We start from the raw sequence: 265447 nt of genomic DNA, 5'->3' as shown, positions 1-265447 counted from the left end.
GTCGGTGGCAAACAAGCATACGGCCCGCCTGATGGTAAGCAGTCACCGTAGCCTATGGACCGCCTGCAAGACCAGAGGTGTTCCATGCGCGTTGCCGACCTTAATTTAATGAAAGTTAACGACCCAGGTACAAATATATCATGGTTTTCTCATTTGAATTCAAGTACTAAAAAAATGTATCTCGCCTTAGGTTTTGGATTCTCTTAACCGTCCGATGTCTACAGGAAAAACATGAACAAGTTAATACAATAAAATGTGTAGGGCCTATTTCGACACCTAAACCTATGCTTATTGTGGCAAGTGAGAATGTTACTATTATCCGTTTTGTACATGTAAGTTATTAGCCATATTTTTTCCACAACTCATTTTTAGGGTTCCGTACCCAAAGGGTAAAAACGGGACGCTATTACTAAGACTCCGCTGTCCGTCTGTCCGTCTGTCTGTCTGTCTGTCTGTCACCAGGCTGTATCTCATGAACCGTGATAGCTAGACAGTTGAAATTTTCACAGATGATGTATTTCTGTTGCCGCTATAACAACAAATACTAAAAAGTACGGAACCCTCGGTGCGCGAGTCCGACTCCCACTTTTTTTTTATACCACGTCGGTGGCAATCAAGCATACGGCCCGCCTGATGGTAAGCAGTTACCGTAGCCTATGGACGCCTGCAACACTGGAGATATTACACGCGCGTTGCCGACCCTAACACTCCTCTCCCTCGTTGAGCTCTGGCAATCTTACTTACCGGCAGTAACACAACACTATGAGTAGGGTCTAGTGTTATTTGGCTGCGGTTTTCTGTAAGGTGGAGGTACTTCCCCAGTTGGGCTCTGCTCTAGATCTGGAATGACATCCGCTGTCCTGTGCCCTACCACACAAAGCGAGATGTCATTCACAGTGCCCATACCTCTCTTTTGGACGTAGTTTAAGGACATATCCGGGTCCGGACGCAGTTTAAGGACATACCCGGGTCCAACTTGGCAGGTTTTTTGTTTTAACTGATCACTTTTCCCCCTTAGGTCTCTGAATTGTCCTGGCTGGCGCAGCGCGCCGCGCCGCCTCCAGCGCAAGGCCGCACTGGCAGGGTCGCCATGTGATGTTGGGCGTTAAGGACAGTCAGTAAGTACGCCTTTAATCTGGATAATATACATATAAATAGGGCTAAGCTAGAAGCGTGTGTGTGGCGTTACACACATACTATTGACCACTACCTATATAAATTCGTTCATTCGTAATACTGATCGAATCAGAAACACGGAACTACGCTCCAGAACTAGAGTTGCAGATGTAGGCGTCAAGACCGCTAAGCTTAAGTGGGACTGGGCGGGACATGTCTGTCGCATGCACCCGGAAAGGTGGGCCAAAATGGTTTTTTTTTTTTTTTTTTTTATGAAATAGGAGGCAACCGAGCAGACGGATCACCTGATGGAAAGCGATTACCGCCGCCCATGGACACCCGCAACACCAGAGGGGTTGTAAGTGCGTTGCCGGCCTTTAAGATGGGAATACGCTCTTTTCTTGAAGGTTTGAAGGTCATATCGGTCCGGAAATACCGCAGGCGACAGTTCATTCCACAGTTTAGCTGTGCGAGGCAGGAAGTTTCTAGAGAAACGCACAGTTGAGGACTGCCAACCATCTAAGGTTACTGAGTGGGACCCACGGAGCACCATAGACGGTGCAGGCCGGGGCCTGAAGGCAGACCAAAAAGGAGATGGCGGGACGACTTGGACGCATTCTACCCCAAATGGTGGGAAAATGGCGATGACAGGGTCGAGTGGAGAAAACGAGGGGAGGCCTTTGCCCAGCAGTGGGACACCAAAGTAGGCTAATATAAAAAAAAAATACTTTTGACCACTGTGAGATTGCTACTATACTCTGATTTGTAATTAAATTCCAAATAACTAACCTCACTCAGATCCTTTTTCTTTCGTAATAATGGAAAATACGTAAAGAAGTAAACTCAAATTTCCCTTTTAAAATTTTAAAATAAACATAGAGTAACTTATACTAGAGCGGTACTGTCATAGTAAATTTTCTAACCACAGTAAATTCACTGCCATCTGTCGACACACTTTAAAACTAAAGAAGAAGATATGGATAAATGATTTTTTTTATTTGCATTAATTATTTTTATGATTTTGACCTATGTTCTTTCACTGATATTCGTTAAAATTGTTAAATAAAAAACGAAACCGTCAACGCCATCTATACGACAGTAGGCCAAAGCTAGTAGCGCCCATTGAACGAGAATCAAATTTTCTTGATTTTCGATGCACGTTTTTTCCTTAGACTGTATCCATCTATTACGGAGTTATATCTATCTTTGACATAGATACCTTCGTTTCGTTAGGTCAATATACAGAAAACATAGAAATAAATATAGATGTATCCTTTTAGCTTTGTTTAGTTTCTTAAAACATACGGAAAAGAGAAAAAGTGAGTTTAGATTATTGGCATTTAATTATAAATCAGAGTTTACAGTATTATGAATGGACGTCTATAGTGGTCTATAGCATTATTAGCGGACTCCTATAGAACAGAATAGAATAGAATGAGATTTTATTCGTAATCACAAACAAACAAGACATTACATAATACAAAAGAAAACATAAAATAAGATTAAAGTGCCACGAAATGGCCTCATCTCAGCATGTGGTGACTTCCAGCGCTGATCTTCCGATGAGACCATCAGGTGAGAAGAATCACGGAAGGTAACAGACAAGAAGAAAAGATACATAAAATAACATACAATTAACAAATAGTTAAATACAACAAGCAAGAAGATACAACATAACGCTTAAATTAAAAATTACTACTGTAGTATGAGTCCTCTAATAATACTGTTTATAACTGTAGAAGTCTTAACAATACTATTTCATCATCATCATCATCATGTCAGCCGATAGACGTCCACTGCTGGACATAGGCCTCCCCCAAGTAACTTGGGGGGGATTGCCGTAGTCGCCACGCTTGGCAGGCGGGTTGGCGACCGCAGTTTGATAGAGGTAGTTCTCGGAGGACGCTGCTGCCCATTCACCGGATTTTCCTTAAGTCGCCTCTTACGACACCCACGGAAAGAAAGTATTATTCCCACAATACTATTTACCACAACAGAAGTCCGATTATAATACTATTGACCGCTGTAGAAGTTAATAATACTCCTGACCACTTACTATTCATCTTCCTCGCGTTGTCCCGGCATTGTGCCACGGCTCATTGGAGCCTGGGGTCTGCTTGGCATCAATCCCAAGAATTGGCGTAGCCACTAGTTTTTACGAAAGCGACTGCCATCTGACCTTCCAACCCAGAGGGGAAACGGCCTTGTTGGGATAAGTCCGGCTTCCTCACGATGTTTTCCTTCACCGAAAAACGATTGGTAAATATCAAAGTACGAGCCGGGGTTTGAACCCGCGGCCTCCGGATTGCAAGTCGCACGCTCTTACCGCTAGGCCACTAGCGCTCTCACACATTGAGTATTATCAAAGATATATATAACTCCGTAATAGATGGATACAGTCTAAGGAAAAAACGTGCCTCGAAAATCAAGAAAATTTGATTCTCGTTCAGAGGGCGCTACTAGCTTTGGCCTACTGTCGTATAGACGGCGATAACGGTTTCGTTTGTTATTTAACAATTTTAACGCATATCAGTGAAAGAACATGGGTCAAAATCATAAAAATAATTAAATGCAAATAAAAAAAATCATTTATCCATATTTAAATACATTTTATCGTATTTTTATAAATATTTATTTTTAGTTTTAAAGTGTGTCGACAGATGGCAGTGAATTTACTGGGGTTACAAAATTTACTATGACAGTACCGCTCTAGTATAAGTTACTCTATGGTATTATAGAAGTCTATTAATAATACTATTAACCATTATAATACTAGCGACACTACAGGCAGTACACAGGATGCCGTTAGGGATATTAACGTGCTTAATGTATTAACGATATCAGGAGTTATATAGAGTTGATTATACCGCATTTTGTTTAAAATAAACTTAACAGGGAGTTTCGGGACCTGCAATACAACCACATCTCAAAATTTATGATTTTTGAGATTAGAGATATTTGTGCCCATGATGTGGCCGTATCGCAGGCACTGAATCATCTCATTTGATATTTACCTGTCGCTTTTCTTCAAAAACCTTTAAAAAATGGGTACTCATAGACATATGGGGCATTTTCTATGAAAAGGGACCTTATTGTCGATGGCGCTTACGCCGCACAGTATAATGGCGTTAGCGCCATCGACAATAAGGTCCCTTTTTATAGAAAATACCACATATATATTACTTCGTAAAGACCGGCCTTACGAGCACTATGAACATGAAGTTAAGTTTTTACCAAAGTAAACCCCGGATTCCTAGTAACCCCATTCCATACAAACGTCCTGAGGCGCGCAAATGTCGGAGGCATTGAGGTGTATCTGATGAGGCGGCAGCTGCGGTGGTGTGGGCACGTGTCTCGGATGTCAGAAGACAGAGTGGCGAAGCGCATATTCTTTTCAGAACTCCAGAATGGTAAGCGTAAAAGTGGTGGCCAGCACTTGCGATACAAGGATGTTCTGAAAAGACATATGAAGAGATGCAAACTACAACCCTCGGTCTGGGAGCGGAAGGCAGCGCAGCGGCCCGAGTGGCGGCGCCTCATTCACGATCGAGTCACTGATTTCGAGACTGAACGCTGCAGTGAGCTCGACAGGAAACGAGATGAGCTTAAGGCTCGGCCGCCAACCTCGATTTGCTACAACTATGTAGGTAGTGCGCTGACGTGCCCAAAATGTGCTCGAGTATTTAGCAAGAAGATAGGGTACATGAGCCACCTAAGGGCGCACCAGAGAGCGGATCAGCTACACGCTAATAACGCGAATTAAAAATTGCCTACTCCAGAGCACACAGTCGCTGTGGCCGAAATCGGTCAAGAGAGCATCATCAACCCCATTCCACGGTACTGAAAATCGTATTTATCGTTAATTTAGTGAAACGCGGCGGGGGGTTCACCTGCTCCGTATTGATATGACATTAATAAGTTAAACAAAATGTTTTTATACAACAGTGCTCTTAATTAGGCTTATCAGCGATCATTTAACAACTTTTCGATATTTGTGCGATTAAAATTTGTAGTATTGTGTATCATTATCATTATCAAACGCCTTATATGTTTAACGATTGGCAACTTAACAAAGTTACGGTGCAAACTTTAATCTGTATAATAATTCAGTATTCAAGTAGTTTATTTGCTTTCATCAGTGTTGCCAACTTGGCATAATTGGTGCCAGATATGGCATAATTTCACACTCTCTGGCATCGAAAATTTCCATTTAGCATCTGGCATCTTTTTTAGCATAATTTAGTGAAGTGATTATGTCCCTAGGCCAAGTTTGAAACCTACTTGGCAATGATATACAATCCATGGCACAACCGTCAAAGGAAATTTTATACATACGAGGAATTATAATAAGCCGTAACAGACTACCGCACCGCACCGCGACCTTTTTTTCATACGCGTTACCAATTAAATTGTCAATCAGATTGTGCGAAAAATTGTCTCGTCAACACCCACTAATCTTTTTGTGTTATCTATGGTATAGTCAATGTCAATGTCATGTCATATGTCATAATGGCCGGTTTTTTGTTACCTATAATATTTTAGCATCTTTTTTTAGCACATTTCAAAATTATTTAGCATATTTCTGGCATAATTTAGACATGTCTGGCATTGGCTGCAACACTGGCTTTCAAGTTGTTGTACATAGGTTCTTATAAGATAAAAGTATCAAACATGAGCCCCGTTAGGGCATGGCAATTCTTAAAAGTAACTTAAGCTAACTTAAACTAATGTTTTTTTTTTTTTACACAAGGTAACAACTGTAACTAACTTATTAAACAAGAAATTACATTTTATAGTTGGCCGTTTAAATATTCATTTACAGAATAGTAGGTTTTTGTTACAAGCAAGTATTTTTGGGGTTCCGTACCTCAAAAGGAAAAAACCGGCCAAGTGCGAGTCGGACTCGCGCACCGAGGGTTCCGTACTTTTTAGTATTTGTTGTTATAGGTAGCGGCAACAGAAATACATCATCTGGGAAAATTTCAACTGTCTACTATCACGGTTCATGAGATACAGCCTGGTGACAGACAGACAGACGGACAGACGGACAGCGGAGTCTTAGTAATAGGGTCCCGTTTTTACCCTTTGGGTACGGAACCCTAAAAAACTAAACCCTTATAGGATCACTCGTGCGTCCGTCCGTCTGTCATAGCCTATTTTCTCCGAAACTACTGGACCAATTAAGTTGAAATTTGGTACACATATGCAAATTTGTGACCCAAAGACGGACATGTAACGTAAACAAATGAATTTTAAACATGGTTGGCCACTTTTGGGGGGTAAATGAGAAAATGGGCGCTAAAATACCACAAATAAAAAAATAGTTTTTAAACTATATCGTGTTACCAAATGAAAGAGCTCGTTGTGAGAGTCTCAAATATATATATTTTTTTAATAAATAGTTTAGAAGTTATTTAAGAAACTAGGCAAAAAAATACCCCCCCCCCCCCCCCCTCCTCGCTTTATCTCGGAAACTACTGGGTCTAAATTTATGAAAAAAATACACAAAATAGTTCTTTACCTATGACGACAAAAAACCTATTAGAAATGTGCATGTGCAGTCAAGCGTGAGTCGGAATTAATTACTTAATTTGTTCCGACCCCTATGGGTTTTAAAAGATATTTCACTCATGTTTCACATTTTAAAAAATGTTAAAAATTGTGCAATGTACGAAACCCTTGGAACGCGAGTCTGACTCGCACTTGGCCGATTTTTTAAGGCTTGCATCCATATATTGCTCTGACGAGAAAGAACCAACTTCACAAAACACTTTCAAATGCCATTATTTTAAAATATTTATCAGTACGGTTTTTACTCACTATTATTTTTAGTCGCTTTTTGGCGACATGTTTCGGATTCTTTGGGAATCCATCCTCAGGCACGAGTGTCCGCGGCGGTTGTTCGTAGTGCACGACGAACAACCGCCGCGGACACTCGTGCCTGAGGATGGATTCCCAAAGAATCCGAAACATGTCGCCAAAAAGCGACTAAAAATAATAGTGAGTAAAAACCGTACTGATAAATATTTTGAAATATGTCTCACGATAGTTTAAGTGCCATTATTTTATTTTACCTACTTATTGTTCAGTGCACAAACGTATAAAAACTAAATAAAATAAATAGTAGGTATAATCAAAGATAGATATAACTCCGTAATAGATAGATACAGTCTATGGAAAAAACGTGCCTCGAAAATCAAGAAAATTTGATTCTCGTTGAGAGGGCGCTACTAGTTTTAGCCTACAGTCGTATAGATGGCGTTGACGGTTTCGTTTGTTATTTAACAATTTTAACGCATATCAGTGAAAGAACATGGGTCAAAATCATAAAAATAATTAATGCAAATAAAAAAAATCATTTATCCATATTTAAATACATTTTATCGTATTTTTATAAATCTTCATTTTTAGTTTTAAAGTGTGTCGACAGATGGCAGTGAATTTACTGGGGTTACAAAATTTACTATGACAGTAACGCTCTAGTATAAGTTACTCTATGGTATAATAATATAATAAAAAAATCAATTTCCATAAGACTTCTTTTACTTTCGTGCTGTTTGATTTTGTAAAAGGAGTATCTGTCCGCCGGACGATATCGGCCTGTCAGTTGTTCGGAACTGTAAATTTTTTGTTCTAACTGACAGGCCGATATCATCCGGCGGACTGATAGTCGGTGGTCCCCTTTAGATAATCCCTTTCCATTTTCGAAAATCTTTTAAAATCTCATTACCTATATCTGCCTTAACTTGCCTTTATCTATGATTGTATAAATAATACATACAGTATTTATGTATATTATGTGTCTGTACCATAGAGTAACTTATACTAGAGCGGTACTGTCATAGTAAATTTTGTAACCACTGTAAAGTCACTGCCATCTATCGACACACTTTAAAACTAAGAATGAAGATTTATAAAAATACGATAAAATGTATTTAAATATGGATAAATGATTTTTTTTATTTGCATAAATTATTTTTATGATTTTGACCCATGTTCTTTCACTGATATGCGTTAAAATTGTTAAATAACAAACGAAACCGTCAACGCCATCTATACGACAGTAGGCCAAAGCTAGTAGCGCCCTCTGAACGAGAATCAAATTTTCTCGATTTTCGAGGCACGTTTTTTCTTTACACTGTATCCATCTATTACGGAGTTATATCTATCTTTGGTCTGTATTTATTATATGTATGTATAATAAGTATAACTATAATTGTATGCGTCGTCAGTTTGTTTAATTATATGTATATCGGCACCCAAAGGTTCGATGAGATCCTTCTTAGCGATAAGACCTCCTGTTGTTATCTGGTTTTTAACTATATTTCATTTTCTGTCTTTTTAACTGTATGGTGCAGTTGGTGCACAATAATAGTACATTACGATACAAGTGCGAAAAATAGTAAATTCGTAACGAGTAGCGATAAATTAAAACGACCAAAGGGAGTGTTTTAAATCGACCCGAGTTGCGAATTACCTATTCGCACATGTGTCGTATGTTTTACAGTATATATGGCCCTTTAAATGTTCGACATAGTGACGTAATATGCTAATTATCGTACTAGTGCGGTAAAGTAGCACCGTATGTATTGTAAACAATATTTGGAGGTACAAGTGCCACCACATGATGACGTCACACACGTGTCCGTGGGCTTACGCCGCCGAATGACGCGCGGCGACGGATTTAAAATAATTAGATTGGGACATACGGACGGAGAGGATGACGAGCTGGGAGCCGAGCCAAGGTGAAAATGACAAATAGTGTCGACCGAAACATGTTTTTTTTGCCGAAACCGAAACCGAAGAATCACGTTTGTTGTATGGGAGCCCCATTTAAATATTTATATTATTCTGTTTTTAGTATTTGTTGTTATAGCGGCAACAGAAATACATCATCTGTGTAAATTTCAACTGTCTAGCTATCACGGTTCATGAGATACAGCCTGGTGACAGACAGACATACGGACAGACGGACGGACAGACGGACGGACAGACGGACAGCGGAGTCTTAGTAATAGGGTCCCGTTTTTACCCTTTGGGTACGGAACCCTAAAAAACCAGCCAAGTGCGAGTCGGACTCGCGCACCGAGGGTTCCGCACTTTTTAGTATTTGTTGTTATAGCGGCAACAGAAATACATCATCTGTGAAAATTTCAACTGTCTAGCTATGACGGTTCATGAGATACAGCCTGGTGACAGACAGACAGACTGACAGACGGACGGACAGACGGACGGACAGACGGACGGACAGACGGACAGCGGAGTCTTAGTAATAGGGTCCCGTTTTTACCCTTTGGGTACGAAACCCTAAAAAACCAGCCAAGTGCGAGTCGGACTCGCGCACCGAGGGTTCCGCACTTTTTAGTATTTGTTGTTATAGCGGCAACAGAAATACATCATCTGTGTAAATTTCAACTGTCTAGCTATCACGGTTCATGAGATACAGCCTGGTGACAGACAGACGGACAGACGGACATCGGAGTCTTAGTAATAGGGTCCCGTTTTTACCCTTTGGGTACCGGAACCTTAAAAATGGCCGAATTTCCAGCCCGTGTGTACGATTCATCCAGAAATACGCTACCTTTCGTCTCATTATCCCTACAATTATACATTTGCTGATTGACAGTGCTACTGCATCCTTCGGCGCTACAACATAAGGTCTATAATCGCGTGGCCGACTATAAATAAACTTCAAAGAGATAGGTTTATATTGTAGAGCGGAGGCGAGGCGAGCTTTTGAGGCAACCACCCGACATAGTATAAGTAAAACAAAGTCGCTTTCCGCTGTCTGTTCGTCTGTCCCTATGTATGTTTAAAACTTTAAAACTACGCAACGGCTTTTGAGGCGGTTTTTTAGGGTTCAGTACCTCAAAAGGAAAAAACGGAACCCTTATAGGATCACTCGTGCGTCTGTCTGTCTGTCTGTCCGTCTGTCCATAGAGTAACTTATACTAGAGCGGTCCTGTCATAGTAAATTTTGTAACCCCAGTAAATTCACTGCCATCTGTCGACACACTTTAAAACTAAAATTGAAGATTTGTAAAAATACGATAAAATGTATTTAAATATAGATAAATGTTTTTTTTTATTTGCATTAATTATTTTGATGATTTTGACCCATGCTTTTTCACTGATATGCGTTAAAATTGTTAAATAACAAACGAAACCGTCAACGCCATCTATACGACTGTAGGCCAAAACTAGTAGCGCCCTCTGAACGAGAATCAAATTTTCTTGATTTTCGAGGCACGTTTTTTCCTTAGACTGTATCCATCTATTACGGAGTTATATCTATCTTTGGTCTGTCACAGCCTATTTTCTCCGAAACTACTGGACCAATTAAGTTGAAATTTGGTACACATATGTAAGTTTGTGACCCAAAGATGAATATGTAACGCAAACAAATTAATTTTAAACACGGGGGCCACTTTTGGGGGGTAAATGAGAAAATTTAAAAATAAAGTTTGTCAAACTATATCATGTTACATATCAATAGAAAGAGCTCATTGTGAGAATCTCAAATTTTTTTTTTTATAATTTTAAGATAAACAATTTAGAAGTTATTCAAGAAAACAGGCCAAAAATGACCATCCCCCTTTATCTCCGAAACTACTAGGTCAAAATTTTTGAAAAAAATACACAAAATAGATCTCTACCTATAGATCACCGGAAAACCTATTAGAAATGTGCAGTCAAGCGTGAGTCGGACTTAATTACTTAGTTTTTGATCCGACCCCTACTGGTTGTTTTAAAGACATTTCACATAAAAAACACATTGTTAAAATTGTGTAATGTACGGAACCCTTGGAACGCGAGTCAGACTCGCACTTGGCCGGTTTTTTAATAGATTCAAGAGGAAGGTTTATATGTATAATTTGTAAAGGTTTTGGGTAAATTAGTTGTACTCGTGGCAAGCCGGGGCGGGTCGCTAGTGAGAACTAAAGGGGCCCACTGACTATTCCGCCGGATGATATCGGCCTGTCAGTTAGAACAAAAATTAGACAGTTCCGAACAACTGACAGGCCGATGTCATCCGGCGGACTGATACTAAGTGGGCCCCTTAACGGAAAGTTGTAGTTTTTATATTGACTTATGACACGTTTTAATGAAGGGAAAATGCCGTGAAAAAATTCCTGTGAAAACTAGATTATATTTACAAAGGCTTACTACAACCAAAACCTTAAAAAATTTAAGTGTACTTGATAGAAAAAATCACGAAAACACGTCTATTTTTCATTTATTTTCTGTTGTTTTTCGTCTAATTGTTACCCTGCTATGGTATAGTCTGAATCTTCTCAAACGATTTTTACGTCTAAGACGGTAATCCGTTAAACAAAAGCCATTGTTTCTTTTGTGCGAGCGGTCGGCCATTGTGTGCCATTGTCAAACACAATGGCACGCGCCGTGGCACGCGCTCAGAGACAGCAGTTTTTTTTATACCACGTCGGTGGCAATCAAGCATACGGCCCGCCTGATGGTAAGCAGTTACCGTAGCCTATGGACGCCTGCAACACCGGAGATATTACACGCGCGTTGCCGACCCTAACACTCCTCTCCCTCGTTGAGCTCTGGCAACCTTACTCACCGGCAGAAACACAACACTATGAGTAGGGTCTAGTGTTATTTGGCTGCGGTTTTCTGTAAGGTGGAGGTACTTCCCCAGTTGGGCTCTGCTCTAGATCTGGAATGACATCCGCTGTCCTGTGCCCTACCACACAAAGCGAGATGTCATTCACAGTGCCCATATCTCTCTTTTGGACGTAGTTTAAGGACATATCCGGGTCCGGACGCAGTTTAAGGACATACCCGGGTCCAGATCTATAGAGGAGAAAGAGAAGAGTAGGGTCTATTGTTTAACACAGTAGGGTCTTAGACGTAAAAATCGTTTGAGAAGATTTATACTATACAGCAGTGTAAATTGAATAAGTGAAATAGCTATTTGATATGGCCATGACATGACTGGCAAATTTTTCTCTTGATTTTCGAGGCACGTTTTTTCCTTAGACTGTATCCATCTATTACGGAGTTATATCTATCTTTGACGCAGACGAAGTCGCGGGCAAAAGCTAGTAAACTATCTTTATCTTCGGATTCCTCCCTACCATTCTGTATAGGTCTACTCTTACTGGCCGTCGCAGTGAGCGTTCACAACAACACCATGTATAATATTTCGTCAGCTACGCACCATATTGAATTACATCTATAATTCTGTTACATAATGACGTCTGTTGCAGACGATCATTAAATTTAATGATGGATTAATTGTTGCAAGGCAAAATGACAGGCCATTGGTACGTGCACTGAAATCAAACCGATATTAGATATTTCATCATCATCATTCGCTTGCCCTTGTCCCATTCACTTGGGGTCGGCGCAGCATGTCTTTATCTTCCATACATCTCTGTCACCCGTCATCTCATCATTCACTTGCGTTAGTTTCATATCATCTTTCACACAGTCCATCCACCTTTTCCTCGGTTTTCCTCTCCTCGTACTTCCCTCCACATTCATTCTTAATACCTTTCTCGTCACATGACTTTCATCCCTCCGCATCACATGCCCGTACCATGCTAGGCGATTTGCCCTTACTTTTTCTGTTATGGGTGCAACTTTCAGGCTTCCTCTTATATACTCATTCCTTATCCTATCCATTCTCGTCACGCCACACATCCACCTTAACATTCTCATCTCCGCTACATGCAATCTCTTTTCATCCGTCACCTTTAGGGCCCAACACTCTGATCCATACATGACGACAGGTCTTATGATCGTTTTATAAATTTTACCCTTCAACCGAAGGGGCATACGGGCGTCACAAATGGTTCCCGTAACCTGTCGCCATTTCATCCATCCTGTGCTAATCCGGTTTTTCACGTCACGGTTAGATATTAGATATTTATTGGAATCATATCAGTTACTGATTTAAACTAACACACTACACCTTAGTCAAAATATGTGGCTTATCCTGTTTTCGTCATTTTTTCGGTTCCGTACCTTAAAAGGAAAAAAAACCGAACCCTTGTAGGATCACTTTGTTGTCCGTCCGTCCGTCTGTCTGTCAATACTCTTTCGGCGCGATTCGAGAAACGATTTAGAGATTCACTATATGAAATAGCAAAGAGGATATAATATTATAGAGCGGTACTGTCATAGTAAATTTTGTAACCACAGTAAATTCACTGCCACCTATCGACATACTTTAAAACTAAAAATGAAGATTTATAAAAATACGATATACTGTATTCAAATATGGATATATGATTTTTTTATTTGCATTAATTATTTTTATATGATTTTGACCCATGTTCTTTCACTGATATGCGTTAAAATTGTAAATAACAAACGAAACCGTCAACGCCCTCTATACGAGAGTAGGCCAAAACTAGTGGCGCCATCTGATCGAGAATCAAATTTTCGTGATTTTCGAGGCACGTTTTCTCCTTAGACTGTAACCATCTATTACGGAGTTATATCTATCTTTGGCTGGAAGAGATCCCTCTAGGGGGATAAGTTCGCCTTTGTACACATTTACTTTATTCTCTCTGTGTTATGTACTTGTTTTGTGCAATAAAGTGTTTACTACTACAACTATAGTATAGTATAAATCTTCTCAAATGATTTTTACGTCTAAGTTGTGCGAGCGGTAGGCCATTGTGTGCCATTGTCTCTGAGCGCGTGCCACGCGTGCTATTGTGTCTAGCAATGACACACAATGGCCGACCACTCGCATAAAAGAAGCAATGGCTTTTAACAAATTAGGGTCTTAAGGGGCCCACTGGGTGATATCGGCCTGTTAGTTAGAACTTTGACAGTCCGAACAACTGACAGGCGGATATCGTCCGGCGGACTGATAGTCAGTGGGGCCCTTTAGACGTAATAATCATTTGAGAATCATCAGATACATAGTGGGTTTCAGTTGGGACAAAGCGTAAGCGCTTCGAACACAAACGTAAACATATTGGCAACTTTGTATAGCTTACAATATTATGTATTCCTCCCCCCCCCCCCTCCCTAGGCCCTTAGCCCGAGCTCCCGGTCCATCCTGTTATTTTATCTTCCGCATACATTTATTCGTCTTCGGTGCCAGAGAGAGCAACCGCTTCAAAAGGGAATAATCGCAGTATTTAAACTACTACTATTTTAAACCGGGTCACTCACGTATATTAAGTCGAATAGCTCGACATGTTTCGGTCCAATTTACGAGGACCGTCTTCACGGAGCACGACACGTCTTCACTGGTCGAGGGCGCCGTGTACTGCGGGCCAAAGCGACTCATATTATTGCGGGGAAGCCACTCCTTCTTCTTCTTCCTCAGGCCTTATCCCATTTTTATTTGGGGTCGACTCTCCTAATCAATTTTCTCCAGTTGTATCTGTTCCGGGTCGTCGTTGGGTCTATATTCTTATTCTCTAGGTCTTTCTTAACTACGGACATCCATGTAAGTCGGGGTCGTCCACTCTTTCTCGGCTTTTCCACACACTCTAGCACCTTCCTAGTCATGTGGTCCTCCGGCCTTCTCATGACATGACCATACCATCGGAGTCGTGTTTCCGTTAGCTTGTCCTGTATGGGTCTTATTTTGAACGAGCCTCTGATGTAACGGTTTGGCACTTTGTCCACAGAATAACTAATAGTACTACCGTACAGAAAATTCACTCCTTCACAAAAGCCAGATTTAGGTATAAAATTATACCTACACTCGCCGCCTGCAAGCAAAATTGAAACTAATAACCGCGCACGAACCGTGAATCTTCTTTGCGCGCCGCAGTTTTATGACCGAGCTGCGAGTGTCGGCATGGGGTTGTCACTTGACAAGTTTTTGTACCTATACCTACTGATTTATTATTTTTAAGATAAATATGTAGGAATTACAAACGTTGATTCTGTAAACATAAATTTTTTAGCCGGAGATAGTATGTCTGATTCTCACGGAAGTAGGTATGCCACAGAAGTACTTATTCCTTTGAAAATATGTCGGTCAATATAGTCCGGAATTTAAAAAAAAAAATGTTTTTTCTGCTTCCTTGATCTTCCGTTTATTCAGACATCCGTAAACAGAACATTATCTTTTATACAGATTAGATCACGATTTAGGTTTCGAAGCCATTGCGTATTTTCAATTTTGCGCGAGCGCCACGTGACACGACTATCGTGCGAGCCGAGCGGCAGCCCACTGCCATATACCTGCCCGGGCGGTGCGCCGGCCAAATATACCTAAACTACGCAGTGACACCTTTGTCCATGAGTGTCACTCCAGCAGACCTTTGGCCAAGCCACTCCTGCCTCTATAATTTTTTCAATATAGGTACTTCGTTTTTTTTATTAGAAAAAGGGTAAACATTCTTGACATGTTTTTTTTTATTGAAAAACGCTTTTATAAAAATACTAGAAAAACGATTACATCTATAAAACCAAATGAATGTAAATATTTATACACGCTATACGATTGCTACATACTTATATTACTTACTTGCTTTTGCCCGCGACTTCGTCTGCGTGGACTTAGTAACCCCAGCTAGAGTAAGAATAGCGCCTGGAGAAAATCTTATAGCAATTATTCAATTTGAGCATATTATGCACACAAATTAGCAGACACTTCATTAATTATCTCAATTCCACCCCGCTTTTTACATTCTTAAGAGATTATTTTCGGGATAAAAACTATCCTATGTCCTTCTCAGGGACTCAACCTATCTCTATGCCAAATTTTATCTAAATCGATTCAGCGGTTTAAGCGTGAAGAGGGAACACACAGACAGACAGACAGACTTCCGCATTTATAATATAGTATGGATATGGATTTACTGTCTTATTTTTCAAAAGTGTTTTTCAATGAAAAGACATGTCAAGATTGTTTTCCTTTTTTCTAATTAACAAAAACGATGCACAGTTAAAGTGGCAATCGAAGAGGGAAATGTAAAAAAGTTGCAGGTTAGTTTTCTAGTAGAAGCTTTTCTAGTTTTAGGACTAAAATTAGTTTACATTTTATAAAAAAAAAAAGATAATAAAAATTTCTATGTAACCAAGCCTTTAACCAGTCAGTAGCTAACCATAATAACTTCTTACCAATCACCTTAGTTAAATGGTATTCCTATAAACCTAATATTAACTTCTAACCTTACAGCAGGAGCATACTACAGGGCTTAAAAAATATCTTTATTTCGGAACGTTCAAAATTCCATACAATATTGTTAGTACCATCGTTATAGCTATGTTAAATCATACACCTTTTTTCAAGCAGTAGAAGGTTAGAACTTGAAACGAGCCTATACGATACCGGCAATTTAATGTATTAATGTATGATGTTTACAGGAAAGTCGCATAGTAACCTTAACTCATACTAAAAATGATCTATGACCCATTAACGTTTTTTAAAACGCCGCGTTTTTCCACACTTTCCAGTCCAACCCGTTTATCTCTCAACCCGTATGTGTACAGAATAATATATTGTATCAAACAGGATTGCAGCAAAAAGCGACCATCTCATATAAGGGCGTGCTCGTTTTTGCTCAGGTACCATTACCACGTCATGAAATTAATATCAATTGCGGGCTCGCCATGTACGGGCCAGAAAAACGCATGTGTCATCTGGTATGCATGGGCTGCGCATTTCTGGCGGTTTCTAATTAATTCCGTTTTTATGTCATACTTATTGTATTAGTATATGTACCTACATACATTATTATGTATGTACAGTCGCCATCAGATATATCGGAGCGCCCGAGGTGCTCAAAATGTCTGAACACGCACTCTAACGCCTTGACAATAGAGGCGTGTTCAGATATTTGTGAGCACCTCGGGCGCTCCGATATATCTGATGGCGACTGTACACGCATTGAACTGTAGAAATATTAATATTAATAATAGTAACCCATAAAATTTCAAAAACATTTGTAGGTATAGAAACTAAATGGGTAAATCCATCTGGACTGGTATTTAAATCCCAGGACCTCCTGGGATCACTATACCGACTAGACTAGGATCAAAGATAGATATAACTCCGTAATAGATAGATACAGTCTAAGGAAAAAACGTGCCTCGAAAATCAAGAAAATTTGATTCTCGTTTAGAGGGCGCTACTAGCTTTGGCCTACTGTCGTATAGATGGCGTTGACGGTTTCGTTTGTTATTTATAATTTTAACGCATATCAGTGAAAGAACATGGGTCAAAATCATATAAAAATAATTAATGCAAGTAAAAAAATCATTTATCCATATTTAAATACATTTTAACGTATTTTTATAAATCTTCATTTTTAGTTTTAAAGTGTGTCGACAGATGGCAGTGAATTTACTGGGGTTACAAAATTTACTATGACAGTACCGCTCTAGTATCAGTTACTCTATGCTGGTATTTAAATCCCTCCTGGGGTCACTATACCGACTAGACTAGGACCATTGGCCTGACACTCTTTGATAGAGAAAGATAGTCTTATTGCGATTTCTATAAGAGGAAAGAGAAAATAGTGCCATGCTTTGTCCTCATCACCGACCGGGTGGCATCATAGGTAAGCGAAGGCGAAATACCGAAATTTATAAGTGAAAGAGAAAAAATCCTATGCTGCCCAAATTTTATATGAATATTTTTTCTCTTACCCCAGGTCGCTCGGTGGCGCGTCTATAACTACTTTATACTATGTCTATGACTAGAATCAATAGGAGGCCGTCAAAACTAAATTAACAAATCATGCTTACATGATGAGGCCGGTAGCTTTGCATAAAGGTTAAAACTAATCCTTAATTTAGTCCTCTCTGTCAGTAAAAACAAAGATAGATATAACTCCGTAATAGATGGATAAAGTCTAAGGAATAAACGTGCCTCGAAAATCACGAAAATTTGATTTTCGATCAGATGGCGCCAATAGCTTTGGCCTACTCTCGTATAGAGGGCGTTGACGGTTTCGTTTGTTATTTATAATTTTAACGCATATCAGTGAAAGAACATGGGTCAAAATCATATAAAAATAATTAATGCAAATAAAAAAATCATTTATCCATATTTAAATACATTTTAACGTATTTTTATAAATCTTCATTTTTAGTTTTAAAGTATGTCGATAGATGGCAGTGAAACAAAATTGACTATGACAGTACCGCTCTATCTTATTATATCCTCTTTGGTAAAAAATAACATGTATCCACCCTCCGGTCAGATTACAAAGGGCGGTGGATCAAAGGACTCGGGTTCGAATCGCGACGAGGCACATTTGGTGTCCTATTTTGGTAAAAGGGTGGTTCTATAATAATGATACACTATCTATTAATAATTTCAAGGGCTTTTGGTAGTTAGAAACTCGACATCCCGATTTAGGGCTGGGTTTTGATTTTACTAATTGACTCCGTGTTTGTGCCATTTTTTATCGATTTTTATCTGTTAGAATTTGATATAAAATTTGGTGGATAAGGAGTTCATAAAGACGAAGTTGCAAGTCTTCTTCTTCTTCTTCGTCGTTCCCTCATGACTGAGTATCGTGACCAAGAACTATATCCCTCCATTTAACGCGATCTGCTGCCTGGAACTCTGCATGGAACCACATGCTTGTCTAATGGAATCCGACCATCTTGCCGGGGCTCTTCCTCTAGCGCGCTTGCCTTCAACTTGCCCCAGTATGATGTCACGTTCGAGGCTGTGGTGCGGCGATCGCATTATGTGCCCAAAGAATCTGAGAGCCCTCTCCTGGCAGATTGTTGAGAGTCGTTTGGTGATTTTTAGTTCTCTCGGAATGGTTATGAACAACCATTGTATTTTACAAAGATGTTAAAAGTCTAATTAAGTACAAAAATGGACCCTACTAGGGTGTAGCAGTTTACATTATAATTATTCTTACCCAGTAGGTAGTGGTGAATAATTGAATATTGGCTTATAACTACAAAAGGCTTATATTGACCGGGATATAGACCGTGATTACCTTTTGTATTATTTGTGAGCTCCCGATATTTCGACGCAGTTACATGCATCATGTTCACGGGTGACTGAAGATAGCGGGTGGGTGTCAAAGTTGTGTAGACAGCGCTCTGTCTACCCTCATTCTTGCGCGTCGGCTGCGTTCACTTTCAACGTTACCAACGGTCGCATTCACACTTGTTGGTCCGGTCGCGTTCACAATCGTTGGTCTGTCCAAACACACTACACTCACGGTGTCACTACGCGTGTTTGATTCGGATATCACTGGTTTTTTACACAAACAAATCACAGGATTCCACACATTTGACAGTTTAAACCCATCTTCACGATTGAAATTTTTGTATTTGTGTATTTCAACGGCTTCTCTTACCAATCTTGGTATATAGTGGCGTTCTGTCGAAATGACCTTGGGACTATGCAACTCGATCCAGTGATTTGTACCCGACTCAAGGAGCAATAGCTGACTTGCGAACGTCATTGTTCTTGACCGCAGCAATGTGTTCTTTAATTCTGCAGGCAATAGTGCGTTTGGTCTGCCCAAGTGTGAATGCGACCGTTGGTAACGTTGAAAGTGAACGCAGCCGACGCGCAAGAATGAGGGTAGACAGAGCGCTGTCTACACAACTTTGACACCCACCCGCTATCTTCAGTCACCCGTGAACACGATGCATGTAACTGCGTCGAAATATCGGGAGCTCACAAATAATACAAAAGGTAATCACGGTCTATATCCTGGTCAATATGAGTCTAGTGAAACTAACCGTGAATCATTCAAAACTCTAACTACAAAAGGAATACAATCTTAACATTTTTCATTATTATATAAGTATAATATTGCACTGATCACTTATATATACACAATCGAGGCTAAGGTTGGTCTTGGAAGTAATCCTGCAAGGAATATGGACATAACTGTAATAAGTAGGCCTTTAGTTTTTTTTACAAAAGTTGTGTGTTTTTTTTTTCGTTTGAAATATGTTGAGGAATTTGAATAGTATTTGATAAAATAATTATAACCCAGACATTTATTTATATTTTATTTATTTTTATTTTATTCATTTTAGGGATAACAAACAACTATTTATACAATATAATGTTACATTTAGTAGTACCAAAGATAGATATAACTCCGTAATAGATGGATACAGTCTAAGGAAAAAACGTGCCTCGAAAATCAAGAAAATTTGATTCTCGTTCAGAGGGCACTACTAGCTTTGGCTTACTGTCGTATAGATGGCGTTGACGGTTCCGTTTGTTATTTAACAATTTTAACGCATATCAGTGAAAGAACATGGGCCAAAATCATAAAAATAATTAATGCAAATAAAAAAAATCATTTATCCATATTTAAATACATTTTATCGTAGTTTTATAAATCTTCATTTTTAGTTTTAAAGTGTGTCGACAGATGGCAGTGAATTTACTGGGGTTACAAAATTTACTATGACAGTACCGCTCTAGTATAAGTTACTCTATGATAGTACAGTTAAAATTGACATATGCATAGCCAACGACATTATCCACAAATTAAAATATTACTTCTGATAAAAACCTCGGACAATAACAAACTTTACAGCCCTCCGCTAAAAAACGTAAAAACACATCAATTTACCACACTTACCAATTATCCCGAGTTAGCACCACGCGGGTAACAGACAATTTATAGAACAGAAAACTCTTTGTGCAGCGCAGGCGCAGGTGCGTAATACACTTATTTACCTACTGTTGAAAAGGGTCATTCCAGAAAAAAGTCGGGCACGAGACGCTATTTTTTTTTTTTTTTTTTTTTTACCACGTCGGTGGCAATCAAGCATACGGCCCGCCTGATGGTAAGCAGTTACCGTAGCCTATGAACGCCTGCAACACCGGAGATATTACACGCGCGTTGCCGACCCTTTAAAAACCTGTACACTCCTTTTTTGAAGAACCCCATACTGTAGCCCCTCGGGAAAACCTCGGCAGGGAGCTCATTCCACAGCCGAAGCGTCCGCGGGAGGAAATTCCTCTTAAACCGCACAGTACGCGACCATTTAGGTGCTAGGGTGTGAGGATGAACGCTATTTTTAACACTTCCGATAAAGGCTAAGAAACCGATATTTAGTATTGATAACATTTACATGTCTAGTCACTTTTTTCGAAAAATGAGATTTTCATCTCAAAATGTAGAGCTCCTAATGAACTATTAGTTATATCTATTGCTACCACTGTATAATATATGTAACACAACTTTTTTTTTAGTTAAAAAAAGACCAGCCCGCGCAGCATGGTTTCCCCTATCACTAAGTCTGTCACTTTCGCACTCACATACTTGTTAGAACGTGACAGGCATGGTGATAAGCGTACCGTGCTAAGACTTCTGGTCACGGTATTACCATACATTTTGACATGGTTCCAAATTTTAAAACCGCGATTACTCAAAATGTTACTAAAGTGACTAGACATGTTCTGACTTCTTTCCGTGTATCCTTCATTTATGTCAAAAACCGGTCAAGTGCGAGTCGGACTCGCGCACCGAGGGTTCCGTACTTTTTAGTATTTGTTGTTATAGCGGCAACAGAAATACATCATCTGTGAAAATTTCAACTGTCTAGCTATCACGGCTGATGAGATACAGCCTGGTGACAGACGGACAGACGGACAGCGGAGTCTTAGTAATAGGGTCCCGTTTTTACCTTTTGGGTACGGAAGCCTAAAAACTAGTTTTTAGTAGATACTGAGGGGCTACCCGAGTTTTCATCGATTTTTGACAATTGGAATAGTATCCCCTACTTTTGCACTACCTACAGATTATGGATGGTATAGAAAGGATCGCAATCTCTTATGGCAGAATTGTTGTAAAAGTGACCGCGTTAAGCTTTAAATAATAGTTCCTAATCTCTCCGGTGGCGCTAGTTAGACTCTGGGACATGAATATAACATGAACCATATAAGGCAACAAATAACCCGACCAAATTACGTAGGTTGTTTTTGGTAGTATTTCGGTGTATGGTGGCGCCGCCTAATTACTGTTTTTTGATGGACACTTTTCATACATAGAGATTTGGCTCCTTTATACAGTCTCCATGCTACAGATATTAATATTCTATAAAACAAACGGATATCAGTTCTTCAATATTTTTATCACCATTTTTGTCTACCAGATTTTGAAGGTGATGAATACTTATTTAAACGATTTTTTTAAACGTCTAAAAAACGCTTTTTTCGTATCTCGATTGCTGTGAAAGATCTTACATATACGAAATCTAAATATTTGGGTTCGTCTTTGACGTCTCTAAAAATTTGTCTAAGGTTTTAATTTTAAACTAATTAACACAAAAGTTATGACCAGAAAACCAGTTTTTTGGCCTAAAATTGTTTAACTTTGATGCCGAAAACAATGAACTTTGAAGTAAATATGGGATAATATATTGCTTAAAGCCATTGCTGTTAATATGCTACTAGCTTTTGACCGGTAGAGTAAGTATAGCGCCTGGATAATGTGTAATAGCAATAATTCAATTTGAGCATAAGCTTAATTAAGGCCGTTCCATCGGTTTGCCGCTGTCTTTGTCACATTTCGCAAGAAAGAACGGGAAAGAACATACGCGCCAAGTGTCAATTTTGATCGAATTTTGTCGGTTTTTATTTATTTTAAAAACGTTACCTTACAATATCGAAATTCTAAAGCTATGAAATTACTATTTACGTTAAGATTGTTTTTTCTTCTTTTTTTGTTTATAGTATCACATAATAAATAACCGAGTAAAGTAGGATTAAAAGTCCGAGTTAGAGGTTACTTTGGGAATTAATTGTATCGAGCGAAGTGTCATAATTCGTATATCGGAAGCTATGTTGTTAAAGATAATATAGTCAAGAACTACATATATTTTTCCCACGTCTACGAATATCAACGCCTCTTAGAAAAACATGATCATATAAGGAGATTTTTCGCCTTCTGGCTCAGGAAGCCGCCTTAACAGGCAATTCATTAACTCTCTCAATTCCACCCCCTTTTCACTCTATTAAGGGATGATTTCCTACATAAAACTATCCTATGTCCTTCCCCGTGACTCAAACTCTCTGTCAAATTCTGTTCAGGGGCTTAAGCGTGAAGAGGTAACAGACAGACAGACAGACACACTTTCGCATTTAAAATATTACTAGCTTTTGCCCGCGACTTCGTCTGCGTGGAGTTAGTAATTTGAGTAGCTTAATTATTTTTCACCTCAGCAGCTCGAACAAGCCTACTTTCGTACACAATGTAACAACACACACAATGTAGCTTTTTAATTTAGTGAAGGCCATGAACTTCATACTACGGTACGGTACGGTACGGTACGGTCTCGTATCGTATCTTATCGTATCGTATCGTATCGTATCGTATCTTATCGTATCGTACATATTATAATACTTTTTTTTTCTGTTTATTCTGTGTAATCTGAAATACATTTTAACCTTTAATATGTTCTCACTACTGAGGTGAAAAATTATGTGTGCAACACGAGAGCAAAGTTATTTTACATCTCGTGTTTTTGAGTCCCTCGCTACGCTCAAGATTCTACCTTAGAATCTTTCGCTTTCTCGGGACTCGAAATAAACACTCGCAAGAAAAACCAACTTTCCTCTCTTGTCGCACAAATAACTATTTTATCCAATCAGCTTTTTATCGATTTCCCACACAAACTTCCACCCCCCTTTTCACCCCCTTAAAGGATGAAACTACCCTATGTCTTTCCCCGGGACTCAAACTATCTTGGTTCTAAATCGGTTCATCGGTTTAAGTGTGTAGAGGTAACAGACAGACAGGCACACTTTCGCATCTATAATAATAGTAATGGATATACCTATAGTATGGATTTACGTGAATGAACAATGTAAACGGAATGCAAAAAAAGGAACCTTCATTCCAATTAAGTAGAAAATAGGAACCTCTTTCTTGATGAATAATATCGTAACATAATCTGAATTCCATCTGAATTTTTTTATTTTATTTTTTTATTATATGGCCCACTGTATATTTAATAAATCAACAATCAACAATTATACCTCCTAACAGTTGCATTTACAAAATTATATATCACTGTGGCTTTAGCTGAGGCAAAGATAGATATAACTCCGTAATAGATGGATACAGTCTAAAGAAAAAACGTGCCACGAAAATCAAGAATATTTGGTTCTCGTTCAGAGGGCGCTACTAGCTTTGGCCTACTGTCGTATAGATGGCGTTGACGGTTTCGTTTGTTATTTAACAAATTTAACGCATATCAGTGAAAGAACATGGGTCAAAATCATAAAAATAATTAATGCAATTAAAAAAAAAACACTTATCCATAGTTAAATACATTTTATCGTATTTTTATAAATCTTCATTTTTAGTTTTAAAGTGTGTCGACAGATGGCAGTGAATTTACTGGGGTTACAAAATTTACTATGACGGTACCGCTCTGGTATAAGTTACTCTATGGCTGAGGTGTGGATTTTAGACAAGTGGATTTAGCTATGTCGGTATATTTTCTCACAAAACAAAGGAATGATTTGCAAAATCGCACATGGTATATAATACGTGTCGTTAGAATTTAAACCGTAATGTAAAAGAACACGGTTGATTTTCGTTGTCTAAGGTTGAACAAAAGGTGCTGCGAATTTAAGATGGGGCCTAAAATAACAGTCGCTTTGGAAGTCAAAGGCGGCTCTTGAGAGCGGAGTCGTGCGCGACCGCAACGTTCTTGGTGGGTTCTTTCTGTAGTTTCTGTACGCGTGGCTCCAAAACTTTATTGGAGTTTTAATTAAGGCGGTTCCCTGAGCCAGAAGGCGAAAAATCTCCTTATATGATCATGTTTTTCTAAGAGGCGTTGATATTCGTAGACGTGGAAACAATATATGTAGTTCTTGTCTATATTATTTTTAATATCATAGCTTCCGATACACGAATAATGACACTTCGCTCGATACAATTAATTTCCAAAGTAACCTCTTACTCGGACTTTTAACCCAACTTTACTCGGTTATTTATTATGTGATAATATAAACAAAAAAAGAAGAAAAAAACAATCTTAACTTAAATAGTAATTTTATAGCTTCGAATTTCGATATTGTAAGGTTTTTAAAATAAATAAAAATTGACAAAATTCGATCAAAATGGACACTTGGCGCGCATGCTCTTTCCCGTTCTTTCTTGCGAAATGTGACAGAGACAGCGGCAAACCGATGGAACGGCCTTAATACGTTACCTTAGGTATTAACAAGTCATAGTGGGCCGAATTTAATTTTGTAGTTTTTTTTGTATGAATTCAATCAAATGTGGTTTATATATATTATTATACACAGTGTAGTTTTACTGTATGCCCTACAAAACCTTCATCTATACCAAAGACAATATTTTTTCTTTTTTTTTTCTTTTTTTTTAAATAAGGGTACTTATTGTCGGTTGTCAATAAGGCGCTATTTCCATATAGCTTCAAGTCGAAATCAACCTTATCGACAAGCGACAATGTGGTACCTTTTGGTTGAAAACGTGACATATAACTCCGTAAGTAAAGTGTTTTATATAAATATTGTATATAAAGATACTGATTTTGATACTGGTTTATTCCGCCGATAATGAGAAGCTTTACAAACCAAATTTTATCAAATTAGCTCCATGCATGAATTTATTTTTATTTTTGGATTCATAATTTATATCGTTGGAACACCAAAAGTGATAAAAATACTTTTGTAAACCTTAACATTATTTTATTAAAAAATATTTAAAATGTTGAAAATTTTTGAGCGGTTGAAACGCTCATAATTTTTGGCGCGAATTCGACAGAGCGTGATGACGTCACACGTTGGGCGGCCCAACTGACGTTTGCTACTAATGACACTAATCTGTCGAACGCGTGACGTCACGTGGCGTTTCGAGCGTTTCACTCACTAGCTTTTCGCGGGCAAATTTTTGTACTTTTTATTTATAATTTTAAGTAATTAAATGGTAATTTAAAAACGGAAATGCATTTGTAACATGATATAACGGTAACAAACATCCGAATAAAACATTTTTCGTTCAAATATAAACTTCATGCATGAGGCTAATTCAAATAGAAAACCAAATAAAAGTAGGCCCTAACTGTAATGACAGCGGTACCCTAAAAAACCGGCCAAGTGCGAGTCGGACTCGCGCACTAAGGGTTCCGTACCATTACGCAAATAACGGCATAATAATCACGTTTGTTGTATGGGATTGTATGGGTGAAAATTTCAACTGTCTAGCTATCACGGTTTATGAGATACAGCCTGGTGACAGACGGACAGCGGAGTCTCAGTAATAGGGTTTACCCTTTGGGTACGGAACCCTAAAAAAGGTCCAATCTCAATAGACCAATAAACTTGAAGCCCGACTTCTCGGAACGATTCTCACGGCCTTTCATTTCGATAGACTCAAATCTAACATATAAAATAAAAACATATTAACTACATATAAAACTCTTGGGCGGGTACGACATTTTCAAACTAACACTAAATTTATGACATCGCAGAAGCGTAATGTAATAAAAGAGTTTGTGGAACAGTTACATAATACGTTTTTGTTACGCCCTTGGGTTGTAAATGCTTGATTGTAGGTTAGCATTGTAAAATCATATAATATGTTTTACAATGGCTTAAAGTATTTTTTTAATTCGGTTCGAAATTGTTTTACAATTGTGTTAGGTGTGATTAATTTATACAGAGATAGATATAACTCCGTAATAGATGGATACAGTCTAAGGAAAAAACGTGCCTCGAAAATCAAGAAAATTTGATTCTCGTTCAGAGGGCGCTACTAACTTTGGCTTACTGTCGTATAGATGGCGTTGACGGTTCCGTTTGTTATTTAACAATTTTAACGCATATCAGTGAAAGAACATGGGTCAAAATCATAAAATTTATTAATGCAAATAAAAAAAATCATTTATCCATATTTAAATACATTTTATCGTATTTTTATAAATATTTATTTTTAGTTTTAAAGTGTGTCGACAGATGGCAGTGAATTTACTGGGGTTACAAAATTTACTATGACAGTACCGCTCTACACGCATTTTTGAGTTTTTATATCTTTTCCGAGCAAAGCTCGGTCTCCCAGATATTATGCTTGGAATGGATAATGATCATTGCTATAAACTACCCTATGGCCTACCCCGAGTCTCAAACTGTCTCTATGCCAAATTTTATTGCGGTTTAAGCGTGAAAAGGTAACAGACAGACATACATACAGATATCATTACGTCCACCCGAGTTATGTTAACGTTTTACAACTGAGCGTTTTTTTTACTCAAACCATCTCATGAGAAGCTGGGGTCTTATCTCCACATCAAGACAGATCATGACATGGCTATTACCTGTGTCGGTTTTATGAGTAAAGTCGAATCGGCCCCCAGTACGATACTACACGTAAGACGTACCGAAGTATTGTTTTTTTTTATGAAATAGGAGGCAAACGAGCAGACGGATCACCTGATGGTAAGCGATTACCACCGCCCATGGACACCCGCAACACCAGAGGGGTTGTAAGTGCGTTGCCGGCCTTTAAGATGTGAATACGCTCTTTTCTTGAAGGTTTTATTAGTTTTATTACTTATGTAAACGGAATCGTTGAAATTGGACGTTCCTTTTACTGCGCAACGTCACGGCGACCCTTTTTGAACTGATTTTATTACGTTGCGGTAAGTACAGATAGCAAAAGTATATAGTGCGACATAAAATAGGAGAAAATTAATGAGGGCGCCACTTCCTACGTAACTGTGTATGGAAAGTAAAATGCTTTTAAACATGGCAACAATAGGAGGTATTACTGCAATGTTCTGTCACCAGAGTGCAGCGCTAGCCCGTTTAGTGCAATATTATTATTAATTCTGACATTATCAAATTTTCTTGATCTCCGAGGCAGGTTTTCTTCCTTAGACTTTATCAAAAAAACGTGCCTGTAATCAAGAACGGACTTATAAAGGTATTTAATCAATAAAGCCGCTAAACCGGGCCAGGCCCGGGCCGAGGCGTCCGACATGTCATTTTCTATGACGGCTGATCGGTGATCAAATGGTGCTTTCCATAGAGAAGCGTCGGAAGCTCCGGCCCGGCCCCGGTCCGGTCTAGCGTGCGTCCTTAAGTCTCTATGATAAATAATAGGTATATTAAATTTGGAGACGTATAAGGTCCCCAATGTCAGAGAAAATACTAATACTAATAAGATCTAGAGGTGTAAACGTTCTCCAAGCATCAAAATGAAATTTATATGAAATAGTGTTTCGCGTAAGATCTATTGACAAATAACGAGTACACAGATTTTTGCAAATCAAACATAAAAAACCGGCCAAGTGCGAGTCGGATTTCCTACGTTCCATACCATTACGGAAGAAAACAGCAAAAAAATCAAGTTTGTTGTATGGGAGCCTCATTTAAAAATTTATATTATTCTGTTTTTAGTATTTTTTGTCATAGCGGCATCAGAAATACATCATCTGTGAAAATTTCAACTGTCTAGCTGTCACGGTTCATGAGATACAGCCTGGTGACAGACAGACAGACGGACATACGGGCAGACGGACGGACAGACGGACAGCGGAGTCTTAGTAATAGGGTCCCGTTTTTACCCTTTGTGTACGGAACCCTAAAAAACTAAAATAAAACTTTTTTTTCTGTACCTGCCAACCCTACCGTTCTAAATTTTATGAGAACCCTAAATAACCGGCCCTAGGTTTTAGATCAGCGTCCTAGGACCGCGACGTAATTTATCCTATAATTTATGTCCGCAATTCACTTTATTCTCTGATTGGCCTGTAAAAGACCCGGTTCTTTATAAAGGACACCTGTACTATATAGAGGACAAAATTGACAGGCAATTTTCCGTTCACGAAAGTTAAACCCGCACCCTCGTGTTCTACCTCTCTTTATTAGGGTTCCGTACCCAGGGTAAAAACGGCACCCTATTGCTAAGACTCCGCTGTCCGTCTGTCTGCCTGTCACCAGGCTGTCTCATGAACCGTGATAGCTAGACAGTTGAAATTTCCACAGATGACGTATTTCTGTTGCCGCTATAACAACAAACCCTTGGTGCGCGAGTCCGACTCGCACTTGGCCGGTTTTATATTTATCAACTGCATAAATAACCATTTATGCACAATTCAAAAATAAAAATTCACTGTCTATGTTACGAATCTTTAGGGTAGAGGTAAAGCAATAAATGTGGTATTTTCTATAAAAAGGGACCTTATTGTCGATGTCGCTTACGCTTACGCCATTAATAACGATGCTCCGATATAAATACAATGCCGCGCGACGCTGTGCGGCGTAAGCGCCATCGACAATAAGGTCCCTGTTTCACAGAAAATGCCCCAACTATGTCTTATTGCTGGACAGGAATAGATACGTAAACATTATATTTCTATAAAAATTGTAACTAAATATTAAATGTATTAAATCACATTTAAAATCGGGTCTGTCGCGAATTTATTTCGTTACCTTTATTTATCTCTGTTTTGACATTTTGCTGGGACGTCAGTTAGCCGCGACCACGACCAGTGAAACCTGCCGGGCTAGCACATGATTGGCGCGAGAGTATCTCGCCGCGACATAGACTACCCGTCCCCCTTTCATTCATACAGTTAGTAAAAGACGGGTAGTCTATCTCGCGGCGAGATACTGTCGCGCCAATCATGTGCTCGGCCTACTGTGTCGAAACGTCGGTAAATAAAGGTAACAAAATAAATTCGCAATAGACCCGATTGTAAATGTGATTTAATATGTGGTATTTTCTATAAAAAGGGACCTTATTGTCGATGGCGCTTACGCCATTATAAACGATGCTCCGATATAAATACAATGCCGAGCGACGCTGTGTGGCGTAAGCGCCATCGACAATAAGGTCCCATTTTATAGAAAATACAACATATAGTTGTATACTGCTGTAATATAAGCTTATTGTAGTGTTTTTTTTCTGCGGCAATAAATGACTTTTTTTTGTCTTACTAATATATTTTCAAATTATCCTTAGAGATGTATAGGGTCTCCAATAAACTACAGTGGTACCTCGTTAACTCAAACCTCGATAAGACGAAATCCTTCCCTTCCCTTAACATCCTGAAACCTCCGTAACCCGAAATTCACCAATGATTCCCTTCACGGCTATCCAGTACAAATTTTACCCTTATAACTCGAAAACTGGAATTTGACCTCTATAACTTGAAATAATACACGTGTTCTTTTGTCACCTTTATATCTCAGAATTATTAACAACAAATCTCTGTAACTCGAAAATAATAAAAACGTACTTAAAATGTATGTATTAATTATAGTTAACGCTATCTCTACTGAGCTCGTTCACTTCCCTGTACTAACAATGGCATTCTGTTAAACAAAAGCCATTATTTCTTTTGTGTGAGCGCGTGGCCTTTGTGCCTGAGCGCGTGGCCATTGTGTGTGACCCTCAGGCACAAAAAGGCCACGCGCTCACACAAAAGAAATAATGGCTTTTGTTTAACAGATTGCCATTGTTAGTATAGGTAAGTGAACGAGCTCAGTAGAGATAGCGTTAACTATACCTCTCTAATACGAATTTTTCATTCATTTTACCTCTTTAAATCGAAACCTCTGACGAATAAAAACCTATAAGAACCTATATTATATTTAAAGCTCGCGTTTTATACACATATTCACTCACATTTATAGACGGGTCTATCTCCTCGAAGGTTAGCTGGAAGAGATCCCTTATAGGGATAAGTTCGTCTTTGTACTTCCATTACTGTAATTTATTTTTGTAAACCTGTGTTGTGTACAATAAAGTGATTACTACTCCTACTACTACTACTCCTATAAAAACCTCTCTCCCTCTACAATATATCTAAATCTCGTCAACACGAACTTTTGGCGTTTCCCTTCAGATTCGTGCTATCGAGGTTTTACTGTATTATCAAAGTATCCTTAGAGATGTATAGAGTCTCCACTTGAGACTATACATCTCCAGGACTCTCCAGGACTTGAACTATGATGTACGAAGGGCGCGAATGTGACGCCAGCGTGTGATGTGACGTCACTCGGCTAAACACACTGGATCCAAGATCCAATAGTTATGCAAATGCGCGTGCGCATAATGAAACCGGCCGTTAGTCAGCCCGCGCCGTAACTCACAAGCTAAGAGAAATTGGACTGGGGACAGGGGTGGCGTAGAGACAAGCAAATTCATATAAATCAAAATCAGGTAAATATAAAAAGTTTGGTTTAACGATTTTTTATTTTTATTATTTACTTTTTTTTAATCCATATCCCTACTTAATATTATAAATGTGAAAGTCTGTCTGTCTGTCTGTCTTTCTGTCTGTCTGTCTGTGTGTTCCCTCTTCACGCTTAAACCGCTGAATCGATTTAGATGAAATTTGGCATAGAGATAGGTTGAGTCCCTGAGAGGGACATAGGATAGTTTTTATTCCGAAAATCATCCCTTAAGAAAGTAAAAAGCGGGGTGGAATTTAGATAATTAATGAAGTGTCTGCTAATTTGTGTGCATAATATGCTCAAATTGAATAATTGCTATAAGACTTTCTCCAGGCGCTATTCTTACTCTAGCTGGGGTTACTAAGTCCACGCAGACGAAGTCGCGGGCAAAAGCTAGTAGCCTATATTGTGTCCCACTGGTGGGCAAAGGTCTCCCCTGTCTTCCGCCATTCGTCACGGCTTTGTGCATGCTCCCTCCAGTCGCGACAAAAAGAGGCCAGGTCGTCTCACGATCTCCTTTTTGGCCTGCCTCTGCCTCGGGTGATCTGTGGTGCCCATTCGGTCGCTATTTTGGCCCATCTGTCCGTGTGCATCCTACAGATGTCCCCCCCAAACCCACTTGAGCTTGGCGGCCTTCACACCCACATCCGCGATACCAGTTTTGGAGCGCAGCTCTGTGTTCTTTATCCAATCGGTTCACGGACTCCCAGTATGCTACACTCCATTTACTTAATGAGCAAATATCGTATGTTTAAATCAGTGATATATACACACACACAACATTACAACGCATATTTAACATTACATTAAATAATATTAGCCACGAAATGGTACCTCAGCATGGTGTTAGCCTGGATTATCGCGGGTATAGCCCCGATTTTCGAAGTAAACGGTAATAATTGCTTCATCAGATATCTGCAGAAAATATCTGGACATCGGCGATCGCGCTCGGGTTTGTGACTTTGTGCCGCCATTTTGAAAATCTGCAAAATGTTCTAATTAGCGACACAGTGGATACAACACAGCAGTGTTGTATATTTTGTGTATTTTACCGCTGTTTGCATACAATGTCGTGTTAATGATAGGTATTATATCTCTATGTTTGTAAGTATCTATCAATATTAAGAGGGCCCGGCCCTCTGTCGCTGCAGCATTTTCCATTCCAGCCTATTCTGGGCTTTCTTTTCCACCTCCTGGTATGAATGGCTACAGCACCATTCTTCTATCCGTGTCATGTATGATATTCTAGGTCTCCCTCTTTCTCTTCCTTTCTCAATTCTACCCTCCAGTATAATTTTGTTTAGCCCTTCGTGTCGGAGTACCTATGTGACCTATACATTAAGCTCTACGTTTTTCAATGGCGTGCATTATTTGTCTTTTCTCTTTTGCCTTCTCTAGAACTTCATGGTTGGTGCGCTTTTTTGTCCAGCTGATTTTGAGCATCCTACGCCAACACCACATTTCGAATGCTTCCAGACGACGGCGGTCAGTAAGTATCAGGTATGACATTCAAAAGAGCGTCTCCACTCATCCCGCTGTGAGCTAATCTCACACCTCCGCCGAACACAAAATTAATAACATGTTGATTTTTAATTTTTGTTCTTCATACACTTATTATTATTTAAACTGCCCGGGCGTTATTTATTACTATTTATATAACATATGTTGATCATTTTTCAATGTTTCCAAGCAATTAACACTTCATTTCTGTGTTAAATGCTGTTTTGTTTGTGGACGATAAATTGTTTCCCGCGAATCTGGTTAGGAGTTACGGCTGGATTTGATATTTGTCTTGCAGGCGTTTGTCAGTTTTGCATTGAGCGGTGCCGCGGGGGGCATTCGTTAATTTCAAGTTTGGATGTCAGATGTGCCTTGAAATAATGGAAAGTTTGAACACATATTAAATCACATACACCACCACCACCACCAGTGACACCACCAGCGACCACGACCAGTGATACGTGTGTCGTAACGTCGGTAAATAAAGGTAACAAAATAAATTCGCGATAGACCCGATTGTAAATGTGATTTAATAGGTTAGTAAATATATTTTTACCTTTTTTATTGTGGGACGTACATTATTACAATCTATAAATTGTAAATACAGATATCAATCACAGTGAAAAAATCAACGATGATCAACTCTGGTCAAAGTGGGACTCGAACCCACATCCTTAGATTGCCGGTCCATTATCAAAAACCTTAAATCTTAAAAAACCGGACAAGTGCGAGTCGGACTTGCCCACTGAGGGTTCCGTACTTTTTAGTATTTGTTGTAGCGGCAACAGAAATACATCATCTGTGAAAATTTCAACTGTCTAGCTATCACGGTTTATGAGATACATCCTGGTGACAGACAGACGGACAGACGGAGTCTTAAGTAATAGGGTCCCGTTTTTACCCTTTGGGTACGGAACCCTAAAAAATGCCGATGTCGCTATTAACGTTGTTCACAGTTGCAATGACAAAATTCGCGTTGATTGGCAGATGGTCAGCTGGCGGAATTGGTAACGCATTGGACCGACAATCCAAGGACGTGGGTTCGAGTCCCACGTTGACCAGAGTTGATTGATCATCGTTGATTTTTTCATTGTGATTGACATCTGTATTTACAATTTATGGAAAGTTAGTATTTTAAACCTTCCTTCTTCATGTCAATTCTCGTCATACAATAAGCAAACCCAAAATATCCAGTGATTGAACGTATAGTGTAGAAAATGGGGCATTTTCTATGAAAAGGGACCTTATTGTTGATGGCGCTTACGCCGCACAGCGTCGCGCGGTATTGTATTTATAGCGGAGCATCGTTTTATAGAAAATACCACAAATAGTCAATTTTGGATTGGGTGAAGATTTGACAACATAAAAAAAAATGCTACTCTATATTCTATTCCAATTGAAAATGATTTTAATTTCATCGAGCTTAATAAGTCTTAAAGGTAGGACCGACAGACAGACGGCGGAGTCTTAATAATAGGGTCCCGGTTTTACCCCTTGAGTACGGAACCCTAAAAATTAACTGTCATAGGAACCGTCATTCGACAATTAGTAGAATCCCAAAGCGGACTTGCCTTTAGGGTACGTACCTAAATACTTATGCCCCAAAATCCGTCATAGATTGACAGTGCCCGGTCTTTGTGCCCCTGGGTGAGTGGATATTTCGAGTTGATAAATCTGAGCCATTTATTCCGGCTTTACCCTCGGGCGTAATGTATAGTCAGCATACAACGGACTTAGGTTATGACTGTTGTCATACCGTTTAACCGAGGCGGTTGGGAAGAAGCTGTTATGGTCAGCAACGTGGGCAGCTACTGACTGGATGTTTGAAGCTGATCATATTATAACATATAAACTACAACATATTACTAAACCTATGAAAAATGGTAAAGTATGGAAATAAAAACCTTGGGACACTATTTTCCTCCTATTAGACTTGAAAGGTTTGCTGATTTTATTATTATTATTTGTCTGTCTTTCCATATCTCGGGACCATGGGGTCCCGGACTTTTGGGCGTTCGTGGGGCCGAAGCCAACAGCGCAGAGGCCCTTTAAGACAATTTAATCTAAAAGCAAGGGATACACGTGGCGGATATCATCCCCGAAAGCACAATGTGATACATCCGGAGATGGTCCCCGCCAGGTTGGTCCCAGCTAAATAGCTGCTCGCTCTTAACTATATTATTATATAGGCGAGCAGCTATTTAGCTGATGAGACTATGTCACACAGTGTCCAGTGTAATATGTGGTATTTTCTATAAAAAGGGACCTTATTGTCGATGGCGCTGACGCCATTATAAACGATGCTTCGATATAAATACAATGCCGCGCGACGCTGTGCGGCGTAAGCGCCATCGACAATAAGGTCCCTTTTCATAGAAAATGCCCCATATAATATAGTTCGCGGTTGAGTAGATATAACATAAAAATTACCAAATTTGAAAAAAGTGTGACCCAAATATATGTTAGGTAGTTACTGAACCTACAATCAAAGCGAGTGATCCTATTATTTTTTTCGTAATTTTTTTGCAAAACTGACGAGTTCACGCCAGCTTTTAAACCTTTTTTCCTCGGGTTAGTTCACATGAAAACCCGAACCTTAGGTTTTATGGCCCCACAATTATATGGTCCCTCAAAAGCGTTTATTGGCAGTGGCCGAGATAGGAGTTTGTTAGGTAGGTATGCTATAAATGTTGATTGTTTACTTTGATTGCTGCGAGAAGCGAGAATTAAAAAATAAAATGGAGATTGAAGGCGGGAATTGGGATTGTTCTTGAGTGTTCCGTATAAATGATTATTATTTGTATCTCGTATAAACTCACGGGTATATACATCCCGGTCATTTGATAGGCGTGCGTGGGGATACAGATCCAACACGTAGAGGCCCTTTGGAGAAGTTTGCTGTTATGTAATACACCTGCTAGAACCCATTCACGGGTACAAATAGATACCCGTAAATCGGTTCCAACAGGCGTAGGGGCTATTATAAACACAGTGGAAAAGAGTGCCGGTTATGGTGTTGAAGTTTGGCTGGTCAAAAGATTGGGCTATTGCTGAGAGGTCCGGACACCTGCCATAACAATGTCTGTACACGTTATCGAGGCAGGCGGTGACTCTTATATTATTATTATTATTATCTTATTTTATTTCTTTACACAAATTACGGTAGATATATTATAATGAAATGTTTTAATAGATATTAGATAGTAAGTTAAACATTGTTGTTGTGCCCTAACAGGGTGTCATGAATTTACTAACTTTATTTGTAACACCCTATTTTATGTATCATGACTGTGCAATAAATGAAATATAAAATAAAGCCGATTTTTTCTTCTTTCTGTGTGTGTGTTACCTCTTCACGCTTAAACCGCTGAAGCGATTTAAGTAGTTGAAATTTGGGATAGAGATTAAGTCTCGGGGAAGGACATAGGACAGTTTTTATGTCTGAAATCATCCCAAAAGAGAATAAATAGGGGGGTTGAAACTAAGAGATTGAATGAATCGCCTGATAATTGATGTCTAGCAATTAAGCTTATGCTCATATTGAATGATTGCTACTACATTTTATCCAGGCGCTAAACTTACAGCTGCTGTTACTGATTCCACGCAGACGAAGTCGCGGGCAAAAGCTTGACTGTGAACAAATTACCAGCGGAACCCTAAACACTATCATAACGTTAAATGTAAATAGCCGGGCCCTTAACATGTGTAAAATTCGGTTTTGTTTGTTGTTTACGAGCTCAGATTGAGACGAAGAATGTCAGGTTGATAACGGCCCGTATATCAAGTTACTTACATCCATGATGTCAAGGGGCTATGGCTCTACCGTTCAAAGAGGGTAAACTAGATAAATCTAAATCAAACATCATTTGTGACGTTCACAAACTTCTTCTCGTGTCGATGGTTTCAGACTTTCAGACTGTGCTGCCAAAAGGTAGCGACATTTATCGTCCTGTCCGTGGCATCACGGAGATCCTGTGCTCAGACATGCGGGCACGCTGGGCAAGATAGCATGTGTTTCATTGATTGGGGATTGGGTAGTCGTCCTACATGGACATTGGGCGTCTGAGCCGCTTAGAGCGCCCCACTTCAGCATTCTTGCCGCGACAGCAGATTGACGACCTCTTGCGGACCGCTCAGTACCTTTTTTAAGCAACTTACTCATAAGGGCCCTCCACACTCATGCGCGAATCACGGCGCGAAGCCGCGAACGTAAGTGTGGCGTCGATTTCGCAGATTGTTCACGCCTTCGCGCCTAGTTCCCCGTTTTTTGTCGGTTTTTTAGCCCGCGTCAAAGGAGGCGCGAAGCGCGAACTGGCAAGACTCCACATTACATACTATTTTGACTCATATGTGGCAAGATAAATAATAATGATATAATATAAAGCGGCTATTACAACAAAACAAAATGGAAAAATAGCTAAATCACGTATGATGCCATAGATAACTAACAGTTAAGCTCGATCAGCTGATGCTTTTCCGCCATCTTGGCGAGAACCAAACTGCGAAATTGCCGTGAAGTTTGCGAGTGTGGAGTCATACGCCAACGTCGCGACATGTTCTCTCCGCGAAGTCGCGCCGCGATTCACGCTCATAGTCTGGAGGGGCCTTTACAATGACGCATGCCGCGTGTACAGACGTGCCGTTCACACATAGAAACGCAAGTGATTCCGCCCTGTGGTCATACTGAGTACCTTTTAGTATTAGATCAAGCGCGAAATCGCGAATATTTTTACAAGCTTTTATTTAATTTCACTTTGCGAACTCGGATGAATTGAGAAGTTGAGTGACAATGCAATATATAATCAATATACCATCGAGCTGATCTAATGAGACAGGAGGTGGCCATAGGAACTCTGTGATAAAACAACTCAACCTTGTTTGGAGTGGTTAGAATTCTCTCGAAAAGTATTATATTTTGATTAAGTTTTGTAAAATAACCATCTGCCTCGTGTATGGAACGGGTGCATGATGATATGATGAAACAATCAGAGTTTACAGCGAGTCGTCTCGTAAATCATGGCGTTATGTCTTACGGGATCGCTGCGAGATGGCCGGCTGTTACACCGGTTTAAAAGTAAGGCATTTATTCGAATCACAAAACAATACGAACGACCTTCCTTCCGACCTGCATTTATAGCTTTCAAGCTATAAATGCAGTACCGGAGACAACCCACAGCCGTGTGATGTGGCGCAAAAACACTAGGAGGGCTGACCCCAAGTAAAATGGGATAAAAAGCCAGGACCAAGAAGATGAATCACAAAACATATACGAACATATATAGGCAAGAAAAGCAGAGAAATAAAACATTATCTTATCTTATCTTATAGTTTCGGGGGCCCTTACGGATACACTTCGACCCATAAGGATCTTTTGTGCAGTTACCCCCTAGGAAAGATCCGTCCGCTACTCAAGAGCTTTCCCCACCATCTCCATATGCCGAATGATGGACCTTATGGGTAGCTTTTTGAATTCCTTTGGTACCAGGTAGCCTGTTCCAAAGTCCTTCATTCTTTGTCTGGCGAGGGCGTGACATTCACACATAAGGTGTTCTATTGTCTCTTCCTCTTCGCCACACATATAACATTAAGTGCGCATCACGAAATGGACCCAACTCAGCATAAAGAGAACTACATAGTATAAATTCTACTACTATTATTAATTCTGCTGCCCTAGCAATATGGGAACTATGAAACAGCGGCGCGCGGCATTGTATTTATATCGGAGCATCGTTAATAATGGCGTAAGCCCCATCGATAATAAGGTCCCTTTTTATAGAAAATACCACATATATACATTTTGACCACTTATTTATACCCTGGAAGAGATAATTTTTTGATATTGTATTTAGTATTACCAATGAGGATTACTATCATTATTCTCTAACATTTTATCTCACTGTATTTGACTTTAAATTTTTTTATTTCCTATGATTTGTTTAATTGTTTTTATTTTTTAATTATTTTACTGAATTATTATTTTTTACAATTTGACATTGTTAAATATCATGTTATTCCCAATAAGAAAAAAATTAATCTAATCTAATCTAAAACAAAGTCGCTTTCCGCTGTCAGTCCGTCTGTCCATAAGTATGCTTAGATCTTTAAAACTACGCAACGGATTTTGATGCGGTTTTTTTAATAGATAGAGTGATTCAAGAGGAAGGTTTATAAATATGTATAATTTGTAAAGGTTTTGTGTAAATTATTTGAACTACCCGTGCGAAGCCGAGGCGGGTCGCCAGTATGAAATATACCTACGCCAACGAGTGACATAAATATTAAATAAAACAGTTGTCAGCAGTTAAGGACATTGAGTAACAATCACTAATCTGAACGGGAACTTTCTAAGTGGAAACTTGCATGAGAATTTTCTCTTTTTTTTTCAAACAACTTAAACAGCATAACAGTGAAAATACCAAACCACTGCTAACTTACACGGAAAATTAAAAGAATAAAACCGGCCAAGTGTGAGTCGGACTCGTGCACGAAGGGTTCCGTACCATTACGGAAAAAAACAGCAAAAAATCACGTTTGTTGTATCACATTTAAATATTTATATTATTCTGTTTTTAGTATTTGTTGTTATAGCGGCAACAGAAATACATCATCTGTGAAAATTTCAACTGTCTAGCTATCACGGTTCATGAGATACAGCCTGGTGACAGACAGACAGACAGACGGACGGACAGACGGACAGCGGAGTCTACCCTAAAAACGGACTAATGTAAAAGCGGGCGGAGCGGCGGAAAGCGCCGTAATTTTAAAACGTAATAAATATAAGAGCATCGGTAGAGTACCATTTTGTTCCATTTGGAGCTGAAACTCTAGGATCCATGGGGTCCTAGCGCGCACAAGCTATTTGTAGAAATCTCGAAGCGTCTGGTTGACGTAACTGGCGACCGAAGAGCTGGCGGCTTCCTCGCACAGCGGGGAAATGCCGCCAGCATCCTTGGTACAATGCATCCAGGGCCTATATTAGATTTAACCTAGTTATTAATTTCGTTTACGTAGTACCACTGTATATATCTTGTACTATGTCAATAAATAGATGTTTAAAGAAAAAAGAAAACAATAAACAATCTATCACAAATGAAACATTTAAAATTTTGAGAATGTTCTTTTAGTTGTGCAATTTGCACAATGCTGTCTTCAATAGTAAGTAAAATTCGCGTACGGTGTGACTGGCACCAACGCTAATATCGTTAACTACACACCGTCTGCCCACATTCCTAATTCCATCCGCAGTAAACCTAACTGGCGGCTCCGAGCAAATAACACAGGCCCGAGAGCCTCATATTCCATATTGTTTTCAATTACTTTTTAATCGTGTTTGCGTTGCGCTTAAAAAATGGTTGCAGTCAACGTGTTGAACTATTGGTAAGAATAAAATTGATGTATAACGGATAGCTTTAATGTTTAAGAAATTTCAAGATTCTGTCCAATCTATAAATTGTATATACAGATGTCAATCACAATGAAAAAATCAACGATGATCAACTCTGGTCAACGTGGGACTCGAACCCACATCCTTAGCGCGCAATTGGTAACGCATTGGACCGGCAATCCAAGGATGTGGGTTCGAGTCCCACGTTGACCAGAGTTGATCATCGTTGATTTTTTCATTGTGATTGACATCCGTATATACAATTTATAGATTGTAATAATGTACGTCCCACAATAAAAAAGGAAAAATATATTAACATTTATTCTGTCCAATGTTCTGAAAGGAGACTTTTTTCTGGTTGCGGTGGTCTATGTAATAATTGTGCCATTTTCAACCAAAAGGGTACTTATTGTCGCTTGTCAGTAAGGCGCTATTTCCATGTAGCTTCAATTAGAAATCAACTTTATCGACAAGCGACAATGTGGTACCTTTTGGTTGAAAACGTCACAATTATTGATGCATGACACTGACAATTTCCTCTACATTTCTGTCCGTCCGTCCGGCCGCCCGTCTGCCACCAACTTACCAGGCTGTATCTCATGAATCATGAAAGCTAGACAGTTGAAATTTTCACAGATGATATATTTCTGTTGCCGCTGATAACAACAAATACTAAAAACAGGATAAAATAAATATTTAAGTCGCTTTTAACAAAAGTGATTTTTTTGTCGTTTTTTACGTAATGGTACGGAATCCTTCGTGCGCGAGTCCGACTCGCACTTGGCCGGTTTTATTTTACTATGGTATCTGAAGCTACATAAATTAATTACAGATAGATATACTTTATCCTATTGTGAGTACAAAGTTTCAGAGCAATCTAGATAGTCGTTTGAAAATTAAAGCGTTACTACGTGGTTACTACGTTAGTATGGATCCCAGGTAGCAAAATGACGTCAAATGACGTCAGCGACGTCATAATGACGTAATAATGCCGTCATTATGACGTCGCTGACGTCATTTTACGTCATTTTGCTACCTGGGGAGAACCGAGCTCGCCGATATTGCTACAAGCATATTTCACATTTCTATAGACAAATACTGCCTAAGAAAAAGAAAAATACACTAACAACAGTAACAACCTAACAACTCACTCGTAATTGCAGTTAATTTCTGTAGACATTTATTGACCAGTACCAAGATTTAAATTAGATAAGAGAATTGAGAATTGCGAGTAGTGTAAGACTTGAAAAAATCGTAAAATCTCGCAGATGTTTAGCGCTTTTATAAAATACGAGCGGGATGTGAAGGAATTATCTTCTTTTCATAGTTTATTTCGTAAGTCGCCATCAGATATATCGGAGCAGCCGAGGTGTTCACAATATCTGAACACGCCTTTATTGTCAGGGCGTTAGTGCGTGTTCAGATATTGTGAACACCTCGGCTGCTCCGATATATCTGATGGCGACTGTAAAGTGGGCGTCCGCGTTCCATACAAACGAAGTCTTCAATACTCTTAATTCTCCTCTCTGGATATTAACGTTATTGAAAACAATTTGACAAAATTGGATTTACATCAACCACATATAGCTATGGCACTTCGCTTGTTTTTTAGGGTTCCGTACCCAAAGGGTAAAAACGGGACCCTATTACTAACTCCGCTGTCCGTCTGTCCGACTGTCTGTCACCAGGCTGTATCTCATGAACGTGATAGCTAGACAGTTGAAATTTTCACAGATGATGTTTTTCCGTTGCCGCTATAACAACAAATACTAAAAAGTACGGAACCCTCGGTGCGCGAGTCCGACTCGCACTTGGCCGGTTTATTTATTTATTTATTCATTCTTATAAGTTAGGAACATTTAACATTTATTTGTTTTGAATATGTTTTTCGAGGGAAGCTTTATAATTAATAATTGAAAAATCTAAAAAGTCAAACGAAGGGACAGTTGCCATTAATATACATCAAATTATGTTTATTTATTTTATTTTTATTTTTCAAATACCACGTCGGTGGCAAACAAGCATACGGCCCGCCTGATGGTAAGCAGTAAAATAAACTTAAAACTCCTCCTTTCAGGCATTCTTGGCTCCGTTCGGCTCAGCATTGCTACGAGCAATCATTAGGGTTGGTACAACTAGACGTGTACGACCACAGATAAGATAATGACCAATTTTGACAAACCTAAATAGCCGATACTACGATTCCTTAAATAAACTTCGGTTTTGTAAGAAGTTTCTTTTCTGTACGCTAGTACTATTTTATTCTGTGGTTTCGTTAGGGCAGATAGTTCTACTAATCCTTATTTGCAATGCAATATTGATAACAGGGTTTGGTCATGAGAGTGCACCGTGCACATGGTCTGAACACTGCACACTCTGCACTCGGTGCAAGGTGAAATGTGGAAAAACTGGCACACTCACGCAACATATGCCACAGCGAATATACCGTAGGCAGTGCGATGACTGCGTAAAAACGCTTGTTATATTCCTTTTCAGGGTTCCGTACCCAAAGGGTAAAAACGGGACCCTATTACTAAGACTCCGCTGTCCGTCTGTATGTCCGTCTGTCTGTCATCAGGCTGTATCTTATGAACCGTGATAGCTAGACAATTGAAAATTTTACAGATGATGTATTTCTGTTGCCGCTGTAACAACAAATACTAAAAAGTACGGAAGCCTCGGTGGGCGAGTCTGACGCACTTGGCCGGTTAATTAAAAGATTAACGCTAATAAATAGCCCGAAAAAATGTATATAAGTATGAGTACATGAAAAAAAAGACGGTTTTTTTTTATCATAATTTGGTGTTTATTACTTTTATTAATCTTAGTATTAATCTTATATTTTTAAAATTGTATCACTAAGCACATAATATGTGCATATGAAAGGTAGTAAAGTTACCTACAATACCTACTATGCTCTGTATGTAAATAATAATGAGTTATTCACGTTTTTAATTTAGTGGTTTTTGACAATAAAGTACCTATATAAAGGACGTACATTTCGTTATTATTATGAATGGACTATGGCCACTTGTTCCTGGTCTTTCGGAGTAAATCGGTTTCTTTATTAATTGAAAACCCATTTGGAATTTACGAGTAACGTTACTACTTCAGGTAAATAAATTATTTATTCATTCAATCTTAAAAAGTTAGTATAACGACTCCATTAACACAGGGCGGACACGCTTTACATCAAAAATCACTTGCGTTTCTATGTGTGAACGGCACGTCTGTACACGCGGCATGCGTCATTGTGTGAGTAAGTTGCTTAAAAACAGTACTGAGCGGCCGGCAAACGGCCGTCAATCTCCTGTCGCGGGGCGAGGTAATTCAAATCGGGGCGGGGCAGTGCGTGGCCGTTCTGTATAATAATATTGATAATACTATTACTTATTCTGTGCCATTACCCTCTGTGTTCAATTGTGACGTTTTCAATCAAAATGTACCACTATGTCGCTTGTTGATAAGGTTGATAATTGAAGCTATATGGAAATAGCGCTTTACTGACAAGCGACAATAAGTACCCTATTGGTTGAAAATGGCACAATTTGCCACCGCTACGGACGCTAGTCATTACACTGCACCAGCTTTCACCGCGCCCGTCTGTTTTTATCCCGAACCCGGTTAAAAAGTCGGATTTCACAAAATTAACGAACGTTGACGAATGGTGTTCGCAACAGGAGAACGGCCCCTTGTCCCAACAAAAACGCCGTATGTCCAACCCAACGTCCTTCGTAAAGGACATTTTGGATTGACAAAAGGCGCACGGTCGGTACGTTTGAGATCCGGAATTCCTGGCGATTTTTATGCTTACTAAGTTTCAAGTGCGCTTAAAAGTCATAGTTTTTTACTTTTTATACGTAGTTTAGGTTAGTTTTTATGGAGAGTGACGGAGTAAAATAGCGTTTTGTTATTCTAAACTGAGCCATTATAGGGAAAATTGTGAACTGCATTTTTTAATTTACTAAATTTTATGTTATTTCGATACGGAATGGAATCACAAGTATTCAGGCATTTCAGTTGTATTATGAAAAATTGTACCTTTGTGTATTTATTCATACCAAAGAAAATATATAGGATAGAGGGGTACTGTCATAGTAAATTTACTGCCATCTATCGACACAAGATTAAAACTCTAAATAAAAATATCAAAAGTTGTATTGTTGTATTTTACATGTTAAAATTGTTAAATAACAAACGAAACCGTTAACGCCATCTAGCCGAGAATAGGCCAAAGGTTGGTATTGTTGGTACCGCCGTCTGTGCGAGAATCTGGGGGCACGGTAGTGCCCCCGCCAAGTCGAGCAAAAGAAAGAGGTACGACCGTACCATCCTTTTCTCGAAGCCATTCAGGCCATTTTTCAACGTTCTGTAATTTTGTGATAGCTAAAGCTAGAACCCTGAATTTTCAGTGACGTATAGAGCATAACATGATTTAGATATATTCTCAATAACATGTAATTTAAACATGTAGGTAGTTTAAGAATTATTGCATGTGATAGTTCCTTAGTTTTGTCACTGACACACTCACTCACGATCATCATAATTCTAAGGTACTTCTAGCAGACCCACAAGCTCCAAATTTTAATAGTAATTAGTTTTTAGCGTATTAAGCCAATAAAAGCGATTTCCAAGTCATTATAAGTATTAAAAAATAAAGGTATCTAATATTGTTACGGTTTTAACACCCCCTGACACTGACTAAAAAAACCGACTTGGTTTCACATTACATTTCAAAACTTTTTTGTAGTTGAAGAACTGGGTTGCGAGACTTGCATTTTTTTACATGTAATGTTTTTAATGGGTTCAAATTTTCTCGATTTCCGATCATACATCTCGCCAAAAAGGACAAAATGGCGGATCAATAATTGTCCTTTTTATTGTGATAACGTTTAACATTTAATTTGATTAAAACATAAAAAAGTGTGATGAAAAACAGCTCGGTTCTCCATACAAACGTAAATTTCTCCACTCCATAAAAAAAAAATTTGAAACTTTGTACTTACAATAGGATAAGGTATATCTAAATCTGAAATTAGTTTATGAAGCTTCAGATACCATAGTAAAAAATACAGCGAATTTAAGGTTTTCATACAAACTTGTTTTTGCTCTATTTCGTTTGTTTTATATACTAGAGCTATATAAACGAATTACAGACCTAGATATACCTCATATCACTGTATGTGCAAAGTTACATTACAATCCAACACGTAGTTTTAAAATGAGAACGAAACTCCGTTTGTATGGGAAGGTGAAATGCGGCCGAGCTTGCCGGGGACTCCATATTTTCTTTAAGGGGCCCACTGACTATCAGTCCGCCGGACGATATAGGCCTGTCAGTTAGAACAAAAATTTGACAGTTCCGAACAACTGACAGGCCGATATCGTCCGGCGGACTGATAGTCAGTGGGCCCCTTTACTTTCAGTACCATTTCGTACCTTGGCGCAGTGACAATTAATATGAAAGTCGCTAGAGACGTCACTATTGTCACTGTGACAAGGTACAAAATGGTACTGGTAAATTCCTTGACCATACTATCTGCAATGTCATAATCAAAACAAATGTATACTTAACCACAACACTCATCGACAACAAGACCAAAAAACGCTGTCAACCCCGCGAACCATCATTCATAGTTCACATAAAAAAAGGAAAAAAAAAGATATTACGACAAGGATGTAAGTTTTTGTCCGCGCAGCGACGGCGCCATCTCGCGTTACAAAGGGCCCGAGGGCTAGAATGGGCGTTTTTTACTCGAGTGATGTATCACGCGGTTCCGTACTGGATTTGTCCTTTACGAAGGACATTGGGCATTACATTTTAATATTAAGTACAAAAACGGGACCCTATTACTAAGACTCCACTGTCCGTCTGTCTGTCACCAGACTGTATGTCATGAACCGTGATCGCTAGACAGTTGAAATTTTCACAGATGATGTATTTCTGTTGCCGCTATAACAACAAATAATAAAAACAGAATAAAATAAATATTTAAGTGGGACTCCCATACAACAAACGTGATTCTTTGCTGTTTTTTGCGTAATACCCAGGTAGCAAAGTGACGTCAGTGACGTCATAATGACATATAAATGCTGTTAGGGAGTACGAAACCCTTCGTGCGCGAGTCCAACTCGCACTTGGCCGGTTTTTAAAGGACGGAAACGGTGCCATACTTATTAGTTTTATTACAATAACTAACGGTACAAAAATACCTTTTCATATATTACTGCTAACTTTAAACTTAATAAATTTTAAACCGAACTAACTAGGTAAAAAATCTAAATCTGCATAAAACCAAATATGACCCACAACTTCCCTTTGCCATTCATCAACAAAAAAAACACCTAATGAATTGCGACCAAATCAACCCAGAACGTAGTTCAAATCTACATGTGACTCTTACTTCATACGAAATATGGTACAATTTTAAATGAGTTTTAGTTTTTGACATGTATTTTTATGTTGGTAAACGTAGAGGCTAAATCTTCGGTTACCGTTTAGGTTACTAATGTTCTTTTTTTTAGCGTGTATGATCATAAATTATGACGTATGACACCCTCACGATTGTGGAGTGTGATAGTGTTGGTTACTAATGGTTCCAGAAGGGAGATGGGTTCGAGTTGTACTATTATGGTAACACACTTTGAACAGACTTGAAACAGGAGTAACATCTTTTTCACCTCAGCAGCTCGAACAAGCCTACTTTAGTCACTCCCTGGAGTGAGGAAAGTGCGACTTTCCTCACTCCAGGGAGTGAAGAAGGTGCGACTTTCCTCACTCCAGGGAGTGAAACAAAGTAGCTTTTTAATTTAGTGAAGGCCATGAACTGCCACTTCATACTTTTTTTTGTGTTTTTGTATTCTCTGTAATTCGAAATACATTTTAAGTATTTTAACCTTTAATAATATTATGTTCTCACTACTGAGGTGAAAAATTATGTGTGCAACAAGAGAGCAAAGTTTTACATCTCGTGTTTTTGAAAATAAACACTCGCAAGAAAAACCAACTTTCCTCTCTTGTTGCACAAATAACTATTTCAGCACACCGGCTGGTAAAGGCTCTCTTAACTGATCAAAAACTGATAAGAAAGTTGCATTTTATTCACATGTGAGGCAAAGTAATCGAATGGCAAATTTTGAGTTGTTTTCTTATGTTTGCTGGTAGAATCGATTTGCTTTGATTTTGTTTGATATTTTACAGTTAGTATTCTCCTTGTGTTGGTGTGGTGAAACTCGGTGGCAAAATTCGTTTAACCCTGGTGCCTTGATACCCGCGCAATTTTGGAATTTTTCGCTTGCTCAGGTATCAATAATAACACGAGAGGCTAAAAAACAACTTTGCCTCCTTGCAAAACAATAGTTATTTACGATACAAGTGCGGAAAGTTGGAAATTCGCAACGAAGAGTGATAAATTAAAACGACCGAAGGGAATGTTTTAAATCTACACGAGTTGTGGATTACCTATTCGCACGGGTATCGTACGTTTTACCTATACAGTAAATACATTATGGCCCTTTAATTTTTTGACATACTAGGCACGGAATGTGTTATTTAGTTAAGTAATTTTATCAAATTAAGTTATTTTGTACAAATGGACTCGCCGGAAGGTCAGTGCTGACACTTTGGTCGGCATTATGCTGAGGCGAGCCCATTTCGTGGTAAACACTGCTAATATGGGGCATTTTCTATGAAAAGGGACCTTATTGTCGATGGCGCTTACGCCGCACAGCGTCGCTCGGCATTGTACTTACATCGGAGCATCGTTTATAATGGCGTAAGCGCCATCGACAATAAGGTCCCTTTTGAATTAATTTTTAACAAGCAGAAACGTCTGCGATCGATGCTATTAAGCTTAGAATAAATTTAAAAGTGGAAAAATTACTGCCTTGGGTGAGACTTGAACTCACGGCCTCTGGATAGATACTCCAGCGCTCTGCCAACTGAGCCACCAAGACCTCATCCATAGTCAGCAAAATCTTCCCAAGGCAGTAATGTTTCCACTTTTAAATTTATTCTAAGGTCCCCTTTTTTATATAAAATACCACATATGTTTTTTAATTTTCCTTGTAATGCTACTAACGTAAGTATATCACAAAATAAATGATTTATGATTTTACTTGTGCGGGAAATTAATTAATATTTAATTAATATAAAGAAAGCATTTACATTGTTTTATAAAAATAAATAATATATGTGTTAACAGGTGAAAACAATAACGCCGCTATACTTACTCAAACTCGTATCTGCAACACTCATTATGACAAAAACACCCGTATTCCGAATGAAAGAAAAGCGACATTTCCATCAAATGATTGTTGCAGATATGAGGTTGAGTAAGTATAGCGACGCCCAGGTAGCATTTACATGTCATTATGACGTCCTTTACTTCATAATGACGTCATAAAGGCCTCATTATGACGTCGCTGACGTCACTTTGCTACCTGGGCGATAAGGTGTCTCACCTGTTGTGGTAAAAAGGTAATTTATTGAACCTCTCCGCGGGGTTCCACTAAACGCCCTTATTCAACGTTACTTATTGATCATATTTATTGATTATGGTTAACATTTATTACATTAACACAAGCAGTGAATCATCACTCAACTCATTTTACTGACGAGTCGGATCAGTGACTTTTTATGAAACGTAAAATGTATTTTTCCCCTCACTAGCTCGGAAAGTTCTTTCATCCTTCATAACAAGCGGGGAAAACGCGTTTTATCCACTAGTGGGGAAAGTAATTTGACCTTGGATGGAGCGTGTTTAAGTAGCTTGACAGATAACAAAACCTAAAACGCTCATGATAATGGTTCGTTCGATATTAATTATCATTAAATAAATGGTTTGAGAATCTAATAAAAAATACCAAATTTAGCTTTATTTAATGATTTTAAGTCATATACCTTAAAATTCCATAAGAAACGTTTGTTTTTTTATAATGATGTTAAATATAATTCTGAACGCACAAGTTGAGTCGATGCAATTTCAAAACGCATCGTTGACATTTCATACGTCAGAAATGTCAACATTGTCAACAAATTTTTTACTTAAAAACTTTTCTCACCGACTCGCGTAAAAATACACAACTTCCAGAGTTTTCTGTTATAATATCGTAAAAAAAATGAGTGATTCCAGTGATGAAGATGATCTAACGCCTGTGGATATTGCACTTTCCTCGCTATAGTGAGGTGAAAAGTTTTGTGTTACACACGGGTGCAAATGTATTTTACTTCTCGTGTGTTGAAACACTCGCGGGTAAAATACAACTTTGCACCCTTGTATAACAAATAACTATTACAGTACATATGGTGCTACTTTTCTGCACTAGTGCGTAAATTAGCACATTTCGTAACTATGTCAAAAATTTAAACTGCCATATGTACTGTAAAACGTTGTACGATACACGTGCGAATAGGTAATTCGCAACTCGTGTCGATTTAAAACACTCCCTTCGGTCGTGTTTTAATTTATCGCCACTCGTTTCGAATTTCCTCTTTTACGCACTTGTATCGTAAATAACTATTACAATGCATGTGCTCGAAAAGTGCGTTTCCTACGGAGCCATATCATGCGGAAAGTACTACTTTTCTGCACTAGTGCTTTTTGTTTACAATTTTTTTTTACAGTACATATGGTGCTACTTTCTCGCACTAGTGCGGAAAAGAGCACTTTTCGTGCATATGTCGAAAGTTTAAAGGGCCATATGTACTGTAAAACGCTGTACGATACACGTGCGAATAGGTAATTCGCAACTCGTGTCGATTTAAAACACTCCTTTTAATAACTAAACTTATTCGCCATGATATGTTTTTTTATTTACTCGCACAATGCATAGTAAAACATTGTATGATACACGTGCGTAAAGATGATTTCCGCACTTGTTGCATAAATAGCTATTTTAATACAGTTGCTCAAAAAGTGCTACTTTACGTAACTGTTTAGCGTGCGGAAAGTTGGTATTCGCGAACTAGTGCTTTTTACTTTTCCAATTTTTTAAAATTTATTTATTTATTGGTTAAAAAAATTACACAGCATTACAGTAGGTACTAATGCACTGCGAAATTTAGGACAAAAAGTAATACATACAAACAATACAGTATACAATCTGGGACTAGGTATGACAATTTTTTTTTTTTTAATTTACACAAATTTAAAGAAACGAGGTATATACACAAAATAAAACAATATACAAAGAAATATTAATAACTAACTGAGGACGGACGGTCATCCATTGCCTCACAAAGGTTTTATACTTGTTCCAAATCATTTAATTCGATCGGCGTTCGTCGATGTAGGTACGATTGTCATTTTGTCTAAGCCCCCCTGGTATGCAGGTGTACTTACGCTACAGTTGTCAATGAAGTCCCATTCTTACATCAACCCTCTAAAAGTCCAAATGATCCAATGATTACACCACACCTGAGTCCTGTCAATCGAGCCGATGCGATGTAATGGCGACATATGCCGCGCGTTTGAAGGGTTGAAAAAATATACTTGTTAATTGTTTGTATTCGTAACCCCTCGTTCGCCGGACAGGTTTGACAGGTCAATAGGTCTGTTTCAGGGTTCTGTAGCCAAATGGCAGTTTTATAAAATTTTGACATGTCCATTTCTTTGTCTGTCGTTGGCTTATTTATTTAATCTTTATTGCACAAAAGAAAAACACCTTACAGTACAAAAGGCGGACTTAATGCCATAAGGCATTCTCTACCAGTTAACCTTAAGGCTAAGCAGAGATATTGTGGGCGGTGCAACAAATACAACAGCAAAACCAATAAAATAAAAATTACATATAATCACATATATACAAATATAATATACATATATACTATATATAATGTATATAAATAACGACGAGACTCATTATGAAGCTAATACACTAAGAAACTTTCATTCCGCTAGCAAAGAAAGAACGTAAGTATTTTTTGAAAGCGAACTTATCTAATCGAATTTAAACTGTTGTGAGACATACTAACATTAAAACATTTGATGGTTTAGACTCACTTGTTTTAGTCACTCGCGCGACATGTTTCGGAGAGCCTAGGTCTAGCACCTTTCTCAAGCACTAATAGTGCGAGCAGCGTTCACGACGACCGTGTATTGCGTACTGAATACACGGTCTGAATACACGTCCGCAATACACGTGCTTGAGAAAGGAGACCTAGGCTCTCCGAAACATGTCGCGCGAGTGACTAAAACAAGTGAGTCTAAACCGTAAAATGATTTAACGAACTTATCTAGGTTTTTTTTTCTTCGTGTTAGGGACTGGGGTCCTTTGTTTGACATAATTATTGAAAGTCATAATGATTGTCATATTATCATAGTCATAATTCTGAAACCGTTAACTTTTCAGGGTTTTCCTCGGGTTATCCTATAGATAGGTTAGCTTAGGTTTGTTTTAAGGCAATCCTGAAAAATTACGCGTTTCTGAGAAAAACCAATGACTAACTAATGTGGACAAACAATACATTACGACTTAAAACTATATGGGAAACAATAGAGACACGTTAGGGGCTCCAAAGATAGATATAACTCCGTAATAGATGGATACAGTCTAAGGAAAAAACGTGCCTCGAAAATCTCGAAAATTTGATTCTCGATCAGATGGCGCCACTAGTTTTGGCCTACACTCGTATAGAGGGCGTTGACTGTTTCGTTTGTTATTTATAATTTTAACGCATACCAGTGAAAGAACATGGGTCAAAATCATATAAAAATAATTAATGCAAATAAAAAAAATCATTTATCTATATTTAAATACATTCTATCGTATTTTTATAAATCTGCATTTTTAGTTTTAAAGTGTGTCGACAGATGGCAGTGAATTTACTGGGGTTACAAAATTTACTATGACAGTACCGCTCTAGTATAAGTTACTCTATGGGGGCTATATAAGGCTCCAAAGCCTACACCACACCACAGGGCGGACACGCTATACATCAAAAATCACTTGCGTCTCTATGTGTGAACGGCACGTCTGTACACGCGTCATGCGTCATAGTGGGAGTAAGTTGCTTGAAAATATTACTGAGCGGCCGGCAAACGGCCGTCAATCTGCTGTCGCGGGTCGAGGTAATTCGAGTCGGGGCGGGGCGGTGCGTTGCCGTTCTGTATAATAATACTATTTACATATTCTGTGGTATCACTGCGACCATCCCTGATCTATTGTGATCGCAACCTTTTTTTTTTTTTTTTTTTTACCCAGGGGGAATCCGTAATGGATCCCACCGGCCCGGGAGAAGCCTAAGGTGGGTATGTCCGACTCCCACGGACTAAACCCCCTGGGGTGTTCCGCCGCGCGCTTTGTGGGCGGGGTTTCGGGAACGTGACTTTAGGCCTCCGATACCCCGCCGGCGTTGCCCTCGCGGGCTCGTCTTTTGGGACTGCTCCAGCAGCCTACTCCGCTGAAGGCGCCTCGGAACACTTGAGGGCCTTCCAGCTCAGAACCTCTTCAGGCGAGTGATGGAACTCCCGGCCCATCACCCGCAGGTCCCCGTTAAGGCGGCATCATTCGGGCTGCGTAGGTTGTGATCGCAACCTACTACAACTCTCGATCCAAACCTGCAACTTCAAACATCTGCGGGATCTTGTTAAGTTTAGATTACACTGCGATAAATTTCTTGCGGTTCCAGTCTAATTTCTTGCGGTTACAGTTTAATTTCTTGCGGTTCCAGTCTTACAAGTGCGTGCGCTTATGAAACATGTGATTTGCATGTATATCGAGTACTTCTTGAGACCTTTCTAATGAGCCTAAACTTGATGTGTTTGTGTTTTTCCATCGAGGAGTTCCTTTGGCTATGTACCGGCTGCATCATCAGAACACCTCCATGTTAGCATATTACTGCATTGTCACCGGAATTACGATAGTACTTCAAATTTCAACTGAATCAGATACCGGGAAGTGGTACCCGGGTATGTCCATAAACTACGTCCTGACCCGGGTATGTCCTTAAACTATGTCCAAAAGAGAGGTATGGGCACTGCGAATGACATCTCGCTTTGTGTGGTAGGGCACAGGACAGCGGATGTCATTCCAGATCTAGAGCAGAGCCCAACTGGGGAACTCCACCTTACAGAAAACCGCAGCCAAATAACACTAGACTAGTGTTGTGTTCCTGCCGGTGAGTAAGGTTGCCAGAGCTCAACGAGGGAGGGGAGTGTTAGGGTCGGCAACGCGCATGTCGTAACTCCTCTGGAGTTGCAGGCGTACATAGGCTACGGAGACTGATTAACATCAGGCGGCTCGTATGCTTGTTTGCCACCGACGTAGTATAAAAAAAAGTGGTTCAAATTTTAGGTTCAAGATTTGAAGCACTATATGAAAAATGAAAAAATGAAAATGAAAAATATATTTATTTTGCACACAAAGATGGGAATTTGCAGATGGAGTATACATGAGGTCCAGGTTGCGCGCATACAGCGGTACATATATAACAGTATGAACAGGGGTCCCCAAACTAGGCATAGCCTGTATCTTGGGCGACCAGTTAGTGAATTAAAAACTAGATTGAAAAAAAAAAGAAAGTATGTCTAAAGATGAAGATAGGTGCTAATGCTAATAACCTTAGCTACTAGGGATTTACGTTGGTCAGTCTGTCAGTCAAGTCTCTTACGGCTAAGTGTCTATACCTATAGGTATATATACAATTATACATACAAAGGTATACGCAGTGAAGCTAAATAAAAGTGTGCAATAAAAACAAATATAACGCTTCCAGCTTGCTATGTCCGTGCGCATGATTCAGCAATAGCGATGATTCAATCATCACCATCCACAATACGGGACAGGTGATGTCTCACTGACAGTTCTAGTCAGTTAAGAAATGACTTATGTCTACACCTTTTTATTATTGAGCTGTGAAACTGGAGATCATTTCTATCCTAGTTCAAAAAGAAAAAATAAGCGGTTTTGACTTATTTACAGTTTTAGTGGTGGTAATTACAATAACTGTTCAAGATTTTAGGTTCCCGTCATAATGTCTCGCATTTAATCGATTTGCAAGAACGAACTGATCCCGTTTCTCTAATTATTGCCGAAAATTATTTTGCCGAATATCTCGTCAAAAGGTCTCTACGTGTTGGCTTCGGCTCCGCCTCCCAAAGGTCCTGAACACCATAGTTCCGTGATGGGGAAGACAGTATACACTGATAATGACAAGTTTAAACTAGTTCTGTTGTCTGTGTATGACAGGGTCCTGACCGAGTTTTTAGTCATCTTTTTTCTGCCCTATTTTACACACAAAATTTCTATTCGCTCTATATTCTTTTCATTACAACTTCCAGCTAAAAAAACTAGTACCAGACATATAGGGTTAACTCTCATTATTTGGTGACACGCCTAATTCGGTGATACAAGTTTTGAAGCATGACTCCCAGGAAAGCTAGTGAATTAGGGCCTTTTAAATGGGACACAGCAAAGTCGCCGAAGCCGTGAAGCCGTGAGGTCCCATTTAAAAGGCACTAATTCACTAGCTTTCCTGGGTGTCATGCTTCAAAACTTGTATCACCGAATTAGGCGTATCACCAAATAATGCGAGTGTACCGTACATATATATATTTAGGCTTTACGGTGGCGGATTCGTTTAACTAAGTGAAGGCCGTTCCATCGGTTTGCCGCTGTCACTGTCACATTTCGCAAGAAAGAACGGGAAAGATCATGCGCGCCAAGTGTCCATTTTGATCGAATTTTGACGATTTTTATTTATTTTAAAAACGTTATCTTACAATATCGAAATTCGAAAGCTATCAAATTACTATTTAAGTTAAGATTGTTTTTTCTTCTTTTTTGTTTATAGTATCACATAATAAATAACCGAGTAAAGTTTGATTAGAAGTCCGAGTTAGAGGTTACTTTGGGAATTAATAATGTATCAGAAGCTATGTCATTAAAGATAATATAGTCAAGAACTACATATATCTTTTGCACGTCTACGAACATCAACGCGTCTTAGAAAAATATGATCATATAAGGACATTTTTCGCGTTCTGGCTCAGGGAACCGCCTAAAGACGTAAACATTAAATAAACAGACAGAGTTACTATCGAATTTATAATATAGTAATAAATTCAGCATGTCATTTCCACTGCGCGTATATCCGCGGGCTGTCAGTCTGATAAATGATTCGGCGGCTACTTACGCCGCGTCTTCATTTGTGTTATTCAATCGCGCACATCTCAAACGTTAGACTGTGGCCAAGCGACGGGTTGTTGCGTTTCATGCCTTTCTTAGGAGGCAAACGGGCACACGAATCCGTACCGTTGCCCGTGCTCATGGACACCCGCAATAGCTAGCCATACACGCACGGATTTGTCCGTCGGATCTGCCTGAAAGATGTGTCTGGCAGACACATCCGTCAATGTGTGGCGAGAAATAGACACAGATTTGTCCGCCGGATGCCCGTCCGCTGCCCATCTGTGTCTATTTCTCGCCACACATTGAGGATGTGTCCGTCAGACACATCTTTCAGGCAGATCCGACGGGCAAATCCGTGCGTGTCTGGCTAGCTATTACCAGAAGGGTTATAAACAGAGACCGGAATTTTCGCGGCAAAACAAAATACTGTCGCAATCTTGCTAGAGTTAGAAACATTTTTTTATCGATATCAATAGTTGTGTAATAGAAAAAACCGGCTAAGTGCGAGTCGGACTCGCGCACTGAGGGTTCCGTACTTTTTAAATGTGAAAATTTCAGCTGTCTAGCTATCACGGTTCATGAGATACAGCCTGATGACAGACGGACAGACGGACAGTGGAGACTTAGTAATAGGGTCCCGTTTTTACCCTTTGGGTACGGAACCCTAAAAAAGACGGTCGACCAAATAAAAAAATATTAAACAGAAAATTGTGAGGTTTGTATAGAATTATATACAAACAGATACAATTAGTATACATAAATGGCTTAATAGTGATAAACGAAACTGTTGTCTCCCAGAGAAGTTTGAGAAATTAATAATAATGATTATCTACTCGTATCACTGTGACAAACCAAATATAATGTCATGTGCTGCTAAGCTGTATACACTGTGTACATACGTAGATTTCGAAGAAGAAAATGCATCTGTTTCTATATAATTTTATAAAAACTTAATTCGATAAAAAATGTTTCTTACTCTAGCAATATTGCGACAGTCTTGCCGCGAAAATTCCGAACTCTGGTTATAAGTGAGTTTCCGGCCTATGAGATAGGGGTAATACGCTTTTTTCTTGAAGTCTAAGATTTTGATAATCGGGAAATACCTCTGCAACAGTTTATTACACAGTTTAGCTGTGTGAGGCAGGAAGTTTCTGGACATACTCACAGTTTAGAACTGCAAAGTTGCAAACCATCAAAGTGGTGAAGATGGAAATGATGAAAAAGAGCGATGGTGGAAAGAAGCGGCAGGGATTAATTTCGAACAATTCCTCGGAGAATGTCCTTTTATATACGATAGGAAATGCACAGCCAAGCCACATCTCTATGAGGTGTCAAGAAATCAAGCCGATATTTAATGCCCAGTGCAAAATACACATGATCGCACTTTCCTGTGAATCTAATTATTTGATATTAATCGATATTAATAATCGCATATCGGCGAAGGAAGACATTATTAGGGAAACTGGACAAGTCACAATTAGGTGTAGTTATCACTGTGCCAATTCTACACAAGATCAGTGGCGAAAATATCTTCGCAACTGAAGGCCGTTCCATCGGTTTGCCGCTGTCTCTGTCACATTTCGCAAGAAAGAACGGGAAAGATCATGCGCGCCAAGTGACAATTTTGATCGAATTTTGTCGATTTTTGTTTATTTTAAAAACGTTACCTTACAATATCGAAATTCGAAAGCTATGAAATTACTATTTAAGTTAAGATTGTTTTTTCTTCTTTTTTTGTTTATAGTATCACATAATAAATAACCGAGTAAAGTTTGATTAGAAGTCGGAGTTAGAGGTTACTTTGGGAATTAATTGTATCGAGCGAAGTGTCATAATTCGTGTATCGGAAGCTATGTTGTTAAAGATAATATAGTCAAGAACGACATATATTTTTGCCACGTCTACGAATATCAACGCCTCTTAAAAAACATGATCATATAAGGAGATTTCTCGCCTTCTAGCTCAGGGAACCGCCAGAAATGAAAAACAGAATGCGTGGACTATTAGAACTTCTTAAATATAAGAAGGAAACATTTAAACTTTTAACAGAACGCTTTCCGCCTTAAACCGTTCCACACGAAACCTCAAAAGAAATCTATCTTAATACCTGACAATAAGCAATCACCGACCTCACTGTAATACTAGTAGTCCCCCAACTTGCAACAACCTTACAATCTGTTGTACCTGTACCAACTCACAAAAACACTCGCAGTGGCTCCACTGTCTATGTGAACCGTCGAAATTTCTATGGAAAAAATTTAGTTCCGATATTATACGTCAGTGAGCTTAAATTGGTAGCAATAATTGTTTAAAATCCGAATAGAAATTTAAAAGTTACCTTGCAGACCTCGTATCTAAATATATAGTCGTGATATTTTGAGTTTTATTCACCAGCACTAGAGTTCACTTCTAATAGCGATTTCATCGATATGTAGCGTTATTGAATTACATTTGAGTGATATAGAGTTGAGAATGTAACTGCGAGAACCTCGTATTTCAGCCTCTATAAAATTAGAACATTGAGCTTCATTGCTTAATATAAAAGTCCAGTTTTGAATAAATGACATGGTTATGATACGTTATGACTGAAGTTCTTTGGTGAATAAAAGTTTGAAGCTTAAGAATCTCGTATCTCATCGTACAAACCTGAGAATTAAACTTATTGTTAATGAAGTTAAAGTTTAATTTGGTCTGTATGGCGTTGATAAAGTTGTAGTTATAATGTTAGGTCACAGTGAGTTGCAAGCAGCCGCACGTCAGTGATGTACGGATTAATTTCTTTATATTTCGGGCCGTATCATTTGATTTGGTATTGTTTTTTTTGTGATCATCCGTCTTGTTATCAATATGGCGTTTCGTGGAATTTAAGCATATTAGTCCGGTTCAAATAGTTACTAAGCTTTGCGTGGGACCTTTTAGCTTAGTATTATTTTTTATTAATGTTTCTCCTGAAATAAACTGTTTCCCGGAAAAAAAAATGAAGATTCCTTATCACTACTTTGGATTCCATTTCTAACATTTAACAATCAAACAAGTACATAAGATAAGAACGTCCGAAATTAAAGGATATCTACAGCAATATTCCTAGATTTACAACAAGCCTTTGACAAAATCTAGCACGAATTGTTGACGAGGTATAAAATCAAAATGAATTTGATTTTACACAGTCAAAACACTCAAAATAACTAAAAGAACGTGTCTTCCTTGTAAAAAATGGGAAACATCCGTCTCATCCGTGCCTTATCAAAGCTGGAGTAGCGCAAGGAACAGTCTTAGGACCAATTCTTTAAGCGTTGCCAAAGATAGATATAACTCCGTAATAGATAGATACAGTCTAAGGAAAAAACGTGCCTTGAAAATCAAGAAAATTTGATTCTCGTTCAGAGGGCGCTACTAGTTTTGGCCTACAGTCGTATAGATGGCGTTGACGGTTTCGTTTGTTATTTAACAATTTTAACGCATATCAGTGAAAGAACATGGGTCAAAATCATAAAAATAATTAATGCAAATAAAAAAAAATCATTTATCTATATTTAAATACATTCTATCGTATTTTTATAAATCTTCATTTTTAGTTTTAAAGTGTGTCGACAGATGGCAGTGAATTTACTGGGGTTACAAAATTTACTATGACAGTACCGCTCTAGTATAAGTTACTCTATGGCGTTGCACAGAGCTGATGTACAAAGATTTAAATTTCGGACCCATTTTGTACCTTGTCACAGTGACAATAGTAAGAGGTCGCTACCGACTTTCATATTGATTGTCGCTGATATACGTATATTTTTTGTCACTTTGACCTAATTGACTTATAGTTAAAACAATTGATATATCGTGACAGTATCGCGTGTGGGTCATGTATAATGAACATAATTTTTGGCACATAATCACGTCAAAATTGGTGCTTGTCCGGACTCGAACCGGCTACCGGGAATTTAATAATGTCGCGGTTTCTCGAACGGGTTACAAAAAATACCTAGATCCTTAAAATAATTTGACATTAAACGACCATCGAACCTTCAAGAAAAGAGCGTATTCCCATCTTAAAGGTCGGCAACGCACTTGCAACCCCACTGGTGTTCAGGGTGTCCATAGACGTCGGTAGTTGTTTACCATCAGGGGTTTTATCTGTTCGTTTGTCTCCTTTAAAAAAAGAATACTGTTAGCTTAGGGCCTTAGGGTCACATAAACTTAAACTACAAGAAAGAGCATTTATTATAAAACAGTTCGCGGTTACCAAATCCATATTTCCATATCAATCCATACTAATATTATAAATGCTAAAGTGTGTGTCTGTCTGTCTGTCTGTTACCTCTTCACGCTTAAACGGCAGAACGGATTTAGTTTAAATTTGGCATAGAGACAGTTTAAGTCCCGAGGAAGGACATAGGATTTTTTTTATGTCGGAAGTCATCCCTAAAGAGGGTGAAAAGGGGGGTGGAAATGAGAGAATTAATGAATTGCCTGTTAATTGGTGTTAGCAATTAAGCATATTATGCTCAAAATTATTGGCATTAGGTCTTTATCCATATACTTACTCTAACTGCTGGAACTAATTCCACGCAGACGAAGTCGCGAGCAAAAGCTAGTTTATCCATATTTTAATATTATAAATGCGAAAGTGTGTCTGTCTGTCTGTCTGTTACCTCTTCACGCTTAAATCGCTGAACCGATTTAGTTTAGGTATAGATATACTTTCAATCCCGGGGAAGGACATAGGGTAGTTTTTATCCCAGAAGTCATCCTTTAAGGCAGGGGTCGGCAACCTTTTAGCAGCCAAGGGCCACATAGCAGTTAACGAAATTGACGCGGGCCGCACTTTGCTAATATCTATGACTTTATCAGGTATTGTCGTTTGTCAAAATTACATACAAAATAGCCAGGGAGGCTCGCGGGCCGCAAGTGAGAGGTTCGCGGGCCACATGCGGCCCGCGGGCCGCCTGTTGCCGACCCCTGCTTTAAGGTGAAAAGGGGGGGTAAAATTTTATATGAGAAATCGATAAAAAGCAGATTGGATAAAAATCAAGCTATCCCAAATTACTAATTCCCCGCAGACGAAATCGCTGGCAACAGCTAATATATTATCATACTCATACCCATGCTCATACTCATTTAATCATAATATTCTTAAAATATTACATAATAATAGGATAGAGCGGTACTGTCGTAGTAAATTTTGTAACTACAGTAAATTCACTGCCATCTATCGATACACTTTAAAACTTGAAAGATTTATAAAAATACGATAAAATGTATTTAAATATGGATAAATCTTCCTCGCGTTGTCCCGGCATTTTGCGACGGCTCATGGGAGCCTGGGGTCCGCTTGGCAACTAATCCCAAGAATTGGCGTAGGCACTAGTTTTTACGAAAGCGACTGCCATCTGACCTTCCAACCCAGAGGGGAAACTAGGCCTTCTTGGGATTAGTCCGGTTTCCTCACGATGTTTTCCTTCACCGAAAAGCGACTGGTAAATATCAAATGATATTTCGTACATAAGTTCCGAAAAACTTATTGGTACGAGCCAGGGTTTGAACCTGCGACCTTCGGATTGCAAGTCGCACGCTCTTACCGCTAGGCCACCAGCGCAGTCTAGGCCACCAGCGCAGTTAAATATGGATAAATGATTTTTTTATTTGCATTAATTATTTTTATATGATTTTGACCCATGTTCTTTCACTGATATGCGTTAAAATTGTTAAATAACAAACGAAACCGTCAACGCCCTCTATACGAGAGTAGGCCAAAGGTAGCGGCGCCATCTGATCGAGAATCAAATTTTCGTGATTTTCTCGGCATATTTCTTCCTTAGACGTATCCATCTATTACGGAGTTATATCTTTGATATTATATATCTGTTCTGTTGGCAACTGTACATGTCAAATCAGAATCTATGTCAATCACGCTGAACTGACAAAGGCCTACCGTTCGAGAAATAACTGCAGGCCCCTAAATAATTTAATGTGGACGTTTTGTTTCACGTCTTCCGTCCGTCAACGACTCATGCACCACCGGGGGGCTATTCTCGCATCTAGCTTCGGACAAATTATTATTATTATTATTATTTTTACTAGCCCATTATGGTGTCCCACTGCTGGGCAAAGGCCTCCCCTTGTCTTCCACGACTCCCGATATAGCGCCTCCTCCGGCCAGTTGTTGAGAAAGGTGTCTAGGTCGTCCCGCCATCTCCGTCTGGGCCTGCCGGGTCCGCGCCCCTCTTCTGGCATCCATTTGGTGGCAATTATACAATTTAAAATTCAAATAATGTAGTCACATAATTTAATTCCGTAGCATTATGTACGTTTTCAGTAACAATCAATATGAAAGTCAAAACTTTCGTGAGACACAGACATATTAAACATATTAATAACGGGTCACTCACGTATTTTAAGTCGAAAAACGCTCGACATGTATCACTCCGTACCGAAGAGCGACACACCTCAAACATGTCGAGCGTTTTTCGACTTAAAATACGTGAGTGACCCGTTATTATAATATGTTTAATATAATATGAAAGTCCTTAAATTATAAACAAATCTGTTTTTAAAATCATCCTTTTTTTCACCCCTAAATCCGGGTCCACTATAAATTTCCACCCCATTTTTTACACCCTTAAGGGATTTCGGGGATAAAAATTAATCTATATCCGTCCCCACAGCTCAAATTGTCCTCATACCAAGTTTCATCTAAATCGGTTCAGCGGTTATTGGTTCCCTTATACAAATTTCCACCCCCTTTTCACCCCCTTGAGGGGTAAGTTCTGGAATAAAAAGTATCCTACGTCCTTCCCCGGGACTCAAACTATCTCTATGCCAAATTTCAACTAAATCGGTTCAGCGGTTTAATCGTGAAGAGGTAACACACAGACAGACAGACAGACTCACGTTTATAATATTTGTATGGATATAAAACTTTAGCAAAAAATTTCAGTTAGGTACATTATGGTACATATATTGCTCAATGCTGAGTATTAACATCCTTTTATTCTTAAGGAAATTTGTTTGAGCCACATCCGCAATACATTGTGAAACATATTTAAAGTAATTGATAACGCGAGGGTTATTGCAATGAGGACTACCGTTTTTGTGCTCACCAGTTGGCGCCACTGTAAATGTAGGATCAGAAAAATAGATCTCAAAATTCTTCTATGCTTATTTTTATAATATCAATACGTTCTAAATGTGCCATTTTTTCAACCTGTTTAATTTTGCATATATTTTAGTTAACACTTTTTTTAAACCTAACATTTATTGAGCTATATGTATTGTTTACCATGATTAATCAAAGATCGACAAAGATTTACCACAATAAGGAGTAAAAATTCCCGATAAAAAAACTTGAAACCCCAAAAGCTTCTATGTATTTGACATTTTGAGAGACCTCCATCTACACTAGCGCCCCTAGCGGCGAAATAAAACGTGGTAGCCCTCATTCATTAGCGGCATGTCAAAATTTGCGGAAATACAACTAATAAACATATTAATAGTAAATAAGGACAAATGTAAATTGATTTATATTCATTTATAATTGTTGACGGTTTCAATAGTTTTCCTCCTGTGTCTAGTAAACCACAAGATCAAAATGTTTGTTTGTAATTCCTAAATACATAAATCGCAATAAGGATTAATAAAGTGAGTTTTATATGTGGTATTTTCTCTAAAAAGGGACCTTAATGTCGATGACGCTTACGCCATTATAAACGATGCTCCGATATAAATACAATACCGCGCGACGCTGTGCGGCGTAAGCGCCATCGACAATAAGGTCCCTTTTCATAGAAAATTCCCCACATTTACCTATCTAAAGAGTGTAATAAGTTATTAATAACGTTATGTGCATACGTGGAGAATTAACAAGTACAACTTCCACCCCCCTTTTCACCCCCTTGACGGATGATTTCAGAGATAAAAACTATCCACACACTGATTTAAACTTTCACGATTTTTACTCATTATTATTTACAACGACGGGACTTAATCGCGTAAAATCGCGTGAGTCTTTTCCGAGACCACGGGGACAACGCCGTCCTCGAAACGTCGGAGGTAAATTTAAAACTTATTTTACGCGATTAAGTCCCGTCGTTGTAAATAATAAAAACTATCCTATTTCCTTTTCCGAGCCTCAAAACTATTTGGTACCAAATATTGTGTAAATCGGTCTCAATATACACATAAGATAGGCACAAAAACCACCTTACTTTGATAAAAACTTATAACGTTCGATATTTAGCCTAACAGCTGTATATTATAAAATACTCGTCGATATCTCTCACGTAATACCCGCCTTAACGCAGAAATGCCGCGTCACTTCGCAGCCTACAATCATGGCTCCCAATTCCTCACTAATTCCACCACAAAAACCAACGAATAATATAATTATGTGTTTTCTTTCAGTGTGAAATCACTAGTTCAATAGGACTTCTGGCGGTTCGAAAATCAAACGTCATTGTATTAAAAAATGTTTTTATGTTTGAGGTTTTGTAACGAAATTCAGTAGACGCGCTCTGCATTCACAGAACAGAAAGTTTAATCGGAGTATGTCACATTCTTAGGTCACTTTCGAAGGTCACGTTCTAAGGACGTTACTTTCTAATTACGTCACATTCTTAGTACGTCACTGAGAACGCCGCTTTCTGAGGACGTCACTTTCTGAATACGTCAGTTTTTTAGCATAGTAATACTTTAGCGTATACCTGCGTGAATTGAACAATGGATACCAGAAATCATAATAGCTGTACTGCATTCGGCCGCTGCAGGTTCTTTAGTGGCCATTGATGGGTAATACTAATCTATAGACTATAACCATAACCATAACCATAAAAGCGGATCCATTGTTCAAGCAGATACACGCTTAAATCTTACTATTTTTTTATACCACGTCGGTGGCAATCAAGCATACGGCCCGCCTGATGGTAAGCAGTTACCGTAGCCTATGGACGCCTGCAACACCAGATATTACACGCGTTACTATGCTAAAAAACTGACGTATTCAGAAAGTGACGTCCTCAGAAAGCGGCGTTCTCAGTGACGTACTAAGAATTGACGAATTCAGAAAGTGACAAACTCAGAATGTGAATTACTCAGAAAATGACGTCCTCAGAACATGACCTAACTCGAAAGTGACCTCCTAATAATATGATTTTTACAAGTCAAAACCCTATGTTACATTGAAAATTATTTCCATACTGTATTTTTAGGTAATTATGGCATATTAAATATATTATATTAAATACATGTTTCGCTAATTAAAAAGATACCTACATAAAATACCAAACATCAAAGAATAAGCACACGAAAACCTCCCTAAATACCAAACATACGTCGCAAGCCACAATAATTCAAAAAAGTCCTATAACCAGTACACTCTCTGTACAAATACGTCTTTTTTAAAGTTGATCTCCAAATCCCCCGCGCGGACGAAGCTTATGCGAGTCAAGCGTCACTCGAGGCTGGGTTACCCGGCCACCTGATACAAAATGACCAAATAATTGATACGCCGGGGTGCGATATGTTTTTTAGGGGAGCTTAGCAGATTTTCTCGATTTTGGGGTTGGAAGCTAAGCGCTTCTGGGACTTATATACCAGAAAGTTCCTCGCATTTCTTGCAATCTTTGCCTATACGTTTCGCCTCAGGTTTGTCACTCGTTTAGCACCACACAGGGGACACGTGCAGGGTTGTGGTAGGTAAATCCTGCGGACGCGAGTAACTTTCGTCCCCCGTGCACATTCGTACTAAAGTTCCTCGGTGAAAAGCAGACTTTGCAAAGCAGTTTGAAATGAAATTATTATAGGTATTTGTCTGCGGTTTTCTGTATTCATTCATTCATTCACCCTCCCACCGCAAAAATAAATACGCACAATTTCAATTCCCACATCGATAATACTTTTTTTTTTTTGTTTCCTAGCGTGTAAGTAAATTTGAAATTAGAATTTGTTTTGACATTTTTATGCGCATGTTTTTATAAGTATTAATGTTGAGGTTAGTTTTAATTAGTTTCCATGTTCCTACTCATATCTGTACTCCTAGCATGTAAGTGAATTGGTTTTAAACTGTAAACTTACATTGTTTCCAATAAATAATAAAATACATCCTTCACGATATACCTAATAAACTTATCTACATTGATCTCACATCTCTCCCATAGCAACGCCCTGGGGTGAGGGTTGAGTCAGCTCCAAAACGGCTTATGTAACCCGCAATATGGGTGTATAAACTTCGTGTTTTAGGTGGGTTGCCATGTTACCATATGGCGACGATTTTACGCTAACAAATTTAGTAAATCAAGTGCGTAATAGAGGGTTCTGATAATGTCACATATGCTGTACTGAGGGTTGCGGTGGTGCTGGTCATTTTCATTGATATCAAGATTCTTATCAAACGCCGTACATTATTGAAAATCGGGGTTGGCAAAAATATGCACAAATTCGCCATTAGCATTCGCCTACATAAAAAAAATAAAACAGAAATATGACAAATTAGCTTCGACATAGGTAGCATAGGTTTGCCGCGGCACTATGCTGAGTGGGGATCCTTTTTGGCGTCAAAATGTTTTTTTGTCTGCATGCTTTTCTTTTTTATGTACTATGTTGGGGCGTCAAATAAATGTATTTTCTTTCTTTCTTTCTTTCAATAAATCGAAATTCCACTATAAATTTAATATTCATATTAATGGGCGTTTTGAACATGATAAGATTTCGAATAAGTTTAAATATAATTTTCGTAATAAAAAATTAATACGGCGAAGTCAGATAGGTTATTTGAGAATTTCATTTTTAGGGTTCCGTACCCAAAGGGTAAAAACGGGACCCTATTACTAAGACTCCGCTGTCCGTCTGTCCGTCTGTCTGTCTGTCTGTCTGTCTGTCTGTCACCGGGCTGTATCTCATGAACCGTGATACATCAGCCAGACAGCTAGACAGTTTTCACAGATGATGTATTACTGTTGCCGCTATAACAACAAATGCTAAAAAGTACGGAACCCTCGGTGCGCGAGTCCGACTCGCACTTGGCCGGTTTTTTATACAATATACTATTTTTACGCAGCTCTTTTTATTGTGAATTCAACGGATATCCTATATCTTGGTAAAATTATTATTTTAATATTTTATTTGGGCGAAGTTGGACACCAACTAAGGGGTTCTTAGGGGGGGGGGCTTAGGGTTGGAGTTTAGTATGCAGTCGATGTCGCTGGTTAGTCGCGTTCGCGCGATTCGCGCACGAGTGTGGAGGGGCCTTAAGATAAGATAAAAAATATCGTTTATTTCAGGCTTTTACCTTTAAATACATCGAAACAAACACATAGTAGGTTTTATACAATACATTATTAAAAGCAAATATAAATTCCATAAAAATTACATAGATTATCTACAAGTATTTACCCTCCCTCCGGTCGAAATACTGAATCAAACAATCCCATTAAGTTAACTCAAATCAACAATAAAATGATAACATTACCTGAAGCCCGCCGCAGCGTGACTCTTACCTAACTAACCGAGACAGTGAGCAAACTGACTACTTTACGGCCGGCTGTCGTAAATGAGACTATTCCTTAACGAGACAGTAGGTAATGTCAACGAAAAGTTGTAATAATTGAGCCCACACACGATACGGCCCAACTTGAGTCCGCGAAAGTCGGGCGCTCGGACGTCATATCCACTCGGTCCGTTTGAAAAGTTGCAGATTTAGAAAAAAGTATGTGTCGTTTTCTAGTAACAGGTACCACATTGACGGTTGCCATAAGGTCCTTATGGTAAGCGACAATGTGGTACCTTCGGATTGAAAACGACACATATGATATTGATTTATGGCATTGACGACCGGTCTAGCCTAGTGGGTGGGTAGTGACCTAGCCCATTTTTAACGTCATTTAAATTTGGAATTTGATTAATTAAAATAAAATCGAAATTCCTTCAACTCGAAAATGACGTATGCCACTTGAAAGGCTAGTGACCCTGCCTGTGAAGCCGATGGTCCTGGGTCCGAATCTCGGTAAGGGCATTTATTATGATGAACACAAATATTTGTTTCTCAGTCATGGGTGTTTTCTATGTATAAGTATGTATTTATCTATATAAGTATGTATATCGTCGCCTACCCATAGTACAAGCTTTGCTTAGTTTGGGGATAGGTTCATCTGTGTATTATGTCCTCTGATATTTATTTATTATTTATTATTATTTATATATTGACTTTCACGATTTCTACTCATTATTATTCACAACGATGGGACTTAACCTCCGACGTAAGTTTAAGTTTTATTTTTATTTAGACTTATTGTAATTTTAAGTTGTTTTTATTTATTGTTTTTTTTGGCTTATATATTAATTATGAAATAAATACAAAAAAATACAAATAGTTTATTATCATAAAAGTTGTTTACATGTGTATCGATATATCCGTCAGACTCCAAACTAGGCTGAGCCTGTATCTTGGAAGTCTGCGAGAGCGATTGACAATTATGTCCACCTTATTATACATATCTTAATACTAAAAGTAATTACTACAATACAAGCTAAAGAATACAGAAACTAAACTAAAAGATCTAAACATGATATTCAAGTTTGGGTGTGAGCGTGTGTTTGTGTGGGTGGCGGTGAGTGTGCCAAAAAGGAGTGTGTGTGTGTGTGTGTTTATAACAAGTTTAAAAGTTAATTTTTCGCGATTAAGTCCCGTCGTTGTGAATAATATTAAATAATTGACTGATGGCGTTAATTCATAAACGCGTTACTGGCCAGAATTCTTCATTTTTAGTTTTAAGGTGTGTCGATAGATGGCAGTGAATTTACTGTGGTTACAAAATCTACTATGACAGTACCGCTCTATCTTATTATATCCTCTTTGCTAATATGAACCGTTTGTCTCTGTCATTTTGACTTATGTATTTGTAAGAAAAGGATAAAACATAATTGCAGGCCAGTAAAGTTTCATGAAAGGCGGTTTATAGTTACTTTGTTACTCAAGGATATGAGGATATAATAAGATAGAGCGGTACTGTCATAGTAAATTTTGTAACCACTGTAAATTCACTGCCATCTATCGACATACTTTAAAACTAAAAATGAAGATTTATAAAAATACGTTAAAATGTATTTAAATATGGATAAGTAATTTTATTATTTGCTTTAATTATTTTTATATGATTTTGACCCATGTTCTTTCACTGGTATGCGTTAAAATTATAAATAACAAACGAAACAGTCAACACCCTCTATACGAGAGTAGGCCAAAACTAGTGGCGCCATCTGATTGAGAATCAAATTTTCATGATTTTCGAGGCACGTTTTTTCCTTAGACTGTATCCATCTATTACGGAGTTATATCTATCTTTGCTCAAGGATATAGTCTAAAAGTTAGACAAAACTCAGTTTTTCTGTCTTTGAACGCGCTTTTTTTTCAAGTCCTTTTTTAGGCACTCAAAAAGGCTTAAACCATATATATGTATAATAAAGAGTCTAACGTTCAATTTAAAAATACCTACTTTCTCTGTAAAAAATAATAGTGTTTAGTATAAAAATAAAATTGTGGCTATTGAAATATATTTTATATCTAAACCTTGCATAGTGTTTTTTAGATTTTATAAAATTAAGTATCGGCTTGATTGAATAAATAGTAGGTCCATACTTAAGTCTTTACGTTATATCAACAATAGTTATTGCGTATTGGCTACAAAAAAAGATTTTTTACCTATTGTGGTACATACTTAATTCCATAATAACTTCAAATATCTAAAACACTCATAATTATTACACCTTTGCAACTCTCCGACCTCCCTCAAAGCTTGACGCAACAATTTTTATATTATTTTGACACGCGCATTAATTTAATAAGCAAAAACCATGTATCCGATACAATCAGCTAGGGTTGTACCCACTGAACGGAACAATTGCCTCCTGATGACTTCATTAGGCGAGGTGACACCCCTATGACATATCATCTCTAATACCACTAACATTTGCCAACGCCTCACCTTTATATCATCACACTAAGGTTCACTTTAGATTAACCATCGTCAATACGTCTTTGTAGCTCTTTATGTGTAACCATGGTAACATTTGCGAACGCGTCTTCCGTATTCCATTGGCGTAAGGTTTATAATCGAGTTTTAATTGGTAAAAGGGTGTTGTAAAATTGTGGTTTTTATGGTTGGCAATTTGCGCTACGTATTTGTAAAATCAACAGAGCAGAGAGCGGATATGAGGAAGTGATTACGAGTACCTACAGTATGTGTAGTGTGATAACCCATTAGGAGTCATCAGGTTAACTAGACGCCTCCATACAATTGATAGTTACGCTCGAATTTTAAAACTACATTCAGAAATAAAATATGTGACGTTTTCAAGCAAAAGGTACCACATTGTCGCTTACCATAATTGTTTGTAGGTATCTTTATACGAAAAACCTGTAAGATCGTTCTTATGCTAAGCGACAATGTGGTACCTTTTGCTTGAAACATATTATGAATAGTAGTTACAGAACCTCTATTCGCTCTATTTTCTTTGTGTAACAATGTTTAGGAACGAAATCCACTACCAGATATATACTTATATATATGTAACGTAATAATATTACTTTCTCAATCAAAAGGTACCACATTGTCGCTTGCCATAAGGATGCTCTGACAGGTTATTTGTATAAAGATACAAGCAAATTTGGTTTTTATTAAGCGACAAAGTGGTAACTTTTGATTGAGAACGCCACATATGTCCATGCCAATTTACATGTAATTTAAGCTTGTTGTTTTAAAATGGGGCATTTTCTATGAAAAGGACCTTATTGTCGATGGCGCTTACGCCGCGAGGCGTCGCGCGGCATTGTATTTATATCGGAGCATCGTTTATAATGGCGTAAGCGCCATCGACAATAAGGTCCCTTTTTATAGAAAATACCACAAATGAGAGCGTAACCTCGATTGTATGAAAGCGGCTTTTGGCGGCGGGTTCGTGTTATCACAACCTTTTTAGGGTTCCGTACCCAAAGGGTATAAACGGGACCCTATTGCTAAGACTCCGCTGTCCGTCTGTCTGTCACTAGGCTGTATCTCATGATCCGTGATAGCTAGACAGTTGAAATTTTCACAAATGATGTATCTCTGTTGCCGCTACAACAAATACTAAAAAGTACGGAACCCTCGGTGCGCGAGTCCGACTCGCACTTGGCTTAACGTGCCCATTAGAGAATCAACATGTCATCGGATAACATCATTAAAACAATAAAAATTGACGTTTTCAACTAAAAGGTACCACATTGTCGCTTGTCGATAAGGTTGATTTCTAATTGAAGCTATATGGAAATAGCGCCTTACTGACAAGCGACAATAAGTACCCTTTTGGTTGAGAATGGCACAAATGAAGTTGTCCAAAGTGAACGAGCAACACTTGATTGCCGATAATGATGAGGGGGGGCCGGAGACAGGGCCCCTCTGCCAATTACTGGGCACTTCACTGACGGTTCGAGGATTTCGATTTTTTGGATTTAATTTTTGAGGGGGATTGAAAATTTGTATAAAAAACCGGCCAAGTGCGAGTCGGACTCGCGTTCGAAGGGTTTCGTACATGACATAATTTAAACAATGTATTTTTTATGTGAAACGTGAATGAAATGTCTTTAAAAAACCCGTAGGAGCCGGATCAAAAAATAAGTAATTAAATCCGACTCACGCTTGACTGCACATTTCTAATAGGTTTTCCTGTAATCTATAGGTAAAGATCTTTTTTGTGTAATTTTTTTCAAAATTTTAGACCCAGTAGTTTTGGAGATAAAGGGGGGGGAATGGTCATTTTTTGCCTATTTTCTTGAATAACTTCTAAACTGTTTATCATAAAATTATAATAAATATATATTTGAGATTCTCACAATGAGCTCTTCCATTTGATATGTAACATTTTGAAAAACTTTATTTTTTAATTTTCTCATTTACCCCTCAAAAGTGGCCCCCGTGTTTAAAATTCATTTGTTTACGTTACATGTCCGTCTTTGGGTCACAAACTTACATATGTATACCAAATTTCAACTTAATAGGTCCAGTAGTTTCGGAGCAAATAGGCTGTGACGGACGGACAGACAGACAGACAGACAGACGCACGAGTGATCCTATAAGGGTTCCGTTTTTTCCTTTTGAGGTACGGAACCCTAAAAACATAAGGTTTGCAATAGGGATGATGGCATGTGTTCAAACTGATAAGCTAACCGTTTTCTACTACTGTTTTCACGTTGTTATAGATAATTTATTTTGCTATCGGCATGGTATTGGTGCGGATTCCTTAATTCGACGTCTCTTTTTTAGGGTTCCGTACCCAAAGGGTAAAAACGGGAGCCTATTACTAAGACTCCGCTGTCCGTCTGTCACCAGGCTGTATCTCATGAACCGTGATAGCTAGACATATGGATGGTATAGAAAGGATGCCAATCTCTTATGGCAGAATTGTTGCAAAAGTGACCGCTTACAGCTTTAAATAATAGTTCCTAATCTCTCCGGTGGCGCTAGTTAGGCTCTGGGACATGAGTATAACATGAACCAACAAATAACCCGACCAAATCACGTAGGTTGTTTTTGGTAGTATTACTAGTATTTTGGTGTATGGTGGCGCCGCCTAATTACTGTTTTTTGATGGACACTTTTCATACATAGAGATTTGGCTCCTTTATATAGTCTCCATGGCTAGACAGTTGAAATTTTCACAGATGATGTATTTCTGTTGCCGTTAACAACAAATACTAAAAAGTACTGAACCCTCGGTGCGCGAGTCCGACTCGCACTTGGCCGGGTTTTTTTACACGCGGTGAAATATGCGGCGTCGATTTTGACTTCCTTTGTGTGACTCTGTGTGACTTTGTGTGACTTTGTGTGACGTACCTAAAACGTACGTACTTATAAATTTCGGTATTTCGCCATCGCCTCCTATGATGCCACACGGTCGGTGATAAGGACAAAGCATGGCACTATTTTCTCTTTCCTCTTATAGGAATCGCAATAAGACTATCTTTCTCTATCAAAGAGTGTCAGGCCCTTGATCTTAGCATAGAGTAACTTATACCAGAGCGGTACTGTCATAGTAAATTTTGTAACCACAGTAAATTCACTGCCATCTGTCGACACACTTTAAAACTAAAAATGAAGATTTATAAAAATACGATAAAATGTATTTAAATATGGATAAATGATTTTTTTTATTTGCATTAATTATTTTTATGATTTTGACCCATGTTCTTTCACTGATATGCGTTAAAATTGTTAAATAACAAACGAAACCGTCAACGCCATCTATACGACAGTTGGCCAAAGCTAGTAGCGCCCTCTGAACGAGAATCAAATTTTCTTGATTTTCGAGGCACGTTTTTTCCTTAGACTGTATCTATCTATTACGGAGTTATATCTATCTTTGATCCTAGTCTAGTCGGTATAGTGATCCCAGGAGGTCCTGGGATTTAAATACCAGTCCAGATGGATTTACCCATTTAGTTTCTATACCTACAAATGTTTTTGAAATTTTATGGGTAATATACCATTATTAATATTACTATTTCTACAGTTCAAGGCGTGTACAGTCGCCATCAGATATATCGGAGCGCCCGATCTCTCTTTCAAAAAGTGTCAGGCCCTTGCTGACAGGTAACTATGGAACTTTACACTAAGCATGGCTTGACATGCTTTCGGGCAGTTTTGTTTAGGTACTTACGAGTAAGTCCATAGCGATAATTGGTACACAGCTACACAATAGCTAATCTGAAAAATCTGTTGAACATTTGAAAGCAAACACACTTGACTCGTACAATGACGGGCCTTTCTGTCATATTTCACCGTCAAAGGGTGCGTAAGTCAATAAGAGCTCAAGGCACGGGCGGAAGCGGTTTCATAAGTGGTTACCGACGGACCTGCCGATGGTCTTGGGTTTAAATCCTTAGTAAGGGCAAAGATAGATATAACTCCGTAATAGATGGATACAGTCTAAGGAAAAAACGTGCCTCGAAAATCAAGAAAAATTGATTCTCGTTCAGAGGGCGCTACTAGTTTTGGCCTACAGTCGTATAGATGGCGTTGACGGTTTCGTTTGTTATTTAACAATTTTAACGCATATCAGTGAAAGAGCATGGGTCAAAATCATCAAAATAATTAATGCAAATAAAAAAAATCATTTATCTATATTTAAATACATTTTATCGTATTTTTACAAATCTTCAATTTTAGTTTTAAAGTGTGTCAACAGATGGCAGTAAATTTACTGGGGTTACAAAATTTACTATGACAGTACCGCTCTAGTATAAGTTACTCTATGGTAAGGGCAATTGTGACATTTTCAACCAAAAGGTACCACATTGTCGCTTGTCAATAAGGTTGATTTCAAATTGAAGCTGTATGGAAATAGCGCCTTATTGTCAACCGACAATAAGTACCCTTTTGATTGAAAATGGCACATTTATTTGTGTAAGCCTAAGCACAGATTTGTTCTTGAGTCATGGGTATTTTGTAATATATTTAAGTATTTATTAATAAAAGATATACTAGTATGTAGATACGATAAAAGTTTTTTATTGCACATAGAAAAAGAAAAGTTACACAGAGATAACAGGTAGGTATAAATAGTAATGCGCATATCAGTGCGTGTACAGAAATTGCAGGTCCCCGCACTAGGCCAGGCCTGTTAAATAAAAATACAAAATTAAAAAAAAACTGTCAACCGGGTAAATTTCATGCTAAAAGGAGGGGTTGCGTCAGGAGTAGGGGAGGGGACGCTAGTGTGCGTAAAGCACCATACCCAAAGGTTGCGTACTTGCATACTACGTTCATTTAATGCTGGCTATAATTTGTTATTCTTCCCTATGGGGAAGAAGTAGTAGAACATAACTTCACCGATGTCCATTATGTCATGTTATTCCTATACAGTGGCGTAACTGGGGGGGGGGGGGGGGGGGCAGAGGGGGCAAGTGCCCCGGGCGCCATCCAAGGGGGGGAGCGCCAAAATGGGCAAAAGGCAGCAGCAGGGAAACTTTTGTCAGTCGTCAGGAGGCGCAAATTTGGTGACTGCCCCGGGCGCCATATCCTCTAGCTACGCCCCTGTTCCTATAAAGAGATTCCATCAATCCATCATCAAGTCAGAATCCCATCTCCAGGATGGGAGATGGGATTCTGACTTGATGACAATGGGACCATCATGGGACCAACTAAATACCTAAATAAGAATAGCTCGATATATATCAAGCCAAAAATCGCTCTTAACTCGCTGTTAATCGCTTTTAACTTATACCAAACTCCTTTGCAAATACCAGATACTGTTTAGAAAAAAAGTAAACATTCAGCAAAAGCAAGGGTGCTCAGCAAATATTATAATTGTTACCAATTATACGCCACTGGTGCCGTATTGTCGACTCCTGATTTTATAGGCGTATAATTTTTATTTGTAATGTTTAGTGAAATGTTGCCGACCCCCGCGTTGCGATTCGCGCCGGTCGTCAACAGTTGGTCGTAAATATTAGTGATGAGTTTATTATCATGTGTTTGTTCATGATTTCATAGCAATTTGGAATTATGATACGCACCAACTGTTTGTGTCAAACCGAGTGACAGGATTACTGGTAAAAAAAATGTTATGTACTCGTAATTTAACTTACGCCGCTATATTTACTCAACCTCGTATCTGCAACACTGATTTGATGACAAAAACACCCGTATTCCGAATGAAAGAAAAGCGACATTTCCATCAAATTATTGTTGGAGATATGAGGTTGAGTAAGTATAGCGACGATTACAAAGTTTATAAACCAAGGTTCAAATCCGGCTAAAACCTTTAAGTAAACTAACTTGGAAACTACATATTTGACATTTACAAGATGCGCTTGTGAAGGATGACATCGTAAAAAATAGAAATGTGAGTACGAAAATTGCCAAATCACCAAATCTTTTTTTTTTATACGTGTGTATGTGTAATGTATTGCTATTTTTCTCATCTACATATCAATTCCATCTCATTCAAGTGGTACTTTTTACTTATTGTGCCCTGTATAGGGGTAAATTGAAAAGTACAAATCTTTCAATGCCGAGTTTGCTCAGTCGGACACCAGAATTATATTTTTCGCTGCCAAGTTTGGCTCAGTCGGACACCAGAATGATATTTTTCGCTGCCGAGTTTGCTCAGTGGGACACCATAAGATATTTTTGCTGCCGAGTTTGCTCAGTCGGACACCAGAATGATATTTTTCGCTGCCGAGTTTGCTCAGTCGGACACCAGATGATATTTTCCGCTGCCGAGTTGGTGCCGAGTTTGCTCAGTGGGACACCATATGATGTTTTTCGCTGCCGAGTTTGCTCAGTCGGACACCAGAATTATATTTTTCGCTGCCAAGTTTGGCTCAGTCGGACACCAGAATGATATTTTTCGCTGCCGAGTTTGCTCAGTGGGACACCATAAGATATTTTTGCTGCCGAGTTTGCTCAGTCGGACACCAGAATGATATTTTTCGCTGCCGAGTTTGCTCAGTCGGACACCAGATGATATTTTCCGCTGCCGAGTTGGTGCCGAGTTTGCTCAGTGGGACACCATATGATGTTTTTCGCTGCCGAATTTGCTCAGTGGGACACCATATGATGTTTTTCGCTGCCGAGTTTGCTCAGTCGGACACCAGAATGATATTTTTGCTGCCGAGTTTGCTCAGTCGGACACCAGAATGATATTTTTCGCTGCCGAGTTTGCTCAGTCGGACACCAGAATGAAATTTTTGGCTGTCGAGTTTGCTCAGTCGGACACCAGAATGATATTATATTTCGCTGCCGAGTTGGTGCCGAGTTTGCTCAGGGGGACACCAGATGACATTTGGACGATAGTTGAGGTTGAGTAGATAATTGACGTAACTCCGGAATTTGTACTTGTCTGTCAAAAATAAGTCATTTAAGTAATAGGTAAATGACTAAATGACAAATTTTGGAGGATGCACTGAAAGAAATGTGTGCATAACAGTAAATAAAATTTGATACTACTTAATATTGTCTTCGGTTACCGCGATAGTGACCGGGTGACCCGTTGACCACGAACGCTGTAAAGGGTTCGAAACGTCGGGATGTATTATAAATTCAATATACGCGATATAATCCGTTTTCATAGTTTTATTTCTTGATACTACTTACATAAATAAAAAATGGGACGCGAAATATTGATATCTTAGGTACCTGTTACAGAATGTGTTGTAGGAATTTATTAATTTTATTACTAACTTTAGTAACTTTATAGAATTACTCAATGAGTTCGGCTAATTATTTTTTCAGTATCCTTTTCGCTAAAGTACGTCTAAACACACACATAAGCTTAACATAACATAAGCATAAGCTTGACATAAGCTTGTTTCAAAAATTTTAATAACAAAACTTCCGTGAGACACAGACATAACGGGTCACTCACTCATTTTCACGTCTCGTTTTGTCACGTGAGTGACCCGATATTAATTTATTTAATTTGTTTCAAAAATGTTGTCCTTTTTTTGTATTTTTTTAACCAGTGAAGTGAATCGAACATAACGGCCTATCCGCTATCGCTATCGGTCGTGTGAACGGCCAGACTGTCATCATCACTTATATTCGGCGGCAAAAAAGGGTTGCCCGATGGCCCGCGCGATAGCCGCGACAAAATGTCGGTTAGTATTGAAAAAACTAAAGGTGTCACCGTGCGCGGCCACGCGGCGAGCGGGAGGCTTCACGCGCTGGCATTGCTTATACGTGTAGCCTGTGTGAGGTATACGCAGAGAACGTTGAACACTATAAGGCCTACTGTCCACGACGCGTAGCTGCATAGACGCTGCATGAATACGCAGTGCAGCTGCCATGCAGCCCGGCGTACAGACGTTGTCCACGAAGCGTAGCGTAAGCGTATCGTAGCCTACATTTCCTTTCATTCGTGAGAATGTCGTCCAACGATGAAGACGTTATTTACAAAAACTCAACGTGCTCCTTGCGATGTAGCCCGGCGTATGACATGCAGTACGCCCAGCGGCGTGAAGCTTGCATGCAGCGTCGCTGACGCGACGTTGCCGCTCCGTCGACAGAGTTGTGCGGTTTTGTATGTAGGCTGCAAGCAAGCGTACAGCAAGCGTACAATGACGAGTACGCGTCTATGCAGCTACGCTTCCGTGGACAGTAGGCCTAAGAGTTCAATATAATAATGGGTTCAGGATGTTAATGGGGCTGCCGCGACACTGCAATGTGTCAGGTATGTGCAGAAACGCGTACAGATGGGTTTCACCGTAAGCGAGTCGCACCCCTGGCGCAGCGTGTTCGTGGCAGTACCAATGGCATCCTGACCGTAGTGAGCAATAGGCTAGACTGTCCTTTTCAGAAGCACTGGATGGAGCTTCATGTTAGAGCGCCTATCCAGTCTAGAATGTAAGTTTGTTGTGTAACTTTATTAATTTTTTGTAATTGTTTTGTTTTGTGTCCTATGTAATAACTAACCATAATTTTAATACCTATGTTACATGTAAATATTAATTGTACCTATACTAAGACACTATGGAACACGGTCTGCAATAAATATTTCAATTTCAATTTCAATTGCGCTTAGGCTAAGGCGACAACCATAGGTGGACACAAAAGGTCCAATCGCTGTATCTCGCTTCAACCTATGGTTCTCGCCTTAGCCTAAGCTAGTCGCGCAATGTCGTGGCCGGCGCGTAAGAGCCATCCCACACTAGCGTCTCCGCTCCGTTAGTCTCTATGGCCTCTATGGCTGCTGCTCGACGCAACGTTGACGCAACTGCGCAGCGCCGCCATTTTCTATAGCGCTGATAGGGTTGCCTACTAAGTCAAATCAGTTTCTTTTATTATTTGTTTATGCTACTATGGAATTTATATAAACCACTAGCATGTGACGTCACAATCAAATTACGCACTCTTTATAGTTTTATACGGGTTTTAAAATAGAAATTCGGCAGTCAAATACCCTATTAGACGCCGACGCTCAAAAAACGCTAGTCTGGGGTGGCTCTAAGATGAGATAACGGTATACTTTTGACTCATAGTCTGATACGGTACTTTTGATACTGACTGTACCATTTTTAGGGTTCCGTACCCGAAGGGTAAAAACGGGACCCTATTACTAAGACTCCGCTGTCCGTCTGTCTGTCACCAGGCTGTATCTCATGAACCGTGATAGCTAGACAGTTGAAATTTTCACAGATGTATTTCTGTTGACGGCGTTGCCGCTATAACAACAAATACTAAAAACAGAATAAAATATATATTGAAGTGGGGCTCCCATACAACAAACGTGATTTTTTCTGCCGCTTTTTGCGTAATACGGAACCTTCGTGCGCGAGTCTGACTCGCACTTGGCCGGTTTTTTATAACTAACGGAGCTCATAACTTTTACATCTACAATAATATCTTCTCATAGTTCCCGCTTGTCTTATGGCTCCACTTATCAAAACGGAAAAACCAAAAAAGTACAATAATGTACCCTATCCCTACGACATAGAGGTTAGATCTGTCGGCGACTGTCAATCATAGACTACCGTCAGTAGAGGCCGTATGTTATATAAACTCAAGTGACGTAAGAGAAACATTATTTATTCTCTTGTGTAAGACAAAAACCGTCCAAGTGCGAGTCGGACTCATTACGCAAAAACGGCAAAAAAATCACGTCTGTTGTATGGGAGCCCCCCTAAAATATTTATTTTATTCTGTTTTTAGTATTTGTTGTTATAGCGGCAACAGAAATACATCATCTGTGAAAATTTTAACTGTATAGCTATAACGGTTCATGAGATACAGCCTGGTGACAGACGGACAGACAGCGAAGTCTAAGTAATAGGGTCCCGTTTTTACCCTTTGGGTACGGAACCCTAAAAACTACCACACATTATATATAGGCTCCCTTATAAAGCCTGACCAGGAATATATGATGACGCGCCATTTTGCGGAATTTCCTTAGAACTAATTTTTTCATACTATACTTACTTAACTGTCACCCTATACATGAAAATAACAGCGCCCTCTTGACAATGATCATATATTCCTGGTCAGGCTTTACTTTTGAATTAGTAAATACTCTAAGAGAATAGAAAATTATCTGCTGTTTCGCTCTAGCATAGAGCTGGTAGACAACGAATATTGATATTTCCATGGCATTGCCTGCGCGCCTTCAGGTAGGGTGTAGGTTAAACTCGCACTATTTGGTGACACGCCTAATTCGGTGATACAAGTTTTGAAGCATGACACCGAGGAAAGCTATTGAATTGGGCCTTTTAAATGGGCCTCACGGCAAGGCCGCCGAAGCCGTGAAGCCGTGAGGTCCCAAGGCCCTAATTCACTTTCCTGGTGTCATGCTTCAAAACTTGTATCACCGAATTAGGCGTGTCACCAAATAATACGAGTTTACCCTATAATATGCGTCATCTCGGTCTGTTTAAGTTTACACAGGCTTCATGTTACGTCCTATCATAGAGTAACTTATACTAGAGCGGTACTGTCATAGTAAATTTTGTAACCACAGTAAATTCACTGCCATCTGTCGACACACTTTAAAACTAAAAATGAGGATTTATAAAAATACGATAAAATGTATTTAAATATGGATAAATGTTTTTTTTATTTGCATTAATTATTTTTATGATTTTTACCCATATTCTTTCACTGATATGCGTTAAAATTGTTAAATAACAAACGAAACCGTCAACGCCATCTATACGACAGTAGGCCAAAACTAGTAGCGCCCTCTGAACGAGAATCAAATTTTCTTGATTTTTGAGGCACGTTTTTTCCTTAGACTGTATCCATCTATTACGGAGTTATATCTATCTTTGGTCCTATGTAACTTTACTTTTGAGTGGCATTAACGTGTGACACTTCATTCGGTTCTTGTTTGTCTGATTTAATTTCTTGTCTTATAATTACTTATATAACAATTCAAGTCTTGGAGACTCTTTACACCTCTAAGGATAATTTGATGATCGTTTTTTTAATATATATATTTTATCTCTGACACCTAGAGACTTTTACATCTCTAAACAATTTTAGTAATTGTCTGTTGTTTGTATATTTTTTATTAGTTTTCTTTTTTTTGTGTAATTCGACATTTAGACTGGATACATCTCTAACAAAGTATCTAATATTTTATTGATTCCATATTTGTAATTGTTTTTTGTAAATGTTGGTTTTGTATTGCTTGTAAAAATTGACATGTAAAAGTGCCCCTGTGGCCTATTTGCTGAATAAATGTTTGATGTTTGATCTAGTGGGGGTGATCGTTGTAGTCAATAGACAGGCCGAGTTGATGCATAGTGACCGAATTTGATGTATGACGCGGAGTCCGATATCGGGCGTCCGATTAAAAATCCTCGTACCTTCGTCCACGACAGCTAGAGGTGTGAGGGTTAGACTGGTTTCTATTCATAATTGATAAGTCAATGTTTGGATTTATCCGATTTGGGTTTTAAGACATTATATGTGACGTTTTCAACCAAAAGGTACCACATTGTCGCTTGTTGATAAGGTTGATTTCTAATTGAAGCTATATGGAAATAGCGCCTTACTGACAAGCGACAATAAGTACCCTTTTGGTTGAAAATGGCAAATATACATCACTCGAATAAGATATTGACGTTTCAAGTAAAAGGTACCACATTGTCGCTTACCGTAAGAACGAAATTTGCTTGTATCTTTATACGAATAACCTGTCAGAGCGTCATTATGATAAGCGACAAAGTGGTACCTTTTGCTCGAAAACGACACATATATGTATCTAATGATAATTGATAACAAAGAACCGGCCAAGTTACAAGTTAGGCTGTTACTGAACCGGTGAGCTCAATCTTAGACCCTGTCTTCACTTTCCATCAGGTGTGACTAGGGCCGCCGATCAGTTTATAATAAAATAAAATAAAAAATAAAAAAGTGCGAGTCGGACTTCCGTATCATTACAAAAAAAAAGCGACAAAAAATTACGCCCCATTTAAATATTTATTTTAATCTGTTTTTAGTATTTGTTGTTATAGCGGCAACAGAAATACATCATCTGTGAAAATTTCAACTGTCTAGCTATCACGGTTCATGAGATACAGCCTGGTGACAGACAGCGGAGTCTTAGTAATAAGGTCCCATTTTTAGCCTTTGAGTACGGAACCCTAAAAAGCTCCCATGATATTTAAATATATATCAAAAAATATTAATTATAACGGGTCATTCAAGTAAACATTTTTTTTAGTTACAAAAATGTTTCTAAAACACTGATTTAAACATTCACGATTTTTACTTATTATTATTCACAACGACGGGACTTATTTTACACGATTAAGTCCCGTCGTTGTGAATAATAATAAAAACGTTTCTAATATGTTTCTAATTTGACGACCGGTCTGGCCTAGCGGGTAGTGACCCTGCCTGTGAAGCCGATGGTCCTGGGTTCGAATCCCGGTAAGGGCATTTATTTGTGTGATGAGCACAGATATTTATTCCTGAGTCATGGGTGTTTTCTTTATGTATTTAAGTATTTTATATTATATATATCATTGTCAGAGTACCCATAACACAAGCCTCCTTGGGCTTACCGTGGGACTTAGTCAATCTGTGTAAGAATGCCCTATAATATTTATTATTTATTTATAATATGTATGTGTAGATTGGTATTTATTATTTGACTGTTTTACCCGACCATTTTTAGGGTTCCGTACCCAAAAGGTAAAACCGGGACCCTATTACTAAAACTCCGCTGTCCTTCTGTCCGTCTGCCGTCTGTCCGTCACCAGGCTGTATCTCATGAACCGTGATAGCTAGGCAATTGAAATTTTCACAGACGATGTATTTCTGTTGCCGCTATAACAACAAATACTAAAAAGTACGGAACCCTCGGTGCGCGAGTCCGACTCGCACTCGGCGCCGTCTGTCCGTCACCAGGCTGTATCTCATGAACCGTGATAGCTAGGCAGTTGAAATTTTCACAGACGATGTATTTCTGTTGCCGCTATAACAACAAATACTAAAAAGTACGGAACCCTCGGTGCGCGAGTCCGACTCGCACTCGGCGCCGTCTGTCCGTCACCAGGCTGTATCTCATGAACCGTGATAGCTAGGCAGTTGAAATTTTCACAGACGATGTATTTCTGTTGCCGCTATAACAACAAATACTAAAAAGTACGGAACCCTCGGTGCGCGAGTCCGACTCGCACTCGGCCGGTATTTTTTCTCTCCAGGACGGAATCAAATTACAGAAAGATTTTTTAGCGAAACACACGAGAGGTTTATCATGTTTTAAGCCCTTTATCTTTGACAGAGAGGGCCTCAAAGCCCTCCACAAATGAATGCGTAACGTAATTAAATCCGTTTTGTGCGACCTCCGCACGCGGCGCGCACGCGCCCTCGTCATTAGAGCTGCGTGTACGCACGCGCGCGCGCGGCGGGTCACCCGATAGGGACTCTAATGATGCTTAGGAAAAAATCGGATAAATTACGAATATAGAATAAAAAACATGCATTTTTTATATAAGCATCATGGGCACCTTCGCACGGGAACGGCAGAGAGCAGCGGTCTTCCTAGAGTACCTAGGTCCTAGTCTTGCCATATAGTAACACAAATCATAAAGTATAATTTTAAAGTTATTAATAGGAACTAAAAAAAGCCTATTGATTAAATTTACTTGTTGTATCAGTCCGCCAGACGATATAGGCCTGTCAGTTAGTACAAAATTTTGATAGTTTCGCACAACTGACAGGCGGATATCGTCCGGCGGACTAATAGTCAGTGGGCCCCTTTATACATGAGCAAGCGAACAGGGTCTAATTTACACACCATTTTCTGTGGAAAAATGACATTCTTATTCTGAAATAAAATGTTGAGGTGACCAATATCTTTACGATATTCATTGCATTCCTTATCCGCGTACCTACAGATTTAGGGAGCGGCTTTTCGACATAAAAGTACCTAGGGACTTATTTTCTATTAGTTCATGTTTTCCTGAAAACTCCCTTGTACTCGTACGATTTTATTACATTTAATTAAAATCTCGTCAGTCGCACGACACGACAGTCCACTCGATCTCTTCAAAACATCATTGACATCGGACTCAATAAAAAAAACTTCGCTTCCGATTCCTAAACAATGGACTCCGGCCTATTTGCACGGCACTTACCAAGCGCACACGGGCCGCGTGCTCATTAACAACCGTGCACGGCACGTGCCACGCGCGTGCCAACTTCTATTGAAAAAAATCTGTATCAAAATGACACAACCCTAGAGTTAGCGTCGTTCAGAAATGAAACCTAAAACGTTTAGTTTTAGGTAGAGATTTGAGTAAGGAATTTTTCGAAGTTAGGGTTGTCAAAAATGTTAGGTTATTTGTTTTTATTATAATTTAACATGTTTATTTGAGATGTAATAGTGGTATTAGTGACGCGTTTAACGCTTCGTTTGATTTGAGGAGCGATTGATTCCGGAAAATTGCGAATTTCGCCTAATGACCCTTTTAATGGTAGTTTTCTCACGAAATGTGTGCTTTGATAGCTTTTTTTTATTGTAATGAGGAATCAATCGTCCCTCAAACAATGTTATTCCATCGCTACCTCATTACGCAAAATGAAATGAAATGAAATGAATGAAATGAATATTCTTCATGTCCATATACAATAACAAATTTATTTACATACAAGATATATACAGTGGTACTACGTAAATGAAATTAATAACTAGCTTAAATCTAAAATAGGCCCTTGAGGCATTGTACCAAGGATGCTGGCGGCATTTCCCCGCTGTATCGCAATGCTGATACGTTGTGCGAGAAAGCCGCCAGCTCTTCGGTCACCAGTTACGTCAACCAGACGCTTCGCGATTTCTGCAAACAACAATTAAATACAATTAAATTACATGTAAAATTAATATTAAATTATATAATAAATTTAATTTGTTAGTAGCAGTATTAAGCCTTACAACTAAGGTTAGTATATATATACACAGCATTCTATTTTTTTTTTACATACAGTAAATTGGCATGTCAGCACATGTATCATATGGCAATGGTTCATGTACTGACAGTCAAACCTTGACGCAAATGCCCTCAGGACGCTTCGTGTGTAAGGATAAAAAACCTAGGCTTTTTGTAATGATTTTCTATTTGCAATGGTACAAATGTAGGATTTTACTCAACTTTCTTCATGATTCTTGTCTCACGAACCCTCCACTAAAAAGTTGCTCTCATACAATGGAAGTTGCGCTTTCATTTAGCTACGCTAGCTAGAACCGCTAAGGTCCATCATCCGGCATATGGAGATGGTGGGGAAAGCTCTTGAGTAGCGGACGGATTTTTCCTAGGGGGTAACTGCACAAAAGATCCCTATGGGTCGAAGTGTATCCGAAAGGGGCCTCCGAAATTATAAGATAAGATACGCTTTCATTTCAAAACGAGCTGAAATATGAACTTGAAATGAATATTGACTAATATCTGACGTTTTCAACCAAAAGGTACCACATTGTCGCTTGTTGATAAGGTTGATTTCTAATTGAAGCTATATGGAAATAGCGGCCTACTGACATGCGACAATAAGTACCCTTTTGGTTGAAAACGGCACATATATGTATTAAATTATGTATGGTATTAATTTTGTTGCTAAAAATTGTGATACAAATAAAATAGAGCGGGTAGAAGTTTTACATACATAACTTCTACGTGAAATTAATTTCGTGACATTAGTTTTACCAACAGTTTCACGTGTAATTTAATATTTTCTTGTTGCATGCACTAATAATTAGGTGAAAGCAAATTAATTTCGTGCCCTTTGCGATTTTTTGGTGAAAGTATTGTCATGCAACTTATTTCATAGTGTAAATGCGACGTGAAAAACTTTTTTCGTTCTGGTTTAAACTGCCATCAGTCGGTAACGACTATAATCAGTTTTGCTGTACGAGTATGTATTAGATATAATTTTTGGGTTTTGGTGACCATCGTCCCACTTAACAACCGCTTTCATTTTGCACGAAGTGCTTCCTTTTGAGTCTTTGTACTGTTTCAGACGTGAAACGCGCAGGCACATTAGTTTTATGTGCCTGCGCTGTGCGGACGTGTAGCTTCGTTGCTTATGGGGCCGTGGTCACTGCGATACTGTGAATTTCACACACTAATTGCTTCACTAAATTGCTTTCGCATATATCGAAACTTTCGTGAAACTGATTTAAACATGCATGACACTAATTCCGCAATGTAAATCCCGCTTTACGATAGGGAATATTACGCGAAACTCTGCGCAGGGGGCGCCACTACCACAATTTGAGGGTCTATCGCAAAACAAGAAAAGAGGCAGCGATTCGGATTCGCGTTTCCCGGTAGATTCTCTGTAAACAAACCGCCTTGGTGCATCAACTTCATATTTTATTATCTGAAAACTTGTCCAAAAACTGTTAAAGGTACAGTATGTATAAGTTACTCTATGGTTTACTAAACGAGCTAGTGCTCCACTCTGGTGGAAAAACATTGCAGTAATGCCCCCTATTTGGTGGTTATTTTGGCCCACAGGCATACGGCAGACGTGTTCGAATGCCATTTGAGCTTTAGCAGCGGTCTCAGCCACAGAATAAGTAATAGTATTATCATACAGAACGGCCACGCACCGCCCCGCCCCGACTCGAATTGCCTCGCCCCGCGACAGCAGATTGACGGCCGTTTGCCGGCCGCTCAGTACTATTTTTAAGCAACTTACACTATGACGCATGCCGCGTGTACAGACGTGCCGTTCACACATAGAAACGCAAGTGATTTTTGCTGTATAGCGTGTCCGCCCTGTGTCTCAGCCACGTCATTTAGGTATATACGAGGTTTGGAGCGCAGTGAAGAGTAGTAGACTCATATTGGTGCTCAGTGGACCTTTATATTAGAAACAAGCCACCTGCGATCTAATTTATAGTGCGTCCTCTCGAGCGTTCCATCCAAACGGGATTACTCTAAATCGGGGGTTAATTTGGAATAAATTCGCAGGTGGATGGGATTAGCGAGTTCGTGTATAAAGGGTAGCTGTAGGTGAGACCGAGGTGAGTTGTGACTCAATTAACTAATAACGAGCTCGCAATAGCGCGCGTTTATTATTTCAAGTAACTATTAGCTACATAACAAACGCGCACTGTTGCGAGCTCGCTAACAGGCCCCAATTTCACCACGGTGACAGGTGCGACAATTGTAAAACATCAATGTTGCTGACGTCACAGGCATCCATGGGCTACGGTTACCGCTTACCATCGGGCGGGCTGTATTCCTGTTTGCCACCATCATTGTAATATTTAAAAAAACTTTATTATATCGGCATAAAACAGGTACGTTTATGACGATGATGATGACAATTGTCACAAGATTTATAAGAATTTTCGGTAATTCTTGACAGGAAATAAGTTTTGTGTCGGAATTTTGCGACAATTGTCGTGTTTATTGTGACAATTGTCATTGGCATCGCACTTATTTAGTGGCGATATAATGGAGTTTTTTTATTATTAAAATGTTGGTGGCCAACAAGCACACAGCCCGTTCGATGGTAAGCGGTTACCGTAGCCTATGGAGGCATGTGACGTCAGTAATAGTGATTTCGACAATTGTCGCACCTGTCACCGTGGTGAAATTGGGGCCAGGTCGTTTTGGACGCAAATGACGGATATATCGGCACCGCAGGTCCAACGCCAAAGACGGATTAAGCGGTCACAGACAGAGCAACATAGACCTACGTGCATGTGCATAATATCAATTTTCGTTTTGACACTTCGGTGACGTAGCGTCCGAGTGACAGCTTTTGTGTTTGACACGGAGTTTCCAAAAAATACACACGCTCTGTTTACATTAGTGCGCAACCGTAGTATAGTACCTCTAGTAGTTTGTATCATGTCACTACCTGTGAGTTCCTATAATTGGCTTTCTGTATCAACCATAATTTTTATGTTAATGTCACAGCTGTTGGATCTCAAAAAAAACAAAAAAAAAAACAAAAAAAAAAAAAAACATTAACGGGTCTAACGCGATTAAATTTAATTATTTTACCTTGTTTCCGACGTTTTAGCTAGGTTGCACTAGCTGTGGTCACGGAAGACTGACGTCCCAGCAAAATGTCGATTGAGATATTGGTAAACAACACTAAACTACTAGTTTTAAAGTGTTACTTTGTGTGTCAAAATCTCTGCAAACTTTTCTTGGTCTAACTCTAGAATGGTTTGTCGGTAAAAAGTTTCTCAATCGACCCTTGAATATTGTACGTATCACGTATCAGATGTTTTCGTTCCTATTTCTACAGAAAACATTTAGTGGATGTATTGAGTTCCCTATTGTGTACAATATAACCGAAATTTTAAGGTACCTATGTCCTACAAAATCTTCCACTGAATTCCGAAATGGAAGATTCTTAACCGAAAAGAAAATTAGATAATTTTGTTCCTAATTGGGATTTCGTATTTATTCCGCCCTGGTGCTTTTCCAAATAATCAAATTTTATCAAAACCTTAGCTTATTTTGCTGTTTCACTCACGTAACTCAAACCAAAGATAGATATAACTCCGTAACAGATGGATACAGTCTAAGGAAAACACGTGCCTCGAAAATTACGAAAATTTTATTCTCGATCAGATGGCGTCACTAGCTTTTGCCTACTCTCGTATGGGGCGTTGACGGTTTCGTTTGTTATTTATAATTTTAACGCATACCAGTGAAAGAACATGGGCCAAAATCATATAAAAATAATTAATACAAATAAAAAAATCATTTACCCATATTTAGATACATTTTAACGTATTTTTATAAATCTTCGTTTTTAGTTTTAAAGTATGTCGATAGATGGCAGTGAATTTACAGTGGTTACAAAATTTACTATGACAGTACCGCTCTATCTTATTAGTTATTATATCCTCTTTGCTTAAACGTTACGCGTGAATTAGCTAAGATGTCTCACGATAGTTTAACTTTAAATTCGTTTATCAAAACCTGACGAAAAAAAGGTACCAGGTGTATCGAATGTGCTAGTTTTAAGCTAATAGTAAAAAATAGAGCAAAATTATTCCTTTCCCTCTCACAGTCAAAGGTCACACGAAAATAATACAGAACACAAACCGCATAATTTTTCCCAGCCCCTTTACGCACCCACGACGCACAACAAAGGGATTTTTTTAATAATACCATACAAAACTTTCACTTATTGTTTTCAACATTGCACGGGGCTTTTCGTGTATTTCGACCTAACAAAGCCGCTTGGAGGACCATAGGGGATCGCCACGTGGCGAGTACGTACTAAAACCAACCTTATCTTCACTTACATATTGTCAGTACATAGTATTAAAAGCGAGTCGGCCTCGCCCACCGAGGGTTCCGTACTTTTTAGTATTTGTTTATGGATGGTATAGAAAGGATGCCTATCTCTTATGGCAGAATTGTTGCAAAAGTGACCGCTTTCAGCTTTAAATAATAGTTCCTAATCTCTCCGGTGGCGCTAGTTAGGCTCTGGGACATGAGTATAACATGAACCATATAAGGCAACAAATAACCCGACCAAATTACGTAGGTTGTTTTTGGTAGTATTTCGGTGTATGGTGGCGCCGCCTAATTACTGTTTTTTGATGGACACTTTTTATAGAGATTTGGCTCCTTTATACATATAGTCTCCATGTATTTGTTGTTATAGCGGCAACAGATATACATAATCTGTGAAAATTTCAACTGTCTAGCTATCACGGTTGATGAGATACAGCCTGGTGACAAACAGACAGACGGACAGCGGAGTCCTAGTAATAGGGTCCCGTTTTTACCCTTTGGGTCCGGAACCCTAACAAAGTCCGGATGCTGTCTGGATGGATGTCTGTCCGTATGTATGCTTAGATCTTTAAAACTACGCAACGGATTTTGATGCGGTCTTTTTTAATAGATAGAGTGATTCCAGAGCACAGAATAACTAATAGTACTACCGTACAGAAAATTCACTCCTTCACCAAAGTCTGATTTAGGTATAAAATTATACCTATACTCGCCGCCTGCAAGCAAAATTGAATCTTATAACCGCGCACGAACCGTGAATCTTCTTTGCGCGCCGCAGTTTTATGACCTAGCTGCGAGTGTTGGCACGGGGTTGTCACTTGACAAGTTTTTGTACCTATAACCTAATGATTTATTATTTTTAAGATAAATGTAGGAATTACAAAAGTTGATTCTGTAAACATAAATTTTTTAGCCGGAGATAGTATGTCTGATTCTCACGGAAGTAGGTATGCCACAGAAGTACTTATTCCTTTGAAAATATGTCGGTCAATATAGTCCGGAATTTGAATTTTTTTTTTATTTCTGCTTCCTTGTTCTTCCGTTTATTTAGACATCCGTAAACAGAACAATATCTACAGATTTAGGTTTCCAAGGCATTATGTGTTTTCAATTTTGCGCGAGTCGAGCGGCAGCCCGTTGCCATACGCCTGCCCGGGAGGCGCGCCGGCCAAATGTACCTAAACTGCGAAGTGACACCCCCCTGTCCAGAGGAAGGTTTATATGTATAATACATAGTATTGGACTCGTGTGAAGCCGTCGTTATGTATAAAACAAAATCCCCCGCCGCTTCTGTATGTTCTAGAATCTACTAGATGGATTTTCATGTGATTTTCACCTATCCAATAGTGATTCGTGAGGAAGGTTTAGGTGTTTTTTTTATGAAATAGGAGGCAAACGAGCAGACGGATCACCTGATGGTAAGCGATTACCGCCGCCCATGGACACCCGCAACACCAGAGGGGTTGTAAGTGCGTTGCCGGCCTTTAAGATGGGAGTACGCTCATTTCTTGAAGGTTTGAAGGTCATATCGGTCCGGAATATACATTGTTAAGGTTTTGTGCGAAGCCGTCCGGGTTGCTAGTTATTCAAATAAGATTGAATTTTCATTGCCGATATACCACCACGCTTGACTCAACTTTTGAATTTATCGTTGTTCGAATGTGAACCTTAATGTAACGGATTAAAGTTGACTTAGTATTGTGCGGTCGAATATTAGGGTTGCCGCTGATATTTTTGTTGTTATTATTAGTTATATAATTACGATATCGGTGGTAAATCGAAATTCTTTTGTTTGTTGTATTTTTTAAGGGTCCCCGGCAAGTTCCGCTCTCATTTTAAAACAACTATATAGATTTCTCTGAAACTTTGTACTTACAATAGGATAAGGTATATCTATGTCTGTAATTAATTTATGTAGCTTCAGATACCATACAAAAATAGTTTTTGTTATATTTCGTTTGTTTTATAAACTGGAGCTATATAAACTAATTACAGACATAGATATACCTTATCCTATTGTAAGTACAACGTTTCAGAGAAATCTAGCTAGTTCTAAAATGAGAGCGGTCTCCTCATGTCATTGTATGTGCAAAGTTTCATTACAATCCAACACGTAGTTTTAAAATGAGAGCGGAACTACGTTTGTATAGGAAGATGCAATTCGGCCAAGGAGACTTCACTGCCAGCGACCCTCTATACTAGTTTCTTGCGTATTTCGCTACAAAGCGGATAAAGGCAGTGATTGCGTAAAATATTAGTAGGTATCTAGTTCAAAAAAAAAAGTTTGTATGGTAGACAAACCCAAACAAACCTTCCATTCATACATGACATACAACTAAAACAGCTTAAATCCAAATACCGCTCAAAATACGACCTTAACGCTTAGAAATAAAATTCACATTAAAAACACACGAAAGTACCGATAAAAAACCGATGTCACTACAACCCGCAAATTTATTTAACACTTAGTCTTACAAAAGTGAACCTTATTCCAATGTAATAAAGGTAAAATGGCGGCACAGTTAAGTTGGTGTTGGCGATTATAGCGCGATCAATTATATTTGATCCGTTGACTACACCTGACACAAGAGATCAGTGTCGGCACCAAATATTTTGATGCTGATTTTATCGATGGATTTAAAGTTGAGGATAGTTCGATAGGTTCTTTATAAGCTTTTTAGCTTTTTTATAATGTACGGGAGAATGCCCTTTACGACTTATAGGTACACTCGACTTTTGATTTTTTTCTATTTATACTCAGAATTAAAAAAAAAATTGTCCCGAAAATTCCATCTTTTTTACTACAATACAAACCATCTTTTTACTACAAAAAGAAACCATCTTTTTACTACAAAACAATTGGAGCAAATACAAGTTTTACGTACAAAACTTCTCCTAGCTCTGTTTCCTTTGTATAATTTTTTTCGCAACGAAAATTAGTACAAGTATACATATAAATAGTGTCAAAGTGGTGTAGACCGCGCTCGGTCCCAGGTAGCAGTGACGTCAGCGACGTCACAATGACGTCATTTATACGTCATAATGACGTAACGGACGTCATAATGACGTATAAATGCTACCTGGGGTCTACCCTCATTCTTGCGCTAGCTACAAACACAAAAGGTAATCACGGTCTATATCCCGGTCAATATACCTATAAGTCTAGTGATATTTGACCACTGTTACCTGCTATCGTCCAGTGTCAACGTTGACCTCAAGGAATGACAGCCGATGCTGAATGAATCTTTTTTTGTCGGCCATAAGATATAGATAACCGGGTCAACCGGCGCCGAAAAGCTGATCGATCAGAAAGATGCTCATTTCCGATAGAGATGAAGTCGTTTAGGTTTTTTTGAGGAAATAGTTTTAGCAAAAACACGGGCTTGTGTCCCGTTGTCGATCGTTATCGCCGCGGTTTGCTCGCCAAGTCGCCACGGATCTAGAAGTTTCCGAAGTTGTCAATTTATTATGTCAACGTGAGGAAGACCGCCATTTAAATTTTAATTGCTGGGAAGAGCGTCATAGTGCAAGAACTGACAGTTTATTTTATACAGTGTGGAATGAATGAATGGGCCAGGGAAAGTACCTCAAAACCTTAAGTTAGCTGATTTAGCTTAAAGGAACATTATTTTATCTTTGAAAATAAACAAAACTGCATTCAAATATTTTTCAATAGATCGATTTTTCTCCCCCTAAAACCCCCTTAAAGCAAATTTCATCGAAGTCTTTAGAGCCTTTTCCGAGTTCCCCTAAATATATAAATACATATACCTACATATATACAAGAATTGCAAATTTAAACGTATTAAAGGCAATATTAGATATATTTTAACTGCCTGTCAAATCAATATTGATGAATATTTATATACATTAAAAGTATGTAGTACTTTTTGAAAAAAATAGGTACCACAAGAATCTTTTTGAATGGAATCTTCTTTAACTTTTCTTGTAAGTTTCCAGAAACTTACGAGTATATTCCTGCTTTTCTGAAAAGCTTTTGGCTCGAACACAAAACTGTGTTAACGTCTTTCCTGTAAACAACGAGACCTACCCAAAAGTTGAGCTATAAAATTTAATTTTCTTATTAAACCCTTATCCACGTGAAAAGGTGCTCATTTTGTTTGTATAAGTATGATAAAATCATTACCTACATGTCCATAAGCTGGTAACTATGCCTATAGGAAATACATACATACATGTGGCATTTTATATGAAAAGCGACCTTACTTTCGATGGCGCTTACGCCGCACAGCGTCGCGCGGCATTGTATTTATATCGGAGCATCGTTTATAATGGCGTAAGCGCCATCGACAATAAAGTCCCTTTTTATAGGAAATACGACACATACATACATACAAAACTGTACAGTTCTGACGCGAGAGAACTGTAGGCTAGGTACTCGTGGTAAGGGATTCTCGTCGCTCGCTTGGTCGCAGTAAATGAAGCGTTTCGTCTTAATGTGCGGGGCGTCACATTTGGTGACTGAAGATGTGTCTTTGTGCATCGGCGAGAGATTTAAATCTGGTTAAATTTAAAACCGGCCAAGTACGAGTCAGACTCGCGCACGAAGGGTTCCGTACCATTACGGAAAAAAACAGCAAAAATATCACGTTTGTTGTATGGGAGCCCGATTTAAATATTAATTTTATTCTGTTTTTAGTATTTGTTGTTATAGCGGCAACAGAAATATATCATCTGTGAAAATTTCAGCTGTCTAGCTATCACGGTTCATGAGATACAGCCTGGTGACAGACGGACAGACAGACAGCGGAGTCATAGTAATAGGGTCCCGTTTTACCCTTTGGGTACGGAACTCTAAAAACTATTATTTTACCTAAAATTAGATACCTATGCAAAATTTGTGTATTTGGGGTTTGTTCCTTATGCATTTGTGTGTGTGCACCATAATTATTTCATTGACACTTCCCGTCTCCCGTACACGATTAAGTCATAGACTCGAACCCACCACGGTTCACTGGCTAACCACCCACCGCACCACAAAAACATTCCTTCCTCACCCTATATCTGCATAAAACACATTCTTACCAGAAAAGACAAAATACACGTACTATGCCAGAAAGTTGTTACTTTCTGGTCTTGGCCGGCAAGCTAGTTTTTGTGGCGCGTTCCGCCCCATTTACACGCGGAAGTGGGGGGCGCGACCTATTCCTGGCCTACTTATTTTTTGTCGCGAGTTTTATCGAGCCTGAGGTTAGGGAGCTTAGGGATCGGATATATCGGACTGGTAGAAGTGATCAAAAATATCTAAACAAGCATTTCAAGGTTTTGATAATAGACCCTTCGTCCAGATATTTGTGACGCTTTCAACTAAAAGGTACCACATTGTCGGTTGTCGATAAGGTTGATTTCAAATTAAATCTTTATGGAAATAGCACCTTATTGACAAGCGAGAATAAGTACCTTTTTGGTTGAGAATGGCACAATTGTGAACATCTATCTTATCTTGGTCGTTCCGGTGAGTCTGGACTAGCGAGACCTACTCGAATAGTGTTTAAAGATTTAATTTTAATTTTCTTTTATTCATTAGGGGATTAAGCGCCACTTGCACCATCCCACTAACCCGGGGTTAAGCGGTTAAACCGTTAAAACGTGTCAAATTGTACTGGTAACCATGGTACCTCCAGGCAATGAGGATATAATAAGATAGAGCGGTACTGTCATGGTAGGTTTTGTAACCACTGTAAATTCACTGCCATCTATCGACACACTTTACAACTAAAAATGAAGATTTATAAAAATACGATAAAATGTATTTAAATATGGATAAATGTTTTTATTTTTATTTGCATTAATTATTTTTATGATTTTTACCCATGTTCTTTCACTGATATGCGTTAAAATTGTTAAATAACAAACGAAACCGTCAACGCCATCGATACGACAGTAGGCCAAAGCTAGTAGCACCCTCTGATCGAGAATCAAATTTTCTTGACTTTCGAGGCACGTTTTTTCCTTAGACTGTATCCATCTATTAAGGAGTTATATCTATCTTTGCTCCAGGTTTAACCGGTTAAGCCCGAGTTAGTGGAATGGTGCAAGCGGGCCTAATCACCAAAAACCGGCCAAGTGCGAGTCGGACTCGCGCACGAAGGATTCCGTACCATTACGCCAAAAAACGGGGAAAAAACCATGTTTGTTGTATGGGAGCCCCACTTAAATATTTATTTTATTCTGTTTTTAGTATTTATTGTTATAGCGGCAACAGAAATATATCCTCTGTGAAAATTTCGGTTCATGAGATACAGCCTGGTGACAGACGGACAGACAGACAGCGGAGTCTTAGTATTAGGGTCCCATTCTTACCCTTTGGGTACGGAACCCTAAAAAATGGTACCCATGTTTGATTTGAGGTTGAAATTGGACAAAAAAATATATTTTTATTTAAGGATTTAAGCTATCGTTTCTGGATTGCAAGATGCAAGATATATTTATCCCGGTTCTGAGGTTCATGTTTTTACAAATAACTTACAGTTCAGCGACCGCTCGAAATTCGAAATACGAATGTCACCAATTATGGGCTGTGTAACGGGCAATCTCTCCTATACTCCTTACTTCACTTGCTCACGCGCACACATTCGACAATACACCTTACTTCAATGTGTTACGGTTGGATTTCAAATGTGTGGGATTCGAAATTCGAAATTCAGTTGGAGAAAAACAGTCGCAGCTCGATTCCGAGAATCAACGTTTATATCAAAACAAAAGACAAAAGCCGACCCGTTACTTGTGCTGTCTCTTTCTAACCGGTTTAAGACGTGTATGGGCGTCTCGCTCGCTCTTCAATGGACTACCGGATTGGTAGGTTTTTGTCTGTCAGCGAATTTCGAAGTCGATTCGATAATAATTAGGTATATATAAATATGTATATGATATGTGTTGTATATTGGGTCCGTGATACACTTGGATTCATATGTATACATATATATAATATACATGTATAACGTACTATAAGTTATACTAGTAGAATATTAGGTATAGATAGATATACATATAGATAAAATCTTTATTCAAATACAAGGCCACAACTTACACGCTTTGTGACACAAACAATACCTAACAAGACAAAAAGAAGATTATTAAGGATAGTGGATGGCTTCGTTATATAATAGGTTTACACAATTGTATAAGGTGCTAACAAATATTAACCATACATATGTGATATTTTCTATAAATAGGGACCTTATTGTCGATGGCGCTTACGCCATTATAAACGATGCTCCGATATAAATACAATGCCGCGCGACGCTGTGCGGCGTAAACGCCATCGACAATAAGGTCCCTTTTTATAGAAATTATCACAATTTTCATCATGATTAGAACAGATTTTACGTCGGACGTACCGTTTTTGATCTATAAGCAAAAAACTGGAAAAGAGCCAAAATGTATGCACACCTGGGATGGAGCAAACTCGGATGTCACGCAGTTAGGAGTAAATGAAGGTATTAAAACGATTTCCAGCTTGCTTCCTTGGGAATTAATTTTTCGATAAAAATCTAATTTGGTTGGCCTATTACCTAATATTTACCTTACCTTTAAGTCTAAGGAGAGACTTCGCCTCCTTGTGCGTGTTCTACGCGCTTGTACAATGGGCTGTGCTCTGAAGAATTGTTTGATATGATGCCAACGGCCGCTTTCTATCACCGCACCGCTCGCCATCGGCAGGGTGTTCATCCTCACACCCTAGCACCTAAATGGTCGCGTACTGTGCCGTTTAAGAGGAATTTCCTCCCGCGTACGCTTCGGCTGTGGAACGAGCTCCCTGCCGAGGTTTTCCCGAGGGGCTACAGTATGGGGTTCTTCAAAAGTGTACATGTTTTTAAAGGGTCGGCAACGCGCGTGTAATATCTCTGGTGTTGCAGGCGTCCATAGGCTACGGTAACTGCTTACCATCAGGCGGGCCGTATGCTTGATTGCCACCGACGTGGTATAAAAAAATATTAGCATTAAAAAACAAATACTAACATCAGCACCCCAACTGTATAAATAACTATGTAACACTTAATTTTATAACCAAACAACCCCTATTTGTACTTCAGATTGACTCTATAAGCCGAGCCCTTATGATTTATTCCACCCTTCGCTGAATAAGGGCGTAAGTACACGGGACTGGCACTTACGTCGTTCCTTTTGTCCTTTACGACAAAAAGGTTTGTTTGCACGAATAAAGTAGCTTTGTTTGTTGATACTTACTGCTGATTATCGGATGTTTTGCAGTGCTTCCAAACTCGATAAAGTCTGAAAGAACGTGCTTCGTAATGTAACAGCCAAATTTAACGCATAATGTCATGGGGCCGTATAGTGACATCTAGGTATGTACCTCAGCTCAAGAGGAAGGTAAAATTATTTCTATGATGTTAAATCTCTTCCATAATACTTATATAATGACTCTTGGTTATTACTTTATCTTTGACGACCGGTCTGGCCTAGTGGGTAGTGACCCTGCCTGTGAAGCCGATGATCCTGGGTTCGAATCCCGGTAAGGGCATTTATTTGTGTGATGAGCACAGATCCTGAGTCATGGGTGTTTTCTATGTATTTATTTATTATATATATCGTTGTCTGAGTACCCATAACACAAGCCTCCTTGGGCTTACCGTGGGACTTAGTCAATATGTGTAAGAATGTCCTATATTATTAATATTTATTTATCTATGCTACTTAGTAAACAAATATTTCACCCAAAAAGTCACCGTCACATAGGCAGCGCCCAAATACCCCAAAGAGACCAGTAGCAAAACTCCAAAATAACGATCTGTCAGCGCGACGCGGCCCGCGGCCTCCGACTTATGTTATATTAATTAGAACAATAAATTACATAGCAGGCACCGCATCCACTGACTACACTTCAACCTTATTGTAAAAGCAATAAGGTCTAAGTGGTGAGTTGGGTGCCGCTGTGACTCCGCTGGGTGGTCCGAGGATTTTTTCCGAAATACCGAACGTTATCAGTTCTCGGAACGCGATTCCGTACGAGATTTGGCGCGATTGCCGCCATTTTGGAAAATCTTTTTTTTCCTAAACTTCAAAAATGGAATACCTAAATACTAACAGCGACATTTAGCTGACCAGCGGTGTACATTAGGGGAGTCGCTATATTGTATCGCTGGTTAAATCGTACCATATCGTAACGTCCTAATTTATTTACACGTTATTCTCTCTGTGGTCTCTCCCTCATGACTGAGGATCAGTGGATGTGGATGCTCTACACCTGGTTCTTGTGATCTGCCTTTTTTAATGATAAATAGGCAGGCGTTTGACCACGATCCCACCTGATGGTAAGTGATGATGCGGTCTACGGTGGAGCACGCTTACCTATGAGATACCTATTAACTCTTGCCTTGAAGAGCCGCCGATTGTACTCATGCGGAAACAGACTCGGGCAGGGCGTTCCACTCATTGGCAGTTCGCATAAGAAATGTGGAAGCAAAACGCTTCGTGCGTATTTTAGAAGTTCATAAAGCGATGCCGGAGTGCCGTTTGTCTTCGGTGCCTGTCCATCGCGTCTCTGACCGAGCAAAAGCTGGTTGTGGGGGCCCTTTTACTTGATCGCTCCATCTTGTTGGAGACCGTCCTAGGCCTCGTTTGCTTCCGTGTTTCCAACAATGATCAGCTTTTCAAGGCTTTCTTCTCCCCTCCTCATTATGTGGCTTAGATGACAAATTTTCATTAATGGTACTAATCGATCAGGTGTGTTTTTGAGATCAAATGTCTATACGGGACCATGAGCAATACAAAAGTCAGAAATGATAGTCAAAGTCCGACAGTCGTACATCACTCGCGAACCGCTCCTAACAAAACAATAAGAGAACGTGACGTTAAGGTCGCTGAGAGCCCATCTTGAACTTGAAGTATGGACAAAACAAGAAAATTGCGTTTTTGTCGGTGAACTATTGCGTTTATGTATACAGTTGCTATACAATCTTTTTTTGGATAAAACATAAGGAATCGAATGGTACCCTTACTTTTTGCCTTTTTGGAAGTTTAAAAAAAACTTAAATTTTTGAAACTTAATAGGTCCTGTATTTTTGTATTATTTTAATATCCAGATTTTTGTGATAAATTGCTCATTTATTTTACTAGATTTTGTTACAAAATTTTACATGTGTCATCATCCCTATATGCGCTGCTGGCAGACTGAGGCGAGTTTGGACACGAAGCTGGACACGTGATTCAGACCACGAATTAATAAACTAGTCCTACTCCGTGATTCAGACTAATCCAAAATGAGTATTGATTTCATAGGTACTTAATTACGTATTGAACTTCTGGACCATATTAGTTATAGTAGGTCTACACCAGTACCAGTGTAGTAGGTAGACCAGTGTCTACAGTTGGGTGCGGTGGTTTTACTTAGTTTATATTTATTTGGTTCGCAGGTTGCATTCCCACGTATATTTTATTATGGACAAACAATACATTTATTATGTACCGCTAACCGTACGCAGTGTACAGATACCATCAAAAGTATCTGATGAAACAACGCGCCAAAAGAATCTGACACTTCAATACCTACTATTCCAAATTGTGATATAATAATATACTCGTAATTGTCATAATTTAGTTTTCAGTCAGATGCATCTCATGCATCTGAAACAGTGTAATTAGGACATAGGGACATATCTCGTTCTGTTAAGCTATTAGGGAATTAAGATACTTTTGACACATATGTAAATTGGCTTTATGAATAAATGAGTATGTGTATAAGTATGAGTATCACTTTAGACAAAGATAGATATAACTCCGTAATAGATGGATACAGTCTAAGGAAAAAACGTGCCTCGAAAATCAAGAAAATTTGATTCTCGTTCAGAGGGCACTACTAGCTTTGGCTTACTGTCGTGTAGATGGCGTTGACGGTTCCGTTTGTTATTTAACAATTTTAACGCATATCAGTGAAAGAACATGGGTCAAAATCATAAAAATAATTAATGCAAATAAAAAAAAATCTTTTATCCATATAAAATAAAAAATACATTTTATCGTATTTTTATAAATCTTCATTTTTAGTTTTAAAGTGTGTCGACAGATGGCAGTGAATTTACTGTGGTTACAAAATTTACTATGACAGTACCGCTCTAATATAAGTTACTCTATGCTTTAGATGATGTCTATAAAACAAAACCTTATACCAAAATAATAAATGCCATATTGTAATTGGAATATTTTTATTAACAGACGTTATATTTTTTACAGTGAATAAATTACTGCTCTTGAAAATGTATAGGAAATTTAATGTCGTTAATTTATTAGATGATTGAAAAATTTGGTTTACTCTGTTCTAGAAGCAAAATCCATGTCACATTGGAAAATTTGTTAAATCTTGTACTTAGTTCTAAAATACAATGAAATACAGTTCCCAATGTAACATAATGTAATATGCATTTTAAATTAAAAAGACGTACGCAATAGCTATGGATATGAGTATGACTGACAAATTTTCTGCTTTTTATTACACATCAATAGTATATATGACCAAATTCTGATTAAAAGCCAAGGCTAGCACACCGTCTGTGTGTGCGTAGACGTGCAAAAAATGCTGGCACGTTCAAGCGGTGTGCTGTCTCTCATATGGATCTGTATATTACAACGCGCACGCACACGCGGCAAACGCATCCGGTGTGCACAGGCCTTTAATATCCCAGAGTTTTCAAAATCTAAAAAATAACGGTCACTTAAATTTCCTTTATCTCTTACCGGGTTGTGTTGTGTGTGATGCCGATACTTATTTCACTAATCGATTACTGATTATTTCGAGTCCTACTATAAATATCGTTGCATATTATTAAATACACGGCTCATGTATAATGGCGTAAGGGACAAGTTTCATTATAAGAACAAAAAAGTGGTCTTCAATGCTTGAAGTTGTCCTTTACGCCATTCTAGATAAGCTCGTCGTAATGTAGACTAATTTTAAAACTATACAAAAAAGGAACTAATATCGTGTAGGTACACGCCGGTCATACTTGGCTTAACCTATCCTACAAGAAGATCCATCGAATGAGACATTTCCTGAATATCAGATGTTGCGGATTCTAGCACTGATCTAATGCTTACACAAATTATAGCCGACTACCTCGTACATGCCTGCTTAGACATTAAAAATGGGGACCTAGTCAAGATAAAAACCATACGGCAAACGCCAAATGAATAGAAAACATGAACGGGATGACACGAAAGTCACGTATATTTCGTTTGGCGTTTTCTATCAACAAGTGACATAATAGCTAAGCCCCCTGACCCGTCAAAAGTCAACACACAACCTAGCTACTTACAACAAAACCAATATTTGTGATATTTTCTATAAAAAGGGACATTATTCTCGATGGCTCTTACGCCATTATTAACGATGCTCCGATATAAATACAATGCCGCGCGACGCTGTGCGGCGTAAGCGCCATCGACAATAAGGTCCCTTTTGATAAAAAATGCCCCATTTATGACCTTTCACTTATGCAAGACGGGGTAGCGACGCTATACAAATTATTTTTACGCTATGGAAATTCACATTTATCTACCGCTTAGCCTATCTTACGTTAAGTAATTAATTTTCAATGAATAAATAGTATATATTAATAAAAAATCATTTCGTTCAGTTCACTGAAAAGGTTATTTAAAGTATAATACGTTGTTTCTAATATCGCTTCGTACCGATCATTTTGGACTCAAATTGACTAATACTAGAAACATGCAACTTAATTTCTTATTAAACAACTACTAGTCATTTTTGAAACATATTATAAGTTACTTTGTGTAGGGTTATAAATAATTAAAGTCCAAAATTCACCGAGCATCCGTCTAGTAATTAGACTTTAGTAGACATTTGATTCAATTTGAATAAAAACGACCCCATAAACGCATTTCGGATACAATACAACTGTGTACTTCAACAACAAAACTTCCGAGAGACACAGACATATTAAATATATTAATAACGGGTCACTCACGTGTTTTAAGTCGAAAACGCTCGACATGTTTCACTCCGTACCGAGGAGCATCATCAGGAGCTTGCGTCGACGGTGACGGACCGGCGCAGACTGACACATGTCGAGCGTTTTCGACTTAAAACACGTGAGTGACCCGTTATTAATATATTTAATGTGTACTAGATGTTATTTAAAGCTTCTAATTTCGATTTCGTGCGCCAATTCATTCATTCAGGTAGCTATCAAATTTTCTTACAGAAAGTAAGACACAAAGTAAGATAAGTAAACAGATACTTGTCTTTACAATAAACAGATTCATTTGTGGTATTGTCTATAAAAAGGGACCTTATTGTCGATGGCGCTTACGCCATTATTAACGATGCTCCGATATAAATACAATGCCGCGCGACGCTGTGCGGCGTAAGCGCCATCGACAATAAGGTCCATTTTTATAGAAAATGCCCCATTTATAGACAGCTTTTATGTTAACTGACCTGATGTGGACGGATATCAAAATGTTCCGAGACTCATCGATCAAACATTACGTTCACGTCCTACAACACATCGACACGATATACATCTAAGTTATATATGTACTTACGCCTTTATTTATATTTTAACTTTCCAAGCCTCAATTAGTTAATTTATGATTTATCCGTCTCTTACATATAAATAAGTCAAAATGACAAACGATTTAGCTCATTGAGGCTTGTGGCGCGTTTATAAATAATATTTGATTTGTTGATTTGTACAATGTGGCCTTTAATTTTGATCACTATTGGCTTGTATTAGCTAATAGGACATGACATAAGATTATTGTGTATTGTCAGCATTAAAATTAAACAATACTTATATGGATGTTTTAAACCTTAACATTTTTAGAAAACAAATTAGCCTATTTAAAATTGTATGTATTTTACATTATCAGTACTTGACAATCTTGACATTGTGACATCTTAACCTAAACATGATGAAAATTCAATGTTACTTACGTCATGTTGTTCTGTTTAAATCTAACATTTTACAACCATTTGAGATTCGTACCAACGTCTACTGAAAGTACTGCGCCAAAATACAAAATAACAATAAAGAAAAACAAAATACAAAATAACAATAAAGAAAGTCCAACAAAAGTTTTCGGAGTAAGCCAGACATCATTATTGTCATGATAAGTAAATGGAAATAAAACAAATAAATAAATAGGCTACAAATGGAATCAGAATAATATTTGAAGTAGCCAAAAGGCGTAAGGCATTTGCGAATTATTAACGATGATTGTGCATTATTCAGCTGATAATCTCATAAAAGTCTTAGCACCTTAGGAAGATCTGTATTATATTTTAATGGAAACCGTTATTGAATTTTCACAACATATATTGTTTTTATCAGTTGCGTTGTATAAAAAAAGTACTTCACTACTACGTGTATTAAAAAAGTACTGACATAGTGCAGCAAAGGACATGTAAATAAGTAACTTTGAAGAAAACATAAGACAATGAATAACAAAATTTAATAATAATATTCCTATAATGTTATATGTAGTTCCCTGGTGCTTAAGACAATTGACAAACTAGAGCTTTTTAGGATCAGTATTGGATTCTCTCCCAAGAATTATTTAATAAATCATAATACTGTAATATTTCATTATGATCGACAAATACGATAATATATAAAAGGATCGTAAATAAATAAAATAATAAATTTCATACTACATATGACTTTTTGCCTAGATGACTACAGATGGGCATGGGACGGGTGGGATGCGTAATTAAATCAAAAATGTCCTTTACGTCAATTTAGTTTTTATAGTTTTATGAGTAAGTGCCATGTTTTCTTCGCCAAACTTTTGTTGTAAGTACACTCGAGTCGCTTAACTTCAAACTCGGCCAACTCGGGTAAATCCATAAATGTGACGTTTTCAACCAAAAGGTACCACATTGTCGCTTGTCGATAAGGTTGATTTGTAATTGAAGCTATATGGAAATAGCGCCTTACTGACAAGCGACAATAAGTACCCTTTTGGTTGAAAATGGCACAAATATGTCAGATTATGCGATTTTGTATTAAGAAAAGGTAATAGGATAGATATTTGCTGAGGGTCGAATGGATTTACCCGAGTTTGAAGTTAAGGTACCTTAACAATGCAAATAAAAGACAGATTTGTGGTATTTTCTATAAAAAGGGACCTTATTGTTGATGGCGGTTACGCCATTATTAACGATGCTCCGATATAAATACAATGCCGCGCGACGCTGTGCGGCGTAAGCGCCATCGACAATAAGGTCCCTTGTCATAGAAAATGACCCATTTAACTTGATAGAGTTTGAAAAAACTTGATAATTGCTAATGCGTTCTCGTAAGTTCCTTGGTCACTCACAGACAGTGTCTCACATTCACTAGTGCGCTCACAAAGCGCAAAACTGTGGCTATGGACAATCCATAGAGTTTGGGCTGGGGGGGCCGCCCATGACGCTGTAGGGGGGGCTGTGGGGCGGCAGGGACTGGATGGAGCCCATGGGCCCGTGGTACATGTCCATCTCGAGCGAGGCGTCGGGCGAGCACTTGTCGGCCATCTTGCTCTCCTGCTTGGTGACCATCCGCCGCCATTTCGCCCGCGCGTTTTGGAACCAGACCTGGGGACAAAAACGTCTTGAGTCGTGTGTACAGCCTTATAAGGGAACTCGCTTGGCAGTAGTCGCTTTCGTTTTATGAATGCCTGGTTCGCGAAGCGCCGAATAAATTAATATCGCTTTATCAGATGTGCGGTGCTTATAAAATAATTATACATTAGGAATGATAAAAACTATATGTAGCGAGGCCTTATACGCTAAAGGGTTGTAAAGAAATAAAACTAACGTTGTATTATCATTTATATTTATTGCGTTGTATCATATATATATGCATTGTACATGAGTAGATTACAAATTCCTGCACTAAATGTGGTATTTTTTTATAAAAAGGGACCTTATTGTCGATGGCGTTGACGCCATTATAAACGATGCTCCGATATAAATACAATGCCGCGCGACGCTGCGCGGCGAAAGCGCCATCGACAATAAGGTCCCTTTTCATAGAAAATGCCCCAAATAGTAAAAGGGTAAACAACTTCTTTTTTGTTTTTGTTCTGTCCCATGATCCCATCATCCAGGCGACAACATAGCTAGTTAGAAGAAATATTAGAGCACTTGGTTATTTTAAAAACCATAAAATCAGTATTTGAGCGATCCAGGCGAACGTTTCCATAGCATGACGAGAAAAAGTCTATTCATCCGAATACTCAATTCCTTTTACAGCAACTATCATGTGACAAGGACAAAATAATAAAACACAATCAATACTCTCATGCTGTCCCTGTCACACGATGTTATGTAACATTATATAACAGCACCATAAAAAATCTGTTTTCTGATACACTCCGTTTTGAACCCCCGATGCAAAAAGAGCGGTGTTATATGTTTGACGTCAATGTCTGTCTGTCTGTGGCATCGTAGCTCTCAAACGTATGAACCAATTTCGATGTGGTTTTGTTTTACGTAAAAGTGAGTTTCCTTGAGGTTGTTCTTAGCTATGTTTGATAGAAATCGATCCAGCAGTTTGAAGAGTATAAGCTTTCGTTATTTTTTTAATCTAATAGTTATTTAATCTACTTACCTACTTACCAAGTTCCAGACGGATAAACAGACGAACGTGTGCCGACTACGGAAACATACAGATCCAAAAAGTGGGAACGATATTTAAAAATAAAACAAAACGGCCAAGTGCGAGTCGGACTCGCGTCCCAAGGGTTCCGTACATTACCCAATTTAAACAATGTATTTTTTATGTGAAATATCAAAATATCAAAATCATTTGAGATTCTCACAATGAGCTCTTTCATTTGATATGTAACGCGATATAGTTTGACACACTTTATTTTTTAATTTTCTCATTTACCCCCCAAAAGTGGCCCCCGTGTTTAAAATTAATATGTTTACGTTACATGTTCATCTTTGGGTCACAAACTTACATATGTGTACCAAATTTCAACTTAATTGGTCCAGTAGTTTCGGAGAAAATAGGCTGTGACAGACGAACAGACAGACAGACAGACAGACGCACGAGTGATCCTATAAGGGTTCCGTTTTTTCCTTTTGAGGTACGGAACCCTTAAAACTTTAGGAATAAATCTAGAAATCGCTCTTATAATTTCTCGACGCAGTGTATTTTTTAACGTACTTACAGATTATTTACGATCGAAAATTACATGAAAATTGCATGCGTTTTATTACTTTCTGTGTGGCTAAAAAATAAGTGCATTCCCGTTGCCAGGTAGGTTTTGGGATTATACTGAGCAACATTTACTATGGGACCAACCATGAAATCGAGAAAAAAATTACCCTCCCATAGAAAATGGACCAGCCAATGTATGAAACAGCCAAATTCTTTTTCGCGATTTCGTGGTTGGTCCCATAGTAAAAGTTGCTCAGTATAATCCCAGAACCTCCCTGGCAACGGGAATGCACTTATTTGTGATATTTTCTATAAAAAGGGACCTTATTGTCGATGGCGCTTACGCCATTATTAACGATGCTCCGATATAAATACAATGACGCGCGACGCTGTGCGGCGTAAGCGCCATCGACAATAAGGTCCCTTTTCATAGAAAATATCCCATTTTTTTGCCACCGTGTATACAAAAAATACATTTTTCTGTTAGCCCTCTCTTAATTCGAATTATAATTTGGCGTCATAATCGTAACTCGTAACAGAATTGCCAGTTAATTTTCGCCGCGATGGAAGCCTCTAGAGCGATTTTACATTGCCCGATCCGATATCGGATAAAAATATAATGTTAAGTATTTGTTTTTTTCTTCATTAATTTACCTAATCACTAAAAAATCTGCATGGAAAATAAAATGTTCACCTAAAAAAGGCGGAATTCATGCCATCCGACACAATAGGGAATATTACGCGAAACTCTGCAGGGGGCGCCACTACCACAATCTGAGGGTCTATCCCAAAACAAGAAAATCGAAATTTCGTTATATCTAACATCTCTGTTATTCTTGCATATTCAAGAGATAAAGAGGCAGATAGCGAAATTTCGGATTCGCGTTTCCCGGTAGGTTCTCTGCAAACAAACCGCCTTGATGCATTAATGTTATATTTTATTATCTGAAAACTTGTCAAAAAACCGGCCAAGTGCGAGTCGGACTCGCGCACGAAGGGTTCCCTACCATTACGGAAAAAAACAGCAAAAAAAATCACGTTTGTTGTATGGGAGCCCCATTTAAATATTTATATTTTTCTGTTTTTAGTATTTGTTGTTATAGCGGCAACAGAAATACATCATCTGTGAAAATTTCAACTGCCTAGCTATTACGGTTCATGAGATACAGCCTGGTGACAGACGGACAGACAGACGGACAGCGGAGTCTTAGTAATAGGGTCCCGTTTTTACCCTTTGGGTACGGAACCCTAAAAACGGTTAAAGGCACAGTTACTTTATGGTTTACTAAACGGGCTACTGCTGCACTGGTGGCAGAACATTGCAGTAATATCCCCTATTACATGACATGTCGGGGTCGTCAGCTGTCAAACCGATAACTTTTGCCTGTGTGCGTATATCCATAATGTTTGCTAGTGTGCGTGACCGCTAAAGCAGGGCCGGCGCCCTAGTACACCCCGCATTGTGGATGTCGGAGACGGATCGGAACGATATCGGATCAGACGATGTGAATACGCTCTTAAGGAGTCCACTGACTATCAGTCCGCCGGACGATATCAACCTGTCAGTTAGAACAAAAATTTGACAGTTCCGAACAACTGACAGGCTGATATCGTACGGTGGACTGATAGTCAGTGGGCCCCTTTAACCGGACTATCATCTCGTCCCAATTAGAGACGCGTGCGCAACGCAATCGGAGCGGCATTTAAAATACAGCTCGCGTATTAAACATGTTAACTTAGACGTAATTATCTTAATTTGTAATTAATACCTCATTTGAATTTATAAGGAGCTTGTTCGCTTTTTAATTTGCTCGGAGAATTTCCTTGGTTTCGGTTCTGCATTCCGTGCACGCTTACTGACAGACATAATTGCGTTGATACACATTACGGTTCTTAAACATTAGTTAGGTATAGACAAAAAATGCAAACTTGATGAAACAGATTTAAGCTGTCCTTTTTTTAACGGAGGTCAGATAGTGGTTTTGGCTGAATACCGAATACCGAATATTCGGCCCCTGTCTAGGCCGAAGCGCCGAATATTCACCGACCGAATATACGTCATAACATTTACACATTTTGAGTCACATTTATTATGAAAACTGTTCGCAAACAAAGCACGTTTGCTAAGATTGATTTCACAAAACGCAGTTTCTTAAAATGATCAACAATACGCCCCAGTAAAAAAATATCAGCGTATTATTGCGACATTCTGTATTCTGTGCTCTGCAAAAATTCATCGTCGATATTTAATTCGTCCTGAATACAAAAACCATTTGTGGTATTGTCTATAAAAAGGAACCTTATTGTCGATGGCGCTTACGCCATTATTAACGATGCTCCGATATAAATACAATGCCGCGCGACGCTGTGCGGCGCAAGCGTCATCGACAATAAGGTCCTTTTTTATAGAAAATGCCCCATTTGAATTTCTAAACCCACATAGTATCCTTCGCGAAATCAAAACAAACCGCGCTCTGTGGACTAAAAAAAACAAAAAAAAATAAAAAAGCGTAGTCTATTCTCCTGTCACAGTTTCAATAATAGGGTCCCGGAGCGCGGATTTTAAACTTTTAAACATTTAAACGTAGAACGCGTTCTCACGGCAGCGGACCAATCAGGGCGCGGGACGCGCCGCTGGCCCCGCCCACGCGGTATGGCGGCCGCCAAAACCGAGATAACATTTTGAAGTTTTGATCTATGGCACTGGCGATTTGTACATGTGTCTATTGTGTCTTAATTCAACACTAGATATAAATGACGACAGCTGTTGTCAGTTTCAATTGATAATAGGAAATGGTATTACAACTTGAAAATCATGTTACCTATCTGTTTACAACGGGGCAAAGTAGTTGTTTTAACCCTCGTGCTAATATTGATATCCGAGTAAGCGAGATTCCAAAATTGGGACTTTCTCCTTCAAATACTAATGAAATGAAAAGTAGAATTTTATCTACAAGAATGCAAATTTTGAGTTGGTTTCTCATTTTGACTTGTAAAATAGAATTTACTTCTAAATGATGATTTTCAATTGTAAAATCTACTTAATAGCGTTCAATGAGGGCGTTTAATTTCGCCGCTAGGGGCGCTAGTGTCTTTCAAAATGTTTGAAATTGTCAAATGCATAGAAGTTTTTTTATCGGGAATTTTCACTCCTTATTCATAATTGTGGTAAATCTTTGTCCATCTTTGATTAATTTTGGTAAACAATTGATACTTATAGCTCAATAAATATTAGTAGTTTAATAAAAGTGCCAACTAAAATATATGCAAAATTAAACAGGTTGAAAAAATCATTTAGACGTTAAAATACCTTTCTGTTATTGATTTGATAGAGATCTGTTTTTCTGGACCTATATCTACAGTGGCGCCAACTGGTGAGCACAAAAACGGGCGCCCTCATTGGATCTAGATTTTTAACGTTTTACAGTTACTATTTTCTATTTTCCCCGCGTTAGTGGGCAGGTAGGTAGTGGAAAAAATTGTGCTTCACCCGGAAGCAAAGTTTCCCCTCCCCCCTCATGCCTTGAAACCCTCGGACCCTCAAGATTGGAATCCTTCGCCTGCTCAGTTATCAATATTATTAGCACGAGACGTTAAACTTTGCCCCCTTGTCCAATTAATAATCACCGCAGAAGGAACAAACATACAAGCCTATTCACTAATATAGTAAAACTGCACCAAAGATAGATATAACTCCGTAATAGATGGATACAGTCTAAGGAAAAAACGTGCCTCGAAAATTTTATTCTCGATCAGAGGGCGCCACTAGTTTTGGCCTACACTCGTATAGAGGGCGTCGACGGTTTCGTTTGTTATTTATAATTTTAACGCATATCAGTGAAAGAACATGGGTCAAAATCATATAAAAATAATTAATGCAAATAAAAAAATCATTTATCCATATTTAAATACATTTTAACGTATTATTATAAATCTTCATTTTTAGTTTTAAAGTATGTCGATAGATGGCAGTGAATTTACAGTGGTTACAAAATTTACTATGACAGTACCGCTCTATCTTATTATATCCTCCTTAACTGCACTAAAGATCGTGTGTTTAATCTATAGTCGTCCAAACGAGACACCCCATTAGTCCCGGCGGCGCGACAAATGACGACTTAAAATAGATCCTATGACTCATATGTTACGAATCAATTTCGTTTGACGGCACCGTCCTAGGGATGGGAATTTGGCCGAAATGAAATTTCGGTTTTTAAATTTTATTGCGCGGGAAACCCTTTCTTACTTTGTGAGACGTGTTTGAAACTAAGGAAATTGTGAAAATACACCCCGGGACACTATGAGATCATATGGGGCATTTTCTATGAAAAGGGACCTTATTGTCGTTGGCGCTTATGCCGCACGTTTATGCAGTTACATATAAAACAAGATTCTTTCAGTTTACGAAGACACATTCTAACCAGCGGTTCATTTTCTATGGTGTGCCTGCGACTTATATATTGGTAAGAAAGGGATAAAACATAATTTAACTAAATCAGGCCCGTAAAGTTTTATGAATAAGGGGGCACGTAATTAACACGAAAAACATGTTAACGTTCGTGTGTAACCAAAACCGAAGCGACCCCTAGTGTAAATTTCATTCGTTATGTCTATTTTTGTATGGGATTTTGAACAGCGCGCCAAGCGGGAAGTTATGGAAACTCAAAATCCCATACAAAATGACACTTAACGCAAATGCGTATGTCACGTTACGCTATCGAATGAAATTTTTACTAAGTAGTAGTACTGATACCTAATCCAGAACCAGCAGCGGTATCATGGTCGCATTTTAATCACCTGTCATGCCATGTGTCACTTTCGCACTTACATATTTGTTAGAGCGTGACAGGCATGGTGACAAATACAAATACAAATAATTTATTGAAAAAAGTATTGTACAGAGGTTCATCTTAAAGACTAAGAGTTGTTAGTAGAGAAAATTTAAGTGGGTTACAAATGCCTGAAGTGGGTTACAAGAGCGCAAGGATAAGGAGCCGACCATCTTTATCATTTGTGACCAGTATAGGTACATACTGGTTTTTAGCAATGGGTGTGTAACGACCGACCCGTCAAAAAAAAAGGGCCCGTCTGAAAAAGCGCTGGGTATATATCCACATATATCTGGCAAAAGCTGAGACTGGTACCCATTGCCTATACTTACCACAAACAGACTTAGATCTAGTTTACTGTTCAATTTTCTTTTTTTTTCTGTGCATGTGCTCTATAATATTTCTGTGAAATTTAAGTGTATTGTGTTTTTTGTTTTGTCTCTTGTGCAATGTTTTTTTCTGGTATTGGCAATAAAACTTTTTTTTTATCTTAGCCCTACAGGTATCGCTGGTGCGACATGGTGGAGGCGGATCTGCGAGAAAAGTGGCGCCATGTCTCATTTTGGATCACTGAGCCCACGGAGTAGGATGGAGATGGCAAGTGGGCGTTCCCGTCTATCCGACAGTTAGTAGCGACCGACTCACTTTATGCACAGACTATGCTCAGTTGTTGTGTAAACTTCATGCTCGAATGACATTCACGTCGTACGTACGCTCGTCTAACAAAAATTGATAATTAAATTTAAAATGCCGTATTGTGCAGTATTAAGCTGCAGAAATCACAGCGGTTTAAAAAATCTTTCACGTGGAGGTATTTCCTATCATCGGTGGTTATTTATTTAAATATAATCCGATAAATACGAAAAATCTGTTTATTCTGCATTATTTACGAATGTTCGTTAAGTAAATCTATATTTTATCAGTTAGAACTTAGAGTTCACAATCCTTTGTCACTATTCTTTACGTTTATCTGGAATATTCGCTATCCTAAATGTCAAATAACTTCGCTACTCAGATGCTGCGCAATGTCGATATTTATATCGATAAAGTTAAAGTTACGATATTTCAAGTTTGATGTTTGGTTCGGTAATAAATTATTATTTTAGACACGTTTCTAATTATTATTTGGGATAATCAATGTCTTAGTAAATATGGCAGCTCTGGTCATCAAGCACTAAGTTAAGTCGGGGTCATTTCATGGCAACCTTTCAAACCTTCGTATTCCTTTACATACGTTTTTGTTTTTTACACCCATCATATTTTCATCGTTAATATAATTAGACTAGGTACTTAATGCACTTATGCGTACAATGCATGCAATGTGCCATGAATAAACGTTTTATATTTTCTATTTCTTTATTATCAATTATTGTAGGTTACCACAAGATGCCGATATTAAAAATAAATGGATCAATGCTACTCGGCAAGAAAATTAGTTTCCGCAAAAATATAGCACCGTTTGCTAGGAGCATTTCTTAGAGAAAGATTTCTGGGGATGAACTTGCCATACATCTCATCTAGCGTCCACACGCCTAAAACTTAGTTACTAATTTAGTAATTATTAGTGACATTCGGGCTCACTAAATTAATAAAAAGTGTTCCGTACCACGCAAACTAGCGTCAAATATTGGAATTTTGCCGCCCCCCTTCCTGATTTGATAGGTCACAATCTTACAATCAAATCAAGTGGGATCGATGAGCCAGTTTCATGTATGCTTTCACACCATACAATTAATTTGACAATTTAATCAGGTTGTCCCGTCTAGATTGGCCTTAAATGCTGCTACAAGTAAATATATTGTTAAAGACGAATACTTACCTAAGTAAGTAATTACAGATTTGTGATTACAAAATAACAGCAATACCGACCAGCAATATAGACCTTTAAAGAACTATGATTTTATCTGTTTGACTTTAAGATATATTAAATGTTCACATTAACAACCTAGTTGGTCAATTAATAAGAAACAAATTTCTAGTTAGACATTTGTTGTACTGTACTACATATTATTTTTCATACAATCACGATTATCACTACCTATATTATAATCATAAATAAAGTTTCATCTAAATGTGTTAAAACATACGGTAATGAAATATCAATACCTAACTGAACACACAAATATCGATAAAACACTCCGATTACACTGTCCCCTCCCTATATCGTCGAATGGAAAGAAGTTCCAACGGTTAGCTACTCGCAGGCGTGTAGAGATCTCGAAAACACCAGTGTAACGTGACCGTGAGATCCGTAACAAACCATGCGTAATTAGACCTTACTTATACTGGTTTTTTAGCCCTTTTCTCGTCTGTAATAAGTAAATGATTTTAAAATTATATAAAATAACGCCATCTGGTGTTGAGTAGTTGTATTAGGTGAACGTTGAGCGAGCTTTTGTGAGATGAATGAGATAATGAAAGAGTCGTATGTCATATAGCTTTGACATTATATTTTAAACCGTCACTCATGTAGCCTAAGTTGATATTCGTTCGAGAAATGTCCACCGGTAATAACCTTTTGGTATGGAAAGTTGCTACGAATCAGAGCAATTTTGTAAGTGTGTGACGTATTTTAACGTGGCTATGAATGTGTGAGTTTAGCGACACTGGTTTTCATACTAAATAGGAGTCATTTCACATCCACTAGTTTATTAATTCGTGACTGAGCCAAACGGAGTAAAGTGCTGAGACCAAAACTGAAACCGAGACGGGCATGCAGCGCCCATCACTATTTGAATCATTTCGCCGAGTCAAATAAAATAGTAATAACATAATGCGCAACAATTTAGTTCAGCTTTATCTAATTGTCTGATAAAATAACAGATTTTATCACGTCGGGGTCCCCATTATGTTCAGCGTTGGAGGTAATGGCGACCAAATGAAAGCAGGGATACTAATAATCCAGCCTTCTGTTAACATTAAACCTAGATTATTAGTCCCTGCTTTCATTTGGTCGCCATTACCTAAAGCATAGAGTAACTTATACTATTTTTAGAGCGGTACTGTGATAGTAAATTTTGTAACCCCAGTAAATTCACTGCCATCTGTCGACACACTTTAAAACTAAAAATGAAGATTTATAAATATACGATAAAATGTATTTAAATATGGATCAATGATTTTTTTTTATTTGCATTAATTATTTTCATGATTTTGACCCATGTTCTTTCACTGATATGCGTTAAAATTGTTAAATAACAAACGAAACCGTCAACGCCATCTATACGACAGTAGGCCAAAGCTAGTAGCGCCCTCTGAACGAGAATCAAATCCATCTATTACGGAGTTATATCTATCCTAGAGACCCTACAGTCATATTTAGTTGTGGGTTGCTAATGTTGACAATACGTTTGACACAACACCGCCTAGATGGCTGGCAGGCCGATTGTAGCGTTTCTCCAAAAACTTCCTGCCTAGCACAGCTAATTTGTGGAATAAAGTGTCGCATGCGGTATTTCCGGACCACCACAGAATAAGTAGTATTATCATACAGAACGGCCACGCACCGCCCCGCCCCGACTCGAATGACCTCGCCCCGCGACAGCAGATTGACGGCCGTTTGCCGGCCGCTCAGTACTGTTTTTAAGCAACTTACACAATGACGCATGCCGCGTGTACAGACGTGCCGTTCAAGTGATTTGTGAAGTATATCGTGTCCGCCCTGTGACCTTCAAAGTTTAAACCTTCAAGAAAAAAACGATGTCCCATCTTAAGACGAATGGGGACGACCGCCTCGAAACCGGTTTTCCATACAAACGTATTCCCCATTTTCCTCTCTGGGTATTAACATTATTGACCCATTGTCTTAAAGCAATACAAAAGACAAATGATGGTCAAAAGGCATCCGCACCTTACTGACGAAACGCTGGAGCGTTTGGAGCTTGGAAGGTCAAACAAAATGGCAACACATAGTGACGTCACTGTCTCAAGTGACAAAGCAAAGTTACTTGGAAGCCGTTTCGACGTACCTATGGAAAATAAGGAAATTGCGGTTGTGTCGCTGAAATGCACTATTTTTTTTATATAGAATTTAAGGAATCGTATATATGTGACGTTTTCAATCAAAAGGTACCACATTGTCGCTTGTCGATAATGTTGATTTCTGATTGAAGCTATATGGAAATAGCGCCTTACTGACAAGCGACAATAAGTACCCTTTTGGTTGAAAATGGCACATATGGTACCGTTAGTTTTTTTCCTATTTGAAAGTTAAAAAAAAAAGTTTTTTTTTTCGAGACATGAGGCCTTGTATTTTTTTATTTATTTTTTTAAATAAAATTTAAGGAATCGTATGGTACCGTTATTTTTTTCCTAAGTTTAAAAAAAAAATTTTTTTTCGAAACAGGTAAGTTTTTATTATTCTTATATATTTTTTTATTTCCAATTTATTGCTCATTTTCTATATATTTAACTAGATTTAGTTATAAAATTCAACATCTGTCAACTACCCTATTTTAGTTTTATTCGAAAGAATTTTTGCGCAAGCTGAAAGAGTCATTTCGCGCTCGGCCAATAGACTGTCAAATATTTTTGCACGCTCCGTCGTGCAGATATTATTGCACGCGACTGCATTGCGTGTCTGTCGTGTGGCGTGATGTGTCAAGGTCTCGTAACATATTATAATTTTGCGCTTTAACTTTTTCATTTGAGAACGGATGTTGTGCCCAGTTTTTGCGCATGTTACCTGTTACGCTGTTAGCTACCAACAATTATGCTTAAATATGAATATTAATGTAGGTATTGTGTTGGAACCCTGTTGTCATGAGGGGATTAAATGTGGTATTGTCTATAAAAAGAGACCTTATTGTCGATGGCGCTTACGCCATTATTAAGGCGGTTCCCTGAGCCAGAAGGCGAAAAATCTCCTTATATAATCATGTTTTTCTATGAGGCGTTGATATTCGTAGACGTGGAAAAAATATATGTAGTTCTTGACTATATTATCTTTAACAACATAGCTACACACGAATACACGAATTATGACACTTCGCTCGATACAATTAATTCCCAAAGTAACCTCTAACTCGGACTTTTAATCCTACTTTACTCGGTTATTTATTATGTGACCCCAATAACTAAACAAAAAAAGAAGAAAAAACAATCTTAACAAATAGTAATTTCATAGCTTTAGAATTTCGATATTGTAAGGTAACGTTTTTAAAATAAATAAAAACCGACAAAATTCGATCAAAATTGACACTTGGCGCGTATGTTCTTTCCCGTTCTTTCTTGCGAAATGTGACAAAGACAGAGGCAAACCGATGGAACAGCCTTAACGATGCTCCGATATAAATACAATGCCGCGCGACGCTGTGCGGCGTAAGCGCCATCGACAATAAGATCCCTTTTTATAGAAAATGCCCCAAATAAACACATAGATTTTACTTTTAGCCTTAAGTCCTGCAGTCTGCAAGTCTCATCATTAAGTTAATTGCTATAGCAATAAACACCGATAGTACATATTTCGGTACAAAATGTTAAGATGCCCCCCGCTTTCAAATTTGAATGCTCACGCGGAGTATTCTGACAGTCCATAGAGTTGTAAATAGTCTGTTCAGAACTGACAGCAAATATTTATTATGTGCAAAAAATGAACAAGAGGCCTCTAGAACATGGAGACTGTATAAAGGAGCCAAATCTCTATGTATGAAAAGTGTCCATCAAAAAACAGTAATTAGGCGGCGCCACCATACACCGAAATACTACCTAAAACAACCTACGTAATTTGGTCGGGTTATTTGTTGCCTTATATGGTTCATGTTATACTCATGTCCCAGAGCCTAACTAGCGCCACCGGAGAGATTAGGAACTATTATTTAAAGCTTAACGCGGTCACTTTTACAACAATTCAGCCATTAGAGAATGCGATCCTTTCTATACCATCCATACTCTAGAAGTTTAGGAATATGACGTTTAAAAAAAGCTGGGACTTAGGTTAGAAAGTTGAAGGGTCATTGTGCTAGTTTTCGTCCAGCTCTACTTAGTTTTCGTCCACTGGACGAAATTTAAATATAAATCTACATTGCTGCACAAATTTGGACAGAGCTATCCTTAATATCTCAACAAAATCTACATAAAAATTATATTTCGCAAGTAGCAAATTAAAAATTAAATATATGTGGTATTTTATATAAAAAGGGACCTTATTGTCGATGGCGCTTACGCCATTATAAACGATGCTCCGATGTAAATACAATGCCGAGCGACGCTGTGCGGCGTAAGCGCCATCGACAATAAGGTCCCTTTTCATAGAAAATGCCCCATATTTACCTACTAAAGAGTGTAATAAGTTATTAATAACATTATGCAAGCGCAATAACCCTAACTAATACGAATGAATGAATCACGTCCACAAGTAGGTAGAATGTTTGCAAGTTTTTTCGGCTTCTAATTCCTATAATAATAAACAATCAAAAAAGTTAGTATGCATCAAATCTTACAAATATTTTACCCATAATATCAATGTCCAGAGAGGAAAATGGGGACTACGTTTAAATCGGCTATATGGTTAACTAAAGACACTTATGGATTTGAGAGAAGCATACGGTCATGGACACCTGCAACACTAGATTGGTTGCGAATGCGTTGCCGGTCTTTAAGCTGGGAGTATGTATTTTTTTTTAAGGTCGTATTGGTTCAGAAATACCGCGGGGACAGTTCATTCTACAGTTTAGCTGTGCAATGCAGAAAGTTTCTTACCTCAGTCACAGGGCGGACTATACATCAAAAATCACTTGAATTTCTATGTGTGAACGGCACGTCTGTACACGCGGCATGCGTCATTGTGTAAGTTGCTTAAAAATAATACTGAGCGGCCGGCAAACGGCCGTCAATCTGCTGTTGCGGGGCGATAATTCGAGTCGGGGCGGGGCGGTGCGTGGCCGTTCTGTATGATAATACTATTACTTATTCCGTGCCTCAGTACGTGGAAACTATTTTCACTTGACGAAGTAGGTTCATCCGTCAAAGTCCGATGTCCGATACGGTGATGTTATCTCTGTGACAAATAGTAACTGACGTTAACGTCTCATTCAACTCTAGGCGACACGGGCTAACTCGTATCGTGCTTCTTGAGACGGGGCTAACGCATAATTGTAGCTTTGAGGCCGGTGTCGATTTTAGTCGCAAAAATGTAAAATTGATAGATTTAGTCGGTGAAATTGTACACCTTTTGTTACCTAATTGAAATAACAAGTACTGGTTTCGTTTAGCACGTCTTCTTATCTTACCTTTTATCAGATCAATTTTTTGAAAACAGACTCACTAAATTAGTAATGTTTGCTTTTTGAATGGACGTTTAGGTAAACGCGCGTAAAACACTGATTTTGTCGCTCTTATTTGTAAATTTCGTAAAGTTTGGACGGCTAAACATGGTAATTTTGTATTACACATATCCTGTACTTGACGTTTATTAGACTACATTTTTATTATTATGACTTTGAAGTAGTGTAAATGAAAGTTAGACGAAATTAATTTTCTCCAGAAATTACTTCAAAACAAGTGACAATTTCTCTGAAAATCGACTTAATTTCAACGTAATTTTGATACTTAAACAATCTACAACATTTGCTGAAACTATTCTTATACATCAATTTGTATAATTTACCACCATATTTTTTTTATGATTTTTTAAAAACTGCCCCTTCTTTTCATATATTCCGGTGACGCACGCTCGCGACCTCATTATTAAAAGGCAAGATGAGAAGACGTGCTAATAGAAACCAATACTTGTTATTTAGATATTACGTAACAAAACGTGTATAATATCAACAACTAAATCTATCAATTTTAAATTTTTGCTCCAAAATCGACTACGGCCTCTTAATTAAGAGCCTGCAAAAATTCACACAGAAACTAAATTATTTTTGAAAAGGCAAACTAACCGAAATCTTAACAGCTGGTTAATGTTTGCGCGATAAAATAAAAACATGTCTAATTTTCTTTAGAAAGATTTTTTTTGTGACACTGGTGCTGCAGTTGTCCATCGGTGACGGTCATTGCTCCTTGCGGGTGCCAGACTTTGACCATTATTTGTGACTTTTGTATTGCTTTATGACAATGGGTCCCATACAGACATTTGATCCTCACAACAAACCTGATCGATTGATACCATTAAAAAAAATGTGGAATACCTTTTACTGCTATTTTCAGAAGTAATATCCAAATTTTTTTAAACGCCCTTTTCCCAATTACTAAATAATTATTAGATAGTTAAATTGTAAAATGATGTGCGTGGAGCTCCCCTCTACTCGTTAATTAAATGTAAAACATTCCAGCTCCGCGATCAAAGCCCGAATGTGTAAATAAAACCTCCTCATTTCTGATTAATGACGACTTTTCCTTAAATAAATAATACTGAAAATAAATAACGCGGATAAATTAGGTGCTCGCGTCGGCTCTCCCGAAACCCCTCAACAGCAACAAGTGTGTTTTTGTATGAAAGTTGTTGGTGGTTAGGTCGTTTCGGTATTGCGGTGTTGGCGCAAGTTCGCGCCACCGAATGACAAATGTTACCTTTTGAGCGCTTGCAACGGAAATCATCCCGCGCACAACGTCATGCTCGCGACTAATTACTAGACATTTGATTATGATCACTAACAACTTAATTTGTACTTTAAAACTAAGGTACAGAGTCGTTTTTAGTTTGAGAAGTTTTAACAAATCTTTCAAGCTGTGATTGAAGAAATTTGAATGCTATATAAAGGTGTTAGAGTGGGGTTTGGAATGGAGGTTTTGGTTTATTATTGTCACGAAATGTACTTAAAAGTAAAATGATATCAGAGCGGGAGCGAGGTGTGACCGCCCGATACTAATTGTAGGGAATATTTGTGGAGATCAGTGCGTGAAAACGGTCTCGAAATAGAATCAAAATGGCACCTTTTTTGGGTTTTATTTGATTTTAATTGCGCGGGAAGAGGTTCGGGAGTACGAGTATATCTTGTGTTAATAATATAATAATTATAAATATCTCTTGACTTGTATCTGTATGGTAGGTTAACTACAAGTTTTTCTGAGATTTTGCCAAGTGTATTTTAAACTTGGCGGAAAAAAAGAATAGAATGCGAAACAACGATGTACTCGTAGGTAAGTTAAAACTTATGTTTTGAAATTATTACATTAATTTTTGTAATCGTACCTACGTATTTTTATAACAATTGTATGTAAGTACAACCTAATACTGTTTATTAGTAAAGGTTTTTTTAACATCTAATAGGTAAATACACACACCAGTAGGTAGGGTAGGTAGGTGCACACTATGTGACATTGGCTTAAATTAAAATGTATAATTAGAAATAGTGAAAAGTTTGTTGTATATATTTAATGAATAAAATTTTTTTTTTTTTACTAGCCCATTATGGTGTCCCACTGGCAAAGGCCTCTCCCCTTGTTTTCCACGACTCCCGATATAGTGCCTCCTATATAAAATAATAAAAATATAAATAAATATAAATTAAATAAATAAATAGGTACTTACGCTAATTACATGTTGATTTACTTTAAAACAATGGATCGTTTCCTTTAAATAGTATTTTAAAAGTGTACACTTGCTATTTATATTAAAACTTCAATTAAACGAAATAAAAATAACACAATTAGTAATTTAAATGGTGTAGTTAATATACTTAATGTATTGACCTTTATTTTAATTGCAGCGATTAAATTGATTAACCGATTAAAAGTAATCGATTGAAGTGATTAACGATTGATAATGTCCGATTTAAGTCCGGTAGCCGTGACCGATGGTGCTATAATCAGAACATAGACACTCGCATTACCTACTTGGACGTCTTAAAAAAAACCGGCCAAGTGCGAGTCGGACTCGCGCACGAAGGGTTCCGTACCATTACGGGAAAAAACAGCAAAAAAATCACGTTTGTTGTATGGGAGCCCCATTTAAATATTTATATTATTCTGTTTTTAGTATTTGTTGTTATAGCGGCAACAGAAATACATCATCTGTGAAAATCACGGTTCATGAGATACAGCCTGGTGACAGACAGACAGACAGACGGACAGACGGACAGCGGAGTCTTAGTAATAGGGTCCCGTTTTTACTCTTTGGGTACGGAACCCTAAAAAGACGCAACTATCAAGGATTGATCAAGGATAGAAAAAGGGGATATTAGTCCAAAACTGACACGGGGTAAAACAAGGACACGGCAGTAAGTATAAGTAAGCGTTTTCTAAAATAAATATAGATCACTTGGTTCTCACAGATCCTGGTGTTTAAAGGGTTCTTTCAACTCAGAATCACTAGCATATTCAATCCCGATGATAAAAAACCGGCCAAGTGCGAGTCAGACTCGCGCACCGAGGGTTCCGTACTTTTTAGTATTTGTTGTTGTAGCGGCAACAGAAATACATCATCTGTAAATTTCAACTGTCTAGCTGTCACGGTTAATAGCCTGGTGACAGACAGACAGACGGACAGCGGAGTCTTAGTAACAGGGTCCCGTTTTTACCCTTTGGGTACAGAAACCTAAAAACGGAGTCTATGTACGGAGTTTCATAGTACTAATAATTTCAAATATGTTCTCCGTACTTTTTTGGAACTTTTACCTGTATGTGGCATTTTCTATGAAAAGGGACCTTATTGTCGTTGGCGCTTACGCCGCACAGCGTCGCGCGGCATTGTATTTATATCAGAGCATCGTTTATAATGGCGTAAGCGCCGTCGACAATATGGTCCCTTTTTATAGAAAATATCACTTAATAGATTGATTAGTCATTAGTACCATTCGCCTCTTCTTAAACTGCTAGAGCTAGGTATAATTAGTCTTACTCGTGTGTGACAGTGACAGCGAGATGAATTGCTCAACGCCCGAACGATTTGTCAACTATTTCACCTATTTTTAGCTTACAACCTATATTAGAATTACGATCTGTATATCATTGACAGAGAAAAAAGAGTAATGATTTTAGTGTCACAAAACTATATACAACACTATTAAGTATACATACTAAACTAACTACTTAAGGGGCCTACTGACTATAATATGGGGCATTTTCTATGAATAGGGACCTTATTGTCGATGGCGCTTACGCCGCGCAGCGTCGCGCGACATTGTATTTATATCGGAGCATCGTTAATAATGGCGTAAGCGCCATCGACGATAAGGTCCCTTTTTATAGAAAATACCACATATGATGATAGACTTAGCTAGGGTTGCCATATGGAAGAATTAAATGTTCTGATAAAAATCCTGACATCACCCTAAAAATCCTGACATTTCTTGTAACAGAGATTTGGCGTGGCGGCGGGCGCGATGCGCTCGTTTTCCTAAAAATCCTGATATTTCTTATAACAGAGATTTGGCGGAGCTTTAACGACGCCCCGGCGGCGCGATGCGCTCGTTTTCCTAAAAATCCTGACACTTGCCAAGTCCGGCCGCCATCTGGACAAAGGGCCAACAATCCTGACATGTCCGGACAAATCCTGACGTATGGCAACCCTTCCTTTAGCTTAAGACATTTTTATTAAATGTAGAATTATATAATCTATTTGAAAAACAGTGAGAGAGTTTTCCGCCTTAAATTAAAATATCTTTTCTATCTGTGCAGTCCGCCGAAAGATATCGGCCTGTCAGTTAGAACAAAAATTTGACAGTTCCGGACAACTGACAGGCCGATATCATCCGGCGGACTGATAGTCAGTGGGCCCCTTTATATGTATACCTGTGTATATTTAGTTAAGGTTTATTATGTAATTGTGATATTTTCTATCAAAAGGGACCTTATGCCATTATAAACGATGCTCCGATATAAATACAATGCCGCGCGACGCTGTGCGGCGTAAGCGCCAACGACAATAAGGTCCCTTTTCATAGAAAATGCCCCAATTTATCTCACTTATATTTATATTTTCTATGTTTATTTATTTTACTTTTATTTTTATTTTTGACGGGCTCCTAAGTCCTAACCTTGTCAATATTAGCGACCCTGCATACTGCCAATACAGCAGGAGGTGGTCGATTCCTGGTAAAGGCATTTTTTTGTATGTTTATATGTTCTGGATGCTTTCTATGAATAGGTGTACAAAAGGGTACACGGTTACACTTAGTTTACTGTGGGACTATTTAGGTCGATAATTGTCCTATACTTAATATTTGTGGTATTTTCTATAAAAAGGGACCTTATATGGCGCTTGCGCCATTATAAACGATGCTCCGATATAAATACAATGCCGCGCGACGCTGTGCGGCGTAAGCGCCAACGACAATAAGGTCCCTTTTCATAGAAAATGCCCCATTTATTTATTTATCCGTTGCATGTAGGTACTCGGTTAATAATTAATATCTATAATAATAAGTACGTAGTTTAGGTAACAGAAATTCGCAATATCTATCACTATTTCGCAACGAAATTTCCTACAAAAAAAGTGTGTGCGTGTAATCTTTACGCGCGATTGAAGTAAAACTTCTTTGACAATGACGTTTATCGCTATGTTGGCACTTTGACGTGTGTCCTATTGTGCGTGTGCCACTACTGGGCGTTACTTCCGTCAGAAAAAAATCAGTTACCCTCTAGTCGCGCCTAAAGAAGTTTTACTTCAAAAAAAATTGCTAAAGCATCCCTTGTTATTAAAATAGGTACTCTTTAGACTTTCCACACATAACTATTCCCCTAATTAGTACACGTGGCCGTACACCGCCCCAACACTTACCGTTACGAATACTGTTTAATCACAACTTTATTCTCTCAATGATAAGGTTCAGAACCGCCCGGCAGAGCAATTAGTGGGCGCCACATATTTTAAGAGCGCGGATGAATTATGCTTTGATTTGTCAAATTGTGGAGATATTTCTGTTTGAGGTGAAATGGGGGGATTCGACTAGTGTTGGTGGGAAATCGAATCATTTGAGTCGAGTTACGAGACTGCAGTAAATAAAGTTTTGTATTTGTAAGACTCGAGTCTCCCAATAAGGTCTCCGTCAACAATTTTGTATGTTTTATCTTAATACTAGTAGCAGTAAAATAAGCATTAAGGGAGTGAAATGTAGACATATGTTTTTCTCTGTATTTATTTATGCATTTAATAACTAAAAAAACGATAAATAACGCAAATAAGACGGACTTAATGCCAATGGCCCTCTCATGCAGGTGTTTATGTTAAAGGCGCCTTCCGACATCCGATATCGGAAAGGCGCTTCCGATAAATCCAGCCATGTCAGAGCCCCCGTCAGCTGTCTGACCGAATATTTGTTTGTGTGCGTATGTGTAGGCATAATGCTTGTTGTAGTGTACGTGACCGCTAAAGGGCGCCCGGGCGCGCCCCCGCGGCCTGACTACGCGGATGTAAGATCCTCTACATCCGATATCGGATCGCGGACAATGTGAAAACGCTCTAAAGCCAGGAAAATAGAAGGGGAGAAATGATATGACGCGCGTGGTTTACTAATGTATTGCCAAAAATCGTTTCCCAAAGTATTACTTCCCAAACTATTTTACGCAAATTATCATTTGGCAAAATTTCATTTCGCAAATTTTCATCACCTAACCTAACCCAACCTTGTACGTCATTTTCATTTCGCAAGTATATGGTTGCGAAATGAAATGGTTGCGAAATAAAAACTTGCTAAAATTTCATTTGGGAAATGAAACTGATGCCATAAGCTTATTGGAAGGTGAAATTTGGCGAAAAATATTTTGGCTAAACGGCGGTATCCCGGCGCGCGTGTAATTTGCGACTGAAGAAATGGCCATCACGCGCGTTATTTCGTATCTCAATTTGAAAATATTCATCTGTTTAAAATTTGACTTGTCAGGTGCCTCGGTTATATCTTATATCACTGGCTAGTTTTTAGTAAAATTATACTGGTGTCGTATAAATTGAGATTCAGATCACAGCACAGACGACGTACTGAAAATACACGAAAATTATACATGTTTGCGTGATTTTAGCCAACTTAACCTATTAGACCTATTAGATGCGTAGCTGTAGCTGCGTTTAAAATGTATGAAAACATAGCATAGCACATCTCTGGAGTCTAATATCCTTGCAAATATATGTATAAGAAAAACAGTTTATTTAGCTCGGGGCTAGACAAACAGTATCAGGATTCCATACAAGTGATAGTCTTACGGCGCGAATTGGGAACTAAATTGGGGCATTTTCTATGAAAAGGGACCTTATTGTCGATGGCGCTTACGCCGCACGGCGTCGCGCGGCATTGTATTTATATCGGAGCATCATTTATAATGGCGTAAGCGCCATCGACAAGAAGGCCCCTTTTTATAGAAAATACCACAATTAGAGATTCACTAGATGTTGCATAGCGCCGCAATATTTTTTGCGACCGCCATAAGGTACCTTTACCCGTGGGTCACATATATTTACTATTTTATATCTAGTGAATCTCTAATTCGAATCGCGCCGTTACAGTCTTAACCCGGTGATAGTCTTACCCCCCCCCCCCCCCCCCCCCCCTGAAATGTCACAAATGTCACAGAAATCAAATTACTTACTTACTTCGCTGGCTCAGCGACCCGAAGTGGATCTTGGCCTCCGATACGATACTAGGTTTCGCCATTTGTTCCTATCCTGTGCGATCCGACGCCATTCAACCGCCTGGATGTCACATAGGTCCGTCTGGACCTCATCGATCCACCGGTACCTAGGCCTTCCGGCCGGACGTCTCCCAGTTAGTCGCCCCAGATAAGCTTACTTGCCCGTACAATTTCCGTCGCAAATCTTAATTTCACAGACAAGACATACAGACTATTCTGTATGTAAGACCGTGTTGTGAAAAAAAAAACCATGCGCATCTGTGCTCCATTATAGTCTGTATCTAATGGATTGGATACACCGCGGCGCTTGTACGATTTAGAACTGTACCGGACTTAATTTCTGTGTACACTTTATCTACAAATTGTGTCAAAAACATATCAAAGTAAATGAAACTTTATAGCCGTAAGAATAGGGTATAAAATCGAATGGTTTGGGAAGTTTTTCGGCACTTTAAAATGTTGTATGCGCGCGTCTTCAAACGGAGTTTGAGTGAACAATTATCGAGTTTTTTAATTTTCGAATTTGGAGCATCTTTTGTTTTAGTCGGTTTTCTCTTGCGTTTGTTTTTAGGGTCTCGTACCAAAAAGGTACAAAAGGAACCCTTATGGTGCGGCTCTGTCCGTCCATCTGTATGTCACATTGCTAAATATCTCGAGAACTACTTAAGCTATCGATTTGAAATTTGAAATAGTCATGAAGAACGCTAACCAAAACAACATTGAAATTGTAATTTTTTAATATACGCAAAACGCAGAAAATGTGTTTTACTTTTTTTTTCTTAAAACATCACTTACTTGCGTCGTTCTGGGAATACGTAATGACAGCGCGACTCGACTGAAAGCGTAAGGACGTAAGGGACACTTAACTAGCGGCTCTTACGTCCTTTTACCACACATTGGTCGTATATTTTAAAGCACACAGCAAAACCGACCTTAGCTCTTCAACGATAAAGTTCGATTTCCAGCTATAATAAGGATTATCAATTTGAAAGATTAATACATCTTAATCTGCGAACCGTCAAGTACGAAACAGATTTTCAGTCGAGTGATACCACTTTGTCGGCTGTTAATAAGGTGCTACTAGTATTAAGATTCCGTGAGAAATCGACCTTATTGACAACAAACAAAACGGTATATTTAGTCGGCACAAATTGTCCTTTACGTCACATTTGTTTAATGATCGCAACTGCCAAAAAGGCGCAACGGACAATAATGATGTTATTTATTTTATGCGTTTGTTTTTTTAGTCTTGACGGCCCAAATTTAAAATTATGCTTACCTACTTCGCAATGATATGGTGAAGTGATGAACGCCGAATGGTTCTGCAGGAGTTCCTCCTTCACGACGTCTGTACCCACGGATAATCAGCAGTCCACAAGATGTCCGAAGACATTAGTTCACACCGCAGGCTACTCCGAAAGCTTCTAATTCCGCAGAACCTCCATTTGAAATCCTTCCTTTGCACTTACACCATTTTAAACCCTGTCTTTTGAACCGTAAAAACATGAGTCGCTTTGTTGAATTACACAAATACTTTGTAACACGCAATTCGCGGTGCGTAAAGATTCTGATACGTGCAAGATATCGCCCGTACATTCATTTCGCATTAGCCTATACCAGTTTATGATAAAAAAATAAGTACGTAAAAGCATCGCATACATTTATCGTGTGAAAAAAGTCGTAAACGAACCGCCCTGGATGTTAAAACATTTTTCTATGAGTCGTGATAAGTTTTGGGAGTTAAAATGATGCTTGTAAATGCCGATGGTTGTTTACAACTATTTCGCTTTAAATACCGATATATGATAAAATGGAAGTTGAATTAAAAATGTAAATTTCGAGTTACCTTATCTCCTCGCCCTGTTTTAAGTGCTGTCAGATGTAAATGTACATTTTAATCACTTGTTCCTTTATAAAAAACTAGATTCAGCAACAAGGGATTAAATTCGTATACGTCGTAATTCTGGTTATTACATTTATAAATCAGTGACTGAATTCTCTGGAGTATTGCATATCGGAATATAAGCAAATATTCATTAATTGTATATTAAATACTCCCGATAATCCTTTAAGGAGATTATCACTACAATCGAGTAGAAATACAATTTGATTATATTTTAACGGCAATGAACCTTCTTTGATTAATTATTTGCAGTACACCAGAGGATTTAATAAATAAAGCTTTGAATATTATTTATAAGAAAGTAAACTCACATAAAAGGTTTCTATTTGAATTTACTTCCATTTTATAATATTAATTTATAGACTGAAATCAAATGAACTAGCCGTATACTAATGCATTAATCATCATCATCATCATGTCAGCCGACAGACGTCCACTGCTGGACATAGGCCTCCCCCAAGGCTACACCTATGCATTAATACCTAATTTAAAATGAATACAACACATAAAGGAAGTGAAGCGCGTTATAAAACTGGAATTTTTCGATTAGAACAGGTATTAAAGCAAAAAAAATGCATTAATTTACATAAGTAGCTTATTTTTAACTTTGTTTTTATAATTACGCCAATATCGATTGATAATTTGAGCGCCTGGTTGGCGTTAAACACTTCTTTGAATGTTGCAAATTTTGCAATGTAACTCGCAATTATATAGATGTATTAGATGAAGCCTTTACAAAAAACTGAGACAATGTATTATTTGTACCAAAGTACAACTGCCTATTTTTTGAAGGATTAATCATGGAGGCTCACAATACTAAACGAAACAAATAAAAATATATCACCTAGATTTTCCTAATGTCTTTTTCTATACTGTATTCCGACTGTTCATCTCACTTCAGCCTAAATAAACCTAAATAGATCCAAATGGCGTAAGGAACACATTACCCAATGTGTCCGTTACGCTATTTGTGTGTTATATTCACCTGTAGCACCCTCTTCGGCAGCCCCGTCTTCTGGCTGAGCTGCTTGAGGTCCTTCGCATCAGGGTTGTGGTTGATCGCAAAGTAGGACTTCATGGTGCGCAGCTGGTGGTGCTTGAAGCTAGTGCGCATGCGTTTGGTGCGCGACGTGGAGCCCAGGCTGCCGCCGCCGCGGAAGCCCATCTCCAAGTATTCGGGGTTCAGATCTGGGTCGGGCAAAACATTAGGCGATGCAAAAACGATCGGTAAATTCCTGTGTACGCTGTTGGCGATTACGTCTTTAGAGTTTCAAGTAGCGAATTATCATCATCGTTATTAATTTAAATGAAAAAATCTCTCCGATGCCGTCGGAAAGTGAGCTGCAGGGGCGATCATAATTGGAGAACTGTGTCCAGCACCTGATTATTTGTATCTCGTGATGATAATGATGATAATACTCCATAACATAAACCGAACGAATCTATTATTCGTCTAAAATATATGTTTATAACTTTATAGAGACGTAAGCGTCAATCAGCTACATTGATAAAACAAAATTAAATAATTATTAAGATGTAGACCTTAACATTAAATGAGATTTCATCATGCCGTAACTGTACTGAATACCAGATGCCGTATTGTAATTCATCATTATATCCAAAATGCTTCTTGAACAATTAATTTATAACAACATAAAACAATACGTTTAAAATTTAATTTATTAACCGTAAAAGCGAGCGCAAATTGCATTATAATCATTTTAATTGGATCATACACCAATTCACACAATTATGAAAAATGTACGAGGAATTACCAACGCATACCAGAAAACTCGCTGTGCCAATTCGCTAGCAAAAAAACAATAAATTTCATGAAATAGTGTAATAGTGTAAATGTTTATACTGTCCTTAGCTAGATACAATTACGGCGGTGGCAGAATAACAGCGTCCGTTGCTGAAAACCTTTGGGGCTGCTGTGCCCCGAAGCCTTTTTGGCACAGACATCAGCTGAGCCACCTTCCCTTTCAATTAGTTTGTAAGCATTATCGTGTACTTTTATTTTGTACCTATGTTACAACTTCTTGAATAAACGTCTTTTATTATTAGTATTATTAAATAAAACTATTAAAAAACGGATTTTAACGCGTATATTGAATTTACAATACAACCGTTTAGAGCGTTTGTGGTCAATGTGCAAAACTACGCACATACGTCGGGATGTATAAATTCAATAAACGCGATATAATCCATTTTAATAGTTTTATCTCATGTCATGAGTAACTATCGCGGTAACCGAAGGGAATATTAATAAATTTCACATTTAATAAATTTTCATTATATATAGTGTTTGTCACTTACGCCAAAATGATCCGGCGTAAGTCCATCGCAAGTACATCCTTGCCGTTTTATAAGTCTACCTTTTACCTACCGTAATTAATTTCAATTTGTATTCGTTTTCAAACGTTGACACCTCGTCGCATTCTGGTTATCGCGTTTCAAGTCAGACGGCTAAATAAAAAATAAAATCGATACCGTTGACGCCAAAATACCGACGGTGTCATAACATTTGATTTCATATTTAAATGCAAATTACATTTCGAATCGAACGATGTTAAAATGTATTATCGATGAGTGTGAAAAGAGTCGTAAGTTTAAATGGAAACAAACTCCCTCGTTTCATGTGGGCAATAATTTCATTTTAATACAGATTTAATCTCAAACGTTAAAATCAAAAGTTTACAAGTTCTTTAAAAGTCGTTTTAATTACACGTATTTTGAAAAGCGCCTTTTTAAACAAAACGGGCGCGCTTTTATTGCTGGCCAGTTTCCTTAATAAAACGGTTGCCGTGGCGCTTGAAATCTTTACCACGAGGGCCCGTGTCAGTCGGCTTTACCTTTTGTCCCGTTCTCGGCGGGGCGGCGAGAGAGAGAGGAGAGGAGAGGCAGTAAGGCTCGCGGGAAAGTTTACAACTGCGTCGTAAAGCGATCGTAACACGGGTATGGGCACTAGCCATTGTTTTCAGTTGCGTTTTATCAAGTGTGCCTGGCGACTCGGAGGGGGTGCAAGATATAAGCGAAAACTAAATGTTACGTTCCCGGCACGACTTAAAATAAAAGCTGGCCAAGTGCGAGTCGGACTCGCGTTCCAAGGGTTCCGTACATTACACAATGTAACAATGTATTTTTCACCTCAGCAGCTCGAACAAGCCTACTTTCGTCACTCCCTGGAGTGAGGAAAGTGCGACTTTCCTCACTCCAGGGAGTGAAACAATGTAGCTTTTTAATTTAGTGAAGGCCATGAACTTCATACTACGGTACGGTCCGGTCCGGTCCGGTCCGGTCTCGTCTCGTCTCGTCTCGTATCGTATCGTATCGTATCTTATCGTATCGTACATATTATAATACTTTTTTTTTCTGTTTATTCTGTGTAATTCGAAATACATTTTAACCTTTAATATGTTCTCACTACTGAAGTGAAAAATTATGTGTGCAACACGAGAGCAAAGTTATTTTACATCTCGTGTTTTTGAGTCCCTCGCTACGCTCAAGATTCTACCTTAGAATCTTTCGCTTACTCGGGACTCAAAATAAATACTCGCAAGAAAAACCAACTTTCCTCTCTTGTTGCACAAATAACTATTTTATGTGAAACGTGAGTAAAATGTCTTTAAAAACCAGTAGGGGTCGGATCCAAAACTAATCAATTAAGTCCGACTCACGCTTGACTGCACATTTTTAATAGGTTTTCCTGTAATCTATAGGTAAAGATTTATTTAGTGTATTCTTTTCAAAATTTTAGACCCAGTAGTTTCGGAGATAAAGGGGGGAATGGTCATTTTTGCCTATTTTCTTGAATAACTTCTAAGCTATTTATTCTAAAATTACCTAAAAAATATATGTGAGATCCTCACAATGAGCTCTTTCTTTTGATATGTAACATGATATAGTTTGAAAAACTATTTTTTTTATTTGCTCATAATAGGGGCCCCCAAAAGTGGCCCCTATGTTTAAAATTAATTTGTTTACATGTCCGTCTTTAGATCACAACCTTACATATGTGTACCAAATTTCAACTTAATTGGTCCAGTAGTTTTGGAGAAAATAGGCTGTGATAGACGGACAGACAGACGCACGAGTGATTCTATAAGGGTTCCGTTTTTTCCTTTTAAGGTACGGAACCCTAAAAAGTTACACTATTAGTAGCCAACATAGACATAGTATATACAAGTAGTTATAGACGCGCCACCGAGCGACCGGGGGTAAGAGAAAGAATATTCATATAAAATTTGGGCAGCATAGGATTTTTTTCTCTTTCACTCTTATAAATTTCGGTATTTCGCCATCGCCTCCTACCTATGATGCCACCCGATCGTTGATAAGGACAAAACATGGCACTATTTTCTCTTTCCTCTTATAGGAATCGCAATAAGACTATCTTTCTCTATCAAAGAGTGTCAGGCCCTTGGTAGCCAAGTTGTCTTATAGTTAGTATAACTGTAACTTTTGGGAGTGGGACGTTGCTCATAAAAATCTTTTTTCGATTCGTATTAGGTACTTATTATGAAACTACTTTAAAATATTATGATCCTAACGCAATCACTACTAGGATTTAAAATAACTGGTGTCCATATATTTTTTGACTTATTGGTGCTAGCTGTCAATTGAGATTATACTCCATGTGCATAGACTTTTTTCTAATGAAAACGTTCCTTATGCCCATGAAGTATAAGGACCCTACTCTGATGGAAATGTTCCTTATGCACATAAAGCATAAGGAATTAAGGACCCTTTTCTGATGGAAAGCCACATATACTGATATAAATAGGCTACGGAGACTGCTTAACATCAGGCGGGCCGTATGCTTGTTTGCCACCGACGTAGTATATAAAAAAAACGTAAATATCACACAAAATCGAAATATTTTAATTACCTATCTAAGCACTGTAATAGGGTATTCTATATTTTTTTATGAATGGTATCAGTCGATCAGGTTTGTTTTAAGGATCAAATGTCTGTATGGGACCCATTGTATTAAAGCAATACAAAAGTCACAAATGATGATCAAAGTCCGCACTTTACTAACTATACGCTTCATACAAAATGACATTACATTGTGACGTCAGCATGTAACGTCGCTATCGCTTAGAAGTTAGATTAGAAGCCGTGGAAAACAAGGAAATCGCGATTATGTCGGTGAAATATTGCGTTTATGTATATTGTTGCTATACAATTTTTTTTTCATAAAATGTAAGGAATCGAATGTTACCATTATTATTTTCCAAATGGACCTTATTTATTAAACCCAATTTTAAGTTTCCAATTTATTGTGATATATACTCATTTTATATCTATTTAACTAGATTTAGTTAAAAAATTCAAGATGCGGAAACTATCCTACAGTGAGCAACTTAAAGTACCCGCGCCCGCTCAAGGGTCCGCTCCCGCCTCCGCTCGTGGCTCACGCCGGCGTGCGGGCTAAAGAACGCCGCGGTTTAACGACCAATAAACCCTGTTGCCAACAAAAACTAGTAACCCGGCGCAACACCTCACCACGGACCACTTGGACATGTTGACAAAACCTTTGTACTTAGACCACAAAATCTGATCACTTCCGATCAGATCCGATCCGACAATATTTTTTTTCACCTCAGCAGCTCGAACAAGCTTACTTTCCTCACTCCAGGGAGTGAAATAAATTAGCTTTTTTATTTTAACGAAATCCATGAACTGCCACTTCATTCATACTTTTTTTTTTTTTTTATTATAAACTGATCGGCGATTGGCCCTAGTCACACCTGATGGAAAGTGAAGACAGGGCCTAAGATAGAGCTCACCGGTTCAGTAATAGCCTATTCACTCTTGTTTGTTGTGTTACTTCTATAACAAATTGTTTTTTTTTGTTTCTCTGTATTATTCTGTGTAATTCGAAATACATTTTAACCTTTAATATGTTCTCACTACTGAGGTAAAAAATTATATGTGTAAGTTGTGCAACACGAGAGCAAAGTTATTTTACATCTCGTGTTTTTGAGTCCCGAGAAAGCGAATTCTATAATTGAATCACGAGCGAAGCGAGTGATAAGTTAGAATCTTGAACGTAGCGAGGAACATGTAAGAATAAACACTCGCAAGAAAAACCAACTTTCCTCTCTTGTTGCACAAAAAAAAATCATAAACGGACAATCGAGAGAGATGTGGTAATTGTCAAAAAAATCTTTTATCTCGCCTCGAATTCCATAACGTCGTATGTGAAGATCGTACCAAAATGACTTTTTAATATTCAACACATTATTTATTCTAATAAGCTGATACTATATTTCTATCATTTTAAGTTTATAGTATGAATCTTCTCAAATTACTTTTACGTCTAAGACCTTAATCTGTTAAACAAAAACCATTGTTTCTTTTATTCAATAAGGAAATAAAAATATTACAAAACCGGCCAAGTGCGAGTCGGACTCGCGTTCCAAGGGTTCCGTACATTACACAATTTAAACAATGTATTTTACAGTACATATGGTGCTACTTCCTCGCACTAGTGCGTAAAAGAGCACTATTCGTGCATATGTCGAAAGTTTAAATAGCCATATGTACTGTAAAACGTTGTACGATACACGTGCGAATAGGTAATTCGCAACTCGTGTCGAATTAAAACACTCCCTGCGGTCGTGTTTTAATTTATCGCCACTCGTTTCGATTTTCCTCTTTTCCGCACTTGTATCGTAAATAACTATTTTATGTGAATGTCTTTAAAAAACCCGTAGGAGTAGGATCAAAAACTAAGTAATAGGTTTTCCGGTGATCTATAGGTAAAGATCTATTTTGTGTATTTTTTTTCAAAATTTTTGACCCAGTAGTTTCGGAGATAAAGGGGGGGGGGGATTGGTCATTTTTTGCTTATTTTCTTGAATAACTTCTAAACTGTTCATCTTAAAATTATAAAAAATATATATTTGAGATTCTCACAATGAGCTCTTTCATTTGATATATAACACGATATAGTTTGACTAACCATTTACCCCCCAAAAGTGGCCCCCGTGTTTAAAATTAATTTGTTTACGTTACATGTCCATCTTTGGGTCACAAACTTATATATGTGTACCAAATTTCAGCTTAATTGGTCCAGTAGTTTCGGAGAAAATAGGCTGTGACGGACAGACAGACAGGCGCACGAGTGATCCTATAAGGGTTCCGTTTTTCCTTTTGAGGTACGGAACCCTAAAAAGAAAACCGATGTAAGTACACGCTGATGCTATGCCTAGAATATTTAAGTTAATAAATACATTTATTTAGTTCTCGCTGCATCAGAGCCAGAAGCCACGTAACAATATCGAGTTCCCAACTCGACAATTTTCTTAAGGAAATATTATACCTTACAAAACGACGCAAAGGACAAAATAGAGCGCAAGAGGGAAGAAAAATTAATCTTACATTAGAAGGGAACGTTCCAAGAAAATTGCATTATTATTTCTCAAGGAAAAGCTTTGAGTACAATAGAAAAGGCGGCCCTTTGTGGTTCTCCTCAATAATGTACCGTTTGTTTATTTAAAGTTGCTTTTTCTATTAAAAATACGAAATCTTGAAAAAACAAAAATAAGAAAACGCTCATGGAATCGATGAATTTAACATTTTTTTTTGGATTATTTACTATGATTTATAGCAATTAGACGGCTTATAAAGTATAAGTACTTAGTACTTATCTACCTACTCATTTTAATTAAACAATTGACTTATTTACTACTTTTATGCAGTTTTTTTACCCAAGATTAGGAGAATAATTGATTAAAGCCGTTCCATCGGTTTGCCGCTGTCTCTGTCACATTTCGCAAGAAAGAACGGGAAAGAACATACGCGCCAAGTGTCAATTTTGATCGAATTTTGTAGGTTTTTTTTTTTTTTAAACGTTACCTTAAAATATCGAAATTCTAAAGCTATGAATTTACTATTTAAGTTAAGATTGTTTTTTCTTCTTTTTATGTTTATAGTATCACATAATAAATAACCGAGTAAAGTAGGATTAAAAGTCCGAGTTAGAGGTTACTTTGGGAATTAATTGTATCGAGCGAAGTGTCATAATTCGTGTATCGGAAGCTATGTTGTTAAAGATAATATAGTCAAGAACTACATATATTTTTTCCACGTCTACGAATATCAACGCCTCTTAGAAAAACATGATCATATAAGGAGATTTTCCGCCTTCTGGCTCAGGGAACCGCCAATTTATCTACACGATATTTAGTATCCAGTCCAGAATCAACTTAAAATGTATTTTTTTATAGCCTATATTGTGTCCCACTGCTGGGCAAAGGCCTCGCCTGTCTTCCGCCACGGCTTTGTGCATGCTCCCGCCAGTCGCCACAAAAAGAGTCCAGGTCGTCTCGCCATCTTTTTGGCCTGCCTCTGCCTCGGGTGATCTGTGGTGCCCATTCGGTCGCTATTTTGGCCCATCTGTCCGTGTGCATCCTACAGATGTCCCGCCCAATCCCACTTGAGCTTATTAAAATAAATAAATTTAGAACAGTCAATCGAAATACCACTAAATGTTTACGTCCCTTACGGCAATTGTCTAATCTTAAGGTATATCATTAAGGCGGTTCCCTGAGCCAGAAGGCGAAAAATCTCCTTATATGATCATGTTTTTCTAAGAGGCGTTGATATTCGTAGACGTGGAAATAATATATGTAGTTCTTGACTATATTATCTTTAACAACATAGCTTCCGATACACGAATTATGACACTTCGCTCGATACAATTAATTCCCAAAGTAACCTCTAACTCGGACTTTTAATCCTACTTTACTCGGTTATTTATTATGTGATACTATAAACATAAAAATAAGAAAAAACAATCTTAACTTAAATAGTAATTTCATAGCTTTCGAATTTCGATATTGTAAGGTAACGTTTTTAAATAAAATAAAAATCGACAAAATTCGATCATAATTGACACTTGGCGCGTATGTTCTTTCCCGTTCTTTCTTGCGAAATGTGACAAAGACAGCGGCAAAGTATTTACAACCTAAAATCATTTACGATTGTACGCGCAGTTTATCGTAAGGTCGTATAAGGATTCCATCGTAAACTGTGTTATACTGCCATGCTAAGTCAAAACGCCGTATCTCCATATTAATTCAACAGTGGCATACGTCGTATTATGTTAACCACGACCACGGGCCTTTATAATACCAGAGCTTTTATTGCGATTGCATACCGAGCGCGCGCGAGGAGTTTGAAAAGCCTCGAGTGCTAGAAATCTTGTTTGGGACGCTATTTAGTTTTAAGACTATATGTTAGACCAATAAAAGCCTGCAGAGATTTTGCCAGCACATTTATTTAATCGTATGGCGTAAAATATAAAAAAATAGGCAATTAATCATAATAGCAATTTAATTATTATAATTAATTTAGAATGGGTAGCAGGTTTAGGTGGGTAGCACATCGTAACTGGTGAATTTCCAATATGACTTGGAACTCCGGTGGCCGTTTAAGAAGTGTAACACTCTTACGGTAGATGTCGCTAGGGTCCCCTAGACCCATATAGTGGGAAGATTTGCTGACTGTGGATGAGGCACGGATGAGGTCTTGGTGGCTCAGTTGGCAGAGCGCTGGAGTATCGATCCAGGGGCCGTGAGTTCAAGTCTCACCCAAGGCAGTAATTTTTCCACTTTTAAATTTATTCTAAGCTTCATAATAGCAATGTTAAGTTTAGTAAGTTAAACATCAACATTCAGGGTGCTGAGCCAAGCAGCTGCGTCGGGTGTGAGATGCAGCAGATCTTCTGGTGGCCCTTGGTATGAATGGAGGGGGCAGCGCTGGATAATATGGTCCATGGTCTGGTCCTCTTCACCGCATCACACAGAGCTGAGTCCCTCCACCCCCACTTGTGCAAAAGGTAGTTGCATCGGCCGTGACCCGTTCTGTTGACAGCACACGCAAGTGCCAGTGTTATTTATACGTCATAATTTCAAAGTTTGACGTTTAAAATAACACCTTCACTTCGTGTGCTGTTAAAATCTCTGCAGAATTTTCTTGGTTTGACTCTAGTTAATTGTGGAAGCATAGAATTAATACTTGTTTGAAACTCGGGTTAAGTATTTTTAAAAATTCGAAACCCAACGAATTCTAAAGTGTATACTGCCGTCTCAAGGAAAAAAACCATAACTGACAAAAAGTAAGTTTCGAGAAAAAGCCAAAAAACTTTGCGCTCCTGTTCAAATAGGTTAAATTCTAAGTACAAAGTTGAAACTTTTGTTAATGAACAAAGAAATAGTGTAGAATTTTTAGGCATTATAAATTATTCGATTATCTATTTATTTAAATAAGTTATTTAGAAAAAATAGTTACTACCTCGTAAAACAAATAGAATAAAAATATCTTTACTAAGATTAAATGACATAAGTGCGTACTTATGTTTTTTGTGTTAGTTTTGCACTATGATGTCTAAGAAATAAAAGCACAAGTACACAGTTGTGCTTATGTTACTAATCGATCTAGAAGCTGAAAAAGCACAATTGGGTACTTTGTGGTTTTTTTGCTTAGTTAAAGTAATCAAATTATGATTTATCTCGTTAAAGGAATTCATAAAAATACGATGAGGAATCAAAATTATTTATTAAAAGAAAACAAATAAGATACTTTTAGAAATCTTTGAGTAATAATGTAACACAAAACTAAAATTAACCACAATTTGATTGCACTAAGTAATTACTAATTCTTTGAGATACCCTTAATAATAGCAATAATGTAATACAAAACTCAAATTTATTACAATTAGATTCCACTAAGTACATATGCTTTTAGAGATCTTTAGGTAATAATGTAATGAAAATGAGGTACAATCTAAAGATCGATAATGTCACTACTAGAGGAATTTAAAATAAAAATTGCAAGTGGTAATACAAGAATTAAAAAAGGATACATTATCGCAACTCATAAAACAATTACGATCATCGCCAGGCTCAAATCAGAGTATCGTCGACTTACGAAAATTGCTTCCAGAATAAGAAAAAACCAAAAACATTAAGATGTCACACCAGTCATGCTCCGTATTACGAGTTTAGAAAAAAATTGTGGTGGAAATTGGAGGAGTTACGATGAACAACTGAATTGTTATAATTACAAGTTATTACATGACATTTCGGAAGAAAAAAAGGTATCTCTCTTGATAACAAAATTAAATAGTAACATTTATGACACATTGCCATTAGGTGCTACAAATATACCCAACCCAAATTTCGTATTTAGAGACAAGCTAAATATAATAGGCTTGAACAAATGTGCCAATTTTTATATGTGCAGGTTATATAAAGGTTTCAAGTTATGAAGGGGTCAAAAGTAGCTCGAAATGGTTTGTGTAATATTACACACGGTTGCTACTTTTTCTTTTAACTTGGCTGGACACGCTGCCGCATGTCTAGATGTTCCAACTAAACAGCTAGGCGTATCTAGAGAAAATAAAAAAAGAGCTCTTTTGTATTTGAACCAAGCTGGGGTAGTTTTAAAAAGGCAAAATTTTTACCTGCAAAAATGTCCGTTTGTATTAAAATCTAAGGTTGAAACAGAATGCGGTACACCAATACACGTTAACACTTCTCATGTTTTTCAAAATAGGCAGGAGTATTAATACGTGCGTACTGCGTCGTACTCGCAACCTCTTCCAAAGGAAAAAAACCGATCAAGCCGCGCGCGCCAAGTGAACCGCCCGAAATCTGTCTTTGAGGAGACCGGAGGGGGACTACCTACTAGCATGATAGAGCATAACTGACAACAATGTTTAAGAAATAAACCACAAGTTCACTGTTTTTGAAACCGACACTAAGCAGAAAAAGCATAAGGAAGAGTCATACGAGACAGAAAAAACATAATGTGCAACTTATGTTTTTTTAGGTTCCAAGAGTTATGACTAATAATATTTTTTTACTAACAAAAATGAACATTTTTGTCAACTTAAGGGTTTTTTACATAGAAATTTTATGTAATACTAAACTATGGTTTTTCTTCTCATGAAATAGATGTTGGGCTTAAACTCAACACAAAAGGGAAAAAAAACACAAGTCGTCACTTTAGTACTTTTCTGTCTATGAATATAAACTTATGCTTTTTCTTTCTCAAAAAGGAACTAACTTTACCAAAATGGCGTGTAGTTATGCTTGTCTAAATCTTGACCTGTTAGAGATAAAGAAATAACTGCTAGATAGAAAAATCACATTTTTCTTCCTGATTTCGAGGGTGTCAATAACTCAATTTCGCAAAAATTGTCACTTATGGTTTTTCTCCTTAAGGCGGCAGTATAGGTACTTAAATGTAGATGTATAATATAATGAGATCGAAGACCGGTCTGGCCTAGTGGGTAGTGACACTGCCTGTGAAGCCGATGGTCCTTGGACTCCTGGGTTCGAATCCCGGTAAGGGCATTTAATTGTGTGATGAGCACAGATATTTGTTGAGTCATGGGTGTTTTCTATTTATTTAAGTATTTACATATTATATATATTGTTGTCTACCCATAATAAAATGGAGCTATATAAGCTAATTACAGACGTAGATATACTTTATGTCATTGTATGTGCAAAGTTTCATTACAATCCAACACGTGGTTTTAAAATGAGAACGAAACTCCGTTTGTATGGGAAGGTGAAATTCGGCCGAGCTTGCCGGGGACTCTTAAAATATTAAGTGCTGTTAAGCCTCTACGCCTCGCGTTCGCGCAATAATCAAAAGAAACCCATTCCGCCAAAGTTATAAATGCACTGTAAACAATGCGTACGCTAAAAATGCATTTCACATTACACGATGGCGATGGAAAAGGGCGTAACGGACAAATTAGTGACGGTGCATACGGCATTGCGATACGGCGTTATTATCGGCGTAAAACGCACCGGTGGACGCATTATTGCGAGCTAATTGCAGCCGACGTATTGGAACTTATTACAGATTTAATCTTTTTGTTTTTGGAATTTGGAGTTTTGGAATGATTTTGTTAATAAGATATGAAATGATAACTAATAATCATTTTCATGTTTAATTATGATTTTTATTTAGTGATAGTGTCTACGCAAATTTTTAAACGTGTTAAAAAAAGTATAGTTTTCTGTAGCAGTTATAAATGCTTTAATATTTGCTTAATTTTTTTTTATACTAGCTGTGCCCGCGGCTCCGCCCGCGTGGAATTCGGTCTGTGTCAGTAAGCGGCTAATTCAATTCTCTCCCGACGGAACTTAAAAAGTTGACAGATGGATACGCTAGAGGACTGTAGTCCAGATAAAATATTTTACAATTAGGTACCACTAAACAAAACTACGCTCCAAAATCAATAGTTTTTTCGCCCTTATTCAATTTTTTGACGTGATTTAAACGACGACATAGAGTAGTAGGTAGGTGTATATCGGACGATACAGTACCGTAAGGTCGGGGTACTTTAGCCCTTACAAGGTTACTTTGTCCACCCATGAAAACCCATTTATTGAATTAATAAATTCTTAAGAGGCCGGTGTCGATTTTAGTCGCAAAAATGTAAAATTGATAGATTTAGTCCGTGTAATTTTACACCTTTTGTTGCCTAATTGAAATAACAAGTACTGGTTTCTATTAGCACGTCTTCTTATCTTACCTTTTATCAGATCAGTTTTTTGAAAACAGACTCACTAAATTAGTAATGTTTGCTTTTCTTATGGACGTTTAAGTAAACGCGCGGAAAGCACTGATTTTGTCGCTCTTATTTGTAAATTTCGTAAAGTTTGGACTGCTAAACATGGTAATTTTGTATTACACATATCCTGTACTTGACGTTTATTAGACTACATTTTTATTATTATGACTTTGAAGTAGTGTAAATGAAAGTTAGACGAAATCAATTTTCTCCAGAAATTACTTCAAAACAAATGACAATTTCTCTGAAAATCGACTTAATTTCAACGTAATTTTGATACTTAAACAATCTACAACATTTGCTGAAACTATTCTTATACATAAATTTGTATAATTTACCACCATGATTTTTGATGAATTTTTAAAAACTGCCCCTTCTTTTCATGCATTACCGGTGACGCACGCTCGCGACCTCATTATTAAAAGGCAAGATGAGAAGACGTGCTAATAGAAATCAATACTTGTTACTTAGATATTACGTAACAAAACGTGTATAATTTCAACGACTAAATCTATCAATTTTACATTTTTGCTCCAAAATCGACTACGGCCTCTTAAAAAGGACACTAAAAGCTTACACAAAAACAGATTAATCACGTAATGTCGTTTTTAAGAATGTATCAATTCAATAAAATAGATTTTCATGGCTGTGCAATTAACCTTGGAGGGCTGAAGTACCCCGACCTTACGGTACCTTTTGTATTTTTACGTCCTTGACTATACCTATCCAAATCATGTCCATATTTGAATATTAACGTCAAATAAATGATAAGATACAGCGGCCAAGGAGTTTACAAATATCTGAACACAGCCTCTAATACCAGCAAGACGTTAAATTGCGTGTTCAAATCGACGGTGGAAATTTCAAACGTCGTAAGGGACATACGGCCATATGTCCCTTACGACCTAAATATCTGATGGCGACTGTACTTACGGCCGTATTCGGACAATTATAAGATGTCACACTGCACCGATACGATACTGATCTGCCAGTGTCAATATTTAACTGTTAACTTTTAACACTAACAGATCGATATCGTACCGCTGTGACTGTAAGCATAGTTCGAATGCGGCCGTTAGAATAGAAACCGTCAGAATGTTTTAGCTTAACTTACGCCTTATCCTAAGCCCTGGAACAGAGTGGTAGTGAATGTAGTTGAATGTCCATAATTTATTCTACATTTACTTTTCTTACCCCACTCAGTGGAAACTCAAAGGTCGTATGTCCAACCTAATCTTATGTCCCTTACGGCGTTTTTCCTCGTTGTACCAGAATAAAGGCTTTTCTGATCGCGATCCGCGTTGACGGTTCGTCTCGTGTTTGTTTGCCTTGATTTAGTAGACTTTAACTCAACGATTACATTAACCAACAGAAAATGATCCTTCAATCATACACCCTATAGATATACCCACAGCTCAGCTTACAATGGTACCATCACCCAGTCTAAAAAGACCTAGAGCTTAATATAACAAGTCTAAGCGAAAAGATTTAATAATACTGGTACAAAGAAAATAAAATTTACGCTTTATAATTTCCATTATGAATTGAACTGGAGCTTCTATAAAAAGCTCGTAACAAAATAGGCCAAGAAATAATGGCCTTTCATAATTTATACCACATTTCAAGTTCGAATATTGTGATAGCAAATGTAAGCTGACCGTCGCTTTAATATTACGACCGAGGTTCCAAAGTTCTCTTTAATCTGGTTTTCTTAATTTATTCTTGCCTCGGATTTTACAAAGTTGGTGAATCAGATTATAATGGATTTGGAGTGAATCCATAACTAATATACGTCGGTCTATGTTTTTATGTTACGTGTTTTTGGGAAGGGGTCAGGGTGTAGTGGACATCGCTTTGGGCGTTCGTGCCAAGATACGGTCGCTCCGTACACCATCGTCGAGACTGTTCGCCGTTTAATTCTAGACCTTATTTGCATACATGTAAGGTCCACCGACGGTCATTTAAGAGTGTGCCCAGAATGCTATTTTCATATTGTAGGTAAGTACTTGACATTGCAGAATTAATTAGGTATTGAAATAAAACCTTTAGTTTAGTAGGTTTGGGAGTGAACTTGAAATTTTTGTTTTAATACTGCTGGATTCTTAGTTTTTACGGTAACCAAAATTGACTTTAGCGCTGTAGCATCGAATTTTAAGCAATAATTATGACGTAACACTTTACAAGGTACAGTTACATTTAACAGGTAACATTTCGACGGTGGAAATTTCAAATGTTGTAAGGGACATACGGCCATATGTCCTTTACGACATTTGAAATTTCCACCGTCGATATGATGTAAGCAACATTTTTAAACGACTTACAGAAAAAGGTTTTATACGAAAAAAATTCAGTCAAATTAAAATTGATCAAAATCGACACAGAAAACTACATTCGGAAATTAAACTTCTTTTGAAATTGTTAGTTGACGATAGCTTTCTAGTTTTGGTATAAAATATGGTTATAAACTTGAAATGTATTTGTATTAAAGCAGCACTAAGCAATATAAAAGCCGGTTATAATAGGTAAGTAGTAAATATACTGTCGAAGTTTTACAAAGATTTACGACTAAGCGAGTATGCAAGCAGTAAAAGCTACCTCAAAACAATAAAATAACAATTAAAAAACGAAATTAACCTAACCAGCTGATAATATAAAAAGTTTCTAGATTATACCTGGCGCCGTAAATGGTACAATTAAAGGAATTATATTTGATACATTCGTCGGTCAAGGCCGTAAATCTAACCTTACTATAAAAAGCCAACAGTAGTAATTTATACGTAATGAAGTTGTCACATCTGCTTCTAACCTCGCGTAGTATCACCTTTTACCGACGTTTTGTTGCGAAATGACACAAATCAAACTAAAATACAGAGAAAATTTAACTTTATGACAAAAGATTAAAACCTAAAATGAGATCGCAGTATGGTGGGTATTATGTACACGCGTTCGAATTGTGAGCGCGAGTTTGTTCTTTAGTTTTTAGTGTTCGGTTTCGTTGCCGCTCCATAAATTTTATATAACCTCGTTTACCGTCCAGTGATTTATCCCCCGCCAAAATATGTGCCCCGTATTTTTTCAATTTCTTTTTTTATCGAACAGTTCGGGTAGTCGATCGCAGATAGGCGTCGACGGTAGTTAGTATTGAAAAAAGGAGAAATTTCACTTTTCGGGCAGAGACAAAAAGGTCCCGGTTTGTTCTTTTAGTCGATATAAGATAAAGTGTCACGACACCGGCTTATGTGCCCGTTTATTTAGTTTTTCGAGTGCAGATTTCGCTGTTGCATTCTCGATGTTTATATAAGTTTTGAAGGCTTAATGTAAGGAGCGAGCGGTTTAATCGAAGTACTTTACCCGGTGGTTAGATAAGTGGGCTGGAAGCCGTCAGGGCTAATGTGATATCCATGTTATTCCGTTTGGTGAGCGCCGCTATCGCGACCGAGACATCTGTGTCGGCCGGTGGCAGAAGGACCGCTGTATACTCTTTATTTATTACCTCTTTCCATTTCCGAATCACACGAGGTTTTAAAACTGAATTTACAAGTTATTAGAAATCGTTTTTTTTTCTGTTTTACAGCTTACAGCGGATAGTAATAAAATAATAAAGGAACGAAGGTTTAGTTGGAAATGTTATCCGTTTATGACGGGTAATTATTAGTCGAAAATGTTAGGTGCGGTGAGGTGCCAAAAAACATTTCATTGAGAGTATTGAGACCGATTCATAAACAAGGTATAGAATATAGATTAATGGAAGCGCGGTGGCTATCGATTTATCACCGGCCTTTATTCGGGGGACATTTTTTGTGTGTCGTATGATAGTATCGTGGAATAACTCTACCGTTTTAAGTAGTAATGGGAGTGAATGAAATATGTTGGGTCCTGAGGGTTGTCACCGTTATTTAGATACGCTGTAAAAAAACCTGACGACTTATTTGACTTCCTTTGGGAGAAATAAGATGTATTAGAATTAAAAAAATGGGAACTGTTTTGTTTTATTAGTAGTAGTAATAAATACGTACTTTACTTTTGTATCAACAAGTTTATTTTTAAGACAAGTTTTGGTTGAAATTGGGTGAAATATTAGCCACAAACTAAGCAAAGCTACCTACTATGTAATCTAGGCGACGGTTGGCATAATAGGTACATATAGTTCGGCAGACAACATACATCCATAACTCAGGAACAAACATTCGTAATAAACACACCAATAAGGGCTTACCGGGATTCGAACCCTACTCGAACTCTGGGTTACTACTACCGGCTGTTAACATCGAACGACACACGAACATAGGCGTGTGTAAGCACTCTATAGTTAAGAAATGGTACATCCCTAGCTGGCGGCCGGTAGCGCCCCCTGCGGGCAGCTATGCGGCGCAACACCCGCGTTGACATTTATCATTTTTTAATTTTTGTCGAAACCAGCTTTGTTCCAACTCTTAAAATACTAATTTGATTTGACAACAGAACAGCTTCTTTGGTGACACGAGTGAGATGCAGTAGTATTTACAACCCAGGCAAACGACAAGCAGACTAATCGACAGGTAAGCGATTATCGTCGCTCATGGATGCAACACCAGAGGTTGCAAGTGCGTTACCGTACCGAGTACGCTCTTTTCTTAAAGGTCGTAGCGGTTAGGAAACACTGCGGGAACACTCCATCATTATTATCATTAACATATCAGCCCTTTATCGCCCACTGCTGAGCATAAGCCTCTCTTCCATCACGCCACTCGACCCGGTCCTGAGCTAATCTCATCCAGAAGTGACCCGCAATCTTCCGGATGTCGTCCACCCAACGAGCCAACGGACGCCAGGGGCTTCTTTCATCCAAAAGCCGCCACCATTCCGTTAACATTTTAGTCCACCTGCCTATTAGCAACATGTCCCGCCCAACTCCATTTTAGTTTATATTGACGAAACTAACGTCTTGCACCTTGGTGCGTCGACAGGGGCGTAGCTAGAGGATATGGCGCCCGGGGCAGTCGCCAAATTTGCGCCCCCTGAGGACTGACAAAAGTTTCCCTTTTGCCCATTTTGGCGCCCCCCCCCCCTTGGATGGCACCCGGGGCACTTGCCCCCTCTGCCCCCCCCCCTTCCCACCTAGTTACGCCACTGTGCGGCGACGGATCTCGACACTCTTTTACTCAATCTTGAAGCTTGATACCGAGTTCACTCCACACCCACAGCCATCTAAGCGGTGAAGAGAGAAATGTTGCCGTTGTTGGAAATGTGGTCCAATTTTACAAGGTGAAGTGACACTGGCCTTTTGCCCCTTTTGGCAATTGATACGCGCTTGACCAATGACAATTTCGCCGCTTTTCAAATGTAAGTACTTAAGGGTCCCCGGCAAACTTGGTTCTCCATACAAACGTTCCGCTCTCATTTTAAAACGACTAGCTAGATTGCTCTGAAACTTTGTACTTACAATAGGATAAGGTATATCTATGTCTGTAATTAGTTTATGTAGCTTCAGATAACATAGTTAAAAAAATACAGCTAATTTAAGTTTTTCATACAAAACTTGTTTTTGCTCTATTTCGTTTGTTTTATAAACTGGATCTATATAAACTAATTACATACCTAGATATACCTCATGTCATTATATGTGCGAAGTTTCATAACAATCCAACGCGTAGTTTAAAATGAGAGCGGAATATATGACCAGGAATATATGATCACGCGCCATGTTGCGCAATTTCACTGGAACTAATTTTTTCATACTATACTGACACTAACGCCCTTTTGACAATGATAATATATCTGGTCAGGCTTTACGTTTGTATATGAAGGTGCAATTCGGTCGAGCTACCCGGGCACTTAAACTATAGTTTATCTATCTACTGAGCTCGTTCACTTACCTGTACTGACAATGGCATTCTGTTAAACAAAAGCCATTATTTATTTTGTGCCTGAGCGCGTGGCCTTTGTGCCTGAGCGCGTGGCTATAGTGTGGGAGCCTCAGGCACAAAATACATAATGGCTTTTGTTTAACATAATGCCATTGTTAGTACGTAAGTGAACGAGCTCAGTAGAGATAGCGTTAACTATACACGTAAATCGCGTCACATCAACAAATCCAGTTGACGTTTCCGAACTTCGAATAGGAGCCCCGAACGCGAGTCGACAATCTCAACCATCTCCAGATATTAGGTATCTTATCGTGACTATTAAACAGCATGGGAGCTTTTGAAGTTAAAATGTAACTGCGTAGTTTTATCACCGACAGATTTTTTTTATAGTTTCCGAAAGCAAATTAGCTCTTCTATAAAAAAAACCGGACAAGTGCGAGTCGGACTCGCTCACCGAGGTTTCCGTAAGTACGGAAGTACGGAACCCTCGGTGCGCGAGTCCGACTCGCACTTGGCCGGTTTTTTTTTAATGTTTTTGACACATCAGCTAGTTTTGATGAGTTGCTTTAATTTATTATGCGTTTAGCGCACAGCTGATCGAATGTGAATGCCCTCTTAATTAACTTTTTAGGGTCCCGTACCCAAAGGGTAAAAACGGGACCCTATTACTAAGACTACGTCGTCCGTCCGTCTGTCACCAGGGTGTATCTCATGAACCGCGATAGCTAGACAGTTGAAATTATCACAGATGATGTATTTCTGTTGCCGCTATAACAACAAATACTAAAAACAGAATAAAATAAATATTTAAGTGGGGCTCCCATACAACAAACGTGATTTTTTTTGCCGTTTTTTCGTAATCGTCCGGAACCCTTCGCGCGCGAGTCCGACTCGCACTTGGCCGGTTTTTTAATGTCCAGTCATACCTGGCACTGGCAGGTAAGTATATTGGCGCGCTTTAGACCGGACGCGTTTTTTTCTTTTCTTTTTTTATGGACCAAGGATTTATGAGTATGCAGTTTATCTGTGATTTTGTGGCTCAATCTATTAATAACGGTTTTATTCTCGTGACGTCACGCCGGGAAGTGACGTCGGGCATTTTTTCTTTGGCTTTTTATAGACAGTCAAACAAAAAGTAAGTCGTCATATTTGTACCAGTCAGGTTTAACCATAGAGAAATATAGAAATAGTACTAACTCGCATCAGTTTTCTTACGACATATAGCGTCAAGTAGTGGATTTATCAATACCGCTACTTGACACTGTCACTAGTGTCGCAACTGACGAAAAATGTTTGTTTGTTGTTTAAAAGTGTTGGTAGGCCTATTTGAATTACAGTTGCTCAAAAAGTGCTACTTTACGTAGCTGTTTAGCGTGCGGAAAGTTGGTATTCGCGAACTAGTGCTTTTTACTTTTCCAGTTTTTTTTTAATTTATACTTGTTCCAAGATGAGTGTTAATATTAGTTTCCTTTAAACGTCGTAACCAACATAAAAACCTACTGTTAATGTAAGAAAACGAAAAATTTACATATTTCATATTTCATTACTTACCTCTTCATCATTATAACACGTTTATTTTTTAATATTGAAGATTGAAAAACCGTCCTTAATAAGTTGTCTGAATGGAAGGGAATAGCTATGGAAGGTAGAGGTAGGAATAGCTGCCGAAACGCCTGTCAAAGAAGAGGCGTTTTTTCTTACTGCAAGCTAAGTTTCCAAAGGCAACATTCGATATTGTTTTTATTCCTTACTTGTTGTTTTTCTTACTTTTTCGCAACTGTATTAAAAAACGTCGTTCGATACACGTGCGGAAATGTCATTCTTCACTCGTACCGAGTCTTGCCTTCAAGATATCTCGGTACTTTCCGCACTAGCATCGAAATGTACTATTAAAGATTACATTACATATGGTGCTACTTTCTCGCACTAGTGCGTAAAAGAGCACTTTTCGTGCATATGTCGAAAGTTTAAAGGGCCATATGTACTGTAAAACGTTGTACAATACACGTACGAATAGGTAATTCGCATTCGAATTTCCTCTTTTCCGCACATGTATCGTAAGTAACTAATTTTTGTACAGAAAATTACAGACAAGGCGTCTCCGTTTGGTTATATCCTCTAAGACTCGCTCTTGTGAACGTTTCTATGCGATCTTATTCAGTCTGTGGTGCGTTGTCAAGAAATAAGCCCAACGTCACCTTAAAAGCAAAACGTCGTATCACGAAAGTACTATAGAAGCAGATAATACATTGTCAAGCTTAACTCACCTAGCAAATTCAAAAGGTCGAATCTAGTAAGGATTATAGTGGCACTTAGGACGTTTTTGAAGTAATCGAATGCCGTGGGCGTACGCCCGGCCCCACGCCTTCCGAGCTACGCGTCGCTTGAAAACTAGGACGTTTGTTTGAGAAAATGTCAGTGTAATTTGAGTCTTTTGCCTTGGGCAATAAAGTGAATTTTTGAGAGGAGGGTTTTCTTGCGAGCCGGCAAAGTTATGCGTTACACTCGTGAATACGTTTTGTGTTGAATAAAAAATCGAAGTTGTAATTCGTTCGGAGAATTTAAAATACTTTAATTATCTGTATGCGAGTTACAAAAGTAAATACATAACCCAATTACCCCCATTGTGAATGAATTTCATTCATAAGGTGGGTATGGACTTTTGCAGTTATGTGTGCATGTGTACAGATCTTGTTTAAATTATTTTACAGTACATATGGTGCTACTTTTTCGCACTAGTGTGGGAATGAGCATTTTTCGTGCATATGTCGAAAGTTTAAAGGGCCATATGTACTGTAAAACGTTGTACGATACACGTGCGAAAAGGTAATTCGCAACTCGTGTCGATTTAAAACACTCCCTGCGGTCGTGTTTTAATTTATCGCCACTCGTTTCGAATTTCCTCTTTTCCGCACTTGTATCGTAAATTACTATTATACAAAGCTACATATTATTGCATTTTAATACCTACCTATCATTTACATTATTAATTAAATTGACTGAGTCACGAACTGCCCCTTTGGCTTTTCGAATCGGCCCTTTAGGTGACTTTAATTTACAGCGAGGGCCGTAAACGAAATGAAAGCAAAGCGACGGCTCGTGAAAATGGCTACAGATTAAAAATCGCCGCTATACTTACTCAACCTCGTAACTGCAACACTCATTTGATGACAAAAACACCCGTATTCCTAATGAAAGAAAAGCGACATTTCCATCAAATGATTGTTGCAGATATGAGGTTGAGTAAGTAGCGACGAAATGCCAATACACTTTAAACACCGACAATATTTAACTGCACAAATTATCTTCAAAATACCGTTACATTAACGTAAAATACTTGCAATTAGTAATTAACTGCTAATTTCAGTAATTGATCGTCAATGAGTACATTGTTACATTTGTAACACGTATGAAATAATTACATTATTTTCTTTTAATGTAAACCGGCCTTCATTGGTCATTCTAATGACCAGCTGCACTTTATTAAGTGATTAAAGTCATTTAAAAAAAAATCGCTTACATCCATACAATAATAAACCTTACGCCTTTAGATTTAGAGCTTATTTTTGCTTGTACAGCGATAGTTAGTAAGTATTCTATACAGGTTGAGCTGTTTTTGGTCATTCGGCTTTTTGCGATCGGTCATTTTCGCCGATGGTCGGACGCCTTCGGGTTTTTTGCGGACCACATCAATTATAGACGTTACATCTTAAGGGGATCCCATGCCCCAATGACCTTCGATTAGAATACCTTAGTTTTCTATTTTTTTTGTAGCTTATCATATTAATAGCAACGGATTTTAGCAATATAGTATCCCATATTTACTTCAAAGTTCATTGTTTGCGAAATATTTGGCATCAAAGTTATACAATTTTAGGCCAAAAAACTGGTTTTCTGGCCATAACTTTTGTGTTAATTAGTTTAAAATTAAAACCTTAGACAAATTTTTAGAGACGTCTAAGACGAACCCAAATATGTAGATTTCGGACAAGTACGATCTTTCACAGCAATCGAGATACGAAAAAAGTGTTTTTTTTAGACAATGTTTAAAACAATCATAAATAAATAAGTATTCATTTTTTTCACAATCCGGTAGACAAAAATGGAGATAAAAGATTGAAGAACCGATAGCCGCTTGTCTTATAATTCTATATGTAGTGCAAAAGTAGGAGATACGATTCAAAACTTGTCAAAAATCGATGAAAACCTCAGGTAGCCCCTTAAGGTGGCTAGTGGTTTGAACGAAATTAGACTTTAGTTTTTATAATATAATGGCTATAGCAGTTTTGTGAACTAAATATTCTGGTATGTATGCCCAAAGATAGATATAACTCCGTAATAGATGGATACAGTCTAAGGAAAAAACGTGCCTCGAAAATCAAGAAAACTTGATTCTCGATCAGAGGGCGCCACTAGCTTTGGCCTACTGTCGTATAGATGGCGTTGACGGAAAACCGGCCAAGTGCGAGTCGGACTCGCGCACGATGGGTTCCGTACCATTACGCAAAAAAAATCACGTTTGTTGTATGGAACTTATGAGAGCCCCACTTAAATATTTATTTTATTCTGTTTTTAGTATTTGTTGTTATAGCGGCAACAGAAATAGATCATCTGTGAAAATTTCAACTGTCTAGCTATCACGGTTCATGAGATACAGCCTGGTGACAAACAGACAGACAGACGGACAGACGGACAGCGGAGTCTTAGTAATAGGGTCCCGTTTTTACTCTTTGGGTACGGAACCCTAAAACAAACTTTAATTCAATTTTAATTTAATTTTTGTATAAAAAAATGGCATTACGAATAATCATAATTATGTATATTCCTTTAAAAATGTATGCTGACATTGTAACAACTTGCAAGAAATAAAAGCCTTTTTTTATTTTTATTTTTTTATTTTACCCAAGGGATTAATACAGATTAATAAGGCTTACATTTCAAGGGTGAAGTGCAGAGGAATATAAAACTTCAAATATAAATCACTACTGTACTATAAACGCCCCAATTAAAAAAATATGCGTCCTGTTTAGCTTTCTGCCACCCTTATTCAGTTTCGTTCCAAAAAAGCGTACGTGGCTTCAGTTTCCTGATGTTACTACGCCTACTTTCGTTTCGTATCGTCTTCACGGGTTATACTGTGGGGTAATGTAGGTACGGGGGAGAGTCGAATTTCGTCCGCTTCGAGGGTTCGCCCTTTAATGAGTCTCTTGACTCTATAGATAGTTGTAGAGCCTTAGGGTTGCAGAGGGTAGCGGCTACCTACTTGTGATCATAGGTCGGTGCTTTGAGGTAGTGAAGAAAGTAGAGGATATATTTATTATTACTGCCCACCTTCCCACTGGACACATTATACTAAAATGGCTAAAATAAGAACTTTATTTATTTATAAATTTACTGGGATTGTGTGAGTAATAAACATAATATTTTTAGTTTAACCTCGTAAGACCCAGGGCAATTATGGCGCTTTTTAAATTTGGAACTTTCTTTTGTTTCTACATGAGTTCAAAATTGGAATTTAATTTGTACTTGTACAAGTACACGGGGACTTACGAGAAGGTGTCCAGTTATTGGAAGGTGGCCAGTTAATAAACGATTTACCCTATATTTAATTAATTTTTATTGCAGGCATGTTTATTTTATAATTACAAGTTGTTAATAATCATTAAATATTTCCGTAATGAGGGCTACCGCGTTTAATTTCGCCGCTAGGGGCGCTAGTGTAGATGGAGGTCTTTCAAAATGTCAAATGCATAGAAGTTTTGGGGTTTTCAAGCTTTTTTATCGGGAATTTTCACTCCTTATTCATAATTGTGGTAAATCTTTGTCCATCTTTGATGAATCATGGTAAACAATAGATATAGCTCAATAAATGTTAGTGGTTTAAAAAAAGTGCCAACTACAATATATGCAAAATTAAACAGGTTAAAAAATGGCACATTTTTAGATGTTAAAATACCTTTGTGTATATTAGAACGTATTGATTTTATAAAAATAAGCATAGAAGAATTTTGAGATCTGTTTTTCTGGACCTACAACATCTACAGTGGCGCCAACTGGTGAGCACAAAAACGGTAGCCCTCACTGGATGTAATATCAATAGTCTGCAATTTAACAATGGCGGTTATCACACTGGATGCGATTTGCACGTCGCTCCGATGTGCGAGCGGGATGTCGCATGATACGCGCATAGCGTTGTCTCGCTCAAACATTTGAGCGACTTGCGAATCGCATCCAGTGTAACAGCCTTCGCATGCCAGTTTCGCCGTTTAAAATAATGAGCCTTAAGTCCAACCTACCAGCATAAATTGTCGCCAATTCCATCCCACGCTGTATTTTCACAGTACAGATTTTCACATATAATGTGTCACTGTCGCAAACATAAAATGTGTCGTTTTCAATCAAACGGCACCACATTGCCGCTTGTCGATAAGGTTGATTTCTAATTGAAGCTATATGGAAATAGCGCCTTACTGACAAGCGATAATAAGTACCCTTTTGGTTGAAAATGGCACAAATGAATCCATAAATTTCCTAAGCGAGAGAAAATCACACAATGAAGTTAAGGCCGTTCGATCGGTTTGCCACTGTCTTTGTCACATCTCGCAAGAAAGAACGGGATACGCGCCAAGTGTCAATTTTGATCGAATTTTGTCGGTTTTTATTTATTTTAAAAACGTTACCTTACAATATCGAAATTCTAAAGCTATGAAATTACTATTTATGTTAAGATTGTTTTTTCTTCTTTTTTTGTTTATAGTATCACATAATAAATAACCGAGTAAAGTAGGATTAAAAGTCTGAGTTAGAGGTTACTTTGGGCATTAATTGTATCGAGCGAAGTGTCATAATTCGTGTATCGGAAGCTATATTGTTAAAGATAATATAGTCAAGAACTACATATATTTTTTCCACATCTACGAATATCAACGCCTCTTAGAAAAACATGATCATAAGGAGATTTTTCGCCTTCTGGCTCAGGGAACCGACTTAATCCATCACAATACGAGTAGATAGCAAGAAGAGTATCCGGCAAGCTCGGTTCTCCATACAAACGTAGTTACGCTCTTATTTTAAAACGACTAACTAGATTGCTCTGAAACTTTGTACTTACATTAGGATAAGGTATATCTACCTAGGTCTGTAATTAGTTTATGTTGCTTCAGATACAATAGTAAAAAAATACAGCGAATTTAAGTTTTTCATACAAAATTTGTTGCCGCTATAACAACAAATACTAAAAAGTACGGAACCCTCGTGAGTTCGACTCGCACTTGGCCGGGTTTTTTTGTTCTTATTTACTGCTAATTTGGTTTGACCAACTATATAACTTCGGCACGGGCGGCGCCGTCGTCGAACCCAAGACACCTGGCAGTTTTTCACGATGTCGATTTTAGTGGCAAAAATGTAAAATTGATAGATTTAGTCGGTGAAATTGTACACCTTTTGTTACCTAATTGAAATAACAAGTACTGGTTTCTATTAGCACGTCTTCTTATCTTACCTTCTATAAGATAAATTTTTTGAAAACAGACTCACTAAATTAGTAATGTTTGCTTTTCTGATGGACGTTAAAACGCGCGTAAAGCACTGATTTTGTCGCTCTTATTTGTAAATTTCGTAAAGTTTGGACGGCTAAACATGGTAATTTTGTATTACACATATCCTGTACTTGACGTTTATCAGACTACATTTTTATTATTATGACTTTGAAGTAGTGTAAATTAAAGTTAGACGAAATCAATTTTCTCCAGAAATTACTTCAAAACAAATGACAATTTCTCTGAAAATCGACTTAATTTCAACGTAATTTTGATACTTAAACAATCTACAACATTTGCTGAAACTATTCTTATACCTATACATCAATTTGTATAATTTACCACCATAAATTTTTGATGAATTTTTAAAAACTGCCCCTTCTTTTCATATATTACCGGTGACGCACGCTCGCGACCTCATTATTAAAAGGCAAGATGAGAAGACGTGCTAATAGAAACCAATACTTGGTATTTAGATATTATGTAATAAAACGTGTATAATTTCAACGGCTAAATCTATCAATTTAAAATTTTTGGCACAAAATCGACTACGGCCTCTTAAACAGGATAGGAGACTTAAATACCACACCCCTTTATATAAGTGTAACATGTTCTAATAAAAGATAACTACGTAATGAATATTAAACGAACGGGTAACGAGGTGTTAACTATAATATATAACATCATAATGTGGTTTGTTATTAGATCGATGACACATCTGTGATATGTTAATTACTTACCTATTTTGTCATATGTAGGTACATTATTGTTTTTTTAATTTCACAGCGCTTTGGATTATTGTTATGCTCTAATAACTAATGGATAAAATAAAAAAAACCGGCCAAGTGCGAGTAGGACTTGTATGGGAGACCCATTTAAATATTTATATTATTCTGTTTTTAGTATTTTATATAGATGTGCATTGTGCACCCGTGCGACCGTGAGGGACAGAACATACGCAATGCGACAAAATTAAAAACACGTTTTAACATTCCTGACAACACCAGAAACAACCTACGTAATTTGGTCGGGTTATTTGCTGCCCCTCCCCCATTTCATCTCTACATTATTATACCTCTATGGTGCATCATATATATTACAATTTACAGGAGGATATTAGGAACTATAGAAAACTGGGGAGGTACCTCCACCTTACAGAAAACCGCAGCCAAATAACACTAGACCCTACTAATAGTGTTGTGTTCCTGCCGGTGAGTAAGGTTGCCAGAGCTCGAGGGTGCGGAGTGTTAGGGTCGGCAACGCGCATGTAACTCCTCTGGAGTTGCAGGCGTACATAGGCTACGGAGACTGCTTAACATCAGGCGGGCCATATGCTTGGTTGTCACCGACGTAGTATAAAAAAAAACTATTAATTACAGCTGAAAGCTGGTCACTTTTGCAACAATTCTGCCATGAGAGATTAGCATCCTTTCCAATCCTTTCTATACCATCCATAGAGGAAGGACACACACTGAAATAAACTGTCAATGTTATTGTCATTATTACTGATAGAGTAGACCTACTGTTGAAATCCATCAATAATGGCGCTGCAGAATCATGACCACATTATCTTGTTAAAGTCAAGTTAGGTAACACGCCGCACGCAGCTATAAGTCAGCTTTATTCTTAAGGTTAATTCATAGTTGCACGCGCCGGAACAATGGTCGTGTCGACAACGAGAATAAGCGCAAAAACGCGAAATATGAGCACCTGACAAAGAAAAGCATTAAGCCGCTATACTTGACCTCGTATCTACAACACTCGGTTTACTAATGTATTGCCAAAAATCGTTTCCCAAAGTATTACTTCCCAAACGAATTTACGCAAATTATCATTTGGCAAAATTTCATTTCGCAAATTTTCATAATCCAACCTAACCTAACCCAACCTAGTACGTCATTTTCATTTCGCAAGTATGGGGTTGGGAAATGAAACTGATGCCATAAGTTTGTTGGGAAGTGAAATTTGCCGAAAAATATTTTGGCTAAACGGCGGTATCCCGCAACACTCATTTGATGACAAAAACACCCGTATTCCGAATGAAAGAAAAGCGACATTTCCATCAAATAATTGTTGCAGATATGAGGTTGAAGTATAGCGACGATTAGGCGCAGGGCTCCGTACGAACAGTGCCGACTCTCCGCTAACTTTCTATGATATTATACAGGTTGTTTTTAAATTTACCCTTTGGGTACGGGACCCTAAAATGGCTAAGCTTATGCAACCTGTCTTAAAGGTTTGAAGGTCGTATCGGGCTGGAACTGCAGGCGGCAGTTCACTTCACAGATTCAGAGGTAGCAAGTTTCTGGACTGCCAACCGTCTAACGCTGCGTCTTACGTAAGCGAACTGTCGCGAACGCGAAGCGAAGCGGCGCGGCGGACCCACGGCGTTCGCGTTCGCAACGAGATCGCCCACGTAGGACATCAAAGGATTGATTCACCCCGCGCCGCTTCGCGTTCGCGTGTTGCTCGCCTACGTACGCTGCGGTGGTTATATGGTTATGGCAATGCTATCGCGGCGAGCGATGGCGGGAAGGAGCGGCAGGGACTGGACATTGCAGCGCGATAGTTTCTAGCCTTTATTAGACGCACACGCTCGACATGCTGCGAGCCGTGTTTGAGGATCATGGACTGGAGCACCGACTACCAATCGAGCGCGCGACGTGTACCTACCGAGCGCGCGACGTGTACCTATCGAGCGCGCGACGTGTACCTATCGAGCGCGCGACGTGTACCTACCGAGCGCGTCGTGTGCGCGTGTTTGTTTGTCAATAAACTTAAAATTACCTGGTTGATAAAGCCTTTGTGTTAATGAATTTTATGGACGTTAATTAGTTTAATTATTTTTTTAATTCAATTTGTTGTTATTAATATTACGTAATGTTTTTTTCTTTTAATGAATTGACCAATTTGTTGTTATTAATATTACGTAATGTTTTTTCTTTTAATTAATTGACGTGTGTTTAGTTAGTTTTAGGTGTGTGTGTTATTTTGTAATCGCGTATGTTTTTGACATGTACGTTTGTAAGTATTAGACGAATTGAATTGAATTGAATTGTAGACCTTGGAGGATTGTAAACCTTGTCACCAATCTCTGTAATTACCACGACTATTCTATCATGCCCGCTGTACACACTCGTCGTGAGACCCCTAGACATGCCGAGAACAAGTGTGTTGCTTCTTGTCTCGTCTCGTCTCGCCCTTTTTAATTAGGTCGGATCGGTGACGAGACTCGGCGAAAGTTTCTGGACAAGTGCTGTATCTACAGCCAGCATCGAAAAATTTCCCCCACTCACCAAGATTCGCGGTCATAATATCCTGGTCCTTCGGCTTTTTCTTCCGCGGCCTTCCTTTCTGTCTAGGCGGCGGCGCGGCGACACCGTTGAAGAACCCCTTATCCTCACCGCCTCGGAACTCGGGGGAGGGGTAGGGGGGGTAGTGGGCGGGGGGCACGTAGGGCCCCGGGCAGAGCTGCGGGGGCCCGGGCACCGCCAGGTGGGGGCCGTACTCCGGCATCGTCTCGTAGTGTAACCTGAGGACGGAGGGTCTTAGAAAGAACAGAAATAAATAGTGATCATCAGCTTCAATTTACAGGTGGGCACAGGTGTAGGAGAGTTCACAGCTGGGCTGAGAGTTTAGCTTTAAACTCCTCATGCAGATTGATGGACTTTTGAATTGTGAATGTAAGCAAATACCTATCAAATTTTATGTTATGAGAAGATGGAAAGATTCGCCACCTTGATTTCAACTCAACAACAACTGAATTGTATTTACAACTGTTCGATCGCAAGAACAAGTTGGTTACAAAACGTATTTACTTACTCCTCTGGCGCAGCGACCCAGTGTGTCTTGGCCTCCAACACGACTGATCGCCACACAACAAAACGTAAAGACACAACACATCTTTGGCTGGTTACATCGACCATTTGAGCTATTGAAACAGAATGCACGTTGCCTCAAGCTGTTATCCGTCTTTGAAGGCCAACTGGTTAAAATATTTTGCTCATTGAGTATACTATGTAAAAAGATTTGTATGGATGTCTCCTGTATGGATGACCTAGATTTATTTAAAAAGATTTAAGGACGCGCTGTGAGAGTCAAGCTTTTATTGTAATTCCCTTGGCTTGATGAAGAGTGTGCTGCAGACACGTGGACCAGCTTCGAGCTCACCTGCAGTAGACCGCCGAGTCCTTGATGCTGAGTCTTCAGGAGTATGCTGCAGACAGAGGCAGGTACGTGAAACACCAGCTCCGAGCTCACCTGCAGTAGACCGCCGAGTCCCTGATGCCGAAGGTGTCTCCTTTGGTGAGGAGTGTGCTGCAGAGCGCGCAGGAAAAGCAGGGAACGTGGAACACCAGGTCCCGGGCCCTCATGACCAACTCCGAGGCTGAGATGGGCGTGTTGCAGCGGGCGCAGCGTTTTGAACCATACAATCTGCGGATAGAGGGGATTTTTACATGACCAGTCTTTCTTTTAAGTTTCATTTAAAATTAAATAATAATTAACTAGAGTCAGACCATGATTCTCTGTAACGATTGTGATAGCACAGACTGTGCAGATGGGATATGATTGTGATGTTACTGTCCGCGCGCCAATTCCGTGCATTCGGAGGTCGAGGAAGTGGGAGGGTGAGCGCCGCGCCCGTACGTACAAAATGAGAGTACTCTGTAACGCCCAACATTCCTCACACTCCTCAGCCGTGCACGGAATTCGCGCGCGGACAGTAGACGTCAAACTTCAACGAAATTATGACGTTTAAAATAACACTTGCAGTTATCTTCGTCTTAGTTGACAGGGTGGCCCTAAAAACGGGCCGACTTATTTTCTGTACCTGTAGCGTTTTTCCCCTTGGGTACGGAACCCTAAAAGAGGAGGACAATCTATGTTTTGATTATTTGCTCGCATTACAGGTGACACCTTATACCAGACATTAGTATATGGATGGTATAGAAAGGATGCACATCTCTTATGGCAGAATTGTTGCAAAAGTGACCGCTTTCAGCTTTAAATAATAGTTCCTAATCTCTCCGGTGGCGCTAGTTAGGCTCTGGGATATAAGCCATATAAGATATAAGGCAACAAATAACCCAACCAAATTACGTAGGTTGTTTTTGGTAGTATTTCGGTGTATGGTGGCGGTGGCGCAGCCTAATTAATGTTTTTTGATGGACACTTTTCATACATAGAGATCTTTATATAGTCTCCATGCATTAGTAGTTCGCGAATGAAAGATTCAAATGAAGTACTTCACTTGATATAACTCGTTCATTCATTAGTTCAGCTCGGACCCATTTAGTTCTTTACTTCAGTTCAGTTTAAAAACCTTTTCATTTACTTGCTCATGTTAAACCATTCATAAATTAATTAATTTGAGTGATTCATATTGAATGAAATTATCTATCAAATTCTTCATTCAACTCAATATATCCGCGAATGAGAGAAATGAAAACAGTACTGTTGATATAGATGGATCTGTTGAGCTACTGAACTAAACTGAACTAGTGAACTAAAAGAGTGAAGTACTTCACAGCGTACGAAAGATGCATAGATACCAATCTTCTTTTCGGTGACACATTTTGCGCATGACTACCGTATACACCGTGTGTTGGTTCTGGTAGCGGTTTAAGGATGACACGTTGGACCGAACCGTGTCCGAGCCAGAGCTTCCGGCGCTTCGTTTTCTATGGAAAGCATCACGTGTCATAGAAAAGTAAGCTCCGGAAGCTACGGCCCGGAAACGGCCCGGTCTAACGTGAGTCATCCTTTATATTGGCCCAATGTGTAAGTTGTGTATACTAAATCCATATATCCATATTCCATATATTATATATTATATATATAATATTATAAATGCGAAAGTCTGTCTGTCTGTCTGTGTGTTACCTCTTCACGCTTAAATCGCTGAACCGATTTAGTTGAAATTTGGTATACAGATAGTTTGAATCCCGGGGAAGGACATAGGATACTTTTTATCCCAGAACTCTCCCCTCAAGGGGGTGATAAGGGGGATGGAAATTTGTATGGGGAATCAATAACCGCTGAACCGATTTAGATGAAACTTTCTATGGGGATAGTTTGAGCTGTGGGAAAGGATATAGAATAACTTTTATCCCCGAAATCATCCCTTAAGGGTGTAAAAAATGGGGTGGAAATGTATAGTGTGGACCAATTTGGGGGTGAAAAAAGGGTGGATTAAAAAGCAGATTTGTTTAAGAATTAAGGTACCCAAATTACTAATTCCACGCAGACGAAGTCGCGGGCAAAAGCTAGTAAACAATAAACCAGTTCTTCAATGTCATTGACCCCCGCAAATACCTAAATAGCTAATAGATACATCATATACGCTAAATTAACATCCAATTCAAAGTTAGTTAAATACAACTTTAAGACGCATAAAAAAGAGTCCGAAATGAAATGACAGATATTAAAATAATTTTAAATCATTCGGGCGTTTTTACAACTCTATATTATATTTATTACTAGCAAGTGTGAGAAAACTGAGAAAAGTTGATACTTTTAACATGTTTTTAGGGTTCCGTACCCAAAGGGTAAAAACGGGACCCTATTACTAAGACTCCGCTGTCCGTCTGTCACCAAGCTGTATTTCATGAACCGTGATAGCTAGACAGTCGAAATTTTCACAGATGATGTATTAATTTTAATAACAAAACTTCCGTGAGACACAGACATTAAATTAAGACTGTTATTAATATTTAAAATACTTTTAGTAGTAAATAGATATTAGAAAACCAGAACTTCAGCGCAGGATGTAACTCAAATTAGTATTGTTTTCAATCTGACTCCACGAGACAGGCATAGCCTAGTGTGGCAGTCATAGTGTAAGAAAAACTGTACAGCTGTATTTTATTTTATTTTTATTTTAAATATATGATATAGGTAGATCATTTATATTGTTTGTATTTTTATATTTATCCCAAATAGTTCTAAGATACCCTCCGGCCCGGGGTGCCACAGAAAACCAGCGCTGTGGTATTTATTTATACCAGAGCATATGCTCAGTGGCGTCCTTTTGTAGCCACTATAGCGGCGCCAAAATTTGTTGTTATTCATTAACCCTTACCTTACTCCTTTTTCTATAACTACCATTGTACCTAGCTTTAAGTGTTTAGTGAGTAAGTTCTTTTTTGCAACTGAGGTGGCGCTGTTTGTAGAAGGTCTTTACAATAAATGTCTTTTCTTTCTTTCTTTCTTTCTTTCTTTCATGTATTACTGTTGCAGCTATAACAACAAATATTAAAAAGTACGGAACCCTCGGTGGGCGAGTCCGACTCGCACTTGGACGGTTTTTATAATATGTATGCTAGTTTTAAAGTATCTATGGACCACTAGTCTGAAATAAAGTTTTTAATTACATTTCATTTTGTTCGTCGCTATTTATATTTGACAAAGATAGATATAACTCCGTAATAGATGGATACAGTCTAAGGAAAAAACGTGCCTCGAAAATCAAGAAAATATGACTCTCGATCAGAGGGCGCTACTAGCTGTGGCCTACTGTCGTATAGATGGCGTTGACGGTTTCGTTTGTTATTTAACAATTTTTACGCATATCAGTGAAAGAACATCGGTCAAAATCATAAAAATAATTAATGCAAACAAAAAAAACATTTATGTATATTTAAATACATTTTATCGTATTTTTATAAATATTTATTTTTAGTTTTAAAGTGTGTCGACAGATGGCAGTGAATTTACTGTGGTTACAAAATTTATGACAGTACCGCTCTAGGCTCTAGTATAAGTTACTCAATGCTGTGTACAAATATGAGGCTCGGATAATTAATAACGATACGCATCTGGCGGAGCGGAGCGGAGGGGTACCGGGAACCGGTAGCCCACATTCCAACACTGTCATTTATAGGAAACTCACCAAATTCTTGAATTACCTACTAGTTAACAGGGCTGACAGGTCTATAAATACATACACTTAATAGTCACTTTTTTGTATGCACTGAAAAAATATAACCAAAAGATCTCCGGAAAGCTCGGTTCTCCATACAAACGTAGTTCCGCTCTCATTTTAAAACGACTGGCTAGATTGCTCTGAAACTTTGTACTTACAATAGGATAAGCTATGTCTGTAATAAGCTGGCGGTTTTCTCGCACAACGTATCAGCATTGCGATACAGCGGGGAAATGCCGCCAGCATCCTTGGTACAATGCCTCAAGGGCCTATTTTAGATTTAAGCTAGTTATTAATTTCGTTTACGCAGTACCACTGTATATATCTTGTATGTAAATAAATGATAAAATATATGTCTGTAATTAGTTTATGTAGCTTCAGACCTTAAAAAAATACAGCGAGTTTAAGTTTTTCATACAAAACTTGTTTTTGCTCTATTTCGTTTGTTTTATAAACTGGAGCTATATAAACTAATTTCAGACCTAGATATACCTCATGTCATTGTATGTGCAAAGATTCGTTACAATTCAACACGTAATTTTAAAATGAGAGCGGAACTACGTTTGTATGGGAAGGCGCAATTCGGCCGAGCTTGCCGGGACTCTTTTTTGTGTACAACGGGACTGAATCGCGTATGTTAGTTTTAAGATTTACCTCCGACGTTTCGAGGACGGCGTTGTCCCCGCCGTCTCGTTTAGTTTAGGAGTGTTTTCAAAAGGGCTTATTTCCCTATGACCTATACATAAATATTAAGCCCTTTTGAAGACATTCCTCATTTAATAATGTGTAGCAATCGTGAAAGTTTAAATCAGTATATTTTTGCTTTCGTATGTTAGGATGTTCTCCTCTCCTCCAGGTCGCAATTAGGGTTGTCACTGTTGACATACTATAGTATATTTTACTATATTTGGCCTCCGTATGTTTTAATAAAGGAGAGGTAGAAACGGGAGTTGGAAGGGGCAGACCTCGGCGGACTTTTTCTGATCAGATCGGGGAAATCCTGAAGAAAGGCCAGGTCAAGAGCACCCTAAACCGGCGAGCGTGTATGAGGAATGTTATGAAAGTGAAGGAAGCGAAAGAGGTATGTCAGGATCGTAGCAAGTGGAAATCCGTGGTCTCTGCCTACCCCTCCGGGAAATGGGCGTGATTATATGTATGTATGTATGTTTTATTAAATACGAAACACATAAACAACACTGAAAACTAGAACAACAACCGAAAAAATATGTAAGAAATTAAGAAATACTTTATCTTTTCTGTGTATACTCTATTTTTTGATCCTTTAAACATAATATATACTAATCGCACTTAAACTATCGTGAGACATATTTCAAAATATTTATCAGTACGGTTTTTACTCACTATTATTTTTAGTTAGACATGTTTCGGATTCTTTGGGAATCCATCCTCAGGCACGAGTGTCCGCGGCGGTTGTACGTCGTGCACGAGGCGGGCGGCGCGGCGCGGGCAGTGCACGACGTACAACCGCCACGGACACTCGTGCCTGAGGATGGATTCCCAAAGAATCCGAAACATGTCGCCAAAAGCGACTAAAAATAATAGTGAGTAAAAACCGTACTGATAAATATTTTTATAATATATACAAATCTATGCTTTAAACCGCCAAATACTATATATCTCAAAAAACCGGCCAAGTACGAGTCGGACTCGCGTTACAAGGGTTCCGTACGCACATTACACAATTTTTAACAATGTATTTTTTATGTGAAATTGTATTATTTCAAGTACCGTCAATCGGGGTGAATAGGGATGGCTGGGGTGAATAGGGATAACTTAAAATGTGATTTACCTGTCATTATCCTAATAACTACCCACATAAAAACATAAAAGTGTAGAGCAATACGAGCAGCAGCGCTTAGAAGACTTGGATGCTAAGCGCCATCTCCGTAAGACGCGCCCGAAGCCTTCGTACGCCTACACCTACAATTCAGCCGGCCAGCTCCATTGCGTACCATGCAATCGCATCTTCAAAACCATGACCATGATTGCGGACAGGGTTGATAGCCTATATATAAATAACTGCTGCATGATTCATGTTCGCAGGAATGGGTAGGTGGGCAGATTTTCTTTAAAGTGGTTTTTGAGAAAATCTGCTTACTTATTTATTTTAAAAACTAGAATTTTATATAGTTAGCTAGTCAGTAAATAATTATGTATATACTAACATTAGCCTTAAGATAAAACTGTCACTAACACAAATTGATCCAAGTTGGTCCTTAATAAATGAATTTATTATTATATTATTTATTATAAAACAAAGTTTGGCTTCGCAAGCCACATTAGAGCGTTCCATGTTTCCCATTAAAAACGGTTGGAGTCGCCGTCGTCGGACACGGCGAGGAGGACATTAATTATTATTTTTTTCGCATCGCACTGCACCCACCTTAAAAAATTATGTTTGGCCCAGTGGTTGACTGGTAGAGAATGCCTCAAGGCATTAAGTCCGCCTTTTGTACTTGTTCTTGTGCAATAAAGTTTAAAATAAATAAATAAATAATAAACTACCCACACAGATTGTATTGTAACAAAAATCTAAATAAAAAGTAGACTGACCAACCCAGTCGCATTTCAGCCTAGCGGTTTTTTTCTCCTACCTAGTTACCTAAGTCACGTCAGCAGCCTCCCTCCTCCTTCCTTCCCTTCCTTTACTAGTGAAGTGGTCGTGGGTTCAAGTCACACCCAAGACAGTGAATGTTTCCACTTTAAATTTACATTATTTAAAAATTCACGATACAAAAGTAAGTAAGTAAAGTTAAAAGTAAGTAACTTGGCGGTTCAAATCCCACCCAAGACAGTGATATTTCCGCTTTTTTTAGGGTTCCGTACCCAAAGGGTAAAAACGGGACCCTATTACTAAGACTCCGCTGTCCGTCTGTCTGTCTGTCACCAGCTCACCAGTCACCAGGCTGTATTTCACGAACCATGATAGCTAGACAGTTGAAATTTTCACAGATGATGTATTTCTGTTGCCGCTATAACAAATACTAAAAAGTAGAACCATCGGTGCGCGAGTCCGACTCGCACTTGGCCGGTTTAGTTCTAAGCTGAATAACATCGTTCGCAAACGTTTCTGTTTGATACAAAATTAATTTTAAATAATGTATAGAAACAGGCAACCCTGTTGGATCGCGATAGCTGGACCACACGGACGTCTCACTCGGGTTCGAACCTATCTCCCATCAGCTGCTTAAATCAGCCCACACCACTAAACCACTCATTCTGGACTGTATTCCATTAACATAAGGCTCAAATTAGTTGGACCTTTGGTGACATTCCGTTTTAAAGAGTTAAAGTATTTTCAATATAAAAGCTTTAATTGCAAGCATAGCTAAGGTCGACCAAGCTTGTTCTGCAAGACTTTTGTAATGAAAAAGTGTGGGAATGTCTTCATAAAAGTCAAATTTCTATGAACATGTGACGTGTATATGACACCCCATACTTTGTTGTGTTAAACTCGGCGCAGTATTAGCTTATAGGGTTCCCCCACATATATTATGTTGACGCCCATAAAACCTTTAAGAGGCCCACTGACTATCAGTCCGCCGGGCGATATCGGTCTGTCAGTTAGAACAAAAATTCGAACGAAAAACAGGCCGATATCGTCCGACGGACTGATAGTCAGTGGGGCCCTTTACGTCTGCGCAAAAGGAGCTATGAAGTCGTCGTTCGGCCACAGAATAAGTAATAGTATTATCAAACAGAACGGCCACGCACCGCCCCGCCCCGACTCGCATTACCTCGCCCCGCGACAGCAGATTGACGGCCGTTTGCCGGCCGCTCAGTACTATTTTGAAGCAACTTACTCCCACTATGACGCATGACGCGTGTACAGACGTGCCGTTCACACATAGAAACGCAAGTTATTTTTGATGTATAGCGTGTCCGCCCTGTCGTTCGGCTCTGCCGACGCGAATCGGAATCTATTCACGGGAATACGGCCATTTGCCGAAAAGCTCTTCGTCTTCGCATCCGCAAACTTTCAATTTAGCAAGTAGCAAGTATCAGGGCCTCATGAGTTACCAGAAGGTGTCGTTGACCATTGTAAGTAATGTCAACATCACTGCAAATTTGAGAAAAGTTAAAAATTACGATGCACTCCAACTTTATACACGTAGGCACTAAGATTAGATTAGATGATTAGATTAGATGATTTATTTCATGAAAGACAATTACATAATAAGTTTGCATTAATGTCAAAAATATAAGAATATCTATCATGATCGACAAAATAAAAATAAAAATAATAGCAATACTAATGAAAATAAAATTATAGCTCCAATAAGGATTGTCAACACAATAACAATAAGTAAGTAGATAAATACTTACAAATCCAAAATATAAGTAAATTTACAATGTCAAAACTTAGCTTAACTGTTAGCTTATCGTTCCAGAATATATTATAGGTTATTATATGAATGTAGATAAAACTATGGATGGTATAGAAAGGATGCCAATCTCTTATGGCAGAATTGTTGCAAAAGTGACCGCTTTCAGCTTTAAATAATAGTTCCTAATCTCTCCGGTGGCGCTAGTTAGGCTCTGGGACATGAGTATAACATGTAAGGCAACAAATAACCCGACCAAATTACGTAGGATGTTTTTGGTAATATTTCGGTAGGTATGGTGGCGCCGCCTAATTACTGTTTTTTGATGGACTTTTTTCATACATAGAGACTTGGCTCCTTTATATAGTCTCCATGGATAAAACGTTGCATACACGCGCGAATATAGGCAATTCGAAACTCTCGAGTCGATTTAAAACACTCCTTTCGCTTGTTTAATCAACACTCGTTGCCAAATGAACTGTATCGTAGGATAGATGGATACAGTCTAAGGAAAAAACGTGCCTCGAAAATCAAGAAAATTTGATTCTCGTTCAGAGGGCGCTACTAGTTTTGGCCTACTGTCGTATAGATGGCGTTGACGGTTCCGTTTGTTATTTAACAATTTTAACGCATATCAGTGAAAGAACATGGGTCAAAATCATAAAAATAATTAATGCAAATAAAAAAAATCATTTATCCATATTTAAATACATTTTATCGTATTTTTATAAACATTCATTTTTAGTTTTAAAGTTTGTCGACAGATGGCAGTGAATTTACTGTGGTTACAAAATTTACTATGACAGTACCGCTCTAGTATAAGTTATTCTATATCGTAGGCTAATTATTTTTCTCATGCAGTGCTAAAACCTCAAAGCCTATGTCATTAACCGTGATTCGCGCGGCTCCGTCACGCTCGGCGTACGCTCGACGCGCAAATGATCGTAAATTCGCGCCGACAAAGTTATCTATGCACGAATGCCGGGGTGTAAGCGGGACGGCGATAAACACTGTTATCTTCACGCCGGGGTGTAAGCGGGACGGCGATAAGCGCTGTTTATGAGGACGCTGTGTTGCTATAAATAAAAAAATAAAATTCGTTTATTTTCAGACAACTCATAGGTCCATAGCATTGTTAGTAAGTTCTTAACTAAAAATTAAAACTAAAATTATTAAAATTATTAATACTAAATACTAAAAAAAAAAAAAAAAAAAAAAAAAAAAAAAAAAAAAAAAAAAAAAAAAAAACTAAGACAAAACATATAAGATGCGGCCACCCCCTCCGCCGCTTCATGCATCCCGTGAACTCCTTCTCATAACATGCAGATCCATGAAGCGGCCGAGGACGGGCGAGTCCAGCCTGTCCGCTATCATCTGCAGGATGCTGTTGCCGCTCCCTCGCACACGTCGTATAACGGACGCCGACTTTTTGCGTATTATAGCATAAAAATCGTCGACGGCCGCATCTGCAAACATGCCCGACGCGCTGCAATAACGAGGGAGCCGCATCAGGGCCCTGAATGCGTTATTGTATTGCACTCTTAGTGCATTGTACGCCCGCTGCGTAAAACTGACCCATAGACCACTCGTGTAAAAACTTTGGCAGTACGCTCTAAAAAGAGATAGTTTTACAGGTGCACTACAGCGAGTGAATCTATGCGCCAGCATATTGCCGCGAACGGACAATGACCTTCGCTCACGTTCTATATCCTTATCATCTTTAAGGTCTTCGGTTAGCACATGGCCCAGATATTTGAACTGTGACACTCGCTTCAAAGGCATACCGTTTAAAAGAAGTGGTGGAATGTATAGTGGCAACTTGTTCTTACCTTTGAAAATCATGAACTCACTTTTTTTCACGTTATACCTTAAGCCGTGTGCATCCGCATACCTTTCACATATTTTAATCAGCTTTTGCAGTCCATAGAATGACGGACTGAGTAGCACCATATCGTCCGCATAACTTATATTATTTACGCTGATATTATCAAGGCGGCAACCGATATGAATGCCACTCAGCTCGCCAATCAGCCGATCAACATACAGGTTAAACAACCGAGGCGAAGTTAACCCTCCCTGCCTCACACCACAGCTGAGTGAGTACTCATCAGAATACACATTTGCCCACCTCACCTTGTTCTTTTGATTACCATACCAATATGAAAAAAGACTGACAACCTCGGGTGCCACGCCTGTCTCCCTTAACTTGTTCCAAAGTATATCGTAAGACACGAGATCAAAGGCTTTGGACAAGTCTAGGAAACATGCGTATATAGGCGATTTTCTATTGATATAGTAATCAACAGTGTGCTTCAGCGTTAGGATTGCGCATTCAGTACCTAAACCTTCTTGAAAACCAAACTGCGCATTACACAGTTTTGTATGTTGACTAAGATGCACGTCCAGTATTTTATCTAACACCTTAGCAACAACTGTAGCGAGTGAGATGGGGCGATAGTTCGCTCTGTCCGATATGTCACCTGTCGAGTTTTTTATCAGCGGCGTCACAACAGTTCTCATTAGGTCACAAGGTAAATATGAGTGGCGTAAACAAAAGGTAAAGAGCATAGATAAGACTCTGTATAGATGCGGACCTGCGTGCTGTAGATGTTCTATACTTAGCCCATCGTGTCCCGGAGACTTACCCCTTTTCATGCATTTTATAACCCGGCACACCATTGTACTTGTTACTTCAAAAACCGGACTCATTGTAGTGTCCAATGGATTGAGCACCGCGCATGAATTTAGGGGTGAGTCTACCTTAAAAAATTGCCCAAACATATTGGCAATGTTCACGGGATCGCTAATACCATCAACACTGACAGGCAGAGACACTTTACCATTCAACTTTTTTTTTTTTCGTGTTTTTCCAAAATTTATTGAACTGCTTAGACGCATGTTGCGAGGCAAGAATATCCATGTCAATTTGCTCTTGATTGACTTGGCAAAACTTAAGCCTAGATTTAAATATTTTTCTACTACGGCACATAGCCTCATAAACAGGCCCACACCGTGGTCTATTATGCAAAACATATGTGCAAAAATCCAGCCTAGCTTGTTTATGTGCCACTGACACATGCCTATTCCAACCCCGCAGACATCTATTTCTATTCCCTACTTTAGCAGGTTTTTTAGTACATGACTCTATAGCCGCCTGCCTTAGAGTATTAATAATATTCTCATAATATTTTTCTATAATTTCCTTATGTGTAACATCTTTACAAAATTTATCCGCACACAATTGAAATTCCGAAGGAAACTCTATTAATTTTAATTTATTGTTACATATGTTGCTGTAGTTTTCAATTTCATCGGTATTTCTCAAGCCCCAAATAACATATTTATTACAGTTGTCAATGCTTATTTGTAACTTACTTCTAATATTACCTAAATCACACTCAACGCGCAATGGGAAATGGTCCGACCAGTACACGTCATACAAAACTTCGATATTTTTTATAGTGTTCCAAGCTGATTTGCTAACTATACAGTGGTCGAGCCATCTCTCACAACCGTGCGCCTCGCTTACGTAGGTATAAGTATTAGAGCCCATACCTAACTTCACAAGATCCGCACAAACCCATTCATTTTCACAACAAAAATTGAGTAGTTCCCCTCCGAAGGACGCTGAAGGATGCGCGTTTAGATCACCTAGTATATAAATATTTTCAATACTACTGTCCTGCACTAACGCATACAACTCACCCAAACATTGTGTAAACAAAGGCAAATTGTCCCACTGGTCCGTCGGCATATACACACACATTATCAAGATTTCAGTCTGGCCAGATGTTACCGCTCTTATCGCGCAGATTCGATCACTACAACACTTAACCACCGACACATTCCGGAGTACACTGCTTCGCCACAATAACGCCACACCTCCATGAGGACGACCGCGAAGAATACCCGACGTTACATCGATTGCTGATTTACCCGTATAGTTGAAGTCTTTGTCAATGCTGCCAAGAAACGCCAGGTCGTGAGGCATCAGCCAAGTCTCTTGTAGTGCTACAACGTCCGCACTCTTACACAAAGACTGTACGCAACTTACGCTTCGCTTGATGTTTTTACAGTTGTAACTTATAAATATATTATTTTTCACTTCACTTGTTGTTGATGAATTCATTTATCCTTATATTTATACTTATGATACGTTTAACGTCACGCTGTCACTCTTCTCGCTCGGCCGCTTCGCTTTAAAATCTTGAAAGCGCCTAACTGTAACTCCCGCCGGCCACAGCGAGTTATCCATAAAAGTGTCCAATTTTTCACTTGACACGTACATTTTATATGACTGGTAATCTCTTGGCTTACGTGTGTTTATTTTAAACATCAACACCCTCTCGTTAGTCTTCTCGTGAATATAGTCGATCACGTCGTTAATCACTACGTCATTGTGAACATTAGACACAAACAGAGGTACTCGCACGTTCGCCGCTTTAAACTTCATATTCCCAACGGGTTTTCCTTCACAGCCTATAATCCTATTTCTCAATCTCTTTCTTTGTGCCGTTTTCCATTCTCCGTCCATTTCTGGTGATTTCCAGACCTTTTCGCTACCTGCCATTTCCGCAAAAGATATTTTTTTCGATGCAATTGATAGGTTATCCTCGTTAACATTTGTAGAAACCGTCTCATTTGAGAAGGTTGCACAGTTGTCTTTCATAGGATTTTGCACCTTAAGACCTTCTCGTACATTTGGTTCTTGTTTACGTTGGGGCGTGGACGGAGGCGAGATAGATTTATTTCCTAACTCATTAGGTGATGAGTGCGACGGAGACCGCCTCGCTTCCTGTCCCTTACGCGACAAGGAGGGCGAATGCTGTGGCTCTGCCGGCTCGGTAGTTATGAGCTGCGATGAGTCATTCTCATTATTGCAAAAATTAACGGACATTACCGATTTACTACTTTCATTATGGTTTAAAAAACCCATCGGGCCGCTATCTAACATATTACACGCACCTCTCCTCGCGTTGACATTAATCTGGCCCTTTAAAAATGATCCATATTTGTCATTGTAATTGAAACACCTAGTTTCCAACTCGTCTACTCTTTTGTTTGTTGCATACAAACTCTTAATTTCCACAATGTCTGATTTCAGCCGTATTATGTCTTTTAATAAAGACGTTACATCAACATGGTCAAAAGTAACCGGGGGCAACTTGTTCAGTTCCCTAGCAACAAAAATCGGGAGCACTTCCGGATCAGTTTCCAGGAACACACGAATTATGTCCTCAAGATCTCGCTGCATTTTGCCCTCTTTTCGACGTGAAATCATCTTCTTTTGGCTTTTCATAACATCGAACAGCAGAGATTTTGCTGCGACCACTTCCTCTTCATTAAAAGCAGACGCGCATATCCGCATCATACTTTCCATATCCATGACGTGAACTTTATTCTGGATAAATGTTAGCAGCTCGGAAATCACAATGTTGCAGCTGGCACATTTCACAGTTTTAGAAGACGACATTTTGATAATATACGACTAATGCATTGCGCACACGCCCGATCGAGACCGCGTTCGCTCGCTCGCTATGTTGTCCTAGTACATTTACATAGACTGCGTCTAAGCTAACTTTGCACGGACTTGAACGGGAACTATGGATGGTATAGAAAGGATGCCAATCTCTTAGGGCAGAATTGTTGCAAAAGTGACTGCTTTCAGCTTTAAATAATAGTTCCTAATCTTTTCGGTGGCTCTGGGACATGAGTATAACAATGAACCATATAAGGCAACAAATAACCCGACCAAATTACGTAGGTTGTTTTTGGTAGTATTTCGGTGTATGGGGGCGCCGCCTAATTACTGTTTTTTGATGGACACTTTTCATACATAGAGATTTGGCTTCTTTATATAGTCTCCATGAACGGAACAAAGTGAGTGTCAATAAACGGCATATTTTCATAGAAATTTGACATGAGTATACCACACTTTGTCATTGCAAAGCCAACAGAAATAGTACTGACTGAGCGGCCGGCAAACGGCCGTCAATCTGCTGTCGCGGGGCGAGGTAATTCGACACGTGGCGGGGCGGTGCGCGGCCGTTCTCTATAATAATACTATTACTTATTCTGTGGTAATGTCAAACCTCGTATTATATATGTTAGAATGGCGTTAAAAGTGTATTTTGTTCGGTTCAATTCGCCGCGGCATGCATAACAATAGAGTTTATTTGTAGCCAATACGTTCCGGTGTGCGAATGGCGTATTAACGATGCCGAATATTGGTTTCGGTGGAAATGGAAACTACTGCTGCAAATAAAATATTAATATTAATATTTGTAGTTTAACCTGAGACTTCGCCCGTGTAGTTTTTGCACTTTTTTGTTCGCTTAAGGGGTATCCCATGCCCCAATGACCTTCGATTTGAATTCCTTAGTTTTCTAATGTTTTTTGTAGCTTGATATTAAGAGCCCGGTTACGATTTTAGTCGCAAAAATGCAAAATTGATAGATTTAGTCTGTGAAATTGTACACCTTTTGTTACCTAATTGAAATAACAAGTACTGGTTTCTATTAGCACGTCTTCTTATCTTGCCTTTTATCAGATCAATTTTTTGAAAACAGACTCACTAAATTAGTAATGATTTTATTTCTGATGGACGTTTAGGTAAACGCGCGTAAAGCACTGATTTTGTCGCTCTTATTTGTAAATTTCGTAAAGTTTGGACTGATAAAAATAGTAAATTTGTACTTCACGTTTATCAGATTACATTTTTGTTATATGACTTATAGTTCGAGGTAATGAAAGTTAAACGAATTCAATTTTCTCCAGCAATTACCTCAAAACAAGTGAAAATTTCTCGGAAAATCTACTTATTTCCGATCCCATATTTACTTTAGTTCATTGTTTTCGAGATATTTGGCATTAAAGTTGAACAATTTTAGGCCAAAAACCTGGTTTTCTGCCCGATTTTTCCGGTTTTTTCGTCATAGAATGTGGTGTTTTTACACGCTTTTATTTAAGCTTCACTGCGTATATACCTTTGTATATATATATATATATGGGACATTTTCTATGAAAAGGGACCTTATTGTCGATGGAGCTTACGCCATTATTAACGATGCTCCGATATAAATACAATGCCGCGCGTAAGCGCCATCGACAATAAGGTCCCTTTTCATAGAAAATGCCCTATATATAGTGCTTCAAATCTTGTAACTAAAATTTGAACCACTTCCCGATATCTGATTCAGTTGAAATTTGGAGTACTGTCGTAATTCCGGTGACAATGCAATAATATGCTAACATGGAGGTGTTCTGATGATGCAGCCGGTAGGTAGCCAAAGGAACTCCTCGATGGAAAAACACAAACACATCAAGTTTAGGCTCATTAGAAAGGTCTCAAGAATTCCTCGATAGACATGCAAATGAGAAGAAGCACAGTCAGCAATAAAAGTGTGTCGCAAAAAAAAAATTTGACAGTTACTTGTTAGTTTTTAGGGTTCCGTACCCAAAGGGTAAAAACGGGACCCTATTACTAAGACTCCGCTGTCCGTCTGTCCGTCTGTCCGTCCGTCTATCCGTCTGTCCGTCTGTCACCAGGCTGTATCTCATGAACCGTGATAGCTAGACAGTTGAAATTTTCACAGATGATGTATTTCTGTTGCCGCAATAACAACAAATACTAAAAACAGAATCATATAAATATTTAAATGGGGCTCCCATACAACAAACGTGATTTTTTTGCTGTTTTTTTTCCGTAATGGTACGGAACCCTTGGTGCGCGAGTCCGACTCGCACTTGGCCGGTTTTTACATCACGAGAGTGTATTATCTACTCTTTGGCAAAGCGTTTTGTATAGTTTATCGCAAACATTTAACAAACAAAAAGGCGTTGCAGATGTTCCGGTGAGATTATACCCTGTAACGCTTGTTGCGCTTGCGCATAGATGCAGGATAGGTACCACTGTCAGAGCTTAGTGGTTAAGCCGAGACTAAGAGATCGCGGGTTCGAATCTAGCCTCGAATTATGGAGCTATACGCAATACAGCTGTAAAAACCTGAAAGTGATTTTTGGCCAGTACTGTACATGAGGATTTTTAATTTTTAGGGTTCCGTACCTCAAAAGGAAAAAACGGAACCCTTATAGGATCACTCGTGCGTCTGTCTGTCTGTCCGTCTGACACAGCCTATTTTCTCCGAAACTACTGGACCAATTAGGTTGAGATTTGGTACACATATGTAAGTTTGTGACCCAAAGATGAACATGTAACCTAAACAAATTAATTTTAAACACGGGGGCAACTTTTGGGGGGTTAATGAGAAAATTAAAAAATAAAGCTTGTCAAACTATATCGTGTTACAAATCAAATGAAAGAGCTCATTGTGAGAATCTCAAATATATTTTTAATTCAATTAAGTACAATTATAGCCAGTAATAGTACCAATGTACAGTCGCCATCAGATATATCGGAGCGGCCGAGGTGCTCACAAATATCTGAACACGCCTCTATTGTCAAGGCGTTAGAGTGCGTGTTCAGATATTGTGAACACCTCGGCTGCTCTGATATATCTGATGGCGACTGTACCTATAATAACTTGGGCTAGACTAGAGTAAACATAATATAATAAACATAAGTATACAACAAGTAATTGAAAAGAGATTGCATGTAGCGGATATGAGAATGTTAAGGTGGATGTGTGGCGTGACGAGAATGGATAGGATAAGGAATGAGTATATAAGAGGAAGCCTGAAAGTTGCACCCATAACAGAAAAAGTAAGGGCAAATCGCCTAGCATGGTACGGGCATGTGATGCGGAGGGATGAAAGTCATGTGACGAGAAAGGTATTAAGAATGAATGTGGAGGGAAGTACGAGGAGAGGAAAACCGAGGATAAGGTGGATGGACTGTGTGAAAGATGATATGAAACTAACGCAAGTGAATGATGAGATGACGGGTGACAGAGATGTATGGAAGAAAAAGACATGCTGCGCCGACCCCAAGTGAATGGGACAAGGGCAAGCGAATGATGATGATACAATAAGTAATAGAGTAAATATAAGTATAATACAACAGGGTCAAATTTAATAGAGGTTGCAGACGCAAAAAGACCAGCCGGGCGGCCAATGCTGCGCTTTAAGGGGCTACCTGAGGTTTTCATCGATTTTGACAAGTTTTGAATCGTATCTCCTACTTTTGCACTACATATAGATTTATAAGACAAGCGGCTATCGGTTCTTCAATCTTTTATCTCCATTTTTGTCTACCGGATTGTGAAAAAAATGAATATTTATTTATTTATGATTGTTTTAAACATTGTCTAAAAAAACACTTTTTTCGTATCTCGATTGCTGTGAAAGATCTTATACGAAATCTACATATTTGGGTTCTTCTTAGACGTCTCTAAAAATTTGTCTAAGGTGTTAATTTTAAACTAATTAAAACAAAAGTTATGGCCAGAAAACCAGTTTTTTGGCCTAAAATTGTTCAACTTTGATGCCAAATATTTCGAAAACAATGAACTTTGAAGTAAATATGGGATACTATATTGCTTAAAGCGGTTGCTGTTAATATGATAAGCTACAAAAAACATTATAAAACTAAGGGATTCAAATCGAAGGTCATTGGGGCATGGGATCCCCTTAAGGATTGTGCGAAATGTGACATTAACATCCCAGGCAACCAATGGCAGAAACTGGCTGAAGACCGACCCATGTGGCGTCGTGTTATTCATGATGGTAAATCCAAGCACGACGATGCCTGGTTCTCCTTACTAAAAGAGAAACGCACGAGGCGCCACGAGCAGGCCTCCAACCCCCGCCCACCTGGGGGAGCATACACCTGCTGCGTGTGTGGCCGAGGGATCCTCTCTCGTATAGGGATTTACAGCCACGAACGCAAGTGTCGTAACACTCGTAACCGCGATGCTGCTTGAAACATCTGACACAGATGACAAAGGCCTATTTATTATTATTATAATACAACAAGTAAATACATATACTCTTGTTACTTATGGACCCAGACCGTGTAGCGAAAGAAACGCAATTATCACCTTCTCACTAATATGGAAGTGATAGAGACACAAAATTGTCACCTTGTATTGTATTGTAACCCCAAAGCTAACCCCGTGACCCCACTCGACTTGCCACCTTCCGCGTAACCACGAACATTCCGGCGTTGGCGACAAATGGCGGGCAACGATTGATGTTCCGTGGCAGAGAAATGGCGCCGTAAATGAGCCAGGGGCGGCAATCGAGCGGAGACTCGCTGTCGCGACTACCAAGGTAACTCGACGTGTGCGGGGCCGGGACGAGTTGCCTTCGACAAATGCGGAGATTGACATTCCGTGGCGGAGAGATGGCGCCTTTAATGAGCTAGAGCGGAGATCGAACGAGTTGCGATTGCGACTACTAACGGACTTAAGAATCGAAGATGTGTAGTGGTACGCGAGTTGCGTTCGGGGATTGACGTTCCGTGGCAGAGAGATGGCGGCATTAATGAGCCAGAACGGCGATCGAGCGGAGACGCGCGATTACTAAGGAAACTCGACGTGTGTAAGGCGAATTGCCTTTGACAAATGGCGGAGTGACGTATCGTGGCGGAGAAATGGCGACACTAATGAGCCAGAGCAGCGATCGAGTGCAGACGCGACTAAGGACTTTGACTCGCGAGTAACGCGAATTGCGTTCGACACGGCGAAGCTTGACGTTCTGTGGCGGAGGGACGGCGCTGAAAGCGGCGCGGCACGGCGATCAAGTGGAGAGTCGTTGCCATGAGGAGTCGAAGACGATATGTAGTGATTGTGGCTAGTTGCCATCGACAGTTGACATCGCAAGCAGGCAGATTAACATCGAGCGAAATACGTTACTCCCACGGAGAGATGAAAACGGGTGGGCGGTAACTAAGTATAGCAGGATGAGTATCGATCGACAAACGACATAATCGAATTTAAACTATCGTGAGACATATTAACTTAACTAACATAGCGGTTTCACTCAGTTCAGTTCAGTTCAGTTTATTTATTGGTAAAAAATATTTTACAGGTCACACAGGTACATTTGAAATACGACAGTTATATACAATTAAATATGATTGATAAAATACATTGGTCAAAGTTTTCAATTTCTTAAATAATCATCGTGCAATAGTTGTCAATACAATAATATTTTAAATAATCTCTTTCATAAAATCATCAATAGAGTAACATGCTTGGTCAAGGAGTAGACATTAAAGTTTTTTATTAAATATTGAATCGCTTTTTGTAAATTTAATGTCATTAGGAATTTTGTTGTATATTTTTGGCCCGATAACACTGAGACTTTCGGGCCTTCGCGAGTCGTTGAGTAGGAGCGATTAGCATGGGCATTCTGCGGCTGTCTGCGTCGCGGGTACAGGTTTTTTTATATGCATCTAGGTTTGCTCTAACGTATTTGCATGCTTCTAATATATATACGTCTCACTCACGTGTTTTTAGTCACTCGCGCGACATGTTTCGGAGAGCCTAGAGGTCTCCATTTTCAAGCACTAACAGTAGTAACAGTGCCTGAGTAACGGTCACGGCGGATGGGCGTCATGTACTCCGTGGCGTGGCGTGGTATGGGCGTATGTCGCGCGAGTGACTAAAAACACGTGAGTGAAACCGCTACGTTAGTTAAACGACATAATGACAAAACAAACCCATAGTAATGCAAACTATAGTTGCACCGAGATTTAATACTATTCTTAGCGCATCATTCCTAACAGAAACGCCGTAACTTTAACGCTTCTAACCGCGCCATCGCGTCACGGCTAAATCAGGATGGATTGATGCTCCTAAGTCTACACAAATCACTGACATCTAAACCTTACTACAAGCACATAAGGTCCACCGAAGGTCAGCTATGCTGTTACCTGACAGGGCATTTTAGAATTAGACCTTCATGAGTTGGTGACGGACTTACGGCTAGCAGAGGTTAATTGGGAGATGGTTATTTTTAATTACCTGAGTATTGATAAATTAATCTTACGGTAGATATGTACAATTGTACATGGGTTCGGTAGGCCGTGGTTTTTTTGTTAATTTCAAGGGTGGATTCCTGAGCTTAAGTCAAGTAACTTTCTCAAAGACACCGGTGTTCTAATTAACTCCGTTTCGGAGATAATCAATAATTTATAAGCGTGTACACTTGCCTTAAGGCCTCTTTATATACATATTGTTTAGTGTTTAGCCATTTAATTTTCTTAAACGTACCCCGTAACCCGAGGTTAACGGAATTCAATAAAAACACGGTGTATACATAAAATAAATATCTTTAAATATTATCATAGGTATTATGTAGCCCCTCTTTCCCATCAGGGTTGAGTGCCAAAGAAAAAAAACATTATTTAGATAGGTATTTGCCAAATTTCATCACAATCGGTAATAATTTAGCCATGAACATACAGCGGTAGATTTACCATTGCGGTTTGCGGTTATAGTATTGAAATTAATCTGAAATATTCATAATAAGTAGGTACATTATATCAAAGATAGATATACCTCCGTAATAGATGGATACAGTCTAAGGAAAAAACGTGCCTCGAAAATCACGAAAATTTGATTCTCGATCAGATGTCGCTACTACCTTTGGCCTACTCTCGTATAGAGGGCGTTGACGGTTTCGTTTGTTATTTAACAATTTTAACGCATATCAGTGAAAGAACATGGGTCAAAATCATATAAAAATAATTAATGTAAATAAAAAAATCATTTATCCATATTTAAATACATTTTAACGTATTTTTATAAATCTTCATTTTTAGTTTTAAAGTATGTCGATAGATGGCAGTGAATTTACAATGGTTACAAAATTTACTATGACAGTACCGCTCTATCTTATTATATCCTCATTGATTATATGAATATCATAACCTTACTTACACGTACTTAAACATACTTTATACTTATACCTTAAATTATAAAATGCAAGGCTTAAACAAAGAACTCAAAAACTCTCACACTCCTCAAAACCTTTCAAAGTTCGCACCGTGCTCGGAAGAAACAAGGCCAAGTGTCACTATAGCCGGCAGGTCCTTTGATCCCGGGCCCTAGCCCGGAAAATTAGAAAGTAACGCCTCGACACGCGATGTGTGTATGTGTGTTGTAAAAGAAACTCTTTAAAAAAAGTTATACGCCTTTTGATATTGTGTGCTTTGGTAGCAAAGACTTATCTCCGTATAAGATGAATACAGTCTAAGGAAACAACGTGCCTCGGAAATCAAGGAAATTTAATTCTCAGATGGCTTGTACACCTTTTCCCTATTTTCTGCTAGATGGCGTTGACGACGCCGTCTGATATTTAACATTTTTCACACAGTGAAAGAACCTGGGTCATAATCATATAAAAATAATAAATACAAATAAAACAAACATTAAATATGTATAAATAGATCATTACTTAAAAATATAGAGAATATCTATAACCAAATATTACCTCCACCTACCTAATGAACCATAGACATAGTATATACAAGTAGTTATAGACGCGCCGAGCGACCTGGGGTAAGAGAATAGTTATTTGTTATACAAGGGTGCAAAGTTGTATTTTACCCGCGAGTGTGGAATTGAAACACGAGCAAGCGAAAGGATTCTATAGTTGAACCACGAGCGAAGCGAGTGGTTCTAAAAGAGAATCCTGAGCGTAGCGAGTGTTTTAACACACGAGAAGTAAAATACATTTGCACCCGTGTGTAACACAAAACTTTTCCCCTCACTATAGCGAGGAAAGTGCAACATCCACAGGCGTTAGATCATCTTCATCAACTGGAATCACTCATTTTTTTACGATATTATAACAAAAAACACTCGAAATTCTGTACTTTTACGTGAGAAGTTTTTAAGTAAAATTTTTGTTGTCAATGTTCAAATTTCTGACGTATGAAATGTCAATGATGCGTTTTGAAATTGCGTCGACTTAACTTGTGCGTTCAGAATTATATTTAACATAATTATTTAAAAACAAACGTTTATTATGGAATTTTAAGGTTTATGACTTAAGATCATTAAATAAAGCTAAATCTGGTATTTTTTATTAGATGTTCAAATCATTTATCTAATGATAATTAATATCGAACGAACCATTATTATGAATTATTATGACTGTTAAATATTTTATGTGAATAACTAAGAAACTTAAAAATTATTTACACGTAGTTTATATGAAAAATACTGAAGTAACTTTTTCTCCGCTCCTCAAATGTTGCCAGTTCATTCGTTGTTTAAACACTTTTCTGGTAAACAATCATCAGTAAATGGAATTAACGTACCTTCAACTATTCTTTATAATTTACACAATCTAATTCCCACCCAATAAATCATACATAATCAAACGCCGAGTGAAAGTCACCGATTTTCTATTCGATTGCGCCGGGACGGGGATAATCGATCGAGTTCGGCCCGCGCTGACACGTCGGTCGCGCGACATGTCGCGACAGGTCCGATTGTGTCGACGGAGTGTGAACGATGTTGTCAACGCGACTGCCTTTTATCTCCACATGTCTAAAGTCGCCCGAAGGGCTTTAATCATGTTATAAGAACATATCTAATAGTAAAAGTATAAAAAAGCGTCGACAGCGCGTTGAAATTGGAACTTGAAACGATTATGAAATTTTAAATCATATCGTCGCTTCGAAACGGCTCTTGGTCTCGCATTAGCTCGTGTTTTAAAATAATACTCGTATGAAATTGCTTATTTTGTTAATCTTATTAAATAAAAATATAGTTTTATTACTTTAAAACAGTTTAATAATAAATATTATATTTTTATTACCAACACCTAAGTGGAGTCCACATCAAATATCATACCTACTAAATGTTAGTTTAATTTATTGATGTAATTTCACTCATCGGATACCGTATTCTTGATCTTGACTAAACCCTGTATGATCTAGTATCTAGTAATCTGTCCTTTCAGCTCAACAACTAGGGTTGTTGCGAACGCAACCTTTTATTTGTATAATGCAGTAGCTAAACGCAGCCGTCGGGCTCGCTTACTATGCGGACGCTTATTTAAATGCACCAATAGGAGCGCTCCACATAACCTGTATCGCAGCCAATTAGAGGCACCTAAATTTAGACTACCTTTTTACCATTCAAAATTAGCTTAATCACTTTCGCATCAGCCTCCATACTATTACCACCACTTCTACACCTTTAACCGTTTACGTCAACTGTACCTTGTAAAGTAACCAGCACCTATATATTACACGTTTACTTCAAATCGAAGTCTTTTTATTTGTCGTCGAGACCTGCACGGCGGCTACAAGGGTCCTTCTGAGATAACTTTGCACCAACTTGACCAAATCAAAGTGTTTCCTTAGAAATTTAACATTATTGATAACAATTCCACACTTCCTCATTTCGCCATGCAGAGTAAGTCTGGTCTGACTCTATCATAATAAGTGTAATGTACGTGTCAGGCCAATGCCAACTAGTACGTTGTGCAACAGGTACTTAATAAGGGTTCTTTAAATTCAAAGGCCAAAGTTACAAAACAAAACGAAGTTGAGTTTTGTAAAGACAGGCCCGAGAATTTTAAGACCTTTATGTACCGTTGCATACAATATTTTTTCTAAGAGCGGCAAATACCTAAAATTAGTAATAAAATCCAAGGAAATATTGGTTTGTAGATCTTTGCCTAGGCATTCTTACTTCTAGAAGTAAGAATAAAAAAAAACAACAGTTGCATAAGAAGAATATCCTTAAGAACACTGCTTTTAAGTAAAGGTCGTTAAAACACTGCGCCGGGACCCCGCGCGCCGCGCTTCTTATAAAGTTGATTTCGATGTCACTGGCAGTCATTTAATTTACAAATAAGAGTGCTGGAGTAGAGAAAATATAATGTGATTGATCTAACATGGATCTGATATCATTCCAATATGGGATGGTTCCAATCTCCTTTAGAGTAAGAGCATGGAGACTATATAAAGGAGCCAAATCTCTATGTATGAAAAGTGTCTATCAAAAAACAGTAATTAGGCGGCGCCACCATACACCGAAATACTACCAAAAACAACCTACGTAATTTGGTCGGGTTATTTGTTGCCTTATATGGTTCATGTTATACTCATGTCCCAGAGCCTAACTAGCGCCACCGAAGAGATTAGGAACTATTATTTAAAGCTTAACGCGGTCACTTTTACAACAATTCTGCCATAAGAGATTGCGATCCTTTCTTTACCATCCATATATAAATTTTGTGACCACTGTAAATTCCCTGCCATCTATCGACATACTTTAAAACTAAAAATTAAGATTTATAAAAATACGTTAAAATGTATTTAAATATGGATAAATGATTTTTTTTATTTGCTTTAATTATTTTTATGATTTTGACCCATGTTCTTTCACTGATATGCGTTAAAATTGTTAAATAACAAACGAAACCGTCAACGCCATCTATACGACAGTAGGCCAAAGCTAGTGGCGCCCTCTGAACGAGAATCAAATTTTCATGATTTTCGAGGCACGTTTTTTCCTTAGACTGTATCCATCTATTACGGAGTTATATCTATCTTTGGTATATATCATATTGGAATGAGATTTGATAACTAGAACTCGAATTGGCGTGTGTGTGAGAGAAGGGAGTTCCCGCTGCGCGCGCAGCGAGCGTATAACCGCCAATAATTAGTAATTTCCATTGATTGATCGACTGATGCATAGACAACAATTAGTCTGTTTTTATGTCAATTATCACTTACACACTTGGACAGACACGTTATTCAGTTTTTACCTCGTTTTCCGATCGGGATCGAATGAGCCAATCAGCTTTAACAATGAACCGTTTTGCGCGTATGCATCAGAAAGTAAAATGATTCGAACATTGACAATCTGCACTGTCTAATACAACAGTATTAAATGTAAATATATTTCCTTTTTTATTGTGGGACGTACCATTATTACAATATAAATTGTAAATACAGATGTCAATCACAATGAAATAATCAAAGATGATCAACTCTGGCCAACGTGGGAGTCGAACCCACATCCTTGGATTGCCGGTCCAATGCGTTACAAATTCCGCCAGCTGACCATCTGCCGGAATTCAAAGTCAACAGTCAACTCTATAATAAAATCAACAGAGAATTAGACTTTCACTCAAAAGCAAAACCATACCACGAATGTAAATTACATCTCACTAAATGGCTTAAAACTAAAACTTATGAGGCAACGGAGAAGCTGCTAAGATCGGAATACTACACACACACACACACACACACACACACACACACGTCTCAGTCAATATTCACACCTTAAATCAAACAAGTAAAAATAAACAGAAACAGTGTACCTGTGTTAATCTGTTAATGCATGTCTTAAAATTAAGTTAAATATCTATTAACTAGTAATTCTGTATAATTACCTATATCTGTATTTATAATAGTTTTCCTCACTTATATATATATAAAAAAAAATAAAAAAAATAATAATAATGTAATACTTATAAACCTAGGGAAGAGCGGTGCCTCCCAACACAAGCATTGTTTGCTTACCGGGCGGCTCCATCCCCTATCACAAAAATGTACATTTTTATAAAATAAAGAATTTTGTAATTTGTAAAAAAAACCGTCAATCAACGCGAATTTAGTCATTGGAACTGTGAACAACGTCATTACCGACATCTGCATTTAGTTGCAATAACTAAATTCGCGTTGATTGGCGGATGGCGGATTAACGATTAACCTTTAGGTCCTTGACAAATTGGACTGGATTTTAAAAGAGCATACTTTATTTGATACTATATACAGCGAAGCTGTTTATAACTACGCCGGGTGTGATGTTTAAATTACATAGATACGTAGGCGCTTTTTTTGTTTTATCATTAGAATATATTTATTCTATCTCTATGTGGCGATACCTCTTCTATAAAGGCCCTTCAGACTATGTGCGCGAATCGCGGCGCGACTTCGCGGAGAGAACATGTCGCGACGTTGACGTATGACTCCACACTCGCAAACTTGACGGCTATTTCGCAGTTTGGTTCGCGTCAAGATGGCGGAATAGCATCAGCTGATCGAGTTTAACTGCTAGTTATTTATGGCATCATACGTGATTTAGCTATTTTTCAATTTTGTTTTGTTGTAAAACCGTAAAATATAGCTGCTTTATATAATATAATTATTATTTGTCTTGCCACATATGAGTCAAAATAGTTTGTAATGTGGTCTTGCCAGTTCGCGCTAATAAACCGACAAAAAACTGGGAACTAGGCGCGAAGGCGTGAACAATCTGCGAGATCGACGCCACACTTACGTTCGCGGCTTCGCGCCGTGATTCGCGCATGAGTGTGGAGAGCCCTATAGGGTTTGACCTGATCGCTTACGCGCGCATCCAGTGTGGCAAATCCTTAACTGTGTTCATTACTGTTATTAGTTTTATGGGTGGTTCATTAATTCTAATGTTGATTGTGAGACGTACTAATGCTATAGTTTCATGGGTGATTTAGTGGTTCAATTTGAGTATATAAAATAGGAAGTCTAAATCTTCATTATTTTTAAAAGTAGGTGAACAAACGGTCACACCCGGTATATAGTGTGGACCATGATGTGTGTGTAAATTGAAGGGAAGCGTGGTAGCGGTAAAAGGCGCATCATGGACTGAAAATATAAGAGACTGGTTAAGAGTGAAAAGACTGAACATAGAGAGACATATAGACATATGGTGGTCGACTTTCTGGACGGAGATGGCACGTGAAGAAGATGATGAATCTAGGTACCGATATATAAAATAAATATTTCATCTCACAGCAGTCACAGTTATGACTCCAATTCCAAATAGCACGCGTGTAACGTCTAATCTCTCCATCCGTGTAGATAAATCTGCTCGTATGCACTTTCTCAGCACCCCGGGCTCCGGCACGTAACATTCAGATGTTTGTGGAATAACAACCGGGCGACATCCCTGCAGCCGATCCTTATCGAGTACGTGCCAACTTGGCCTTTGCACTTCCGAGCGCACTCGAATAACGTTAGCTAAGGTTTAGAACCACAAACATTCTAATTTAAATCTTATAGTTGTGGTAGTAAAGTTGCTATTCGAAAAATTATCTATTCGAAAAATTATTATTTTGGTAAAACTTAGAAGGATAATTCATGATAATTCTAAGTGTGCGCGTAGGCATCAGATGACCTGCAATTTCGCGAACTACCTACGTGATTTTCTTTGTAATTTTAAATTGACTTTTGTGGAGTATATGTGACCTCTTTTTTAAATTAATAGGAAATAAGCTTGCCTGTGCCGTTCTTCACGTCTGTACATTTTTACCTTTTAAGCATCCATGTGTATCCTGCCCGTCCTAACCTACGGTGCTCAAACATGGTCACTAGTCACAGTCAGTAGTCCAAGTTGAAGGTTTGCCAACGGGCTATTGAGCGCAGCATTTTAGGTGTGAAGAGGACCGATCGTATCCGGAACACCACGCTGCGCGCAAAAACCCGCATTGCTGACGTCGGTGAGAAGACTGCTAGGCTCAAATAGGACTAGGCCGGTCACGTCTACCGCATGCATCCAGACAGATGGGCTAGCATAGCTACCAAATGGATGCCAGAAAAGGGGCGAGGACCCGGCAGGCCCAGACGGAGATGGCGGGACGACCTAGACACCTTTCTCAACAACTGGCCGGAGGAGGCACTATATCGGGAGTCGTGGAAGACAAGGGGAGAGGCCTTTGCCCAGCAGTGGGACACCATAATAGGCTAGTAAAAAAAAAGCATTACTTCCCAGGGCACTAAGAGGGTAACCTATCTGTGAGTTTCGGTCATACAGGGTGGCAGAGAAATACGTTGAAGCAGAATTTTGACTGCTAGCTGCATGTTGTTGGTATAATTTTCACAAACTTGTAAAGCCTGACCAGGATATATCCTATTCGATTTTCTAACTAAAACTGTTACTGGTTACGAAACGAGGACCTAATTACTTATCTCGTTAGAAAATGTTCCTGGTTACGAAACGAGGACATAATAATCATATATGATCACGCGCAATGTTGCGGAATTTCACTGGAACAATTTTTTTCGTACTATAAGAACTGTCACCCTATACATGAGAATAACAGCGCCCTCTTGACAATGATCATATATTACTGGTCAGGCTTTATATGATTGTAGTGTTAATTATATAACTGTTTGGAACAGTCGTTTAAGTAACAAAATAAAACTTATTTTTGGACCAACCTTTAAGCTATTTCTATGCCAAATTGGACTCTTACATATGTGGTATTTTCTATAAAAAGGGACCTTATTGTCGATGGCGCTGACGCCATTATTAACGATGCTCCGATATAAATACAATGCCGCGCGACGCTGTGCGGTGTAAGCGCCATCGACAATAAGGTCCCTTTTCATAGAAAATGCCCCATATAACTAGCGACCCGCACAGGCTTCGCACGGGTTACACAAAACCTTTACAAAGTATACACTAAAGCCTTCCTCAAGTATTACTCTATTGATAGGTGAAAACCGCATCAAATTCCGTTGCGTAGTTTTAAAGACCTAAGTCGGATACGTCATTACCAAACTTAAATGGAGCTGGGCGGGACATGTTGCCAGACAGAGTGATGGCAGGTGGGCCAAAATGTTAACGGAATGGTGGCCGCTTTCAGACGAAAGGAGTGCCTGGCGTCCGTTGGCTCGTTGGGTGGACGACATTCGGAAGACTGCGGGTCACTTCTGGATGAGATTGGCTCAGGACCGGGATAAGTGGCGTACGCGAGGAGAGAGAGGCCTATGCTCAGCAGTGGGCGATAGAAGGCTGATATGATGATGATGATGAAGCACACATAGGGACAGACAGCGGAAAGCGACTTTGTTTTATACTATGTAGCTATGTAGTGATTATGTTAAGCAATACGAGTATTTGCATGTTTAAGTGACAATAGAATTCAAATTACCTACTTTATTTCCTAAACAGAAACTTTGTTTCGATCTCAAAACGTTATATTTGTGGCCAGATTTATAAGAAATTCGTTACTATAGAGTTTCTTCCGGTGTTGGAGAATAATGTGTTTATTCAATATTGTCCGGTCAATGGGCCTATTTCTAGGGCTCCGCAGCCACACGTAGAAACCTTTTATCTTTGTGCTTAAATATGTATCAAAGGCTCAGAAATATCTCAGTTAATGATGTGTAATTTTTTATTTTGCTTCAAAACTAAGTACATGTGTGTTTATTTTGGAAATATGAAGAATATTAATGTATTGGGCACGTCTCATCTGAAACACAGGGAATCCTAGTTCCGGCTTCAGGCACATGTATACCATCACTAATTTTTACAAGCTTTTATTTAACTCGCAATGTACCTATGTAAGTATGTATGTAAAATGTTTGTAAGGGTCAAATCTTGCAAGTTAAATTTGACCCACTTCCCGGTTTCCGATGAAGCTGAAAATTCGTTTGTCGTGTGACAATGCAATACTATGGTACCATCGAGCTGATCTGATGATGGAGACAGGAGGTGGCAGGAACTCTGTGAAAAAACAACGCAACCTAATTGTGTTTAGGGTTTTTAGAATTGTCTCGATGAGTATTAGTTGCCTCTGGAAAAAAAGTACAGTCAGCGATAAAAGCTTGTACCAAAAATGAAATTTTTGCCAAAAACTTATTTAAGTCTTTGTTTTATTAGAATGTAACCATGCAATCAAATAAATAAAAATATAAAACAATTATTCTAATTTCGGTAGAATGTTTTTTTTTGCTTCAAACGGCAGTTATAGAGATTTTAAATTAAATGCAGTATTATAGAACCAAACCAACCAGACGACCGGTCTGGCCTAGTGGGTAGTGACCCTGCCTGTGAAGCCGATGGTCCTGGGTTCGAATCGCGGTAAGGGCATTTATTTTGTGTGATGAGCACAGATATTTGTTCCAGAGTAATGGGTGTTTTCTATGTATTTAAGTATTTATATATTATATATATCGTTGTCTGAGTACCCATAACACAAGCCTCCTTGGGCTTACCGTGGGACTTAGTCAATCTGTGTAAGAATGTTCTATAATTTTTATTTATTTATTTATTTATAATTTATTTTAATTTTCATTTCCTTAGATAAAATATAAATATTCTTTCATGCAGCATTAGATATTTTAAATGTAGGTAGTATTATTGGTATTCTTCTGTTAAAATATAAAAATTCTTTCTTACTATTTCAGCGGCAGCGGCAGCATGACAGATTTGAAATGTAATTTAATAATATTTTATTTATTTTGATAGTTTATGGAATATTATTCAATTAAAACTAAAACTAAAACTAACTAAGAATAACAACTTATAAATAATAAAAATTAAAAAACAAAACTACTCTTAATTAAAAAACATCTAAATAAGTCCCCCGCGGCATTGTGCCAAAGATGCTGGCAGCATTCCCTCGCTGAATGGCAATACTTATGCGCTGCGAGAGAAAGCCACCAGCTCTCTGGTCACCGGTTGCGTCGACGAGCTTTTTGCTAAGTTCTTTAAAAATAACTTTTGCGCTTGGACCCCACGGCCCCAGTGTCTCGACACCAAATGCCACAAAGTGATATTGTGGGCCGAGACCTCGGTACTTTGCGAACATTTTGCCTTCAGCCGCCTCGGCAGCCGCCCCAGCCCTGAACGAAGTTAATAATTAAAAATATATACTTAATATTAATATTATTATATAGATTTAACCCATAGAATGCTAAGCATTTTTACATCAATCAACGCAGTTGACATGCAGTCAACTGAACTGCAATTATCCAGACCCTCAGGTTAAACGCTCAACGCTCGCTCTTGACCGTTTTATTTATTATCAATACCGAACCGCGCAAAATGTAAATTTGTACAATGTGTATTGCCCACTGAGGTGTACAACAAAAACACAATTGTACAAAAGGTCCCAAACGCCTTCCCACAACAAACGCTTTACGATCTTTCGACTTAAATGTGCCTACGCGCAGCTGTTAAGCTTTACACTGCGCGTCATTTAATATTCAACTTTATCGCTTTACCTATAGAGTTTAAATTGTAATGTGTTTTTATTTTCATACAGGGTGTGTTGACAAATGAAAGATGACAATAATATTGTTGTATTGTGGTCCAACAATGATTGTTGTGGCTCGCATTGTTGTTAGTTTTTATTGCTTTTTTTGTCCATATTTAGGTCATGATGTCTCCATCGCTAGACTGCGGAGAGGGTCATGTAATGTTTCCGGAACGTTTGTTACACGCGAAGATATCACGATTAACGCATTTTTCTAGTAAATCATGTTTTTACGGAGATAATTGATGGAGTTGCTGTTGGTATTAGTACGAGTAGACATTTTTAAAGACTGGCTATTTGTAAAACGGGATTTACATTACGAAATTACTGTCGTGCATGTTGAAATCAGTTTCACGAAAGTACTTAGTTTCGATAAAATAAAAAGGAAGGAAGAAAATATGCTGCTAGTGGCCGAGAGGAAGATACTGGGCCCCAAAAAAGACCGGATGGAAGCTGGACAGTCCTTAGGAACCATGAGATTGAAGACCTAGTGGCTGAACCTAACATCATGGGAGAGACTATAGCTCACAGACTCCGTTGGTTGGGCCATCTTGAGAGAATGGATGAGGATTGGAACGTGAAAAGAGCATTCCTGGGCCGCCCAGCAAGAAGACGTCCAGGACGCCCCAGGTATCGCTGGTGCGACAGGGTGGAGGCGGATCTGCGCGAACTTCGAGTCACCAATTGGTGAGAAGTCGCACAGGGTCGAGAAAAGTGGCGCTGTCTTGTGTCGGATTTTGGGTCGCTGAGCCAACGGAGTAAGTAGTACTTTAGTTTCGATATATGCGAAAGTAATTTCGTAAAATAATTAGTATAAATAAATATATAATATCGCAGTGACCACGCCCCCATCAGCATCGAAGCTACACTTCCGCACAGCGCAGACACTTTCGCTACATTAGTTTTTCCATAGAGTAACTTATACTAGAGCGGTACTGTCATAGTAAATTTTGTAACCCCAGTAAATTCACTGCCATCTGTCGACACACTTTAAAACTAAAAATAAATATTTATAAAAATACGATAAAATGTATTTAAATATGGATAAATGATTTTTTTATTTGCATTCATTATTTTTATATGATTTTGACCCATGTTCTTTCACTGGTATGCGTTAAAATTATATATAACAAACGAAACAGTCAACGCCCTCTATACGAGTGTAGGCCAAAACTAGTGGCGCCATCTGATCGAGAATCAAATTTTCGTGATTTTCGAGGCACGTTTTTTCCTTATCCATCTATTACGGAGTTATATCTATCTTTGGTTTTTCACGTCGCATTTAATTTACACTACGAAATTAGTTGCATGACACTAATGTCACCAAAAAATCGTGCAGGGCACGAAATTGATTTGCTTTCGTGAAATTAATGCATTCGTAAATATTAAATTACACGTGAAACTACCTACCTAAACCTACTTAAAGTTATCTCTAGGCATGATTAATCTAGTAGTGGAATATTGTAATTCTTAATCGCTGGGGTTCCGTTGTCATTTCTTATTCTGGTTAAAGCCCTTAAAGCCTATCAGAATTCTATATGGCCCTGAGATAGTGTCGCTACAAGCAGCTTACATACGCATACATAATGTGCGCGCTTAATGTATACTTACTATACTTAGTCAAAAACAAGTGCGTCGGACTCGCGCACCGAAGGTTCCGTACAAAAAAAAATATTTTTATTATATAATGTAACTAAAAATTTACGGTTTTCGCAATTTTTCCTTTATCTGTGCTATAAGACGTTGCTTCTTACCAAATTTCAAGATTCTGTGTTCACGGGAAGTACCTTGTAGGTTTTGATTCCCTTGCGAGTGTCGAAAATTGGCGGCATAAACGGTTGTATCTTTTGATTGCGTTGGCTTAGAAGTTTGATTTTTTCACAGCTCCAAGGGACAGTAGACTTGAGTATTTGATAAAAATTCCAGCGTTCCTGAGAAAAAGGGTCTTGACAGACAGACTGACGGATGGACAACAAAGTGATCCTATAAGGGTTCCGTTTTTTTTTCTTTCGGGGTACGGAACCCTAATAATGTTAGTAAACCTATCCGGGCATGTGAACGACTAATTATTGAAACATTGTTTATTGAAGTCCTATTATTACGCAATCCTTCGTCCTTTTATTGATAGAGTCAGACCAAGAAAAGTCTGCAATGTTTTTGATAACACAAGCAATGCAAGTGTTATTTTAAATGTATAACTTCTATGAAATTATGACGTATAAATAACACTTGCACTACGTATGCTATAAAAATCGTTGCAGACTTTATTTAGTTTAACTCTATAAATTTTTTATTCTACTTATTCGCAACATTTTTTTTGCATCTTTGAGAATAAGTTGTGGAACTTTCGTGGTAAAATCGCTTATAATTCCGCAATCTTTTCTTCTGGTGACATTCTGGTGATGGCTTTCAACGTTTGTTGTCGAAGAATCTCGGTTCCAGTAAAGTAACTTAACATTACCACTGAAAATCCACAACATGGCGATATTATAATCCGATCAAAAATTAGAAAATTTACTTTAAAAAAATTAAATACAGCTATCATTTTGACGGCTTTGGACAGAGTAGCATGGCGGTCTTTGGTGTCGGAGGCCAAGATCTACTTCGGGTCGTCGCGCCACAGCAGTTAGTATCATTTTGCTTGACAATTACTAAAATTATAATTCTAACATTAGACAGGTTAATATAATGCTTTTTATTATGAATACTGTCAGAAATACGTGTCACGTCCCGCACTATGCTGTCCCGCACACTCCGCTGGCTCCACAGAAAACCAGCGCCGTTGACCACGCGTCGTGCCAGCTGCATTGCTGCGTGAAGACCATTTCGGCTTCTTCTCTTATTTCTACTGTTTTGTTTATCTTTGTTTTGTATTGTTCTATATATGTGTTGTATTGATGTGTTATCTGAATAAATGATTTCTTTTCTATTCTAAATATATGCTCAATATATTACGTAGGGCACTCAGTAAACCTTTTTTGCGTTACAAGTGTATTGATTTTTTCTGTTAGGAAGTAGGGCAACTTATTTTCTGTATTGTATTGAATTTGTACTTATGTATTTTCTATTCGATTTTCTAACCAAAAACTGTTACCGGTTATGAAACGAGGACCTAATTACATATCTCGTTAGAAAATGTTCCTGGTTACGAAACGAGGACCTAATTTACATAATTCGTTAGAATATGTTACTGGTTACGAAACGAGTACCCAATTACATATCTCGTTAGAAAATGTTCCTGGTTACAAATCGAGGACTTATTTACATATCTCGGTAGAAAATGTTACTGGTTACGAAACGATGACCTAATTACATATTACTGGTTACGAAACGAGGACCTAATTACATATCTCGTTAGAAAATGTTACTGGTTACGAAACGATGACCTAATTACATATTACTGGTTACGAAACGATGACCTAATTACATATCGCGTTAGAAAATGTTACTGGTTACGAAATGAGTACCTAATAACATATCTCGTTAAAAAATGTAATCCAGAATACCACAAATCTCCCCAAGCATATCTCGGCTCAAATAAAGGTTTAGTTGTTTTACCCATGAATGTTAAAATACGCCACAAATGAACGACCTGATCCGATAATGTTATAGTTTAACTCGAGTACAAACCCCGTCCAGCCGTGCGTTCATACAAACATACATACAAATAGTGCAAACCAGCAAAATAATGCGATTTGACGCTTAACAGCGCGGAACATCATATTATCTGTAATTACTAACACCAGCAAAATTGAGTCTTATCACGACGTGTTAACGTTCAATATCATTCGGAGCTTTAGAAGCGATTTTAATAAATTTCGAAATTATCTGCGTAAGCGAATTTGAATTTTAGTGATACCTGTTAAGGTCCTATTTAATTTGAGCGGCGCTTTTAATTAGGGCTGAGCAGTGATATAAAGCAAACTGGTGAAGTCGGTATCGCGTAGGGTTGCCTCAATTGTTTTAGCTAAATCGTGAATCGTTGAGCTGTCAATCAACTTTATGGGTGATTTGTATGTATTAGTGAGCTTCGCGTTGTAATTTAAATTCAGTTGCATGTAGTATACATGCAACTTTTATATTATGTTTCATATCATTTGGAGCATAGACATAGTATATACACGTAGTCATAGACGCGCCACCGAGCGACCGGGGGTAAGAGAAAGAATATTCATATAAAATTTGGGCAGCATAGGATTTATAAATTTCGGTATTTCGCCATCGCCTCCTGCCTATGCCGCCACCCGGTCGGTGATAAGGACAAAGCATGGCACTATTTTCTTTTTCCTCTTATAGGAATCGCAATGAGACTATCTTTCTCTATCAAAGAGTGTCAGGCCCTTGATTTGGAGCTAATAATTTTTTGTTTAATTTTTCGTGCAGTTCAAAACACAACCAGCTACGCCCGTGACTCCGTCTGCGTAAGATTTATAATGTTTAGTTTCTGTAAACCACCTAAGTATAGTCTCCATGATGTATAAGTTAGTCAAGTCATGGAGACTATATAAAGGAGCCAAATCTCTATGTATGAAAAGTGTCCATCAAAAAACGGTAATTAGGCGGCGCCACCATACACCGAAATACTACCAAAAACAACCTACGTAATTTGGTCGGGTTATTTGTTGCCTTATATGGTTCATGTTATACTCACGTCCCAGAGCCTAACTAGCGCCACCGAAGAGATTAGGAACTATTATTTAAAGCTGAAAGCGGTCACTTTTGCAACAATTCTGCCATAAGAGATTGGCATCCTTTCTATACCATCCATAAGTCGATGGTTTACTAAAAAAGCTAGTCCTGATGCACTCTGGTGGCAGGACATTGCAGTAATATCCCCTAAGACAACATTTCAGAAACATTTAACACGAAATATAACACGAGTAATTAAAGACAATTTTGAAGGGCACAAAACTATCCAAAAATAGAAGTTATCCTTTTTTTTGTATAACTTCAATTTCAATCACGGACTCCTTCATAAAATACAGATGCTAACCCGTCGGGGCCGCGGCCCTTGACTCGGCCAAACATCGTCGAGTACGATTGAAATGTCACTGTTTGTGTGTTTGTGTTCAAGTGTTTATTTGTGTGCTTGTGTGTTGTGTTATTGTGTGCTCGAGTGTTTTATCTGGGTTGCGCCGGTTTTGAGAGCCCTCGTTGTTTTGACACCCTATATGTTTTTGTGGGATCAAGTGGTTTTTATGTTTTTATTGTTTTAGTTAAGTAAATATAGTTTCGAATTAGTTGTTTGAACTGTGACTTTAACATTTATTTTTAGGTAGGTATATAATACTATACGTAGGTATAATTTGGGCCGAATGACTAACAAAATCGACGATTTTCAGAAATAGATTCTTAGTTATATCTAAAAGCTCCTGTGCTAAAAAAAATAGTTAATAAATTGTGTAATTAATTAGTTAAACTTAATTAATAGCTATGATATTACAAATAATAATGTTTGTACTAATAATTTTTAAAAGGAGTAGCTGTTTTACCCCCGATTAAAAATTAAAATTAAATTAAAAATTAAAATTAAAATTCATTTATTTCAAGCTATTTGGCTCATATCATATATAACATTACAATTCATATGAATTAATTAATTTATATGAATTCTTTCTCTCAACCTGCATCTAGAGCACACATTTTACAGTTTCGACGAATTTTTAAATTTTAAATTATGAGTTATACCTAGAGAGATTATTATAATTAATTATATTAATGATTATTACCTATATTATTAATCAACTTTTATATTCAATATTTTTTCTAAATAACTGACATGTAATATTAATATTATACAATAAATGATTAGGATTATGATTATGAACCTAGAACATACATTTCCTTGTAGCGTAGGTTAATTGTTCTCACTGTACATTCTATAAAACGAACATAAATATTTCCTTTTTAGGGTTCCGTACCCAAAGGGTAAACACGGGACCCTATTACTAAGACTCCGCTGTCCGTCTGTCTGTCACCAGGATGTATCTCATCAACCGTGATAGCTAGACAGTTGAAATTTTCACAGATGTATTTCTGTTGCCGCCATAACAACAAATACTAAAAACAGAATAAAATGAATATCTAAGTGGGGCCATACAACAAACGTGATTTTTTTTGCCGTTTTTTGCGTAATGGTACGGAAACCTTCGTGCGCGAGTCCGACTCGCACTTGGCCGGTTTTATATTATAATTATTCATTTCATAGCACGCTCCAACTGCCACGAGGAATGGTTATTCAGGAATGTTAGTCTGCTCAGTACCCCTAGCACAGGGCGGACACGCTTTACATCAAAAATCACTTATACGTGATATTTAATCGCGTTTCTATGTGTGAACGGGCCGTCTGTACACGCGGCATGCGTCATAGTGTGAGTATGTTGCTTAAAAATAGTACTGAGAGTACGCCAGAAGTCCGCCAGATTTCTGACGCGGGGCGAGGTAATTCGAGTCGGGGCGGGGCGGTGCGTGGCCGTTCTGTATGATAATACTATTACTTATTCATTTCATTCTATAGCGTGACGTACACGTTTGCATTATGTCTAAAATTTTGAGTTTCCAAAACGTCCCGCTTGGCGCGTTGTACAAAATCCCATACAAAAATAGGCAACGCAATCGCGAACGCACGTCACGCTGTCGAATGAAAATACACTAGTTCAGAACAGTCGCACCCAGGTGCTCACAAATATGTGAACACGACTACAATAAAGGAATTTTATTTCAGTACCATTTCGTACGTGTAGGGTAGGGTAGGAAACAGTGGCTTTGCTCGAACGGTGGCTCAGCTCAGTCGCCCCAATATCGCCTCTATCATGTTGGAAATTGGAATTAGGTTGAGAGAGCCACTGTACCCGGTTATTTTTTCTGAGCCACTGTTTCCTACCCTACCCTATGTATATTTATTTAATAATAAATATCTACACACATATCATTTTATCTGTGAAATAGTTATTTGTGCAACAAGAGAGGAAAGTTTGTTTTTCTTGCGAGTGTTTATTTTGAGTCCCGAGAAAGCGAAAGATTCTAAGTTAGAATCTTGAGCGTAGCGAGGGACTCAAAAACACGAGATGTTAAATAACTTTGCTCTCGTGTTGCACACGTATTTTTCACCTCAGTAGTGAGAACATATTAAAGGTTAAAATGTATTTCGAATTACACAGAATAATACAGAGAAACAAAAAAATTGTAATAAAAGTATGAAGTGGCAGTTCATGGCCTTCAGTAAATTAAAAAGCTACTTTGTTTCACTCCCTGGAGTTAGGAGAGTCGCACTTTCCTCACTCCAGGGAGTGACGAAAATAGGCTTATTCGAGCTGCTGAGGTGAAAATGTTATTATTGCTTCATTCAAAGATTATGGTCTATCTATAGTTAAATATGCAATGTATTCTGTATTTTTTTCCATAATGTCATCCAGGGAAGAAAATAAGGACAACGTGTGCATGAAGAAGCTTAGTTTATATAGCTCAAGTTTATAAAATAAAAAACCGGCCAAGTGCGAGTCGGACTCGCGCACAAAGGGTTCCGTACCATTACGGAAAAAAACAGCAAAAAAACACGTTTGTTGTATGGGAGCCCCATTTAAATATTTATATTATTCTGTTTTTAGTATTTGTTGTTATAGCGGCAACAGAAATATATCATCTGTGAAAAAACAGACAGACGGGCAGACGGACGGACAGACGGACAGCGGAGTCTTAGTAATAGGGTCCCGTTTTTACCCTTTAGGTACGGAACCCTAAAAAACGAAATAGAGCAAAAACAAGTTTTGTATGAAAAACTTAAATTCGCTGCATTATTTTAACTATGGTATCTGAAGCTACATAAACTAATTACAGACATAGATATACCTCATCCTATTGTAAGTACATAGTTTCAGAGTAATCTATCTAGTTTAAAAATGAGAGCGGAACTACGTTTGTATGGCGCACACACACACACAGACAAACTTTTTCTTTACTTTTTATTTCTTTAAATTACTTAATTTCATTAATTATTACTTCTCTCCTATTAATGTTACCTAGTTTTTAGGGTTACGTACCCAAAGGGTAAAAACGGGACCCTATTACCAATGAGTATATAATAAGATAGAGCGGTACTGTCATAGTAAATTTTGTAACCACTGTAAATTCACTGCCATCTATCGACATAATTTAAAAATAAAAATGAAGATTTATAAAAATACGTTAAAAATGTATTTAAATATGGATAAATAATTTTTTTATTTGCATTAATTATTTTTATATGATTTTGACCCATGTTCCTTAACGAATATGCGTTAAAATTATAAATAACAAACGAAAAGGTCAACGCCCTCTATACGAGAGTAGGCCAAAGCTAGTGGCGCCATCTGATCGAGAATCAAATTTTCGTGATTTTCGAGGCACGTTTTTTCCTTAGACTGTATCCATCTATTACGGAGTTATATCTATCTTTGCTATTACTAAGACTCCGCTGTCCGTCTATCCGTCTGTCTGTCATCAGGCTGTATCTCATGAACCGTGATAGCTAGACAGTTGAAATTTTCACAGATGATATATTTCTGTTGCCGCTATAACAACAAATACTAAAAAGTACGGAACCCTCGGTGTGCGAGTCCGACTCGCACTTGGCCGGTTTTTTTTTACTTAACCTTTGGTCAGGCCTATGGAACTCTCCGCGCGAGCTCGGATTTATACCTACGACTCGCTTCCCGCCGGCGGGACTCAAGCTAGCCAGTTGGTTGCCACACGCGCTCACGCACGCGCTGTATGCCAAAGAAATGTCTTCGTCACGAACAAATAACACAGCTTGTAGTGTGGATGGATGCAGAAACAACAAAACAAATAAAAATTATAGTTTTTTCCTCTTTCGACGGATGAGGAAAAGTAAGTAGACATTCTCAATATAGGTACTTACACCTACTGTTATTATTTTTACGATAGTTACAAGCTACGTAAGGTACTATTAAATTGTTTTAAAGATGTAGGTAATATTTTTTACGACACATTTATAGCTAGATATCTACCTAACTTACCTAAGACACCTAAGTGTTTGAAAGAAGCGTCGGCAACCCTAGCGTTGTGGGGAGCGGCGCGTTGAAGGTCACTCGATTGTATTTTTGTGTAGGTATCAAAACTGTAGGTATTTGCGTTTTCTTTGAGAGATAAGTATCTGTGCTTTGGTTGTATATTACGAATCCGGCTACCACGTGACAGGCATACCCTATACTCTGATTTGTAATTAGATTCCATAAAACTAACCTCACTTTTTCTCTTTTCCGTATGTTTTAAGAAACTTAACAAAGCTAAAAGGATGTATCTATATTTATTTTAAATGCTAGAGTATGCAAAAAAGAAATTTGAGTTTACTTCTTTACATATTTTCCATTATTACGAAAGAAAAAGGATCTGAGTGAGGTTAGTTTTATGGAATCTATTTACAAATCAGTTTAGTATGGGGCTACAGGATATTGTCTAATATTATTAAGGTTTTTTTTCTTTTAAATAAATATTCTTAAGAGATATTGGAGATAAAGCTTGCCGGAGACCCTTAAAAGTGTGCATGTATGGCCCTTGAATTCTAGTTGACAACTGCCATACCGTTCTCATACGAAGGTGAGTAATAAAAATCGGTCCTTATCACAGCCACCGCCGCGGGGGGCTGAAACCATTCCCAGGGCTCAGGACTGCCCCGTGCGAATGCGGCGCGCCATTGTAACAACCCTACCAGGCGCCGCCAACTGTTTATTTGCAAACACGGCTCCGGACCGCCCGGTGAGCGACCCCTGCCTCGAAATACGAAACGGATCTACCCTCCCTCTCTGCAACTGTTAGGAGGGAAAAGGATGGTGTGTTCGGAATAGACCCCCTGGCCAGGAAACCGGAGGCGAGTTCGGTTACATCGCTTCCTAGCTGGGCGTATGTATTGTTGGATATGTTTATTTGTACTTTTTTTTGGAAAGGTGCGTACGTGGCTATTATAAAAAAAAAACACAAATAATAAGCGGTTACGATTTGTTAAATTGTATTTTTTTTTCTTTCTTACATCGTAGGCGACTGCGATCGTACATTACTTTCCTAATCTGTACTTATTGGCCTTAGACTTAAAACGCACTGCGGTTTTTCAAAAGCGGTTCCGCAACCGCAAAAAATGTAACGTACGGCATTCTTTATAAGCGCACGCAATTAAAAGACTGAAACCGCAATAATTTATCGCAGCGCGTGCTAAACTAGGCTTTTTTATCAGAGTTCCGTACCCAAAGGGTAAAAACGGGACCCTATTACTAAGACTCTACTGTCCGTCTGTCTGTCACCAGGCTGTACCTCATGAACCGTGATAGCTAGACAGTAGAAATTATCACAGATGATGTATTTATCTTGCCGCTATAAGAACAAATACTAAACAAGTTATTTAAGTGGTGCTCCCATACAACTATTAACGTGATTTTTTTGCCGTTTTTTGCGTAATAGTACGGAACCCTTCGTACGCGAGTCCGACTCGCACTTGGCCGGTTTTCATATCCATCCATACTTCCATCCTATACTAATATTATAAATGCGAAAGTCTGTCTGTCTGTCTGTCTTTCTGTCTTTCTGTCTGTGTGTTCCCTCTTCACGCTTAAACCGCTGAACCGATTTCGCTGAAATTTGGCATAGAGATAGGATGAGTCCCTGAGAAGGACATAGGATAGTTTTTATCTCGAAAATCATCCCTTAAGAAAGTAAAAAGCGGGGTGGAATTGAGATAATTAACGAAGTGCCTGCTAATTTGTGTGCATAATATGCTCAAATTTAGATTGCTATGAGAATTTTTCCAGGCGCTATTCTTACTCTAGCTGCGGTTACTAAGTCCACGCAGACGAAGTCGCGGGCAAAAGCTAGTAATATTATATATGCGAAAGTCTGTCTGTCTGTCTGTCCGTCTGTCTGTGTGTTACCTCTTCACGCTTAAATCATTCATAATTTTATTTTAATTCTTATTATAATTGTAACTATTGTTTTGTTGTGTTATGCTTATTATGTATATGGACCAATGTCTATTACTTATTCTGTGCCAATGTTGTCTGCAATAAATAAATGATAAGAATGATGATTAAACCGCTGAACCGATTTAGTTAAATAGGTACCTATATATGGTATTTTCTATAAAAAGGGACCTTATTGTCGATGGCGCTTACGCCATTATAAACGATGCTCCGAAATAAATACAATGCAGCGCGACGCTGTGCGGCGTAAGTGCCATCGACAATAAGGTCCCTTTTCATATAAAATGCCCCATATAATATTTAATCTACACACTTTAGCGACACTTGCACATGTGTTGCGTGTGTGTTGAATGAATGAACGAGCAACCTTGACTACTTCTTACCCGTGACAGTTCCCGTCGCACAAGTAGGTACATATTCTTAAGTAATAATTATCTATTTTCCCTTTCAATGGCTTATCACAAGCGTATTATATTATATTGTTGTATGGGTATCAATTCACGTGTGACATGCGATAGTGTTACGTAATATGATTATTATAGCACAGTTATAAAACTGTCTGTTTGTTTGTATCGTACTTATTACGAGTTTTAGTATACCGATACCCTGTATTTTTGCGCGTTTTGTTCTATATACAAGATTTTTTTAGGAGATTGCACGTACGGTGACTGCAGAGGCGTTTAAATATGTTTTTAGAACGTTGGCTTTTAACGATGTTCTATATCACAGATAGATGTTTGTACATACATCATCATCATCATCATGTCAGCCGATAGACGTCCACTGCTGGACATAGGCATCCCCCAAGGCTCGCCACTCCGACCGATCCTGTGCCGCTCGCAACCACCGAATTCCCTCGACCTTCACCAGGTCGTCGCTCCATCTCGTTGGAGCGAGGCCTACCGGCAGTTCGTCTTCCGGTACGCGGACGCCACTCCAGAACCTTCCGGCAACATATAATCACGGCTATTTCCCGGAGGGGTAGGCAGAGACCACGGATTTCCACTTGCTACGATCCTGACATACCTCTCGCTTCCTTCACTTTCATAACATTCCTCATACACGCTCGCCGGTTTAGGGTGCTCTTGACCTGGCCTTTCTTCAGGATTTCCCCGATCTAATCAGAGAAAGTCCGCCGAGGTCTGCCCTTTCCAACTCCCGTTTCTACCTCTCCCTTATACACTTATAGACTCTCTTTGTTAGCTCATAGATGTTTGTGTCCATAAGAAACAAGTAAATAATGAGCAGCGAACGCCGCGACGTCCAACTAGTGAACCACTCGAGTCCGCAGGTCACCGGGGTGACTAACACGTCTCGGCGAGATGCTGGCGATAGGGTTATCACCGCGATACGCAATTCGGCGCACTGCAAGTGTCTGGACAGAGTTGTGGCCCGATAAAATAATGATGACTAGTGATTAGCTGAACAACTTCCGATCATGACTTTATATGAATGAAAAACACGATTTTCGAAATCTGTCCATAAGAAACTAAATAATGAGCAGCGAACGCCGCGACGTCCAGCTAGTGAACCACTCGAGTCCGCAGGTCACCGGGGTGACTAACACGTCTCGGCGAGATGCTGGCGATAGGGTTATCACCGCGATACGCAATTCGGCGCACTGCGAGTGTCTGGACAGTGTTGTGGCCCGATAAAATAATGATGACTAGTGATTAGCTGAACAACTTCCGATCATGACTTTATATGAATGAAAAACACGATTTTCGAAATCTGTCCTTAAGAAACTAAATAATGAGCAGCGAACGCCGCGACGTCCAGCTAGTGAACCACTCGAGTCCGCAGGTCACCGGGGTGACTAACACGTCTCGGCGAGATGCTGGCGATAGGGTTATCACCGCGATACGCAATTCGGCGCACTGCGAGTGTCTGGACAGTGTTGTGGCCCGATAAAATAATGATGACTAGTGATTAGCTGAACAACTTCCGATCATGACTTTATATGAATGAAAAACACGATTTTAGAAATCTGTCCATAAGAAACTAAATAATGAGCAGCGGACGCCGCGACGTCCAGCTAGTAAACCACTCGAGTCCGCAGGTCACCGGGGTGACTAACACGTCTCGGCGAGATGCTGGCGATAGGGTTATCACCGCGATACGCAATTCGGCGCACTGCGAGTGTCTGGACAGTGTTGTGGCCCGATAAAATAATGATGACTAGTGATTAGCTGAACAACTTCCGATCATGACTTTATATAAATGAAAAACACGATTTTAGAAATCTGTCCATAAGAAACTAAATAATGAGCAGCGGACGCCGCGACGTCCAGCTAGTAAACCACTCGAGTCCGCAGGTCACCGGGGTGACTAACACGTCTCGGCGAGATGCTGGCGATAGGGTTATCACCGCGATACGCAATTCGGCACAATGCGTGTGTCTGGACAGTGTTGTGGCCCGATAAAATAATGATGACTAGTGATTAGCTGAACAACTTCCGATCATGACTATATGAACGAAAAACACGATTTTAGAAATCTGTCTGTATGTTACCTCTTCACGCTTAAACCGCTGAACCGATTTAGTTGAAAGTCAATCTCAATGTTTTTTTTTGTATTTATTTATTAACACACTGTATATAAACAAGTTTATGAACAAATCAAATTATTTTATTAAATATTTTGATGCTTTTTATTTTTTTAAGTAGTCACACTACTATATATAAATTAAAAAACTGTAATAGATGTCATATATTAAAGAAAAAGTGACGAAGCCCTCCAGTGGTGAAGGCGCCTCAAATGCTTCAAAGACGCCTAGTCTTACTAAGATGGCATATAGTCGAGAAATTCGGACGGGCACCGCCGTGGCGGGGTGGCCTAGGGGTTCATGGCGTTAGCCGCGATAGCTAAAGACGCCGGTTCGAATCCGGCCTTCACCACTGGAGGGCTATGTCACTTTTTCTTTAATATATGACATCTATTACAGTTTTTAACACTGTATATAACTTAAATCTTAAACAGATTCCCGCAAACTGTATTTTTTTAGGTATAGTTTGCCTGCAGGTAAATCTCCACATACTCATATAAGAGTGTATACAGGATGGCTAAAAAATTAGTGCATTCTCGTTGCCATAGGGGGTTTTGGTTTTTTTTTATGATGAATAGGCAGGCGTTTGACCACGATCCCACCTGATGGTAAGTGATGATGCGGTCTACGGTGGAGCACGCTTACCTATGAGATACCTATTAACTCTTGCCTTGAAGAGCTCCAAATTGTACTCATGCGGAAACACAGATTCGGGCAGGGCGTTCCACTCCGAATTATACTAAGCAACGTTTATTATAGGACCAACCACGAAATCGCGACAAAAAAAATTACGCTCATATAGAAAACGGACCAGCCAAAATGTATGAAACAGTTTCGCGATTTCGGGGTTGGTCCCAAAGTTATCAGAGTTGTATTATATGGCCTCGGATTTTATAAATATATGACATCTGTTCCAGTTAAAAAAAGATCAACTGGTTAAAGTTGGTAGTCACAAGACAAGACAAGACAAGACAAGAGACGCCACACCCAGCCAGGAACATGCCTGCTCCGGACTAGCCGGCATACCAGGGGACGTAATTTTATGGGGAGTGACACGCTCTGGGATGGGAAAGGGATAGTTATAATCAGCCGGCTATGCAGCCTTAAGCCAATATTGGAAGATAGGTGGGGTAGGTTATGTCGTCGAGGGAGAGCGTTGGTGATAATATGCTTCTCGTCGTTTTCGTTTCGGTCTTCATAACATCTTGTGCCAAGCGAGGCCAATATCATCTTGAGATAACGTTTGCTCGTCGATTCGAGGTGTGGGTTCTTCTTCTTCTGATTCGCTGTCGGTTTCGTCCAGTTGATATATTTCTCTTGCTGCTTTGATGAATTCGCCTTTGTCGTCTGCCATGTTGAGCCACTCAAGAGGGATGCCGGGATGGAGCTCTGTAGCTATATCTTATGCGGCTTCTAAGAGATGAGGTTTTGGGCGTCATAGGATGTCCTAGGTAGCATTTTATCCTCTTGGTTATTGTTCTGCCGTTCTGACATTAATTCCCAATCATGCAATTCTCCCCGCTCGCTTGCCTCCTTTATAAAAAACTAAGTCTACCAAGATGCCCATACTTCAAGCACAAGAGGACGGCACGTTGTCACTTAAACAACACTCATTTAAACAATTCATAAAGAAATAGCACCACAAAGAAACACACAAATAGCACCTCACTTGGATTGCATAGCTATCAAATTTGAGTGGTAGAGTCCTCTAATTCCGCGTAGTGGCGATACCCTTTTTTTGTCACCACATGTTGCAGCAGTGAATCGTGTAGACAATGTCTGTCAGCCTGCACGTTCGGGATAAACTCAAAAAACCGGACAATCGCGAGCCGGACCCGCCAACCGAGGGCTCCGTACTTTTTAGTATCTGTTGTTGCAGGCAACAGAAACACATCATCCGTGAAAACTTCAACCGTCCAGCCATCACGGTTTACGAGACACAGGCCGGCGACAGATAGACGGACAGACGGACAGCGGCACGGAACCCTAAAAACCACCGAGCGGACCCCCATGCGGCCCTCACCCATCAACAGAGCGACTCCCGAGGAAGGTTCAGGCGTACAATTTGTAGCCTAATAAGTTGTTTGTTTTTAAACTAACTTAACCCCAACAACACCGAATGTAGTTGTACCTACATACAAACACTGTTAAGAACGGACCGTTATTTAAAAGACGTAAAATGGAAAAATCTCACCGGTAAATTGCACTGTTAACATTGCCACTCACTGTTTCACTTTCACATACAACCAACCCACGTGTTACGAGATAAGCAGATATTCTATAGAAACGTATACTGCATATCTAGATGCTCGCGTCGGTAAAAACTATCACGGTCCGGTCAACATCTGGTGACAAGATGCAATTGCGAATGCCATTGTAAAGGGCCCCCGGAACACAACCGACCCCGGCCGCGGTCAGGACCAAAACCATCATCAACTGGTTAAAGTTGGTAGTAGTAAGTTATTCACGCCCACCCTTTCTTGAGCTCGGTGAGCTAATGCAAAAAAAATGGCGGTCACTAGTTTTTGCAAAATCGGCTGCCTTATCTTTCAACCCAGGAGGGAAACTATTAGTCCTTGTCAGGATTCCTGTGAGTATACATTTTGACTTTACTTTTAGTCGAAAGTCGTAGTCCCAACTTTCATATTCGGCTGGATCAATACATGATGATCGTATGATGGTCGCGCTCTGTAGATGTCGTCGCGATACCTGCGACGCGCCTGTGTCGAGGGCGTGCTCTGCCACTGCGGAGTTGCTGCAATCCATCTTCTTCACAAAGCGCGCGCGAGTGACTAAAAACACGTGAGTTTAAACCGTTTATTATGTCTCACGACAGTTTAAATTGTTCGACTGTCACGTTGGCTAGGCCGGCTGGTTCGCCCGCACTTTTGCAGCGATATACCGTGCGTTATCAGCGGCACCGGCACGGCAAAGGCAACCGTTGATAAGCTATTAATAACTCTTCTTAGATCGATTTGGTACTTTGAACTCCAGCGGAGCATTCCGCGAGTGTCCCAGACTGACCATGTTGCATAATTTTAACAACTGCTGCTATTGGTTGATCTCCGCTCCGCTGATGGATAACAACGAATGATATTGGTTGATCTCCGCTCCGCTGATGGATAACAACTGCTGCTATTGGTTGATCTCCGCTCCGCTGATGGATAACAACTGCTGCTATTGGTTGATCTCCGCTCCGCTAATGGAGCTGGTTTATTCCCACATGGCTCTCCTCGCCTCGTCTCCTCTCACCTCCGCCTGAGTGGAAAGGCATCCTCAGACTTATACTTGTCTATGATGTATTTTAAAATGAAAAATTGTGGTATTCTCTATAAAAAGGGACCTTATTGTCGATATCGCTTACGCCATTCCGATATAAATGAAGGGTACACGGAAAGAACATGTCTAGTCACTTTTTTCGGAAAATATTTTGACATGGTTCCAAATTTTAAAACCGCGATTACTCAAAATGTTACTATAGGTAAAGTGACTAGACAAGTTCTTTCCGTGTACCCTTCAAATACAATGCCGCGCGACGCTGTGCGGCGCAAGCGCCAACGACAATAAGGTCCCTTTTCATAGAAAATTCCCCTATTTACTTCTACCAAAATATCACTTACATACTTCATTCGTATTGGTTGATTAAATAGGTATAGCCAAAGATAGATATAACTCCGTAATAGATGGATACAGTCCAAGGAAAAAACGTGCCTCGAAGGTCAAGAAAATTTGATTGAGAGGGCGCTACTAGCTTTGGCTTACTGTCGTATAGATGGCGTTGACGGTTTCGTTTGTTATTTAACAATCTTAACGCATATCAGTGAAAGAACATGGGTCAAAATCATAAAAAAAATTAATGCAAATAAATAAATCATTTATCCATATTTAAATACATTTTATAGTATTTTTATAAATATTTATTTTTAGTTTTAAAGTGTGTCGACAGATGGCAGTGAATTTACTGGGGTTACAAAATTTACTATGACAGTACCCGCTCTAGTATAAGTCACTCTATGGTATAGCTTAGGTGTCTTGTTGGTGATGTTTGTGAAATTCCCCTTTTAATTTATAACTTCTAATTACAGCCCATCTCATATTCTTTTAACCTATTTCTTCTGACTGGTACTGTACTAAAGAAAATAGAAATTGTTTCTCGACCTGCGAGGCTGCGACCTGTGACTCAATTGACACGGCACAGGTGATTTGATTAACCACACGCGCCGGCAATGATGCGCAAACGCATCGAAAATAACCTCGCACACAAGGGCCAGTGAAAAGATTAACCAACCATGTAATTTGTTTTGCACACCGTACACTGCGGCCCATTAATTGTCTACGCCACCCACATTAGTTTTGGAAAAGTCGTAAATGCCAAGCTAAGCTAAATGATGATAAGCTCTTTTTGAAATAATCTAATTTGTATTATCTCTTCGCTTGGGCAGTTTAATAGTTTCCGAATGGCTAGGCAACGCCGAGGTGGCGCTAATCTAACATCTTTATTGAAATCTCATTAATTTCTCCAGGAAGCGTTCCCATAGCATATAATATCCCATAATTATATTTGTATATTTGATTATATGTCATTTTTATTTTATTTTTGCTGTTGTATTTGTAGCACCGCCCACAATATCTGCTTAGCCTTAAGGTTGACTGGTAGAGAATTCCTTATGGCATCAAGTCCGCCTTTTGTACTGTAAGGTTTTTTCTTTTGTGCAATAAAGATTAAATAAATAAATAACAAGCTCTTGTTTGTGTTATCACCGTAATTAGGTTCCATTACGTGTTCCGAGACATTTGCATGCGAAATGAGGACATGAATGGATACAATTATGAGTACAATATTAAAACTTATTTACTTTGTATGGTGACAAACAAACTCATTCACAGAACATATTATCAAACGAATTCAAGTATGTCAACGGTCAATAGAAAGAAGTGTCCTTAACATAAAGTTATCAGAGTTAGAAACACAGAGATAAGAACAAGAACTAAATTTATAGATGCGACAATGTATATATTGAAACGATAATACAATTGGGCGGGGCACATAGCCAGGATAGAAAATAACGGACAAAAATAGCAATTAATTGGAATCCAAAAAATGGTTAGAGAAAAAGGGCAAACCCAAAAACAAGATGGGAAAAAGACCTAATAGAAACCATAGGAAAAGACTGGAAAGAAATGGCAACAGATAAACAAGAATGGAAGGAAAGGATGGACAAAAACTTTAATATAATAGAAAAAGGTGATTCGGAAGAGGCGCCAAGCCACTTATACTGCGGGCCAACTCTCTTTTATAGGGGATACTACAGCAATGTTCTGCCACCACGCCACCAGAGTGCAGCACTAGCCTTTTTAGTAAACCATAGAGTAACTTATACATACTGTACCTTTAACAGGTTTTAGACAAGTTTTCAGAGATAATAAAATATGACTGATGCATCAAGGCGGTTTGTTTACAGAGGACCTACCGGCTACCGGAAAACGCGAATTAGACATTCCGCTATCTACCTCTTTATCGCTCGAATATCAAAAAGTGACAGATGTTAGATGACGAAATTTCGATTTTCTTGTTTCGTGATAGACCCTCAGATTGTGGTAGTGGCGCCCCCTATGGAGAGTTTTGCGGAATATTCCCTTGCCATGGATACAAGCGGCTCAAGCTAACTTGTTTTAGAGTAGTTGCCCAATAGTTGCAGTTGCTGTGGTTGGTATATAATTTGTATTTACTTATTGCCATTATATCTTCCTCAAAATTGCCTCTCTGTTATTTACATATGTAACTATTGTGCAATTGATAGCTGTTGATCTAAAAACTCTAAATAAATAAAAGCCAGAGAGCTGTTTTAATTCTTTACTTTTGGTCTCCAAAAGCTATCATATCCGTTACAGATGTTGATGCAACCGCGCGTGTGATTGGGACCGACATTATCAGCCGTACCAACCCGTAGACTCTTTGATCGATGCCCGAGCCGCAGTGTTTCGGCCGACATGAGACACCTACTCGTACACGATCTGCGCGAGTGATTCCGTTTCAATGGTATCATAGGTATCAGTTCGTTGAAGTCAGGTGCAAAATACTGGCGATGCGAGTGAGGGATACAACGTACATTTCAAGTGACATCGAGAGTTGAACTCGGACTTTTGTCCGTAGTTCGCCCTTCGTGCTTCGTTCGGGCTTCTAGTAACTTTTTTTCTGTGTATGATAAGGATCCGAATTTTAAATCAATCTATGTATTTGCTTGTTTGTGGAGAATGATTTTTAGGGTTACGTACCAAAAGGGTAAAAACGGGACTCTATTACTAAGACTTATATTGACCGGAATATAGACCGTGATTACCTTTTTGCATGTAACTACGTCGAAATCTGGTCGAAATATTGGGAGCTCATAAACAATTCAAAAGGTAATCACGGTCTATATCCCGGTCAATATAAGTCTAGTGAAACTAACCGTGAATCAATTAAAACTCTATTACTAAGACTCCACTGTCCGTCTGTCTTGTCACCAGGATGTATTACCGATGTAGTACCGTTTAAATTTTCATGGCTCCTCTACATGATGGCCCAGCGCTGGAGCTGGACCAGCAAGATAGCTATGCGATGGTTGAGAGCCTGGTCACGTGCTGTACAATTGTACATCCCATCTATCTGGCTATCCCATCGCCATCCCGCCGCGTCATAAGCCATCCGACACCACTACCCTCTCTACACGCTGGCCCATCTTAGTAACATAATCTTAACATCTTAGTAGATAATTTTAATCTATATCTCAAAGAGAAGGTCACGCAAAAATTCCTGTAAGTATTTCGGGTTAAAATAGGTGGTGCTTATGCAGGGAACTTTGCGCCGCGATAAGGCGGTGACCCGGACGCCGATAACTCCGTCTGCCATGCGCGTGCGCCGGCGCGAGCCAGTGCGCCCATCACGCGCACCACCTCTTCCACCGAGCACCAGAAAACTACGTACGTAGGTACACAACACCAAGGTGAACCCTTTATACGAAAAATCCCTACTAAATAAATATAAAAGTAACTAGACTTATATTGACCGGGATATAGACCGTGATTACCTTTTGAATTACTTTTGTTTTGTTGTTTTGAAATATCGGGAGCTCATAAATAATACAAAAGGTAATCACGGTCTATATCCCGGTCAATATAAGTCTAGTGAAACTAACCGTGAATCATTCAAAACTCTAAAAGTAACTGTCTGTTACCCAGTCTCATTCAAACCGCTATCGATTTAGAATCTAAAATCTAAATTGTTACATGAAAAATATCGACAACCAATAAAAACCAAACGGAATGGGTTCAGTTCACTTGCTAGAAATAAATTCTAGATTGGATCATTCCACGCGTAGTAGCAAAACTAGCAACAAAGTGATGTAACGTTGTCACAGACGTTTCCCGCGTGGAAATATGATTAACACAATACACAATTAGCATTTCGGGCGCTGGCCATCGGCCGCCGCGGTGCCGTGAGACAATGCTCAGATCGAGAGATAGTGCGCCGCGCCGCGAGGGACTAGAGAAAAGATACACGCTTCAAGAGTATGTCAGAGCGCTTCTAATAAGGCCTAGAAGATAACATATGAAGGGTACACGGAAAGAACATGTCACTTTTTTTCGGAAAATGAGATTTTCATTTCAAATGTAGAGCTCTTAATGAACTATTAGTTATATCTTTTGCTACCACTGTATAATATATGTAACACAACTTTTTTTTAGTTAAAAAAGACCTGGTCACGGATTTTTTTTTTTTATACTACGTCGGTGGCAAACAAGCATACGGCCCGCCTGATGTTAAGCAGTCTCCATAGCCTATGTACGCCTGCAACTCCAGAGGAGTTACATACATTACCATACATTTTGACATGGTTCCAAATTTTAAAACCGCGATTACTCAAAATGCTACTCAAGGGAGTAGACATGTTCTTTCCGTGTACCCTTCATATGCAGACCGGAGTGCTGGCAAGATGGCGGGACTACTTGGACGCATTCTATCCGGATTGAAAGTACAGACAGTGTAGTGGAGGAAACGTGGGCAGGCCTTTACCCAGCATAGTGGGAAACAAAATTAGGCTTCGCCGAAGTGCTAGCGGTGGATAATTTAAAAATGTTATATAGTTGGTAAAAATGTTTAAAAAAATTAATGGGTCTACCTCAGATTAAGATAACTTTTATTATTAGGCCATCAAAATTTTTAATGTTTGAATGTGGAATGTCAGCCTCGCTCTCCTCTCATGCCTCGCGCCTGTCCGTTATGAATGGGCCGGTGCCGGAACCCCGAGCGATGGCGAGGGATTGTTGCTGATACGGCTGTTCTTCGCTTTTACTCGCATATATTAGCGGTTGTGAATGAGTATGTCTCCGTTATGTTTGCATAAATATACCTACTATTATGGCAATAAGGCCTTTGAGGAGTTTTTGTATTTGCCACAGTGACTAAATGAAATTCCGATAGTCAAAAGCTGTTATGAAACTGAGCTATAAATAAGATGGCTTGAAGCGAGGTTAGACTAGGAAAAACTTGCATGCAATTTACGTTACATTGCTGACTACTAAGGTAAACTTCATTCAAAATGTTTATCAGATACCGCAATGTAATGAGAATTGCACGCAAGTTTTTGCTAGTCTAAACCTCGCTTTAGACTTATTTTCTTGGTATAAAAAAACTGAGAAAATTCTCAAGATTTTTTTAAATATGGAATAAAGAGTATGATAGCGAGAACTGTGAGACGCAATCAACTGATCTGAGCAGCACATACATTTCACGTCCATCTAAGCTTCCAATAGTTGTCTATATAAGAAGGATATATATACCTAATATAGTATCTTTAATGTTTTCATTATCAAACTTTCAAGGATGGCAGAGGGTCGGGTGGCTAGGCGCATCTTTTACTCGGAGCTGGAGGAGGGCAAGCGAAAGCATGGCGGACAACTTCTCAGATATAAAGATGTGCTTAAGCGCCACATGAAGAGCTGCAACATTGACCCGCTTAATCGCACTTAAACTATCTTGAGACATATTTCAAAATATTTATCAGTACGGTTTTTACTCACTATTATTTTTAGTCGCTTTTGGCGACATGTTTCGGATTCTTTGGGAATCCATCCTCAGGTTCCTCAGGCGGGCGGCGCGGGCAGTGCACGACGTACAACCGCCGCGGACACTCGTGCCTGAGGATGGATTCCCAAAGAAACCGAAACATGTCGCCAAAAGCGACTAAAAATAATTACGTCAATGGTGTGCTTTCCTGCCCGTCATGTGCACGGGTCTTCGCAAATAAAATCGGCTAAAAAGGTCGTAGCGGTCAGGAAACACTGCGGGAACACTCCATCATCATTATCATCATCATATCAGCCCTTTATCGCCCACTGCTGAGCATAAGCCTCTCTTCCATCACGCCACTCGACCCGGTCCTGAGCTAATCTCATCCAGAAGTGACCCGCAATCTTCCGGATGTCGTCCACCCAACGAGCCAACGGACGCCAGGGGCTTCTTTCATCCAAAAGCGGCCACCATTCCGTTAAAATTTTAGTCCACCTGCCTATTAGCAACATGTCCCGCCCAACTCCATTTTAGTTTGGTATTGACGAAACTAACGTCTTGCACCTTGGTGCGTCGACAGGGGCGTAGCTAGAGGATATGGCGCCCGGGGCAGTCACCAAATTTGCGCCCCCTGACGACTGACAAAAGTTTCCCTGCTGCTGCCTTTTGCCCATTTTGGCTCCCCCCCCCCTTGGATGGCGCCCGGGGCACCTGCCCCCTCTGCCCCCCCCCTAATTACGTCACTGAAGGTGGCAATAGTCCCTTTGGGGTATATAGTGTCAAACACTGTGACATTTTCGTTAACTCTTCCGTTTAATTCAGACGGAGTATCTCAATTTCTTAGGATTGATCCTAGTTGGTCGTTGAATAAAGAATTTAATTTAATTTAATTTAATTTAATTTAATTAATTTAGGAGGGTGGGAGGAGGATAGGAGGTTACTTTTGAGTTAGGTCACGTTCTGAGGTCACTAAGAAAGTAACCTAACTCGATAGTGACCTACTTCACATACAAAAACTGGTCATATCACTTTTGAGGCCGGCTTTATAGCCGGACGTATTAAAATTTATGTTTTTAGTTTTTTTTAGGGTTCCGTACCCAGAGGGTAAAAACGGGACCCTATTACTAAGATTCCGCTGTCTGTCTGTCTGTCCGTCTGTCACCAGGCTGCACCTAATAGCTAGATAGTTAAAATTTTCACAGATGATGTATTTCTGTTGCCGCTATCAACAAATACAAAAAACAGAACAAAATAAATATTTAAGTATGTCGCAACAAACATGTTTTTTTTGCTGTTTTTTGCGTAGTTACGAAACCTTTCGTGCGCGAGTCCGTCTCGCTCTTGGCCGGGTTTTAAAAAAATAATTGTATGAATACACATCCCCAATTATCTCATATTTCTCACATCATAAAACGTCAAATTCCACAACTGACATGTGTAGTAAATCGTCATGAAGCGGATTCCATACAACAGACAAGTCTAATCCATCAACAACCTCACGCTCAACCGTCGAATCCAACAATGTTAGCAATCTTGATGCGCAGGCGCACACCTTAACCCAAAACACCCCCACACCTTAATATGTGCACCCCAGGGTTCATATTCCCTTGTTCAGTGTGTGTGTAAAAAGACTTGGCTTCCGCTCGCGTGACGTCACGGGGCTGCGCGCGCGGATTAGCGCGCAGTCACGCGAACTTGGACGTTTTTCTGCCGCACCCGCCGTCTGGCGTCTTCCCACAGACTTTAACATAACTTACGAGTTACAAATTCAATTATAGTTATTATAATTATAAGGTTAGCTGGGACAAGAGATACCTACGCTTGTTGCCCCGAGAAAATTAAACTATGGGTCTCTTATCCTAACCTTAGTTAGTTTATCTACTTTTTAGTAGGAGGATATAACCAAACGGAGCCGCCACGTCTTTAGTTTGCTGTACAAAAAAAAAGAATTGTTCAAGTCGGACCACGGGTCTCGGAGTAATCGCTGAACATCCTACATTAAAAAAATCATCATCACTATCTTCAAAACAATCATCATCAGGTCCACTTCATCAAATTGGTCGTTTTCGAGAGAAAATGCTCAAGTTGCTTATGAAACCACCCAAATCACCATACATGTGCCTTTAAAAATTGAGGAGTTCCCTCAATTCCTCAGGGATCCCATCATCAGATCAGAACCAGATTAATATGGGACCAACTTGGAAGTAGCTCCTTTCGAACAAAAAAAGAATTACTCAAATCGGACCACGGGTCTCGGAATAATCGGTGAACATACATTAAAAAAAAATAACCACAACCGAATACAGAACCTCCTCCTTCTATGAAATTGAAGTCGGTTAAAAAGTCTGCCAATTTTTGCGGGGGAGGGAAACGTCAAATGTATACGAAACGTCAAAATAGCCATGTCAGATAAACGTCAGTCCATACATTGTGCATGACCATTGGCCGACTATTTTCGACAGAGGGGAATGCCTGTTAATGGCTACTCCGTTTGGTTTTATCCCACTAGATGACTAGACTAAAAGTAAAAGTAAAAGGTTGATTTTGAATTTTCAATCGGTAAAAATGATCACTGATTTGATTAGAATTGTTAAATTCATAAAGGTCGTCAATTTTGTTCGGCACTTGACCAGAACAAAGTAGAGCATTTTGAATTGAAACGAACGTCTTATTAATCGTCATGATCGTAAAATTACGATGATAAAAACAGAATCACTAAATAAAACGGAAATGTTGAGAAATCCTGCAGAAAAAACATGAATCTGGAAATATACCTATGCGTATACTATTCCCTTAAATAAGTGCGTTTTTTTTTTTCAGAAAAAATTTGAAAATCTGGCATGTAAATAAAACTGAAATCATTTTCTTATGTAATATGAAGTAATATTTCGATCTTGTTCGTAGTTCATTATTTCACAGATGATAGGCAGAGCCATTATAAGTTTTATAGTTTATAGTTTTAAAATCATATTATGTAATTTTTTTAAACGGACAAGTGCGAGTGGGACTCGCCCACCGAGGGTTCGGTACTTTTTACTATTTGCTGTTATAGCGGCAACAGAAATGCATCATCTGTGAAAATTTCAACTGTCTAGCTATCACGGTTCATGAGATACAGCCTGGTGACAGACAGACAGACGGACAGTGGAGTCTTAGTAATAGGGTCCCGTTTTTACCCTTTGGGTACGGAACCCTAAAAACGAGATAAGTTGTTCCTTTACTTAAAGAGCACATATAGTTGTTTTCGTCGTTAAGTCGTTAAGACTAGGTCTCACGCCGGTTCTTAGGATTAGGTAGCATCTCCGACCCTAAATAGAATTGTAGAAGGATATAAGCTACGTTGAGTAACGTGACCTGCATATTTCATACAACAAAAGCGAACCTGCGACCCTTGACTTATTAAATAACCTTAGATAAGTTCGTACAAACTTGCCAAAGGCCAGAAGCGTAAGGACGTATGTACATAATTCAGTTAACTTTGCACCTTACTCCGTGGTAATAAAGCCCTACATTGCATCTCTTAAACTATCAGTATAGTTAGCTCTTAACAATAAGAGCTCGTAGCGTAGTGGTGTACAGCCGCCATCAGATATATCTGAGCGGCGGAGGTGATCACAATATCTGAACACGCACTCTAACGCCTTTACAATAGAGGCGTGTTCAGATATTTGTGAGAGTCTTGGCCGCTCCTATATATCTGACGGCGACTGTAAAGTCACCTGCAATTAGGGTTGCCAGACGTCAGTTTCCTGACGATAGGAATTTTGGCATTTGTCAAGAAAGCGGCCGGAATACGAAAATGTCAGGAATTACTTGATTTTTTTTACGACCCATGGCATCAGATCAGCCTTTGTTCTAATGAAATACCTTGCGCAGATGATGATTTACTACCACAGACCAACCCCTAACAACCCCCCCCCTCCCCCCTACCGGGATACTGCTTACCTTACCCATTACCGGGATGCTGCTTAAAACATCTGGCACAGATGAAAAGGCCTATTATATATGATTTTTTTCACGACCCATGGCAACAGCCTTTGTTCTAATGAAATACCTTGCGCAGATGATGATTTACTACCACAGACCAACCCCTATCCCCTCCCCTAGGCGGTTTTCTGTGTTTACTACATGCAGCCAGGGTTGGATGGAACTGGTTTGAGGTTGGAACAGGGAGTTGATGGCTATCGGCAGTGAAGAGGCATGGGCGGCAGTGGCCACTTTTAGCGTCATCGTCCTGACGCAAAAGGAGGCCGCTGAACGAATGCGCGAGAACGACGCCAACTCGCTCCCTCAGCGCCGAAGGAGGCCAGGCAGGCGGCGAAGAGCCTTCGCAGCCCGAATGCTGCCACCCTAACAGAAACTGCGTGACAGATTCTGCGAGTGACAGAACCTGCGAGTGATGGGTCGGGAGCCCCATCACTCGCCTGAAGAGGTTTCCGAGCTGGAAGGCCCTCAAGTGTTCCGAGGTGCCTTCAGCGGAGTAGGCTGCTGGAGCAGCCCCAAATTGATGGGCCCGCAAGGGCAACGCCGGCGGGGTCTCGGAGGTCTGCAAAGTTGTTCCCGTAACCCCGTCCAAAAGCGAGCGTCGGAACACCCCAGGGGTTTTAGTCCGTGCGAGTCGGGTGGGATCCCTGACGGATTTCCCCTGGGTAAAAAAAAAAAAAAAAAAATCAGATATTTTTTGCAGCCTTCGTTATGTAACATAATATTGCAAGGTACACATTGTCTACTATAAACCACTCGCGAGGTTTAAGGGGCCCACTGACTGTCAGTCCGCCGGACGATATCGGCCTGTCAGTTAGAGCAAAAATTTGACAGTCCCGAACAACTGGCCGACATCGTCCGGCGGACTGATAGTCAGTGGGTCCGTTTAGACTAGCAAGAACTTACATGCAATTTTCATTACATTGCGGTATCTGATCAAACTTTTGAATGCAGTTCACCTCAGTAGTTCTTGCTAAACCTCGCTTTACTTTTTCGTCAGCCTCCATAACAACTACTTCTGCAGATTACCGTTTTAGCAAGAACCTTTGTGAAGCTTGAGGAAGATTATATCTGTTCACTAATAATTGAAGTTTTTTTATTTGAGTCGCCGAGATCCTGACCTGCACGGCGGCTACAGTAGTACCTTTACGAGTGTTGACCCAAAAATTCTCTTCAGTCGTAATCATAAATATGCGTTCTTACGACCCCACATGCGATTAATACATTCGACTTATCTCGGAAATTTGTTTGGACTTTAATTATCTCTACACGGGTAACATGGGCCCCCCGCCGGTATGAAACCGTCTGAAGCTCCGTGATGATATAACGCCACAAATACTACTAGGGTTTTGAGGACTTAGGGCGTTCTTCCACTGGGTGCGATGGAGAGATTTCTGACAAGGTTGCGTTTGGAGACCGAAAATTAGGTAAACTGACAGACGTTGTTGAGAATCTTAGAAAAGTACTTGAAAATAAGTATCTAGGCATATATTTGATAAGTTAAAAGGTGGTTTGATGACTTTACACATCTAGTGCTGCCTTATCATTTTGGAAGATTAAAAAATCATAATCCGAGTAATTATTGCTTCAAATAGTTCAAACAAGTGATGTTCAAATTATAAATGCGAAAGTATTTATTACTAACTTTTGCCCGCGACTTCGTCTCCGTGGACTTAGTAAACCCAGCTAGAGTAAGAATAGCGCCTGGAGAAAGTCTTATAGCAATTATTCAATTTGAGCATATTATGCACACAAATTAGCAGACACTTCATTAATTATCTCAATTCCAACCCGATTTTTACTTTCTTAAGGGATGCTTTTCGGGATAAAAACTATCCTGTGTCCCTCTCAGGGACTCAACCTATCTCTATGCCAAATTTCATCTAAATCGATTCAGTGGTTTAAGCGTGAAGAGGGAACACACAGACAGACAGACAGACTTTCGCATTTATAATATTAGTATGGATAGTATGGATTTATGTCTGTTTGTTACTTGTTTGCGCTTAAACCACTTAACCGATGTTATCTGCATGGTTAAGGACTTGGGAAGGATATAGGATAGTAGACGAAGCCGCGAACAGAATCTAGTCAAACTATAATCATAATTTACATGACCAATTAATCGGTCTTTGGCGTTGAACCTGCGGTGCCGATATATCGGTCGTTGGCGTCCAAAAGGTCTCAGTTTCAGGATTCTACGCTCCATGGCTCCGAGTTGTTATTATCTTATTTTTGTGTTTATTGAATATGCTGCGATGCATAAGATAGTCGGTAAGATACACGATATAAAATAAAAGTAAAATAAGACGTTTTAAATAAATAGGTAATGCGTAACCCAACACCACTTTTGCTAGTAGACAGTATAATAAGCGTTCATCGCACCTATATAATACTTTAAACAAATCACTAGATATATACCCAAAGCTACAATATGATGTAAAAAATAAAATAATAAATTGGTTGGAAGATAAAAACTACGATCAGGTGGAAGACTTACTAGGATATGTAGCCTAGCCTAGCCTAGCCACACACACACACACACACACGCACACACACACACACACACACACACACACACACACACACACACACACACACACACACACACACACACACACACACACACACACACACACACACACACACAATTAATAAAGAAACATAGCTTTAAGAATAGTATAATACTAAATAATTGTAATTTGGATATGGAAGAGCGGTGCCTCCTAGCACAGGTTATTTTGTAAATAACTTAAAAGGAGACACCAGCCACTATAATATTTGTAAAATTTTTGAATGAAATAAAACAATTTTGAATTTTTTGAATTTGAATTTTGAACCCAGTACGTTTTGGAACTAATCTCCGGGGCATATCCGAGGCCGCCGTCAAAATGGCTTCACCGTGGGCGTGAAAGGCGATTATCGCACATGATGGAATGTCACAATACTGTACTGGAGGTGGAGTCCGAACCCACGGCTCACCAAAACGGTATGTTAGGTAACTCGGACCCAGTAGGTGTAGGTACAGTCAACATTGGAAGTAAAGTAGACTATGCGTCAAAAGTATCCCACCGAAAACATTTTCATGCAAAAAAAAGTTTTTGGTAACATTCGACATCTCTGGAGTTGCAGGCATCCATAGGCTACAGTAACTGTTTACCATCAGGTGGGCCGTATTCTTGTTTGCCATCGACGTGGTATATAAAAAAAAGTCAGGCGTTTAGAAATATTACGTTCTTCGGCCTCTGAATGGACTATTTGATACCTCATATGTCGTATATCAACACGTGTAGTAAGCACTAATCGGTCCAAATATAAGCTTTATATACAATACAATACAAATATGTTATTGCACACCTTAATAAAAGAAAAGAATACAAAATAAAACACATTGAGAACCATAGAAAATAGAAGAGGAAAGATGCTTGGACACTGCTACGACGCGACGAATTTATCAAAAACATACTTGAAGGGAGAGTTGAGGCAAGGAGACGAAGGGGGAGATCAAGGAGAACGTACATAGATCAAGTAATGGAAAAACCGGCCAAGTGCGAGTCGGACTCGCGCACCGAGGGTTCCGTACTTTTTAGTATTTGTTGTTATAGCGGCAACAGAAATACATCATCTGTGAAAATTTCAACTGTCTAGCTATCACGGTTCATGAGATATAGCCTGGTGACAGACGGACAGAAGGACAGACAGACGGACAGACGGACAGCGGAGTCTTAGTAATAGGGCCCCGTTTTTACCCTTTGGGTACGAAACCCTAAAAAGCCAACGTCGTGTCGTATCAGGCTGTCAAGGAGAAGGCAGAGGACCGACACATATGGAAATTGTTCCACCGACAAGAGTATAACTCTATATGATGATGACACACACTTTTTTACGTTGTGTGTGTGTGGTGTGTTTGTTGTTGGTTAAGGCGGTTCCCTGAGCCAGAAGGCGAAAAATCTCCTTATGATCATGTTTTTCTAAGAGGCGTTGATATTCGTAGACGTGGAAAAAATATATGTAGTTCTTGACTATATTATCTTTAATAACATAGCTTCCGATACACGAATTATGACACTTCGCTCGGTACAATTAATTCCCAAAGTAACCTCTAACTCGGACTTTTAATCTTACTTTACTCGGTTATTTATTATGTCACTCGTGCGTCTGTCTGTCTGTCTGTCTGTCCGTCTGTCCGTCTGTCACAGCCTATTTTCTCCAAAACTACTGGACCAATTAAGTTGAAATTTGGTACACATATGTAAGTTTGTGACTCAAAGATGGACATGTAACGTAAACTAATTATTTTTAAACACGGGGGCCACTTTTGGGGGGTAAATGAGAAAATTAAAAAATAAAATTTGTCAAACTATATCGTGTTACATATCAAATGAAAGAGCTTATTGTGAGAATCTCAAATATATTTTTTAAATTTTAGGACAAACAGTTTAGAAGTTATTCAAGAAAATAGGCAAAAAATGACCATCCCCCCCATACCCCCCCCCCCCCCCCTTTATCTCCGAAGCTACAGAGCCAAAAATTTTGAAAAATACACAAAATAAAGATCTATTTTGGATACCGGAAAACCTATTAGAAATGTGCAGTCAAGCGTGAGTCGGACTAAATTACTTAGTTTTTGATCCGACCCGTACGGGTTTTTTAAAGACATTTCGCATAAAAAATACATTGTTTAAATTGTGTAAAGTACGGAACCCTTGGAACGCGAGTCCGACTCGCACTTGGCCGGTTTTTAGTGCTCAAACTAGAGCAGAATAATGTTATATTAATGATTGAGACGTAAAATCGGTGTGGGAACCACTGGGAACCCATTGTTTCGGAGCTCATCGCAACTCCCTACCCGAAGCAGAACCAGCGTAGCCTGATCTATCCAACTATAATAACTGTGTCCATTTAGAGGGCGCGTGTAAAGTGGTAGCTTCACTAGCGAGGCGATAATAACGCCGCCCGATGAAAGGTCACAGGTTGATCACAGGTCACAGGTGAATCACGAAGTCAAAATGCCTGCTTACTCGACAGCCTCTACTGAAAGGGTAATGACTTTTAAAAGAGATAGACTGAAAAAAAAACCGGCCAAGTGCGAGTCGGACTCGCGCACCGAGGGTTCCGTATTTTATAGTAATAGTTGTTATAGCGGCAACAGAAATACATCATCTGTAAAATTTTCGACTGTCTAGCTATCGCGGTTCATGAGATACAGCCTGGTGACAGACAGACAGACGGACAGTGGTCTTAGTAATCCGTTTTTACCCTTTGGGTACGGAACCTTGGGTACTCTCACCCGAACCGCGCACATAAAGCCGAAGTGTGCGCCCGCGCCGCCGCCGTCCCAGCCGCGGGGACTTTACTTACGGGACACATTTGATTTACACAAACATAACGCAGTTTTATGACAAAATTTTATTGTTTCTTGTGTCCGCTCCGCCTGGGTAGCTGATAATGTCATTTGAGATGTATCGTGACAAAATTACGTTTGCCGCCGTTTTTAGACAGTAAAAAAGACTTGATTCTTAATGGTTATTATTTAGAGACGGGTACAGGTGGCGTCCCAGTTCTGGCGGCATGTTTAGGGTGGTGAACCGAGATGAGGATTGCCGAGCGGTTACTAGTTACTACCCGTAGTTGATAATTGAATAAATTAGGTTTGTGATCGTTTGGTGCGTCTACACTACGGTGTTGACTATATTTTGTTTTATGGCTCTACACGATGGCCCAGTGTAGGCCAAGGGCATTTATGCATTAGAGAGCAAGTGATGTTGCTAATGTTGCTATCTCATTCCACCGCATAGCTGCGTCCCTTGGACTGGCCTACGCTGAGTCAGAGGCATTTATTCACTTTTTTTAAACATTGAAAATTATACAAACGCTTAATCCCCAGTATTAAGCTGTCATTTTTAATAATAACGGTTAAAAAATAAGGTACCAGTAACGCACCGGCGGATCGTGTCACCGGCAGTGGGTACAGGACACAGGTACCTGAGGTACATCTACAGAGTAGGGCCCAGCGTGCCCCATCGGTCTTCTAGGCGGCCCTGTCATTTAAAAGTATGTTACTGACTATTGCCAGGCTTTGCATGGCTCTAGCTGTGCCCACAACCCGCTGCCCAGGAGCCAAATCTCTATGTATGAAAAGTGTCCATCAAAAAACAGTAATTAGGCGGCGCCACCATACACCGAAATACTACCAAAAACAACCTACGTAATTTGGTCGGGTTATTTGTTGGTTCATGTTATACTCATGTCCCAGACCCTAACTAGCGCCACCGGAGAGATTAGGAACTATTATTTAAAGCTGAAAGCGGTCACTTTTGCAACAATTCTGCCATAAGAGATTGGCACCCTTTTCTATACCATCCATACCGCTGCCTGTTCGCTTGTCACTCGCGCTGGCCGTCGAGATGTCATAGATGCGCATATCTACGTAAATCAGTCATCAGATAAGTGGTACGTGTGCAGCACGGTGCGTCGCCAGGTCGCCACCCGCTGCCGCTTGTGCCTCGCGTCTAGATGGACGATTAGGATGGACGTAACGCGTACATCAGATAAGTACGTGTGGTGCTAGACTTGTGTTGCAGCACCCATAGGCTCTTCCCACGGATTTGCCCTTTTTAGGGTTCCGTACCCAAAGGGTAAAAACGGGACCCGCCTATCACTAAGACTTCGCTGTCTGTCTGTCTGTCTGTCTGTCCGTCCGTCCGTCCATAGAGAAGTAAGCGCCGGAAGCTCCGGCTCGGACACGGCCCGGTCTAACGTGAGTCATCCTTATCTGTACTCGTGTGTGAGAACGCGGGAGTTAAAAGCGCCGAAGGAGCTTAGACGGTCTTCTCCATAATGTCCCCAAGCTCAATTTCCTTAAGCAAATGTAGGAGCCACAGAAAACCGCCTTTATTTTCGTACAGACGTGCACACTGCTAATAGGTCGTATTCTTGAGCGCAACTTATATAAGGGCTTATATAAGACCTATACACCATACGGGCGGTGACCGCGAGTCGTCCTATAAGCTAGGGGGTGGTATAGGGGGTACTGACCTGAAATAATCGTTCTTGCAGAATATATTGCTGTCTCTCGCGTAGCAGCGCTGCTCGGAGTCGAGCGGCATTTTGCACTCGCAGCAGCGCAGGCAGGGGGTGTGCCAGCGGCGCTCGAGCGCCAGCAGGTAGTAGCGGTCGGTAATGCGCGCGCCGCAGCCGGCGCAGTCGTCTGGCGGGGGCTCGTCCGGCGGCTCGCGTTTGCGGCACGACGTGCAGTCGCGCGGGGAGCCCGGCGACGCGGCCGGCGCCGCCGGCGACAGGGACCCGCCGCCCTCGTACGATGACAGGTACCGATCGTTCTGTTGCTGCTGGAACGACAACGACGGGTCAGAAACACCCCACAGGTCGGCGCTATGAAAACTTTGAGGCGGGACAGCCGGGCTAACACATGATTGGCGCGACAGTATCTCGCCGCGAGATAGACTACCCGTCCCTCTTTAATTAATACAGTTAGAAAAAGACGGATAGTCTATCTCGCGGCGAGATACTGTCGCGCCAATCATGTGCTTGGCCTACAGGTTGGCCGATGCGGCGCGACGCAACTACGCAGCTACAATTTTCCATGCGCTAGACACTTGGGCACTCTTACGGCCCGGCCACGACATCGCGCGGCGGCCATAGGTTGGAGCGGGACACAGCGATCGGACCTTTCGTTCCCACCTATGGCCGCCGCTCGCCGCTGCCGCCGCTGCGCGATGTCGTGGCCGGGCCGAGGGTTCAGTGGTACTACCGATTTCCTTGGTAAATTGCGTTATTTATTTAAATCGGTAGTACCACTGAACCCTCGGCCCGGCCACGACATCGCGCGGCGGCGGCCATAGGACTTTATTGCACATCAAAAAATAAGTACAAGAGGCGGACTTAATGCCTCATGGCATTCTCCACCGTAACCATAGGGCCAAACAGAAAAATGTCAAGGTGGTCGCAGTGAGAAGCGTTTAAAAGCAATAAAGTAATACAATACCTATACCTTATCTAGATATTTGAATATATATAAATATAGTGAATGTATACATATATAAGTATATAGATATATAAATATATATATACAGGTGCATGTGCTTAAAGGATGACTCACGTTAGACCGGGCCGTGTCCGGGCCGGAGCTTCCGGCGCTTACTTTTCTATGACATGCCAGGTGATCACGTGATGTTTTCCATAGAAAACGAAGCTCCGGAAGCTCCGGCCCGGACACGGCCCGGTCTAACGTGAGTCATCCCTAAGGGTGACTAATATAATAATTCCTACTAGACTTGTTCTAGCAGGACTAGCAAGAGTAGCAGGTGCTTATGAGGTAAGGGTTTGAACTTGTTTGCCTCTCAAATGTTTCGTATTGTAGATGGCGGTAGGTAAGTGACAGTACCTTAGGCGTTTAAAATGCGATATGTTTTGAGTGATGTATCAGTGGACACGCTTTTTTTGCCTATTTATTTAGTAATACGTTTTGGATGCCTAAAATATTAGTTATCATATAAAATACGACTTTATGCCTCTATTGTTCATTTAAAAGAAATAAAAAAGTCTAATTTTATAATCAATCAATCAATTAATCAATCAATATCATTTATTTGCAAGAATACTTAATTTTAGTTACAGGATGTGGATAAAAATGTGGAAATGTGGAGTTTTTGTTTTTATTTCAAATTATTTATTGTTATAAGTTATAACTTAATTATATACAAATTATAAGTTAGTACAAGTTATAATCGAGTTTCAATTTGTGATAGTTTTTTAAACCCTATTTCTCAATTGTACGATACTTGTGTTTATAAAGGTAGGTAAGGAAGGAAACGTAGTCGTAGTCTAACGTCAAATAGAAATATCTTATTGAAAAATTCCCCTATCCCTTTATTATAAATAGAGAAGTTAAATGACAGATTAAAATTTATTTATTTAAGAAACAAACAGTCTTCTATAGTTATACATAGCACTGGAAATTTTCTTAAAGCTAGACTTACAGTTTCCTTTATGAAAATATTTTAACATCATGTTTAATAAAGTTTCTACAGAGTTAAATAAACGATCAATAGCTAATTTTGATACTTGGAGTGCATTTATGAATAACACCATAAAGGATGACTCACGTTAGACCGGGCCGTGTCCGGACCGGAGCTTCCGGCGCTTACTTTTCTATGACATGACAGGTTATCACGTGATGCCTTCCATAGAAAACGAAGCGCCGGAAGCTCGTTTTCTATGGAAAGCATCACGTGATCATCGGACCGGGACGTGTCCGGGCCGGAGCTTCCGGCGCTTCGTTTTCTATGGAAGGCACTCCGTGATCATCTGTCATGTCATAGAAAAGTAAGCGCCGGAAGCTCCGGCCCGGACACGGCCCGGTCTAACGTGAGTCATCCTTAAATGAATTACCTTTCTATTACTATTAATATAAAGCGGAGACACTTTCCATATAGATATTCGTACATTCACCCGCCTGTTGAAATTTTTATTTTTTACACTCGCATAATTAACCCGGTAAGTAAAGCCTGACCAGGAATAATTGTCAAGAGGGCGCTGTTATTTTCATGTATAGGGTGACAGTTCAGTATAGTATGAAAATATTAGTTCCAGTGAAATTCCGCAACATGGCGCGTGAATCGTGATCATATATTCCTGGTCAGAGATATATTCAACTTAATACGTTCGTTGTTTAATTAATATTCAATTATATATTTACATATATGAGTATGCCTGTTGTTTCATAATAAATACATTTTGTTATATGTATAGTTGTATTTACATTAGGTACAACAGAATTTTTACAGGAATGCTTTCTGTTACCGACGGGATATTAAACTTAATACGTTCGTTGTTTAATTAATATTCAATTATATATTTACATATATGAGTATGCCTGTTGTTTCATCATAAATACATTTTGTTATATGTATAGTTGTATTTACATTAGGTACAACAGAATTTTTACAGGAATGCTTTCTGTTACCGACGGAATATTCAACTTAATACGTTCGTTGTTTAATTAATATTCAATTATATATTTACATATATGAGTATGCCTGTTGTTTCATCATAAATACATTTTATTATATGTATAGTTGTATTTACATTAGGTACAACAGAATTTTTACAGGAATGCTTTCTGTTACCGACGGAATATTCAACTTAATACGTTCGTTGTTTAATTAATATTCAATTATATATTTACATATATGAGTATGCCTGTTGTTTCATCATAAATACATTTTGTTATATGTATAGTTGTATTTACATTAGGTACAACAGAATTCTTACAGGAATGCTTTCTGTTACCGACGGAATATTCAACTTAATACGTTCGTTGTTTAATTAATATTCAATTATATATTTACATATATGAGTATGCCTGTTGTTTCATCATAAATACATTTTGTTATATGTATAGTTGTATTTACATTAGGTACAACAGAATTTTTACAGGAATGCTTTCTGTTACCGACGGGATATTCAACTTAATACGTTAGTTGTTTAATTAATATTCAATTATATATTTACATATATGAGTATGCCTGTTGTTTCATCATAAATACATTTTGTTATATGTATAGTTGTATTTACATTAGGTACAACAGAATTTTTACAGGAATGCTTTCTGTTACCGACGGAATATTCAACTTAATACGTTCGTTGTTTAATTAATATTCAATTATATATTTACATATATGAGTATGCCTGTTGTTTCATCATAAATACATTTTGTTATATGTATAGTTGTATTTACATTAGGTACAACAGAATTTTTACAGGAATGCTTTCTGTTACCGACGGGAGCGCCGGCGGCCGGCGGCCGGCGGGCGGCGGGCGGCGGCGTAGTGTCTGCCCTCAGAGCATTTTATGTAGATGTATTTTTATATGTCTTTATGTTTATGTAAATAGATAATAGGAACAAAAAGTATTTTAAACAACACTTATACAATGTGTGGCCTGTAATAGGAGCAAAAAATTAAACTGTAGGCTGTACTCCTCATACCGACCAAAAAATAACTTGTGTTTTGATTTTTAATACACTTTAAAGTTTTTTCCAAGACGCAATGTATTGCGAATTTTGTTATGTTTAAGGTGTGACAGGCAACGTCAATCACAATGATAATGGCGTACATTGAAGATAATATTTATTTTGTATGAAAAATAAGAAGTTTAAAGTCTTCATTATTTTTAAAAGTCGCTGAACAAATGTTGGTCAGTTTGAGTATAGCCTACAGATAATTTTTGCTCCTATTACAGGCCACACATTGAAGATACATCCCAGGCCAAAAGTATGGAAACTAGCTTGTATTTCAATAGAAAAGTGTGATCTTTCAAACGATGGATTTCATACAACTCATTGACAATTTGGTAAAAATAATAATAGAACATTTTAAAAGTAAATTACTCTGGCTGTGATAGTTGCCAATTCATTTTGTCATGTAATTAAAGGGTAGGTATAATTATGTAACTTTTTCCTACTTTTTTTTAGCTTTTTGACAATATTTTAGGATGTTTTGATATTAAGCGTGTATTTTTAATCTTTTGGGTTTCCCTACTGTAAGTCTTAGTTTACAAATATATACAACAAAGATAGAAACATGAGATATTAAAGAAAACAACGTTGTTTCCATACTTTTGGAATGGGGTGTATATAAAAACGAAATATAAAATACTTCCCGCTACCCGAATGAAACCTAGAATGCTGGCGGCGTTGACCCTTAGCACCGCCAGACTTTCTTTGTGCGAAGGAGCCTGCCCTGTGTTATAATGGTTATGAAAGAAAGACGAACTGCATTATATAATTTATTCTAATTAAATATTTGTGGAGCACAATCCAGACACAGATAACACTAAATGTCAAACTAGTGATGTTATTACCAACCTAACACCCTATAGTGGTGTAGTCTTCCTTTATGAATGAGGGCTATCGTTTTTGTGCTCACCAGTTGGCGCCACTGTAGATGTAGGTCCAGAAAAACAGATCTCAAAATTCTTCTATGCTTTTTTTTATAAAATCAACACGTTCTAATATACACAAAGGTATTTTAACGTCTAATTGTGTCATTTTTTCAACCTGTATATTTTAGTTGGCTCTTTTTAGGGTTCCGTACCCAAAGGGTAAAAACGGGACCCTATTACTAAGACTCCGCTGTCCGTCCGTCTGTCCGTCTGTCTGTCTGTCACCAGGCTGTATCTCACGAACCGTGATAGCTAGACAGTTGAAATTTTCACAGATGATGTATTTCTGTTGCCGCTATAACAACAAATACTAAAAACAGAATAATATAAATATTTAAATGGGGCTCCCATACAACAAACGTGATTTTTTGCTGTTTTTTCCGTAATGGTACGCAACCCTTCGTGCGCGACTCCGACTCGCACTTGGCCGGTCTTTTTTAAACCACTAACATTTATTGACCTATATCTATTGTTTACCATGATTAATCGATGGACAAAGATTTACCACAATTATTAATAAAACCTTGAAACCCCCCAAACTTCTATGCATTTGACATTTTGAAAGACCTCCATCTACACTAGCGCCCCTAGCGGCGAAATTAAACGCGGTAGCCCTCATTGTTTTGTGTTGTTCGAGAAAATAGATACGTAAACAAATAATTTGTCTTAAATCTCATTGTATTGGCAAACCTATTACCTACCTTTTAGTATTTGTTGTTATAAATAATTAAAAAAAAAAAAAACGCTGGCTGGCTAAACATGTGATACTGCTTATAATGATTATGTGAACTTAAAATTACCATGTTTAAGCAAATAAATAATTATCTTATCTTATCTTATCTTATCTTATCTTATAGCGGCAACAGGAATACATCATCTGTGAAAATTTCAACTGTCTAGCTATCACGGTTCATGAGAAGCCTGGTGACAGACAGACGGACAGCGGAGTCTTAGTAATAGGGTCCCGTTTTTACCCTTTGGGTACGGAACCCTAATAATACATACTGCTGACCGTATTCGACCACTAATTTAGCTAATTTGATGTTATAAACATTTTAGCACTAAAAGGAATAAAGGGTTAATTTGAAATGTTTATTAAACTTTATTAGCACTCCCCGAACATTAAACGAATTAAACGTTGGATTTAGCTGCAGGTATAAAGGCACTTGCTGCTTAAATAACTCGTTTTTTACAAGCTTTTATTTAACTTGCAATGTACCTATGAAAGTATGTAACATGTTTGTAAGGGTCAAATCTTGCAAGTTAAATTTAACCCACTTCCCGGTTTCCGATGAAGCTGAAAATTTGCATACATATGTAAATCGGGTGACAATGCAATATTATGGTACCATCGAGCTGGTCTGATGATGGAGACAGGAGGTGGCCATAGGAACTCTGTGATAAAACAACGCAACCTAATTGTGTTTGGGGTTTTTAGAATTGTTTCAATGAGAATTAGTTGCCTGTGGAAAAAAAGTACAAAAGTAAAAGATTGTAGCAAAAATGAAATTTTTGCCAAAAACTTATACTATACCAAAGATAGATATAACTCCGTAATAGATGGATACAGTCTAAGGAAAAAACGTGCCTCGAAAATCAAGAAAATTTGATTCTCGTTCAGAGAGCTACTAGTTTTGGCCTACAGTCGTATAGATGGCGTTGACGGTTTCGTTTGTTATTTAACAATTTTAACGCATATCAGTGAAAGAACATGGGTCAAAATCATCAAAATAATTAATGCAAATAAAAAAAATCATTTATCTATATTTAAATACATTTTATCGTATTTTTACAAATCTTCAATTTTAGTTTTAAAGTGTGTCGACAGATGGCAGTGAATTTACTGGGGTTACAAAATTTACTATGACAGTACCGCTCTAGTACTATACATAGGTAGTTGGTGGTTTTACATTATGACATTTATGACATTGTCTCATATCGCGCCTATATTCTCTCAACCTGCTAAACCTTCATGTAAAATTATTATTCCGAGATAATCATAATCATAATCATACTTTATTGCGACCATGGTTTTAAAGGTTATACAAAATTTAAAAAACAGTTTCACATGGGCCCTGTTAGGGCAAAGCAAGGATGTATGTACATATTTACACTAGAACATTATATTATCACGCAAAATTCTTAAAAATGTCATAATAAAATTAAAAATCGTAAAAACATTTAAAAAAATAGATAGGTTATTAACAGCCGAGTGCTGTCCTTACACGAGAATAGTGATGATTGATAACATTGGCAGACGCCGTGATAACTGATGAAACCTCGACCCGCGCCCCCGGTCCGCGTATCTAGCTGACCCACATTCATACCTGACCGTCTGTGCCCATATGAAGCTTAACCAATCTTTTTTTTTATACTACAAGCATGCGGCCCGCCTGATATTAAGTAGTCTCCATAGCCTATGTACGTCTGCAACTCCAGAGGAGTTACATGCGCGTTGCCGACCCTAACACTCCTCTCCCTCGAGCTCTGGCAACCTTACTCACCGGCAGGAACACAACACTATTAGTAGGGTCTAGTGTTATTTGGCTGCGGTTTTCTGTAAGGTGGAGGTACCTCCCCAGTTGGGCTCTGCTCTAGATCTGGAATGACATCCGCTGTCCTGTGCCCTACCACACAAAGCGAGATGTCATTCACAGTGCCCATACCTCTCTTTTGGACGTAGTTTAAGGACATACCCGGGTCCTTTTGGACGTAGTTTAAGGACATACCCGGTCCGGTCTCTAAGTACTGCCACTACTATTACTCTGCTACACACTCGCCACACGCATCATGTTACCAGTGGGCAGGGTGAGGACTCATATTATTGAGGGGGTCCGTGTCTCAAACGAATTTCACCAAAACATTTTCATGTAAAATATTGCCAAGACGAAACCATAAGGCTCACACTGTCAAAAAGTTGATCTCTTATAGAGCCAAGCTTCTCTACAAGCCCTATAATAACTTCACAAACTACTCTTTAGCCAAAATGAACTTGGCAGTTTCGCTACCGTCACATGGACGTAAGGTGAAAAATGGATTCACTATTCATTATTTTTTATTATACAATAGTTACTGGTAAATATCAAATGATATCTCGTACATACGCTCCGAAAAAGTGCCGTCCGAACCCGCGACCTCCGGATTGAAAGTCGCACTACTCGCACGCTCTTAAAATAAATACAATACAATACATTTTATTATACCAAAGATAGATATAACTCCGTAATAGATGGATACAGTCTAAGAAAAAAACGTGCCTCGAAAATCAAGAAAATTTGATTCTCGTTCAGAGGGCGCTACTAGCTTTGGCCTGCTGTCGTATAGATGGCGTTGACGGTTTCGTTTGTTATTTAACAATTTTAACGCATATCAGTGAAAGAACATGGGTCAAAATCATAAAAATAATTTATGCAAATAAATAAAATCATTTACCCATATTTAAATACATTTTATCGTATTTTTTTAGTTTTAAAGTGTGTCGACAGATGACAGTGAATTTACTGGGGTTACAAAATTTACTATGACAGTACCGCAGCGCTCTAGTGTAAGTTACTCTATGATTATATGATATATATTCACCCAAGCATATATTGAGAGGCGTAGGTAACTATGTAGGTACTAGGTATAAAACTACGTTCAAGTTGATGTTTTGCCGCCGACGGGAAGCTGCGAGAGCGGGTTCGTATTTGTACCTACCGAGTGCTGACCCGGCGGAGGGCGGAGGGTAAAATAAAGGTATCCACTTATAAAGTATTGCTACATACAGGATATAGCTACATTTTTACTACGTACGAATTTATTTACTATCTTCAGTTTTGAATTGCATTAAAATACGTTAAAAGTATGTAATTATAGCCGAATTTCTAAGATATTGCGCCTAAAGATTTTTGACACGTAATTATTTTTGTGAATTGGCTAATTGATCACATACATTTCAGGGTTGTTCTTTTAATTACTATATTTATGTTGTAGGTACAGCGCTTACAGGTACAGCGGTAAAGCTTGTAAAAAGTCCACTATTGACATCATATCCCGAGAATTTTGTTTATCTGGTATAATCCAAACGCAAGTTATGAGGGCTCAAAAAAGCGATGCGCTTCGCTTTGCTCGTCTTGGCAGGGCACTACCGTGCCCTCAGATGTCACTAGCACAATAAACTATATTGAATAAATATAATTTAATGTAAGATTGTAATTGTAAACAGCGTGGTAAAAGAAATCATAAATGATAGTTACTAGCAATATAATTACCCAGTATCATATGAATAGGTGTATATTAAATGTATTACCTACGTTAACAATCACCTATTTTATTTAAGAACTGGTTCGTTTCGAAACAATTCGACATGACTTTTTCATTGAGGTGCTAATTAATTTTTAAAAGAGAAACAAGTGGAGAGGTAATCGTGTTATATAATTAATATAATTTTTAACTACATAATATCCTGCGTATTTAGTATGCATGATGTATTTACTAAAGATTGTGTTACTGTAAAAAAACCGGCCAAGTGCGAGTCGGACTCGCGCACGAAGGGTTCCGTGCCATTACGCAAAAAAACGACAAAAAAATCACGTTTGTTGTATGGGAGCCGCCCTTAAATATTCATTTTATTCTGTTTTTAGTTTTGACGACCGGTCTGGCCTAGTGGGTAGTGACCCTGCCTGTGAAGCCGATGGTCCTGGGTTCGAATCCCGGTAAGGGCATTTATTTGTGTGATGAGCACAGATATTTGCTCCTGAGTCATGGGTGTTTTCTATGTATTTAAGTATTTATATATTATATATATCGTCGTCTGAGTACCCATAACACAAGCCTCCTTGGGCTTACCGTGGGACTTAGTCAATCTGTGTAAGAATGTCCTATAATATTTATTATTATTTATTTATTTATTTATTTAGTATTTGTTGTTATAGCGGCAACAGAAATACACCATCTGTGAAAATTTCAACTGTCTAGATATCACGGTTCATGAGATACAGCCTGTGGTGACAGACGGACAGACGGACAGCGGAGTATTAGTAATAGGGTCCCGTTTTTACCCTTTGGGTACGGAACCCTAAAAATACCTACTGTTGAAAAATGTTTCTCAGTTTTCACGCCACAAATCAATATGTACCTACCTACCTACATTGAAACAGTTTATTTACGAAATAATAGCACAGCTCTAACTTTACTAAATTAATGATCAAAAATTTTCATTACTGAGCATGCTTAGATTATAAAATTATTGTAAGAAAATACCAGTACCGATTTAAATAAGTACCTGAATCGAGGCTCTCTCAAAATAACTGTTAGCATAAACGTAAACATTTTCTGTACCTGCTTATTAAACCGTTATTTTTAAACTCACTACGCAAATGCCAATAAAATCTTAGTACCCACATGTATCATTCTGAAAGAAAGGGGCCCACTGACTATCAGTCCGCCGGACGATATCGGCCTGTCGGTTAGAACAAAAATTTGACAGTTCCGAACAACTGACAGGCCGATATCGTCCGGCGGACTGATAGTCAGTGGGCCCCTTAACAGAGACAAGAGGCACCTGTATTATCTAAATTCGCTAACGCATTTTGTAGTAACAGCACAAGTTTTTTTGTACATTTTTATATATACATATGTAAACATACGTATTATACTGCTGCACATAGCTGATACATAAATATGATACCGATATTAACGTGTGAACATGCGTGCATTGTCAAACTTGTAACGCATTTGCAGTTTCTGGTCGAATATTCTAAAATTATTTTCATATTAGATAAAAGGTGTAGGCATATAAAAGTTTTTATAATATGACTGTTTAAGTCACAAACTAGGTTAAAAACATCTATATTAATAGAAAATATTAGTGGTTACCTACTCACGGGTATAAAAAATGGCCAAGTCAAGCGGGACACGTGAAACCACACAAATAACTTTGTAAATTTCAATGTCGTTTCTGTGTTGTAGCGTCTCTATGATTTATTGCCTAGATATATCCCTGTATTTTGGGCATACGCATTCGCTTAAAATTCCTTTACGTATTAAAAAACCTAGATTTGAACGCGACTTTTCCTGGTGCAGCTTTTGTTGCACATTCAAAAGGTGCTTTTGTTTTATTAGTTATTTACGATACAAGTGCGGAAAAGAGGAAATTCGAAACGAGTGGCGATAAATTAAAACACGACCGCAGGGAGTGTTAAATCGACACGAATTAAAAAATAAACATGTTATAATACTTATAATGACGAAGAGGTAAGTAATAAAATATGAAATATGCATATTTTTCGTATTCTTACATTAACAGTAGGTTTTATGTTGATTACGACGTTTAAAGGAAACTAATATTAACACTCAATCAATAAGTAGTCATGAATTGGAACAAGTAAAAATTTAAAAATATTGGAAAAGTAAAAAGCACTAGTTCGCGAAAACCAACTTTCCGCACGCTAAACAGCCACGAAAAGTAGCACTTTTTGAGCAACTGTATTAAAAAGTATACGTATTACTTGCAGTGCAGTGAACTCGAATCTAAATATATTTCTCGTAGGTACCTCGAATCAATTTTTTTTAGGATTCTGATGGTTTTTCTGAGCATAATACTGTAACTTTATTTTCACGATTTCCATTTTCTATCAAAAATTATGGAATGAAAAACTTGAAAGCACAAAGCAAAGCTTGAAAGGAAAAGATCTCACTAAAATATTTATTTTATTCTGTTTTTAGTATTTGTTGTTATAGCGGCAACAGAAATACATCTGTGAAAATTTCAACTGTTTAGCTATCACGGATTAATAGATACAGCCTGGTGACAGACAGACGGACAGCGGAGTCTTAGTAATAGGGTCCCGTTTTTACCCTTTGAGTACGGAACCCTAAAAAAGGTCCAAATATTCAGGTCCACGGCTTACCCAGTGCATCGCTCCCCTGTCCTCGTAAACTCCCATCTGGGGTTCAATTTTTCCGTTGAGTATTGTTAGAAGGCTGGGCTTGGCCCCACTGGCACTCACTCACTCACTCGCGTGCGCTCGCGGCGCGCTCGCCGGCGGACTGGCGGCGGCGGCCCGGCGCCTACGGCCGTGGGCGGGGCTCCCGGGGCGCCGCCTCGAGGGCCCCCCCACTCGACCAGAAGAAAATTCATTTTTCCAACGATTTGGGGTGCCGGGAATATGGAATTCACTGTGGCCGACTAGCTGTTTGCCCGTGACTTTGCTCATAGATAATTTATAAGTAATTTAAATCATCCGTGGAACGAATGATTGTGATTCAATTATAGTAAAAAAAACGCAAGAAAAACCAACTTTCCTCTCTTGTTGCACAAATAACTATATCCGTTCTTATAACTTATTAAGAACGGTTTTTCAACATTAAAAAATAAACGTGTTATAATACTTATAATGATGAAGAGGTTCCGTACCCAAAGGGTAAAAACGGGACCCTATTACTAAGACTCCGCTGTCCGTCTGTCTGTCACCAAGCTGTATCTCATAATCCGTGATAGCTAGACAGTTGAAATTTTCACAGATGATGTATTTCTGTTGCCGCTATAACAACAAATACTAAAAACAGAATAAAATAAATATTTAAGTGAGATCTTTTCCTTTCAAGTTTTGCTTTGTGCTTTCAAGTTTTTCATTCCATATTTTTTGAAAGAAAATGGAAATCGTGAAAATAAAGTTACAGTATTATGCTCAGAAAAACCATCAGAATTCTAAAAAAAATTGATTCGAGGTACCTACGAGAAATATATTTAGATTCGAGTTCACTGCACTGCAAGTAATATACTTTTTAATACAGTTGCTCAAAAAGTACTACTTTTCGTGGTTGTTTAGCGTGCGGAAAGTTGAATTTCGCGAACTAGTGCTTTTTACTTTTCCAATTTTTTAAATTTTTACTTGTTCCAATTCATGACTACTTATTGATGAGTGTTAATATTAGTCTCCTTTAAACGTCGTAATCAACATAAAAACCTGTTAATGTAAGAATACGAAAAATATGCATATTTCATATTTTATTTATAATGTTGAAAAACCGTTCTTAATAAGTTATAAGAACGGATATAGTTATTTGTGCAACAAGAGAGGAAAGTTGGTTTTTCTTGCGAGTGTTTTTTTTACTATAATTAAATCACGAGCAAAGCGAGTGATTCTATAAGTTAGAATCTTGAGAGTAGCGAGGGACTCAAAAACACGAAATGTAAAATAACTGCTCTCGTGTTGCACATGCACACATAATTTTTTACCTCAGTAGTGAGAACATATTAAAGGTTAAAATGTATTTCGAATTACACAGAAAAATACAGAAAAAAAATTGTAATAAAAGTATGAAGTGGCAGTTCATGGCCTTCAGTAAATTAAAAAGCTACTTTGTTTCACTCCCTGAAGTGAGGAAAGTCGCGCTGTCGTCACTCCCTGGAGTGAGGAAATTCGCACTTTCCTCACTCTAGGGAGTGACGAAAGTAGGCTTGTTCGAGCTGCTGAGGTGAAAAATAAAAACCTTCATTATCCTATTTCTTATTTCAGAACAGTTAGGATTATTACGAAATGTTTATCACATAATGCTTTTGAAAGGATACTCAACCTACACACCTGTAATAATGTTGCCCTTCAAGGAATTGTAGGGGTCGCAAGCTGTTTTTTTAGGGTTCCGTACCCAAAGGGTAAAAACGGGACCCTATTACTAATAACTTCACTGTCTGTCTGTCTGTCCGTCTGTAAACAGGCTGTATCTCATGAACCGTGAAAGCTAGACAGTTGAAATTTTCACAGATGATGTATTTCTGTTGCCGCTATAACAACAAATACTAAAAACAGAATTTTTGCGTAATGTTACGGAACCCTTCGTGCGCGAGTTCGACTCGCACTTGGCCGGTTTTTTATTTATTTATGTAGGTATAGTTAGTAGGTATTCGTTTGAGGGGATTTGGTTTCTATTTAGACATTCATGTTGGTACGAAGTGTTGGTAGGTACAGTCGAAGGCAAAAATATCGATACAGACAAATGGCTCAAAAATATGTGAACACGACTTTATTGTCTAAGGTGTAAGAGCGTACACATATTTGAAACTTTGGGAATGTATATATATTTATGCCCTTGACTCTACATACGTGGTACAACTAAAAACTACAGTGACATTTCTATAGGTAGTAATATTCGCACTAAGTACCTAATCTTTGTAATTTTTTGATAGAAGCTTTTACACTGACTGCATTTTCTTTTAACAGGCAACTAACAGTCAACTAACGGTCGGGTTGAGCTGGAGCGAGGCCAGAAGGGTCGCTGAAGATAGGAAGGAGTGGCGCGAGCTTGTGAAGGCCCTTAGCACCTCTGGGGTGCCATAGGACAACAACAAAAAACAACAAAAAAACAGTCATAAAGACAATTCTAAAAAACCCAAACACAATTGGGGCATTATCTATGAAAAGGGACCTTATCATCGATGGCGCTTACGCCGCACTGCAGCGTCGCGCGGCATCGTATTTATATCGGAGCATCGTTAATAATGGCGTAAGCGCCATCGACAATAAGGACCCTTTTTATAGAAAATAACACAATTAGGTTGCGTTGTTTTATTAGAGTTCCTATAGCCACCTTCTGTGTCCATCATCAGATCAGCCAAAGATAGATATAACTCCGTAATAGATGGATACAGTCTAAGGAAAAAACGTGCCTCGAAAATCAAGAAAATTTGATTCGCGTTCAGAGGGCGCTACTAGCTTTGGCTTACTGTCGTATAGATGGCGTTGACGGTTTCGTTTGTTATTTAACAATTTTAACGCATATCAGTGAAAGAACATGGGTCAAAATCATAAAAATAATTAATGCAAATAAATAAATCATTTATCCATATTTAAATACATTTTATCGTATTTTTATAAATATTTATTTTTAGTTTTAAAGTGTGTCGACAGATGGCAGTGAATTTACTGGGGTTACAAAATTTACTATCACAGTACCGCTCTAGTATAAGTTACTCTATGGTCATAGTAAATTTTGTAACCCCCAGTAAATTCACTGCCATCTGTCGACACACTTTAAAACTAAAAATGAAGATTTATAAAAATACGTTAAATCGTATTTAAATATGGATAAATTATTTTTTTATTTGCATTGATTATTTTTATATGATTTTGACCCATGTTCTTTCACTGATATGCGGTAAAATTGTTAAATAAAAACGAAACTGTCAACGCCATCTATACGACAGTAGGCCAAAGCTAGTAGCGCCCTCCGACCGAGAATCAAATTTTCTTGATTTTCGAGGCACGTTTTTTCCTTAGACTGTATCCATCTATTACGGAGTTATATCTATCTTTGCTCATAAGCATGTAAATTTTGTAACCCCAGTAAATTCACTGCCATCTGTCGACACACTTTAAAACTAAAAATAAATATTTATAAAAATACGATAAAATGTATTTAAATATGGATTAATGATTTTTTTATTTGCATTAATTATTTTTATATGATTTTGACCCATGTCTTTCACTGGTATGCGTTAAAATTATAAATAACAAACATGCTCATAAGTAAGGTCTGCAGGACAACTAGCGCCATCTGTCGGGCACGCGTTTCATCAAGTCGAGGCTGACGCGGCCGCTGCCACTTCGCGTTCACTTGACGCACTACATCAATACACAAGTACACAGTCAACACGTAGATGGCGCTACACAGTCGTATTAGCGACCATTTTATGATGATGCCAGCATAGTTTGTATTTTTAAATGCGAGTGCGAAAAGTGCGAGTCGGACTCGCGCACGAAGGGTTCCGTAGCATTATGGAAAAAACAGCAAAAAAATCACGTTTGTTGTATGGGAGCCCCATTTAAATATTTATATTATTCTGTTTTTAGTATTTGTTGTTATAGCGGCAACAGAAATACATCATCTGTGAAAATTTCAACTGTCTAGCTATCACGGTTCATGAGATACAGCCTGGTGACAAACAGACAGACGGATAGACGGACAGACGGACATACAGACGGACAGCGGAGTCTTAGTAATAGGGTCCCGTTGTTACCCTTTGGGTACGGAACCCTAAAAAGGCAAGCATTTGACCGCAATCTCACCTGAGGTAAGTGCCGATGCAGTCTAGGATGGATCATGCTTACCTAAAAGATGTCTATTCACTCTCGATTTAAAAAGATCCGAGTTATAGTGGACTGGGAATAGATTTGCAGGAAGTGAATTATACTGCCACTGAAGCGGGTAAGGCTGGGCGGTAATAAGAACACCCAGGCACTTTCAAAAAAATATTTATTTAAAAAAAAGGAACGTTGTCGAGCGAGGGTCGTGGTAAAGTCCATCTGGTTCCGTGGTAGGTACGGTACTCTCCTGCCGCGCTGGCTGGTCGCGCCGCTGCCGTTCCAGGTTGATGGGGACCGATCGGGGAAGTGCCCTGGTTAGCTGTTGTCTTGTGGACGGAGGCCTCTGCGTCCTGTAGACCGAGCACATGATTGGCGCGACAGTATCTCGCCGCGATATAGACTACCCGTCTTTTACTAACTGTATGAATTAAAGAGGGACGGGTAGTCTATGTCGCGGCGAGATACTCTCGCTCCTATCATGTGCTAGCCCTGCTGGGGTACTCTGCGGTCGGCCGGGAACGAACAAGGAACACCGCGCCGCCCACGTTTTCTTGTCCGGAACTTGCACCCTGGAATTTATCACGACTATCCTTAGGCACTTGTGTAAAATGGCCGCTCGGAATGAATCCCAATGATCTAGCTAAGCTAAGCGGAAGGGAGCAGAAAGTAGTTGGTGGGTATTCATTACCAGAACGGAGTTACAAGGCGGGTGCAAACTAAGTGGCAAGTCTATAACTTGGAAAACTGTTAAAACACTAACATTTAACATATAGAATAGAATACTAGGCTCTGTTAAGCGGAAAATTAAAGTTACAAGGTGTTTAAATGGAATAGAAAGTTAGGCCAAATGTATGGGACGCCATCTTGTAACGGTACTTTGCCGTCACACCGTAGCGTTTCTCAAATAATATACAATGCATAACTCTAAGCACGAAATAAAATACAATTATTATTATTATTATTGCCTTTGCTTCCATATTCTTTCTTAATGTTTGTTTTTTGTATTTTTTGAGCAAGTTGTTTTATTTGTCTTTATGGATCCCTCTCTGGGTGAAGGCCTCCTCCAGTTTTTTCCAACTTTCTCTATCCTCTCCTGTCTCCATCCAGTGTTTTCCGGCTATTTGGGTAATGTCTTCAGACCAGCGTTTCTTCGGCCTGCCTGTGGGGCGTTTTCCGTGTGGTCCCTTCCATTTTGTGGTTTGTATGGTCCATCTTTTGTCTGTCATGCGGGCTACATGGCCAGCCCAGTTCCATTTCAGTTTGAGAGCATGGGTAAGAGCGTCGGTTATCTTGGTTTTTTCTCTAGTTCTTGCGTGTCTTATTTTGTATATTTTCCGCAGCCCCGTCATACTTCTCTCCATAGCTCTCTGCGTAGTTCTTATTTTTTCCTTCACTTTGTTGGTGTATACCCATGTTTGTGAGCCGTAGACTAGACATGGCAGGAGACAAGTGTCACTCACCACTTTTTTTAATGTCATGCTGTAGTCTCCCTTCAGAACTTCTTTCAGAGACCAGTACTTCTTCCAGGTTATAGCTGATCTTCTGTTGACCTCTTCATCGTTGCTGGTTTTTGAGAATGAGACTTGTTTACCTAAGTATATATAGTTATTTACGTACTCTATTGTCTCGTCACCAATGATTATAGGCTTTTTATAACTGTTAGTCATCACTTTTGTACAATTAACACTATTTAATGCGCATTTAGCCGCAGGAGCCGTTCGCATGAAAGAAAATAGCCAAAAAATGACTATTCCGCCTCCCTTTATCTCCGAAATTACTGGGTCTAAAATTTTGAAAAAAAATACACAATATACATTACCCATAGAATAGGTCGTAATGTAGTAAGAAACGGGTGGCAGTTATGACGTTTTGTAAGTTAGATGTGTATTAAACTCGGGTGTCAATCTATTCCTACACTGTCTAACACCCGTTCACCCCATTTCCGAGGGTCACAGAGAATATAGAAAGCAGAAGGGTGACTTTATGAGTATTGTAAGTGTTTATCAAGTGTTTATAAACTTCAACTTTGGGAACAAATCAAATTATTTTTTTAAATATTTTGATTTGTGTTTATAAGTAGTCACACTACTATATATAAACAAAGATAGATATAACTCCATAATAGATGGATACAGTCTAAGGAAAAAACGTGCCTCGAAAATCAAGAAAATTTGATTCTCGTTCAGAGGGCGCTACTAGCTTTGGCCAACTGTCGTATAGATGGCGTTGACGGTTTCGTTTGTTATTTAACAATTTTAACGCATATCATATAAGAACATGGGTCAAAATCATATAAAAATAATTAATGCAAATAAAAAAATCATTTATCCATATTTAAATACATTTTATCGTATTTTTATAAATATTTATTTTTAGTTTTAAAGTGTGTCGACAGATGGCAGTGAATTTAGTATGATCCTCAGACTAAATTTGTACAGAGCTTTAGATTGCATGATTTATGTTCCATATTTACGGCTGAAGCATATACTGTATTTGAAGCCCTGAAAGCTATAATAAGAGTGTCAGAATATAAACATTTCTTTATTTTCACTGATTCACTTAGCTTAATTTATGGATTACAGAATAATCAATTGCATTATAAAGATAATTTTATTTTGAACAAAATTAAAAAGATGTTATTACAATTGAAAAATAATAATGTAAATATAAATTTTATGTGGATTCCATCCCATACTGGTACAACAGGGAATGAAGTTGCAGACAAAGCTGCTTATTTAGGTATTGTCAAGCTTCTGTTAAGACTGATGTTGTGAAGATGTGGATAGATTTATGGACCAAAGATAGAGAGATAAAAGGAAGATGGTACGCTAGTATTCAAACCGACTTACCTGGAAAGCCTTGGTATGAGAAGATAAAGATGGGAAGTCGTAGTTTTATTACCACCATCAATAGATTGAGGTTTGGTCACAACTGTGCACCAACGCACTTAGCTAGATTTTCGATTATAGCCGATGGTACATGTCCTCACTGCCAGAATGGTAGAGTTGCAGATGTTGAACACCTTATATTTAAATGCCAAGTGTTTGCGTTTCAAAGACTCATCCTTGCAAGTGAATTAAGTGAAGTGTAGAACGTAGTGATTATATGCTCTTTGGTGAAGTGTTTGATAATAATGTCCCCCGCCGCCTCACCGATATTCTTAAAAATTCAAAAATGTTGACACTGTTGACAGTTACGTTCCGTTATACAAGTATATCAAAAATACAGCATTGAAGATTTAAAGTGAAAGGTATTAACAGAATTACTAGTGCATTCTCTGCCATTTAACCCTTTAAATGAAGTGTTTTAAAAATAGCAAAATAAAGACTTGGCTTAAAGGACTGTAAAATGTATAATTTTGGTGCAATAAAGAATATTTACTTACTTACTTACTTACTCGTATCCAAGCCATAAATGATTAAAAAAAAAATACTCTTTGGGTGGGGTTGTCAATGTCAAATACAAGATTTACAAAAGTTATACAAGATTCACAAAAGTTGAACCAACCAAGCTTTAGTAGCCTATTTTCCGATGATATTCCATAAAAAATTGTGTAGTGGCCTTAATTGTGAAAATCAAATTGAGTACCGATTCAACAAAATGGACATCAATGAAGGTAAGTTTCGTGTTGAACATAACCTGTAGCTATTTGGCGGTATTTAGTTGATGCGAGATAAATACTTGATATCATTGCATATTTTAGCATTATTCCGTATATTTACATTCTACTACATACTAGCACATTGCGTTGCTGCCATGCATTTGAGTATTTATTATTATGCTTTATGTTTAACTATAAACATGGCCGTGATATTTTTGAGAGGTTCTATTTTTGACACAAATTTTCACGTTGTTTTACGAATTTTTTTTTGTATTTGCGTTTTTTCCCTGCACATTTCCGTTGGCGCTGACCTTGTTACGGGCCAATTAGTCCCGTTCAGTTTATTTTTGTAGAGAAATGGCAAAGCGTAGATTGTAACGGCAAAATCAATGTTGTTTATTTATCCTCTAAGTTATCTCCTTAATGAGCTTGTAGGATCGCTAATTAGGAAAGCTTTTTTATACAGTTGATTAGCTGAACTTCCTTGATGAGGTCACTAGCACAATGAAGGTAAATAGGAAATATTTATTTTATACAATGTTCACATATGGACCCACCCCAGGTAGCATTTAGACGTCATTATGACGTCCGCTACGTCATTATGACGTATAAATGACGTCATTATAAGGTCACTGACGTCACTGCTACCTGGGACTGGACCCGTATGGATGACGGGTCTGGCCTAGTGGGTACTTGGGTAGTGACCCTGCCTATGAAGCAGATGGTCCTGGGTTCGAATCCCGGTAAGGGTATTTATTTGTGTGATGAACACAGATATTTGTTCCCGAGTCATGGATGTTTTCTATGTATTTAAGTATTTGTATATTATGTTGTCTGAGTACCATGAGCTTAGTGTGGGACTTTGTCAATTTGTGTAAGAATGTCCATATAATAATAAATAAATTAATAATTCATTTATTTTGAACAACTTAGTATCATATTACATTATAAATAAATAAATAAATATAGGACATTCTTACACAGATTGACAAAGTCCCACAGTAAGCTCAAGAAGGCTTGTGTTGTGGGTACTTAGACAACGATATATATAATATACAAATACATAAATACATAGAAATAACCCAAGACTCAGGAACAAATATCTGTGCTCATCACACAAATAAATGCCCTTACCGGGATTCGAACCCAGGACCATCGGCTTCACAGGCAGGGTCACTACCCACTAGGCCAGACCGGTCGTCAAATTATAATATTAGTACATGAAATTATTATATTAAAATTAAGATAATATTAGATAATATTTATTTATATTTTGTGTTTCATAATATATTCCTAAAACCATATCCATATCTATTGATTCTCCATATCATATGTAGTTTATAAAGGTATTATAGTATATAAATATTACTAGTTTGTATATTGGCGTTAGTTAGTATCAGAATTTATATTTAGAAATATTTTTTTTCGCATCGCACTGCACCCACCTTAACAATTTCCGTTTGGCCCAGTGGTTGACTGGTAGAGAATGCCTCAAGGCATTAAGTCCGCCTTTTTTACTTGTTCTTGTGCAATAAAGTTTAAAATAAATAAATAAATAATAAATATCACTACATAGTATAAAACAAAGTCGCTTCCTGCTGTCTGTCTGTCCGTCCTTATGTATGCTTAGATCTTTAAAACTACGCAACGGATTTTGATGCGATTTTTTTTTAATAGATAGTGATTCAAGAGGGAGGTTTATATGTATTACATCAGCGTTGCACCCGTGCGAAGCCGGGGCGGGTCGTTAGTTATTATTACTCTGTTTTAATGTAACCAAATGTGATATTTTATATTAAAAGGTCCCTTATTGTCAATGGCGCTTACGCCATTATTAACGATGCTCCGATATAAATACAAAGCCGCGCGACGCTGTGCGGCGTAAGCGCCATTGTTATTAAGGTCCCTTTTCATAGAAAATGCCCCAAATTATTGCCTTACATGCCATGCATGCAATTTAAAGTTTCATTGCAACATGTTGCATACTGGTATTCATGGAAAAAATGTAAACATGTTGTGACCCGTGCATTTTGTATTATTGTACATGGTTTTTACTTTTTTGAGGTGGTGCAATTTAAATACGAAAACAAACTATATTGTAATCATAATCATGCTCAAAATACTCTAATATATAATACATACATACATATAATCACGCCTATTTCCCGGAGGGGTAGGCAGAGACCACGGATTTCCACTTGCTACGATCCTGACATACCTCTTTCGCTTCCTTCACTTTCATAACATTCCTCATACACGCTCGCCGGTTTAGGGTGCTCTTGACCTGGCCTTTCTTCAGGATTTCCCCGATCTGATCAGAGAAAGTCCGCCGAGGTCTGCCCCTTCCAACTCCCTTTTCTACCTCCCCCTACACTAATATATAATACTGTTTTATAATGTCTTAGGTACCATTATATGTGACGTTTTCAACCTAAAGGTACCACATCGTCGCTTGGCGATAAGGTTGATTTCAAATTGAAGTTATAAGGAAATAGCGTCTTACTGACAAGTGACAATAAGTACCCTTTTGGTTGAAAATGGCACATATTTCTAAACTACATTAAATAAGAAGAAATAGTACCACTTTGTTGCTTACAAATAAGTACTTACCTTTATCAAGCACAATTCCGATCGTGTGTAGAATACTGTTCTCGTCTGTGGGATGGCTCTGCAAAATACCAGCGCTCGAGTCAGTTGAGAGGAGGGCCAAGAGAATCATCAATGACAGCAATCTGACGAATGCTCGAATCCAAAGTCTGGAGCATCGTCGCAAGGTTGCCAGCCTGTCGATCTTTTACAGGATACATTTCGGAGAGTGTGCCGAGGAACTGCACAACCTTATTCCTCCATCCCATTTTTACCATCGGACTACAAGACAAACGGCACTCCGGCATCGCTTCATGGTAGGAACTCCAAAAATACGCACGAAGCGTTTTGCTTCCACATTTCTTATACGAACTGCCAAGGAGTCGAACAATCTGCCCGAGTCTGTGTTTCCGCATGAGTACAATCTGGGGCTTTTCAAGGCAAGAGTAAATAGGTATCTCATAGGTAAGCCTGCTCCACCGTAGACCGCATCATCACTTACCATCAGGTGGGATCGTGGTCAAACGTCTGCCTATTCATCATTAAAAAAAAAGTCATGATTGAGCATCACGTGACGCGTGACGTCACTTTACGCGAAATTATCACTGGAACTTTTGGTTATAAGAGTCCACATAGAACGAGCCGTCTCGCGAGGAAATTGCCGCGCGAAGCAGCTCGCTCTGTGTAGACGTGCCTCGGTCGAGGCAAAAGCACTCGCGGCCGCAATGCCTTGGGCGAGGCACGTCTCGTCTCCACCAACCGAGCTGCTTCGCGCAATAATTTCCTCGTGAGACGTCTCGTCCTGTGTGGACCCGTCTATTTACGCATTGTAGCTTATTATTACATACTAGAGCGGTACTGTCATAGTAAATTTTGTAACCCCAGTAAATTCACTGCCATCTGTGGACACACTTTAAAACTAAAATTGAAGATTTGTAAAAATACGATAAAATGTATTTAAATATAGATAAATGATTTTTTTTATTTGCATTAATTATTTTTATGATTTTGACCCATGTTCTTTCACTGATATGCGTTAAAATTGTTAAATAACAAACGAAACCGTCAACGCCATCTATACGACTGTAGGCCAAAACTAGTAGCGCCCTCTGAACGAGAATCAAATTTTCTTGATTTTCGAGGCACGTTTTTTCCTTAGACTGTATCCATCTATTACGGAGTTATATCTATCTTTGCCGATACTTTCAACAATTCTATTTGGTAAAAACAACTGCCTCGGACGGCAATCTCAGCACGGGCAATATGAGCAGCGGGCATTTCACTTTTAAATTTAATCTCGCAGCTTTTAAACGGCGTCTTCATTCTCACAGATATGTTCAACGTGAACGAGTACCTAGCGCTCTCGCTCCTCCACACGGCGCAGAGACAGGGCCCGCGGCACCCCGGGCTGGCGCGGGGCTGCTCGCCGTGCTGCTGTACTACGACGGGCGCCGCGCGCTGCTGCAGGCCCTCAAAGACACGCTCACAGCCCGAGACGGAGTCTGCTGGTAAGCTTTTGGAGTCTACACGAAGGGATTTGGTCAGGGGGGTGTCACTGCGCAGTTTAGGTATATTTGGCCGGCGCACCGCCCGGGCAGGTGTATGGCAGTGGGCTGCCGCTCGGCTCGCACGATAGTCGTGTCACGTAGCGCTCGCGCAAAATTGTAAATACGCAATGGCTTCGAAACCTAAATCGCGATCTAATCTGTATAAAAGATAATGTTCTGTATACGGATGTCTGAATAAATACAAGGAACTGTACAAGGAAGCAGAAAAAACATTTTTTTTTAATTCCGGACTATATTGACCGACATATTTTCAAAGGAATAAGTACTTCTGTGGCATACCTACTTCCGTGAGAATCAGACATACTATCTCCGGCTAAAAATTTTATGTTTACAGAATCAACGTTTGTAATTCCTGCATATTTAATTTATCTTAAAAATAATAAATCAGTGTAGGTATAGGTACAAATACTTGTCAAGAGACAACCCCGTGCCGACACTCGCAGCTCGGTCATAAAACTGCGGCGCGCAAAGAAGATTCACGGTTCATGCGCGGTTCTAAGTTTCAAATTTGCTTGCAGGCGGTGAGTGTAGGTATAATTTTATACCTAAATCTGGCTTTTGTGAAGGAGTGAATCTTCTGTACGGTAGTACTATTAGTTATTCTGTGATTTGGTCTACTATAAAAACCGCACAAGTGCGAGTCACTCCCACTCGAGGGTTCCGTACCTTTTTAGTATTTGTTTTTATAGCTGCAACAGATATACATCATATCACCTGTGAAAATTTCAACTGTCTATCACGGTTCATGAGATACAGACGGACGAAGGAGGATCATGTATTTCTGTTGCCGCTATAACAACAAATACTAAAAACAGAATAATTTATCCTGACGTGTGAGTGACCCTGCCTGCGAAGCCGATGGTCCGGGGTTCAACCCCGGTAAGGGCATTTATTTGTGTGATGAACAGAAATATTTATTCCTGAGTCATGGGTGTATTCTATGTATATATGTATTTATATATAAGTATGTATATCGTCGCCTAGCACCCATAGTACAAGCTTTGCTTAGTTTGGGCACAGGGCGGACACGCTATACATCAAAAATCACTCGCGTTTCTATGTGTGAACGGCACGTCCGTACACGCGTCGTGCGTCATAGTGTGAGTAAGTTGCTTAAAAATAGACAAAATAGTACTGAGAGTACGCCAGAAGTCCGCCAGATTTCTGTCGCGGGGCGAGGTAATTCGAGTCGGGGCGGGGCGGTGCGTGGCCGTTCTGTATGATAATACTATTACTTATTCTGTGGTTTGGGGCTAGGTTGATCTGTGTAAGATGTCTCCTAATATTTATTAAGTCTCTTAAGACGTAACTTTGTAACTGTAATGGTCCTTTCCTCCCCAGGTCAACAAATGCCCGGGAGGACATAGTGAAATATGTGACCCGCTACGTGGACCAGCTGATCCGTGATGGACTGCTGGGCGGCGTGCTGGACTCGCTGCGCGGGTTCACGCTGGGCGGGCAGCTTGATCTCTTGCAGCAACACAGGTACTCCAAGAAAAATGTATTAGAATGACAGGTGCGAACAAAAAATCACGAACTTTTCCATCCGAGATCTACTTTCTTAGGCTCTCCTTTCTGTGCTTTTTCTCTGCTTTCTTTCTGCGAGCTAAAAGGAGTTCGTGGGCCGTAATTTGGGGCATTTTCTATGAAAAGGGACCTTATTGTCGATGGCGCTTACACCGCACAGCGTAGATTTGTGAAACGAGCGAAGCGAATTTCATAAAAAGAGCACGTATTTTAATGCCCTTCATTATGTCAGACTGAATTTTAATACATTATATTATTACAGGGCGCTACCTCCGCGCGGGCATCACACCAAGCTCGTCAGATCTATAGAAGGCACCAGGTATGTATTTGCAAACAATTACAGGCAATAGGGAATATTACGCGAAACTCTGCGTAGGGGGCGCCACTACCACAAATCTATCGCGAAACAAGAAAATCGAAATCTCGTTATCTAACATCTCTGTCACTTTTGTCAAAGATAGATATAACTCCGTAATAGATGGATACAGTCTAAGGAAAAAACGTGCCTCGAAAATCAAGAAAATTTGATTCTCGATCAGAGGGCGCTACTAGCTTTGGCCTACTGTCGTATAGATGGCGTTGACGGTTTCGTTTGTTATTTAACAATTTTAACGCATATCAGTGAAAGAACATGGGTCAAAATCATAAAAATAATTAATGCAAATAAAAAAAATCATTTATCCATATTTAAATACATTTTATCGTATTTTTATAAATCTTAATTTTTAGTTTTAAAGTGTGTCGATAGATGGCAGTGACAGGGACCGGCCCGCTATCCCTTATCGGGGTTTTAAAAGGGTATTGCATAAGGCTTAACTCACCATACCCTTTGCCAGACGAAACCCTTTGTTTTGGTTTTAAAAACCCTTATATAAAGCTACCACATTTGAGTAATCGGTAGCCCAAATACCCTTACAAGACCCTTATCATCCGCTCACCAACACCTTGCATATTGCTTATAAGGGTTAGCCTTATAAAGGGCTTCCCTTTTAGCATATAAGCGTGCTAATTTAAGACGTCTACCTTGTTCATAAAGCACACATTACTTCGAATCCGAGCGATCGTCGGCGGCGACGGCGGCGTTCTTTGACTAGGCACGTATTTTCTTTCCTTTTCATACACTACCGTAGATATATACTAATCCTGTCTCTTTCACGCAAAGGGAAACCTTTATAAAAAGCGCTTAAAGATAAGGGTAACCCTTATTAAGAGCTAGCCTTATTTTTGGTTAGCTTTTCGGTAAGGGTTAGTCAAAGGTAAGGGTATGAATGGGCTTGCAGTTCAAAAGGGAAAGTCTTTCAATGTGTTAGCCGTGTTTAAGTGTCGCCCATTGAAAGGGTTTTATCGCGGAAAGGGTTGTCCGGTCCCTGGGCAGTGAATTTACTGGGGTTACAAAATTTACTATGACAGTACCGCTCTAGTATAAGTTACTCTATGCTTTTGTATTGCTTTATGACAATGTGTCTCGTACTAGACCGCGGGTCAGGAACAGATTTCCATGACCAATCGCCTCCCGGGCGAAAACTCGTATGGTGGTTAACGGCTATGTATGATGAACCCTCGTGAACGCCAGCCGCCGCTCCGTTGATGGGTTGAGGAATGGCTGCAAATAGTCTATAAAAAATTTTTTGCCATCACCTCCCGCTTGATACTTTGTCAGATGATAGTTTAGATGCTATTGTTAATAAAACGAATCGTCAGCCTGTTGTATCGCGGTGGAAAGACCGTGTCACGCGTTTCGGTGGCTGCCATTCCTCAACTTACCAACGGAGCGGCAGCTGACGTTCACTAGGGTTCATCATACATAGCCGTTAACCGCTATACGAGATTTCGCCCGGGAGGCTGACTGACGAAAGTTGCGCCTTTCTCGCGATCTATACAGACATTTGATCCTCAAAACAAACCTGATCGACTGATACCAGTCATAAAATGGGGCATTTTCTATGAAAAGGGACCTTATTGTCGATAGCGCTTACGCCGCACAGCGTCGCGCGGCATTGTATTTATATCGGAGCATCGTTCATAATGGCGTAAGCGCCATCGACAATAAGGTCCCTTTTTATAGAAAATACCACAAACAGAGTAACTTATACTAGAGCGGTACTGTCATAGTAAATTTTGTAACCCCAGTAAATTCACTGCCATCTGTCGACACACTTTAAAACTAAAAATAAATATTTATAAAAATACGATAAAATGCATTTAAATATGGATAAATGATTTTTTTATTTGCATTAATTATTTTTATATGATTTTGACCCATGTTCTTTCACTGGTATGCGTTAAAATTATAAATAACAAACGAAACAGTCAACGCCCTCTATACGAGTGTAGGCCAAAACTAGTGGCGCCATCTGATCGAGAGTCAAATTTTAGTGATTTTCGAGGCACGTTTTTTCCTTAGACTGTATCCATCTATTACGGAGTTATATCTATCTTTGCCACAAATAATTGTAGAATACCCTATTGTCGTACAGAAAACTGCTTGCTGGAGTAGTGTTCGCAGCATCGGCTCAGCGCGGGCTCGAACGAGACACACACACGTGCAACGACTGATCAACGAGGTATGTAATGAACTTCTAAGACGCAAATGCATCCACTCGGCGTGTCCGAACCCCGACCAAGCGTCGAGGTTGACCGTCGCTCTTTACAGTCCACGCGCGTCAGTTGTTGCAGCTGGACCTCCGTGAAAACTTAAAAAATGCCTCGTTGCGTGATAATTAACTGGAACAGCCTAAAAATTCCGAGCACCCAGAGGCACGAACATATTTCCTATCACAGATAAGTAATTTTAAAATGATATTTTTTTTTCTTTAAACCACGTCGGTGGCAATCAAGCATACGGCCCTGATGTTAAGCAGTCTCCGTAGCCTATGTACGCCTGCAACTCCAGAGGTGTTACATGCGCGTTGCCGACCCTAACACTCCTCTCCCTCGAGCTCTGGCAACCTTACTCACCGGCAGGAACACAACACTATTAGTAGGGTCTAGTGTTATTTGGCTGCGGTTTTCTGTAAGGTGGAGGTACCTCCCCAGTTGGGCTCTGCTCTAGATCTGGAATGACATCTGCTGGCCTGTGCCCTACCACACAAAGCGAGATGTCATTCACAGTGCCCATACCTCTCTTTTGGACGTAGTTTAAGGACATATCCGGTTCCGGCTCCGGACGCAGTTTAAGGACATACCCGGGTCCATATTATGCGTAAATTTCGTATGAAAAAGTCGGCACGCTTGTTTTCAATACAAATCGTGGTATTTGCGTCATCTAGCGTATATATTAAATCTGTGTAATGAACCCTGTGAACTAGAGATTACGCTGAAATAACTCCTGGATAACACACACACTGATCAAATTTCTGCTACCATTATAAAATAAGTTTTTGGCAAAAATTTAATTTTTGGTACAAGCTTTTATCGCTGACTGTACTTTTTTTCCACAGACAACTAATACTCATCGAGACAATTCTAAAAACCCCAAACACAATTAGGTTGCGTTGTTTTATCACAGAGTTCCTATGGCCACCTCCTGTCTTCATCATCAGACCAGCTCGATGGTACCATAATATTGCATTGTCACACGATTTACATATGTATCACAGAATAACTAATAGTACTACCGTACAGAAAATTCACTCCTTCACAAAAGCCAGATTTAGGTACAAAATTATACCTACACTCGCCGCCTGCAAGCTAAATTGAAACTTATAACCGCGCACGAACCGTGAATCTTCTTTGCGCGCCGCAGTTTTATGACCGAGCTGCGAGTGTCGGCACGGGGTTGTCACGCCACAAGTTTTTGTACCTATACCTACTGATTTATTATTTTTAAGATAAATATGTAGGAATTACAAACGTTGATTCTGTAAACATAGTTTTTTTAGCCGGAGATAGTATGTCTGATTCTCACGGAAGTATTAGGTATGCCACAGAAGTACTTATTTTGAAAATATGTCGGTCAATATAGTCCGGAATTTAAAAAATATGTTTTTGCTGCTTCCTTGTTCTTCCGTTTATTCAGACATCCGTAAACAGAACATTATCTTTTATACATATTACAGATTAGATCGCGATTTAGGTTTCGAAGCCATTGCGTATTTTCAATTTTGCGCGAGCGCCACGTGACACGACTATCGTGCGAGCCGAGCGGCAGCCCACTGCCATACACCTGCCCGGGCGGTGCGCCGGCCAAATATACCTAAACTGCCCAGTGACACCCCCTGGTAAAACTAATAATAGTAGGTGTAAGTACCTATATTGAGAAGGTCTACTTACTTTTCCTCATCCGTTGAAAGAGGAAAAAACTATATTTTTTTATTTGTATTGTCTGTGACGAAGACATTTCTTTGGCATGACAGCGCGCGGTGACGTGCGTGTGGCAACCAACTGGCTAGCTTGAGTCCCGCCGGCGGGAAGCGAGTCGTAGGTATAAATCCGAGCTCGCGCGGAGAGTTCCATAGCACTGGTCGCGGGCAAAAGCTAGTAACTAATAAAAGTATTATTCCAGATGCAGTCAACGCAGCGGTTATTCCTGGAGATGATTGTGAAGGACATTAAGACCATGATGCAGTTCTAGTGAGCCCGTCTCTACTGTCACACTAATTGCACCTAATATGTGACGTTTTCGACCAAAAGGTACCACATTGTCGCTTGTCGATAAGGTTGATTTCAAATTAAAGCTATATGGAAATAGCGCCTTACTGACAACCGACAATAAGTAACCTTTTGATTGAAAATTGCACAAATTAACTTATTTTGTAGTATTAAACGTGTGCATATAGCGATAAGTTTTAAAAAGATGGAAAAGCTTAAATTTCAAGTTAATGTCACGGGAAGTGAAGGAAACTTTAGTTTTGGAAAAATTCGATTCATATACATAAATCTGTGTCCCTAGTGAAAAAGGGTACAAGTTTCACGATGCTTAGGTGCATAGAGTAACTTATACTAACTAGCGCCACCGGAGAGATTAGGGACTATTATTTAAAGTTGAAAGCGGTCACTTTTGCAACAATTCTGCCATAAGAGATTGGCATCCTTTCTATACTATCCATAACTTATACTAGAGCGGTACTGTCATAGTAAATTTTATAACCCCAGTAAATTCACTGCCATCTGTCGACACACTTTAAAACTAAAAATGAAGATTTATAAAAATACGATAGAATGTATTTAAATATGGATATATGATTTTTTTTATTTGCATTAATTATTTTTTATGATTTTGACCCATGTTCTTTCACTGATATGCGTTAAAATTGTTAAATAACAAACGAAACCGTCAACGCCATCTATACGACAGTAGGCCAAAGCTAGTAGCGCCCTCTGAACGAGAATCAAATTTTCTTGATTTTCGAGGTACGTTTTTTCCTTAGACTGTATCCATCTATTACAGAGTTATATCTATCTTTGTTAGGTGTTAAAGGGCGTGGAAGGAACTTACGCTCTTTTACAACTGCGCTGCCCGAGACGTGTACCCTTTTTCACTAGAACTACAGAAATATGACTTATTGTGTGCGTATTCTCAACTCTGATGCTTTTAATAAGTTTTCCATTAAATAATGGCATGAAATGTTGAACTTTTCTTTCAAAATCAGTACTATAATTAGTTTTTATAGAATTAGAAAAATAATGTTGTTCATGATTTCATAAATAATAGCAAAGATAGATATAACTCCGTAATAGATGGATACAGTCTAAGGAAAAAACGTGCCTCGAAAATCAAGAAAATTTGATTCTCGTTCAGAGGGCGCTACTAGTTTTGGCTTACTGTCGTATAGATGGCGTTGACGGTTTCGTTTGTTATTTAACAATTTTAACGCATATCAGTGAAAGAACATGGGTCAAAATCATAAAAATAATTAATGCAAATAAAAAAAATCATTATCTATATTTAAATACATTCTATCGTATTTTTATAAATCTTCATTTTTAGTTTTAAAGTGTGTCGACAGATGGCAGTGAATTTACTGGGGTTACAAAATTTACTATGACAGTAACGCTCTAGTATCAGTTACTCTATGATAATAGTTACAATTTTTAGGGTTCCGTTCCCAAAAGGTTAAAAACGGGATCTATTACTAAGACTCCGCTGTCCGTCTGTCTGTCTGTCACCAGGCTGTATCTCAGGAACCGTGATAGCTAGAAAGTTGAAATTTGATAAATGATATGTCATTAGATTCGTCTCATGCTGGAGACTTGCATAAAACTCCTGGATTTTTAATTTTTTTCTGAAAAAGTACTGAAAAATTAATTTAATAAAGTTAATTTGTGAGTTTGACCACGTGACATGTGATCCCTATTTTGACTCAAGATGTCAAGGTGACCAAATAATAATAAACATGAATTGCACTCAAAACTGTAGTAAGTTGTTCAGCATGATGAAATATTATTTTCCCCTCACTAGCTCGGAAAGCTGTCTTTTATCCTTTAATACAAGCGGGGAAAAACGCATTTTATCCACTAGTGGGGAAAGTAATTTGATCTTGGATAGAGCGTGTTTAAGTAGCTTTTGACAGATAACAAAACGTAAAACGCTCATAATAATGGTTCGTTCGATATTAATTATCATGAATAAATGGTTTGAGAAATTAATAAAAAATACCAAATTTAGATTTATTTAATGATTTTAAGTCATAAACCTTGAATTACATAAGAAACTTTTGTTTTTTTTAATGATGTTGAATGTAATTCTGAACGCACAAGTTGAGTCGAACATACAATACACAACTTCCAGAGTTTTCTGTTATAATATCGTATTATCGTAAAAAAATTAGTTATTCCAGTGATGAAGATGATCTAACGCCTGTGGGTGTTGCACTTTTCTGGCTATAGTGAGGGGAAAAGTTTTGTGTTACACACGGGTGCAAATATATTTTACTTCTCGTGTGTTGAAACACTCGTTACGCTCAGGATTCTATTTTAGAACCACTCGCTTCGCTCGTGGTTCAACTATAGAATCCTTTCGCTTGCTCGTGTTTCAATTCCACACTCGCGGGTAAAATACAACTTTGCACCCTTGTATAATAAATAACTATTTTGAGGGCAACATAGGTAATATCCGCAACACTTAAAACATGTACGAAAATACATAAATAATTTTACAGTTTGTTGACAATGAATGACAGTAAACATATTGTGTCAACTTTTAAGGGGACTATTATGTCAATACTCTGAATTGCCAGGTTGTTTTCATTTTAAAAATGTTGATATATGCAAACTTTTTCCGCATACCTATTTAAAATGTGGAGAACAGTCAAGTGCGAGTTGGACCCGTGATCGAAAGGTTTCGTGTCACTACATATGCATATTGACTAAATGTAAATACCGGCCAAGTGCGAGTCGGACTCGCGCACGTAGGGTGCCGTACCATTATTATCTTTGAAAACGGCAAAAAAATCACGTTTGTTGTATGGAAGCCCCCTTAAATATTTATTTTATTCTGTTTTTTAGTATTTCTTGCTATAGCGGTAACAGAAATACATCATCTGTAAAAATTTCAACTGTCTAGCTATCACGGTTTATGAGACACAGCCTGGTGACAGACGGACAGCGAAATCTTAGTAACAGTAAAGGGGCCCACTGACTATCAGTCCGCCGGACGATATCTGCCTGTCAGTTGTTCGGAACTGTCAAATTTTTGTTCCAACTGACAGGCCGATATCGTCCGGCGGAATGATAGTCAGTGGGCCCCTTTAATAGTATCTATCTAAAAAGTATCACTCAGCTACCAGTGTTAATACCTACCAAAAATATTTGTAATCTGTCCAGCCAATTTGGCGTAAAGAGGTAGCTTAGACACTTACATACATAAATATAGTTGGTCAAGCAAATATTGTCAGTAAATAGGAACAAAGAAAACTATACTCATCCTTTTCTTTTGGGTGCTAGTACTAGTGTATCATATCATATCATATAATATCGTTTATTGCATACATGTGTTACAATAGGTCTTTTTGTAGTTTAGGTTACAACATGCACCCGTCAGGGCATAGCAACATAGGTACTTACCAATGAGGATATAATAAGATAGAGCGGTACTGTCATAGTAAATTTTGTAACCACTGTAAATTCACTGCCATCTATCGACATACTTTAAAACTAAAAATGAAGATTTATAAAAATACGATACAATGTATTTAAATATGGATAAATGGTTTTTTTATTTTCATTCATTATTTTTATATGATTTTGACCCATGTTCTTTCACTGGTATGCGTTTAAATTATAAATAACAAACGAGACAGTCAACGCCCTCTATACGAGAGTTGGCCAAAACTAGTGGCGCCATCTGATCGAGAATCAAATTATCGTGATTTTCGAGGCACGTTTTTTCCTTAGACTGTGTCCATCTATTACGGAGTTATATCTATCTTTGGTACTTACACACTACTTAATCCTATACTTAACATAGGTATACCTAATAGCAAAGATAGATATAACTCCGTAATAGATGGATACAGTCTAAGGAAAAAACGTGCCTCGAAAATAAAGAAAATTTGATTCTCGTTCAGAGGGCGCTACCAGTTTTGGCCTACAGTCGTATAGATGGCGTTGACGGTTTCGTTTGTTATTTAACAATTTTAACGCATATCAGTGAAAGAACATGGGTCAAAATCATAAAAATAATTAATGCAAATAAAAAAATTCATTTATCTATATTTAAATACATTGTATCGTATTTTTATAAATCTTCATTTTTAGTTTTAAAGTGTGTCGACAGATGGCAGTGAATTTACTGGGGTTACAAAATTTACTATGACAGTACCGCTCTAGTATAAGTTACTCTATGCTAATAGTGAAACATGCAAATTTTGTCATTATTTTAACATACGTTTCTGATTCTGATTACATTACTTAACTCAAATTTACATTTTTATATTCATTATTTTAATTTGCACAATTTTATTATTTATTCGACGACCGGTTTGGCCTAGTGGGTAGTGACCCTGCCTGTGAAGCCGATGGTCCTGGGTTGGAATCCCGGTAAGGGCATTTATTTGTGTGATGAGCACAGATATTTGTTCCTGAGTCATGGGTGTTTTCTATGTATTTAAGTATTTATATATTAATATATCGTTGTCTGAGTACCCATAACACAAGCCTCCTTAGGCTTACCGTGGGACTTAGTCAATCTGTGTAAAAATGTGCTATAATATTTATTTATTTATTATTTATTTATTCAAAAATGTCAGTGTAGAATTCGTTTAGGGAGTAATAGATACCACTTTTGTTGTAATAGTGACTTAATGCTTTTGTAGAACAATTGTAATTTTTCTTGTGACTATGTTATTTGGTAACTTATTATATATCCTTATAGCTGTAAGACAAAGGTAGTATGATTCTCTCTGTCTATGTTTGAAATGAGACAGTCCCTTGACAAACTATACCAACCCTCTAAATAGCCCATTTCACTAGCTTTTAAATTGTGACTTTTTTTCATATTCAAACAATTTGACAGTTTCGGATTTCGAGATTTTTAATAAAGTATGTAAGAAAATAAAGACTGTTTCGGCCATTATTCATTTATTTTCCATCTCTATCCTATCTACAACATTTGAACCTCATGTCTCTTTCCCTCAATCCTTTGCTATCTCTTTTACTCTTAAGTACATTTGTGTCATTCTCTCTTTCACTCAATTGCGTTTCGTTATACATGTTTACTTCAAACAGTCAGTACCTTATGCCAGTACCATGCCCTCTGAAAATATATGTTAGATGGTAAGGTAAACGCAATTAGCCTCATGCATGAAGTTTATATTTGAACGAAATATGTTTTATTCGGATGTTTGTTACCGTTATATCATGTTACAAATGCATTTCCGTTTTTAAATTACCATTTAATTACTTAAAATTATAAATAAAAAGTACAATAATTTGCCCGCGAAAAGCTAGTGAGCGAAACGCTTGAAACGCCACGTGACGTCACGCGTTCGACAGATTAGTGTCATTAGTAGCAAACGTCAGTTGGGCCGTCCAACGTGTGACGTCATCACGCTCGACAGCTCGCAGCAGCAGCTCGCTCATTCGCGCCAAAAATTATGAGCGTTTCAACCGCTCAAAAATTTTCAACATTTTAAATATTTTTTAATAAAATAATGTTAAGGTTTACGAAAGTATTTTTATCATTTCCGGTGTTCCAACGATATAAATTATGAATCCGAAAATAAAAATAAATTCATGCATGGAGCTAATTATCAACGACCCATCGAAAATCTGCAGGTATTACCGATCTATTTAAGTAATTAGATGATTTCGTTGCCAGAACCATTTCGGCGGTAGGTAGATGAACTTTCACAAGCGTTTGTTCTTTGGGTATCGGGTAGTTTAACGTTATTTTGAGTGGTAGTTCGAAAAAAAAGATAAAATATGCAAAACACAGGGTTTGCCATACTGGCGCTTGTACTTTCAAGTAAGAACGTGACTTTTCTATTTAAGACATTTATTAAAATAATTGACTACTGTACTTTACTTTTTATTGCTAAATGTTTTTCACACACACACACACACACACACACACACACACACACACGCGCGCGCGCACGCACGCACGCACGCACGCATGCACAAGCACAAGCATGTTAAATAGAAATAGAAATTCATGGTAATATTATATAATAAGTATTAAATTAAACTTAGTTTCTAATCTAAAGTACCTAATGTACCTATCTTACCTTATAATAAGTATAAGCTTAAGATTTAAGATAATTTTGGTAAACCTTGTACTTAATGGAAGAGCGGAGCCTTCTGGCACAAGTATCTTTTTACTTAAAAGAAGGTTCTTGTTTCGATCCTAGTTAAAACCTGTTGTGTACCCAATAAATCATTTTTAATTTTCATTTTCAAATGTATTCAATTGTAAATTCTTGTTTTTACATCACAATTTATCTAAAAAAATAGTTTTAAAACCATAAAACTTTAAATTAAAATAGGACGGTGATAGCTTCACCACTTTTGGTTGCAACAGCAGCAACAGCACAGTTAACGATCCGTAAGGCGGTAACGGCCACAACGTAATGTTTAGTTTTTCATTATTTTATATTATTATAACACACCAACACAAGTAATTTTATGGACCGGTTTAAACTCAAACAATTAGTCTTTTTAAAAATCTATTACCGCCATACACATTATTATCTAGTTTTCTTATTTTAGCGTTGCGAAATTACCCAAAAATATGATATTTTTGGAGCACCGATGTTGTGTAGTACAAACATTCATGTGAAACTTTTTATTACTTGAAACTGCGTACATATGCTTATATTTTTTTATGATACATAATTACAAACTAGTTTGTAGTTACAAGGTCAATTAAATAAAAATAATATATTTTTTATGAGTCGGTAATACATTTTACATATTTTATCACCGACTCATAGAAATCGGTAATAGCAACCATAAGAAGCTATTACCGATCGTAGATATATAGTTAATTTCATTTCACTTACTTTTGTGACATGACAGGTACCTATTATTATAAACACACACACTCAAACTGACCCAGATCAATCGCTCCAAACTAAGCAAAGCGTGAAAGTTCCTAGAAAATTGTGGAAAATTTTCATTCATATTGGAAATAGAAAATTTCAATCTCCCTATAAAAATGTTAGAAATTTTCAAATTAATCCACTACGGAAACTGTCACTACACCAGCTTGGGTATATACGTCTCACTGCTGGGCACATACCTTCTCTTATCACGATCGGTAATAGCTGCTTAAAAATCGTTAATAACTTCACAGCCATTATTATGGGTCGGCAATAGCAACAATCGACTCAGTAACTTTAAAAAATATTTTTTACATCATAATCCTTTATTTAGGTACAGGTAACTTAGTAATTACCTTTTATAAACATAATATTAGCACATAAAAATGGAAAAGTATATTTGAGGGCATCATGTATACTTAAAAACTATGGTCGATTCTAAAATTGCCTTAAGAGGCCGGTGTCGATTTTAGACGCAAAAATTTAAAATTGATAGATTTAGTCCGTGACATTTTACACCTTTTGTTGCCTAATTGAAATAACAAGTACTGGTTTCTATTAGCACGTCGTCTTATCTTACCTTTTATTAGATCAATTTTTTGAAAACAGACTCACTAAATTAGTAATGTTTGCTTTTCTGATGGACGTTTAGGTAAACGCGCGTAAAGCACTGATTTTGTCGCTATTATTTGTAAATTTCGTAAAGTTTGGACGGCTAAACATGGTAATTTTGTATTACACATATTCTGTACTTGACGTTTATCAGACTACATTTTTATTATTATGACTTTGAAGTAGTGTAAATGAAAGTTAGACGAAATCAATTTTCTCCAGAAATTACTTCAAAACAAGTGACAATTTCTCTGAAAATCGACTTAATTTCAACGTAATTTTGATACTTAAACAATCTACAGCATTTGCTGAAACTATACTTATACATCAATTTGTATAATTTACCACCATGATTTTTTTAAGAATTTTTAAAACTGCCCCTTCTCTTCATGCATTACCGGTGACGCACGCTCGCGACCTCATTATTAAAAGGCAAGATGAGAAGACGTGCTAATAGAAATCAATACTTGTTATTTAGATATTACGTAACAAAACGTGTATAATTTCAACGACTAAATCTATCAATTTTACATTTTTGCCCCAAAATCGACTACGGCCTCTTAAGGGGGTCGTTATTACCTGCAGTTACCTTATATAATATATCTATGTTTCCAGTGACCAATACTTAGACATAGGCCATGTCACATGGCAGAATACAGATTTGAAAAGAGAGATAATTTAATAGGTAATAACTATTATTTTACTTTAGCGAGAAACATGTCACACATCTATTATTCTTTCAACATTCCAAGCAATATTCGCTTTAACTTCACCTAAAGTACACCTTGTTTGCATTCACTGGAATATACAAAGTAGTTATAGGCCGAACATGGATATTCGGCCGCATGTTCGGTTCAGATCTTACCAAACCAAATTATTTGGTTCATCTGTGTCATTCTAATGAACCATTAAAAAACACTTCCAATTACGTTAGCAACTAAGGATGACACACTTCCTAGGCAAACTAATTTTCAACACTCCAAATAATCAAACAAACATCAAACATTTATTCAGCAAATAGGCCACAGGGGCACTTTTACATGTCAATTTTTACAAACAATAAAATTAACCCAAAATTACAAAAAACAATTACATAAATATAAATGTCAAATTACACAAAATAAACTAATAAAACATATACAAATAAAAGTACTAAAATTGTTTAGAGATGTAAAAGTCTCTAGGTGTCAGAGATAAAATGTATATAATAATAAAAAAGATCATCACATTATCCTGAGATGTAAAGGGTCTCCAAGACTTGAATTGTTATATAAATTTGAATTCTTATGTCTTACTTCTGGAGAGAGTGCAAAAAGTATTCTTACGGTTCCTCTATAAAAAAATGTATGGGTACTATCCGTTTTTATACCCAACCAAATTTTTGCTAGGCATACTGGGTTTCAACTCGCTGGAGGTAAGGCGTAACTTTGCACTTCTCACTACTGCTTGCTGTATCCTGCGCGGGGAGTCGGACTGTATCGAACTGGCGGAGCAATTGGTACGTCTGTACGTTCCTTCGCGGACCAGAATCGATTTCAGACCTCGTGACCGTTGTCTCCTGGCAGTCCCGGCTCTGCGTACTGTATCGCGTAGGAATTCCTCTCTGGTTCGTTCCTTGCTCCTTTTGAATGCGCTCCTTGCATCAGCCTCTCAGTGTGATTTGTTAGCAGGCAGAAAAGTGGTGATGAATGTTTGAGGTTCTGTGAGAAGATGGATGCACGTCCTTCAACTGTTTAAAATGTGTTAATTATTTATTTTTAAATGTTAGTATTTTAATTTTTGATTATTTGTATATTGTTTCTTTTTCTTTTTGTATTTTCTGTGTAAGTTAGCAGTGGTTTGGTAATTTACTGTCATGCTGTTTAACTTGTTTGATAAAAAATAAAATAAATAAAAATATAATTAATAAAAACACAAGATATTAAATCAGACAAACAGACAAGAACCGAATGAAGTGCCTCACATTAATGCCACTCAAAAGTAAAGTTACATAGGTAAAATGAAGCCCGTGTAAACTTAAACAGACCGGTCTCCACAAAATCAAAATACCCTACGGGTTCAACATGTCTCTATGTGTTTTAATGACAATGGGAAAATGTTATCCGATGGAAGAGAGTATGTACTTTAAAAGTTCTGGAGTAACTTACATTTTACAGTGTTGCAACAAGACAACTTATAAAAATATATGCGGGATAATGGGCTCTTTCAATCAGTCAAATATTTATTTGCTATAAGCACAGTTGCATGCATGCAAATACAGTTCAATTCACTTAAATTACAAAATAACACAGATAAAACAAATTAAAGTAGCTATAAAACACCATAACACCATAGATGGTGCAGGCAGGCCGAAAAGGAGATGGCGGGACGACTTAGACGCATTTTATCCGGATTGGCGGGACACTACAAACGACAGGGTCGAGTGGAGGAAACGAGGGGAGGCCTTTGCCCAGCAGTGGGACACTAAATTAGGCTAGTAAAAAATAAAATTAAAAAAAATTAAATATGGATGGAGACATGTCAAATTTTTTTAATACATTAGCAAAGTATTCGTCGTCGTCGTCTTTAACAGAATAATTTGGCCGAATACGAACATTGGCTTGCAGAATACAGAATAATTACTGAATATTTGGTCCATATTCCATATCTAAGGGTGCGGCCTGACATGCAGGGATTTGCCAAATGCCAAGCCGATAATTTAAAAGAAAAAAATAGAACTTTTTGGAATCTTATGAAATAATCAGCTCGTCCCAGCGAATCCCTGCATGTCTTGTACCATTATGCAAAGTATTCATTGCTACCACCACCAAAGTTGAAGTCATAGAGTAATACTAGAGCGGTACTGTCATAGTAAATTTTGTAACCCCATTAAATTCACTGCCATCTGTCGACACACTTTAAAACTAAAAATGAAGATTTATAAAAATACGATAAAATGTATTTAAATATAGATAAATGATTTTTTTTATTTGCATTAATTATTTTTATGATTTTGACCCATGTTCTTTCACTGATATGCGTTAAAATTGTTAAATAACAAACGAAACCGTCAACGCCATCTATTCGACTGTAGGCCAAAACTAGTAGCGCCCTCTGAACGAGAATCAAATTTTCTTGATTTTCGAGGCACGTTTTTTCCTTAGACTGTATCTATCTATTACGGAGTTATATCTATCTTTGGTTGAAGTAGAGCACCAAAGTATTTTTTTCTTTTGTAATATATCTACAAGAAATGCTAACTGGCAAAAGGTAAATGGTTCATATTGAGCAAGTCTCATAAAATTTTGACATGTCAATCAATCAATCGTTTATTAATAACAAGCGTTACACTTCATTTAACATTTTCTGTTTAGCACAAAAAACAGAAAATGTCTAAGATATCCATCAAGAATCTTCAATGAATCCTGTGATTTCTTGCAATAGCAACATAATAAATAGCTGGCTGAATAGGAGCAAAGATAGATATAACTCCGTAATAGATGGATACAGTCTAAGGAAAAAACGTGCCTCGAAAATCAAGAAAATTTGATTCTCGCTCAGAGGGCGCTACTAGTTTTGGCCTACAGTCGTATAGATGGCGTTGACGGTTTCGTTTGTTATTTAACAATTTTAACGCATATCAGTGAAAGAACATGGGTCAAAATCATAAAAATAATTAATGCAAATAAAAAAAATCATTTATCCATATTTAAAAACATTCTATCGTATTTTTATAAATCTTCATTTTTAGTTTTAAAGTGTGTCGACAGATGGCAGTGAATTTACTGGGGTTACAAAATTTACTATGACAGTACCGCTCTAGTATAAGTTACTCTATGATAGGAGTAATGCCAATGCCCCTTACCCCTATAACAAAGTTAATAAATTGAATACAAATGCGAGTAACCTGCATGTTTTGCTTTTTCCTGGTACTGTTCTCAATTTTTCATGTACAGACAAAACTGCTGTTAAAACTAAGCATACATGAGACACTTCTTCGCGTCACACGTGTAATTTAGCACTTATACAAGAAATATTTCGGTTCGGTTCGGTAAGCGGTAAGCGAAATCGACTGAGCAACTGCCATTCCTCAACCCACCAACGGAGCGGCAGCTGACTTTTACGAGGGTTCATCATACATAGCCGTTAACCATTATACGAGATTTCTCCCGGGAGGCGATGACTGATGAAATTTGCGCCTGGCTCTTCAAGCTGCGTCATTCTTTTATCAGTTTTAATTGAGCTTAATTTATATCAAGCTAAGGTTGTCACTTAAGGCGGTTCCCTGAGCCAGAAGGCGAAATATCTCCTTATATGATCATGTTTTTCTAAGAGGCGTTGATATTCGTAGACGTGGAAAAAATATATTTAGTTCTTGACTATATTATCTTTAACAACATAGCTTCCGATACACGAATTATGACACTTCGCTCGATACAATTAATTCCCAAAGTAACCTCTAACTCGGACTTTTAATCCTACTTTACTCGGTTATTTATTATGTAATACTTATAAACAAAAAAAGAAGAAAAAACAATCTTAACATAAATAGTAATTTCATAGCTTTAGAATTTCGAAATAGTAAGGTAACGTTTTTAAAATAAATAAAAACCGACAAAATTCGATTAAAATTGACACTTGGCGCGTATGTTCTTTCCTGTTCTTTCTTGCGAAATGTGACAAAGACAGCGGCAAACCGATGGAACGGCCTTAAGTGATAAGTGAAACAAGAATGTAAGCGCGAGGTTACCACGTGCTTACATTAAATTTACTTAATTAAAAATATCTCTTATGCGTTTTCCGCTAGTGAACTTCATTCCGTTAAAGTTAATTAAGTTATTAGATTTATAATTCAATTCTGAATTTAATCATCATTTATCAAAAAAGCGTTATAGTAGCAAGTATTATTCACCATGCTTCGCTTATTTCTGGTAGTCATGTACATCTGCTCTCTGTGTAAGTATACATATAATATAATATACTTAATTATAAATATAATTTAATGTATTTATTTATTTATTTATTCAGAGCCCACTGTGTTCCACTGCTGGGCAAAGGCCTCCCCCCTCTTTTTCCACTCGTCTCTGTTTAATGCTATATCCGGCCAGCCTGTCAAGAAGGAGTCCAAGTTATCCCGCCATCGCCGACGAGGTCTGCCGGATCCCCGGTTAGACTCGTGGGGCTCCCACTCCGTGGTTAACTTGGCCCACAAGTCATCCGGCATTCGGCAGACATGACCAGCCCAGTCCCATTTCAACTTGGCCGCTTTCCGAGCTACGTCTATTATTTGAGTCTTAATCTACGGGTTAGTTTACTAAAGCTAATAATAAATATTATGTAATATAATATTTATTCTTAGCTTTAGTAAACTAACCCGTAGATTAAGTTAAAACTAAAATGTCTTAAAAATAAATACATTTAATTTAATAAA

General features: G+C 38.6%; 2 protein-coding genes and 1 non-coding gene across 4 annotated transcripts; 2 read left to right on the top strand and 1 right to left on the bottom strand.

The window, feature by feature from the left end:
* The first annotated feature begins 33714 nt into the window (after positions 1 to 33714).
* Positions 33715 to 33786, top strand: Trnav-gac (transfer RNA valine (anticodon GAC)). Its single transcript has one exon. It is a non-coding gene; the product is annotated as a tRNA-Val (tRNA).
* Positions 33787 to 103784: 69998 nt separating this feature from the next.
* Positions 103785 to 234615, bottom strand: LOC134754558 (protein apterous-like). Of its 2 annotated transcripts, XM_063690870.1 has the most exons (6): positions 234488 to 234615; positions 222672 to 222982; positions 158123 to 158296; positions 157159 to 157394; positions 127855 to 128057; positions 103785 to 104053 (listed from the first exon to the last, which is right to left on the bottom strand). In XM_063690870.1, the coding sequence occupies exons 1-6, from the start codon at positions 234521 to 234523 to the stop codon at positions 103847 to 103849; spliced, it is 1167 nt and encodes a 388-aa protein (XP_063546940.1). In that variant the 5' UTR covers positions 234524 to 234615; the 3' UTR covers positions 103785 to 103846. The 2 variants fall into 2 exon arrangements, with proteins under 2 accessions (XP_063546940.1, XP_063546941.1); XM_063690871.1 differs by lacking the exon at positions 127855 to 128057.
* A 10960-nt stretch (positions 234616 to 245575) lies between these two features.
* LOC134755041 (nuclear pore complex protein Nup205) lies at positions 245576 to 252586 on the top strand. Its single transcript, XM_063691519.1, has 6 exons — positions 245576 to 245637; positions 246182 to 246358; positions 247760 to 247903; positions 248208 to 248264; positions 250423 to 250509; positions 252450 to 252586. Exons 1-5 carry the CDS (start codon positions 245576 to 245578, stop codon positions 250499 to 250501), a joined length of 519 nt encoding a protein of 172 aa, XP_063547589.1. The 3' UTR covers positions 250502 to 250509; positions 252450 to 252586.
* Positions 252587 to 265447: the final 12861 nt, after the last annotated feature.

This window comes from Cydia strobilella, chromosome Z, assembly GCF_947568885.1.
Source record: "Cydia strobilella chromosome Z, ilCydStro3.1, whole genome shotgun sequence".
Lineage (NCBI taxonomy): Eukaryota > Metazoa > Arthropoda > Insecta > Lepidoptera > Tortricidae > Cydia > Cydia strobilella.
This window is presented reverse-complemented; position numbering and strand designations above follow the sequence as displayed.

Excerpts from the sequence above, each read along its gene's own strand:
- LOC134755041 (XM_063691519.1), top strand. The coding sequence starts at position 245,576 with ATGCCTTGGGCGAGGCACGTCTCGTCTCCACCAACCGAGCTGCTTCGC. Across the intron at positions 245,638-246,181 it reads CTTCGCGCAATAATTTCCTC|ATATGTTCAACGTGAACGAG; the intron begins GTGAGACGTCTC and ends TCATTCTCACAG. Across the intron at positions 246,359-247,759 it reads GCCCGAGACGGAGTCTGCTG|GTCAACAAATGCCCGGGAGG; the intron begins GTAAGCTTTTGG and ends TTTCCTCCCCAG.
- LOC134754558 (XM_063690870.1), bottom strand. The coding sequence starts at position 234,523 with ATGGGAGTTTACGAGGACAGGGGAGCGATGCACTGG. Across the intron at positions 222,983-234,487 it reads ACAGGGGAGCGATGCACTGG|CAGCAACAGAACGATCGGTA; the intron begins GTAAGCCGTGGA and ends TTGTCGTTCCAG. Across the intron at positions 157,395-158,122 it reads GACTCGGCGGTCTACTGCAG|GTTACACTACGAGACGATGC; the intron begins GTGAGCTCGGAG and ends CTCCGTCCTCAG.